This window comes from Lycium barbarum, chromosome 7 (genome assembly GCF_019175385.1).
Source record: "Lycium barbarum isolate Lr01 chromosome 7, ASM1917538v2, whole genome shotgun sequence".
Lineage (NCBI taxonomy): Eukaryota > Viridiplantae > Streptophyta > Magnoliopsida > Solanales > Solanaceae > Lycium > Lycium barbarum.
The window spans coordinates 48,743,422-49,031,779 of NC_083343.1; the positions used below are offsets into that span (position 1 = coordinate 48,743,422).

Here is a 288,358-nt window from a genome sequence, read left to right on the forward strand (position 1 = left end):
CTTCTGAGCACAAAACTTGGGCATATTTTGGAAGATTAGACAAAAGAAGAGTCGGACATAGATAAGATTAAGGCTACCAGACAGGAAGTATTATAGACAAATGACGTTTCAATTATTTTAGAAGTGTCACAATCTAAAGTCGGCAGAAACATTTACAACTTACATACATATATTTACATATATACCTTTCCTTATATACATATACTTACGTATATATCTTTCCTTATACATATACTTACATATATACCTTTCAAATGAAACACTTTCTTTCAATTATTTCACTGCTATTCATCTACCGAGGCTTGAACGGAGACCACAAGATCCAAACAAACAAGACGAACGGAGCGCCAACAACGTCAAGCTTCGAGTCAACACGAATCAACTTCCCCCTCCAAAACTAAGAATTTTTCTTTGAGTGCAGGAATTAAAAGGCCGCGAGACCAACAATCAAGTCTATCAATCATGGCCGAAAAAGCATCATTTGGCCCATTATGGCCTCGCCTTAAAAGCCAAACGACTTTATTTCCAACTTTATCTTTAATTTCATTTTTATCATAACTTTATGACTTTATTAACAGATACACCTGTTTTTGTAGGATTGTCGAGATCGAAGACGAGTTAAATCAAGATTACATTGAAGACGTCATAAACTTGTCCTGTCACGATACCATCAACATCATAAGCCAAACGGCTACTCTATCACTTTACTCCATACTTTATCAATTATTTTATCATTTACTTTACCTACTTTAACCACTTTACCCTGAACTTTACGGAAATCAACATTAAGTCTCCTAAGACAATCGGAGGCATCATTCGGCTATTCAGCCTCTTCTGCATTAGTCGAACAACTACACTATCACTTTACTTTACCAATCATCATTTACTTTACCAACTTTAACGACTTTATCTTGAACTTTACAGGAATTGTCATTAAGTCTCCGAAAACAACCGGGGCATCATTTGGCTATATAGCCTCATATGCATAAGCCAAATGGCTACATTCTTATCATTTACTTTACCTACTTTAACGACTTTACCCCGGACTTTACGGGAATTTGCATCAAGTCTTCGAAGACAACCGGAGACATCATTTACTTTACCTACTTTACCCCGGACTTTACGGGAATTTGCATCAAGTCTCCGAAGACAACCGGAGACATCACTTTACTTTACCTACTTTAACGACTTTACCCCGGACTTTATGGGAATTTGCATCAAGTCTCTGAACACAACCGGAGATATCATTTACTTTACCTACTTTAACCACTTTACCCGGACTTTACGGGAATGTTCATCAAGTCTCCGAAGACAACCGGAGACATCATTCACTTTACCTACTTTAACCACTTTACCCGAACTTTACGGGAATTTGCATCAAGTCTCCGAAGAAAACCGGAGACATCATTCACTTTACCTACTTTAACCACTTTACCCGAACTTTACGGGAATTTGCATCAAGTCTCCGAAGAAAACCGGAGACATCATTCACTTTACCTACTTTAACCACTTTACCCGAACTTTACGGGAATCTTCATCAAGTCTCCGAAGACAACCGGAGACATCATTCACTTTACCTACTTTTACGACTTTACCCCGGACTTTACGGGAATCTTCATCAAGTCTCCGAAGACAACCGGAGATATCATATGGCTATACAGCCTCATTTTCATAAGCCAGACGGCTGCACTCTTACTTCACTTTCTACTTTATCAATTACTTTATCATTCGTTTTAATAACTTTACCTTAATTTCACAGATATCATCGAGTCCCCGAAATAACCGGAGACACCGTTAGGCTACATCATTTATCATCAAGTGCCGGAAGACAGCCGGAGGCCTTATCACTATCATTAAAATCTCCAAATACAACTGGAGATATTATTACATCCTCAGCATATATATCACACATTCATTCAAGTCCCTGAAGACAACCAGACAACATTTGGACACACGGCCTCATTATAAGCCATACGGCTTCGCCTTCATTCCCACATTCATATTTATTATCATTTTACACTCTTTATAAGTTTTGCACTTTCAACTTTACCCCAGACTTTATTACTAATTTTGACATGAATTTCAGTTTTGACAGAAAGTACAATCTACAGAGATACAGCGCAACGTGAAACTTTATCTTATGCAGTGAACTGGGGCAAATATGCTGAAGAGGAATATCAAACTCACAAGAAAAGGTCACGGATCTACTCTCGAATTCAATTCCGCCTACATCCACAAACACGTGATACGTAGGTTAATTTCTCTTTCATATCCACCGCTAAAACTCTATTCAATCAACCCTCTTCACAGTCTTGTATCCTTTTCTATATCTCAGTCTCACCATAATTCAACACTGGGGCAAAAAGCGTAGCGTCAGGATCAACCCGCTTCTTTCAAACTTCATACAGCTTGATTTTCACAAAACCCGAGATATGTAGGAAACTCGAGATTAGGTTCGGCCATAATTCCTTCCACCTTATAATATTTTCCACCAATTCTCCTAACCTATATTTTCTCAAATTCTTCAAAGTCATATTTGTTGGTCGGAACAAAATTGGCTACTACATCAACATCTTCGCCCGAAAACTCTTACATCGTCTCCGGTCGAAGAGGGGCATCTGTTGACACCAAATTTCGTCCCTCCTTTATTCTTATTTTTTTTATTTTTGCGGGCTTTTAAATTTTTGGCGAGCTAAACATTTTTCACTATTAATATCGCTATTTTCATTTTTTACTATTACTAGCATTACTTTATCACAAAATTTCAAAATGGTTCGTCATCATTTTATTTTCAGATTTTTGTACTCGTTAAATTAATTATACTTTATCAAGTCCTTTATTTTCTACATATTAATCACTAATTATCATAGTATACATTGTACTAGTTATTAAATTAGAAGCCAAAAAAAATAATTAAAGTAAAGGATGAAGGATCCATATTTTCAGCCAAATAAATGGCCCAAATTCGGATTCCCCACCAGCCCACACTTTAATCCATTACCTTTAGCCCATTACCACTTACCCGGTCAGCCCATACTCTAATTAATTCAACCAGCCCATTACCCCATTTCAACCGACCCAGCCCACTTACCCTTAAAAAAAATTCCATCGGTTGAAACCCTATCTCTTCACCAAAACGTACGCCGCCCCTCACCCCTTTATCTCTCCCTTTCCCTTCACCTCTCTCCACCATTTTTGGCTACAACACAATCCTCTTTCAACCATGGCAGATCCTTGCCACCCCCATTTTCGTGCAAGTTTCCCCACACTTATCCCATGTGTATCAAAACCGGATAAAGCCAAATAGAGCAGACCGGAACTCAAATCAAATCTCACCATTTTGAGAAAAATCTGACCAAATCACGTGGACAGGCTACAAGCTCGTCCAAAAAACTCCTCCAACGTTCGAATCTCAAACAAGTTTTGACTAGATTTCAAAATTTTCAAGTCTCATTATCCCGCCTAAATAGAAAACCCTAACCTTTTCCTATAAATATATCTCTAGTTCTTCGCCGGGGGGGGGGGGGGGGGGGGGGGATTTTACACTGATGAGAGAACACTTGTTGGGGATACAGAGTATTTCTTTCTTTTACAAAAGTTCGAGTTTCTTTTCATCTGGTCGTGAACTCTTCAAATCAGAAAAACGCTTCTGTTGAAATGTGAATTTCTGATGAAAGATAAATTTCCGACGATTCGATTAACTTTCGTCGCTGCTCAGCAAAACTTTAACTTCAACAGAGACAGTTAATTTTTTTTACTCGAGTTTCGAATCCGTTCATAACGGAGAGTAGATTCGAGGCCGTCGACGCCCTAGTTCGCTGCACTCGAGGAAGACCATCGCATACGAGTCCGAGGGACTCGTCCTTTTTCCGCATTCGGTGTTGGGCTAAAGCCCAACATTGCCTCCTCTCGAGTCAGCCCACCCGCAGCAAAAAATAAATAAATTATGGGCCGAGGCCCGTAACAGTGGCAGCGAACAACAGCAGTCCTAAAATGGGTTGAGTCCATTTAAATCATTTTACTCCTCTATTTTATTTTATTTTGTGCATTAATTTGTAATTGCACGACTAACACTTTACTTGTTTTATTTGCTTAGATTAGGTGAACCTTAGCAGAATTAGTAGGTTAGTATGATGGGTAGTTAATTTAAAAGAGAAATCAGCAATTAGCCCCATAGATTTCATTCCTCTTTTTATGTTAAAATGATTTATAGTCTATAATATTTATTTTTAGAATAATAGATTTTCAAAATAGCATGACTATATTTTCAGTTAAAAGAATCATGATTCACTCTTACTATCTCAGAAGATTTAAGACGTCACTAATACGCAAATATGGACTCAAGTGTACTCTATAAACAATTTTAAAGATTTACCCAATTATACATATTTTTAGCCGAAATTAGTTAAATAAAGTTAATAAAGAAAGAGAAAGAAAACTCACTTCTTTGCATCCTACTTATAAAGATAAGTTTAGATTTTCTACATCACCATATCCATATGACATAATTTTATCCAAAGGTTCAGATTTGCTAAGTCTTCTCTTAAAAGCTGTTACTTATATGCAAACTATTATATTTTCTACGAGTCCTATTTTAAATAGCATTCTTATATATTTATCTACAACTTTGGCAATACTTATAAATTATTTCCTAAATGATACATTTACATTTTTAGCCTTAATTAATTAACTTTAATTCCGGTCGATTAACCATTGTTAATGGATCTTAAAGGGTGCTTAATACCTTCCCTTTAAGTTAGTTGAACCCTTACCTAGATTTTGGTTTCGTAGACTTAAAACGGAGTTAACTTTAGAAAATGAATTTAACCTTAGGTGCCCTAATTCACCATAAATAATTAGGTGGCGACTCCCTTACTTTAATTAACCCCGGAATTACCGGGATGTTGTAAACTATTTTGACTCCGGTTAAAATAGGGTATAACAAAGAGCGTTGTTCGGACTCTAAGAGACGAAACAGAGCCCGATTTCCTCGTTCGGAGGATCGGTGTGGCCCCTTCCGTTGCTTCTATTCCGGAGGAGGGTACCACCATTTCATCACTTCCTTCAGCCGGGGAAGGACCGTTAGCTCCGGTATTGCACACAGGTGGGGAAGAAGTTCATTACCCGACTCCTCTAAGGTCGATTGAATTTGTTGATATTTCAGGTGATGCTTCGTCTGAGGAAACCCCCTTACAAAAGACAAGAAGGTCCGGTCATGCACCAGTGGCCGGAGCCGATCAGAGGGCTGAGCCGGTCCCCGAGACTGAAGTTCCCATAGATGTTGGTCCACTGCCCAGCTACGAGACTGCTGCAACTTCCGAGATCCCCGCCTCTACCGAGGCTGCTGAGGCCGCTCCGAGTTCTCCAACTCCAGCTTCCAGGTCGGATAGTTTTGATGACATGTTCTCGGATACTCCTCCTGCTACCGGGGAAGCTGCCAGTTTTAGACATCTCCCTATCCCTCGAGTCACGAGGGCGGCTAGCCGGTCCACCGAGACTGGTGCTAGGGATAGCCTGGTGCGCATCTTCTCGGCCCCAAGTGTGGAACCTAGGAGGATAAGATCGACCGTGATTATCGTCCCGAAGGACTGCATCTTTTTGTCTCGTCCGGTGGGAATAACAAGCTACCTGAGGCCCCTCGTCTAGGACTCGGACAAACGGAAGATGAACGGAGTCCCCTGGCAGAGTCTCATTAACGAGGAAATGCACGCGGGCAATCGAGTAAGTTTACCAGCCTATCCTTGCATAATTCAATGGGAATTTTAGCTTCTCGTTTATTCGAGCTTTAACTTCTTAATTCTTTTACAGAGTGTTGTGCTTGTTAATGAAGCCTTTGTCCGCGCTCAGAAACAAGTTGACGATCTTAAGGGCCATCTGGATGCCCAGGGTCGAGAAACGGAGAAGTTCCAGCACCTTTTGCGGGTGAAGGAAGATGAATTGAACCGAGCTATTGCCCTTTCCAACCTTCAACCCGAGCTCGATGCGGCGAAGGCTGAAAATCTTCGGTTAAAGAATGAGTTGGCCGAGATGGTCGAGAAGAACTGGCTTCTAGAAGCGGACAAGGTCGGTCTTAGCCAAGACAACGCTTGTTTTTCTTCGAGGCTTGGTGAGCTCAAAACCACTATCTCTCAACTCCGGGGGGAGCTTGACTCGGTCAAGTCTGATGCCGTGAACATGGCCGAGAGGCATCGGCTACTTGAATCTGAGAGTGCTAAGTACAAGGAGAGGATGAGGGTGTTCAAGCAAAAAGCCGAGGACAGGGCCCGGATATGTGATGAGTTGAAAATCGAACTCGAGGAGACGGCCAAGGCTAATGATCTTCTCAAAGACGAGCTCGAGTCGGCCACTCAAAGCCAGAGAGTCTTTGATGAAGAGCGGGATGAACTGGTGGCCAAGCTGGCCCAGGCTGAGGTCGATTTGGCAGAAGCCCTTAGGAGTGTGGAAGCTGCCGAGGCTCATACCACGATTGCGGTGGAGTATGAACGGTGGAAGTCTCGGAGGGCCACCCTTGAGCAAGCCGAGCATGGCTTTGCGGATCTACTGGCCTTGATACTCGAAGCTAAAAGGGTCGAGGAAGAAGCTAAGAGAGCCCTCGACACTGACTCTGAAGATTTCGAACGGATAGTATCCGAACATTCCAGATCCAGCCACACCGGATAGACCAGAGCCTGTATTTAGCCTTTATTTTGTCTTTCGCCTTTTTATCTTGATTTTTGTTTTTCAACTCCGTAGGCATTTCAGGTGTAAAAAACCTTACATATATGGAATGTGCATTTTTCTTTATTCTTTTTCTTGAATGCTTATTATGACTTTTGCCCGAATCGGTCTGTTTTAAGGACAAGTAGAGACTCGAAGTCATTATTTCGGACTGTGTCTGAATATTGGTTTTTCTCTTCATTTGGTACGTTCTGTCCGGGAATTTGATCGAGTAGTTTGCCCGTGGGACTTATCTATGCTTTGTGAATTCAGACGTCTCCGAATCACGTTAGGAATTTTTAGGGCCGATATTTTTTTTGGCTATTCACTTATCGTGGATTAGGTTCGGGCACCTTAATCCCAGCCTTAGCAAATTCTGATGTAGCAGTCCCCATTCGAGGGTGTTAAAGATTTTGGCTCGGTTCATTGTGACCTTGTTGCCTTTGTCGAATTTCAACTGTAGCGCCCGGAGTAGGGTATATGAATAAGGTGATGCCGAAATATGGCGGTAATCACTGGGGTAGGGTGTTTTAACAAGGAGACATATCCGAAATCAATTATCCGAACTTTCGATAATCTTTGTATTGCAAGTATTTGTACGTACATGATATGAGAATTTTTTTGTTTCCTTCTGTTTTTGCAGAAGCAAATACTAAGTGGACACGATTCATTCTGATCGTTTGGTCCTTACATCAAAACCAAATACAGAAGGTCCGGTTTTGCTTTTGCTGTAGCAAATACTTAAGTGGACACGATTCATTCTGATCATTTGATCCTTACATCGAAACCGAATACAGAAGGTCCGATTTTGGTTTGTTGAGCTCCTCCGTTTTTTACTAACTGGGGTAAACCTCGATGTGGGTATAATAGTCCCCTAGTGCTTATTCGAGCTGCAAGATTGGTTAAGCACTATCAAGTCCCCACTCGCAGGGTGTGGCCCCGAGTTTCCGGGCGCTTGTGCTCGTCTTTATCAAGTAACACGTTGTACTTGTTGCCTCGTTAAAAACTATATCGGAAAACCCATTTTGGGACAAAACCGTACTAAGGAAAAGAGTGGAACGCGTGTTTTCATACCTAGCACCTAACTCCATCCGGTACTCGACTTTCTGCAAAAAAGAGAAGGTTAAAAAACAAACACAAGTGTCCATACCTTAGCAGTAGTATCTCTTCAAATAAGCCACATTCAAGTTATTGCGCAACCGTTGCCCGTCCATGGATTCCAGCTGATATGATCCTTTGCCCGTTACCTCGGTTATCTTGTACGGCCCTTCCCAGTTCGGACATAGTTTTCCATCGTTGAGATTCTTGGTGTTCAAGGTAACTTTCCGAAGCACCAAGTCCCCAACTCGAAAATGTCAAAAATTGGCCCTTCGGTTGTAGTACCTTTCCATTCTCTGCTTCTGAGCTGCAATACGGACCAACGCGTTTTCGCGAAGTTCATCCGTGAGATCGAGTTTTACGGCCATGGCCTCCTCGTTTAACTCGTCGGTAGTGTACTTGAATCGGAGACTCGGTTCACCAACTTCCACAAGAATGAGGGCTTCGGCCCCGTAGACCAACGAGAAAGGTGTTTCTCCTGTGCTTGATTTTGATGTGGTTCTGTAAGCCCACAATACCTCCGGTAGTACTTCCCTCCAGTAATGCTTTGCCATTTCAAGTCTTTTCCTCAGATTTTGAATTATTGTTTTATTCGTGGATTCTGCCTGTCCGTTCGCACACGGGTGATATGGAGTTGACATGATTTTCTTGATCTTCAACCCTTCGAGGAAATCATTGAGTTTGCCGCCAACGAACTGAGGACCATTATCACAAGTTATCTCGGCCGGGATGCCGAAACGACAAATGATGTGGTCCCATATGAAGTCAATAACTTCCTTCTCTCTAATTTTTTCGAAGGCCTGCGCCTCAACCCATTTGGAGAAATAGTCAGTCATAAATAAAATAAAATGGGTTTTACCTGGTGCCCATGGTAATGGACCAACAATGTCCATTCCTCACTTCATGAAGGGCCAAGGTGACATCACCGAATACAGCAACTCCCCGGGCTGATGAATCATCGCGGCATGTCTTTAACACCCGTCACATTTCCGGACAAAAATCTTCGAATCTTCCTCTATCCGGTTCCAGTAGTAACCGACTCTGATAATTTTTCGGACCAAGGCTTCAGCACCTGAGTGATTGCCGCAGGTCCCCTCATGCACTTCTCTCATCACATACTCCGTTTCTCCCGGACCCAAACACTTGGCCAAGGGTCCGAAGAAAGACCATCGATACAATTAGTTGTCTACCAAGCAAAAATGCGCAGCTTTCGTCCTTAGCGACCGTGATTCTTTTGGGTCACTTGGGAGCTTTCCACCTCGCAAGTAGTCGATGTACTTGTTGCGCCAATCCCAAGTTAAACCCATTGTGTTTATTTCAGTATGTCCGCTTTCTATCGCTGAATTCATCAAGTGCACCATAGTCCCGGGGTTGATTCTTTGCCTTCGACTGAAGATCCCAAATTGGCCAATGCATCGGCTTCGCTGTTCTGCTCCCTGGGCACATGCTGCATGGTCCATTCTTTAAACCGGTATAGTATCACTTGGAATGTTTCCAGATACCTTTGCATCCGTTTGTCCTTGACCTCGAAGACGCCATTCACCTAGTTAACGACCAAGAGAGAGTCGCACTTTGCTTCAATTATTTCGGCCCCCATACTCCGGGCTAATTCCAAACCTGCGATCATAGTCTCATACTCGGCTTCATTGTTAGTCAATTTAACAGTTCTAATGGATTGTCGAATGACATCCACGGCGGGGATTCTAAGGATGATTCCTAGCTAGGAACCTTTGAGGTTCAAGGCTCCGTCTGTGTGTAGCGACAAAATACCCGAAGCTTTTCCCGAGGTTAGCAGAAGTTCTTTCTCAACCTCGGGGACCATAGCCGGGGTGATGTCTGCCAAGATATGGGCCAAGATCTGGGACTTGATGGTCGTCCGAGGCTTGTATTCGATATCATATCCCCTAATCTCTACGGCCCATTTAGTTAGTCTACCCGATAATTTCGGTTTATGCATGATGTTCTTTAGGGGGTCAACTTTTCCACGTGGGGATAACGGGTCTTCGCATCCCCCAAAGTTCTACTCACATAATATATAGGGAATTGCGTACCTGATTCTTCTCGGACCAAAACACCACTTACCGCTACCTCGGAGACGGCAAGGTAGAGAAAAAGGCTGCTCGTCCCCTTTTGGTGTTTGCAGTAGCGGCGGGCTGGACAAGTACCTTTTCAATTCTTGCAAAGCTCTTTGACACTCCGGTGTCCAAACGAAGTCGTTCTTATTCCTTAGTAAGGAGAAAAAGCGGTGACTCTTATCTGAGGACCTCGATATGAAACCACTCAGCGCCGCTATCCTTCCGGTGAGCCTCTGCACTCCTTTGACGTTATTCACCACCTCAATATCCTGGATGGCTTTGATCTTATCCAGGTTGATTTCAATCCCCCGGTTTGACACCATGAAACCCAAAAGTTTACCAGACCGAACACCGAAGGCATATTTTTCCGGGTTAAGCTTCATGTTCTACTTGCGGAGTACATCGAAGGTTTCCTGCAAATGCTTTAAATGGTCCTCTGTTTCCAGGGACTTTACCACCATGTAGTCAATATAAACTTCTATTGTTTTCCCTATTTGTTCTTTGAACATTCCATTAACCAGGCGTTGATAAGTTGCACCGGCATTTTTTAATCCAAAAGGCATGACATTGTAATAGTAAGTCCCATACTGGGTAATAAAGGATGTTTTCTCTTGATCCTCCGGGTGCATCCGGATTTGGTTATACCCAGAGTAAGCATCGAGAAAACTTAACATCTCATGCCCGGTCGTCGCATCGATCATTCTATCGATGTGAGGCAACGGAAATTAATCCTTCGGGCATGCTTTGTTTAGATCCTTATAATCAACGCACATTCGAAATTTATTACCTTTTTTCGGCACCACTACTACGTTAGCTAGCTAGTCCGGGTACTTTACCTCCCGGATAGAGCCTATTTTAAAAGCTTCGTTACCTCATCCTTTACGAAGGCGTGTTTTTCCTCTGCCATGGGCCTTCTCTTCTGCTTCACCGGGGGAAACCTCCCGTCGAAGCTGAGTTTGTGAGTTGTTACTTCCGGTGGCACACCTGTCATATCTATATGGGACCATGCGAAGCAATCGGCATTAGCTCGAAGAAATTTAATTAACTTGTTCCTGAGCTCCAAGGTTAACCCCGTGCCCAAGTATACCTTTCTGTCCGGTAGATATTCGAACAAGGTGATTTGCTCTAACTCCTCTACTGTTGACTTGGTTGCATTCGAGTAATCTGGCAAGACGAATGATCCGGGTACACCGAAATCATCCTCTTCATATCCCGGATCCAACCCCGTGTGCTTTAGTTGCTATTTGGTGTCCTTGCCCCCGGTTGAATCCTCTTCCTTTTGATTCGATTTTTTGGGCAAAGGTGTCGCTTCCACGACCGCGAACATCTCCCTTGCAACGGGCTGTTCACCTCGGATGGTTTTTAGACCCCTCCGGGGTCGGGAATTTCAGCAGCTGATGTAATGTCGACGGCACGACCCTCATGCTATGTATCCAAGGTCTACCCAGCAATGCATTATACTTCATATCTCCTTCGATTACATAAAACACCGTTTGCTGGATAGTGCCATCAATGTTGACCGGCAAAGAGATCTCCCCCTTCGTGGTTTCACTCGCCATGTTGAACCCGCTGAGCACTCGCGCTACCGGTATGATCTGATCGAGTAGCCTTAGCTGTTCGACCACTCTTCACCGGATGATGTTGGCCGAGCTACCTGGGTCAATCAAAATACGTTTAACTTGTGATTTAAAAATAAGTATAGAGATTACCAATGCATCATTGTGCGGTTGAATGATGCCTTCTGCATCCTCGTTGCTAAAAGAGATAGAACCCTCGGGTAAGTAATCCCGGCTGTGCTTCTCACGCACAATAGAAACCTTCGTCCGTTTCATCACCGGCCCTCGTGGGGTATCGGTACCCCCGATTATCATGTTGATTATATGCTAAGGTTCTACAGGTTCAGCCCGTTTATGAGACTCCCTTTCCTTGTAGTGACCTTTAGCTCGTTCACTTAGCAATTCTCGGAGATGGCCATTCTTCAGTAACCGAGCCACCTCCTCTCTTAGCTGGCGACAATCCTCAGTTATGTGTCCATGGGTTCCATGATATTCACACATCACGCTCGGTTCCCGTTGGCCCGGGTCTGACCTTAGTGGTCTCGGCCATCTTGCATCTTCTATACGGCTAATAGTCGAGATGAGGTCCGAAGTGTTGACGTTGAAGTTGTACTCCGATATCATCGGCAAGTCTTTGTTGCTGGCCGAGCTTCCGACATCGCTCCTAGATGAGAGACCTCAACTGTTCAACGGGCGTTCGACCCTTTTATCACCCCGACCGAAGAATTGACTCGGGCCAACCCTAGATTTCTCCAATTTGAAGCTTGGCCTTTCCGAATGAGAGTATGGCTGATACATTTCCCTCGATGATCGGGACTCCGGCTCGTAATGTTTTTGCGATCTCTCCGAGCTTTTGTTGATATTCACGGGCCCCAGGGGGAGCTCGAGTTGGTCATCCTCTACCCGAATCTTTAATTCGTATCTGTTATGGACATCCGCCCAGGTCACAGCCTCGTAGTCCAACAAGTTTTCCTTTAGTTTGAACGAGGCCGTCGAGCTCCGAGGATTGAGCCCTTTGGTGAGAGCTTGTGCAGCCCATTCCTCCGAAACTGGAGGAAGCTCCATTCGTTTCTTTTGGAATCGGTTGACAAATTCATGCAATAACTCGTCATCCCTTTGGGCTATACGGAAAATATCCGCCTTACGGGTCTGCACCTTTTTGGCACCGGCATGAGCTTTTATGAACGCATCGGCAAGAATTTCGAAAGAAGTGATTGAATGCTCGGGCAGATGATCGTACCAAGTCAATGCTCCCTTCGACAGAGTTTCCCCAAACTTTTTCAACAACACGGATTCAATTTCATCCTCTTCAACATCATTACCTTTAATGGCACAAGTGTATGAAGTCACGTGTTCCTGAGGGTCCGTTGTGCCGTCATATTTCTGGATATCTGGCATTTTGAACCTCTTCGGGATCAATTTCGGAGCTGCACTCGGAGGAAAAGGCCTCTGAATGTACCTCTTCGAATCCGGTCCTTTCAAAATAGGCGGAGCCCCTGGGATCTGGTCCACCCGGGAGTTATATGTTTCCACCCTCTCCTCAGTCGAGTCTACCCACTTTGCCAATGTTTCGAGCATCCTCAGAACTTCGGTGGATGAACCAGCTCCGGACCTCTTACTCTCGACCATCCGTGTTTCGTCCCTTCTGGGTTCGGCAACACCTTTCGTCCTCTCCGGGGTCGTTTTATCGTTTTTTCTTTGCAACTGGGCTATTGTGACTCCTTGTTCGGCAATAGCTGCCCTCTGTTCCTGTAACATTTCAAAAATTAAACGTAAGTCAATATTATCATCCGGGGGTATCCGATTCTTTTCGGCCTTGTGTCCCGGACAAAGTAATTGAATTGTGAGTATTTAAAGGATCGGTGGCCGGCGGGGCGGCATTCTCCTGATTCACGGTGTTTTGTCAGTTGAGACCCTCCCTCGAATTAATGGGGTTTGGGTCGACGGGATTTGCTCGTAATCCCCGTGGTCCACTGTCTTCATTTTCGGCCACTATCTCGTTGTTGTTGACATGACCATATTGTCCACTGTTTGCCATTTGGTCCGTTTGCACAGAGACGAACAGAAGATTTTTTCGATCCTAACGGGTAGGAGATAGAAACCAAGATCAAAGACCAATATTATCCTAGCCCCACGGTGGGCGCCAAACTTTTTACCCCGAATTTAGGTAATCAATTGAATTTGTAAGTGAGGTATAGGATATGTGGATGAGCTTTAATCTATTTGGTTGGAAGAAAATGTATATGGATTTGCTGTGAGCAAGTGAATCAAAATCAGTGATTTACACTGAATATATGTATTAAATAATATTTGAGTATTGGACGAGTAATTAAAGCTAAAGAAGAACACACAAATCCGGACCAGTATCAAAGAGAGAGATTTTATATATTTTGCTATTACAATATTCTAGATCTAAAAAACCAACCCTTAAAAGTAGGGTAATGCCTCCTATTTATAGTTTTGCCTTGTGGGTCTTGTACAACATAAAGCCCTTTTGAATAAAGGAAACCCTAAAAGGATAAGGTTGGGTCGTACGGTCTGACACCCGTACGATTGACAGTACAATGTGGCAGAACGGTCTTGACGCGTGGCAATTGTGTAACTAATCACCCGGACCAACGGCCACGATCAACTCGGCTATGGAGAAACCGGACTAAACGATTTCCTTCGCTTTCTTCCGATCAACCACTTCTAGTGCGATATCTCCGGTCTGAAGGAAAGTCTTCATGCTCGTGCTTGTTTCTTTCTTCCCTCGATTTCCGGTCTTACCGGTCTAGCATAAGTCCGATTTTTACCGTATACAAGGTCAAGTAAAAATAAACAGAGAGAGTATTTTACAAATTTTCAAAATATTTCGATCAGAAAAATAAATATTTATTTGTGTATACTAGTTTTACGAGGCCCGTGCTAAGCCCGGACCCAAACTCAAAATATAAAGTAGATATTTTAATTAAAAAATGATTTATATTACACCTTTTTACTGTATAATAATTTAAATTTCAAATAAAATAGTTTCAATATATAAAAATAAAACTTTCATTTACTCCTTTAACATCTTAAGTTTTATTTTTAATGAAATTAGTTACTTCAAATTAGATGCGGAGCTAAAATATTGAGTTTATGAATTCTAAATTCGGTCTTTTTTAGTTTACTTTTTCTAAATTAATAATCTATACATACTCAATGAACTCTCTAGATAAATAAAGAGTTTGAATCAAAATGCTATCGAATCCGACTAAACATGTAGCCGACACTTCATTCTGCCCTGCTTCAAACTGATTTTGTGTTTAGCTTGACCTCATTTAAGATTTAATGATGTATTTTATTTTCATCCGTATTAAACACTCATATTTCATCTTCTAGAATCATCTAACGCAATAAATTTTTTCAATAACTCTAAATTTATACTACAATATATTGTTACACCTCGGAAATTTCTCCGTACTTGTATGATGAGTGGAATGATGAAAAGTTGAGTGAATGATGTTTTATTAAGTCGGGAATGGCTAATTAAGAATTTTTGGAAAATAAGAAAGTCGCGGAAAATTTTCTGTCCAGTGGTCATATATGGCACTATACGGCCCGTAAAGTGATTTACGGACCGTATAGTGCAATCGTCCTCCAGCTTGTCAAAAAATCCCAACTTTCTGTAAATGTTGAATATGGTTAAATACGACCCAGTTTACGGCCCGTAAACTGGTTTACGGACCGTAAACCAGGTCGTAAACTACCATGTCCATCAGCCAAAACTTTCTGTCTTTGAAATGGTTAAATACGACCACAGTGGACGGACCGTAAATCAAAATACGGTCCGTATATGGTGGTTTACGACCACTGTTCATCCCGACAAGTTTTCATTAAAGACTAGATTTTGAATTATTAAAAGGGAACTTAAGCCCATTTCACGTCATTTTTCATCCAACACTTCAAGAAAACTCTAGAGTGTTCTTCAACACTTCAACTCTAAGAATAGCAAGAAAATCCAAGGAAACCTAAGATTATCAACACCAAATTCATGAGAATAAGTGTAAGAACACATCAAAGGATCTTCTAAGTCAAGAAATTCCCAAGAAGGTGGAACTAGGGTTTTGGCTAATTGAAATATTTCAACTTAAGGATTGTTCAACCATCCTCCAAGGTAAGTTTCATGATTATTCCATATTGTTTGAAGTATTGGAAAGCTTAGACACTTGAAATGTAGAAGAACATAGAAATGGGTCATTATTGAGTGAATAGTGACATAAGTGAATGATAGTGGAATTGAACTATGAATATTGAAGTTTTGTGAGTACTAATACGTTATAAATGATGTTTATATCATGAAACAAGCATTTAAACGCATGAAAACGCAAGGATGAGCTAGACGTAGAAATAAGGGGAAAATTGGAGGAAAATGGTGGGTTTTGCCAAATGTACGTAGATGACGATTGTCGATTATGATATTGCGAGTAATATTATGAATGTTGGAAGTTAATGTAAAACATGAGAAAAGTGGTATGAGCGAAGGAAGCGTTGTCCGACTTCTCCTAGAATTAGCGACGCGTTCGTATAGTCAGTTACTAATGTTGATACGAATTCTCTTATGAAGGTAACGACGTGATATCGACGGAGAACAAGTGAGCGATATCTTAGCTAAACGACCAAGGTATGTGAGGCTAGTCCTTCTTTCTAATGGCATGAATCTTTTAGCTTGAATCCCTATTTCCTTCGTGAGTTCTTACATTCTAAGAAGTTAAAAGCTTATACTTATGAATGTCTATATGAGATAAGTTATACGATATGATGACACTAGAATGATGATGATGTTATTCCTTTCCTACGCTCACCTTATGTACTAGTCCTTTCAAGGTGAGGCAGAATGTCCATGATGGTTCCATAATGTAATCAGGGGATTACGACCTTACGTCACCCCGATAGAGTAAAGTTGATCATGAGTCTTATATACGCATTATGATAAGATAAGTATTTTATGATAAGCATATTACTATGAGCATTTACATTGAGCATGTCATGAGCATTTCACACCGGGCCTAGTTGGCCGGGCAGACACCGCTTCGGCGGGCGGCGATACAGATACACCACGACCTACGGGTGTGGGCAGACACCACTAGTGGGCGGCATGAGATGGTACCCCGGACGCGGGCTAATATTATTGATTATCACACCGTTCCGACATGGACGGGCAGCTTGCATATGATGCATACATGTTATGATGATGAGTAAGACAACATGCATTACTTCATGTATGATTATCAGTCAGATTCAGTTGTCTCATATTGATGTTATCCTCATATTACTGATGTTTCCTTTCATTATGTATGCCCCTCATACCCGGTACAATATTCGTACTGACGTCCTTTCTTCGGACGCTGTGTTCATGCCCACAGGTAGACAGGGAGGAGAGCTTGGCCCAGGTCCTCAGTAGCTGTCAGCTGATAGATAGCACTCCATTGTTCGGAGGTGCTTATGGCTATTCTTTTGATGTACATTCATATATGCATATTTTGGGGCATGACGGAGTCTTGTTCCGTCCATGTATTCATTATGTTAGTAGAGGCTCGTAGATACGCAGTGTGGGTTAGATGGTCTCACAAGATGTTTTCATATGTATGTATGTTATTTTGATGGTCAATGGGCAAATGTATATAAAGTATTTATATTTTGATTAAATATGATTTTCCTACAATTGGTATGTAAAAAAAAAGGATAAAAGAGTATTAAATGAGCGAGACAAGCAGTAGAGTAAGCGGTACTCGGTAATTGCTCCGGGTACCCGTCGCGGCCCCTAGCTGGGTCGTGACATATATAACCTTAATTTTGAGTGTTTACACAGATTAATCTAATTAATGATCTTACAAAAATATCAACAAAATAATAATTAAAATACATTAATAAATTAAAATATTTTTAAATTATACCTAAAAATAATTTTAGGACAAATCTTTATAAGCACATATAAACTCACTAAAGAAGTAAAATATTGGAGGCTTAATAAAAGATATAGTATGACCAAATGAATGCTCCAGTTGTAGAAGAAAATTTGGTTCCAAAATTGCATAAAATTTACCAGAATATAAGCAAAAATAATATATTCCCTCCATCCCAAAACATTTGTCACGTTTTCGAAAGACAATTTGACTAATCTGCAGAGTTAAATTGGATTAGATTAATTTAATATTTTTAAATTAATTTTTTTAGATATTAAAAAACTATATGAAAAATTCTATGAATTTCAATTCTCCTATTAATATAGTGAAACTTTTGAAAAAATATTGATTATTCCCACTGTCCCAATTTAAATGTCTTACTTTTCATTCCGGTGTGTCCCAAAAAGAGTGTTTCTTTCTATATTTAGTAAGTTTTTCAATTTCAAATTTTACATGGCAAGTTTAAGACCACAAGATTTAAAGGACTACACATCTTAAATTTAAGACCAAAAGATTTAAAAGCCTCTTTATTTCTTAAACTCCATGTCCAGTTAAACTAAGACACTTAAATTGAGACTGAGAGAGCAATATTTATTTAGTTTGATCCATGAGAAGTGAAAGGTGACAAATATTTTGAAATGAAGGACTAAAAAATAATTCAATAAGGAGAAAAAAGAGATTCGCAAAATATTACGATGCTATTAATATAGACCAATTACTGGCCCATGTGAAAATGCTTGAATTTGTATTGTTAAAAAAATAAAAAGACAAACTTATAAGCAAAAGGTAGTAGCAACGTGTACAACAACAACCCGTGTATTACCCAGGAAAATAAAATTACCCTTCTGGGTCCCTTTGCTCTGTGTGGACGACAAATTTGTAGATCCTTGCTTATACAGAGTAGTAAAGTTGGATGGCGATATATAGGAGGCGGGTATTGAGTCGCGTGGGGATTCCAGAAGCCACACTCTTTGCCAACTCGGTGTCAACATGCATGCTGCAAATAAAGAATTTCTTGGATAAATAAATTAAATTGTTCTTCAATCCTAAAAAAAAAAAAAAAATTGTACTAGAGTATCGGTAAAAGCTGTCCCTTTTAGAACACCTGGTGTTAATTTAGGGGATGTCAGCTAGGGCGGATCTAGCCTATTAAGTTGGGGTTCAATTGAACCACCGGCTTTTAATATGATGTATACATTTATATATAAAAAATTATTAAAATTATATATATAATTTATATAAATTCATAACTTTTAAAATAAAATGAGTTTAATATTGAAATTCTTAAGATGGAATCCATAAATTTTAAATTTTGGATCCGCATTTGAATGTCTATGCCTCAATAAATGGGTAAGTCGTTATCCCATACACTGTGTAATGTACTTTAGTTACTAATTGTGATTAATCCACCTGTGTGATCTATTTTGAAACATATTCATTTCAAGCGGATCCCAAGTCATAGAGGAGAGAAAATTTTTACAATGGGTGAGGCATAAATATGACACGGTGTTTGAAGGAGTATTTTATTACGATTATATTGTGGACCTCATCACTTTATGCTCTTCCTACTATTCTTTTCTTCTTCCACTTTTTTTTGTCATTTCTCTCTCTGTTTTCCTATTTTTTTTCATCAATTTTAAAACCAATTCTATTATACGCTGATAAAAAATTTTAAGATATTCTTCCGTTTTATTATTTAGCTATTCATTTTTTTCTTAAAAAATCAGTTAAACTCCGTACAAGTTTAAAACAAATAATTGGCACTCCAAAAACAAAAAACAAAAAATGTAAAATGGATAACCAAAAATGAATGTAGGATACTTTTAGAAGTAAAAACACCTTAGAAAATTTATTGGAATTCTTTTTTCCCTTTTTCTTTTGGTATATATTATTCAAAATTGCTACATTCAGTACATGAGAAATTCAAAGATCTAAGTGTTATCAAAGTAGACCCTAAATTTAGTGGTGTGCAAAAGCCGGTTTAATCGATAAACTGAACCTAAAAAAAAGTTATATGTTTAGCAATCTATTTGGTTAATGATTTTTTAAGTTTTATGGACTACCGGCTCGATTTCAAATTTTAAGTTCTATGAACAGTTAAACCAATAACCCAATGAGGACATAAGATCTTACTAAAATTACCTTTAATAAGTATGTTTTAGTGATATTTTCTCCGTGAAAGATGTACGAGGCCAAACCAATTGTGTTCGAAGACAATTGTTTTAATCGGTAAACTGAACCACTAACGTGTTTGAACCTATGTCCTTGTTGGTTGGGTTATCGTTTTAACCGTTCATAGAACATAATAATTGAAATCGAGCTGGTAGTCCAATAAAATTTAAAAAATCATAACCAAATAGATTGCTAAAACAATAACGTTTTTTCTGTTCAGTTCATCGGTTAAACCGATTTTTGGATACCCCTAAATTCTGGGTCTACTTTAATGACACTTAGGACTTTGAATTTCTCGGGTGTAGAATGTAGCAACTTTGAATTGTAAATATACTAAAAGAAAAGAAAATTCTTACGTAGCAACTTTGAATTGAATATATACAAAAAAAAAAAAAAGAATTCCAATAAATTTCATGTTAATAGAACTTAAAATTTCAAATCGAGCAGGTAGTCCATAAAACTTAAAAAATCATTAACCAAATAGATTGCTAAACTAATAACTATTTTTTCGGTTCAGTTTATCAGTTAAACCGATTTTTGCACACCACTAAATTCAGGGTCTACTTTGATGACACTTAGAACTTTGAGTTTCTCGAGTACAGAATGTAGCAACTTTGAATAATATATACCAAAAGAAAAAGGAAAAAAATAATTCAAATAAATTTCCTAAGGTGTTTTTACTTTTAAAAGTATCCTACATTCATTTTTGGTTATCAGTTTTTACATTAATTTTTTTTTGGGAGTGCCAATTATTTTCTTTTAAACTTGTACGGAGTTTAATTGATTTTTTAAGAAAAATTGAAACGCTAAATCATAAAACGGAAGAATATCTTAAAAAAAAATTGATCTGCATATAATAGAATTGGTTTTAAAATTGATGAAAAAAAAAAGAAAATGAGAAATATAGTAAAGAGGAGAGAGAAATGACAAAAAAACGTGGAAGAAGAAAGGAAGAGCATAAAGTGATGGGGCCCACAATATAATTGTAATAAAATATTCCCTCACACACTATGTCATATTTATGCCTCACCCATTGTAAAGTTTTTCCCTATGAAAGAAGTACCAAGATTTTGTGATCAACTTTTGACGAATCGATTTATTTCTGTTTATCACACCAAAATTACTCTTGTAAAAAGCATTGCTCACTAATTTTCAAACGAAACGAGTAAATTACCCAAATATAAAATTAGCGCCCAAAATAAATTTACAAAGTAGTATTTTCTTTGTTTCAATTTAAGTGTCTTATTAGTTTTTTTTTTTGTCTAAAAAATAGTATCATTTTTTATATTTAGTAAGTTGGTAATTCAGTATATGACAAGTTTAAAATCACAAGATTTAAAAGATATTTTAATACATTATTCACATTTTTTTTTCTTTTTTGTTTGTTTATAGTAAGTTGGCTAGCAAGTTTAAAATCACAAGATTTAAAGGATATTTTAATACATTATACACATTTTAATTTAGGACCATAAAATTCTGTTACAGGCCATGTGTCCACCAAACACAATATATGGGGGACCTGGTTGTGTACTAGTTCACTTATGCAGTGCAGTATATAAAAGACATAGGATGTTACCGTGAAAAACTCCTTGCTCAAGGGATTAAAAATCACGACCTACCCCAGTAGGATTTTAACTCCACTACACGAGCAACTTTAGGTTACAACTCTATCCTAAGCTATAAATTAACTCTCATAATCTCTTACCCTTACAATAACGCTTATGCAACCCAGGAACTAACCCCCGTAGTCCCTCCACACTTGCAATACTCCAATTGCAAGCCACTCCACTTAGCTAACTCTAGCTAAGGACCACTAAGGTTGACTACCTCTAGCCAAACCTTACTAATACACCTAAGTTAAATCTAGCTGAGGGTACCACTTAATAGATTGAAAGGTAAACTGCCTAACAACTACTAAGAATTTGATATACCTACAACAGCTTCCTTTTTGGGAAGAGTAGGTTTACAATTTAAAGTGCATGAACAAAGAATTACAAAAACCTAAAGAACATAGACTAAACTCATATCAGGATCTGGTTCTTCAGCTTGAAAGTAACTTTATTCTTCAGAGATCTTGAGAACTTATGTCGGCAGCTTTGCACGATTTAGATTCGGTTCTCAAGTCTTCCAAAATATGTTGCCATCATGTTGTATATATAGCAGTAGCATGTGGGGTGAAAAGAGACCACTCTTCAATTTGACCTAAAGCATGGGCCAACTCACAGCTGTACTTGTGTGCAACAAGTGGCTCGGCTTTACAGCTGTCTCTACCGATAGTGCAAGGTGCACAGAAAGCAGATCACAGACCAGGTCTTTTATCTGGTTCTGAAAACAGTTTGACAATCATCAAAACACGAATGCACTTAGAACTATCAATTTCCCTTTTTTTGATGATGACAAACTCATAGACTGATGTTCCCCCTGAGAACCAGCTTCCCACTTGTTCCCCCTGCGAAGTAGACCATCACTGTAAAGGAACCTGCAACATGCTAGCAACATAATGTACCTGCAACATGTGTTAGCAACAACGTAACACATTTCTACAACATATCTTCCAACACATCCACTGTACTCTTTCTCATAACACAACATGTCTTCCCCTTTAGTTTAGCAGCATGTCTTCCAGCACATCCATTGTGCTCTTCCTCACAACGCAACACATTTCTACAACATATCTTCCAGCACATCCATTGTACTCTTTCTCATAACACAGCATGTCTTACCCTTAGTTCAGCAGCATGTCTTCCAGCACATCCACTGTACTCCTCCTCACAACACAGTGATCCCATCACAAATATTCTCATTCTTCCCCCTTTTGGCATCATCAGAAAAGAAACCATAGTGCAGCCAGTAAGAGGTACAAGTAGAGAATATCACTAGCAGAATCAACATGAGCAAGCAAGCAAAAATGCATAAAAATTTAAAAGCCCAAGAATAGAAAGTAGTTCAAACAGTAAAACTATATGTCAAAGTAAACTACTAATTTGCAAGTCACACAAGAAGGATAAAGAGACAACTAAGGGAGGACAAAGGAAGGGAGCAGAGACTAAAGGAACATGCTAGAAGCTGATTACTGGGGGTGATCCAAGGCTTGAAGAAGATTGTCAATTTTTTCAATATGAGCGCCCTGATCTTGGAGCATCTGGTTCCTGAGATCTTCCACTTTGATCTTCAATTGATCCCTCAGAAGAGCATTCTCACCTTTCATCTGCTTGATTTCTGCATGTGCTGCCTTCAGGGATTTGGCGAGAACATAGATGGTGGAGCCTGCTCCTTTAGGCGCACACTCACAATCTTCCAGAGTAGTCATGGAGATCATATTTTCTTTTGTTCCCAAAGTGGTTGTGCCAATTTGCACATTAAAGTGCCCAAGGACCTTTATCAGGAAATAGCCATAGGGAAGTCCAGGATCATTTTCACTAGTGCTCACTGCATTGATCATGTGATTGATAATGATTGCTGGTAGATTGATCGGTTCAAGAGTTGACAAAGCTTCCATGAGTACCATATGTTCTGAAGTGACACTACCATCCCTTTAATTTCTTGGTATTAGCACCTTGTCCACAAATTCGAAAACCAGTTGACAAGTGGGCTCGAGATCTTGTTTGAGAAGCTTTCCTGGATGGACTGACCTGCCTTCCTTACCGATCCCCTTTTTGATGGAACTGGAATCACTTTTAGTCATATCCCTCAGCCCTTCAGTTGATACTCCTAAGATTTCGGCAAGTACTGCTTCAGCCAACACAAAGTCTGTCATATTCACTGTTAAGGCCAGAGCACTGTCATTAAGATAAAGTAGATTCATATACAATTCCATTACATGTAACACCCCGTAAACTTGAACTAGGTGTGAATGTGTAAAAATCTATTGTTAAGATGATATTTTATCTATATGAATCCATTTGGGATGAATTCGGGTGGAAAGTAGTTGTTTTGAAGTAAAACCAACTAGCGTAAACTCGCCTATGTTTCGGTAGGTCTGTCTTCTGGGCCATTTTCGTGCAAATGTGTTGAGAATTTGGAACCACCTACTTAATGAAAGTTGTATATTTTTAAAATAGATTTCCAACGGTAGGTCGTCTAGCCCAAGGAGAGTTACGCACAAAAAGTTATGGCCGTTTTACTGAAGCCTGTCTTTGCTGGAAATTTGGTCCACGTTATGGTGAGGCGTTACGGATCGTAAAACGTGTTACGGACTATAAAACCCACCGTAACGTCAGTTAGTTTCCTCTAAACATTTTAGAAATTTTGATCACGTTACGGTGAGGCGTTACAGTCTGTAACACGCGTTACGGTCCGTAACACCCTACCGTAACGTCAATTTTTACACCAGAAAATTATAAATAGTTCAGCTATTTTATTCACTCCTCCACTTTCTGAAAAACCCTAAGAATGAAAATCATTCCTCCAAGTCTTCAACTCAAGAACATCTTTATCATTTTTAATCTGCCCTAGCATCAAACCCGTGATTCTTAACATAATTCTTGTAACAAAAACCTAGGGTTTGCAAGGTAATCCTTCTCAAAGTGACTCAAGCTAGGATTTTGGGTGTTCTTCGCTAAGAAGGTGAAGTGTTAAGATACGTAAAGCATAATTAAGGTATGTCTCTCTTTTGAAAGCTGGTTTTGGATGTATGTCTCCTTTTGAAACTTATCTTGGAAGTATAAATTTTATTCAAGGGCTCTTGATTGAATAAAAAGGTGAACTTTTCATCATTTGAAACTCTATTTCCTGCTTTGATTTTGGTTAATGTGTGTGAGGGGACAAGCCCACATTAAACCTAGTTTGTATCATGCTCTACGTACGTATATAAGTTTATAAATGTTTTCCTCTATAAGTGATGATCAATAATGATGGTTAAGGGCTGGTAATGATGTTTTCATGTTGAATTATGACATTGAAATCTTGGTTAAAGAAGTGTAAATGTTTTTAAGACATTCTTTGAAATGATTTATCTTTTAGTATATGCATAATGAACCTTAATGACCATTGATGATGTGACTTCCTTGAAACGAATAAAAAATTGGCTTCTATGCTATGAAAGTGGTTGTTGTGTTGGCCTAGCTACTCGGGAGGAAGGGTAGTTACTATGGATCCTAGTGCGGTAATGCCTAGCCATTCAGGATGAAAAGTGGCCACTGCCGAGTTCACCACTCGGGGTGCGGTTTATGCTTAGCTATTCGGGAGGAAGGATAGCCATCGAGAATTATATATTCTGGTGTGGCGCGTTGTGTTTAGGGAACCTCTAAGGTCATCCTTTAATGTTATTGATTCTTGTGCCTGTATTGGCAAGTGTGATATCCTTACCCTTTTATGGAACTGTTGTTGATAATCATGATCAATTAAAAAGCATATTTGAAAGTTGTAACTTGACAAAAGGCTTTATAATCAGTTTTGATAATTCTTATTGAGATACACAAGCTAAATAACTGATTTCACATTATTTCATACTCCCCTAAGAGATGATTTCTTTAAGTATTATTGTACTTTATTTTCATATTACTTGTTGTCCCCGAGGCACTCACTGAGTACGAAGTACTCAGGCATACCATTGTTGTTTTTGATGGTATGTTAGGTAATAGAGGAGAGCAAGTTCCTGATACTCAAAACGCTTAGAAAGGACTTGTTGTTGCTGCTGACTTGGTGAGCCCACATGTTCATTCGTTGAACACCCGTTATCATATTTATTTTCTATTCTAGTTTTTTGGGCTGCATCCCGATGTGTCAGACAATTACTCTTTTATCTTAGAAGCTTCGTAGTACACATTCTTGTGGGTAGTTGTTGAGTTTTGTTTAACTCTTGGGTGTTCGCCACGTTTTGATTAAGTTTTATAATATTAAAGACTTCCGCTGATTTAATTCATATATCATGATTTGATTGTACTTATTTTGATAAACTGTTGGAGGTGAATATTGAACTTGGCGGGTTCAAGTGTTGTTATTGCATCTTTTAGGTTCATCCGATGTTTTTCATAATGTCGGATGCCGGTTACGTCTATGGTGGGTTTTGGGGCGTGACAAGCTTAATATCAGAGCCTGGGTTTAAATACGTCCTAGGATTGTTGTCGGTGTCTGTGGAGCTGTGTCTAGTGGAGTTTTCCTTGTGCAGCCTGATCACCTGCATGACTGAGAAACCCCAGGACATTTATAAGTGTTTCTTATCCTTCTTGATTCTAGATTGTGCTATAGAGCTTGAAATCCTATTAGGGTCATTCTAATGCATTTGTTAATTCGTGCCTATTACAGATATGGCTCTAACACGATCCAGAAATGTTAACCGAGGATGTCCCGTGATAGCTAACCGAAATCTTGGGGGCGCGAATGCTGGTAACGGAAATAATATTGGAAATCAAGCACCGCCTGCTCCTGCTATTCTTGTTGCGGGTGTGCCTGAGATTGGTACGATGCAAACTGCTATTCAAATGTTGACTACATTAGCTGCAGCTCAGCAACAACATGGAGGTATAGAACCTCATGGTGGAGGCAGACTTAAACAATTCCTAGTCTTAAAGTCACCAGAGTTCTTTGGGTCACGAGAGGTGGATGACCCCCAGCACATTTTAGATAAGACTTTCAAGGCGTTGAGGGCAATGAATACCCATGGTTCCGAAGCTGTGAGATTTTCTTCTTATCAATTGAAGGATATTGCTCACACATGGTTTGAGATGTGGGAGTCTGAGAAGGGTGATGCTGCTTTAGCTCCTACGTGGGCTGAATTTGAAGAGGCGTTCATGGAAAGGTTTTTGCCTGATGAAGAGAGATTTGTTATGGCTACGAAATTTGAAAAGTTGGAACAGGTTAACAAGTCGGTTCGTGAGTATAGTTTGGAGTTCACCCGTTTATCAAAGTATGCTTTATATATGATTCCAACTGAAAAGAATAGGTTGACACGTTTTGTGAAAGGCTTGGTACCACGTATCAAGTCTGCATGTGATGCTGCTGCTATGTCTCCTACTTGCACTTTCTCATCTCTGGTTGGGTTTGCTGAACAACAAGAGAGTTGGAAAAATGAGGAGAGGGTGGAGCGAGACCAGAACAAGAAGGCCCGATCGACGGGTACTTTTAGTGGTAATAATTATAATGAAGGGCAGAGGAGAGGATATTCTGCACCTGCTCAGTCTGGCGCATATTCGAATGCCAGTGTGCCTTCTGGTAGGCAAGGTCAAAAGAATAATAACCAAAGCAGGTTCTCCCAGGGTAGTAGTCGGTCCGCTGTATGTGAAGATCGTATCTGTCATCACTGTGGTATTAGGGGCCACATTAAGAGAGAGTGCAGAATGTGGCTACATGAGATGGCTGCTATGTCTAACCAAAGGAATGGTTCGCCTACTTCCGCATCTGCTAAAAATCCGCTAAAAATTCGCCTGCTGGTAATGTTAACGATAATAATCAGAATGCTCGTAATAATGGCAAAGGAAAGGAAGTTGCTAACACTTTTGGTGGAGGGACAGCTCGGGTTTATGGGCTGACTCGTAGGGAGGCAGCTGAGGCTTCTGACGCTGTGGTTACAGGTATCCTTACCATCTGTTCGCATGACGCTTATTCATTGATTGATTCGGGTTCAAATTTATCCTATGTGACCCCTTATTTTTCTCTTGATATGGGTATGAAACTCGAACCTTTGTAAGAACCCTTTGCTGTTGATACGCCTTCTGGTGTTCCTGTTATTGCTTCTGGAGTGTATAGAAATTGTGTTATTGTGATTAAAGGTCATGAGACCGTGAATGATTTGTATGAACTTGAGATGGTGGATTTTGATGTAATTATGGGGATAGACTGGTTCTCCACATGTTATGCTAATGTGGATTGTCGCCATAAGTTAGTTTGTTTTGCCTTTCCCGATGAGCCTGTTATTGTGTGGGATGGTGAAATTGCTAAGCCAAGGGGTATATTTATTTCCTATCTTAATGCTCATAAGATGATTACTAAGGGGTGTATTTACCATTTGGTTGTTGTTAATGATACAAAAGCCGTAGTACCCGAATTCACATCTGTTCCCATAGTTAGTGATTACCCCGAAGTATTTCCTGACGATCTTCGTGGTATTCCTCCTGATAGAGTTATTGATTTTGGGATTGATGTTATTCCTGACACCTAACCTATTTGTATTTCACCTTATCGTATGGCTCCAGTGGAGCTAAGGGAATTAAAGGATCAGTTAAAGGACTTGTTGGATAAGGGTTTTATCCGACCAAGTTCCTCACCTTGGGGTGCTCTAGTATTGTTTGTTAGAAAGAACGATGGTTCCCTTAGAATGCGTGTTGATTACCGTCAACTTAATAAAGTGACCATTAAGAATAAGTATCCTTTGCTAAGGACAAATGATTTGTTTGACCAACTTCAGGGTGCTAAATTCTTTTCAAAGATTGACCTGAGGTCTAGGTATCACCAATTGAAGATAAAGGAGAAAGATATCCAGAAAACTGCTTTCCGTCCTCGTTATGGGCACTTTGAGTTTCTGGTGATGTCCTTTGGGTTGAATAATGTGCCTGCTGCATTCATGGATTTGATGAATCGTGTGTTTAAGCCTTATCTAGACTGCTTCATTATTGTGTTTATTGATGATATTTTGGTGTATTCTAAAAGTCGTGAGGATCATGCTAATCATTTGAGAATAACTATGACAACACTTGAGGAGAACAAGCTTTATGTGAAATTCTTAATGTGTGAATTCTGGATTAAGTCTGTGGCTGACGGTATTAAAGTAGATCCTCAGAAAATTTCAGTGGTTAAGGATTGGCCTAGACCAAGTAGGGTGACTGATATTCGTAGTTTCTTGGGGTTGGCAAATTATTACAAAAAGTTTATGGAAGGTTTTTTGTCTATAGCCTCTCCATTGACTAAATTGACACAGAAGACTGCTAAGTTTCAGTGGTCTAAAGCTTGTGAAAAGAGTTTTCAAGAGCTTAAGACAAGGTTAACTTCGGCTCCTATTTTGACTTTACCTTATGGGTCTAGTGGATATGTGATGTATTGTGATGCTTCCAGAATTGGTTTGGGTTGTGTATTGATGTAGAACGGTAAGGTGATTGCTTATGCTTTGCGACAGTTGAAAAAACATGAGAAGAATTATCCGACTCATGACTTGGAGTTGGCTACCGTGGTATTTGACTTGAAAATTTGGCGTCATTATTTGTATGGTGAGCATTGCGATGTTTTTACTGACCATAAAAGATTGCAATACATCTTTAAGCAGCGAGAGTTGAATCTCAAACAAAGGAGGTGGTTGGAGTTGTTAAAAGATTATGACTTGAATATTTTGTATCATCCTGGTAAGGCTAATGTGGTTGCTGATGCTTTGAGTCGAATATCTATGGGCACGTTGTCTTATTTGCACGTTCATGACATGCCCATAATACTGAGGAAGCTACTTGGGAAGTGGAAGAGGACATGAAGAAGAGATATCCTCACTTGTTCCCTGTTTCAGGTATGAGTTAGGTTTCGAGCTATTCGTTCGCAAGGTGATTGCGTGGTTAAGATTCGTGGTGGTTAGTGACCTTCCTAGAATACTATTCTCATTCGAGGACGAATGATCTTAAGAGAGGGATAATGTAACACCCCGTAAACTTCAACTAGGTGTGCATGTGTAAAAATCTAGTGTTAAGATGATATTTTATCTATATGAATCCATTCGGGATGAATTCGGGTGGAAAGTAGTTGTTTTGAAGTCAAACCAACTAGCGAAGTTCTTAAGGGCTGTTAAACTCGCCTAAGTTTCGGTAGGTCTGTCTTCTGGGCCATTTTCGTGCAAATGTGTTGAAAATTTGGAAATACTTCCTTTATGAAAGTTGTATTATTTTGAAAAAGCTTTCCAACGGTAGGTCGCCCAGCCCAAGGAAAGTTACGTACAAAAAGTTATAGCCATTTACTGAAGCCTATCTTTGCTGGAAATTGGGTCCACATTACGGTGAGGCGTTACGGACCGTAAAACATGTTACGAACCGTACAACCCACTGTAACGTCAATTATTTTCCTCCGAACATTCTAGAAATTTTGATCACGTTATGATGAGGCGTTGCAGTCCGTAACACGCATTACGGTTCGTAACACCCTACCGTAACATCAATTTCTACACCAGAAAATTATAAATAGTTCAGTTGTTTTATTCACTCCTCCACTTTCCGAAAAAACCCGAAGAATGAAAACCATTCCTCAAAGTCTTCAACTCAAAGGTAAGAACATCTTTATCATTATTAATCCGTTCTAGCATCAAACCCGTGATTCTTAACATAATTCTTGTAACAAAAACCTAGGGTTTGCAAAGTAATTCTTCTCAAAGTGACTCAAGCTAGGGTTTTGGGTGTTCTTCGCTAAGAAGGTGAAGTGTTAAGATACGTAAAAGCATAATTAAGGCATGTATCTCTTTTGAAAGCTGGTTTTGGATGTATGTCTTCTTTTGAAACTAATCTTGGAAGCATAAATTTCATTCAAGGGCTCTTTATTGAATAAAAAGGTGAACTTTTCATCATTTGAAACTCTATTTCCTGCTTTGATTGTGGTTAATGTGCATAAGGGGACAAGCCCACATTAAACCTAGTTTGTATCATGCTTTACGTACATATATAAGCTTATAAATGTTTTTCCACTATAAGAGATGATCAATAATGATGACTAAGGGTTGGTAATGATGTTTTCATGTTGAATTATGACATTGAAATCTTGGTTAAAGAAGTGTAAACGTTTTCAAGACATTCTTTGAAATGATTTATCTTTACGATATGGCATAATAAACCTTAATGAGCATTGATGATGTGACTACCTTGAAACGAATAAAGAATTGGCTTCTATGTTATGAAAGTGGTTGTTGTGTTGGCCTAGCTACTCGGGAGGAAGGGTAGTCACTATGGATCCTAGTGTGGTAATGCCTACTCATTCGGGAGGAAGAGTGGCCACTGCCGGGTTCGCCACCTGAGGTGCAGTTTATGCCTAGCTATTCGGGAGGAAGGATATCCATCGAGAATTACATATTTCGGTGTGGTGCGTTGTGTTTAGGGAACCTCTAATGTCATCCCTTCGATGCTATTGATTCTTGTGCCTGTATTGGAAAGTGTGATATCCTCACCCTTTTATGGAACTGTTGTTGATAATCATGATCAATTTAAAAGGCATATTTGAAAGTTGTAACTTGACAAAAGGCTTTATAATCAGTTTTGATAATTCTTATTGAGATACACAAGCTGAATAACTGATTTCACATTGTTTCATACTATCCTAAGAACTGATTTCTTTAAGTACTATTGTACTTTATTTTCATATTACTTGTTGTCCCCGAGGTACTCACTGAGTACGAAGTACTCAGGCATACCATTGTTGTTTTTGATGGTATGTTAGGTAACGGAGGAAGGTTGGTTCTTAATACTCAAAACGCTTAGGAAGGACATGTTGTTGCTGCTCACTTGGTGAGCATACATGTTCATTCGTGGGGCACCCCTTATCATATTTATTTACTATTCTAATTTTTTGGGCTGCGTCCCGTTGTGTCAGACAATTACTCTTTTATCTTAGAAGCTCCATAGTACGCATTCTTGTGGGTAGTTGTTGAGTTTTGTTTAACTCTTAGGCGTTCGTCACGTTTTGATTAAGTTTTATAATGTTATAGACTTCCTCTGATTTAATTCATATATCATGATTTGATTGTATTTATTTTATAAACAGTTGGAGGTGAAAATTAAACCTGGCGGGTAAAAGTGTTGTTATTTGTCACGACCCGACTAGGGGGCCATGACGGGTACCCGGAGCTAACTACCGAGCACCACTCATTATGCTAATCATCATACCTAACCGGAACACATATACTCTCCAAGGCAATACATAAATATACATAATCCCTCGCGGTTGGAAAAAGGATATACAGGAATATACATTGATGTATCCATGCGACAACTATTACCCACGCATCCGTATCTACGAGCCTCTACTAGAGTACTGAGACATAAGGACGGTACAGGACCCCGTCGTGCCCAAATATATACACAAAATAATATATCAAAAATGGCACCTCCGGAATAGTGGAGTGCTCCTATAAATCTGCTGAGTAGCTCCTAGGAATCTGGGCCACCTCCCTGTCTACCTGTGGACATGAACACAGCGTCCAAAAAGAAAGGACGTCAGTACAAACAATATACTGAGTATGTAAGGCATGAACAATAATAACATATCAAAGAGATAACGAAACATCAAGTGAGGAAACAAACTGTAACTGAATGTCACTTAAAACGGAATAATGCATGCTAACTTACATCATAAACAACATCATATCAAGTATGCATATATAAGCTGCCCGACCATATAGGTACGGTGTGATCATCATTAGCCCGCGTCCAGGCCTCCCGCGTCCGGGGTAACCATCTCATGCCGCCCACTAGTGGTGTCTGCCCATGCCATCTAGACATGGTGTACATGCCGCCCGCCTTAGCGGTGTCTGCCCGGCCATATAGGTACGATGTAATCTCATCATCATATACTTATCATAAAGCATGCATTAGAACTAAAGTACAAACTATAACTCTATCGGGGTGACATAAGGTCGAGAATCCCCGATTCCATTATGGAGTAGTCATAATCATCATGCCTCACCTTGAAGGAACTAGCATCATAAGGTGAGTCTAGCAAGAATAACATCATGGAATCATTAGCTTCATAAGAATATCATATCATAAGCCTTGGAATCTCTAGACTTAGACTCATCATCATCATCATTGTCATATTCACAACGTATCTCTTATCTTTATTTCATGAGAAGCCCTTAATAATCATAGACTCATAGTTTTCGGAATATAAGAGAGTCGTGGAAAGATAAAAGAAGTCCTGTTGTAGGAATCATGCCTTAGAGAAGAAGGGACTAGCCTTACATACCTTTTCGTCTTACTAACTTGCCGACTAAACGCTTCCTTCCAAGTTCGTAATTCTACATTCAAGGGAATTCGTACTGAGGTTAGATAATCGGAAACATACTTGAAGCTAAGCTAAAGCTAATGAAAATTGGGAAGCATCTCCTTTGTTTCTACAACTTTCTCCATATAATATAACAACTCCAAAACATCAATAACAACATTACAATATCTTAATCAATAAACTTTGTTAAGCTAGTCATTATTCAACTCTCAAAATTCCCTCTCAAAGTCCTTCGTAACCATAGCCATAATACAACACCACATTCCTCCTCATGTAATGCTTCTCCAATATTCTTAATACCATTTATAACAAAATTATACTCATAACATGTCAACAATCATGATTCATGTCAAACTACTACTCAAGAATACCACTATTCTCATATTTGTAACCCATTTTCTACTTTCTTTCATAATCCAAGTCTTCCAACCACTCAATATTCTTGATAACATGAAATGAACATAAAACTCACCTTTGATTGTGAAGGAATGGGTTTTGGATGGCATGCTTCACTTGAAGAAAACCCTAGCTTCAATTCCAAAGAGATTTCTAGCTTCCATCAACCTTAGAGAGCTTTCTTGCACTTGATTCTACTAGCTTTGGTATTTGATCTTTAATTTTTCCTTGAATTTATGATAGTGAAATGTGTAGAACCTTCTAGAGGTATTGAGAGAAGTGGTGAAGTTAGAAGAATGAAAAATTAGAAGTGGGAACATGTATTTATGCTTGGAAACTACTCAGCCCGACGGGAGTTATACGGACCCTTATACGGTCCGTATAAGTGACCGTATTTCACCATCAAGGAAATCCCTTTTTCTGTAAGGTTATACAGACCCCTTATACGGACCGTATAAAGTTATACGGACCGTATAAGTGGTCGTATAACTCTATTTTTCTGAAGTTAATCTCGTCTTTTCGTTTGATCTCCAATCCTTATGGAACCTTCTTAACACTTGTTTAACACTTCATTAACAATCTAAGGAGTTTTATGACTTTTCCTCAAGACATTATTAAATCAACATTAGCTCGGTACTTTGCAAACCCTTTTCAAAACACGACTTATACTTTACATTCTTTAACGAACTTTCTTCTCTTGTCTCAAATGTCTTTGGAATCTTAATTAGAATCTTTAAGTACCCCTTCTTACTTCTAGGGACATCATATACATCTTACCCTGCATTAGTCTATTTACCGTGCAACGGCATGAAATTTTTTCGAGGTGTAACATTATTGCATCTTTTAGGTTCTTCCGATGTTCTTCATGACGTCGGATGTCGGTCACGTTTAGGGTGGGTTTTGGGGCATGACATTAAATTAGCTTCATACACACAAGGAGCTGGTGGAGTAAAGAGATGAGTCCACTTTTGAAATTCCACCATCTCCCACAATTCTTTCATCCTTGTCTCTTCTTTTAGGTTTACATAAATTATCATCCCAAAGAGAATCTTCTGCGTATGGAGATGTTCCTTTCTTAGTTCAATTTCATGTCTCTCAATGGCACTTGGCCTCCATTTATTTTGTCAGGCAGATTGAGTATTACTTTCTTCTCCTCCAGTGTCCTCCTTTCCTCCTGTCATTTCCTTTGATTTCCTTTTCTTGTTTGCCTTCATTCCCCAGAGATTTGATTTGGCACTGAGCGAAGTATGATATTGTCATCGGAGACAACATTTTCTCCTGAGTTTTCTTTTGAGGCACTAGGAGCTTTAGCACAGATGGGACACCAAGTTTTCTTCTCGGGGTGAGAGATAGGTACGACATCTGCAGCCATTTCATTCCTGTTAAGATTTCTGACATGTTGTCCTTCAGAGTTGTCGATGTTACCTCTTCCTATTTCAACCTCTATGCTTGTTTCATCAGATTCTCTTGAGGAGGAGTCTGACAATATTTCCTCAAGATCTAAGGGTCCTCTTAGTTCGAAGACACCAGATAGAGATGTAGACATACTTTGGTTAGAGGAGATTGAGTGCTCTGAGGATGACGATTGGGTTATATACATTCAAACCATTGTTGGTCATATTGCTCTTTATCGAGAAATCGAAGAAGCTATACAGGGGATTTCTCGGGCCTATTCATATGGTACCTAACGTAATTCTATGATACCCGTGGGACTTCGGGGTTCCCCGGTTCAGCTAGGTCCATAGTTCTTCAAATTAATACTTTTTTCTTTGTTAGTAGAAACCCACTGATTGTCCAGTTCATTAGGGAGGGTTTTTGGAGTGACAATAGGGGTAGCCTTCTTTTTATCATTTTCCAAAAAGTGGATAAACTTGGCGGGTATGTAAAAGATATTCTTTGTTTTCCATCACTTTTACATGTGTCAAAATTTTTTTGTGACATTTCCATTCTTACGGCCTCCCGATTTAAGGCTAAATAATTTCCTGTCGCTACCATACAGTATTCATCTCTACCTGGTGATAAATAAAGCATCTGTACCCTGGTTGACCTCTCAGAAATTTCATAAAAAGGGCTTTCTAGAGATCCCCAATGACCAATCCTCGCATGAATTGCTAAGGATCCAATAAGTCCAACATTGATTCCTTCAGATGCGTCAATTGGGAAAATACGTCTATAGTTATTAGGATAGATCTCTCATATCCGAAAACTAGCAGTGCACCCTGTTAGTCCTCCAGGGCCTAAATAACTTATTTTTCTCCCATGAACTATTTGTAGGGTTTTTATATTTTCACTAGATAAGAGCGATGAGATAGGATATGGTTCATACGGCCTTGTATAACACAGAAGAAAGAACGAGAAGTTCGATGATCTGACGATTTTGGTAAGTGAAGAGAGAGTATGACTAGAGAGATGCATTTAAGGTCTCCGAGATGACATTTTAGGGCAAGTGTGAGGGACGAGACAGATTGGGTCAGAAGTGAAGCGTCGATGGGAAGACTTATGGTTTAAAATTTGAATTAGAGGACACTTCACCAACTTGGCAATTAAATAGTTAAGAACATATGAAGGTTCTGAACGAACTACTAACCTGAGTCACAGAGAGACTGGGTCTCTGGATAGTTTAGACCATGCTGATCAGCAGTCCTATACTTTGTTCATAGGCTGTCCTGCAACTCTCATGTATGCATACCCCTTCTTCTGTCACATCCACCTTCTTTTTCTCTCTCCTTAACCTGCATATGATGTCAGTGTTTGGTCTTAGGTACCCAAACCAGCTTGGGTCCCTTATAGTTATAAAAGGGATGGATCAAGTTCCTCTTCTCCCAAACAAGCAACACATTCCCCCTCTTCTGCTGAGGTCCTTTCTTTTGAGAACCAGTTGCTTTTGTGCCCAAACTTGCTTTCCTTTTGATGAAGTCTCTGTTCCTCTGAAAAGATTCAATTCTTGCTTTGCAAGACTTCTTGTATTAACCTGCTTGCCCACAATGAGTGCAGAGCCAATTCTCAGTGGTAGAGACATACTTGTTGTAGGGATTGTAAGGTGTCTTCTTGCAACGAATTCCTTCTCTACCACTTCCTTTATTCTTATACTTGGAGGTAATTATGTCAGAGGACTAGGTCCACTTGAGATTTTTATTAAGATCAAGCTTAATTCTGTTCAAGTCTTCTTTCAATTGCTTGCTCCTCTCGACTTCAGTAGTGAGACTTAGCTTTGCCTTTTTTTATCTCATCTTCAAGCTCCAAGTAAATTTTACTAGCTTCACCTTTCCCTTTAAGAGAAGCTCCTGTATCCCCTTTTATTTGACCTTCCAGGATAATATTCAGCTGATTCATCTCATCAACCTGATCTCTCATCTCTCCAATCGGCACCAACAAATTATCTCTTTCAAGTTAGAAAATTATGATTTCAAGAGTTAGTACATCCTTTTCAGCAATAAGGGCATGATAGGCATCAATTAACACACCTCTTCCACTTCATCATCTCGTCACTATTGTCTGAATCTGAATTTGACATGAGGATAAGGATAGACTTATACTTGGAGACTTCGTTTTCAAAGAGCACCATGGATTTATCCCCTCTGTCGTCCTGATCTTCAGACTCACTGGAGGAGTCCCTTAATGCAGCAAGTGCATGCTTCACTATTTCATCAGCAGCTTCCTTTTTTCTGAGCCTTTTGTCAGGGAGTTGGTTTTCTCCTTGCAATCTTATCATAACTGTCCTGTTTACTCAGATAGCACTTTATATCGAAGTGATCAGGTCAACCACACCTATGACAGAGATTAGTCATTTCCTCTGGAGTTTCTGCTGCAGCTTCCTGCCTTCGGGATCCCACCACTTCTTCGGATCAGTTCAATATATCTTCATTGAGATGTGCAAGCTCAGATTCATCATCACTTGAGTCTTCAGCCATGATGAAATCGTGCATCCTAGTATTCCACTACCCATAGTATTGTCCATTAAATCTAGGTGGCCTGGGGAAAGACTGTCCTTCTTCCATATCTGCCATTTTTCAGATTCTTTCTAGGCGTTAACCTTTTAGAAAGCACCTGCTCTGATACCAATTTTTACAGGTCGTGCGTCCACCAAACACAATATATGGGGGACCTGGTTGTGTACCAGTTCCCTTATGCAGTGCAGTATGTAAAGAACATAGGATGTTACCGTGGAAAACTCCTTGCACAGGGGATTAAGAATCACGACCTACCCCAGTAGGATTTCAACTCCACTATACGAGCAACTTTAGGTTGCAACTCTATCGTAAGCTAGGAATTAACTCCCATAATCCCTCACCCTTCCAATAACGCTTATGCAACCTAGGAACGAATCCCCGTAGTCCCTCCACACTTGCAATACTCCGATTGCAAGCCACTCCACTTAGCTAGCTCTAGCTAAGGACCACTAAGGTTGACTGCCTCTAGCCAAACCTTACTAATACACCTAAGCTAAATCTAGCCGAGGGTACCACTTAATAGATTAAAAGGCAAACTGTGTAACAACTACTAAGAATTTGATATACCTACAACATCTTTCTTTTTGGGAAGAGTAGGTTTACAATTTAAAGCACATGAAAAAGACTTACAACATCCTAAAGAACATAGACTAAACTCATATCAGGATCTGGTTTTCAACTTGAAAGTAACTTTGTTCTTGAGAGATCTTGAGAACTTGTGTCGGCAGCTTTGTACGATTTAGATTCGGTTGTCAAGTTTGCCAAATATGTTTCCATCATGTTGTCATGACCCAAAACTGAAGAGTCGTGACGAGTGTCTGACCGCTAGTGACCAAACACCCCTATACACATATTTGAACATCAAGGGCCCATGAGTGACCTAAACCGATCTCATACTGCCTCATGAAGGGGGGGGGGGTGACAGCATAAACTCTGTACAATCTGAATATATATACATATACATGCTGAAGGAACAGTGCAAGCTGGCTAGGCTCCTACATATACTGTACACAAAAGAATAGAAGCCGACAAAGCTACATCATCTGACTAATACATACAACTGTGTACAGACCTCTACTGGAATAAAGCTGTAGAAAGGACGGGATAGGGGCCCGTCATACCCATATGCATATACATCTAAAAAGAGTTGTATACCAAAACTGACTACAACTCCGGATCAAATGGAGCGCACTGACCACTGCTGGATATAGAGGTCCTACTGAGTTGGACCGCTTGTCGGTCTACCTGAACCTGCGAGCATGAACGTAGCCCCCCGAGCAACGGGAAGTCAGTACGGATAATGTACTGAGTATGTAAGGCATAAGAACAACATGTGTATACATAAGAATCATGAATAAAAATCTGAACTCATCAGCTGAAATGACTATCTGCATGTATTTTTATGAACTAGTATCTGTATGTATCTGTATAAATCTGTATAACTGGCAATGCCTCTGTGGGAGCATAATATGCAAGCTCTCAATGATAATCGTGCTCATGTATATATATATATTTAGGCCATAGTGCTGAGGAATGTTCAGCCCGATCCATATCCTATATAATAGTGTCGAGGAACGTACGACCCGATCCATATATCATATAATAATGCCGAGAAACGTACAACCCAATCCATATATCATCATCAAAGTGCACCAGCTGATCAGGTGGTAATGCGTATATAACGCCTATCCCTTTCCCCCATACCCATACATATATAATACACGCGTATATAACGCCTTCTGGTCATGGATCAATATGCATGTGTCTATGAATGCAATGCATAACTGAAATGTGTACATAGAAAGCTCGGAGTGACATAAAGCCATATTACCTCTGATGGACAACCTTTGAGCTAACATCATCATCATAAGCAATCTCAAGACCTATGAATAGAAGGAATAATCATACCGGGTATAGGAACATCAAAGACTGAAGTACTGTTAGTGCATCTAAGAGTAGAGTAATATGGAAGCTCGATTACTCGCTAGTTGGCTCGTATCATAGGATCATGCCAAAAGAAAGAAAAGGGGTAGCCTTAACATACCTTAGAATATATCCAATCGTCCAACTTCTACTCTTCGAACTTGTAAGTCTACACTAAAGAAAATGTAGGCCTCAATTAGACTATTTACTTCATTTACGAACCAATTTTAAATACAAATAGAGTTTAACGAATTATGGACAACATTTCCTTGTAAGCTTACAACTCTTCAACTTCACATTCCATCCAACATCAACCACAATATCTACAACAATAATGACAACACTTACATATCAAAATATACTCAAGTCCATTCCCAATCATCTCATAAAATAGCCCCAAGTAACTATCTTACCCTTCATCTATTTACCACTTCCATAAGTATCCTCTCTTCACTTAAATCCACCAACAATCTTGATAATTAACTTAAATACAATGGTAGATATCATTTACATACCTTGAGGGGTCTAAGATTCCAAAGATTAGCTTCAACTTCAACTTCCCAAGCTTCACAACTTTTATGAAACCCTAGGAGTAACCTTCTTCTTCACAAGCTCGGGTTTACGGGGCTCGGATCTTACCAAATATCCACTATTATGATAGGAAATATTGGGAGTAAATATACTAGGGTTTTCTCTGACTTGGAAGAGAGAAAATGAGAAATAAAGTCGTGGGTTCACATATTTATACTTGGAACTAAAAATTCCGGCGGTGCAGTTCGACAAACGGGTCTATGACCCGTCAACAGTCCAACGACTTGCTTCGTTGACCTGCCCTTGCATATTCAAGGCTGCGGAACCGTAATGACGCCGCACGATGACTGGTGTCTTCAGATTTTCCTGAATCAGTTCAGGTTGCGTCGATTCGATTCGTTCAACTTTCAATCCTGTAAATTACCAGGAATACCTTCTGGTACCTTTGCACACGGAGTAAGACACTTTCTATCTCCAAAACTCGGGCACGGGTCTCTATCCCAAAGGGATACCCGACTAGGAAACCATAAATTCTCCTACTATGAAAACGAGAGTTTCCCCTGTGAATATACAATCCAACCTGTACACAACAACCCAAAATACTACCACATAGGGCCATATACTACAATATACAATACCATGGCCTCACACGACCAATCACGATAACTGAAAATGAAATAATACCTGGGGGAGATGATGCCTCAGACTGAACCTCATGAAATGCCGGAAACAAATACGGGTACTTAATCTTCATGGCCTCTTTCGTTTCCCAAGTCATTTCCTCAACATTATTATTATTCCTCCATAAAACTTTAACGGAAGCTACATCCTTGGTTGGCAACCGACGGACCTGTCTGTCCAATATAGCCACTGGAACCTCTTCGTATGATAACTGCTCGGTCACCTGGATATCATCTACTGGTGCAATTCTTGAAGGACCACCGATGCATTTATGAAGCATAGACACATGAAATACCAGATATACAAACCCCAACTCAGAAGGCAATTCTAGCTCATATGCCACCTTACCCACAGTACGAATGATCTTATATGGCCCAATATATCGAGGGCTCAACTTACCCTTCTTACCAAACCTCATCACTCCTTTCATAGGCGAAACCTTTAGGAAAACCCAATCGCCTACTTCAAACTCTAATTTGCGTCGCCGATTATCCGCGTAGGATTTCTATCGACTTTGAGATGTTAGCAATCTTTCTTGAATGAATTTCACTTTGTCAACTGCTTGCAGTAAAAATCTGGGCCGACTAGCTGATTTTCTCCGACACTCCATCCTATAGGAGACCTACATTTCCACCTATATAAAGCTTCATAAGGAGCCATCTGAATACTAGAATGACAACTGTTATTATAGGCAAACTAAATAAGAGGCAAATGATCATCCCAATTGCCTTGAAAATCAAGTACACAAGCTCTCAACATATCTTCAAGTGTCTGTATAGTATGCTTCGCTTGTCGATCTGTCTGCGGGTGAAATGCAGTACTAAGACTCACTTGAGTCCCCAATCCATTCTGAAAACACTTTCAGAAATTAGCTGTGAACTGTGCTCTTCTATCTGAAACAATGGCTGTAGGAACACCGTGAAGTCGTACAATCTCTTTGAGATAAAGCTTCGCATAATCTTTGGCTATATAAGTAGTTCTGACAGGCAGGAAATGGGCTGACTTTGTAAGCCTATCAACTATGACGCATATCGAATCATACTTCCATTGAGTACGGGGCAAACCTGCAATAAGGTCCATATTAATTACCTCTCATTTCCATGTCGGGATCTCCATAGCTTGCAATAAACCTCCGGGCTTCTGGTGCTCTATCTTGACTGCTGACAATTTGGACATTGAGCAACAAATTCTGCTATATCTCTTTTCATACCATCCCACCAATAAACTTCCTTGAGATCATAGTACATCTTTGTTCTGCCCGGATGAATAGAGTAGCGAGAATAATGAGCTTCCCTCATAACTTGCTGACGAAGCCCTGGAATATTAGGGACGCACAATCTACCTCTATATCGGAGTACTCCATCTCCTGTAATCACAAAAGGTGTCTTTTCTTTCTGAGGTGTTGTATCTCGGTAATGGGCTAGAACAGGATCTTCATACTGATGCTCCTTTATCTCTACTGCCAAAGACGACACCACTGTGTTCTGAACTGTGACTCCTGCATCGCCTGAGTCTATCAATCGGACTATAAGGCTAGCTAATTGACGAACTTCGCGGACTATCTCCTTTTTCTCTGGCTACACATATACCAGGCTGCCTATGGATTTACGACTAAGAGCATCAGCTACCACATTAGCTTTTCCAGGGTGGTACCGGATATCAACATCATAATCCTTTATCAACTCTAGCCATCGCCTTTGACGTAAGTTCAAGTCCTTCTGCTTAAAGATGTACTGGAGACTCTTATGATTAGTATAGATATCAGTATGACCACCATATAAATAACGCCTCCACATTTTCAAGGCGTGAATTACTGCAGCTAACTCAAGATTATGAGTTGGATAATTTTTCTCGTGCTGCTTTAGCTATCTAGAAGAATAAGCAACAACCTTACAGTGTTGCATTAACACACAGCTCAAACCAATACCTGAAGCATCACAATATACCACATAGCCATCTGTTCCCTCTGGAAGAGTCAAAACGGGTGCCGAAGTCAATTTGTCCTTCAATATCTGAAAACTCTGCTCACAAGCATCCGTCCACTGAAACTTAGTTGATTTCTGAGTTAGTTTAGTCAATGGGGCTGAAAGAGAAGAAAATCCTTCCACAAACCTTCTATAATATTGCCAAGCCCAAGAAACTACGTATCTCCGTTGGTGTCGTAGGCCTTGGCCAATTCTTTATAGCCTCAATCTTTTGAGTGTCCACTCTAATGCCCTCGTCTGAAATAATGTGACCCAGAAAAGCCACAGAGTTCAACCAGAACTCACACTTGGAGAACTTGGCATACCATTCTCTGCTTCGAAGAATTCCAAGCACTGCTCGTAGATGTTGTGCATGATCACCCTTTGACGGCGAATACACCAGAATATCATCTATAAACTACGAGCACGAACAGATCTAAGAAAGGCCTGGATACACGATTCATCAAGTCCATGAATACAGCTGGGGAATTAGTTAGCCCAAATGACATAACATGGAACTCATAGTGGCCATATCTAGTCCGGAATGACGTCTTCGGAATATCGTCCTCCTTCACCCTAACCTGGTGGTACCCCGATCTCAAGTCTATTTTCGAGAAATATTTGGCACCTCGTAGCTGATCAAATAGGTCATCAATTCTCGAAAGCGGATACTTATTCTTCACAGTCACTTTATTCAATTGCCTATAATTAATAGACATTCGCAAAGAGCCATTCTTCTTCCTTACAAATAGTACCGGTGCTCCCCACGACGATTGCTAGGACTAATGAAGCCTTTCGCGAGTAAATTCCGCAATTGCTCCTTCAATTCTTTCAACTCTGTTGGTTCCATTCTATAAGGATGAATAGATATTGGCTGAGTATCTGGCAATAGATCAATAGTAAAATCGATCTCTCTCTCTGGAGGAATGCCTGAAAGCTCATCTGGAAACACTTCTGGGAGGGAAATCATTAACCACGGGGACAGATTGAAGAGTCGACGACTCTGCTTGCACATCCTGAACCCGAACTAGGTGATAAATGTACCCTTTTCTGATCATCTTCCTTGCTTTAAGGTAGGAAATAAACCTACCCCTCGGTGAAGTAGCATTGCCCTTCCACTCTAGGACTGGCTTTCCTGGGAACTGAAATCGAACTATCTTAGTTCTGCAATCAACATTAGCGTAACAGGATGCCAACCAATCTATACCCATGATCACATTGAAATCAATCATGTCTAACTCAATCAAATCTGTTAAAGTACGGTGATTACAAACTATCACTACACAACCTCGATATATCCGTTTAGCTATGACTGGATCACCAACTGGTGTCGACACCTCAAACGGTTTAATCAATTCAGGATCTATCCCAAACTTGTCGGCAACAAATGAAGTAACATATGATAAAATGGAACCTGGATCAATCAGTGCATACACATCATAGGAGGAGACTGCTAATATACATGTGACGACATCAGGAGACGACTCACGATCCTTCCTACCGGCTAATGCATATACGCGGTGCTGAGGACCGCTCGAGCTGGATGCTCCACTCTTCCCTCTACCTTACCCTGCTGGTGTCTGAAAAACTAGCCCTGAACGGCGCACTGCAGAAGAAGAACTAGCTACAGACCCTGTAGGCTGAGCCATACCCCCACTTTCTCTCATCGGACACTGTCGCATCCTATGACCTGGCTGGCCAAAAGCATAACAAACATCTGATCCCAGCCGACACTGACCTGCGTGTAACTTGCCGCACTGGACACACCGCGGAAAAGGGGGTCTCATCTGGCCCGACTCGGGTCTGTGCTGAGAGCCTGATTCTCTAAAACTCTAGCCCGCTCCGGAATAAGAAGACCGATCAAACCTCAGACCTGAAAACCGCGGAGGTGCACTCCCTACCAAATGGAATGGATATCGAGAGTACTGTTGTCCCTGTCCTCCCATGGATTCACCCTTGATATCTAGAGATCGGGCCCTCTTGCCATGGCCTCGGTCACGGTCACGCTCTGTCCTTCTCTGACGCTTACTATCTTCCAGATTCTGTGCATATGCCTGTATACGGGAGATATCCATGCCTGGCTGTAATGCAGCAGTCGTACAAGCATCTATCAAATGTGTCCCTAGAGCAGCCACAAAATGGTGAACTCTGTCCTCCATCTCAGCCACCATGGCTGGGGCATATCTAGCCATAGAATCAAAATACACACTATACTCCTGGATGCTCATACTGCCCTGCTCAATACGTGGAAACCTGTCTGCTCGGGCTCGTCAGACTTTTGGAGGTAAATAATGGCGAATAAAAGTATATGAAAACTCTCGCCAAACAGCTGGAGGGGTATTCTCTCCCCTACAAAGCTCCCAAGTCTGATACCACTGTACTGCAATATCACGAAGCCTATACGAAGCCAACTCTATAGACTCAATCTCATCCGTGTGCATAACCCTCAAGGTCCTCTGCATACCATCAATGAAATCCTGGGGGTCCATATTTTGCTTTATCACAGAAAACTCTGGAGGATCTAACCCGAGGAAAGTGTTAACTCTCGAACTACCAGCTCGCTCTACCTGATCAACACCAACTCCCTGTCACTGAGCCTGGGCAGCTACCAATCTAGTCAATAACCGTACAACATCCCGCACGTCCTGGCCCGGTGCATCTGGTTGAGGAACTGGGGGCACTGGGGCAGGTGCTGGAGGCGGGGTATGCGACGTCTCAGACAGGTTCTCACGCTGAATCTCATCCTGAGCCCTAGTATCCTGCCGAGTACGGCTAGTGGCCTCACCTGCCGCTCTCTTGCCCTTCTGGGCAGCTGTAGCTTTCTTGCGGGGCATCGCTAAAATCAAAACAATTCATTAGAAGCGAACGCTTAGCACATAGCTCTATCACACGATCTAGGAGTGAAAGAATGACATCATCCTAAATGTCCTGTAGCCTCCTGTTTATAAGTGTGGTGCATAACACACCCATAAACAAAACTCTACTAGACACGGTCTGAAGATAACCCTAGGACGGAACTTTCTGATACCACTTCTGTCACGACCCAAAATCGAAGAGTCGTGACGAGTGTCTGACCGCTAGTGACCAAACACCCCTATACATATATCTGAACATCAAGGGCCCATAAGTGACCTAAACTGGTCTCATACTTCCTTATGAAGGGAGGGGGGGGGGGGGGGGGTGAGGGTGACATCATACAGTCTGTCCAATCTGAATATATATACATATACATGTTGAAAGAACAATGCAAGCCGGCTAGGTTGCTAAATATACGGTACACAAAAGAATAGAAGTCGACAGGGCTACATCATCTGACTAATACATACAACTGTCTACAGACCTCTACTGGAATAAAGCTGTAGAAAGGACGGGACAGGGCCCCGTCATACCCATATGCATATACATATAAAAAGGGTGGCATACCAAAACTGACTGCAACTCCGGATCAAATGGAGCGCACTGACCACTGCTGGATATAGAGGTCCTACTGAGCTGGACCACCGGTCGGTCTACCTGAACTTGCGGGCATAAACGCAACCCTCCGAGCAACGGGGAGTCAGTACGGATAATGTACTAAGTCTGTAAGGCATAAGAACAACATGTGTATACATAAGAATCATGAATAAAAATCTGAACTCATAAGCTGAAATGACTATATGCATGTATTTGTATAAACTAGTATATGTATGTATCTGCATAAATCTGTATAACTGACAATGCCTCTGTGGGCGCATAATATGCAAGCTCTCAATGATAATCGTGCTCATGTATATATATTTAGGTCATAGTACTGAGGAACGTTCAGCCCGATCCATATCCCATATAATAGTGCCAAGGAACGTACGGCCCGATTCATATATCATATAATAATGCTGAGGAACGTATGGCCCGACCCATATATCATCATCAAGGTGCACCAGCTGATCAGGTGGTAATGCGTATATAATGCCTATCCCTTTACCCCATACCCCATACACATATAATATACGCGTATATAACGCCTTCTGGTCATGGGTCAATATGCATGTGTATATGAATGCAATGCATAACTGAAATGTGTACATAGAACGCTCGTAGTGATATAAAGCCATAGTACCTCCAATGGACAACCTTTGAGCTAACATCATCATCATAAGAAATCTCAAGACCTATGAATAGAAGGAAAAATCATACGGGGTATAGGAACATCAAAGACTGAAGCGTCCTAGTGCTTCTAAGAGTAGAGTAATATGGAAGCTCGATTACTCGCTAGTTGGCTCGTATCATAGGATCATGCCAAAAGAAAGAAAAGGGGTAGCCTTAACATACCTTAGAATATATCCAATCGTCCAACTTCTACTTCTCGAAATTGTAAGTCTACAATCAAGATAACGTAGGCCTCAATTAGACTATTTACCTCATTTACGAACCATTATTAAATACAAATAGAGTTTAACGAATTATGGACAACATTTCCTTTGTAAGCTTACAACTCTTCAACTTCACATTCCACCCAACATCAACCACAATATCCACAAAAACAATGACAAGACTTACATATCAAAATATACTCAAGTCCATTCCCAATCATCACTTAAAATAGCCCCAAGTCACTATCTTACCCTTTTCCCATTTACCACTTCCATAAGTATCCTCTCTTCACATAAAACCACTAAAACTCTTGATAATTTACTTAAATACAAGGGTAGAAATTATTTACATACCTTGACAGGTCTAAGATTCCAAATATTAGCTTCAACTTCAACTTCCCAAGCTTTACAACTTTTATGAAACCTTAGGAGCAACCTTCTTCTTCACAAGCTCGGGTTTTATGGGGCTCGGATCTTACCAAATCTCCACTATTATGATAGGAAATATTAGGAGTAAATATACTAGGGGTTTCTCTGACTTGGAAGAGAGAAAATGAGAAATAAAGTCGTGGGTTCATATATTTATACTTGGAACTAAAAGTTCTAGCGGTGTGGTTCGATGAACAGGTCGACGACCCGTCGACTTGCTCCGTCGACCTGCGCCTGCAGATTCAATGCTGCGGAACCGTAATGATGCCGCACAACGACAGTCCGTCGACGATGACTGGTGTCTGCAGATTTTCTTGAATCAGTTCAGGTTGCGTCGATTCGATTCGTTCAACTTCCAATCCTGTAAATTACCAAGAATACCTGCTGGTACCTTTGCCCACGGGGTAAGACACTTTCTATCTCCAAAACTCGGGCACGGGTCTCTATCCCAAAGGCATACCCTACTAGGAAACCATAAGTTCTCCTACGACGAAAACGAGAGGCGTAACACATGTTGTATATATAGTGGGAGTATGTGGGGTGAAAAGAGATCACTCTTCAATTTGACCTAAAGCATAGGCCAAATCACAACTGTACTTGTGTGCAGCAAGTGGCTCGGCTTTACAGTTGTGTCTGCCGACTGTGCAAGGTGCACAGAGAGCAGATCACACAGACCAGGTCTCTTATCTAGTTCTGAAAGCAGTTTCACAATCATCAAAACACGAATGCACTTAGAACTATCAAATTCAAATTTTTCATTTTTTTATTTCTTAAACTTTGTGATCAGTCAAACTAAAACACTTGAACTGAGACGAAGAGAGTAATTAATTAGGTGCAAAAATTTAATATATAATTGTCTGATAGCAAATGCAACTCCCACTCTGTTTAAGGAAAGCTGACGAAAAACAAAGTAAACAATCGAATTGCTTGCCGACTATAAATAGCCGACTTCTACCATTTATCATTTTCTACATTATGTGTTTGCATGTAATAAATAAATATGTCATATATATATTTTTATATTTGAAGCAGGGGCGATTTTATAGCCTAAATTTAGGGCACGTGAATATATATATATATATATATATATATATATATATATATATATATATATATATATTCTTTTTTTAAAGACATGTAGTATAATATTATCTACTAATACTCATGCTACAAGAAGGTTAAGGGTGTGTTCGGTATGGGGAAAACATTTTCCGGAAAATCTTTTTCAATTTTCTCATGTTTGTCTGGTCAAAAATTTTAGAAAATATTTTTCTTAGGAAAACAAGTTCCTAAACAATGGGAAAAGTGACTTCCCAAATCAAAGTAGGGAAAACAAGTCCATGAGTGATATTTTACTAACCACCCAACCCCAACTACCAAACCCAACCCCTCCCGCAACTCATGCACCATTCACCCCCACCCCCACCCAACCCAACCCCCAACCACTCCCGCAAATCAAGGACCACCCAAACCCCACCCAACCCACCCCCAACCACTCCCGCAACCCATGCCCCAACCTACCTCACCCCAAACCCTACCCCTACCCCTCGCAACACCTCCCGCCCGCCCAAAAATAAATTAAAAATTTTCTTTTGGGTTTTCTACATCACCACATCCCTCCCCCCACCCGCACCCCCTCCCTCCTAAAAAAATTAAAATTTTCTTCTACCACTCCCCCAACCAATGCACCCCCACCCCGTATCCCTTCCCCCTTCCCCCCCTAAAAAAATTCTTTTGGGTTTTCTACGCCACCATATCCCTCGCCCCACCGCGCCCCAACCCCCCCTCCCCCCCAATTTTATTTTTATTTTTCTTGTTGGTTTTATACACCCCCCCCCCCCCCCAAATACTTTTTTCTTAAAAAAAGTTTTTTTTTTTTTATTATCTTCACCCCACCACCCCCTCAATTTTTTTAAAAGTTTTGAAAAGTTTTATTTTAGATTCTTTACGCCCACCCCCTCTCGAATTTTCTACTTCATATTTAATTTTATAAAATTGAATGTTTGTGAGGTAAAAAATTAAAACTTTTGGAGTGGGTGGGTGGTGTAAAAATCCCAAAAAAGGTAACTTTTAATTTTTTTTCTAAGAAATTTTTTTTGGGGGGTAGGGGATGTGGTGGTATAGAAAATCCAGAAAAAATTAAAAACTTCCAAAAAAAAATGATGTGGGGGAGGGGGGGGGGGGGGGGGGGGATGGGTGTGGGGCTTGGGTGGGTATTTTCCGGACAATATTTTCTACCAACCAAACGAACATGACAAAATAAATAAGAAATTCACTTATTTTTCACTACCCGAATGAACATGAGAAAATAATTAGAAATTCACTTATTTTTCAAGAACACATTTTCCAGGAAAACTAGGAGCTCTCTTCTCTCTCCTCCCATGCAAACCCTAGTTTGAAAACCCTAAAATCTCTATGGCCACTCTAGCCACTGGCCAGCCATCGCCTCTGGCCACCGCCTCCAGTGGTTTGTCAGCCTCTCTCTTTTCATGATTTCCCTCCTCTCTCTACGTCCAGCAATCCTCAACATCCAAAACCAGCAACTCCTACGAACACTGAACCAAAATATCTCCATACCCTTATGCATGAAGCTGTTAAACTCTCATGCAAACGTGTGAACCCATCCCTATGAAGAAGGTGGAGATTATAGATGGTAAACACATTGTAAGATGGTCCTCCTCTGAAGTTTTACGAATGGAGATAATTCAAAACCTACAATATGCCATAGGTGGTAAGTTTTCGTATGGATGGCCCGAGTTAGATGAACTGAGAACTATTATACCTCAACAATGTGGTGCAAAGGGTAACTGTCGTGTAGGCTTCTTGAGAGATAGACATGTATTAATAAGATGTGATCTAAGAGAAGATTTTATTACTATCTCGTCAAAAAGTGTTTTTTGGTTGAAATCAAAGGATGGTCACTCGTATTAAATGCGACCTTTGATCTATGATTCTAAGTTTAGTATTGAAAAGGAGACTTCAATTGCTATGGCTTGGATATCGTTTCCAAACCTACTTCCTGCCTTTTTTGTCAAGGAATCTTTATTTACATTACCATCAGATGTGGGCAAACCAATTCAACTTGATGCTGCTACTATCAATAAAACTAGGCCAAATAGTGCAAGAGTGAAAGTGCAAGTAGATTTACTTGCAGATTTGCCTAAATCTCTGTGGATGAAGATTGAAGATGATGTTACAAGGAGATCAGGTCTATTCAAGTTAATATTCAGTATGACTATCTACCAAAGTATTGCACAAAGTGTTTGTTGCAAAGTCATTCCAATGAAGATTGTTGGGTGATGCATCCAGAACTGCTAGAAAATGAGGTGGAAAACAAAGAAGAAGTGGTTCAGAACAATGGAAAGGCTATAGTTGTAGCAGAAGAACCTGGAACAAGTAAACAAGGGCATTTCAAACAAAGAAGATATAGAGGATATAGGGGGTGGAAACAGCCAAGACAACTGTCACACCCCAATCCTGATAGGGCATGACGGGCACCCGACCCTTACTTAGAGCCGAGCGAACCCGCTGGTTCTCGTTATACTCATAAATCTCACAGGACTCTTATGTCATGAAATGAAATGCATAATGGAAGCTTTTCGAACACATTCTTTTCATCTTTCTCGAATCAAATAAAATTTATAATCATATGAATCTGTAAAGTAATGCATAATGATACATCGGCTTAAATAGCCGCTTACAAGACAGGCATACTGTATACATGACTCTCTCTGCAAAGTCTCTAACATAAATCAATATACCATAATATAGATACTCTGACTCGGCAACACTCCGGAAAGAAATGGAGCTCGCCAATCCAGCTGGGACATCTTCTAGCAATATCCACTACTCATCTGTATACACCTGCATGGCATGAAATGCAGCGTCCACAAGAAGGGGCATCAGTACGAATAATGTACTGAGTATGTAAGGCATGAGAAACAACATAACATAGATATGAAAAGTAACAAGGAATAAGAGAGATAACCTATACATCTGAATGCCTCGTAAGGCGGATGTCATGCATGCTTAGCCTTTAAAAAAAACATTTCAATACATATACATAGTAACACGCCCGGCCATTAAGGCGCGGTGTCATATATAATATCATGCCCAGCCATCAAGGCTCGGTGTTATCATCATTAGCCCGCGTCCGGGGCAATATCATAGCATGCCCACTGCAGTGGTGTGCACATCTACGTGCCTGCCTGGCCGACTATAGCGCGGCGCGGTGTGAGAAAATACATACATATATATATAAAGCATGCATGAGAGCCAAGTAAAAGCCATAAGTATATCGGAGTGACGTAAGGTCGGTAACCTCCGATTATATTATGGAATAATCATCGTCGCTTTGTCTCACCTTGAAGGAACAATTATTATAAGGTGAGACCAACAACAATGAATAAATTAAGAAAGGTCAAAAGATAGCTCAATACTCTCATATCATCATTGAAATCATAAACTTGGAGCCTTTAAACATAAAATCGTTCTCATCATAGTCATCATAATAATATAAAGCTCATGTACATGGAAATCTCTATGAATAAAAATTATCTCATAATAGCATTGATCTCATAACTTGAGACTTTTAGCCATAAAATCATCATCATCATAATCATCATAGAAAATATCCTCATCTTTGACATCATCATTATCATCGTAAAAACATGCTCATCGCTGTTGTCATAAGAGCTCACAGAATCATAAATCTCTGGTTTGGAAAATACGGCATTTTGGGAAAACAGCTATGAATTATTAGGAAAGGAATTATGCCTTGGAGTCGTAAACATTTAACTTTTGAAAATGAGGAAGATATGGAAACATTTATGAAGCCATAGTATCAGAATCATGCCTTTAGAAGCTCAATAAGATTATAAGGATCACGAAATTCGTGGACTTCTAGCATTTGCGTAACCAATGATATTATGAGTACGACACAAATATTTATAACGAAAGGATCATGCCTTTAGAAAGAAGGGGACTAGCCTTAACATACCTGGACGATAATTTCTCGACTCCCAACTTACTTCCTGTCTTGCAATTCACTTAAGATTATTCTTCGCCTCGTAATCTACATATATAACCATTCATAATATTGTTAGGATCATCATCTTACGCTCATCTTAAGCCTTTAATTAAAATCCTTTTAGATTCTGTCGAAATTCGGGCAGCATCTCCCCTGTTTATATGCCTACCCCGAAATCATAATGTCAACAACCAATCAACAACAACAATACCAACATCATCAATACCATTATCCATGCCAATATATCTCCTAAAACATCCCACACGATGTTTTCTAAATTTCTCAACTAACCAACTTGTGATACGATTATTTAATAACTTTATTTCCGTAAAGAAGCCGAAATTAATACCTATAATAACAACAAAAATACCTTCAACATTCTACAAGATAATTATATGTATTTTCATCCAAATTTCTCTTGAACCCTCAATCCATAAATCAACAACATCAACACAACACACCATAACCTCTATTCTTGAAATTATTCCTTAATTCATATTGATAGAGAAAGAGATTCAACAATTCATACCTTATTTTTATGAAGGTAGAAAAATCTTCAACATTTACTTGTTCCCAAGCCAACTCCAACACCAAACGAAATTATAATCGCGTCTACGCGTTGCCCGGACTTCGATTGGTATTTCGTAGCTTGAAATTTGCTCAAAATTCTCACTTTTGTGTTGTATTTTTGCTCCCCTAAGTTACTGAATTTTCTGGAAATTCTGGGAAGTTTTTATGACCAAAAAGAGGGATTTTTGACCCTTTTATAAGTGGCAAAGTCGGCAGTACTGTAGCAGTACTGTAGCGACACTGTAGCACCCTGTTTCTGCGTTGACAGTTCAGTTTGTAACGTCTATAATTCTCTACTCCAATGTCCTATCAATGAGCGGTTTGTTGCATTATAAACTAGACTCGACGAACTACATTTTAGGCTTTTGTTTCACCTTAAAACTCCTAAGATACTAGGAGATATGCCCCTCTCCAAAGTTGACTAAAAATCTGCCCAGCATTTCTCAAATTTTCGTCGAACTTATTTTCTTCAATTTGCTCGATCTCGAAATCTTCCGAAACTCTCCATACATGATATTTATCATTTATTATACATGATAATGGCCATGTGCTTGTGTTTCAAAATAGTCTTTCCCGATTACGACTTACGAGATCATAATCATCCTTCACTTAAACAATATACTTAATAATGCTTTATTCCTCATACTCCAAAGTTGTTTTACCTAGTCGTAACTCGACATACTTATTTTCAAATTTAACCAGTGCTTCTCCGAGGTACAGGGTGTAACAGCAACAATATCTACCAAAAGTTTTATCTAGTGGTACTGTGGTAACATATCCTGGAAACAAAGTACAGAACAATAACAAGTGATTATAACTGGGAAGGATGAGGGAACCAAAGAAGTTACTATGTCAACCAAATTTGAGGTCTTGAACCAAGGAGTAGATGATACTGAAGTTAGTAAGCTGAACAATAACAATAAAAGTAATGCTGAGGAAATGGTAAAAGATGATGTTACTGTACAGCAAAGGGTTGCAGCTACAATTGTAGATGATATGGAGGATAATAATCAATAGGATGGTGTAGAAGCTGCAATTTTGTCTCAGGAAAAAGACCAGGCTAAGAATAAGATCATATCTCTGGAAGAGGGTGAAATTGATGAGCATGAAGTTGATAAGGTGCAAAATAGTGAAGCTGATACTCAAAGTGTAGTAGCTTATGACAAAACACAACATATTAATGGTGATTATGTTCAAAAAGAGATTAATAATCAACAGGTGGATGGCAAAGCATACTTTCAGGAGGATATTGTGGATTATGATTCAAAAGAGGCTCATGACTATCAAGTACAGGAGAATAATGGAATAGCTGATGATGTGCAAGATTCTGTAATGGTGCATGGAAGAATTGATGAAGATCCCGATGGGGTAGAAGCATTGTCTGAACCCATAGACCAATATGGGAGCAAAGAGGAAGTTGATCAGAATAAAGGTGTTTTGGAAGTTATGCATAATCCTGGTGATGGGGTGGATAATTTGGTTAATAAGGATCAAGTACAAGTTAACAGTATACCAGCACTTGCAGATACATATAGGGGTGGATAGAGATGAAGATGAAGATTTTTCTCAAAATTCTAATGTAATTAACAGGTATCATGATAAAGAGGAGGTCTTTGAAGTTTTCCAGGAAATTCAGATATCTGAATGTATTCAAGCAGGTAATCTGAATATGAATGAAGTCTCTAATGAGGAAGTTCAAGGTGAGATTGGAAAGTATTCAATTAGCTTAGAGAATGAAGATAAAAGGGTTATTGGGTGTTTTCCAAGTAAGAATGTCTCTATGGATCATGAGGATTCTGCTCAAGATTTAAGTCTGAAGGACCATTCTAATGTTGTATTTACACAGAAGAAATCTTCTCCTCACAAAGAATTACATGATCTGGTGTCACATAATCTGCAGGATTTGGAGAATAAATGTAGTTTTATTGAATTGCAAGATGCAATTAGTTCAGATGTTAAGCAAGTTGAGAGTAATCTAATATTGGAGGAGTGTTCTTCACATGAGAATTATAAAGATACTAAAAAAGGGAGGAAGGGCAAGCCTAATGCTGAATTGGTGGTTACTAGATCAGCTTCTAAAAGAAACACAGGTGCAAGTAAGAAAATTGGAGAACAACCAACCAGGATTATGTCAAAGAGGGGTGCAAGTTCTAAGTTAAGTTCATAATGATGAAGGCATTCTTTTGGAATATAAGATCTATGAATACTCAGAAGGCATTTCATAGAGTTCAGATGTTTCATAGACATCATAAATTCTTCCTGATAGCATTCATGGAGCCTTTTCAAGATTCTAGACACATTGACAAATATAAAAGGAGATTGGGTATGTAGGTGGCTGGCTTTAACTGCAATGGTAAAATCTGGTTTTTTGTCAAAGATAGCATTGAGGTGGAAGTATTGATGAAATCTGATCAGCAGGTTACCCTCAAGCTTAATTTCCTAGACAGTGGCAAAATGTTAATCACTACCTTGGTTTATGCAAAGTGTGATGCTATGGATAGATTGGAACTGTGGGATAATATCTACTCTTTATCAAGTAGCATGAATGTTCCATGGTTGGTAGGTGGAGATTTCAATTTCATTTTACATGAAGAAGAGAAGATAGGTGGATTGCCTATTCACCAAACTGAGGTTGAGGACTTTGACTTTAGAGGCAGTCCTTTCACTTGGTGGAATGGTAGAGCTGGGGAAGATTGCAAATTCAAAAGATTGGATAAGATTTTTGTCACGACCCAGCCCCGTGGGCCGCGACTGGTGCCCTTCCGGGACACCCCAAACGAACTCACACCCAAATCATCGTAATCAGACTCGACCAAACTCAACGTACGTTATTCGAACTCAACATCGCAATCAGACAACTACCGAACACTTATCCTAGGCAGTCGCCCGTACAAATCAAACAAATCACAAATCAGAAAGGAGGCGGAATACACATCGCCAAATTTCACACACACACATCAGAAGGGTGGCGGAATGCACATCGCCCCCAAATGCATACACATACATACAAACTCAGAGGCCGACTTGGCCATAGTAGCGTACGGGCCACTTAAGATCGTACAACAGACTCACATGCAAACACACCGGACCCACGACCCACAAATCTGACTACAGGCCTCTAGACAAAACAGAACATAAGAACATAGGACGGGACAGGGCCCCGCCGTACCCACTCATCCAAATATACAGAATACAGACACAACAAAAGATATGTACCAAAAGTAGGCTCCGGATCGAGGGGAGCTCTCCAACACAGCAGAATGAGTAGCCTAAACTGGAGGACCACCCAAACGAGCTTCTGTACCTGCGGGCATGAAACACAGCCCCCGAAGAAACGGGGGTCAGTACGGGAGAAGTACTGAGTATGTAAAGCAGAAGGTACAGAAATCACAAACACAGCTAGAGTCAGAAAGAACAAACACACCAACATCGCAAACAAAGCAAACCTGTGCGGGAGGCGAACGTACAAATGCAAATCAAATCATGTATAGGGTTTAGGAACGTGGTCACCCCCCGACGCTGGTGCCACAACACATCATAACTCCAGAAGTTTTCAAATCTCCGTACAGTCTCCAGACACATCATATCACACACACATCATATCATCAGAACATATCAAATGCCATATCACATCATAACTCCATAAACGGTAACCGGCCCTATGGCGAGGCCTCGGAAACCGTAACACATCATAACTCCCGAATATATTATAGCGCGCACGATCACAAAGTCGGCCCGGGTACCGACGAACGAAGACATAGCAGACAGCACGAACAGAGTGGTGCAGAAACCATATGCATATCAAAAATAATTTGTCGGACTCAACATATAGTTTACGTATAGGTAGATACTGACGCCAGAAGGCTCGGAGTAGGAATCGAATTGATAAAAGTAGGCATATAAAGGTTACGAAGTTCCAAACTGTCAAATTCGTAAGAAAACTGTTCATAAGTCATTTTTCCGGAATTCTCACATCATCCCAAAGTACAAAACATGCATTAATGGCATAGGAAGTTTCAAACACATCCTTGAGTCATAAATAGAAGATTGCGAATCATAACGGACACAAACGAATCAAACAAACCGAATAAGGGGAGCCTCGGGGCTCGCGGGCCCACCTCGGGTCAAATTGAGGTGGCGGACACAAATCACAGACTTTCGGCTCCATAGAGCCATCTACAAAAGTTTCGAAGAGTTTCGGACACAACAGCACAAGTTATGGAGGTACGAACATTCTTTTAACCAAATGTGACAAAGAGGGTTCAATCGCGCTGAGTGAATAGTGCTCGAACTTGAACCTCGATTTCCAAGAGTAAGATTATTCCCGAGGGGCCGATCTTAACCTAGTATATCTAGGACATGCCAAAAGAATGATAGGTAGGCTTTACATACCTGGTTGGCGCCTTACGCTCCTCAAATCGCAATTCCCGTTTCGTCCAGAAACTGCAAATGGTCACTTTTACCAGTTACTATTCATGGGAGTTAGCGTTTTCATCTTTGGGGCTATACTTGGCTACCGAAATTTCGGCAGCATTTCCCCTATAAATCTAACATCCCCGAGACTTGGCTCGGCTCAAAATACAACAACAACAACAACCCAAACATCATTACACAATACAAACCACAATCAAACCACACTTGCTTCAAAATTTCACCTTAATACATAAGTTGGTAATCCTATATTCAAACTTCACAATTCTAACTCATGTCCACATTATTGTATTCATTCATTCAAGATAATTCCACCACATAACATACAAGTTCCAAACCATATACAAAGTTTCTCAAAATCCATTTCTTTCCCTATTTCATTTCAACCACCAAAAGTTACGACGAATATTCTAACTTGCGTCGTTTCATTCCAAATTCATCAACATCAACTATAAATCATATTTAAAGTCCTTAGTATCATAAATATACTATGATATATACAAATATACCAAAGGTATACACTTTCCGATAACGTCCGAAATTATTTTCTAGCACCAACTCAATTCTTTAATCGATCCTTTACGACATAAAGATCACAACAACACATTATTCAAGCTAAACAAGATAAAATTCTTATGCCTTGCACTACATGGGACTCACGGCCAAACACACCCTTTTATATACACACACACCATGCACAAACACAACCTCATCCCACAATCTTCACACTAATCCAATCACTAACACATATATATCCATTTCATAACATTAAAACATAAAAATCTTACCTTTTTCTTGAATTTCCGACTTGTCGCAAACGTCGCTCTTTCTCCAAACTACTTGTATCACGTCGGAGAGCGTCTTGAGTACTCCACAACTATGTAAAACTTGAGATTTTTGGATCAACAATCAAGCTTGGAAATTTTTCTTTCTTTTTCTCTCTAGTGGCCGAAACCCCTCTTTCTTTATGTTCTTGATTTTTTTTGATCTATTTTCTTGATAATTACCAAGTGAGCTTGATATATATCCACTCATAGGTCATGTGCATAGCACATGACCTTAATGAAATGGGCTTGGGCTTGCCCCCCCTTGGCCGGCCTCTTCAAGGACTTGGGCTTCAATTCCTTGTTGTCCAAACTTGGCCCAATTCGTGAAATGTCCCGTTTGGTAATTCCCGGAACTAATTTCTAAAATTCCAAATTTACCCTCGGCCTTCCCCGAGGTCTTGACATCAATGATTCCATAATCAACATGAGCATAGCAACTTGAATCAAATTATTTCCTCAACACACACAAGTCTTATTTATTTTCTTGATTTCCCGTTATACGAAAATACGGGACATAACATTCTCCCCCCCTTAAGAACATTCGTCCTCGAATGTTGAATCGAACTCATGGGTGTCGTACTACTCCGGGAGGGTTCTCTTGATAGTTGTCCTTTATTGATTTCTCCGACATGTCTTCTTTACCAATACTAGGGTAGATTTTTCACATCACTGACTCAAATACCTTCATAATACATTTTCTCATACTCTACGTAATCACCGAACTCTGCACTATATTCTTGTAAGGGACGGACACTTTCCAGACATCATCGTCAATATCATCTTCTTTTCACACTCCTGAGTTTCCTTACCACATCGTCGTAATCTCACTTTACTTCATATCAGACACTTCATGCCAAACAGATTCAGAACTAAAACCGGACGGATTCATAATCGGAGGCAGACATACTCAACTATGGCGGACGGATTCGTAGTCGAAGTCAGAGGTACGGAAGTATATCAGACAGACTGAGATGTGTCAAACAAATCTGGGCTCGGAGTTAGACGTACAAAGGCGTATCGGACGAATTTGTAAGCAGAATCAACACACGAAGATACACCAGACAGATTCACAATTGAAGTCAAACGTATGGACTCATATCAAACGGATCCGAAATCAGAATCAAATATACAGGATTGTTTCATACAAAGTTGCGACCAGTCAAACCGAAGTGTATCAAACACACACGCGGTCAAAATCAAACGCACCGAAGCATATCAGACGGATTTATATCCAGATTCAGACCCACAGAGGTGTGCCAGACAGAAACGGATTCAGGATCAAACACACAAAAGGTTCATCGGACGGGAACCTAGTCGAACGCAGAAGTACAGAGGTGTACTAGATAGAGCCTCATCGGAATCGGAAGTGCAGAAGCACCACAGATAGGATGTCAATTTAGAATCAACTCATTCACATTAAGGCTCCAATAATTCATGAGAATTTCCTTTTTTTTTTTGCAAACTCACTCATCAGTCGTCACACAATTTACCTTGCGTCTTACGTATCGACTCCTTCAAAAATTCCAATTACTCACACTGCTTATCTTTTATTTATCACAATATTAGTTTCCGGGGCTCGGCTCTTAGCCCTCATGGCCCTGAATGAAAATCATACACACACATACACATACACATACACATACACACGTTTACTCATACCTTACTGGCGAACATCTCTGGCTGTTATTCAAATTCGTTCAATTTCCCAAGAGGTGTTGTATCCTTTCCTTTTCGCCCATTTAGTCCGCCTCGTTCCGCGCGACTCTCGAAAGGGCACTAATTATTCTCCACACATTCTATTCACCTTTGGTTACCCCAAATTCCCATTTACGTTAATCATACTTACACTTGTGCAAAATTTTGCGTTACTTCCCAGGGGGTCACCCATCCCAGAATTGCTCTGGCTTGAGCACGCTTAACCCCGAAACTTTCACGCATTCTGATGCGTTAGGGCTGATATAATCCCATCAATTGCCCTGCACGACCTTTGTCACGCAATTTTAGGCCAAACGGGGTCTTAGCAAATCTTTCGAAAAAGAATTTCGTAGCGGGTCCCACTCTCGGCTAAGCCGTACCATTACCTTGTCGCCTTTCTGAATTTCCAACATTCACTTTCATACACATATACATATGATCACAACTAACCCACGAATTTAAGCCTCCAAATAGTCGATGTGATCCGATAGAAATGCCACCGTAAGGTGTTCTCTGGCCACCGACAGAAGAAAACTAAAGCCCGATAAGTATCGCGGGGCCTTTTGTACTTAGTCTACATATTTACTTCTATATTTCTGGAAAAATTTGGGCAGAGTTTCCTCTGTATTTCTTACTATCCGAAACCTGTACACCAGAAATACCAACCACGCCTCACAGGGCCAACACATATGTACACACATACACATCATATCACGTCGTAACGCAGCCACACAGGGCTGATGACTTCAAATAGGAATTATAACATCGTCGACACTTACCACACGTGCCCAACTCAAACGGCATCGGAGGCGTTTTCCTGTTTACCTTCATCCAGGATTTCCAAAATCACTCGGACGGTGGGGATATTTAGTCGCCCTTGCCTTGGGTCACCCGGTCTCTAATTCCTTTAAATTTCCGTCGTCTTCATAGGACAACGTTTTGCGAATATCATACACATATAGAAAATTCTAAAAACTCATACACTTATAAATAATCAATATCGGGTCTGACCTGGGGAGCTGCCGTGAGAGGTATGTCCACTATCATCCACGTCTATCTGCTCCCTGCCTATCCGGTCTCCATTATCGCCCGCATCTGAATCGGAGGGATACGGACGATCAGACAAATCCCGGCTCACTGACGACCCAGGCCAAGAACCGGAGAAATCCATAGCACTCTCCGAGGTGGCTGGGCTATCAGGGTTCTCCCTAACGATAAGAGCTGGCGCATATTTGAAAATCTCCTCCTGAGTCATCCCAGAAGAATGCTCCGATGGGCCTGCCTCATCACTATCCTCCTTCGCGGAGGTAAGAAGCTCCGGAGGGGTCATCGCCAGATCCTCCGAGATATCTGTGTCGTAGCCATCCTCCACGGGATCCTCCGCCCCAGGAATCGGGGACTCTGGAGGAGTCGTAGAGGGGTCCTCCGACGGACCCGTATCGTAGCTATCCTCCGGGGAATCCTCCGAAGGATCCGTCTCGATCGAGTAACTGGGGCCCTGCCTACTCGGCCCCGGTGACAGCCTGGGGGCCTTCCTGGCACCCCCATCCTCATCGTCGGAAGCCGTCCTCTTCATCCTTCACCAACCTACAATCACCTGCAAGAAGAGGGTCAGAATCATTTTTCCCCAAATACTGACGCCAACATTCTTTTCGGAGCCTTGCTGTGAACACAGCAATTCGTTGGGAGGAACCATCCTAACAGTATAGCTTCATCGCACGATCTAAGATCCCAAGAAAGGGTAACACAACATCCTAGATGTCCTGTAGCTTCCTGTTTATAGATGTGGTGCACAACACATCGATAAACAAGACTCTACTAGACACGGCCTGTAGACATTCCGAGGACAAACCGCTCTGATACCACTTTTGTCACGACCCAGCCCCGTGGGCCGCGACTGGTGCCCTTCCGGGACACCCCAAACGAACTCACACCCAAATCATCGTAATCAGACTCGACCAAACTCAACGTACGTTATTCGAACTCAACATCGCAATCAGACAACTACCGAACACTTATCCTAGGCAGTCGCCCGTACAAATCAAACAAATCACAAATCAGAAAGGAGGCGGAATACACATCGCCAAATTTCACACACACACATCAGAAGGGTGGCGGAATGCACATCGCCCCCAAATGCATACACATACATACAAACTCAGAGGCCGACTTGGCCATAGTAGCGTACGGGCCACTTAAGATCGTACAACAGACTCACATGCAAACACACCGGACCCACGACCCACAAATCTGACTACAGGCCTCTAGACAAAACAGAACATAAGAACATAGGACGGGACAGGGCCCCGCCGTACCCACTCATCCAAATATACAGAATACAGACACAACAAAAGATATGTACCAAAAGTAGGCTCCGGATCGAGGGGAGCTCTCCAACACAGCAGAATGAGTAGCCTAAACTGGAGGACCACCCAAATGAGCTTCTGTACCTGCGGGCATGAAACACAGCCCCCGAAGAAACGGGGGTCAGTACGGGAGAAGTACTGAGTATGTAAAGCAGAAGGTACAGAAATCACAAACACAGCTAGAGTCAGAAAGAACAAACACACCAACATCGCAAACAAAGCAAACCTGTGCGGGAGGCGAACGTACAAATGCAAATCAAATCATGTATAGGGTTTAGGAACGTGGTCACCCCCCGACGCTGGTGCCACAACACATCATAACTCCAGAAGTTTTCAAATCTCCGTACAGTCTCCAGACACATCATATCACACACACATCATATCATCAGAACATATCAAATGCCATATCACATCATAACTCCATAAACGGTAACCGGCCCTATGGCGAGGCCTCGGAAACCGTAACACATCATAACTCCCGAATATATTATAGCGCGCACGATCACAAAGTCGGCCCGGGTACCGACGAACGAAGACATAGCAGACAGCACGAACAGAGTGGTGCAGAAACCATATGCATATCAAAAATAATTTGTCGGACTCAACATATAGTTTACGTATAGGTAGATACTGACGCCAGAAGGCTCGGAGTAGGAATCGAATTGATAAAAGTAGGCATATAAAGGTTACGAAGTTCCAAACTGTCAAATTCGTAAGAAAACTGTTCATAAGTCATTTTTCCGGAATTCTCACATCATCCCAAAGTACAAAACATGCATTAATGGCATAGGAAGTTTCAAACACATCCTTGAGTCATAAATAGAAGATTGTGAATCATAACGGACACAAACGAATCAAACAAACCGAATAAGGGGAGCCTCGGGGCTCGCGGGCCCACCTCGGGTCAAATTGAGGTGGCGGACACAAATCACAGACTTTCGGCTCCATAGAGCCATCTACAAAAGTTTCGAAGAGTTTCGGACACAACAGCACAAGTTATGGAGGTACGAACATTCTTTTAACCAAATGTGACAAAGAAGGTTCAATCGCGCTGAGTGAATAGTGCTCGAACTTGAACCTCGATTTCCAAGAGTAAGATTATTCCCGAGGGGCCGATCTTAACCTAGTATATCTAGGACATGCCAAAAGAATGATAGGTAGGCTTTACATACCTGGTTGGCGCCTTACGCTCCTCAAATCGCAATTCCCGTTTCGTCCAGAAACTGCAAATGGTCACTTTTACCAGTTACTATTCATGGGAGTTAGCGTTTTCATCTTTGGGGCTATACTTGGCTACCGAAATTTCGGCAGCATTTCCCCTATAAATCTAACATCCCCGAGACTTGGCTCGGCTCAAAATACAACAACAACAACAACCCAAACATCATTACACAATACAAACCACAATCAAACCACACTTGCTTCAAAATTTCACCTTAATACATAAGTTGGTAATCCTATATTCAAACTTCACAATTCTAACTCATGTCCACATTATTGTATTCATTCATTCAAGATAATTCCACCACATAACATACAAGTTCCAAACCATATACAAAGTTTCTCAAAATCCATTTCTTTCCCTATTTCATTTCAACCACCAAAAGTTACGACGAATATTCTAACTTGCGTCGTTTCATTCCAAATTCATCAACATCAACTATAAATCATATTTAAAGTCCTTAGTATCATAAATATACTATGATATATACAAATATACCAAAGGTATACACTTTCCGATAACGTCCGAAATTATTTTCTAGCACCAACTCAATTCTTTAATCGATCCTTTACGACATAAAGATCACAACAACACATTATTCAAGCTAAACAAGATAAAATTCTTATGCCTTGCACTACATGGGACTCACGGCCAAACACACCCTTTTATATACACACACACCATGCACAAACACAACCTCATCCCACAATCTTCACACTAATCCAATCACTAACACATATATATCCATTTCATAACATTAAAACATAAAAATCTTACCTTTTTCTTGAATTTCCGACTTGTCGCAAACGTCGCTCTTTCTCCAAACTACTTGTATCACGTCGGAGAGCGTCTTGAGTACTCCACAACTATGTAAAACTTGAGATTTTTGGATCAACAATCAAGCTTGGAAATTTTTCTTTCTTTTTCTCTCTAGTGGCCGAAACCCCTCTTTCTTTATGTTCTTGATTTTTTTTGATCTATTTTCTTGATAATTACCAAGTGAGCTTGATATATATCCACTCATAGGTCATGTGCATAGCACATGACCTTAATGAAATGGGCTTGGGCTTGCCCCCCCTTGGCCGGCCTCTTCAAGGACTTGGGCTTCAATTCCTTGTTGTCCAAACTTGGCCCAATTCGTGAAATGTCCCGTTTGGTAATTCCCGGAACTAATTTCTAAAATTCCAAATTTACCCTCGGCCTTCCCCGAGGTCTTGACATCAATGATTCCATAATCAACATGAGCATAGCAACTTGAATCAAATTATTTCCTCAACACACACAAGTCTTATTTATTTTCTTGATTTCCCGTTATACGAAAATACGGGACATAACAATTTTAGTCAATAATCAGTTGAAAGAATGGTTTGGTAATATACAAATGGAACACCTATCCAGAACTGGATCAGATCATGCCCCACTTTTGCTTACAGCAGGAGAACAAGTACAGCAATTCTCCAAGCCTTTTAGATTTCTAAAATTTTGGGTAGATCATGAGTCTTTCTTGCATACAGTGGAGCAACATTGGAGTACTGATTTTGTTGGAGATGCTTTTATTACTTTCAAGTTGAAAATGAAGAAGTTGAAAATTGCTCTATCAGTATGGAGTAAAGAGACTTTTGGTGATATCTTTAAGCAATTAACTATTAGAGCAGACATTGTTAAGATCAAAAAGCAGTTATTTGAAGAGGATCCCTCTGAAGGTAATAGAATGGTTTTGCAACAAGCTCAAGCTGAATTCAAAAGATATATGCATTTTGAAGAAGAGTTTTGAAAACAAAAGGCTGGTGTTAAATGGCAATCAAAAGGAGATAGAAATACAAGGTTTTTTCACAGCTTGGTAAATGGAAGAAGGAAGAGAATACAACTTAATAGAATTCAGAATGATGAAGGTGCATGGTTAGAAGATAGGGATCAGATTTCAGTAGCAGCTATAGATTTCTATCAGCAACAATTCTCTTCTGAGCCAACATCATCAAACTATGGCATCTTAGAGCATGTGTAGGAAGCTGTTACTCAGGATCAAAATGATTTATTATGTTCTATGCCATCTTTAGAGGAAGTGCATAAAGTTGTATTTGAATTAGCAGGTGATAGTGCATGTGGCCCTGATGGTTTATCAGGAATCTTTTATCAGAAATGTTGGGACATTGTTGGTGCAGATGTATACAATGTAGTTAAGGCTTTCTTTGATGGTCAAACTCTTCCAAAATCTGTCACTCACACTAATTTGGTATTACTACCAAATAAGGAAATTATCAACAACTTTTCTGATCTCAGGCCTATCAGTTTAAGTAACTTCATCAACAAGATCATTACTAGAGTTATTCATGACAGATTGGAAGCTATTCTACCTTCCTTAATCTCTCAGAACCAATCTGGTTTTGTAAAAGGAAGGAATATTATAGAAAATGTGTTACTTACTCAAGAGGTTATTGCATATATTAGAAAGAGGGGAAGGCCAGCAAATGTGATTCTCAAACTAGACATGGAAAAGGCATATGATAGGGTCTCTTGGAAGTATTTAATTCAGGTGATGAGGAGGATGGGATTTTCAGATGTGTTTGTGGATATGATTTGGAGAATCGTAGCTAATAACTGGTATTCAATCCTCATTAATGGACAGGCTACTGGTTTCTGTCATTCTACAAGGGCAGTAAAGCAAGGTGATCCATTATCACCTGCTTTATTCATCTTGGCTGCTGAAGTATTATCAAGAGCTTTAAATAGCTTGTTTGATGAAGGGATGTACAGGGGCTATGGATTGCCTAAATGGAGTTCTAATCTGAATCATTTGTCATATGCTGATGACACAATAGTTTTTGCATCTGCTGACAAATGGTCACTTCAAAGGATTATGAGGATTCTGCATGAGTATGAAGCTGTTTCTGGTCAAAATATTAATGTTTATAAGAGTGCTTTCTACATGTATAAGAAAATATCTAATGAACTGGTGAATGAAGTCCAGCAAATCACAGGATTCTCAAGAGGTGAATTTCCTTTTACCTACCTTGGATGCCCAGTGGTTCATGCAAGAAAACAGAAGATATTCTATAGAGATGTGATGAAGAAAGTTAGAGATAAATTGCAAGCATGGAAAGGAAAACTACTGTCATTTGGTGGGAAAGCTGTACTGATTAACAGTGTGATGCAAAGCATTCCTGTATATCTGTTATCAACAATGGTTCCTCCTAAATGTGTTATCAAAGAGTTGCATAAAATGTTTAATAGATTTTTCTGGCAAACAAAGGAAGATGGTAAATGTAAACATTGGTCTGAATGGAACAAATTGTGTTATCCCAAAGTGGAAGGTGGTTTAGGATTCAGATCATTGAATGATATTTCAAAAGCTCTTTTCTCAAAGCTTTGGTGGAGGTTTAGAACAAATAATTCTTTATGGTCAAACTTTATGTGGAATAAATACTATAAGAAGGTTAGACCAACTCTTTTTCAATGGAAGGGTGGTACTCAGACATGGAAGTATATGTTAGAAGCTAGGAATGATATGGAGCATCATATCTGGTGGGAGCCTCATCAAGGTTCTACATCAATATGGTATGATAACTGGTTGAAGATAGGTGCTTTGAATGATCAACCTCAGTTTTAAGCTTACAAGGATGACAGTGTAGAAGATCTAGCAGAAATAATGGAAGGAGATCATTGGGATATGTCAAAGGTACAACACTTGTTTTGTGATGAAATGGTGCAGCTTATCAATAGTAAGCTTGGAAATCTGATTAAACATCAGGAAATTGACAAACCTCATTGGATGCTTACTAGTTCTGGAAAATTTACAGTAAGTAGTGCGTGGGAGCACATAAGGCAGGTTTCCTCTTATTGTTCAAGGTTTTGGATCAAAGGTATGCCCTTTAAAATATCTCTTCTCATTTGGAGAGTTTGGTTTTACAATTTACCTGTTGATGAGGTTTTGCAAAAGATGTATATTTTTGTAGCTTCAAGATGTTGTTGTTGTCACAGTCATCAAGAAACAATGGATCATTTATTCTTAACTGGTCCATTTGCTATGAAAGTTTGGAATTATTATTGTGATGCAGCTGGATTTCAGGACCACTAATTCAGGTAAAACAAGCAATACTGAAATGGTGGAACACTCCTATTAAAGCTAAGTTGAAGACCTTATATAAAGTAGTTCCAGCTTTCATTTTGTGGCATCTTTGGAGGGGTAGAAATACAAGGAGGCATGGAGGTACTATCACTGTGAACAAGGTTATATTTGAGATCAACAGAGGTATATTGTTATTGGCACAAAGCCTATTTCCTGGCATGAAGCAGTTTCCAAAGAGGTGGCCTTTCTTTGTGCAATATTTTGAAAACCTGAGAATGACAGTTGTCCACAAGGAAGTAACTTGGTTACCACCAAAGGGGGGGGGGGGGGGGGGGGGGGAGGGGAATACAAGTGCAATACTGATGGTGCCTCAAGGGGTAATCCAGGCCCAAGTTCAGCAGCTTTCTGTATTAGAGATCATAATGGAGATTTGGTGTATGCAGTAGGGAAAAGATTGGAGGATACTACTAATGTAATAGCTGAAGCAGTTGCAATTGAAGATGGAATACAATATTGTGTAGATCATCAGCTATTACCTTTGATAGTAGAAACTGACTCTTTAACAATGCAGAAGATATTAGATGGAATATGGGAAGTGCCATGGAGGATATCATTGGTAGTTAAAAGAATTCAAAGACTGAGAGAAGGAAAGCAGATTGGTGTGGCTCATGTGCTAAGGGAAGGAAACAGCCTGGCAGATTTTACACTAACCTTGTTTTGATTTTGCAGGTACCATGCAGTTCCATAATTTTCAGGAAGTTCCATCAACAGGTAGAAAGATAATCAACATGGAAAAAACTCAAACTCCAAACATTAGAATAAGAACAAAGGAGCAGTTTTGAACTTAGGGAGGGAATAAACTGAATATAGTGCAGTTTTCAGTGTGTGGTATTAATTTTATGTTCAATCTACTGAAAGATGTACTATATCTAGTTGGTTGTTTATTAGACTGATATTTTGGAGTTTGAAGGCTGGATCAGTACTACTACAATGGATACAAGAAGTGCTACACAGAAGGTGCATCACTACACAAGGAGCAATCATCTTGATGGATCAGTATGCAGGAGGATTCAGCAGTCTATGCAGACCTGTGCTGATCTGTGAGCTTGGTTATATGGTGAAGTATGCAAGTCCTATAAAAACTCTACTGGAAGAGACTTATTACAACCAAAAGCCTGAGGTTTCTACTTTATGAGTTCTTGATCCATTCCATCTGTGAGACTTGTAGATGTGAAAAATGGATACAAGACAAGGCCTTGGAACTAGTTGATTTTCTTCTTGTGGTGTTATTAGGATTAGTATAGTTTTAGCATTTCTATTTTCTTAGATTTTTCTTGTTTTCTCTTCTTTCCTGCTTGTACAGTTTTGACTTATTTTAATAAATTTCCACCTTTTATGGTGGCTTTAATTAAAAAAAAAAAGGAAAACATTTTCCTCCCTACCGAACACACCCTAAATGGTGTACTTTGTCAAAAGTTGAGTTGTTTGCTTAGAGGACTAGGTATCAATTCCACTCGATACATTTTTTCCTTCTTTTTTTTAGTGGTGCATTCATGTTCTATAAATCTTAAATTCGCTTTATATTTGAAGTATGATTACGTGATATATATTATTCCTCTGTCCCAACTTATGTGATACGCTTTTCTTTTTAGTCTGTCCTATGAAGAATGATATATTTCAATATTTAGAAGTAATTTAAATTGAAACTTTCCTTTTTACCATTAATGAAATTATTTACAGTCACACAAATATATTTATTTTAGACCACACGTTTCAAAAGTCTTCTTTTCTATCTTAAACTGCGTGCTTAGTCAAACTATATACATAAATTGGGACGGAGGGAGTATTAATTATTTTAATTTGTAATTATTAAATTTTAATTATTTTATTTAATAAAAACACTGAGTTGAGGTGAATAAAAAAATTCAAATTTTGCAGTGTGCATTGGATACGACTTGTGAGCGACATCCCACGTCGTGATGCACAGGCCACAATCTGTGGCTCTTTGCCAACTCGGCGTCGACATGCATCCTAGAGCCTGTTTGGATAGTCTTAAAAAAACCAGCTTATAAGCTAAAAAAAAATAAGTTGGGGTAGCCCATTTTTTTTTTTTTTTTTTTTTTGGCTTATAAGTTATTTTCAGCTGATAAACTACTTTAGATAAGTTAAGCTAAATGGCCCAATATTTTTTTTTGACTTATTTTAAGCACAAAATGGCTTTAAACTGGCTAGTCAAACACTTAAAAAAGCTGAAAACAGCTTATAAGCAACTTATAAGTCAATCCAAATGGGCTCCTACTAATACAAATGGTATTGGAAATGAAAATCATTTATGCCCAATAAACATCGAACTTTGCAATTTTTTATTTTTTGTTTTTTATTCTTTTTCCTTTACCCTAAGGGGTCGTTTGGTGCATGGTATAAGCTGGGATATCCCAGCACTAATTTTTTGTACCATGTTTGGTAGAAGGTATAAATTTATCCTGGGATAAATTTATACCTTGTACCAAACAAGGTATAAAATGCATCCCAACTTAAAAGATGGGATATCCCTTCTTATCCCACTTATCCTGGGGTAAATTAATCCCAAAAGATGGGATAAATTAGTCCCAGAATTATAATCTCGGGATAATTTTGGCTACCTACCAAACGACCCCTAAATACACGGCTCCCTTGGAAAATGACTCCGGTAAAACACGACAAACCAAATTATAGAATTAGAATATTGACATTTCACGTTTTCTTGGAGTCGTCTTTGTATGAAAACGGAAAATATGCTTGTCCATTAATGCAAATTATTAAGGCACAGAACTTCTACGTTTACTCCCTCTGTCCCAAAAAGATTGTCTCATTTTTATATTTAGAAATAATTTAACTTTATGAGATGATTAACAGCCACATAAATATCTAAGGCTTGTTTTGGACCACACATTTCAAAAGTCTTTTTATATTTCTTAAACTTTGTGTCAAATCAAAAGAGGATAATCTTTTTGGGACGAAGGGAGTACTTAAGTTTTAGAATCTGCAAGGGTATAAAAAAATAACAGGAAAAGGCATAAACACCCCTATGTACTTAGGTTAAAATGTCAGTTGCAACTTATTTCTGCGGGATCCATTATGTGCACACACCTTACACATCATTTTATCACTTTTAAATTATTTTTTTTCCTTCTTCTTTGTTCTTTCTTCCTCGCCTCCAACTAGTACCAGCAAAATCTCTAAAAAAGTCATTCAAGCTTTTCTCCGGCAGCTGTAACATCACCTAAGTCAACCCTTCTGCTTTTTATTTCCATCCTCATTCGTATTTTACGCTTTTATTTAAACCTTACCCAAAATTCCAAAAATCTGTCATTGTCAACCTAAGGAGTAAGTAGATAGGTTTATGGGAAGAAGGTAGAGAAAATTTTACTCCATATATTTTAATTTGTTTGATTTACTTTTCTTTTTAATCTATTTCAAAAAGATTACTCACTGTTTTCCAATTTATTATAATATAATTTAATTAGGCACAGAGTTTAAAAAATAAAGAAAAAACTTTTAAAACTTGTGGTCTAAAAGAACTAGTAATATTTGTGTGGTTGTAAATTATTTCAGTAAAAGTCTTTTAGAATATACTAAAAAAAATGTATTACATAAATTGAGACAGAGTGAATATCTTTCCTTTTTTGACAACTCTTTAATTTCAACTTTGATAACTCTTTAATTTCAACTTTCCGCGTAACATATTTAAGACCACAAGATTAAAGAACGTTATAATACATTCTAGATATCTTTAATTAAAAATCATAAAATTAAAATACCTTCTCTATTTTCTTAAATTCGTGCCAAATCAACATCAGACATAACATAAGCTCAAGTTATATCTCCACTAAACCAATCTGGGAACATTTGTCACTATCAACTTCTGAACTTTATGCTTAAAACAAGTATTTGATCCAAGTGAGAAAACTAAAAGTAGATGAAGTTGAAATAAATAGAGAGCATTTGGAAGTTGAAATTAACATTTGTTTAAGATGATCTTAAATCAATGTCAAAAATCAACAGCATACAATGTCGTCTGAAGTCTGAACCATCTTGCTAGTTCAGTAGGGAAGTTACAAGCTCTATAATAAATATTGCCTAAAATTAATACTAACATAATTATTGGTCTTACTATTGTATATATGAATTAACACGAACCAAAAAATCCTTCATCCAAGAGTAAAAAAGAATCATACAATCATGGAGCTGTGACGACGAAGTCGTACACTTCTTTTCCGTATTGAGAAAGGCTGATTGTTCTTTGCATGTCGCCTTTCCTATATATTTCTCTAATCACAATAGGCTTGCATAATATACAGGCAATATCCATGAGACGATCACCATACATCACGCAGGTACCTTCCAGTCGTTTGCAAGTTCTTCACCAAGCCCTCAGCCTTGGTGCTGTCAAGTGATCCCTGAGATAAAGTAAAGCCCAAGTTATAACTTCAATCTAAGGAAAGGTTTTGCACCACATCCATTTGTACACACAAAAAAAAAAAAGACTTGAAGTTTCCTCTTGTGCTGTAATTTGCTTCATTTTCTTTTGCCAAAGTCTTTGTTCCATAAGGTGAGGGACAACTATGTTTTTTGCAGGGGAAAAAAATAGACATTGTCAAACGCCCTACAAGAGGACCTGTCCCCACAGACCATGCTAAACTAGTTATATATCTATCAACATCCGACTTACAGTTCTGCGTCTTAAAGTGGCATGTCAAGTAAAGTACATTGAATTGGTCCAGGTCCTTAGTGGTGATGAATATTTCCACAAATCAAAAACCCCTTAACAGGAATGACAAATGACTAATGGAATTAAATATTGAAAGGAGGCTGGTAAGGTACCGGACAACCCATTGACAGCACAGAATGAAATACCACAGCCAGAAATTAGTATGTTATTGAGAAGTTTTACCTGATCCTGTGCAATAGTGTGAAGAGTCCGGTGGACATCCCTAGCCATGCCTTTAGCATCACCGCAGACATATACGTATCCTCCTTGAGAAATCAGGTTCCAGATGTCCGCAGCCTAGACAAAAGAAAATAGTTAGATGACATCTCAAAACAACAATAGGCATAACATAAAATCTATTTGGACAGTAATAAAGGAGAGAGTGAGCAGCATACCTTCTCTGTCATCTTATGTTGTACGTATTCTTTGTTAGGTCCTTCACGGGAGAAAGCAACAACTAGCTCAGAAAGTGCACCGGCCTCGAGGAAATTGTCTAACTCATCTTGATAGATGTAGTCCTACAGATATGAACAGATGAGTTGAGTGGATATAGTAAGCCATAAATGTAGTACCAATTCGTGCTTATGTGGGTGAATTTGTGCTGAAATATCCAAAAACAGTTTAATACTAACCATTTGGCGGTTCCTGCATCCAAAAAATAGCACAGCAGGACCAAGCTCAGCTCCTTCCTTCTTCAAAGCTAATCTTTCCTGAAAGATAATAGAAGTGTCATTGCACTGCATTTCAAAGACTCACATTTCAAAGTCTCTGATGGTTTGAATCTAACCTGGAGGAAACCCCTAAATGGTGCCAACCCAGTGCCAGGGCCAATCATTATGATTGGAACCTTGTTATCAGCTGGCAGTTTAAAGTTTGATTGTCGAACAAAAATAGGTGTTGTACTGCAGGAAAGGCTTTCTTCTAGAGGAATAGCATTCTGAAAGAGGAATCACATGGAAACAGAATGAGAGCCAAAGCTACATTAACTTTTAACATATGAAAGTCTAAAAAATTTCGATAGAAATGGAAAAATCACTAACTAGTCTTAAGTTAGTAACTCCTAATAAAAAAGCTAAATGCCACAAAAAGATGTAAGTCTCCATCTGGCATAGTGCACAATGGTAATACCAGTCAAGTGGTTCTTTGTGAGTTCTCTTACAATTTATATGAATGTTCTACAATAGTTCAAATTTCATTCAGTAAATACCTTCATCCATGTTGAGCAGACGCCCTTGTGAATTCGTCCGGTTGGCATTTTGTCGTAAACCAGCGCACAAGTGACATGAATTCTCGATGGTGCCATCCTGCATGTAAATGTAGATCACAAGGTTATGTTCTCTGATTTGTCAAATCAAATGGAGAGAGAGAAGTAGAAGCAATCTTTCATTTCCACAAGGTAGTGCAAATATGACATATTGCAGAAAAAACATCAGTAGCACATGCTGTAGTCGGCAACAGTATGTCTGCCATTGTCGAAAATACCTCGTATTACGTTCAACGAATAAATGAAAACCTTACTCCAAGAAATATGAAGATAGTTCCAATAAAGATCTTTAAAACAGATATCTTCAATCCGCATTTTGCATCGCCCATTATGGAATACAAACGTTAAAAGGTTAGCTTTTTGTGGTTAACTCATTTTATCTCCATCCTCATTGTGCTACTTCCTGGATATATTGTAATAAAACTGCCTTTACTTTTAATATTTTGAAGAACAGCAGAAAGCTACTCACCTAGGAGATGATGAGATGGAGTAGAATCTCGGTTGTAGGCGAGGAGCAACAGAAGCAAAGAAAACACCGACTGAAGGCTTGGCTGAAGGAAATTCAGCCATGACTTCAAGAAGGCTTCTCTGACTTGCAACTATCCACTGAGCATATTCTTCCTGAAGAAATTGATTACACAAAGACATGAGAATGATAAAGGTAAGCTCCAATAAGTGAAAGTACGATGCAACAAGTCCACACCTTTCCAGCAGGTGACGCGAGATTTCTTAATCGATCAGCTTCATTTGGATCAGAAGCACATGCGGCTAAAGCAAGTAAAGCAGACTGCAAGATATGCAATTAAGCATGAGTACTTCATAGCTCACAGATGAACGCGAGAAACTGCAAGATCAGCAAAGAAGTTACCTTTTTAGGAGAACTCAAAAGATCAGCATACCGAGTCAATGCTGTTCTCAAAGGGCAAGGAGGGAAGGGAGATGGTAATGAGCTTCCACCAAGTGGTGTGCCGTCCTCTTTATCAGTGTGAATGGAAAAGAATGTGTCCGGTGATATGTTTAGCAACCTTTCAGCTTCCTCCACGGTTTCAATAAAATTTTCACAGTACACACCAACATGATCACCAGTTTCATACCTGAGAAACACAAGATCCATTTTAGGAAACATGACCACAATCAACTTCAGTGACATCACTTGGATTCAAATAACTTCCAGGTCAAAATCTCCCCATAAAAGAAATTTATAGAATTAGAATCATGCATTGAATGCCCTGTTTACAGAATTTTAGAACCACACGCCATGTATATCTATAGTTCTTCACTGAAGACAAAAAAGGGCATAAAATGTTGAATGACTTAAAAGTGGACTTACGCAAGTCCGGTGCCAGAAATGTCAAACTCCAGATGAGTACAAGAACGATCAGAAGCAGGAGTATGAAGCTCCTTCCTTACAGCGACATTAGCTCTGCAGACATAGAAGGAAGATTAGAACTGAATAGAGCATGCACATAGAATGAAGTCCAATGACTTAGGAAGAGCAGGTTTGTTACCTGCAAGGATGTTGAGCATCAACGATGACATGTCCATTTGAATGACCATTTGCGTTAGTCAAGTCGTTGTCAAAGCTTGACTTTTCATGGATAACAACCCTATATTCCAAAACTGCAGCAGTATATGGAGTTGCAGCAGTTGCATCATCCCCATCAAGAAGCACCTTATCCAATTCAGGCCACACTAAATCACGCCTACAACATTCACGTAATTATGAGCACACTGATATTTAGAAAACAAAAGGGAACTCCTGTTATATTAAGAGAAGTCTCTGTAAGCATACCATGCAGAAAAATCATCTTCAATGCATTGGTCATCGTCTCCAAGACCCACTGGAACCAGCCTCTTTCCACCTGTAGTTTATACACTTTAGCATGTAAGAACTGAGAAGCAATTTAATTGTGGAAAGAGGATAACATCCTAGATCACATTACTAGAACCCAATGAGACAGTTTTCCTCTACACCGATGATTTAATTTTTGAACTTAACGAGGTCTTTGAACTAACCAAGTTATATAAAAAAGCTGCCTTTTACAGTCAAAATGTGAGTCAACACTAAAAATTCCTTGTTTTACTGCAAGTGAATACAAAATAACCAAAAATGTTCTAATTCACTATCCTAATTATACAGGATGGCATAATGTGTATGATATCCAACTAGAGAACAACAGTTATCCAATATTTCATATTCAGGTAAAAAAATGGAATTGAAGTTTGCAATCAAAAGAGAATGCTACCTTGCTCAGCCAGAAGTTCATCCACAACTTTAGCAATCTGACAACAAAAAAAAGAACAAACAAGTACATGTTAACAAACAGCTGTCATATTAGTGGTTTCTCATGTATATTGGGATATATATGAACAGGAACAAGTGCAAGACCCGATAAAATTAATCTCAGACCTTGTTGAAATGCTCGTATTGTCTGTTTCCAAGCCCAAATACTCCATACTGAAGATTTTTAAAGTAGTCACCCCTCTCTTTTCCCTGCAGAAAATAACAGAACACCGATTAAGCTGAGATGCAACAAACTTAGACTCATAAGATGTTAGATCACTTAGTCAATCAATTACATTTACCTCTACAAACCATTTATAGAATCTGGCAGCGTTATCAGTTGGTTCACCATCTCCATATCTATGATCAACAAAAATAAATCAAGTTAGTAATGCATATATGCAACTTGTCATCTAGCAAATACAACATTCATCATCTAGCAACTTACGTCGCCAAGAAAAAGAATGCAAATGCTTCTTTCTTCAATTTCTCTTCATACTCTTCATCATCAGCCGCATAATCATCCTAGAATTCATTCATTTAAGCAATCAAAAACAATGAAATCTTGATTCCCGTAATCAACAACTTCACTTTGTATATCATACTTGTGAAGAAAACGTAACAAAAGAAAACTCACCATATCAACCACTTTAAAGGTAGCCTTGTCATATCTGGCCTTCGCTTCCTCAGCAAGTGCCTGTACAAATACATTCACGATCACTAGTTAGTCCTCATGACGATCAACATCACCAAAAACTAGTGAGATGCACAAAATTGCCCTTCCTCATATGTTGATACACCACTTTTTATCAATTTCTTTTTTCTGATGACAATCCACTTTTTGTCATTTTACATTTTTTAAGTTGTATACTTTTTTAGAGTTGACTTTTTGGATCTTCAATATGATTACTCCTTTTGACTAATTCTACAACCCCAAAATCACGATCACCAAATCCTCACAAAATATTTCTCTAATTATTCCATGACTTCAACTTATTTAGTTTTTTACACTCAGAATATTATGAATGTCTAATATTTCAAATTTAGTAACCTAGAATAAAAAGTAAACAAATACTACTATGAGTATTGTACTCCCTCAGTTCCAATTTATGCAGCAGCTTTCCTTCTCCTTTATATAATTAGAAATAACTTTAACTTTAAAATTCTTCTTTTAACCTTAATGAAATGACATGTAACGTTAGATTTATAGTGACACAAATATGTAAGGATTGTTTTAGATTATAAATTTGAAAAGTCTTGCCAAGTGATACCACATGATTTGGGATGGAGGGAATAATAACTAATTGTGGAAGGACATTATAAACTGTCAATGGTATATTAGTTAAATCTTTATTTATTTATTAACAAACCTTAGCGAAGCCTTCAGCTGTACCAGTCTGTGTTCCAAAAAAGATGGTAATTTTCTTCTTGCCATCATCAATCTCTTCAGTTTCTTTAACCGACTTAGGAACAACCAACTTAGGTGGGTCCACAACCTTCTTAGCAGATGTCGAGGTGGAGCGCCGCCATATTAAGACAACTGCACATCCGATTAAAACAGCCACTGATGTTGTCAATATCATCATCAAATCTTTGTTCTCCATTAACAAAGTTGTCAATGAAGCCGACGAACTTGAATCCGATGACTTGTTTAGTTGATCGAATATCTTTCCTCCTTTAAAGATTGCTGCCATAAAATCAAAAGGAGAAAGTTTTTCTGGTGTAGACTCCATTTTCTCTGTAAATTATCAAGAATTGAATTGTACACAATTCTTGATGATTTAGCAAGAAGGCGATGAAAACGAGGGGAAAAAAGAAGTAAATTTAGAGAGTTTTTTTCTATATTTTTGTTGTTGTTTGGCTTAGTATGGTGTGGTTTGGTAGCTGAATTTGGTTAGGTTTGGTAGCTGAATTTTGTTAAGTTTGGAGAGACTTGTGAGGGAATAAAAAGGAGAGGGGAGAGTAATATATGGAGGAGGTGAAAGGCAATGCCGAAGGACATAGGAGACAGGCAACGCCCACCAACCCAGACTGGTCAACTCACCTAACACATATTAACTATTAAGTATTAAATTCTGCCATTTTTTGGTATGTTTTGGTGGGTTGAAAACATGCTTTCTCTTTTCCGGTTGAAATATTTTACTAGACATAAAGTTTAATAATAGTAAATAAAAAAGAAATTAAATCTTATGATTTAAAATTAAAAATGTGTAAAATGTATTAAAATATTTTTTAAATTTTATAATTTTAAATTTAACATATACGATGTTGATTTATCAACTTATCAAATATTGAAGAGACGTTTTTTTAGTACAAATAAAAAAAAATAAAGCACTTAAATTGAAATATAGAGAGTATTAACTATGGTTAAGTATATTAAATTCTGCCATTTTTGGTATGTTTTGGTGGGTAAAACATATCGTTGGGTTTGAAGTCGAGATTTCTTGAAATGCCCTTTCGTGTCCATTTTGACGGATTATTGGCCACAACTTCATATTAGCGGCACATGTCATATTGACTTTTAAAACTCCTTAGCGGCCCTGTCCCCTAGGTAGACGTACATACATTAAAGGAAACAAAACCACGAATTTCATGATGTATTAGCTTTAGACCTTTTTCTTAATTTTAGTAACGTGTATACATAGACGCACACAAACTTCTCTATAAAGAAAGAATATGAGTGCGGACCTTGAATACCGGGATAGTAACGCCAATGGTTTGGTCATTGGTGTATAGCCACACGAGATCAAAACATGAATAAAATAACTGTTGGTTATTATTTTGGGTGGGTCGCCTAGGTGGACTGACCCGACCCATTTAAAGAAGATAAACATGTGGGGAATTATCTAGAGAAGTTATTTTCTTAACTCCTAAGAAAAAACCACCACTCCTAAGGATTGAACGTGCAAATTGAGTGTTGCACTTATTTTGGAAGTTCTCCCAAAACTTCTTTCCCCAACAGAGATAATTTTATCTCATTCTTCACACAAAAATACACACAAGAAAAGACATCTAGTTTGTGGCAATTAAATTTCATTTCCTAGTGAATTGAAGTTCGACTTGGGGTAGTTTTTTTGGGGGTGAGCTCAACGATCTTTAGCTGCGCTAAAAGGTATGTTGTTCTTGCCCCGCAATTTATTTTAACATTTCTATAAAGTTGAAGATGGACTTTTCTGCTACTATGTACCCGTCTTTGCCTATTTGAGGCGAAATTAGTAGAATTGATAACTCATTATTTATTGGTTGAATATTGGGTTGCTTTGTCCATATTGAGGAATTCTCTCCTAGAGTATTATGGTAAAGGATTGGATAATATTTATCATGAGTATGGTCCAAATTTGTCCCTTTGGGTATATGTTTTGGCACTTGAAGCCAAGTGGGAGGAGAAAAAGGACATTGAAGCTTAAATTAAGAAATCTTTACTTCAAAAGACATGTCCAATGCCTCGTTGTATCAACCTTTCTCCTATAGACAAGCCAACTAAGACTTCCGTTGAAAGAGTTGTAAATTTTTTAATGAATATGGGTTGTTTGTCTCTTCTGTTATTTTTTTTCCTGCTCATTGATATGTATAACAGTGTATGTAAGAGGACGAGATTTAAGGAATCTGTGTGATTCTAGTCACAAATGTAATTTGATACATACTAAGAAATGATTTCCATTTTGATTAATCATTTGGATAGTAGATGATGATTGAAAATAAAATGACTTTTCGAATCTACACTAAATGTGAAGTCATTATGGAAATTGATTTGCTTGAGCATGTATATCACATGCATAATTGATGAGTTTTACTTGCATGATTATATTTCATAACAGACTATGGCTTCAAAAAGTATATTTGTTGATATGAATAAAAGTGATAAGTACAACAACGAAAATCATGTTACACGGAGCCGTAAGATATGATTTGTATTGAAAAAGCAAGATGCTCTAAAGAGTATAAACCTTGTGAAAAGAAGGGTAAAACTGCCTAACATATGAAAGGTCTTGATACTTACAATGCGTAGAAGAAGAAAGACTTCACTACTTGTGGGATTATTGTAAGTTCAGCTGTTAATGATCTCATCTATGATGTGAACAATACTCTACTGCTCATGCCATGAAGGCACACTTATGAGATATATATGGCAGTATAAGATAGACTCGCCTCGGACAGTTGACAGTTAAGTTTGACACGTAAAAGAAGTGAATTGCTCATCGTGTCACACAACACCAAAGGGTGATGTTTGAATGATTGTTCAACTTAAAAGTGTTGGTCATCTTCTATTGGATGAGAAGTAAGGTCAGGTAATGATCTGGTCTCTTCCCAACTTTTGGGAATTTAAAGATTAACTTGACCCACAATGATAGCATCAAGATATTTGTGATGTTGCCTATCATGTGGAGCTTGAAGTTGAGCGACTTGGTACTGTTAAACCAATACCTAGTGCTTATGTGGCAATTCAAGTGGTTAAAAACTTTCAGGCTTCAAGCGCAAGAAACTTAGATAAGGGTCAAGGAGACCGGAGGTGGATCCTCCAAGAAAAGAAACCTACTGAATTCCAATAAGGAAAAGTGGCATTACAAGAAGAAAAGATAAAAGTAAGATGCAGTGCAACTACTGTTAATGTTTATTCTTCTTGTATTAGGTTTCTCTTCAGTATTAATATTGTGAAAATTACTTTAGAGTGTGTCTTCTATGGTTCTGGACACCTTTATGATGGTTTCATAGAGTAAATTGTAATCTTTTACTTATGATTATTATGAGGACCAATGTATCATGGCATGTTAGATTGGGTCACATATGCAAAAATCAAATGAATAGATTGGATAGATATGTGTGTTCTTTCTCCGAAAATAGACATGCCAACTTGTGAACATTATCTTGTCGGAAAGATTACATATAAATCATCTGGGATGGCTAAGAGAGTTGACTTCTTAATGTAATTAATCTATTCGAATGTCTGTAATTCAATAAATAAGAAGGCTAGGTCTGTTTTGCTTCTTTTTACTTTTGTCGAAGATCTCATGCACTTTGATTATGTCTATTTGATTTCCATAATTCTGAAGCACTTCAATACTTTAGAAGATATATGAATGAAGTTGAGAATCAATTAGAAGGCGTGAATATCGATCAAGACAATTTGATGAATTATGTAATGAAAAGGGCAGTTCCTGATAGTTAATTTGTCACGACCCAACCGGCCGGAGGGCCATGACGGGCACCTGGAGCTAACCAACGGAGCACCTCTTAACATACTTCTTATATTCATATCTAGGTGGACCACAAGGATAACTCATCACTATCAAAATCTATAAGGGCATGAGTCCAAAAGATAAATACACATCTATACAATCATCATCAACTATGCCCATAGGTGCAAGCCGACAAGACTGCCAAAAATGATATACAAAAATATGAACTGATGAGGTTACCGAACATCTAACTATATACATCTGTCCACGATCCTCTACATGGAGTGCATAACATCATAAAGACGGGATAGGATCCCACCCATATATACACAAAAGAATAGTACTAGCTGAACTTTAGCTCCAAACAAATAAAGCACTCCTGTACAATCACTGATGAAGCACCCTAGGGGTCTGGTCCATCTCCCTGCCTACCTGCGGGCATGAACGCAGCGTCCACAAACAAAAAGACATCAATATGAATAATGTACTGAGTATGTAAGGCATGAATAAAGACATAATGAAAATATGGAAGAAACATGGGATAGGAGAAATAACCTGTACATCTGATTGCCTCTTAAGACGGATATCATGCATGCTTAGCCTTTTTAAAAAATTATTTTTTACATTTTCATATATATATATATATATATATATATATATATATATATATATATATATATATATATATATATATATATATATATATATAAGTGTTAGTGTGCGGAACGTGCAACCCGATCCATATATCATATCATACCGCGTCCGGGGCATCCCGCGTCCGGGATAACATCATAACGTACCCACTGCAGTGGTGTGCACATCTATGTACTGTACCCGGCTGACTATAGAGCGGCTAGGTGTGAGAAAATAGCTATATATATATAAGCATGCATGAGAGCCTAAATAAAAGCTATAAATCTATCGGAGTGACGTAAGGTCGGTAAACCTCCGATTATCATTATGGAGTCATCGTCATCGCTATATCTCATCTTGAAGGAACAACTATCATAAGATGAGATTAACAACAATGCACAAGATTAATAAGCATGCAACAAGCTCAATATTATCATGAGAACATCAAGAACTATAAGCTTTGGTATCTCTAGAAATGGATTCGTCATCATGGAGGACATTTATCAATGATGTCATAAGAACCTTGAGGATCACAAGCTTCTAGCATTTTTAGGAATAGGGATATTATGGATATCATGTGTAGGTTCACAACAAAGGAATCATGCCTTAAGAAAGAAAGGGTTAGCCTTAACATACCTTTTTGTCTCTTTAACTTCTTAACATTTCTCCTCTCAAGCTCACAAATCTACATTCAAGGGAATTCATACTAGAGTTAAGTCTTGAAAACACTTATAAGCTTAAACTAGAGTAATTAGTGAGCTAACGGAATTTGGGCAGTACTTCCCCTATTTCATCTACTTCCACCAAATTCCAGACCACTCCCAACAACAATAACAACATCAATAATTCCATGATTAAGAGATTTCATTCAAATTATATCCAATAAAATCCCAAATCTTCTTCTCATAATCAATTTATATCAACAACTTCAACACAACCCCTTATACACTTGTATACAACACTTCTTCATCATCGTTATTACCCCTCATAACAAGATTATGCTCGAAACATTTTAATAATTATAACTCAAGTTAATTTACTACTCAAAATATCTTTAAATTCATATTTGAACTTTCTTTTCACTTTCTTTCCTCAATCAAGTTATATACCAATCAAACATCCTCAACAATATGCAACAGATATGAAAGCTTACCTTAATCACACAAGAGCAAGCTTTGGATCAAATTATTCCACTTGAGTGAAACCTCCAACTTCAACACCAAAGGAATTCTTGGAATCTACAAACCCTAGTGAGCCTTCCAACACTTAAATCTCTTGATTTTTGCCTTTTGATCTTTGATTTCCCTTGGGGTTAGTTAGATAGGTTTAGAGGAGATTTCTAGAGCTTTCATAAACTTTGAGAAATGTTGAAAATGAGATAAAATGAATAAGGATCGAAATATATCATAAACAAAGCTGCCACCGCCTCAGATATACAGTCCAATATACGGACCGTAAATAATTTACTGTCCATACATTTGGACCATAAATTACCAACAGAAAACCACCACCCACTGATTCAGTTTTAAGGTGGAGTCCATAAAATTTACGATTCGTATAACATATACGGTCCATAAATCCAACCGTAAATCTCAACTTTTGCTGAAATGTATTCTCATCGGTTCATTGAGCCTCTAATCCTTCCAATTCCTGTAAACATGAACTTAACCCCTTATAACTATAAGATAAACTTGTCTAATCTCATTTAACCTTGATAACCCCGGTGTACAAGACTAGAACCACTAACACATGATGAATCTCAATGTACAAAACCACGAGGTGTAACATAATTATTCCTTACACACCTCAACAAAATGGTGTAGCAGAAAGAAGGAATAGAACACTATTGGACATGACAAGGTCCATGATGGTGCAAACAAATTTACCTATATCCTTTTAGAGATATGTGTTATTGGTTGAAGCTTGCATATTGAATAAAGTGCCTTCTAAAACAATTATTTTCACTCCTTATGAGCTATGGACTGGTTAGAAATCAAACATGAATGATGTGCGACCTTGGGTTGTGCTACATGTGTAAAAGATTATTTTAACAAGTTTGGTGTAATGGGTCCAAAAGGCAAGATGTATCTTTATAAGATACTCTGAACACTCCAAAGGGTATGTGTATAATGGTGATTAAAGGATGGAAGTGTTATTTAAATTGAATCACGAGACGTCATATTTCTGGGAAAGATTTTCCAAAGTAGGAAATAAAGAAAGGAGTGCCTCTTTATGAAGTATTGAATTCAGATAGTTAGCAAATGTCTTCAGACATGTTTGATAATCAATAGATTAAAGATTGGTTCCTGATCCAAGTGGGAGTTTTGAATCCCAAACTCTTTTTGAAGAATCTAAATTTCAATTATGTAAAAGTACCAGAAAGGCTATACCTAAACGATCTTATTAGATTGAAGATTTCGCTTTCTTTGTATGTCTTCCTAATTCTGTGACTGAGGCTTTAGAGAGTCCTAGATGAATGGATGAAAGCAATGAAAGAAGAATTAGAGTCCGTGAGAATCAACAAAGTATGGAATCTGGTTGATCGTCCTCCTAGCATAGAGCTAGTGGGAAAAATTGGGTTCTCAAAGTTAAATGCAAAGCGGATGGGTCAATCGAAAGATACAAGACATGATTGGTGGCAAAAAGTTTTACTCAAGAAGCTGGAATAAATTATGAGGAAACATTTTCACCAGTTGGGAAGTTTACCTCAATTCGCTTACTTTTGACTTGAATATTTGGATCAAGAATTATACCAAATGGACGTGAAGACAACTTTTCTCAATGGAGAACTAAACTAGAAAATCTACATGGAACAACCTGTAGGCTTCATCGTTAAAGGCCATGACCATATTGTTTATAAATTGAAAAGATCTGTTTATGGCCTGAAGCAATCTTCAAGGCAATGGTATTTGTAATTTCATAAGTTGGTGATCTCATATGATTTTATCATGATCAATGACAGACCATTGCATCTTTGTGAAAAAAGTCCAACGGGATGTTTGTAGTTCTTTCACTATACGAGGATGATATATTATTAGCCAGAAATAATTTGGAGTATCTGAAAACAATCTAGTCATGGCTTTTAAATTAATTTGACAGGAAAAACATGGGTGAAACAGACTATATATTGGGTGTTAATATCCAAAGAGATCGTTTCTTAAAAAAAATAAAAAATTGAGCGTTTCTCAAGAAACATTTATAAAAAGAAAAATTTGCAACGCTTTCGAATGAATAGTTATAAACCCATTGTTACACCCCGGAAACTTTCGCGCTACCAAGATCGTAGATGGCTTAGTATGGGCTCAAAGAAGAGTAAAGTCATACAATGATTAAGGAGGAAGGTTATATTATAAGAGTGTAATAATATATATGACCTTTGGAGACCATATGGGGTGAATCAGTTCATACATTACTGGATGAAAAATCCCTCGTTACTGTAAGCCAAGTGGGGTCCACACGCCGGGATTTTTATAAAGGACATATGAAGAATTGTATGAATAGTACATGGGAAGTTGAGCAAACTTAAGAAGGACCCTTAAGCCGAAAAGCGACATAAGCGCTTCCAAAGGGATGATTTAAGGAAATGTTTTCGGACGATCTGACTTGAAGAGGCCATAGCGCCATTATAAGTTTGGAATTTGGAAAAACACCAATAATGAAAGTTGTATATAATTGAATTAGCTTTCCAACCATAGGTCGTGGGCTCTCATACGATATCGGGATTAAACGCTATGCGCATTTCAAGATCGGCTGTCTGGGCAGGGAATTAACCCTGCGCGAACGCGCCACAAGGTGGCGCGAACGAGCAAGGCAGGACCTAGTAACTCAGCGTGAATGGTCCACGTGGCAGCGCGATCGCGCTGAGCAATTTTTAAGTCGGTCCAGGCAGAACCTGGACCGTTATAAAAAGGGGACAGCCCCCTTATTTTCATTGCAAACACACCCAAATCCTATCAAATACTCTAGAATATTCCATTTTTAGCCCAAAACTAGGTATAATTCCCAAATCCCGATCCAGACGGCGTATAGTTGCAACTACAAACTATATAGCAGCGCGTTATGGCTTAAGCTCAAGGTGGAGGAGTGAAGATATAGCAAAATTACCAAGAGAAAGGTATGAATCTCTTACTATTTATGTTAATGCTGGCTTATTTACGAAGAAAGCGTGGTTAAATAATTGTATAATGGGTTGGTTAGTTATGGAAGTTGGAAAACAGCGTGTGGGCTGTTCTATGGAATACTTTGGTGTGGAAATAATGCTATTGATGATGGTATTGTTGTTGTTGTTGTTGGTTATTGAATTGAGAATTCGGGCTAGGCATATAAACAGGGGAGATGCTGCCCGATTTCCGGCAGCATATAGAATAGTTCGATTTGAAACTTGGTACAAGTGTGCGATAAAGAGTCTAACGTTAGTGTAAATCCTCTTGAATGTAGACTTGCGAGCTCGGACGAATAAGCATATCTAATAGGAGGTCGAACAGGTATGTTAAGGCTCGTCCCTTTCCTTCAAAGGCATGGTTCCTATGGTATGATTCCATAAGTGTTTTCATAACCTCCTTGATTTCGAAAGCTAGAAGTTTAAGATTCTTAAAGCTTCTTATGATGTTAAAAATGAGAATGTTTTTATGAGGATTACGTTGAGGATGATTTTATGCTTAAAGGTCTCAAGTATGATTTCAACGATGATATGAAAATGTTAAGCTATTTCATGATTTTTCTCGATTTATTTCATTGTTGTTGATCTCACCTTACAAATTGTTCCTTCAAGGTGGGATAGAGTGATAGTTCCTATTTGAACTTCTATGCATGCCATGAGTATAATATATGTATATGGCTATTTTGTGACATTACAGAGTTTTATTATTTCATTTTGATTATGCATTGCACTCGTTATATTCCTCATGTGTATATATAAGGCACAGTTGACAGGGGTGACGCTGTGACCTTTGTTGTGTATATATAAGGCATAGTTGATAGGGGGTGATGCTGTGGCCTTTGTTGTGATGTATATATGTATGGCACAGTTGACAGGGGGTGGTGTTGTGGCCTTTGTTGTGATGCGTATATGTATGGCACAGTTGACAAGGGGTGACGCTGTGGCCTTTGTTGTGATGTGTATATGTATGGCACAGTTGACAGGGGTAACGCTTTGGCCTTTGTTGTGATGTATATATATATATATATATATGGCACAGTTGACAGGGGGTGACGCAGTGGCCTTTGTTGTGATGTGTATATGTATGGCACAATTGACAGGGGATGACGTTGTGGCCTTTGTTGTGATGTATATATGTATGTATGGCACAGTTGACAGGGGGTGGCACTGTGGCCCTTGTTGTGATGTGTATATATATATATATATATATATATATATATATATATATATATATATATATATATATATATATATATATATATATATGGCACAGTTGACAGGGGGTGACGCTGTGGCCTATGCGATGATGTGGATTATGTTGTGGCATTTCTATAAATATATATGTGTGTCTTTGATATAGCTGTTCCGATGCATTTATTTTGTCCATTCATGGAATGTCTCAAATGTTTTCCCGGATTGTATGTACATGCTGATTTCATGCCTTACATACTCAGTACACTGTTCGTACTGACCCCCTTCTTCGGGGGCTGCGTTTCATGCCCGCAGGTACATACACTCAGTTTGGTGATCTCCCGGTTTAGGACTTCAGCTCAGCTGCTTGGAGGGCTTTTGTGTTCCGGAGCTCCAGTCGTTTGGTACAGATCTTTTGACATAGGCTTTGTTGTACTCTTAGAGGTCTGTAGACATGTGTGGGATGCGTATATACGGTTTGATCAGCTATGTAGATGTAGTTCGTTTTGGATATTCCCATGCATAGTGTCAGCCTTATCGGCTTGCATATTTTCTTATGTTTGGTTAGCTTTGGCTTCTCAAGAGACAGGTCCTTTTTGATGTATAATATGATGAGTTTACAGCGTGCTTTTACAGACTGCCATATTGTTTTCAGTTTCGGTCTGATCATATCGAGAAGGTTCATATATGGGTGTCCAGTTTAGGCACTAGTCATGGCCTACTGGTTTGGGTCATGATAAAAGTGGTATCAGAGCAGTTCGTCCTAGGGGTTGTCTACATACCGTGTTCGGTAGAGTCCTGTTTATGGGTGTGAAGCCGGCCACACTTATAAATAGGAGGCTGCAGGGCATTTAGGAATCATTGACCTTTCTTTCTATCTTAGATCGTGCGATAGAGCCAGAGTCTAGGAAAGACTGCTTCTGATCCTTTTTCCCGCAGGTAAGTGTAGACTGACGAGAGATGAAAAGATCAGCTTCAGATAGTGGGGGTGCTAAGAAGGCCCCTAGTGTAGATCCAGGACCCCAGGCTCCAGGACTGAGTCGGAGGAGCCTCAGTTATTCCATTGAGACAAATCCCTCAGAGGACCCATCGACGATTCCTCCAGAGTTTTTGACTCCCAGGGAGGAGGAATCCCCAGACGAAAGTTATAACACGGATCCGTCCGAGTATTCGACTAGGACACCGGAGGAGGAGATCCCCGAGGATGTACCAGCTGCTTTTATGGCAGAGCACTACGTCAGACCAGCCTCCCCGGTGTGTGTTATGGATTACTCTAGCCCTCTATCCTGGCCGTCGGTAAATCAGGAGTTGCCCGATTATCTATATCCCTCGGACTCAGATGAGATAGATGATGAAGGCCAGATGAGCAGATAGTGGGTAGACGATGATGAGGAGCACACTTCACCTTATAGTCCACCAGATCAGACTAGAGACCGATTGGCTACAGGTATATGAGCCTTTATTGGAATTTTCTATGTATATGCATTTGCTGTAGATTATTACTTAATAGCGGCGAGCAGAAATTCGAAAGGGGCTGACAACCAAGTATTTATAAGTATAGGGCGACCAAGGTGTTTGTTATACCCCGCATTTTCAGAGCCTGAGCGTGACACGTGCTTCCTTAGACATTGACAATCACGTTGTTACTACATAATTTAAACTCACGTTGATAGTATTACATTTCGTATTTTTTTGTACGACGGATTATTCGTAAGTGGAGGTGGGGCCCACACATCGAGATTTTTTTAGGAACACGTGACAAGTTATATGAATCACACATGTGAAGTTAAACACAACTCAAGAAGGACCCTTGAGCCAAATCAAAGTGGAAGTCCTCCAAACAAATATTTTTAAGTAACGTTTTCGGGTGATCTGACTTCAAGGGGAACAAACGGTATTATAAGTTTGGAATTTGGAAACATACCAAGAAATAGAAGTTGTATATAATTGAATTATCTTTCCAACCATAGGTCGTGGGTCTACAGGTGACATCGGGATAAAGAGATATGAACGTTTTAAGGCAGAAGGGTCGAGTTAAACAGTAAATTCGGCCCAACCCGAATCCAATTCGGGTCAGGCCCATTACCCAAGCCTTTTAATTAAAATTTTCGGTCTCTCTCCCTCATTTTCAGACCAAGAACACCTATAAAACTCTAGAGAAAAAGAGAGAGGAGAGCCTAGAGAGAAAACCAATTTTTGACCAAAATCTGAGCCCCGAATCCCGAAGCCCATGAAGAGAAAAGTGTTGTACGCTGCGTTGTCTTCAATTTGAGAAAAAACTCAACCAAGGAGAAGAGTCATAACGTGGTGGATGCATGATTAAGGTATGAATAAGGTTCCTTTTCAATTTTAACGAGTTTATTTAGAGTTTTAACGGATTAGAACGGAGAAAATAGTGTGATAAATTCGTTTGTTGGTGTTGTGAATTATGGAATGAGATTTGAAGAGAATTTTGAATGAAAATAAATGTATTCAACTTGTAGAATGTGGAGGATGTCGTTATTGATGTTGTTAGTATTAATTTCGACTCCCTTACGGAAATAAAATTATTAAATAGTTATATCGCAAATTTGGTTGGTTGAGGAATTTAGAAAATAATGTCTGGGCTGTTTTATGGCATACGTTGGTATTGGAAATATTATGAGTAATGTTGGTATTGTTGTTGTTGTTGTTGTTGGTTGCTGAATTGAGAATTCGGGCTAGGCATATAAACAGGGGAGATGCTGCCCGATTTTCGGCAGAATATAAAATAGTATGACTTGAAATATGGTACAAATGTGCGACGAAAAGGCTAACATTAGCATAAATTCCTTTTAAATGTAGACTTACAAGCTTGGACGAATAAGCGTAGCTTATAAGCGGTCGAACAGGTATGTAAGGCTTACCCTTTCTTTCCTTTGGCATGATCTTTATGAAACGAACAAATGACGTATATGTATGATTTCAAAGAAATTTCCTATTCTTAGAGCCACTAGGATGGCTAATATTTTTTACTTCCATAAGTTGTCTCATATGGTTTTGATGTATATCTATGTTGTCCGAAGTTTGCTGATATGTTTCCAAATGGCATTCGAAAAATAATTGATATGAATAAAGTTTTGATTTTCAAATGCTAGCACGTTCGATCATTCCATCGAGTCTTTGATATATTTTGATATGTGCATATGGTCCCAAAAAAAAAATACTCTAATTGAATTGATCCATAACGATATCCGAAAGGTACTTGACATGATTATGGCCTTGATTTTCCAAAAATGGCTTCTGAAACGCTTGTAGAACGTTCTGTACTTCAAACGTTCATAACTTTCTTATACTAATTCGGATTGACCCGAAACTTGTTTCTGAGCCTTCAGGGGTCGGTAAGTATACTTATCCATCGAGTCATGATTTATGTGCATATGGTTTCTCATTACTCTGCTCGTGCATATTACTCTTATATCGTTCGCCGAGTCCCGGGCCGGTATATATCGTGCGCATGGTTCGCCGGGTCCCTTGCGTGAGGGCCGGGTGCCATATATGTATTCCGGAGTATGATGTGTTACGGTGTTATGATGTGTTCATGGTTCGCCGAACCATATATGTGTATATGTATGTTCTGATCTTATGATGTGATATTATGATGTGTGACGGAGATTACGGAGCAAACCTTCTGGAGTATGATGTGTGTGGCGCCAAAGGCAGGGTGGCGCCACGTTCCCCGGGTCCCACAAGGGGCCGGATACCGTTCTTGGCATGCATGATTCGTGTCTCCAGTAAGTTGTTTTGTTATTCTGCATATCGTGCTTATTGTCTGTACTAACCTTCTGCACTTGCCACAACAATATAATATATGTATATGGATCGGGCTGCACGTTCCGCAGCAAATACATTTGTGGATCGGGCCGAACGTACCTCGGCACTAATATGTTATGTGTATATGGATCAGGCCGTACGTTCCTCGGCACTATTATGTTACATATGAATCAGTTATGTGTATATGTATATGATGACATACGATGTTGGCACGCACGGTCTGTGTTTGGAAAGTACGCATTTTTGCACTCTGAATGATCTACTTATTTTCTGTACTTCTTCTGACTCATGACATCGGTATACACGATTTGCATTAAAAAAGAAAATAGTATTTTGGTATTCTGAAAATGTACTTACTTTTGTACTGCTTATTTCGATTATGGTTCTGTTTTCTGTATTCCATGCTTTACATACTCAGTACATATTCCGTACTGACCTCCTTTTCTTCGGGGGCTGCGTTTCATGCCACGCAGGTATACCCAGATTAGTAAAGGACATTGCTAGGAGATGCTTCAGCTGGAATGGCAACTCCATTTGCCCCTGGAGTGTTGCCGAGTCAGAGTATATGTGCTGTGATGTTTTGTTTGAAGTTAGAGACTTTGCAGACAGAGTTGTGGGTATAGAGTGTCAGTTTTGTAAGCGACTCCATCAGCCGACGTGTTTTATTGTATTATGTTACAATTCCGTTATGTTTACAGGTTTAGTTTGATTTGAGAATAACGATGAAAAAGAATATTTCTGAAAGCTGTACTATGTATTTCACCTTTATTTGATTTAAAAGTCTAAGAAGATTATGTGTGCATTAAGGGTCTGAGGGTTCGCTCGGCCCTAAGTAAGAGTCGGGTGCCCATCACACCCTAGGGAGATTAGGGTGTGACAAAGTGGTATCAGAGTAGGTTTGTCCTAGGGGTTGTCTGCAAAGTCGTGTCCAGTAGAGTCCTGTTTATGGGTGTGAAGCCAGCCACATTTATAAACAGGTGGCTACAGGGCATCTAGGGATTGTTGACCTTCTTTCTGTCTCAGATCGTGCGATAGAGCCAAGTCATAGGAAAATGGAATACCTTATATAAGCCTTACATATGACGGAAGAAGGCGAGTAACGGTATGGAAGGTCATAGAGGTAAGCCTTGATATAATTGTTCTGTTACTTGGAAATTGGAAGCTCTGGGTGGCTGGAATATGTCGTATGACTGTATGCCCTGTGAGGCATTGTTGGTATTAGTTGTGTGTGGATTCTGAATAGTAAGAACTGTAAAAGAAGATTCTGCTAGAATTGTTCAAAAATCAGGTCACTTAGTTAAGTATGCCTAACAGAAGGAAGTGTGGAAGGGAAATATCGTAAGTAGACAATAACTGGGATGTGATGTTTTAGAGGAGCTACGGGTTTGGGCGTAGCGTGAAAGATAATTGTGAGAAGGACGATTAGCAGTCCGAAGGATTGCAATGGATAACATTCGAGGCTTAGTAGGAACAAGGTCTGTTGGGGGATTTAGAAAGTCGATAATCAGTTTTGATATAAATTATTATACAAGAATGGTGAGTGGGAATCCGAACAGACTGATATCTGAATACTTATAAATAACGGCAACGAAGGTATCTTTGTTACCATCGGGAATCTAGGAATTTAGGATGAAAAGTAGTATACACATAAGCGAAAAGTGAATATTGAGGATCGAAAGGGGTAAAACAGTAATTGCAAAAGAAAGGACGTGTTCCGAAAATGTCTCGAAATCTGTAAGACCTCAATTTGCTCTAGATCATGTAATAAAGGTCATGCGAGGACGCGGGCGTGATTATATCAGCATTGAGGTACCGAATTTCATCGAAGTTACGAGGTTAAGCGTGCTAAAGTGAGGGAAATCTTAGGATGGGTGACCCCCCTGGGAGGTGCACTAAAGTTCTGTAAATTCAGATATAAGAGATAAGTGAAAGCTAGAGTATACGGGATGGTTGAAGACCATAAAAGGCCACGTAGGACGAGACAGACTAGACTGGAGAAGAGACAGAAAGTGTGTCACAGTTCTGAAATTTGGATAGGCTTGAATAGCGTTTGGAGGTATTTTGCAGGCTAGCTGATAGTAATTATATGTATGTATATATGAAGGCGTATGATATTTCATATGTGATCGTATCGGTGGACACGTGAGTCCCAGCAACCGGCGCTACGGTAAAGAAGGCATTAATCAAGTCAAGGTACCGAAGTACGAGTGACAGCAAAAAAAAAATGAAAGGTAGGAAACCTCAGTGAGTGAAGCCCCAAGAGGAATTACCGGCAAAGTACGAGACTATTTGGATAAAAGTTCAAAGGTAGGTACCTAAAAAGGGTAAAGTGTGGTAATATAGAACAAGAGGAATGTGTGAGATGCGAAAACTAATTTCAATAAGTGAGGCTAAAGAAATAGTGAGTACGACAAGGAATGTGAAGTAAGAGAAAGAATGATAAAGCCTTGTGACGATGTTAGAAAATTTCGGCCCTTGAAAGGTATATAAAGGAATAAATGTGTAGCCATATTAATGTGGTTACCTCGGACATGGAAGTGCTTTCCTGAAAAGATGACTTAGGAATAAGACGGATTTGCGCGTTAAAGGAATATCTTACGAACTACAGAACCGATACGGCAAATAACAAGAAGAGGAAAGGTGCTCAAGTAGGAAGAAACCCAAGAAGGGTTGAGGATGAAAGTAGAAAGGTATACTAATGAGTTAGTCGAAGGAAGAAGAGAACGTTTGGGAGAAAAATAATTGGAAATCTTTAACCATAGGAGTAAGAAGGATATTGTAACGACTTAGCTGTAGAAACCCAATTACGCATCGAGGAAAGAACGAGGGTGATGAATCGGCACAGTAAATTAGAAAAGGTTAATAACGCTGTTAGTCATAAAAGACAGAGATATGTCAAAATGGGAACCAGAAAAGTAAGCGTCGGAAATGGATGCCCTTATAAGTATTCCAATTAAAGGCGAGAACGTAGCAAGAACTATAATGCAAAGTAAATAAAGTATAGCGAGGAGAAGACTAAATGGGTGACATGTCCTACATGAATAGAGAGTGAATGCAAGTGTGAAACCAATAAGCGAGCCATGAAGCAGTGGATAGGAAAGTTTATGAGACCTTGTTAGGAAAAGGATCAGCATAATAAGGATGAGAGGGAATGAGTAGGATAAGGGTTGGAAGCGAAGAATGGATTGTATAGAAGTAATATATTTTGGAAGGCAAAGCGGTACTGCGTTAAGAATAAGGTTCCTTGTGCGAGTCAAAGGATTAATTATAAAACGAAGTAAGTATGGGTATAGAAAAAAAAAAAGGGGGAACATGCGAAGTACACAAGTTAAGAAGTAGTCGTATTATGCGAAAATGGGGGATGCGCCTTCTACGGATACCTTATACTAAGACAGAACAAGTAAATTACCTAAAGGAATAAGCTAGAAAGAAACATGTGGCTATGAGTTGCGAGTTCCCCACATGATAATAAGGCGATAAAGTAAGGATATCATCAGTGACAAGTAAAAATATGATTATGATTGTCGTTGAAATCAGTGCTGAGTACAACACAAGGATAGCAGATTATGATATACAAGGGGTCCTAGTTGCGCATAAGACTTAGATCCTTGATAAGACAGATGGCGGCTTAAGGAAAATGCATTTACGGTTACTGTGAGTCGATTACAGGAAAGAGAGAAATAACTTGAGATGGAAAGAAAAGGGGAAGGTGACGCTACCAGTGAATGCTGACTATTAAAGGATGGCATAAGTGACACTACATGAATGGTACAGACGGTTAGATATACCATTATTTTGAGCATCCCTATGGGATGGAGTTGATAATTGGAGCGAAGGTAAACATTGACTCATAGTAAACGGTTGAGCTAAGCAAAATACAGCCTCATTTGGATTGCTACGTTGGCGGTACTGCTGAGCTACGCTACTGTAAGATGAGTATGTTAAGACGTCGCACGTGAATTATTGCAACTATATATTTTGGGAAATGGAATGAATATGATACAGTCAAAATGGGAAATGGAATAAATGTGATACAGAAAAAAAAAAAAAAAAAAGACCGAGGAAAGGGGTACATGCATTCAAGATTGAAGGTGAGGCAATGGATTTGCCAAGGATGTAAGTAAGACCCTAAAAGGGGGGAAGCAAGTAAGGAAAGCATAAGTGTAGAGATCGAAACGATGAGTCCCAAGATATGACACTATAGACCCTAAGACAAAGTGGAAGTTATATGAAAATGATATAGCTGTTATCATTATACATTTCAGTACAGACATCAAGTGAATCGATGAAAGGAATAGAGTGATTGAAGGGTGTCTTTAAGATTGGACTGAAAATAATTCGTGAAGAATAAAAGGAATTGAACGATATTCCAATGAAGGGGGCAAAGATTGACGAGATATTGGAATAACTACGATGCTGATTATGGTATGATCACCCAGTAAAGGGAGGCTACAAAACAGCGCTAGCTGGACAACTAATAATCAAGCCGAAGAAAATAAACGCCATAGTGTATCGATTATGATCGCATTAAAGAAAGGATGATCCGATAATGGGATGTGTATGAGAATGGGATTATGGACAGAGTACGAAATTGGTTTAAACATTCGAGGACGAATGTTCCAAAGGGGGGAAGGATGTTATACCCCGCATTTTCAGAGCCTGAGCGTGTCACGTGCTTCCTTAGACATTGAAAATCACGTTGTTACTACATAATTTAAACTCACGTTGATAGTATTACATTTCGTATTTTTTTGTACGTTGGATTATTCGTAAGTGGAGGTGGGGCCCACACATCGAGATTTTTTTAGGAACACGTGACAAGTTATATGAATCACACATGTGAAGTTAAACACAACTCAAGAAGGACCCTTGAGCCAAATCAAAGCGGAAGTCCTCCAAACAAATATTTTTAAGTAACGTTTTTGAGTGATCTGATTTCAAGGGGAACAAACGGTATTATAAGTTTGGAATATGGAAAACTACCAAGAAATAGACGTTGTAGATAATTGCATTATCTTTCCAACCATAGGTCGTGGGTCTACAGGTGACATTGGGATAAGGAGATATGAACGTTTTAAGACAGAAGGGTCGAGTTAAACAGTAAATTCGGCCCAACCCGAATCCAATTCGGGTCAGGCCCATTACCCAAGCCTTTTAATTAAAATTTTCGGTCTCTCTCCCTCATTTTCAGACCAAGAACACCTAGAAAACTCTAGAGAAAAAGAGAGAGGAGAGCCTAGAGATAAAACCAATTTTTGACCAAAATCTAAGCCCCGAATCCCGAAGCCTATGAAGAGAAAAGTGTTGTACGCTGCGTCGTCTTCAATTTGAGATAAAACTCAACCAAGGAGAAGAGTAATAACATGGTGGCTGCATGCTTAAGGTATGAATAAGGTTCCTTTTCATTTTTAACGAGTTTATTTAGAGTTTTAACGGATTAGAACGGAGAAAATAGTGTGATAAATTCGTTTGTTGGCGTTGTGAATTATGGAATGAGATTTGAAGAGAATTTTGAATGAAAATAAATGTATTCAACTTGTAGAATGTGGAGGATGTCGTTATTGATGTTGTTAGTATTAATTTCGACTCCCTTACGAAAATAAAATTATTAAATAGTTATATCGCAAATTTGGTTGGTTGAGGAATTTAGAAAATAATGTCTGGGCTGTTTTATGGCATACGTTGGTATTGGAAATATTATGAGTAATGTTGGTATTGTTGTTGTTGTTGTTGTTGGTTGCTGAATTGAGAATTCGGGCTAGGCATATAAACAGGGGAGATGCTGCCCGATTTTCGGCAGAATATAAAATAGTATGACTTGAAATATGGTACAAATGTGCAACGAAAAGGCTAACATTAGCATAAATTCCTTTTAAATGTAGACTTACAAGCTTGGACGAATAAGCGTAGCTTATAAGCGGTCGAACAGGTATGTAAGGCTTACCCTTTCTTTTGCTTTGGCATGATCTTTATGAAACGAACAAATGACGTATATGTATGATTTCAAAGAAATTTCCTATTCTTAGAGCCACTAAGATGGCTAATATTTTTTACTTCCATAAGTTGTCTCATATGGTTTTGATGTATATCTATGTTGTTCGAAGTTTGCTGGTATGTTTCCAAATGGCATTCGAAAAATAATTGATATGAATAAAATTTTGATTTTCAAATGCTAGCACGTTCGATCATTCCATCGAGTCTTTGATATATTTTGATATGTGCATATGGTCCCAAAAAAAAAAAAACTCTAATTGAATTGATCCATAACGATATCCGAAAGGTACTTGACATGATTATGGCCTTGATTTTCCAAAAATGGCTTCTGAAACGCTTGTAGAACGTTCTGTACTTCAAACGTTCATAACTTTCTTATACTAATTCGGATTGACCCGAAACTTGTTTCTGAGCCTTCAGGGGTCGGTAAGTATACTTATCCATCGAGTCTTGATTTATTTGCATATGGTTTCTCATTACTCTGCTCGTGCATATTACTCTTATATCGTTCGCCGAGTCCCGGGCCGGTATATATCGTGCGCATGGTTCGCCGGGTCCCTTGCGTGAGGGCCGGGTGCCATATATGTATTCCGGAGTATGATGTGTTACGGTGTTATGATGTGTTCATGGTTCGCCGAACCATATATGTGTATATGTATGTTCTGATATTATGATGTGTGACAGAGATTACGGAGCAAACCTTCTGGAGTATGATGTGTGTGGCGCCACGTTCCCCGGGTCCCACAAGGGGCCGGATACCGTTCTTGGCATGCATGATTCGTGTCTCCAGTAAGTTGTTTTGTTATTCTGCATATCGTGTTTATTGTCTGTACTAACCTTCTGCACTTGCCACAGTAATATAATATATGTATATGGATCGGGCTGCACGTTCCGCAGCAAATACATTTGTGGATCGGGCCGAACGTACCTCGGCACTAATATGTTATGTGTATATGGATCGGGCCGTACGTTCCTCGGCACTATTATGTTACATATGAATCAGTTATGTGTATATGTATATGATGACATACGATGTTGGCACGCACGGTCTGTGTTTGGAAAGTACGCATTTTTGCACTCTGAATGATCTACTTATTTTCTGTACTTCTTCTGACTCATGACATCGGTATACACGATTTGCATTAAAAAAGAAAATAGTATTTTGGTATTCTGAAAATGTACTTACTTTTGTACTGCTTGTTTCGATTATGGTTCTGTTTTCTGTATTCCATGCTTTACATACTCAGTACGTATTCCGTACTGACCTCCTTTTCTTCGGGGGCTGCGTTTCATGCCACGCAGGTACACCCAGATAAGTAAAGGACATTGCTTGGAGATGCTTCAGCTGGAATGGCAACTCCATTTGCCCCTGGAGTGTTGCCGAGTCAGAGTATATGTGCTGTGATGTTTTGTTCGAAGTTAGAGACTTTGCAGACAGAGTCGTGGGTATAGAGTGTCAGTTTTGTAAGCAGCTCCATCAGCCGACGTGTTTTATTGTATTATGTTACAAATCCGTTATGTTTACAGGTTTAGTTTGATTTGAGAATAACGATGAAAAAGAATATTTCTGAAAGTTGTACTATGTATTTCACCTTTATTTGATTTAAAAGTCTAAGAAGATTATGTGTGCATTAAGGGTCTGAGGGTTCGCTCGGCCCTAAGTAAGGGTCGGGTGCCTATCACACCCTAGGGAGATTAGGGTGTGACAGTGTTTTCGCCACCATAGGGAATTTTGAAATCTAGGATGGAAAATATTCATACATACAGGTGAAAGTTGGATATTGAGGATTAAAAACCCAAGGTAGTATTTGTGTAGTCGGAAGAATAAGAGATCCTTTCTAATTCGGAAGGAGATGCGTTACGAGAATGTTTTGGAATCTGTTAAGACATCAACTTGCTCGAGATTAGGTGATGAAGGTCAGGCGATAAGGCGGGCGCAATTATATCAGCACTAACACACCGAATTTTATCAGGGTTTCAAGGTTAAGCGTGCTGCGGTAAGAGAAATACTAGGATGGGTGACCCTCTAGGAAGCGTACTAAAAGTTCTATAAATTCAGACATAAGAGACAAACGAGAAGCTAGAGTAGCCTAAGGGAAAATTGAGTATGCGGAGTGGGTGGAAACTCTAAAAGATCGCGAAGGATGAAGCGGACTAGATTGGTAAAGAGAAAGAAGGTGCATCACAGCTTTAGAGTTAGGATAGGTTTGAATAATATTCGGAAGTGCTTTGTAAGCGAGGCGTTAGAAAATATATATGTATGCGTATGATATCCCATATGTGGTTGTATCAACGGGTATGTGTATACCAGCAACCGATGTTGCGGTAAATTGAAGGCATTAATCGAATAGGGTAGTGAGGTTTAAGTGATAAACGTTTCCAGGAAAGTTGAGGATATTTTCACCACAGGTTAGAGTTGGAAAGTCCTAATGCAGTAAAATCAGGGAAAGGAAGAAAGTGAGCATATAGAAAGTAAAGTATAAGAAACGAGGGTGAGTGAAGCTTCCAAGAGAGAGATGACGGGCAAGGCAAGGGACTATATTGGATAAAATTCGAAGGTAGGCATGCGAAAGGGATAAAGTATGAAAGTGTGAAACAAAAGATGAATGTGTGGGGTCAGAAAATGGACTTCGATAAGTGAGACTAAAGGATACTAATCACAACTAGGGATGTGAAGTAAGAGAGAGAATGATCAGGCCTTATAATGACGCTAAGAGATTTTCAGCTCTCAAGAGGTAGATAAAGGGATAAGTATGTGATCACATTTATATGGTTGCTTCAGATACGGAGAAGTTTTCCTAAAGGATGACTTAAGAATAGAACATATTTGTACGTTTAAAAGAATATTTCACGAACTTCAGGGTAGATACTATAAATAACAAGAGGCGAAGGTCGCTCAAGGAGGAAGGAACCCAAAGAGGATTAAGGGAGAAGGTAAGAAAGGTATACTAATGGGATGATCGAAAAAAAGAGGAGAGCATTTAGGTGTAATAAAGTAACTGGAAATCTTTAACTCCGGGAGTAAGAAGGATACCTTAACGACTTGGCCAGGGGAAACCGATCAATCACCAAGATAAGAACGAGAATGATAGGGCGACACACATGATTAGAAAATTAATGATAGGAGATAAGAATTTCTATAAAGCCCGAAAGATTCGATCATAGAGGAAATAGAGTGAAATGTAAGGAACGTGCATGGAAGACAACCCGACCGTAGCATCAGAAAGACGAATGAAGGCTCGATGGACGAGGATGGAGAGAGTGTAAATTGTAAGAATTCCGTGCTAAGATCAAGAAGTAGGAGGACACTAGGAAAACTTTGAGGCACAGCTGCAACGCAAACGCGTAATTAGGAAGAATTGCGAGTAATGAGCTGAGCGAGCGAAAAGATTGGTAGTGGATGGAAGGATATGGAATATTGACAGAAATGATGGTGTAAACATAAATGGAATAAGAACTCAAGGTAAGAATAATTTTAGAGATGTTATAAGCAAAGTCGGGACGAAAGACGAGGAGTGAGGTATAATCGGAGACTTCATAAAGGACGTTGTGAATCTCGATGTCCCCATTAACGACGTTGTGAATCTCGATGTCCCCATTAACTTGTGGGTCCAGGAAACCGTTAGTTATCAAAGTCAGAGGTGTGAAAAAATGAAAAAGAAGGCATCGAAATTGGATCTAACCCTTAAAAGTATTCCAATTGAATACAAGGGTGTGACTAGCAAAAAGATCGATAAGTCAGACCATACGATGACGGAACCCCAGCCCTAAGAAGATCGTGAAGGGCGGCAGATAATTATCGAAGACGATGGATACTCGAAGGCTATTGGTGTATTAGGACCTTCTTAATAAGGGGGGAACAACATATTAGTCTTGAAAGGAGTTATGACGTTCTCAAGCTCCAGAAGAAGAAATTTATTAGCTCGGAGCCAGAGTTCGAGGCGTATTGGCGTATCATGAAGGTATCAGAAAGAAATAGAAACGAATTGACAATAAGTGTTCCATGAGGCAGACATAGGAAGAAAGTATGAGAGACACCTTAAGAGAATGCTTCACGCCGACATGAGCTACAACATTTCTAGACCATGGTTTGAGACCCTCGCATCGGGCAAAATTGTGCCGTACCTAAGTATGCAACAACATGTCCTAAAGGGGAATAAAAAGAGCAAGAAAGGTCTCCAAGCTAAATTCACAAAGGGTGATAAAGAGGATGACGAACCCAAAGGTCACTTGGGATGACAACGACTACTGTAACAAAAGCAACAACAATTGGTAGTTTGGTAATTTTTCGAAGAAAGGAAGAACGCTGCGCTTATGAATGGAAATAAAAGAGTTCACCGGATATTAGAAAACATTTCTTGGATCACTAATTATACTAAACATGAGAGCATGTGCTATGGAATTATATGAACTGTCAACGTGAAGCTATGCCCAACTACAATTGCAAGAAGGTCACACAGGAAAGCCAACACGAAATAATGACTGACGAAGTGGTCGCCGGTACAAGGGAATCGAAGACAAATATATCTACATTGCAAGAGAGTCATAATGGAGTAAGAATTGCCATAGTCCTATGCTTCTGGGTTGTATTGCGAGATTTGAGGGAAGAAGGTTAATGAAACAATTGTGGCTGGAACTCAAAGATATTGTGAGCTACGAATTTGGTTTGAACTCGGATTATAAGTTTGCCATAAGTGTAACTATACTGCGAAGGATAATAAATGGCGAAGAACCATTGCGTATATGCGTATTTTGGATATTGATATAACTAGCCTTGGAAAGGAACATAACCATTATGCTCACTAACAGCAAAGTCGTGTTGGATAAACATTTGGAATGTAAGGGTAAGAGAGATGGCGACAAGGATGTAAGGATTAGAGAGCCCGACTAATGAACTACAAAGAATCGGTACAGTGAATATCTAATATCAACAGATATCAAAAGAGTAGCCAAGATGGCACCGAAGGAGCAAACGCAAATAGGACGCCGTATCTGATAAAGGTAGTTGGCCACTAACAGGGAAATAAGGAGCGAGAAAAAGAGCATACTTATAGGACGATAAATAGTTACGACACGGCAAGTCAAGACTACAATAATGTAGACAGAACAAGATCGAGATACTAGTTAATTTTCAATCATGTAAATGAGGGCAAAGAAGTTGACTGAAGGCAATAAAAGAATTAAGGAAGAATGGGGAGAGACTGACCCAAGTTATAGTTTAAGAAAATGGTAATCGGACCCTAAAGGAAGAATAACTGTTCTAACGAATCAAAAATGGTGTCGTGGGTTGGCAATATTGCAACACTCGAGGAAGAATGTTTCTAAGGGGGGAAGGATGTTACACCCCAGAAAATTTCGCGCTACCAAGATCATAGACGGCTTAGTATGGGCTCAAAGAAGAGTAAAGTCATACAAGGATTAAGGACGCAGGTTATATTATAAGAGTGTAATAATATATATATGACCTTTGGAGACCATATGGGGTGAATCAATTCATACATTACTGGATGAAAAAGCCCTCGTTACTGTAAGCCAAGTGGATCCCACACGCCGGGATTTTTATAAAGGACATATGAAGCATTGTATGAATAGTACATGGGAAGTGGAGCAAATCTTAAGAAGGACCCTTAAGCTGAAAAGGGACATAAGCCCTTCAAAGGGATGATTTAAGGAAATGTTTTCGGACGATCTGACTTGAAGAGGCCAAAGCGCCATAATAAGTTTGGAATTTGGAAAAACACCAAGAATGAAAGTTATAGATAATTGAATTAGATTTCTAACCATAGGTTGTGGGCTCTCATATGATATCGGGATCAAACGTTATGCGCGTTTCAAGATCAGCTGTCTGGGCAGGGAATTAACCCTGCGCGAACGCGCCACAAGGTGGCGCGAATGCGCAGGGCAGGACCTGGTAACTCGGCGCGAATGCGCCACGTGGCGGCGCGATCGTGCTCAGCAATTTTTAAGTCGGTCCAGGCAGAACCTGGCCCGTTATAAAAAGGGGACAACCCCCTCATTTTCGTTCCAAACACACCTAAATCCTCTCAAATATTCCAGAATATTCCATTTTTAGCCCAAAACCAGGTATAATTCCCAAATTCTGATCCAGACAGCGTATAGTTGCAATTACAAAACTGTATAGCAGCTCGTTATGGCTTAAGCTCAAGGTGGAGGAGTGAAGATATAGCAAAATTACCAAGAGAAAGGTATGAATCTCTTCCTATTTATGTTAATACTGGCTTATTCACGAAGAACACGTGGTTAAATAATTGTATAATGGGTTGGTTAGTTATGGAAGTAGGAAAACAGCGTGTGGGTTTTTCTAGGGAATTCTTTGGTGTGGAAATGATGCTATTGATGATGGTATTGTTGTTGTTGTTGTTGGTTATTGAATTGAGAATTCGGGCTAGGCATCTAAACAGGGGAGATGCTGCCCGATTTCCGACAGCATATAGAATAGTTCGATTTGAAACTTGGTACAAGTGTGCGATAAAGAGTCTAACGTTAGTGTAAATCCTCTTGAATGTAGACTTGCGAGCTCGGACGAATAAGCGTAGTTAATAGGAGGTCGAACAGGTATGTTAAGGCTCGTCCCTTGCCTTTAAAGGCATGGTTCCTATGGTATGATTCCATAAGTGTTTCCATAACCTCCTTGATTTCAAAAGCTAGAAGTTTATGATTCTTAAAGCTTCTTATGATGTCAAAAATGAGAATGTTTTTATGAGGATTACGTTGTGGAGGATTTTATGCTTAAAGGTCTCAAGTATGATTTGAACGATGATATGAAAATGTTAAGCTATTTCATGATTTTTCTCGATTTATTTCATTGTTGTAGATTTCACCTTACAAATTGTTCCTTCAAGGTGGGATAGAGCGATAGTTCCTTGTTATATCCCGTATTTTGTACACTCGGATAATTCAAGCCAAGTGCAAGAAGTTAAGGACAAGGCTATATTTTGATCTTGTTTAATATACAAGTTGTTTATGAAAATTTTTGATGTGGAAATATTGAGGAAGGCTAAGGGTAAAAAGGGAAATTCACAAGGAGGTTCATGGTAATATCGTGGAAGGCTAGGGGAAAAATGGGAATTTAAAAAAAAAATGGTCATGAAGTCACTATGGACGTGTGGCATGTGTGGGAGTATGTGTCCACATTTTTATTTGATGGAGCTAATTATGTGTATGGACCAAAGCTTACATAGCAAGATATTATTTATTCTTGTTTTATTTTAAGAAGTTTCAAGAAAGAGGGAGAAGGGACATGTGTTCATATTTTTATTGGTAGGGCCTAATTATATATATGGATAAGTGGTGGCCAAAAAAATATGAGATATTCATCTTTTAAATCAAGAAAACTTGGAGAACCTTCATGAAAAAAAAGAGGCCATATTCGGCCATACTTGGCCGACCAAGAACCTAGAAAAGATTTGATCAAAAAAATATTTTCTTCTTGTATCCCAACCAATTGGAACGTTCTCTTTAACGTGGAGTAGTTATTGGAACAAGCCAAGCACTCATTTGGGTGATCTACAAACCCTAGCCAAGTTGAGAAGTGAAGTGAGAAAGGTAAGGTCTAATCTTCTTTTTCATATGTTATGAATGTTTTGTACATTTTGTAGTGTGTGGAAATGGATGAAAACCATGAAAATTGTGTGTTGGGGGTGGTGGCCGAATATAGGCTACCTTGTATGGCAAGAATGAATTAATTCTATCTAGTATTTTGGTTGTTGTCGTCATGGATTCTATGATGAAAATGAGAGTTTAATGATTCAAATTGAAGTTGAAATTGTTGTGGGCTGTTTTGGAAGCCAAAGTGGATTGAATGTAGTCTCTTGTATTTATGGAAAATAATGTTGTTAGTGTGTGAATTATTGGTATAGTTCATGGAGTTGAAGGAAGGAAATGTGTTATTGTTCTTGTTGAATTTGGAAGGTTTCGGGCGAAGTAATATGTTGATTGGGTTGTTTGGAACATTATGTGAATTGTTTGAAGTATTCTTGAACCATGTTAGAATGATTTCGGATTAGTACTTGAATGTGGGATCATTGGTGTTAACTTGACCACATGTGACTGAATTGGATATAAATGAAAAGTCGTTGAATTAGGTGACAAAGGCTTTTAATGTTAGAATGCATTTGAAATAATTGTTGAAGTTGGAGATATGATTGTTGGTATTGTTGTTGATAATTTGGCCGAGTTGAATTCTAGGATTTGTTGTTGATAAATTGGCCGAGTTAGATTCTCGGGGATGGTGTATTTACAGGGGAAATGCTGCCGAAATTTCGGCAGAATATAAATGAATTCATTTGAAGAACTAAGACAAGCATATGTCGATGAGTCTAATGATTATGTCAATTCTCTTGAATGTAGACTAGCAAGTTTGGACAAATAAGCGTAGCTAATTGGACGTGGGACAGGTATGTAAAGTCTAACCTTTCTTTCTTTTGGCATGTCCTAGAGCTAAGTAAGCTATGATACTTATCTTGGGGTAACACTATTCTTGATTCTGAGCTTGTTAATGATTCTTATTCACTTCTTGATGTGAGTATACTTAGTATAGCCGAGCTTATTGTATGATTGAATAACAAGAAAAGTCTAAAGAGTTCTGTAAGTAGTAATGTCCCTAACTTTCGTAGACGGTCTCAGATTGCTTGAAAATGGTCATAGAGGTTTCTATAATGAATGATGTCCATAACGATATTTGAAAGGTACTTGGTATGATTGTTGCTTTAATTTTCCGAAAATAGCTTCTGAAACGTTCGTAGAAGGTTCTGTACTTCAAATGCTCATAACTTTCTTATACTAAGTCGGATTGACCCAAAACTTGTTTCTGAGTCTTCAGGCGTCGGTAAGTATACTTATCCATCGAGTCTTAAAAGTTGATTTATGTGCATTTAGTTTCTCACTACTCTGCTCGTGCATATGGTTGTTAACTTTCTTATGCTAACTCGGATTAACTTGAAACGTGTTTAGGGTTTACTAATGATTTCGAGAAAAATTAGTTTTGTACTAAAGGAAGCATAAAGTTGATTTCGAAAACCACTCCGAAGGGGGTGCGAGATTTTACTATTTCGTTTTGGTTACGAATTATGTTTGCACTCCATAGCATTATTTCTTTGTATTGATATTTGTGGATTAAGTTGTGTTGACACCATCATCATTATTATTAATGCCGGACGCGGCATGCCCGAAGGGGCAATCATCATTATTATGTCGGAACCGGCATGCCCGAAGGGGACACCATCATTAGTATTATGTCGGCAGCATGCCCGAAGGGGCCATCATTATTATTATGCTGGAAGCGGCATGCCCGAAGGGGCCAGGACTATTATTATTATGCCGGAAGCAGCATGCCCGAAGGGGCCATCATTATTATTAAGCCGGAAGCGGCCGTCCGATGGGACTATTGTGATACTAAATTTAGATTGTGTATTCTAGAATTTGTGTATGCTGTATTTATATTGTGTATGCTGGAAGTGGTGTAAGGCACTACATGGCACGGTTCAAAATGCTATTCCAGGTTACTCCCGGGTTGCTCTTAAACTGGTTTACTATTATGCCCTTCCTTGTTTATGATTCAGCGATGTTTTACATACTCAGTACATATTCCGTACTGACCCCCCTTTCTTCGGGGGCTGCGTTTCATGCCACGCAGGTACACCCAGATGAGTAGAAGACTTTGCTAGAAGGTGTTCCAGCAGGATTGGCGGGCTCCATCTCAGTTCGGAGTGTTGCCGGGTCAAAGTACTTATGTCATGGTATTTTGTATATGTTAGAGACTTTGTAGACAGTGTCCTGTGGATAGGGCGTCGAGAAGTGCGAATCATTTGTAGATATTATAAGAGTATGTATTCTCAGATGATTTCAGTTGGTAAAAAGTACGTAATTGATTGAAAGTTTTCATAATCTGTATAAAGACAATGATCTCTATGTGAAAAGGTTCCATGTTTCAAAAGTTTTTGAAATGACAGGTTTTAGGTAAAGCGAGCGTTTAAGGGTTCGCTCGACTCTGATGAGAGTCAGGTTCCCATCATGCCCTATCAAGATGAGGGTGTGACATTCCTATTTGAACTTCTATGCATGCCATGAGTATAATAGATGTATATGGATATTTTGTGACATTACAGAGTTTTATTATTTCATTTTGATTATACATTGCACTCGTTTTATTCCTCATGTGTATATATAAGGCACAGTTGACAGGGGGTGACGCTGTGACCTTTGTTGTGTATATATAAGGCACAGTTGACAGGGGGTGATGCTGTGGCCTTTGTTCTGATGTATATATGTGTGGCACAGTTGATAGGGGTGATGTTGTGGCTTTTGTTGTGATATGTATATGTATGGCACAGTTGATAGGGGTTGATGCTGTGGCCTTTGTTGTGATGTGTATATGTATGGCATAGTTGACAGGGGGTGACGCTGTGGCCTTTGTTGTGATGTATATATATATGGCACAGTTGACAGGGGGGTGACGCTGTGGCCTTTGTTGTGATGTGTATATGTATGACACAGTTGACAGGGGATGACGCTGTGGCCTTTGTTGTGATGTATATATGTACGGCACAGTTGATAGGCGGTGACGCTGTGGCCTTTGTTGTGATGTGTATATGTATAGCACAGTTGACAGGGGGTGACACTGTGGCCTTTGTTGTGATATGTATATGTATGACATAGTTGACAAGGGGTGATGCTGTGGCCTTTGTTGTGATGCATATATGTATGGCACAGTTGACAGGGGGTGACGCTGTGACCCTTGTTGTGATGTATATATATGGCACAGTTGACAGGGGGTAACGCTGTGGCCTATGCGACGATGTGGATTATGTTGTGGCATTTCTATAAATATATATGTATGTCTTTGATACAGCTGTTCTGATGTATTTATTTTGTCCATTCATGGACATGTCTCAAATGTTTTCCAGGATTTTATGTACATGCTGATTTCTTGCCTTACATACTCAGTACACTGTTCGTACTGACCCACTTCTTCGGGGGCTGCGTTTCATGCCCGCAGGTACAAACACTCAGTTTGGTGATGTCACGACCCAGCCCCGTGGGCCGCGACTGGCACCCTACCTGGGTGCCCAGACCAAATCACATCATCGTTTCCGAATCCAAACTTATTTCAGAATTTTCAAGAAGTTAAATCAAACATAATTTACATCGAAAATATGTCTTAAGCGGTCATATCAAATCATACTCAAACAAAGCGGCGGAATAGACATCGCCGGTCAAAATACAAATATATACAGAAGGGCCATTTGGGGCCATCATATCAAACAGACCGCTGTAAGACCCGAAAGCAAAATCAAACAACATACACATAGGACCCTCGCCCCACAAAGATGACTACAGGCCTCTACGAATTCAAAACATAACATATGGCGAGACAGGGCCTCGCCGTACCCAAACTGTCAAATATACAAAACATATACAGAGTAAAGGAGTCTGTACCAAAAGTGGACCCCGGACCAAGTAAGAGTACTCCGAAAAGCAAGAAGTGAAGCCTACTGCGGAGGATCACCGATGTCTGCACCTGCGGGCATAAAACGCAGCCCCCGGAGAGAGGGGGTCAGTACGAAATATGTACTGAGTATGTAAAGCACGGAGTACAGAATTATGGATCAAAACCGAAAGCAGATCAAATGTCAAAGTGGGGTACAAACTGGTATGTCAAAATCTATATCAAAATCATATACATATGTTTTATGCAAATAAAATCATGCAAACGCTTAAGAATGTGGTCGCCACTCCGACGCTGGCGCCACACACAGCATAACACCAGAAGGTTTCAAATCTCCGTACATCTCCGAACATAATCATAATCATCGGTGAGCATATCGCGTCCCGAGCCATATCACATCATAACTCCAAACGGAACCGGGCCCTATGGCGAAGCCTCGGAAACCGTAACACAGCATACGGCCGAATTCATCATACAGCGCACGAATCAAAACCGGCCCGGGAACCGGCGAACGAAGTCATATTAAGGCACGAGCGGAGTCGTGAGCAAGCAAATGCAAATCGTATTTCAAAATAGTCCTTCAAAGCAAAGTGAACTCATAAGTCATTTTAGAATACAAAATAGTCGAATACTTAGCCGACATAAAGTTTCATTTTGCAAAACGTTCCCAAAATGGTCCATATAGTTCGGAACATAGATTAGCGCATCGAATAGTCCAAACATACCCCGTAGGAGGATGTTCCAAAGATCTGAAGTGGTACTTTCAACTTTATTCTCAAAGGTGGCCCGAAGGGCAAATCGGGCATTTTGGGGTAGCGGACCACCTCGGGTCGAAGTGAGGTGACGAACATATTTTTACGAGCAGTTATATGCCAAGGGTCATACATAATCATTTCTAGGTTACCCAACCACATTTCGATAGGTTTCGGACGAATAGTGGCATTCTAGCCAAATTGGAGCCTTTAGGCTTCAATAGAATTGAATGAATAGTAACCTTTCTGTGGGTCGGGTTTCGAGGAGCAGAAATGCTCCGGAAGGTCTCATATTTGACTGACACACTAAGATATGCCAAATGAAAGAGTGGGTGGCTTTACATACCTCACAGACGTCGTAAGCTCTTCCAAAAGTCCCGTCCCGTTTCGTCAAAAATCTGCAAATGGTCAAAGTTACCAAATGAGATCCTTAGGCTCAAAAATGCCTTTAACTCCATATTTGCCTACCGAAATTTCGGCAGCATTTCCCCTATAAATCTAACATCCCCGAGGCATAACTCGGCTCAAATTAACCAATCACCACAGCCCACACATCAACAACCAAACCAAACAACAATCAAACCATTCTAGCTTTAAAGTTCTACATGATTTCTAAAGTTGGCAACTTCCATTCAAACTTTCACAACTCCAATTCTATATCTACATAATGGTATGCATTCCCACATTCAAACTTGTATAATCCCATTCTAATTACAAACCATGCCATACACGAAATTGCATAAAAATCCATTATTTTCCCAAATTCTTCAAAACATCTAAAATGCACTACGAACATTCTAACTCACGTCGTTTCATTCCGAATTCATCAACATCGATATAGATTCATATCTAAAGTCTATAACACCCAAGATATACATTGATATACATAAAGATACCGAAGGTATACGCTTTCCGATAATATTCAAAATCAATTTCCAATGCCAATTTCATTCACCAATTAATCATTTACGATATAAGGGCCACAACAACACATTCTACCAACTTAGACAAGATTAATTCACACCAATTTCCCTATCTATGGCTCACGGCCAAACACACTACAAACACACACCCACGACTTTCTATTTACGTCTAAACTACGGGATTCTCGTCTACTTCCAATCCTTAACACATTCATAGCAATTCTATAACATAAAAGGGTAAGAATTCTCACCTTTTCTTGAAACCCCGACTTGTCACAAACGAAATCCTTGTGCCAAACTAATTATACCCCGTTAAAGAGGGCCTTGAGTACTTCACAACTATGTGGAGATTAGGATTTTTTTGGATCACAACCAAGGCTTGGATAATTTTTTTTTTTCTTTCTATTCTCGGCCGAACCCTTTGTGTTTGGTGTTCTTGAATTTTTTGTTGATTTCATGAAAATTCTAAGTATGGCATAGTGATATATATATCCATTAGTAGTTATGTGCATAGCACATGACATTAAAATGGTGGGTTTGGGCCTTGACAAGGCCGGCCACCCTTCAACTTGTTGGGCCTCATTTTGTTATATTTTTTTCTTGGCCCAATTCATAAAACGCCCCGTTTTGTAATTCCCGAAACTAATTTCCGAAATTCCAAATTTACCCTCGGCCTTCCCCGAGGTCTTGACATTAATAATTCCATAACCAACATAGTCATATCCCCACAAATTAATTTATGTCCTTCTAACACCCGAGTCATAGCTATTTCCCGATTTGCAATTATGCGAAAACGTGGGACATAACATTCTCCCCCCCTTAAGAACATTCGTCCCCGAATGTTAGATTAGTCTTATAAGGTCTTATGATCAAGGCAGGAGTGTCCCTTTTTAATGATGACATACATAATTCATTTTATCAATCAACACAACAAACTGAAAAAGGAATTAGATTACCTGCGGATGTCGGAAACAAGTGGGGATATTTCTTCTTCATCTCGTCCTCCGCCTCCCAAGTCATCTCCTCCCGATTATTGTTGCGCCACAGGACTTTGACAGAGGGCACTTCTTTAGTGCGTAGTCTCCGCACCTGTCGATCCAGAATAGATACAGGCTGCTCGTCATAAGATAACTGCTCCGTCACCTGAATGTCGTCAACTGGGAATATCCTGGCAGGATCACCAATGCATTTCCGCAACATAGACACATGAAACACCGGGTGTACGGCCTCCAAGTCGGATGGTAAGTCCAGCTCATAGGCGACCTCGCCTATCTTTCGCACGATCTGATACGGTCCAATGTACCGGGGGCTCAACTTACCCTTTTTACCGAATCTCATGACACCCTTCATGGGCGACACCTTCAGGAATACCCAGTCGCCAATCCGGAACTCTAACGGTCGACGTCGTCTATCTGCATAAGCTTTCTGTCGACTCTGAGCAGCCAATAATCGTTCTCGAATAAGCTTTACCTTATCTACAGCCTCCTGGATTACATCTGGCCCAATCAACTTAGTCTCGCCCACGTCAAACCAGCCAATAGGAGATCTGCATCTCCTGCCATAAAGGGCCTCGTACGGAGCCATCTGAATGCTGGAGTGATAACTGTTATTATAGGCAAACTCAATAAGCGGCAAATGATCATCCCAGCTGCCCCTGAAATCAATAACGCAGGCCCGCAACATATCTTCGAGCGTCTGAATAGTGCGCTCGGCCTGCCCGTCGGACTGAGGGTGAAAAGCTGTACTGAGACTCACCTGAGTCCCTAATCCCTCCTGAAATGACCTCCAGAAATTTGCTGTAAACTGGGTACCTCGGTCAGTAATAATAGATATCGGGACTCCGTGAAGTCTGACTATCTCTCTGATATACAATCTGGCATAGTCCTCAGCCGAATAAGTAGTCCGAACCGGAAGGAAATGAGCTGATTTCGTCAGCCTGTCAACAACAACCCAGATAGAGTCGTACCTGCGTGGAGTGCGCGGTAATCCAACAACAAAATCCATATTAATCATCTCCCATTTCCAGGCTGGAATTTCCATCTCCTGCAATAATCCACCGGGCTTCTGATGCTCGATCTTAACTTGCTGGCAGTTCGGGCACTGACTAACAAACTCAGCAATATCATTCTTCATGCCGTCCCACCAATACAAACACCTGAGGTCCCGATACATTTTAGTGGAACCAGGATGAACAGAATACCGTGCATTATGGGCCTCGCCCATAATCTGCCGCCGTAAGCCCGCAACATCCGGTACACAGAGCCTGCCGTCGTACAATAATACTCCTTCAGGCGAGATTTCGAACTGAGTCGTTGCTTTATTAAGGGCCACATCCCTGTACTGAATCAAAGTAGGATCCTCAAACTGGCGCTGCTTTACCTCCTGAATAATAGATGACTCAGCAATCGGGCGAACAGAAATCCCAGAATCCCCAGAATCTGCCAAACGGACCCCGAGGATGGCCAGCTGATGAATATCACGAACCAGATCTCTCTTATCAGATGGAACATCAGCCAGACTGCCTACGGACTTGCGGCTAAGCGCATCAGCTACCACGTTGGCTTTCCCTGGATGGTACAGAATATCAACGTCATAATCCTTTAGTAGCTCAAGCCATCTCCGCTGCCGCAAATTTAGCTCCTTCTGCTTAAAAATATACTGGAGACTCTTATGGTCCGTATAGATATCAACGTGGACCCCATATAAATAATGCCGCCAAATCTTCAAAGCATGAATCACCGCGGCCAACTCAAGATCATGAGTGGGATAGTTCTTCTCGTGCGGTCTGAGCTGCCGGGAAGCATAGGCTATAACTCGACCGTGCTGCATCAATACACATCCTATCCCAATACCAGAGGCGTCACAATATACAACATACCCATCAGACCCCTCTGGAAGAGCCAGAACTGGCGCTGAAATCAATCTCTCCTTCAGCATCTGAAAGCTGCGCTCGCAGGCATCTGACCACTGGAATTTTGCTGCCTTCTGGGTAAGCCTCGTCAGTGGTGCTGCAATAGAAGAGAAATCCTCCACAAACCTGCGATAATACCCAGCCAATCCCAGAAAACTGCGCACCTCCGTCGGAGTAGTAGGCCTGGGCCAATTCTGCACAGCCTCAATCTTCTGTGTATCGACCTGAATACCGTCTGCGCCGACAATATGACCCAAGAATGCCACAGAAGTCAACCAGAACTCGCATTTAGAAAATTTAGCATATAACTTCTGCTGACGGAGAATGCCAAGTACCGTACGCAAATGATCTGAATGCTCCTCGGCTGAGCGCGAGTAAATCAGGATATCATCAATAAACACAATAACAAACATATCCAGGAAAGGCCGAAATACCCGGTTCATCAGATCCATAAATACTGCTGGAGCATTAGTCAGCCCGAAAGACATAACTCTGAACTCATAATGCCCGTACCGAGTCCTGAAGGCAGTCTTCGGGATATCTGACTCCCGTACTCGCACCTGATGATAACCAGAACGCAGATCTATCTTTGAAAAGTGTTTAGCACCCTGCAGCTGGTCAAACAAGTCATCAATCCGGGGGAGGGGATATTTATTCTTAACAGTCACCTTATTCAGCTGCCGGTAGTCGATACACATCCGCAATGACCCGTCTTTCTTTCTGACAAACAGCACCGGCGCTCCCCAGGGTGAGGTGCTGGGTCTAATAAAGCCCTTATCCAGCAAATCTTTCAGCTGCTCCTTCAACTCCTTCAACTCAGCTGGTGCCATTCTGTACGGAGGAATAGATATAGGCTGCGTATCTGGCATCAACTCAATAGAAAAATCAATCTCCCGCTCAGGCGGAAGGCCAGGAAGCTCGTCAGGAAAAACATCTGGAAACTCGCTGACGACCGGAACAGACCGAAGGGTAGGTACCTCCGCGGCAGTATCGTGCACACGAACCAAATGATAGATATAACCCTTCTGGATCATCTTCTTAGCCTTGAGGTATGAAATAAACTTACCCCTCGGCGATGCTGTAGATCCGAACCACTCTATGACTGGTTCCCCTGGAAACTGAAAACGGACTACCTTTTGCTGGCAGTCGACATTAGCATAGCAGGAAGACAACCAGTCCATACCCATAATGACGTCAAACTCGAGCATGTCTAATTCTACCAAATCAGCCTTAGTGCTACGATCATAAATGGTCACAGAACAATCCCTATAGACCTGCCTCGCTATAATAAAATCCCCAACTGGCGTAGCTACCTCGAATGGCTCTATAGGCTCAGACACGATCCCAATCTTACTAGCAACGAGCGGGGAAATATATGATAAAGTAGAGCCAGGGTCAATCAATGCATATACAGATCTGGAGAAAACCAGTAATGTACCTGTGACGACGTTTGGCGAAGCCTCCTGATCCTGGCGGCTGGCCAAAGCATATATGCGGTTCGAGGGACCGCTAGAACCTGAAGTGCCACCGCGGCCCCGACCGCGTCCTGCCGGTGCTGAAATACCTCGCCCTCCAGGGCGTGCAACTGATGGAGCAGAAGAAGAACCGGCGGCTGACCCTGTCTGCTGAGCAGCACTACCAGAACCGCTAGCCAATGGACAATCTCTCATAAAGTGGCCCTGACCGCCACAAGAAAAACAAGCTCCCGTCGCTCGGTAACACTCCCCGGGATGTGACTTCCCGCAGTGTGGACAACGGGGTCTAGGTGGTCTGGCCTGACTGGGACCCCTGGATACCTGCGAACCTGCCACTCTGGAGCTCTGACCGGCCCCAGACGGTCCCGTACTGTCGAACCTCCGGCTGCCTGACTGAGTACCCCGGCCGGAAGAAGGAAAATATCTGTCAGACTGCTGCTGCTGCTGAGGCTGTCCGCCTCGAGAATCCCCTAAATAACCCGCGGATCTAGCCCTCTTGGGCGGCCTCCTGTCTCTATCTCTGCCAGCAGGATCAGATCTGCGACGGTCCTCCATCCCCATCGCATAGGCCTGAAGCCGGGAAATATCCATGTCTGCCTGCAGTGACACGGCCATACAGCTGTCTACCAAATACCGGTCTAATCCCATAACATAGCGGTGCATCCGATCGGACATATCTGCTACCACGGCCGGTGCATACCGGGCCAGAGAATCAAACTCAAGGCTATACTCGCGAACACTCCGACCCCTCTGCTGCAGACGCAAAAACCGATCAGCTCGTGCCCGCCGTAACTCTGGCGGCAAAAAGTGGCGGGTGAATGCTGTCACAAACTGATCCCAAGTGGCTGGAGGGGCACCCACTCCCCTAGACAGCTCCCAAGTCTCGTACCAATGAGTAGCCACATCTCGGAGCCTGTGTGAAGCCAGCTCAACTGACTCGGTCTCAGAAGCCCTGACCAAGTCCAGCGAGCGTCGCATCCCCCGAATAAAGTCATGGGGGTCCTCATCGGGCTTAGACCCGAAGAACTCTGGAGGGCCACATAGCAGGAACTCCCGAACTCGCAGGCTGTCCCGTCTGTCATCATCATCGTCGTCCCTCCGCCCGCGCCTACGAGCCTGTCCTGCTACCAGTGTAGTCAACAGCTGTACAGCCTCCCTCAGGGTCCTATCCTCCGCCCCTGGCTGAGGAGCTGGAGTCTCAGGTGCGGGTACACGGACGTCTGGAGCTGCTGAAGGTCCTGCTCCAGGCTGTACTAGTGGGGGTGTAGCAGACCCCTCAGAATGAGGCACATCCTCAGGCAAATCATAGACACGAGCCCGGGTAGCTCGCTGTGCCTGGCTAGTCTCTCCAATCCTCGCCTTGCCCTTCTGGGCCGCCGTTGCCTTCTTCGGAGGCATCACTGCAAACACAAAGGCGAGTCAGATCATAATCATCCTAATAGCACAGCTCTATCGCACGATCTAAGATTTCAAAGAAAGTGACATCCTAAATGCCCTGTAGCTTCCCGTTTATAGATGTGGTGCACAACACATCGATAAACAAGACTCTACGAGACACGGCCTGTAGACATTCCGAGGATAGACTGCTCTGATACCACTTTTGTCACGACCCAGCCCCGTGGGCCGCGACTGGCACCCTACCTGGGTGCCCAGACCAAATCACATCATCGTTTCCGAATCCAAACTTATTTCAGAATTTTCAAGAAGTTAAATCAAACATAATTTACATCGAAAATATGTCTTAAGCGGTCATATCAAATCATACTCAAACAAAGCGGCGGAATAGACATCGCCGGTCAAAATACAAATATATACAGAAGGGCCATTTGGGGCCATCATATCAAACAGACCGCTGTAAGACCCGAAAGCAAAATCAAACAACATACACATAGGACCCTCGCCCCACAAAGATGACTACAGGCCTCTACGAATTCAAAACATAACATATGGCGAGACAGGGCCTCGCCGTACCCAAACTGTCAAATATACAAAACATATACAGAGTAAAGGAGTCTGTACCAAAAGTGGACCCCGGACCAAGTAAGAGTACTCCGAAAAGCAAGAAGTGAAGCCTACTGCGGAGGATCACCGATGTCTGCACCTGCGGGCATAAAACGCAGCCCCCGGAGAGAGGGGGTCAGTACGAAATATGTACTGAGTATGTAAAGCACGGAGTACAGAATTATGGATCAAAACCGAAAGCAGATCAAATGTCAAAGTGGGGTACAAACTGGTATGTCAAAATCTATATCAAAATCATATACATATGTTTTATGCAAATAAAATCATGCAAACGCTTAAGAATGTGGTCTCCACTCCGACGCTGGCGCCACACACAGCATAACACCAGAAGGTTTCAAATCTCCGTACATCTCCGAACATAATCATAATCATCGGTGAGCATATCGCGTCCTGAGCCATATCACATCATAACTCCAAACGGAACCGGGCCCTATGGCGAAGCCTCGGAAACCGTAACACAGCATACGGCCGAATTCATCATACAGCGCACGAATCAAAACCGGCCCGGGAACCGGCGAACGAAGTCATATTAAGGCACGAGCGGAGTCGTGAGCAAGCAAATGCAAATCGTATTTCAAAATAGTCCTTCAAAGCAAAGTGAACTCATAAGTCATTTTAGAATACAAAATAGTCGAATACTTAGCCGACATAAAGTTTCATTTTGCAAAACGTTCCCAAAATGGTCCATATAGTTCGGAACATAGATTAGCGCATCGAATAGTCCAAACATACCCCGTAGGAGGATGTTCCAAAGATCTGAAGTGGTACTTTCAACTTTATTCTCAAAGGTGGCCCGAAGGGCAAATCGGGCATTTTGGGGTAGCGGACCACCTCGGGTCGAAGTGAGGTGACGAACATATTTTTACGAGCAGTTATATGCCAAGGGTCATACATAATCATTTCTAGGTTACCCAACCACATTTCGATAGGTTTCGGACGAATAGTGGCATTCTAGCCAAATTGGAGCCTTTAGGCTTCAATAGAATTGAATGAATAGTAACCTTTCTGTGGGTCGGGTTTCGAGGAGCAGAAATGCTCCGGAAGGTCTCATATTTGACTGACACACTAAGATATGCCAAATGAAAGAGTGGGTGGCTTTACATACCTCACAGACGTCGTAAGCTCTTCCAAAAGTCCCGTCCCGTTTCGTCAAAAATCTGCAAATGGTCAAAGTTACCAAATGAGATCCTTAGGCTCAAAAATGCCTTTAACTCCATATTTGCCTACCGAAATTTCGGCAGCATTTCCCCTATAAATCTAACATCCCCGAGGCATAACTCGGCTCAAATTAACCAATCACCACAGCCCACACATCAACAACCAAACCAAACAACAATCAAACCATTCTAGCTTTAAAGTTCTACATGATTTCTAAAGTTGGCAACTTCCATTCAAACTTTCACAACTCCAATTCTATATCTACATAATGGTATGCATTCCCACATTCAAACTTGTATAATCCCATTCTAATTACAAACCATGCCATACACGAAATTGCATAAAAATCCATTATTTTCCCAAATTCTTCAAAACATCTAAAATGCACTACGAACATTCTAACTCACGTCGTTTCATTCCGAATTCATCAACATCGATATAGATTCATATCTAAAGTCTATAACACCCAAGATATACATTGATATACATAAAGATACCGAAGGTATACGCTTTCCGATAATATTCAAAATCAATTTCCAATGCCAATTTCATTCACCAATTAATCATTTACGATATAAGGGCCACAACAACACATTCTACCAACTTAGACAAGATTAATTCACACCAATTTCCCTATCTATGGCTCACGGCCAAACACACTACAAACACACACCCACGACTTTCTATTTACGTCTAAACTACGGGATTCTCGTCTACTTCCAATCCTTAACACATTCATAGCAATTCTATAACATAAAAGGGTAAGAATTCTCACCTTTTCTTGAAACCCCGACTTGTCACAAACGAAATCCTTGTGCCAAACTAATTATACCCCGTTAAAGAGGGCCTTGAGTACTTCACAACTATGTGGAGATTAGGATTTTTTTGGATCACAACCAAGGCTTGGATAATTTTTTTTTTTTCTTTCTATTCTCGGCCGAACCCTTTGTGTTTGGTGTTCTTGAATTTTTTGTTGATTTCATGAAAATTCTAAGTATGGCATAGTGATATATATCCATTAGTAGTCATGTGCATAGCACATGACATTAAAATGGTGGGTTTGGGCCTTGACAAGGCCGGCCACCCTTCAACTTGTTGGGCCTCATTTTGTTATATTTTTTTCTTGGCCCAATTCATAAAACGCCCCGTTTTGTAATTCCCGAAACTAATTTCCGAAATTCCAAATTTACCCTCGGCCTTCCCCGAGGTCTTGACATTAATAATTCCATAACCAACATAGTCATATCCCCACAAATTAATTTATGTCCTTCTAACACCCGAGTCATAGCTATTTCCCGATTTGCAATTATGCGAAAACGTGGGACATAACAGGTGATCCCCCGGTTTAGGACTCCAGCTCAGCTGCACTGAGGGCTCTAGTGTTCCTGAGCTCGAGTCATTTTGGTACAGATATTTTGATATAGGATTTGTTGTACTCTTAGAGGTATGTAGACATGTGTGGGTTGCGTATATACGGTTTGTTCAGTTATGCAAATGTAGTTCATTTTGGATATTCTCATGCATAGTGGCAGCTTTATCGGCTTGCATAATTTGTTATATTTGGTTAGTTGTGGCTTCTTAAGACACAGTTCCTTTTTGATGTATAATATGATGAGTTTACAACGTGCTTTTACAGATTGCCATAGTGTTTTCAGTTTCGGTCTGATCATATGTAGCAGGTTCGTATATGGGTGTCTTGTTCAGGCACTAGTTATGGCCCACCGGTTTGGGTCGTGACACCCATGGGTACTCTTGTAGCAAGATGTGAAACTTTTAGCCTTGAGATGTGTCCAAAGACTTTAAGAAAAAAAAAGGAAGACATGCCTCGAGTTCCATATTCAAGTGTTGTCAAGAGCTTGATGTACGCTATGATGTGTACTTCTTCGGACATTTGTTATGCCATAGGTCTGATAGCAGGTATCAATCCAATCCTTAAAGAGATCACTGGAAAGTTGTGAAGTGGATTTTTTGATTCCCGAAAGGAACTTCAAATTATTCACTATGCTACAGTGAATTTAATTTACTCCTAAGAGGTTATACATATGCTGATTGGGCTGGTGACCGGAATGATAGAAAATTGACTTCCGGCTATGTTTTCTTACTTAATGGTAATGTTATTTCATGAAAAAGAAGTAAGAAATAAACTTTCACGGCGCTTTCGTCTATGGAAGCTGAATTCGTGGCTTGTGCATCTGTAATACAAGAAGTTGTTAGGTTAAGGACTCTTTGAGTATTTTCATATTGCAAAGAATTCTTAGGGTTCCATTATTTTATATTGTGATATCCAAGCGACTATTACATATCTAAAGGATCCTAAGTATCATAACAAGACCAAACAAATTGATTTCAAGTACATGTAATTTTGTGAGACATCATGACAAGTGGAGAAATAACATTACAATACATACCCACTCAAAAATGATAGTTGATACTCTTACCAAATCAATATCTAGAGACAACATGTTGTGGCTCTAGTTTACTAAGGATATGTTAGTATTTATGTATTGTAATAGTATACTCATCAAAAAATAATACTTGATATTATCTTGATATTTTATATGCATGTAAGGATATCCTAGTGAAGGATATAACTGTGTCGAACAGGTCGTGAGATCGGCTCTCTCACAGGGGCGATCGCCTCTGAAGTCGAGGAACCTGCAGAGATGAGACATGTTGAAACCTTGATTAGTGCAAGGTCATGTATATCTTTTAATAAATTGGTCGGTCTTGACTAGAGCTTAGACTATTGGATTAAAACATCCTTATGACTTGCTTTATAAGCCAGATATTAGTTTCTCAAAGAAGATGGATTTGAGGATTATTGAAGTGAGAAGCTCGAGGCATACATCAGGAGGTGTCTAGACCAAGATCTCTATGGTGTTGAATGAATAAATTATGAGACATGCTTGCCAATATAAGGTGAGTACACTGTAGCACGTGTTTCATACCACGTGTGCTTAGCGACCAATGGGCTAATGGGGAATGGATCCCTGCTTCTTCATTTTATGAGACCCAGAAGTTATAATATTGACTTTACATTTGAATACCCTTTGACCTTTTACTGTTTCTTGAAGTACATATCAATGTTGCTACTTTAGCATGCCACTAATAGCTATGAGTGATTCGGCAATGCAGTGCATGTCTAGGAAAGTAGTTGACTAGGAAATATTAACTTTACATTTGAATACCCTTTGACCTCTTACTGTTTCTTGAAGTACATATCAATGTTGCTACTTTAGCATGTCACTAATAGCTATGAGTGATTCGGCAATGTAGTGCATGTCTAGGAAAGCAGTTGATTTGTGATGGATAGTTTCGAGTAGAAAAGGAAGACAACTAAGATAAATAAAATAACTTGTATTCACAGGTCGACCATTACACTTACCATAGGGGTAATAAGTGTAATTTTGGATAAAGTTATACATGGACTCGAGTTCACGTCTTTCGAGAATAAGGGATCTGATATAGAGCTACTGATGTAGCAGATGGTTTCTGGGGTATTGTGAGTAATAAGATCCTCATGTTAGTAGTGAATTCTTTCCTCATGTGATTGGATTCCTACAAAGTGCTCTTGTAAAACCTTAAAGGGTATAGCACTTGAAGCTCATAGGTCGCACGAACTATTTGTCATATGAATTGTGTGTGTTGCTAACATGGTGCTGGCTTGGGTCTTGTCCACCATGTGTGTTGCTAAGTTGAAGAATCTTTAAGTGTTAGGTTGACTTTCGTCATCATCGGGGTATTTGTGTCATTTTGGGGATTTCGTTGGTTCCACTAGCTTCGGAATGTCGAATATAGGCTGTTTGAGTGTTTGGTTCAGTTCCCGAGGGTCTTCGGGGAATTTTGGTCATTTGGTTGGAAAGTTGGTTTTGCCCTTTTGGGGTTGACTCGATCAACGAGACATCTTTTGGGATTTATGAGTCCACGAGTGAGTTCGCAGCGCATTTTTACATGTGTCTGCATATTTGGTTTGTATCAGGGAGGTTTCGGGAGAGTCTCGAGATTTCGGGGTGTGAGAGTTAAAAATTAGATTTTGCTGGTTCTGGTGTGCGCAGGCGGGTGGTTGGTTTCGCCCCTGCCGATGTGCTCTAGCGAGAGGAGGCCTGCAGTAGCGAGAATCTAATGAGCTGCCCTAGTCTCGCTGCTGCAAAGATTTTCTCGTAGCGGCGAGGTATCCTCTGCTGCTGCGGACCTGGGATATTTCTGGTGGTTGAGCTTCGGTGAGGAATCGTCCGTCGATGCGTATCCGCTGGTACCATCAAGTCTTGAGAGCAAATTTGGAGAAGATTGAAGAGATATTAAGGAGAAAACCTTTGGTTAAGTCTTCTAACTTGGTATTTGGATTATTCCCATGATTTAGGTTCATAACCCATGCTTAGAATGTTTGGATTAAAGAGGAAATGGAAGGGTTTTGGAACCTAACCTAAGAGTTGGGGTTCTTGATAATTGAGCATGAATTAGTGATTATTTATGGTTGAGTTTTGGTATATAAATCTAATAAGAGGGTTATGGAGTGATTAAGGGGGTTCCGATACCCGTGAGGTGATGAGCACCAGTATCAGATACCGGTCATCATGTTATGGGTATTTGTGCAATTTCAATTATATAGTTGGTTTGAATGCCATGCTTTGGGCGCTAGCTGATAGAATAGTACGATCCTTTTGATATGTGTTTGGGGTCCGATGCCGTACTTTATGTCTCTTATTATTATTGCCTATCTTATCTGTTTGTGTGCATATCACTCATATATCCTCGTTGGAATGAAAAAGGAAGTAAAAGGTGAAGCCTTTATGATATTGAGAACATAATGATTGATTTTATGCTTATCTACTTGTTCCTGACTTGTGGTGTGCCATATTCATACTTTTTATGTATTCATGCATACGATTTGAGGATATGATTTTGAGTCCGATAGGATCTTGTTCCCGATGAGTGATGATGCTTTAGCACGTTCCGTGGACAAATGGGTCAGGTCGGCTATGAGACAGGGTATTGAGATATGATATGATGAGACCGTGATCCGAGGATTTATCGGAGCGATAATATATTAGCCTCATGATCCTCCCATGGGTCACGATTCGTTGACATTCAAACGTGTGTATATCGGGAAGTGAAAACAGGCCTTGCATTGAATTTGCATCTCATTCATCCATACTTTATACTGTTGTTGTAATTATTGGTATGACTTGTCTTATCTTGAAATCCATCTGTTATGTGTCTTAGTTGTTAACGTGATTATCTTGTATTATGGACTAATGGCAGACTAGTGTGGTTGTGGTATCGTGAACCAACCCTCGTCTTCATTCCGGAAAGGGTCGGTCAACGATGCTGATGACTACCCGTTGTTTATTGTACGCATGCTATACATGCTGCACCTTTTTATGTGCAGATTCATTCCCCAGTACCAGTGGAGCTCGTGGCTATCAGGCTGTCCGCTAAAGCCTTTGTTGAGAGACCGGGGTGAGCATTATGATTCTGGACGGCTCCAGACTCTCCTCTCTCATTTACCTTCTCTCTTTCTTCATTTCAGACAGTCCTATTATGTATTTTTCAGACTATTTGTACTCTTTAGTATTCCTTGTGTTTGGTGACATCAAATTTTGGGAAGATTTGTAATAACTTCTAAGTATCTCTATTTAAGATTGTTAAGACTTGAAATTGTCTTCTATGATTTAATTCCTCTTTTAGTATTTCCTTATATTTTGGGCTGTTAATAGTTTATGTTGGCTTACTAGTATGGTGGGAATAGTGCCATTATGACTTGGTAAATTGGGTCATGACATTATCTCATTCTCCACACAAAAGCACACACAAGAAAAGACATCTAGTTTGTGGTAATTAAACTTCGTTTCCTAGTGAATCGAAGTTCAACTTGGGTAATTTTTTCGATGGTGAGTTCAACGATCTTCCGTTGTGCTAAAAGGTACGCCATGTTGTTCTTGCTTGTGATTTATTCTAACAATAAATAATTTAATGTCTAGATTTATACGATCATTCAATAGTTAACATGTGTTTTTTCGTAATATGCTTGTATTATTTAACCATCATTATATACTATCTAGATCTGTACGTTCAATCAATAGTTTACATGTGTTTTTTCATATTCTTGTATTATTTAACTATCAACATTTATTATGTATTTCCATCAAAGTTTAACATCTAGCTCTACTAAGTTAATGTGATTTTGACATATACATGGGGTGTGAAAACTATTTTTATCAGTAAAATCGATCTCATGCATTTTGTAACTTTGTGAATCCGAACATGATTAACGAACAGCGTTCCATGAGTGTTAAATTAAATCTTGACTTTGATGTTTGGACAAGTTCTCATTTTCGAATTCAGAGAAGATTTTTGGTGAGAATCAAATTCAAGTTCAGCATAATGCTTTAGAATTTTTTAAATTATTAGGTATCAAGAAAGTAAACTATAACGACCCGTCTGGTCGTTATAGCCTTTTCGGTACTGTTGACCCTGCCCCGAGCTTGTCTAGCTCACATTTGACCCGAGGGGACCGTTGACACGCTTCTTTAGGTCTTTGGATATGATTTGGGTGACTTTGTGGGAAATTTGGGCTTAAAGCGAAAAAGAGTTGACTCAAAATTGACTTTTGGGTAAACAGACCTTTTTTGGGAATCCGTCGATTTCGAGAGGTCCGGTTGGTTATTTAGAACTTGTGTGTATATTCGATTTGGTTCCCAATGCACTCGGGTGTATTTTGGGACTTAGGTTGGGAAATTGATTTTGAGGTATCGGGGATGACTCGGTCAATGAGACCTCCGTTGGGAATTCTGAGGCAACGAGTGCCTTCGTAGCGTGTTTTTATGTATGTCTGCATATAGGTTTGTGAGCAGATGGCCTCGGATGATAGTCGGGATTTCGGTTGAATTATTGAAAACTTAAGAGTTTTTGGTGTTTGGTGCCCGCTGTGGCGTCACCAGGACCGCAGAAGGACACTGCCACTGTAGCGACTTGTGTATTTTTTGCAGGACCGCAGAAGTGTGTCATTGGGCCGTGGAAACGGTGCCGCTGAAGCTCTGGAGGGGGCGTGCAAGTGGGTGACGGACAGTTAGGTTCATTAAATGAATGTCAAATGCCCTAAGTCCTTCATTCAATATGTTACATCTTGGAAAACATCGCGTCATTTGTGTTATAATTAAACTAATGTAAGCCCAAATTGAACACGAAGCCTTACAAAGTTAAGGAAGATATCTAACAAATTCCATGTACGTACCTTAAGGTTTCAGAGTTAAATGAATTGGTGGAAGCAAGTTCGTTGAAGACTAGAATTGGTGTTATGTTTTTGGAAGGTTTTGCATCGCTGGTGCTATACATTGTTTAGCGTTAGCTATACTTTCCACACTTCTCTCTCCATATTATAAGAGTGTTCTGGAAGGTTCCCCACCATTCCAAAACCTTCCAGACCATGACAAGTGAAGATCAAACTCCAAAACCCCAAACTAACCTATGGAAAATGATTGTTCATGCTTCTACTTAATGTTGTGGTGAATTTGGTCGTGGAAGAAGTTGAGTGAGGTGAAGCACTTCTAGTGTAAGGTACATTGTTCATCTTATTTCTTATGATTGAGTTGACTTGAAGGTTTAGCGAGCCTTAAAAAGGAAGAGAATTATAGTAGAGAGGTCACAAGGTATTAAGTTGAAGATGATAGCTATTGGTTGAGTTTAAAAGGGAAATTTTGATTGAATTAAGTTTAATTTGAATGAAATCTCTTGATTATGGTATTGTTGATATTGCTATTGTTGTTTGGGAGTTGTTTTAGAATTTTGGTGGAAGTAGATGAACTAGGGTAATGCTGCCCAATTTTCGCTAGCTCATTAATTACTCTAGTTTGATCTTATGAGAGTTTTCAAGGCTGAACTCTACTATGAATTATCTTGAATATAGATTTAAAAGCTTGGGAGGATAAGCGTTAAGTAGTTAAAGATACTACAAGGTATGTAAGGATGTCCCTGTCTTCCTTATGACATGATCTCATTGATACAACCCAAACCAATGATATCCATATTGACTCAATTCCTAGAAATGCTAGAAGCTTATGTTCTTGATTCTCTTATGATATTATTGATCCTTGTCTCATGATTATTGATATTGAACTCATCTTGCGATTATTGTTCCTTCAAGGTGAGATATGTTCATGATGATAGTTCCATAGTGACAATCGGAGGTTTACTGACCTTACGTCACTCCGATAGAAAGCTTTTATTTGGGCTCTCATGCATGCTTTATATATATGTATGTATTTTCTGACACCGAGTCGCGCTATAGTTGGCCAGGCAGGCATGTAGATGTGCACACCACTGCAGTGGGAAGGTTATGATGTTACCCCGGACGCAGGAAGGTGATGATATTATGATAACACTGAGCCTATATGGTTGGGTACGGTATTATATATGTATGTATGAAAATATGTTTTTTTTAAAAAGCTAAGCATGCATGACATATGCCTTAAGAGGCATTCAGAGGTGCAGGTTTGATCTCTCTTATCTTATGCTATCTTCATACTTTCATTATGTTGTTACACATGCCTTACATACTCGGTACATTATTCGTACTGACGTCCTTTTGTTTGTGGACATTGCGTTCATGCCCGCAGGTAGACAGGGAGACGGACTAGACCCCTAGGCTGCTTCATCAGCGATTGTACAGGAGCGCTCGGCTTGTTCCGGAGCTGCGATTTAGCTGGTACTATTATTTTGCGTATATATATAGGCATGGAAGGGTCCTATCCCATCCTTATGATGGTATGCATTGCATGTAGAGGCTCGTATACTGTTGTGTACAGTTAGATGTTTTATGACCTTTTCAATCCACATTTTGTTATATCATTTTTGTAGCCTTGTCAGCTTGTATATATGGGCATAGTTTGATAGCAAATATACATATATATGTGCACATATCTCTTGGACTCGTGTCCCTTACAAATTATGATATTTATGAGTTAGCTTTGTTTCCCACTTAGATATAATTACGAGATAAATGTCATGAGGTGCTTGGTAGGTTAGCTCCGGGTGCCCGTCATGGCCCTCCGGTTGGGTCGAATAGAGTCTTGTTTATGAGTGTTGAAGCGCGCCACACTTATAAATAGGAGGGTGGGGGCATTTAGGAATGATTATCCTTTCTTTCTCTTCTTAGATTGTGCGATAGAGCCATGTTATAGGGATTATCTTATTATGACAATATGTTATAATTTCAGCGATGCCTATGAAGAGAAAAGCTACAGCGGCAAGTCAGTGGCAGGGAGGAGAATCGGATGGGTACTGCTTACAGATATAGAGGAGAGCGAGTCCCAGAACGAGGTTCTATTTCAGTCCTCTCACACTCCGCCTGCTCTAGAGGAGCATAGATGAGCTCCCCCAGTACCTCCAGTTCCTCCACCGGATGCCTCAGCCCAGGAGATGAGAGAGGCTATTCAATTGTTGACGTAGTTAATGGCCGCTCAGGCCCATCGATAGGGTACGGGTCATGGTGATAGGGCCTATAGTGCCAGAGTTTGTGATTTAATTAATTTAGACCTCTCAGAATTCTTTGGATCGAAACTAGATGAGGACTCGCAGAACTTTATAGATGGGATACTGAGATCGTTGCGGGTGATGCATACTTTAGATATTGAGTCGTCAGAGTTGGCTTCTTACAGATTACGGGATGTGGCTGTTCAGTGGTATGATACCTGGGTGTCTTCTAAAGGGGCTAATACACATCCACTCATGTGGCAGGAGTTCGTAGATGCCTTCCTTCGATATTATTTGCCGCCAGAAATTCGACGGGCCAGAGCTGTTAGGTTCCAAACCTTAGACAGGGCAACATGAGTTCTGGGGAGTATAGCCTTTGTTTTATTCACTTGCTAGGTATGATTCAGCTATGGTAGCTGATATGGGAGATCGTGTTTACCGGTTCGTAAGTGGATTAGGACCACATCAGATTGATGACTTCTTGACGACCTCACTTCAGACAAGATGGATATTTCCCCCATTCAGGCGCATGCCCAGAATCTTGAGGAGCGTCAACAACAACGGAGGTTTGAGCGTGAGCATGATAGGGGTTATAGTAAGAAAGCCAGATCCTTAGGTGCTGTTAGTGAGTTCAGAGGGGGTCAGAGGCAGCAGTATTCTAGGCACTCAAGCCATTCAACAGCTAGTGCACCTCCATGATTTGCAGGTCAGAGATTGATCGACCTATTTATTCAGGACCAGATCAGAGTTCCAAAGCCTCGAGTCCTCAGTATAGGGTTTATTCACGCCAGATGAGGCCAACTTTACCACGATGTACCTAGTGTGGTAAGCTACATTCTGGGTAGTGCCGCTTGGGTTCAGATGCTTGTTATTCCTGTGGTTAGGCAGGCCATATGATGCGTGATTATCCATCGAGAGGTAGTAGAGATATAGTTCAGCCCACAAGGTCAGCAGCAGATTCTTCATCATCGGTACATCCACTGGGGAAAAACTTACAGACATCAGCAGGTCGCGATATAGGTAGAGGGGCAGTATCCACTTCAAATGGTCCTCAAAATCGTATTTATGCACTAGTGGGGCTACAGGATCTCAAGTCCTCGCCTGATGTTGTTACAGGTATATTATCAGTGTCTTCTCATGATGTGTATGCATTTATTGATTCAGGTTCTACATTGTCGTATGTTACTCTTTACATTGCTGGTCGGTTTGGGGTAAAACCTGAGTCGATTAAAACTTTTGAAGTGTCTACATCCATTAGTGACCCAGTGATAGCTAGACGGGTGTATAGAAATTGTGTGGTTATAGTCTGTGACCGTCATACCATGGCATACTTGATTGAGCTAGATATAGTAGATTTTGATGTTATTATGGGTATAGATTAGTTGGCCTCTTGTTATGCTAATGTTGATTGCAGAATGAAGATGGCTCAATTTCATTTTCTAGGAGAAACAGTTCTAGAGTGGAAGAGTAATACAACATATGTGAGAGATAGGTTTATTTCCTATCTCAAAGCAAGAAAGATGATTGCCAAAGGTTGTTTTTATCATTTAGTCTGGGTTCAGGATACGGAAGCAAAGCCGCTGATTCTTCAGTCTGTTCCAGTTGTTAATGAGTTTCTAGATGTATTCCCGAAAGAGCTTCCAGGTCTTCCGCCATCGCGGGAGATTGACTTTGCCATCGACGTGTTACCCGATACTAAGCCAATATCTATTACTACTTATAGAATGACACCTGCTGAATTAAGGGAATTAAAGGATCAGCTAAAGCATTTGTTTGAGAAAGGCTTTATTAGGCCTAGTTCGTCACCGTGTGGAGCACCTGTGTTGTTTGTAAGAAAGAGAGATGGTTCATTACGGATGTGCATTGACTACAGGTAGCTGAATAAGGTGACAATAATGAACAAATATCCACTTCCAAGAATTGATGATTTATTTGATTAGTTGCAGGGTGCTAAATAATTCTCGAAGATAGATTTAAGATCCGGGTATCACCAGGTGAGAGTTAGAGAGAAAGACATTCCGAAGACAGCTTTCAGAACCAGATATAGTCATTTTGAGTTTTGAGTAATGTCGTTCGGATTGATAATGCACCGGCGGTATTTATGGATTTGATGAACAGTATATTGAGGCCCTTTCTAGATTTGTTTGTGATCGTGTTTATTGATGATATTCTGGTATATTCTCGATCCGAGGCGGAGAATGCAGATCATTTACGTATTGTCCTTAGAGTTCTTCAAGCTCGGGAGTTATATGCAAAGTTCTCAAACTATGAGTTTTGGTTGAATTCAGTGACTTTTTTTGGGCATATTATTTTGGCTGATGGTATTCGGGTGGATACGCCGAAGATTGGAGTTGTGAAGACTTGGCCGAGACCTACAATGCCTACGGAAGTTCGTAGTTTTACGAGCTTGGCATGTTATTTCAGAAGATTCGTAGAAGGTTTTTCTTCTATTTATGCACCACTAACGAAGCTGACTCAGAAATCAGCTAAGTTTCAATGGACGGATGCGTGTGAGCACAGCTTTCAGGAATTGAAGAACAGGTTGATTTCGGCCCCGGTGCTGACACTTCCGGAGGGTCGGAGGGCTATGTTATTTACTGTGATGCCTCAAGCGTTGGGTTAGGTTATGTGTTGATGCAGCATGGTAAATTTATTGCTTATGCATCAAGGCAGTTGAGAAAGCATGAGAAGAATGATCCTACGCACGATCTAGAGTTAGCTACGGTGATTCATGCATTGAAGATGTGGAGGCACTAGTTGTATGGTGTCCATGTTGATACTTATACATACCATAAGAGTCTCCAATATCTTTTCAAGCAAAAAGAATTGAATTTGCGTCAAAGGCGATGGTTGGAGCTATTGAAAGATTATGATATTAGTATCTTGTATTATCCCGGAAGGCGAACGTAGTAGTCGATGCCCTTAGTCGTAGATCCATGGGTAGCTTACGTGATTTTCAGCCAGAGAAAAGGAAGTTAGCTCGTGAGCTTCAGCAGTTAGCTAGCTTAGGAGTTCGATTATTGGACTCGAACGATATGGGAGTTACTATTCAGGATTCGACAGTCTCTTCTTTGGTCGCTGAGGTTAAGGAGCGCCAGTACGAGGATTCCCATGTTAATCTATTATAGAAACACAGTTCCTCAGAAAGAGAAGTCACCATTTGATATTTTTATGGATGAAGTTCTCAGATATCGAGGCAAACTATGTTTTCCTGATGTTGCAGGATTACATCGCTAGATTTTGGAAGAGACTCATTGTTCCCATTATTCTATTCATCCGAGAACGACAAAGATGTATCATGATATTAAGACAGTTTATTGGTGGGATGGAATGAGGAAGGACATAGCAGAGTTCGTAGCTCAATGTCCTAATTGCCAACAAGTAAAGATTGAGCATCAGTAACCCAGTGGATTATTGCAAGCTATTGAGATTCCAACTTAGAAATGGGAAGTAATTAATATGAATTTCATTACAGGCTTGCCTCGTTCTCAGCGTAAGTTTGATTGCATATGGGTAATTGTTGATAGACTTACAAAATTAGCTCATTTTCTGCCTGTCAGAACTGTGTACTCAATTGAAGATTATGCAAAGCTTTATATCAAGGTGGTAGTATGAATCCATGGTGTTTCAGTATCCATTATCTCCGACAGGGGTGCACAGTTTACAACTAATTTTTGGAAGTCTTTCCAGAAGGGTTTGGGGACTCAGGTGAGCCTCAGCACAACATTTCATCCCCACATTGATGGATAGGCTGAGCGTACCATTCAGACTCTCGAGGATATGTTATGGGATGTGTGTTAGACTTTGGAGGTAGTTGGGGTGATCACTTGCTGCTTATTGAGTTCGCGTATAATAATAGCTATCATTCCAGTATCCAGATGGCCCTGTATGAGGCATTATATGGGCGGAAGTGTAGATCACTAATTGGATGGTTCGAAGTAGGGGAGACTAAGTTAGTAGGGCCATATTTGATCCAGTAAGCAGTGGAGAAGGTCAAGCTTATTCAGGATCAATTATTGGTAGCCCAGAGTCATCAGAAGTCTTATGCAAATAATCGCCGATGAGATTTAGAATTCCAGGTTTATGACTGGGTATTCTTGAAGGTATCACCTATGTAAGGTGTTGTGAGATTTGGCAAAAAGGGTAAACTTAGTCCCCGGTACATTGGGCCTTAGAGGATTATACGCAGAGTGGGTCAGGTGGCCTATGAGTTAGATTTATCTTCAGATTTGGAGTTAGTCTACCCGGTTTTCCACCTATCAATGCTTCTCAAGTGTATTAGAGATCCTTCCAGAGTTGTACTCATAGATGATATTTAGGTTACCGAGCAATTATCTTATGAAGAGGTCCCCATTGCTATCCTAGATAGGCAGGTTCGTAGATTGAGGACTAAGGCTGTAGCTTCAGTCAAAGTTCTCTGGAGAAACGGTAATAACGAAGAAAAGACTTGGGAGCTGAAGATGATATGAGGTCCAAGTATCCACACTTGTAGTCACTCCCAGAGGAGGTTCAGAGAGAGACACCATTGTCTTCAGGTGCGTAATGTTTTATTCTTATGGTTTCTTGGTTGTGTGAGGCCATTATTGTTATTGTTGTTATGGCCCTGTGAGGTGTTGTATATTTTGATTTGTTGTGATAGGATTGTAGTGGTATAGTTATAGGGAAACTCTGCCAAAATTTTTGTAAGACCCCTAAGAGTCTAACATTCAAAGATGAATATTCCTAAGGGGGGAAAAATGTTACATCTTGAAAAACATCGCGTCGTTTGCATTATAAGTAAACTAACGTAAGCCAAAAATTAACATGAAGCCCTTACAAAGTTAAGGAAGATATCTAACAAATTCAAAGTATGTACCTTACGGTTTCGGAGTTAAATGAATTGATGGAAGCAAGATCATTGAAGACTAGAATTGGTGTCATGTTTTTGGAAGGTTTTGTATCGCTTCTGCTATACATTGTTTATCATTATTAGGATAGGGAGTTATAGGGATTTTTATATGGGTTATGAGAGGTTGCATAAGTGTTAAGGAGGTACCACAAGGATTGGAGTTCAAACGAATTGTAGAGAACACATTTTCGCGAAAAGTGGGGATTTTAGTCAGTTTGCGGCCGCATACTGAGTTTGTTGTGCAGCATAATGTCCGCAAACTCCCATTGTTAAGGGACCTTACTACCCAGCACCACCCCATGTTTCTATGGGAGTATGCGGCCGCAAGTCCAACTTGCTGGGCCACATCTCCACGGCAACATGAAGCGGTGGGGCTGTTTTAAACCCTTTTTAAGCTCCAAAAGGTCCCATTTTTCATATGCACTTTCCACACTTATCTCTCCACATTATAAGAGTTTTCTTGAAGGTCCCCACCATTCCAAAACCTCCCACACCATCACAAGAGAAGATCAAACTCCAAAAACCCAAACTAACCCATGGAAAATGATTGTTCATGCTTCTACTTAATGTTATGGTGAATTTGGTCTTGGAAGAAGTTTAGTGAGGTGGAGCTCTTCTAGTGTAAGTATGTTCTTCATCTTATTTCTTATGATTGAGTTGACTTGAAGGTTTAGCGAGCCTTAAAAAGGAAGAGAATTATAGTAGAGAGGTCACAAGGTATTAAGTTGAAGATGATAGTTATGAGTTGAGGTTGAAAGGGAAATTTTGATTGATTTAAGTTCAATTTGAATGAAATCTCTTGATTATGGTATTGTTGATGTTGCTATTATTTTTGGGAGTTGTATTGGAATTTTGGTGGAAATAGATGAAATAGGGGAAATGTTGCCCAATTTTCGCTAGCTCATTAATTACTCTAGTTTGATCTTATTAGAGTTTTCAAGGCTTAACTCTAGTATGAATCATCTTGAATGTAGATTTATAAGTTTGGGAGGATAAATGTTAAGTAGTTAAGATGACAAGGTATGTAAGGCTGTCCCTCTCTTCCTTATGGCATGATTTCGTTAATACAACCCATACCAATGATATCCATATTGACTCCATTCCTAGAAATGCTAGAAGCTTATGTTCTTGATTCTCTTATTATATTATTGATCCTTGTCTCATGATTATTGATATTCAACTCATCTTATGATTATTGTTCCTTTAAGGCGAGATATGTTCATGATGATTGTTCCATAGTGACAATCGGAGGTTTACCGATTTTACGTCAATCCGATAGAGTTATAGCTTTTATTTTGGCTTTCATGCATGCTTTATATATATGTCTGTATTTTCTCACACCGAGCCGCGTTATAGTCAGCTAGGCAGGCACGTTGATGTGCACACCACTGCAGTGGGCAGGTTATAATGATGCCCCGAACGCGGGATGGTGATGATATTATAATAACACTGAGCCTATATGGCCGGTTACAGTATTATATTTGTATGTATGAAAATGTGTTTTTTTACTAAAAATCTAAGCATGCATGACATCCGCCTTAAGAGGCATCCAGAAGTTCAGGTTGATCTCTTTTATCTTATGCTATCTTCATACTTTCATTATGTTGTTACTCATGCCTTACATACTCGGTACATTATTCGTACTGATGTCCTTTTGTTTGTGGACGCTGCGTTTATGCCCGCAGGTAGACAGGGAGACGGACCAAATCCTTAGGCTGCTTCATTAGGGATTGTATAGGAGTGCTCCGCTTGTTCCGGAGCTATGGTTCAGCTGGTACTATTCTTTTGTGTATATATATATATATATATATATAGGCATGGCGGGGTCCTATCCTATCCTTCTGATGTTATGCATTCCATGTAGAGGCTCGTAGACAGATGTGTACAGTTAGATGTTTTATGACCTTTTCAGTCCACATTCTGTTATATATATATATATATATATATATATATATATATATATATATCTTAGACTCATGTCCCTTACAGATTATGATATTTATGGGTTAGCTTTGTGGCCCACTTAGACATGATTAAGAGATGCATGTCATGAGGTGCTCGGTAGGTTAGCTCCGGCCACCCGTCATTGCCCTCCGATTGGGTCGTAACACAATACCACTCTGACTTTAGAGATTTTTGGGAGTATTCAAGGTTGTTATTTTTAGAAAATCATTATGGTAATTTCTTTCACCTTTCTTTCCATTCCTTGTTCCATTAATCGCCTTAGGAATCCATTAAGCATGCTAGTTTCCTTAAGAAATGGTGGATTGAAAGAGGGTTTTGTGGGTTCTTCATTCTAGGCTATTAAATCTTGAATTATTGATTGGGTTAGATTCATTAAGCATGGAATTGATGATTAGAATCTATTATTGCATGATTCCTTCCTAATTAGTGGCTAATTTATGGAATTGGAAGTTAGGGTTCATACCCAAATTTTGGGATTTTGCCTAGAATCCGAATTTAAGTGATTTGTTAGTTCTTCTAGCTTATAATTGATGGGAATTGAACACCTAAGAACATTAATTTCATGTTGAGTGTAACACCCTGTAACTATAACTTAAACTTTGACCATGATTCTAGACTTAGAAAACCAGATAGAGAATGTGGGAATTGGAAATTTCTCTTCAGTTGTCAGATGGGGATTTACGCTCCAGAATACGGACCGTATTTCAGTGTACGACCAGTATTTCAAATCATAATTTGGCATCTAAATCATTGTGTATTATGGAGTTTGGCTTGGGGAAGTATATTGTTAAATACAGACCGTATTTTGAAATACGACCCTTATTTGATGGTCGTATTTGGGAAGGAGGTGCTACAGTGTTTTGTCCTATTGAACATGCTGAATTACGGTCCAGGTTTACGGGCCGTAATTCAGAATACTGACTGAATTTTGGTTCGTATTTCCCACGTCGCACCAGAAACTATAAATATCGGTTTTAATTCTAATTTTTATTTTTACAAGTCCCTTAACCCTAGAACGACCTGTTCCTCTCCTCCAACACCAAGACCATCAAGGTAAGTCAATCTAAACCCTTCCAAATCAATTCTAACATGTGTTCTCATAATCTAACCATGAAATCATTGTTCTTAACATAGGGTTTTCAAGAAAACCAATTTAAAGGGCTCAAGCCTCAAACCTTGGAATTCTTCTTCCAAGTTTAGATTTTTATTTTAAGTTTGGAGCATTACCAGGTATGTAGGGTTGGTATCTACGTGTGGGAACATCTTTGTTCTTCCCCACGCCACTTCTTCCATAAAGTATGATGTTATACGAAAACTAGGATTTTTAACCATGTTCATGATAACCCTAGGTACATGTACTATGTTACACTATATCTTGAATTATTATTAATCCGTTATTGTATTCTTGATATTCCATTTTGGTTATTGAGAATCTATCCATAATCCATGAAACCCATACTTTGCATTCCATGGGTCCTTACTTGAAAGTTATTAATTACCATGTTTATTTTCATGAAACACTTTACATGTTTACACATTTTCATGCAAGTATATTATGTAAATCTATATCCATGTATAATGCAAGTCATGTTTTATGGAAAACCACGGGCTCAGATGCCACCTATTTTCATGTTCATATTTTTGGAAGTTGCACAGATTACCGAGAAGGCTCAAGTAGCTTGAAACTACGTTAGCCACTGTAAGATAAGGATCGATCCGCCTAGTTAGGATGATTCCTTCATGTTATATTGATTGGATCCTTTCATGTCACGTTTTCATCTCATACCCTTGGCAAGGTGTGGGAGTTCTGCTGGTCCGGCGAGGTACCAGACTCCATGTGCCTATGTGGTGATATCATTTTATCGGTTTATGCAATGCTCTCCCTACTTATAATGTTTTTACTTATGTTATATCCATATGTATTCATGTTCGTGATCAGACTTCAGTTCCAGTTTCAGTTTCATTATTCGTGATGTTATTTCCATGTTCCATGTTATTTCATTCAGTTGCTTTACATACCAGTACATTCAACGTGTTGATGTCCCCTTTTATTGCCCGGGGGCCTGCATTTCACGATGCAGGTACGGATTTACAGGACGACGCATCTGCTCAGTAGGATTCGCTCGTATCAGCTCATTGGTGAGACCCATCTCATTCGGGGTTTTAGTCAGTTAGCTTTATTTTATTAGTTATGCATTTAAAGGTATGCTGGGGGCCTTGTCCCAGCAAGAACATTTTCCAGTCAAGATTCATGATTAAAGGTTTCGTAGACTAGCCAGTTTAGTTACGTCAGACATGCGAGTTGCTTAGCCATCTTTGACTCAATCCATGGTATTTTCGCGTTCAGGTTTTTAAACGAGTATTTTATTAATTATTACGACTTGATGAGTTTTCTTAAAGCTCATCATGTTTCATGTTATATTTCCGCTCATGTATGACTCATAATGATTTAGCAAGCTATGTGGTTCGCTCGGTCACATGCAGTATGACACCGAGTGCCGTGTTACGCCCAAGCTATGGTTCAGGGCGTAACATTGAGAACTATAGATTCCTAATTTCATTTTTTTAGTTCATAAACCCCATTTCATACGTTGGGATTTTGGTCTTGAATAGTAGTAAGGTTTAATGACGTTTCTTCTTGAATCTAATTTCATGATTCAGATATGATTATACTTCCATTATCTTGAGGCTCAAAGGAAAGGAAATACTAAGATTTTCCTATTGGAGACTTTGCTGTTCGGCTCTCCCGGTAGGTTACGGTTTACCTTATGGTGAGACTTCGATCAGCGAAGCGTATGTTTAGATGATATTGTCAGAGAATGCATGTAAACCTTCAAGTATGAAGTTGGGTTGGATATTGTCTTAGGTTGGGTCTTGTTGTGTGAGTTGGGGGTTAGCCACCCGTTGCATTGTTGACTTATCTTGTTCTATTTACTTATTGACTTGTGTCACATTGAGACATCGGATATTGGTGATTAGTGATATATCATGGCTATGATATTGCGGTACTTTACTTAATTGATATTGAGATGAGAATTGTGATTCCATATTGTGTAGCCTTATTATTGATATTACTTGTGTGCTATGTGTGGCACTGTTTGCGATTGAATTGGTTTTTGATATTATATTAAATTATGTTCATACTCATTTCTATGATAGATTGATATTGCATTGTTATGGTACTGATGATGATAAGTGAAAGAGTGTCTTCTCCGAGGTCTTTGCCGGAGAGTGTAAAAGAGAGATGAGAGTCTGTGATCGGAGGTCATTTACCGGAGTGGAATGAGTGTATATTGCTTGAGGTTTCTTACTGGGAACGAATTAGTGCTCGATTCCCGAGGTCTCTTACCGGGATCGAGAGAGTTCTCATCACCGAGGTTGTTGCCGGGATGAGTTATACATAGACTTCGCGGTTCCCCCATGGATTGTGCTACCGAGATGTAATGTTCCATCGGTCGGAGTACATGTGTACGGTGCATATGCATTGCATTCATCACACATATATTATTGCATTGCATTGCATTGTACCTTTTGGTTTCCTGGGATATTGTTGTGATGTACTGGTTCAGATCAGCTATACTGAGACTTGACACAGTTGGGTTTAGATGCTATAACATAGGTGATGACTTGTACCGTGCATACGGATTCGTGTTGACTTGTACCTTGTATATGTGTTTATCTTTCTTTGCTATCTTTATATACGTTAGCTAGTCTTAGATGGTCTATGATACTTACCAGTACTTGTTATTTGTACTGACCTGCACTTACTGCATTCTTTTATGACTGCAACGTATTAGGTTGGATCCACTTCCACCCCTCGTGGCTGATATTCAAGGATTTCTGATTTGAGTCTTTTCAGGGTGAGCGTGAGGATGTTCACAGCCTGAAGACTCTTCCTATTATTATGTCTTTATTTCCATTCTGAGACATGATTTTGAGACCACTTATGTATTATTATTCAGACTTGTAGTATTTGGATTTAGATGCTCTTGTATGACCAGACCAGATACTGGGGTGAATTTCATTTACTTCCGTACTTATTTATATTATATTGTGAGACTTACGTTATTTAACTTTCTTCCACTATTTTCTATTATTTATGAATGTTGAGTTAAGGGTTCGCCTACCGAGGTGGGAAAGGTAGGTGCCCGCACGACTTAGTGAAATTGGATCATGACATAAACTGTGAGAATTGAACTTATATACCTATCGTGTTAGAATGTTCACTAATAATACTTAAATTTGATGATCCTTTTATTGTCACTGAGTGGTTATCTGAAAAGTCACCTTGTACAATTATTGGGTGCAATTACACAATTTAGCATGTTTGTCCTCCCATGTATTTATTTCATTAGCATCAATTTTAATCGAGAGGGAACAATTATGCTTTTCCAATTCTAAGGAGGAATAACGAACTAGTGGTAATTATATGATGTAAATGACTTTTCAAATTCTTTTTTTTTTATAATTTTAATATTTTCTTATATACATATATTTTGTCACACATAAAATTTATTTAGATGTTAATTTATTTTAAAAGGTTCATTTATTTTTTTATAATTAAGTTTTATTTAAAATAAAAAAACTTGTGCAACCAACTTAACACTGAAATTACACTATAACTACGTTATGACAAACAAAGTAGTGAAATTGCTATATTGTATCTAGTAATTATGCAACAATTTTCAAATATACGTAAAAGAGGTTTAAGTCTAAAATCATCCAATTCTCAGTCTATTAAGTGCATTTATCTTCTCTTTTTTAGCATCACGTATTATCTCTTAATAGATATGAATCATTTAGATCAAGTAGAGTACATTAGATATTCTCTAAAAAATTCTTGTAACTTTAATGTTTTCCCATTGCTCTATATTACCACCACCGACCATTACCACTATCAATCATCATTACAGAATCTCCTTGACTACTAGGCACCTTCACAATTGCTATCACTATCAATACCAATGTTACACCTCGGAAATTTCTCCGCGAACGTACAGTGAAAAGTTGCAGGTTTGCACTTTGACCCAGTTGGTCGTAAAGTGGAATACAACCCGCAAAGTGATTTACGGACCGTAAACTGCTATCGTCCTCCAACCTTTCAAAAATTTCAACTTTCTGTTAAATGCTTCAAATGTTTAAAAACGACTTGGAATACGGACTGTAAATCGAAATACGGCCCGTAAACTGAGTCGTAAATTGTCATGATCTCCAGCATGCCTTTCTATTTCTGATATGCTTAAATACGGTCGTGAAGGACGGACCGTAAATCAGTATACGACCTGTAAAGTGGGTTTACGACCACTGTGCACTTCAGTCACTGCTCATTCCGGAATAGGTTTTAAGTCATTAAAAGGAGACCCCGGCTCATAAAATTCATTTCATCTTCATGATATTTCTCTCTAGAAACCTCTAGAATACTCTCTACTCTTCATCACAAGAAAAACCAAGGGAAATTCATGATCAATAACACCAAATCCATGAAATAAAGTGTATAAGACCTAGCTAAAGTTCATCTTTCTCAAGAAAACCCAAAAGAAGTGATGTAGGGTTTGGGTGCTAGAGGAGTGATTCCATTCAAAGCTTGTTCAACCACCATCTAAGGTAAGTTTCATGACTATAACATGTTGTTTAAGGTATTGGAAGGTTAAGATACTTGAATTGTAGAAAGACATACGAAATGGGTCATTAATGAGTGAATAGTGTTATGGTTGGATAGTAGTTGGGTTGAACTATGAATGTTGGCGATTGCTGATTGTGATATTGTGAATGTTATTGTGAATGTGTGGGAGTTGATATAGCATATGGAAAAGGTAGTATAAACCAAGGAAGTGCCGCCCAATCTTCCCTAGAATTAGTGGCTTGTTCTTATAGTTGATTAACTAACGCAAATGCGAATTCTCTCTTGAAGGTAGAAACGAGATATCGAAGGAGAACAAGAAAGCGCTAGCCTAGTTAAACGTCAAAGGTATGTGAGCCTATTCCTTTCTTTCTATGGCATGAATCCTTTAGCATGACTCTCTTTCTTATCCATGAATCTCTTAAGTTCCGGAAGAGATGAGTCTATGTCTATAATTAGCTACACAAGGTAATGAGTAAAGTATAGAAATTCTAATACATATGATGTGATACCCCTATGATGTTAATGATACTATTTATTGCTTACACTCACCTTATATGCTCATTCCTTCAAGGAGAGGCAGGATGTCGATGATTGCTCCATAATGAAGTCGGGGGATCACGACCTTACGTCACCCCGATAAAGTATAGTTGATCTTTAGCCTTATGCGTGTACTATGATAAGATAAACATACCATGATGAGCATATTATGATGATGATGATATAACACCGCGCTTAGTTGGCCCGGCAGTCACCGCTAAGGCGGGCAGTTATACGTATACACCATGGCCAGATGGCATGGGCAGACACCACTAGTGGGCGGCATGAGATGATACCCCGGACGCGGGAAGCCTGGACGCAGGCTAATGTTATTGATTATCACACCAATCCGATATGGACGGGAAGCTTATACATTTTTCATATATGATATGATGATGAGTATGAGTAAGATAGCATGCATTACTTCTTTTATATATTTGTCAGTCGGAAATATTTTGATAGCCAAAAAGGCACATGTATATATGAGTATTTATATTTTCATATGAAATATGGATTTCCTACGCTTGAGTATAAATGTGATAAAAAGGGCATTAAATATGTAAGATGAGCAATAGAGCGAGCGGTGCTCGGTGGTTAGCCCCGGGTATCCGTCGCGGCCATAGTTGCGTCGTGACAAAAGTGGTTTCAGAGCGGTTCAGTCCTAGGAAGTGTCTACGAGCCGTGTCTAGTAGAGTCTTGTTTATGGTGTGTTGCGCGCCGCATCAATAAACAAGAGGCTACAGGGCATTTAGGAAAAATGACCATCTTTCTTCTCATGAGATCGTGCGATAGAGCCGTGTATAAGATTTTATCCTCCCTAATAGTGTGTTGTGATTTCAGAATACCGCCAAAGGGGAAGGCTACAGTCGTCCAGAAGGGCAAGACTACGACAAAGAGGCGGGTAGAAAGAGAGCCTCCGATGAATATCGAAGAAGGCGAATCACATAATGAGGCCTTATCTAATACCTCTTCTACCCCGCCTAATGTGGAAGGGCAAGGAAGAGCTCCAGCCCCAATTCCTCCACCGGTTGCTTTGGGTCAACAAATGACCGAGGCCATCCAGTTATTCACACAATTGATTGCCACACAGGCACAACGACAAAGTGGGGGTTCCAGTGACCGGGCAGCAAGTACCAAAGCCCGTGATATTATGAGCCTAAATCCTCCGGAGTTCTTCGGGTCAAAGACGGATGAGGATCCGCAAAGTTTCGTAGATGAGATGTTAAGGACATTGAAGATTGTCCATGCCTCCGAGACCGAATCCGTGGAGTTGGCATCGTAAAGACTCTGGGATGTGGCGGTGTTGTAGTACAACAATTGGGTATTATCAAGAGGAGAGAACGCGCCGCTTCCGGTTTGGAAAGAGTTTGTGGATGCTTTTGTTCGTCACTATTTGCCACCCGAGGTCCGCCGAGCTAGAGCGGACAGGTTTCTAAATCTGAGGCAAGGAAACATGAGTGCTCAGGAGTATAACATGCAATTAAATTCTTTTGCTAGATATGCTCTGGCTATTGTGGCCGACATGGGAGATCGGGTACATAGATTTGTGAGTGGCCTAGGGCCACATTTATTCAGAGAGTGTTTGACGGCGTCCTTGCAAGACGGGATGGATATTTCCCGAATACAGGTCCATGCTCAGAATTTGGAGGGGCAACAACAACAATAAAGAGGCGACCGTGATGTCGATAGAAGGCAAGGAAAGAGGGCCAGATCTATGGGAGCCGACAGTGATTATAGAGGGGGATCAAGGCAGACATATTCTGGGTACTCAGGCCAGTCAGTGACAAGTGCACCTCCTCGATTCACAGGTAGGAGATTTGATCGCTCTTTCTGTTCAGGACAGGGCCAGAGTTCGAGGGCTTCCGATTCCCAGTTCAGGGAAGATTATAGTCAGAGGAGACCCCAGTTCCGCGATGCAATCAATACGGCAGATTACATGCTGGACAGTGTCGTCAGGGTTCGGATGCCTGCTATACTTGTGGTCAGGTGGGGCATATGATGAGAGATTGCCCGTCGATGAGTGGCAGAGTGGGAGTTCAGCCTACAGGCTCAGCAGCTGGTTCTTCCTCAGCGCGCCCGGTAGGGCAGGCTCCCTAGATGTCAGCAGGCCGAGGTAGAGGCAGAGGGGCAGCATCTACTTCAGGTGCCACTCAGCCCCGTGTATATGCTTTAGCGGGACGACAGGACCTTGAGTCCTCCCTGGACGTTGTTACAGGTACATTGTCTATATTCTCCCGTGATATATATGCACTGATAGATCCGGGTTCTACTCTTTCCTATATTACTCCGTATGTTGCTGGTTGTATTGGGGTGAAACCTGAGCTGATCAAACCTTTTGAGGTGTCTACTCCGGTTGGTGATCCCGTGATAGCAAGACAAGTGTATAACAATTGTGTAGTTGTGATATGTGATCGCCAGACAAAAGATGATTTGATTGAGCTGGAAATGGTAGACTTCGATGTAATTATGGGTATGGATTGGTTGACATCATGCTATGCTAATGTCGATTGCCGAACGAAAGTAGTTCGATTCCAATTTCCGGGAGAGCCCGTGCTTGAATGGAAGGGTACTGCAGCATCACCGAAAGGTAGGTTTATTTCCTACCTTAAGGCAAGGAAGATGATAGCCAAGGGCTATATTTATCACTTAGTCCGGGTTCATGATACCTGTTATAGCCCGTATCTTGTACATTTGGAAATCCCAAAGTCGTCGTGGAGAGTTAAGGACGAGATCGTTTTCAAAAGTTATTTTAATAGACGAGTTGGTTATAAATATTATTTATGAATATTATTGCATGGAAATATTGAGAAAGGTTAAGGGTAAAAAGGGGAATTCGCAAAGTGGTCAATGGAAGTAATGTGGAAGCTTAGGGGCAAAATGGTAATTTTACATAGTTCAAGGAAAAAAATCCATGAAGGAGCCATGTTGGCCGCGCATTATATGCCTTTATTTTAAGTATTGGGGGCTATTTGTAAATTCTAAAAATGTGGGGGTCAAAGCTTCTTCAAGAAGACAATTAGTCTTCTTTGACTAAGCTTAAGGAAAAATCAAGAAAATGGGAGAATTTTCTAGAGAGGGGCATGTGCCCCTCACATGATTGGACATATATATATGTTGTCTTCTAATTCAAGACAAGTTCATGAAACTTCAAGAAAGAAAAAAGAAATGGAGAGCAAAGAGAAGGGCAAATTCGGCCAAGCCATGGAAATTCAAGCCATAGAAATATTGCTCCAAAAATTATTTTCTGGTGGTATCTCCACTAATTCAAGGGTCCTCTACAACGTGGCATAATTGTTTCGGAAGATAAGTCATCCGTTTCGTCGTTCCCGCATCCGAGGAAAGTTGAGAAGTTAAAGAAGAAAGGTGAGTTTTAACCTTGTTTTATGTGTTATGAAGGGTTTATATGTGTTGTAGTATGCTAAGATGGAAGAAAGTCATGATAGAAATCAAGTTGAAGTTGAGGCCGTGTAAGTGGTGTTGGGCCGTGTGTGTATGTTGTGATGAAAGTTATGAATTAATGTTAATTAGTATGTTTTGAATATTGTAGTGTGAGGAAAAGAATGAAAATCATCCTTAGGTGTGTTGAAAAATGAACAAATTGTCGTTAGCATTCTAGTTGCCGTCGTTATGGATTCTATGATGAGAAATGTAAGTTTAATGACTCAAAATAATGTTATGTTGGTTGTGGGATGATTTGGAAATTTATGTGAATTTTATGTAATTTTTGTATTTAGGAGAATTGTATTGTTAAGGTGTGGGGTAATGGTGTAAGTTATGAATTTGGAAGAGAAGAATGTGTTTGGTGCAGTTCTCGGGTTTGGAGGCAATTTCGGGTGAGTTGGAGCCTTGTTTGAGTTGTTTGAAATATTGTGTGAATTGAATTTGATATTGAAGTTGAAATATAAATGTTGGTATTGTTATTGATAATTTGGCCGGGTTGAATTCCCGGAATGTTGACAATTGGCCGAGTTGAATTCTCGGGTGTGCTGTTGTTGATTTGGGGCCGAGCCATATTCTCGGGGTTGGTATATTTACAGGGGAGGTGCTGCCAAAATTCCGGCATAATATAAGTGAATGTGTTTGAAAGGTTAAGGCAAGTATATGATAATGAAACTAATGAATGGATGAATTCTCTTGCATGTAGACAAACAAGTTGGATGCATAAGCGTAGCTGGTAAGGCGCGACACAGGTATGTAAGGCTTACCCTTTCTTTCTTTTGGCATGTCTTAGAGCCAAGTAAGGTGTGATATTGATATATTGGGGCTATTCCATTCTGTGATTCCGAGTCTGTTTATGATTTGTATGTCCTCCCTAGTTTAAGTATCTAATAATCCCGATAGGCGGATTCTGACTTAGGTGTTCTGACATCCGTATTTTGACATAAGTATTCTGGTCTGAGAATTCTGACATAAACATTCTGATGTAAGTATATGGCATAAGCGTTCTGGTATGAAAGTTCTGATACAAATAAGTATTCTGAAGTAAGTATTCTGACATAAATACGCTGAGATAAGTATTCTGGCATAATCCTTCTGATATAAGTATTCTGGTATAAGTAATTTGTTACGGATATTCGGATAGTACGTTAGGTTAATCCCTTGAGTCTTGATTATGTGCATTTAGTTTCTCATTTTCTGCTCGTGCATAGAGTCTGTTTCCTTCACCGAGTCCCGGGCCAGTTTATATCGTGCGCGCGGTTTCCGAGTTCCTCGCTTGAGGGCCGGGCGCCGTATATGAATTCTGAAGTATGATGTGTTCTGGTTGTGAACCACATATGATCTGCTATTATGATATGATATGATGATTGTGTGTCGGTGATTGGAGCAATACCTTTGGAGTTAGATGTGTATGGCGCCTAGGGCAGGGCGGCGCCACGTTTTCCCCGGGTCCCGCAAGAGACTGGATACCGTTCTTGGCATGCATGGTCTGTATTTCCAGTAAGTTGTTTCTATCACTTTGCATATCGTACATAAGTTCTGTACATCTGTATCTGATCGTCTGTTATACTTCTGTACCTTTGATTCTGATTATGATTCTGCTTACTGTATTCTTGCCTTACATACTCAGTACATATTCCGTACTGACCCCCTTTCTTTGGGGGCTGCGTTTCATGCCACGCAGGTACACCCAGATGAGCGGAAGACTTGGCTAGGAGGTTTCAGCGGGATTGGCGAGCTCCACTTCCCATCGGAGTGTCGCCGAGTCTGAGTATGCATAAGTTGTGCTTTCTGATTTGTGTTAGAGACTTTGCAGACAGAGTCGTGGGTACGAAGAGTCAGTTTGTAAGCAGCTCATATGTCCACAGATTCTGTTTGGTTTGGTCCGAGATCTGTGTCTTAGGCGGCCCTGTTTGCTATGGTGGCCTAATGTGGCCTATATGTTCGTAAATGTATGCTTATTTTTCATGCTTTTGGTTATGTGTGGCAATAAATATCTTGATGTTGTGATGTAGCCCTGTGAGGCAATGATATTATGGGTTGTTGTGACAGGTTGATAGTGCCAAATTACAGGGGAAACTCTGGCGAAATTTTAGTAGAATCCCGAGTGTTTAACATTCGAGGACGAATGTTCCAAAAGGGGGGAAGAGTGTTACACCTCGGAAATTTCTCTGTGAACGTACAGTGAAAAGTTACAGGTTTGCACTTTGACCCAGTTGCTTGTAAAGTGGAATACGGCCCGCAAAGTGATTTACGGACCGTAAACTGCTATCGTCCTCCAACCTTTCAAAAATTTCAGCTTTCCGTTAAATGCTTCAAATGTTTAAAAACGACTTGGAATACGGACCATAAATCGAAATACGGCCCGTAAACTGAGTCGTAAATTTCCATGATCTCCAGCATGCCTTTCTGTTTCTGATATGCTTAAATACGGTCGTGAAGGATGGACCGTAAACCAGTATACGGTCCGTAAAGTGGGTTTACGACCACTGTGCACTTCAGTCACTGTTCATTACGGAATAGATTTTAAGTCATTAAAAGGAGACCCCAGCTCATAAAATTCATTTCATCTTCACGATATTTCTCTCTAGAAACCTCTAGAATACTCTCTACTCTTCATCACAAGAAAAACCAAGGGAAATTCATGATCAATAACACTAAATCCATGAAATAAAGTGTATAAGACCTAGCTAAAGTTCATCTTTCTCAAGAAAACCCAAAAGAAGTGAAGTAGGGTTTGGGTGCTAGAGGAGTGATTCCATTCAAAGCTTGTTCAACCACCATCTAAGGTAAGTTTCACGACTATAACATGTTTTTTAAGGTATTGGAAGGTTAAGATACTTGAATTGTAGAAAGACATACGAAATGGGTCATTAATGAGTGAATAGTGTTATGGTTGGATAGTAGTTGGGTTGAACTATGAATGTTGACGATTGTTGATTGTGATATTGTGAATGTTATTGTGAATGTGTGGGAGTTGATATAGCATATGGAAAAGGTAGTATAAACCAAGGAAGTGCCGCCCAATCTTCCCTAAAATTAGTGGCGTGTTCTTATAGTTGATTAACTAACGCAAATGCGAATTTTCTCTTGAAGGTAGAAACGAGATATAGAAGGAGAACAAGCAAGCGCTAGCATAGTTAAACGTCAATGGTATGTGAGCCTAGTCCTTTATTTCTATGGCATGACTCCTTTAGCATGACTCTCTTTCTTATCCATGAATCTCTTAAGTTCCGGAAGAGATGAGTCTATGTCTATAATTTGCTATACAAGGTAATGAGTAAAGTATAGAAATTCTAATACATATGATGTGATACCCCTATGATGTTAATGATGCTATTTATTGCTTACACTCACCTTATATGCTCATTCCTTCAAGGTGAGGCAGAATGTCGATGATTGCTCCATAATGAAGTCGGGTGATCACGACCTTACGTCACCCCGATAAAGTATAGTTGATATTTAGCCTTATGCTTGTACTATGATAAGATAAGCATACCATGATGAGCATATTATGATGATGATGATATAACACCGCGCCTAGTTGGCCGGGCAGTCATCGCTAAGGTGGGCAGCTATACGTATACCCCATGGCCAGATGGCATGGGCAAACACCACTAGTGGGCGGCATGAGATGATACCCCGGACGCGGGAGGCTTGGACGCAGGCTAATGTTATTAATTATCACACCGATCCGATATGGACGGGCAGCTTATACATTTTTCATATATGATATGATTATGAGTATGAGTAAGATAGCATGCATTACTTCTTTTATATATGTGTCAGTCGGATCCAGATGTTTCATATTGATATTCCCTTTATATCATTGTCTTCTTTCATTGTTCATGCCTCTCATACTCAGTACAATGTTCGTACTGACGTCCGTTTTCTTTGGACGCTGTGTTCATGCCCACAGGTAGACAGGCTGGAGAGCTCGATCCAGATCCATAGTAGCTGTCAGCTGATTGGAAGCACTCCCTTGTCCCGGAGGTGCTTGATTATTCTTTTGTGTATATAGTCATGTATATGTATTTTTGGGCATGACGGGGTCTTGTCCCGTCCTCATGTTGGGCACTCCAGTAGAGGCTCGTAGATGCGCAGTGTGGGTTAGATGGTCTCACGAGACGTCTACTATATATATATATATATATATATATATATATATATGTATATATGTATCACTATTTTGATAGCCAAAAAGGCACATGTATATAAGAGTATTTATATTTTCATATGAAATATGGATTTCCTATGCTTGGGTATAAATGTGATAAAAGGGCATTAAATGAGTAAGATGAGCAATAGAGCGAGCGGTGCTCGGTAGTTATCCCCGGGAACCCGTCACGGCCCTAGTTGGGTCGTGACAACCAATCACCTCTACCACTAGTCTCTACCGCACAACCACCAATGTCAATCATTACCAACAAGCGACCAATCACCTCCATCATCAGATATCACCGTCCTCCCCCAAACAACGATCTTTATCACTAGACTCCTTTATACACCACCACAATCTCGTCATTAGTCACCATCCTCAATCAACTCTAGGGCACAACCAGCTTCACCAGCCATATCTACCGCTAGTCACTATTGTATATTCATTTGTTTTAGCTATCATCATATGACTACCAACGACTACCACTATATAACCAACATAGAAAACTCCTCCACTAACCATGGCCACTACCTTCCAAGCATTATAGCCGAGCTCTACCTATGTCGCTAATTTTTTGAGTTTGATCCAAAGAAATAATTTATACAATGCCATCTAAATTAATTTTTAATATATTATGAGTATAATATTTATTTTTAATTTATATATTATTAGCTTTTAATTATGCTTAATTATACCCATTCTAATGGTGACTAATAAATAATTCTACTTTTTAGTGAACAAAATATGTGATAATATCTTAACAATCATATAAGTATTTAGATTTAGACATCTTAATCTTAAGAATGGTTGCATTGAAAGTTCACCTTTGACTTGGTTTGCCCCAAATAAATAAATATAAACAACTGAATTAAGGAAAAAGAGTCTAGTCGACTGCAAGTATATGTGTATTACTTAGCTCATGTAATGAAAGTAAATGCTAAAGTTGTCACACCCGGAACCTAGGCTTGGTAGACCGGCACTCGGTTTTAGGACTTGACCGAGCGAACTACATACATGACATAATTTTTGAACCATGACTGTACGGAATTATAAATCATATTAATTTAAATGCTGAAATTCGGAATAAGTCTCATCATTAAAATATTGAAATAGTTTTCAAACGTAAACGTATAGCCGCAATGGCTAGAGACAACATCTGATAAACTAACATGACATGTTAGTCTCGAAACCTCTCACATGAACATGAAATCTAACTGTTTACCGAGATAAGGCCACGATATACCTTAAATGTCTAGCATGACTGAGATAAAAGACATAACGCCCCGAATGATAATGAGGCTCACCGACAAGATGATATGTGCAAGTCCTAACGGGAAGTCTTATCATCCTAAATCTCTACACCTGCATCATGAAATACAGCGCCTACCGCAAAAATGACTTATGTATTGTGGAATAAGACTCGTATGTAAAACCAATAGAATGAATGGAACTAAAGAGGTTCACGAGGGAATGCACAATCCAAATCATAAATGTATAATATGGAATAAGAGTGTAACTAAAACATAAACGTGACTGGCAGGGATATCATAATCATAAAGTACCCTTTTGATATGGGGAGTCACCTATTTACGAAATTTCATGACATGCGGACTCTGACCCAATTATAAGTGGAGAACATGTGGCCTCGGGCCTAATTATATGTATATAACATATTGCCTCAAGCCCAAGTATAGTTGTTCATCATTTCGTAATTCCTATCTTGGGTATGATAATCGTAAGGTTTTCATATTATAATTCTAACATGTATCAAGACATAGATTTCATGACACATGGATTCATGGAGAGTTCATGGAAGAAGAGCAATCATAGTTTGTAGACACTTAGTGTTTCATGATTTAAACTAATGAAAATCGACACATGAGTATAGATAGATTACGCGATGAGTTCATGAAGTTCAAAATGATATACATGAATGAAATACAGAGTTTCATCATATAAAGTACAATAGCATTAACGCTTTTCATGAACTAGAGCATAACTCTACTTTAATTGAGGATTTCATGGTAATCATAGAAGAACGTGGCATGGGGAAGAACAATGATGTTCCTGCACGTAGATAGTTAGCCTTATATACCTTAATTGATCCAAAATCCCAAGAAAGATCCTAACTTTTGAGTAAGAACTCTAGTTCATTCACTTGAACTTTTGAAAAGAGTTCTAATGAAAACACTAAGGTTGTAGCATAGAATCTTGTTAAGAATCTATGTATAAGAGTTAGAATTTCTTAGGAATACATGAGAGGGATTTACCTTGATATGGCAGGATGAGAGTAGGAGAGAACTTCTAATTAGAGCTTTAGAACGGATTCTGGAATGTGAAAAATTGAAATAAAAAACGCAAGGGTCGTATTTATAGGCTCGGGGCAAAATCCCCCCTGGCTCAAGTCATGAGATCCAAAGAGAGCTCTTAGGTTGCTATGAGGATAGAAGAAACTGGTGCCCCATCTCAGAGATCTAAGTTTAATCAGAAAGGTCGAAACTTCAGAACAACAGGTTCACAGTCACAAGCCAGTGTGACTAACCGTGGTTTCCAACACCCTACTTGCATTACTTGTGGTAAAAAGCACTCAGGAGTATGCCATTTGGGCATAGATAGTTGTTTTGGGTGTGGTCAGCCAGGTCATTTTCTACGGGATTGTCCGTTATCAAGACAGAATACCGGAGGTAACAACAATGTAGCTCAGTCCACTAATTCAGCTGCTCCTCGAAATTCCTAAGCCCAGCAGGGGCGTGGGGCAGCAATGTCTGGAAATACAGGCAGTGGCCAGAACCGTCTGTATGCACTGTCAGGACGTCAAGATACAGAACCCCGTGGAGATGTTGTCACAGGTATGCTAACAGTCTTCACCTTCAATGTTTTTGCTCTTATGGACCCAGGATCCACTCTATCTTATGTAACCCCTTATATTTCTAAGAAGTTTGGGATAGAACCCGAATAGTTGCGTGGACCCTTTGAAGTAGCCACACCAGTTGGGGAGTCAGTTATAGATAGATGTATTTATAGAGATTGTCCAGTGTTAGTCTATCATTGCAAAACCATAGCAGACTTAATAGAATTCGAGATGGTGGACTTTGATGTAATCATGGGTATGGACTGGTTAGAGTCCTATTATGCCTCAGTGTGTTGTTGTTACACCTTGGAAAAATCCCCCGCACATGTACAGTGAGTAGGCCAACAAAGGACATAGCGTATGCGATGTTTTGACGAGCAAGAAAGAGTATTAGATGACCCTCGACGGGATTTTAAAGGCATACAGTACGAGGAAAGAAGGTTGCTAAGGAAAGCAAATCAAATTTGTGGCGTATCGGGTAAGCATAACGAGCGACGATTTGGTGATGGAATAATGAGGTCTTAGGGATAAATAATAACGTCCTTTAGATTTGTATTAAAGTGTTAAACAATTGTTAAGAAGGTTCCATAAAGATCGGAGATCAAACAAAGTAATGAGAATAAGATTCAGTGAACTGGTGGATTATACGGTTGATTATACGGACCGTATAATGGTTTTACGGCTATATAGTGAACTATAGAAGTGTCACAGAATGAAGTTGAGGAAAGGTGGGTTTTACGGTAGATTATATGGACCGTATAAAATTATACGGCCCATAAAATGAACCGTCAAGTAGACACAAAAAAGGGTAGCCACTGGAGCAGTTTTACGGTCGATTATACGGACCGTATAATGGCATCGGGACAGATTTTGTATTTATAAAATAATGGTCCAAGTTCATTTAATTCATTCCACCTTCTCATTCCACGACCCAATCTCTCTCTAGAACATTCCAAACTCTTCCAAAACAAGAATTCAAGTGAAAATTTAAGATCAACTTCATCAATCTACAAAAACCAAGTGTAAGAAACACATCAAAGGATCATTTAAGTCAAGAAATTCCATAAAAGGCGGAACTAGGGTTTTGTCCAAGTGAAGCATTTCAACTAAAGACTTTTTCAACTATCATCTAAGGTAAGTTCCTTGACTTTATCATGTTGTTTAAGGTATTAGAAGACTAAGAAGGTTGAATTGTAGAAAGACATGGGAAATGGGTCTTGAATGGGTGAATAGTGTCACCATTGAATGAAAGTGGAATAGAATCATGAATGTTGATGTGTTGTGATTATGTATACGTTATAAATGATGTTTATACCATGAAACAAGTATTAAATGTGCGAAAACACAAAATGAGTTATAAGGATAAATGTGGGAAAATTGGAGGAAAATGGTGGAATGTGATAAACGTATATAAATGATGGTTGTTGATTGTAATATTGTGGATGTTGTTGTGAACGTTGGGGCGTTGATATAGACTATGGGAAAGGTAGTATAAATAAAGGAAGTACTGCCCAATTTTCACTAGAAATAGTGACGTATTCCCTTAAGTCGATTAGCTAACGTTAATACGGATTCTTTCGTGAAGGTAGCGACGTGACATTAAGGAGAGCAAGTGACCGATAGCTTAGCTAAACGACAAAGGTATGTAAGACTAGTCCCTTCTTTCTAAGGCATGAATCCCATGATATGATATTCCTTCCTTCTTCATGATTTTCCTACGTATCAAAAATTAGGAGTCTGTGATTATAAAGGGCATCACAAAATAAAGAAAAGAGACACGTTACGAGAATGACGACGTTGATAATGAATCTAGGTCTAGAAGTCATAAAGCTCATGATATGATATTCCTACGAAGTTATGATCCTTATATGATTCCTATGATAGTATTTTCCTTACCTCTCTATGACTTTCCTATTTCTCGGTAAACTAAGAGCTTATGTTCATGAATAGCCATACGGGATAAGATAAGAGGTATGTTACGAATGTAGTAATGATGATGATGAGTCTAAGTCTAAAGATACTAAGGCCTATAATATCATGGTTCTACAAGGTTAGTGATCCATATTACGATCCATTGATATTGTTCATTGACTACACTCACCTTATATGCTAATTCCTTCAAGGTGAGGCATAATGCTTATGAATGCTCCATAATGGACTCAGGGGTTCTCGACCTTATGTCACCCCGACATTGTTATAGATTGTCCATGAGCCTTAATGCATGTCCTATGACCAATGTTCCGCAAAGTTACGAGTCTATGTTTATAGAGGATTTCATATGAGATAAAGGTAAGAGATATGCTATATAAATGATAGTGGTAATGTTGAGCTTAAGCCTAGAGATTATGAAGTCTATCCTACAATATTCATACGAAGTCCATGCTACGAATATGATGTGATCTTCATAGATTGTCTTTAAATCTAGATGTATGCATTAATGAAAGGTCACGATACGCTTATGAGCTGTATGTGATGACAATGATGATGATGAGATATACCGATCCATGATATGATGTATGTAATATGGTCGAGCCACTACGTGGCCGAATACAGATATTGTGTATGTGATATTGTCGAGCCCTACGTGGCCCAATACGGATATTGTTGAGCCCTACGTGGCCGAATACGAATATTGTCGAGCCCTACGTGGCCGAATACGAATATTGTCGAGTCCTACGTGGTCGAATACGGATATTGTCGAGCCCTACGTGGTCGAATACTGATATTGTTGAGCCCTACGTGGCCGAATACGGATATTGTCAAGCCCTACGTGGCCGAATACGGATAACGTTTATGTGTATGAGCAGATACAGTATTACGCTGATGAATTATATGACATGATAATGAATACGCTATGATGATCCATGTACGACGATTATGTATATGTAATATATGTATGAAATGCATTCATCCTTAAAGGTCGCGCAGGTTTTGCCTTCACCTCATGACTTATGATTCTCTACCATGTTTATTTCATTCATACCTTACATACTCAGTACAATATTCGTACTGACGTCCGTTTTCTTTGGACGCAGTGTTCATGCCCACAGGTAGACCGGGAGACGGCGCAGACCTATAGGAGCTATTAGCAGATTTTCAGGAGCACTCCGTTATTCCGGAGGTGCTAATCGGGTTTATACTTTTGTGTATATATATGTATATGTATTTTGGGCACGACGGGGTCTTGTCCCGTCCATATGTCTAGTACTCTAGTAGAGGCTCGTAGATACGCAGTGTGGGTTATATGGTCTCACGAAGTTGCTATTATGGATATATGTATATATATATATATATATATATATATATATATATATATATATATATATATATATATATATTGTTTTGATAGCCGAAGGGCCGATGTATACAAAAGTGTGTATGTTTCAAATGAAAGAAAAATTTCCTATGATTTGAATATAATTCGATAAAAGGGCGTAAATGAATATGACGAGTAATAGAACGAGCAGTGCTCGGTTGTTAGCCCCGGGCACCCGTCGCGGCCCCTAGTCGGGTCGTGACAAAAGTGGTATCAGAGCAGTTCAGTCCTAGGAAGTGTCTACGAGCCGTGTTTAGTAGAGTCTTGTTTATGGTGTGTTGCGCGCCACGTTAATAAACAAGAAGCTACAGGGCATTTAGGAAAAATGACCATATTTCTTCTTATGAGATCGTGCGATTGAGCCGTGTATAAGATTTTATCCTTCCTAATAGTGTGTTGTGATTTCAGAATGCCGCCAAAGGAAAATGCTACGGCCGCCCTGAAGGGCAAGACTATGACAAAAAGGCGGGTAGAAAGAGAGCCGCCCACAAATGTAGAAGAGGGCGAGTCATATAATGAGGCTTTATCTAATACTTCCTCTACCCCGCTCAATGTAGAAGAACAAGGAGGAGCTTCAACTCCAATTCCTCCACTGGTTGCTTCGGGTCAACAAGTGACCGAGGCCATACATCTATTGACACAGTTGGTTACCGCTCAGGCACAGCGGCAGAATGCGGGCCCAAGTGATCGGTCAGCTAGTACCCGAGCCCATGACTTTATGACTTTAAATCCTGCAGAGTTTTTCGGGTTGAAGACGGATGAAGACCCGCAAGGTTTCATACATGAGATGTTGAGGAAATTAAAGATTATTCATGCCTCCGAAACCGAATCAGTGGAGTTAGCATCTTATAGACTCCGGGATGTGGCAGTCTTATGGTATAATAACTGGGTATTATAAAGAGGAAAGAATGCACCTCCTCCGATTTGGCAAGAATTTGTAGACGCTTTCATCCGCCACTACTTGCCGCCGGAGGTCAGCCGAGCTAGAGTGGATAGATTTCTAAATCTAAGGCAAGGGAACATGAGTGCCCGAGAGTATAGTCTCCAATTCAATTCATTGGCTAGATATGCCCCGGCTATGGTGGCCGATATGGGAGATAGAGTGCATAGGTTTGTGAGTGGCCTAGGGCCACATTTGTTCAAAGATTGCTTAACGACTTCATTGCAAGACGGGATGGATATTTCCCGCATTCAAGCCCATGCTCAAAACTGGAAGAGCAACGACGTCCGCAAAAGGACGAGCGTGATATGGGTCAGGGGCAAAGTAAGAGGGCCAGATCCATAGGTGCTGATAGCGACTATATAGGGGGATCGAGGCAGTCATATTCTAGACACTCAGGTCAGTCAGTGACTAGTGTACCTCCACGAGTTGCAAGCCAGGGGTCCGATTTCTCTAGTCATCCCAGACCGGATCAGAGTTTTACAAAGTCGGGCTCTCGGTATTGTCACGACCCAACCCCGTGGGCCGCGACTGGTACCCTAACTGGGTACCCGTACATACCTACCCGACCGACTTTCGAATCATACGGATTTTTTTTTTAACAGAAGTCACAGAAGTAGGTCGATACAAATACGGCACGCGCGCAAACATACATATATATACATACATACCTGAACATACAGACATTTACATATAAGCCGATAAGGCTAACATACCGACGAAACCCGTAACCCACACATCTATCTACAGGCCTCTACAGACATACAAAATCATATGACGGGACAGGGCCCCGCCGTACCCAGAATTTCCATACATACAGAACATACGGAAGAACAGAAGATATATACCAAAAGTATATGCTCCGGATCGAAGGAGCTCTTCAAACAGCAGAGTCAGAAATCTACGCTGGCGGCGTATCACCTGGTGCGTCTGTACCTGCGGGCATGTAGCGCAGCCCCCGAAGAGCGGGGGTCAGTACGAAAAATGTACCGAGTATGTAAAGCAGAAACATAGCAGATATAAACATAGTCCGAACCGGAGTCACAGAAATATAACGGACAGACCCATAAATCAGACGGACGGACAGAGTCATGATCCAGACAGACATACAGAGTCGTGGTTCATACAGATAAACAGAATCATGGTTCGGACGGACAGACGGAATCATAATACGGACAGACGAGCAGAATCAGTATCCATACAGACGTACAGAATCGGAGTCCATACGGGCGTACCGAATAAAATTCCATACGGACATACAGAATCAGAATCCATACAGACATACAGATATAGTCGTAATTCAGACGGACAGACAGAAGTATGTCGGACAGAATTATGCATGCAGAGTAGTACAGAGTCATACATAATCATACAGAGGCATGTGCTTAAATAAATACAGATGGCACATGCATACATTCATACAGATCCCGGCCCTGTCTGGGGGCGCGGTAACAGAACCCGGCCCTCTTAGTACGGGACGCGGTGGACAGACAGAATCAGATCAGATCATATGCCATCCTGGCCGCCATCCCCATACACAGATCATAATATCATACAGACATACAGATCCCGGCCCGCACGCCGAGGGACGCGGTGAACAATGCAGAGAAATATGCACGATAACAGAACCTGGCCCGGGACGTAGTGAAGGAATGCATTGAGACAGACACGAACCGATAAATGAGAAACTACTTACATACAGACTCAACATACAGACTCAATCAAACTGAAGGGTGCCAAACGGCGAGTCAAAATCAGAGTATCCGGATAGTATGCATAGTATGCGCCTATATCCTACTTGGGAAGGCACGACAGATTATTATCAGAATCAGATTCTCAGATGTTCAGAAATAATTTTGTAAGAATTTCATAAAAATAGTTGTATCATAATCAAAATAATAGTTCAGATGGTTTCTGAGAAAATCGGACAAAACGAAAGTATTTAAAGTATTACAGAAGATATCGGGCCTTGCGGGCCCGCCTCGGACCAACTCGAGGCAACATATGTAAATTATCGCTAATAGACCTTATGAGGTCATCCATAATCGTTTGGAAGTGTTCCGACTCCGTTTAGGGAAGTTTTGTACAAAAACTCACTTTAAAGGCAATTTGTAAGAAAATAGCTTCAATTGAATTGAAGGAATTGGAGCGGTTTTCCGTCTCGAATTCCGGGGAACAGAGTCGTACTTAAGGCTCGCGGCCGAGCCTATCACATCCAGAACATGCCTAGGAACAAAGGGAAATGCTTCACATACCTCGATAGCGCCTTACGCTCGCTTGTCGTCGACTTCAATTTCGTCCAAAATCTAGAAATGGTCAAGTTTACCATTTGTTAGTTTCAAAATTTTCAATAATTCAACTTAACACAGACTTGCCTACCGAAATTTCGGCAGCATTTCCTCTGTATATAAGACATCCCCGAGACTTAGCTCGGCTCAATTCATCATCACAACAACCCAGAAATAGCATCAATAACAACAATATGCATTAAACATACGATATGGCATCACTAGCCATCCTTTCGACATAACGAAACATTTTGCGTTTCAACCTTACATTTCCAACCCAAACTTATTATTCTCATATTCATCATCCATCAAAATCATTACAACATACGTCGGAGGCATATCATACCATTTCCACACAATATACACAAGATATGCAAAACATACCAACTTTCCATTAAGCCACTACTTGTCCAATTTTTCCTAACTTTCAACATACAAGTTAATTATACATTTCCATCTTCCAAATTCATCAACAATAATCATAATTTACCTCTTGATACTTTCATTTCCATTTTTACATAAACCATAACAAAGTTAAATAATTTCCTTCAACAACTTAATAACCATTCTTCCATAACAACAAAAACCATTACTCCTTCATTCATTTCTCAATTAACATACTAACAAAATTTAATTCACTTCCATTTCACTCCTTGCATCTCACGGCCACATACTATGTTTTTTCCAACTTTCCCTAATTCATTCAACTTTCATTTCTAATACAAGTCCTACCATAATCACAACTAGATTTCAACATGAATTCAAGTCACCATAATTATGCAATAAATATGCATATATTTGGCCAACACACATCCAATTCCAACACACAAAATTGTTATGCTTTTCATTCATTTCCACTCACTACATCATACACACACCTCTCACAACATAACAAAAGCACAAAATTCTTACCTTTCCTTCAAGTTCTTCACTTGCCACTAAAGTTGTCCTCTTGGCAAGATAATTATACCAAGTTGTAGAGAATCTTGCACTTGGCAAGATTGCAACAAAATTAGAATTCTTGAATCAAGATTGAAGCTCCAAGGATTTTTTTCTTTTTTTCTTTCTTTCTTTTTTTCTCTAGCCGAATTGGCTTCTTTCTTTTCTTGTTCTTGGTTTTTCTTGTTTATTCTTGAATGTTCTATAGATTAGGATAATTATATAATGTCACATGGAATTTAATTAATCCATGGGCTTGGATCAATGGTGTGGCCGGTTGGGCCCTTAAATTTGGGCCTCACTTTCTTATTTTTTTTTTAGTCCAATTGGCTTTATTTTGTAATTCATGAAGCAAGTTTCCAAAATTCCAATTTTGCCCTTGGCCTCCTTCCGTAATTCCACACCAACGTATTTATAACCGACACATTCACACCAAGAAATGACCAATTGTGGCCTTATTCATTACAAGTCAATTTATCTTGAATTTTCGAATAAGCAAAAATGTCGGATGTAACAGGTATAGGAGTGATTCAGGCCAGAGGAGATCATCTATACCACAATGTACCCAGTGCGATAAGCTACATTGGGGACCATGCCGATTGGGTTCGGATGTTTGCGGCCAGTCAGGTCATATTATGGGAGAGTGCCCATTTCGAGGCGGTAGGCGTGCGGTTCAGCCCGCAGGATCAGCGGCTGGTTGTTCTTCGGTGCGCCCGGGAGGGCAGACTTCCCCGATTCAAACAGGTCGAGGTAGAGGCAGAGGGGGAGCATCTACTTTAGGTGCCACTCAGCCCCGTATATATGCTTTAGCTGAGCGACAGGATCCAGAGTCATACCCCGATGCCGTCATAGGTACATCTGCACCTTTGATAGTGTGTGAAAGGAGAAATGAATATTTGTAATATTAAGCAAGTATGAATTGAGAGGTTTTACGCTATGTAGCGACGGTAATTGATAAAGTACGATATGTGGTATTAATAATGTTTATATGTATCCTTGAGGACAGTATTGATCCGTCACCTATAATCTTTATGAAATACTTTTTAAAAGGTACTACCGATGGAACTTAAAGGGGATTGTAGGGGAGATGGTACTTAAGTTTTAAAGAAGTAAGATATGGGGAGTAGAATTTCCAAGATAGTAGTAGATGAAGAAAGGAAAGAGTCAGTTAAGAGAGGGACATACGCTACCGAGTAAGTTAGTTGTGAGTGAAAGCTCTCTCATCATGTAAACTATATCTCCAATACGTTCTATGAATATGAGAGTATGAGGTTCAAGTATTCACACTTATTTCAAACCCCAGTGGAGGTTCGAGACGAAGCCCCAACATTTTAGGGTACATATGCCTTATTTTTATGCTTATGATCGTGTGTGGCCATGGATATGTTGATATTGCATAATGAGGTCTTAGGGATAAACAATAACTTCCTTTAGATTGGTATTAAAGTGTTAAACAATTGTTAAGAAGGTTCCATAAAGATCGGAGATCAAACGAAGTAATGAGAATAAGATTCAGTGAACTGGTGGATTATACGGTCGATTATACGGACCGTATAATGGTTTTACGGCTGTATAGTGAACCGTAGAAGTGTCACAGAATGAAGTTGAGGAAAGGTGGGTTTTATGGTAGATTATACGGACCGTATAAAATTATACGGCACTTAAAATGAACCGTCAAGTTGACACAGAAAAGGGCAGCCACTGGAGCAGTTTTACGGTCGATTATACGGACCGTATAATGGCATCGGGACAGATTTTGTATTTATAAAATAATGGTCCAAGTTCATTTAATTCATTCCACCTTCTCACTCCACGACCCAATCTCTCTCTAGAACATTCCAAACTCTTCCAAAACAAGAATTCAAGTGAAAATTTAAGATCAACTTCATCAATCTACAAAAACCAAGTGTAAGAAACACATCAAAGGATCATTTAAGTCAAGAAATTCCATAAAAGGCGGAACTAGGGTTTTGTCCAAGTGAATCATTTCAACTCAAGACTTGTTCAACTATAATCTATGGTAAGTTCCATGACTTTATCATGTTGTTTAAGGTATTAGAAGACTAAGAAGCTTGAATTGTAGAAAGACATGGGAAATGGGTCTTGAATGGGTGAATAGTGTCACCATTGAATGAAAGTGGAATTGAATCATGAATGTTGATGTGTTGTGATTATGAATACGTTATAAATGATGTTTATACCATGAAACAAGTATTAAATGTGCGAAAAACACAAAAATGAGTTATAAGGATAAATGTGGGAAAATTGGAGGAAAATGGTGGAATGTGATAAACGTATATAAATGATGGTTGTTGATTGTAATATTGTGGATGTTGTTGTGAACGTTGGGGCGTTGATATAGACTATGGGAAAGGTAGTATAAATAAAGGAAGTGTTGCCCAATTTTCTCTAGAAATAGTGACGTATTCCCTTAAGTCGATTAGCTAACGTTAATACGGATTCTTTCGTGAAGGTAGCGACGTGACATTAAGGAGAGCAAGCGACCGATAGCTTAGCTAAACGACAAAGGTATGTAAGGCTAGTCCCTTCTTTCTAAGGCATGAATCCCATGATATGATATTCCTTCCTTCTTCATGATTTTCCTACGTATCAAAAATTATGAGTCTATGATTATAAAGGGCATCACAAAATAAAGAAAAGAGACACGTTACGAGCATGACGACGTTGATAATGAATCTAGGTCTAGAAGTCATAAAGCTCATGATATGATATTCCTACGAAGTTATGATCCTTATATGATTCCTATGATAGTATTTTCCTTACCTCTCCATGACTTTCCTATTTCTCGGAAAACTAAGAGCCTATGTCCATGAATAGCCATACGGGATAAGATAAGAGGTATGTTACGAATGTAGTAATGATGATGATGAGTCTAAGTCTAAAGATACTAAGGCCTATAATATCATGGTTCTACAAGGTTAGTGATCCATATTACGATCCATTGATATTGTTCATTGACTACACTCACCTTATATACTAATTCCTTCAAGGTGAGGCATAATGCTTATGAATGCTCCATAATGGACTCGGGGGTTCTCGACCTTATGTCACCCCGACATTGTTATAGATTGTCCATGAGCCTTAATGCATGTCCTTTGACCAATGTTCCGCAAAGTTACGAGTCTATGTTTATAGAGGATTTCATATGAGATAAAGGTAAGAGATATGCTATATAAATGATAGTGGTAATGTTGAGCTTAAGCCTAGAGATTATGAAGTCTATCCTACAATATTCATACGAAGTCCATGCTACGGATATGATGTGATCTTCATAGATTGTCTTTAAATCTAGATGTATGCATTAATGAAAGGTCACGATACGCTTATGAGATGTATGTGATGACAATGATGATGATGAGATATACCGATCCATGTTATGATGTACATAATATGGTCGAGCCACTATGTGGCCGAATACGGATATTGTGTATGTGATATTGTCGAGCCCTACGTGGCCGAATACGGATATTTTTGAGCCCTACGTGGCCGAATACGAATATTGTCAAGCCCTACGTAGCCGAATACGAATATTGTCGAGCCCTACGTGGCCGAATACGGATATTGTCAAGCCCTACGTGGCCGGATACGGATATTGTCGAGCCCTACGTGGCCGAATACGGATATTGTTGAGCCCTACGTGGCCGAATACGGATAACGTTTATGTGTATGAGCAGATACAGTACTACGCTGATGAATTATATGACATGATAATGAATATGCTTTGATGATCCATCTACGACGATTATGTATATGTAATATATGTATGAAATACATTCATCCTTAAAGGTCGCGCAGGTTTTGCCTTCACCTCATGATTTATGATTCTCTACCATGTTTATTTCATTCATGCCTTACATACTCAGTACAATATTCGTACTGACGTCCGTTTTCTTTGGACGCTGTGTTCATGCCCACAGGTAGACCGAGAGACGGCGCAGACCTATAGGAGCTATCAGCAGATTTTCAGGAGCACTCCATTATTCCGGAGGTGCTAATCGGGTTTATACTTTTATATATATGTATATGTATTTTGGGCACGACAGGGTCTTGTCCCATCTATATGTCTAGTACTCTAGTAGAGGCTCGTAGATACGCAGTGTGGGTTATATGGTCTCACGAAGTTGCTAATATGGATATATGTATATATATATATATATATATATATATATATATATATATATATATATATATATATATATATATATATATATATATATATATATTATTTTGATAGCCGAAGGGCCAATGTATACAAAAGTGTGTATGTTTCAAATGAAAGACAAATTTCCTATGATTTGAATATAATTCGATAAAAGGGTGTAAATGAGTATGACGAGTAATATAACGAGCGGTGCTCGGTGGTTAGTCCCGGGTACCCATCGCGGCCCCTAGTCGGGTCGTGACAGTTGTAGAACCAAAACAGTAACTTTTCATTTTCCCAATGAACTCATAGAATGGAGGGGTAATTCGGTAGCACCCAAGGGCAGATTTATTTCCTATCTTAGAGACAGAAAGATGATCTCCAAGGGATATATTTATCACTTAATCCGAGTCAGGGATACAGATGCCCAGACTCCAACTCTTCAGTCAGTACCAGTTGTTAGTGAGTTTCCAGAAGTTTTTCCAGATGATCTACCCGGAGTTCCTCCCGATAGGGAGATTGACTTTGGAATTAATCAACTTTCGGGCACTAAGCCGATATCTATTCCTCCGTATAGAATAACCCCAACAGAATTGAAGGAGTTAAAAGTTCAGTTGCTGGATCTTCTTAACAAGGGATTTATAAGGCCAAGTGTCTCACCTTGGGGCGCACCAGTATTGTTTGTCCGAAAGAATGATGGATCCTTGTGTATGTGTATAGATTACCGCCAGCTGAACAAGGTTGCCACTAAGAACAAGTATCCTCTTCCCAGAATCGATGACTTATTTGATCAACTTTAGGGTGCTCAGTGTTATTCCAAAATTGACCTCAGATCGGGCTACCATCAGTTGAAGATTAAGGAGGTTGATATTCCGAAAACCGCTTTCAAAACCCGCTATGGTCATTTTGAATTTCTTGTCATGTCGTTTGGGTTGACGAATGCACCAGTAGCTTTTATGGATCTTATAAACAGAGTCTTCAAGCCCTGTCTTGACTTATTCATCATTGTGTTTATTGATGACATATTGGTGTATTCTCGTAGTGAGGCAAACCATACAGAGCATCTCAGAATAGTATTGCAGACACTCAAGGATCGTAAGATTTATGCAAAATTCTCAAAGTGCGAGTTTTGGATAAAGTCAGTGGCATTCTTAGGCCATGTGATTTTAGGCGAAGGTGTTAAAGTGGACTTTTAGAAAATCGACACTGTTAAGAACTAGCCCAGACCCACCTCAGCATCAAACATCAGAAGTTTCTTGGGTCTGGCAGGTTACTACAGGCGTTTTGTTGAGGGCTTTTCGTCTATCTCAGCTCCATTGACTAGCTTGACTAAGAAGAAGGCAAAATTCCAATGGTTGGATGCATGTGAACAGAGTTTCGAAGAGTTAAATAAGAGATTGACTTCTGCTCCAGTGTTGACGCTAACAGAAGGAACCGAAGGGTTCGTAGTTTATTGTGGTGCTTCAGGAGTTGGTCTTGGTTGTGGTTTAATGCAGCATGGTAAAGTTGTGTCTTATGCATCTAGACAACTTAAGGCTCATGAAAAGAATTATCTAACTCATGATCTAGAATTAGCAGCTGTGGTTTTTGCACTTAAGATATGGCATCACTACTTGTATGGAGTGCATGTGGATATTTTCACCGATCATAAAAGCCTGCAGTATATTTTCAAGCAAAGAGAGTTGAATCTTAGGCAGAGAAGATGGCTCGAATTGCATAAGGACTATGACGTGGATATTCTCTATCATCTAGGGAAGGTGAATGTAGTGGCTGATGCTCTTAGTTGGCGTTCCATGGGAAGTTTAACTCATGTTGATGCAGACAAGAGGGTCATGACCAAGGAAGTTCATCGTTTAGCCAGTCTTGGAGTTTGACTTTTGGACTCTGAGGATGGCGGTGTGGTTGTTCAGAATAAAGCTCTTTCCTCCATAGTCGTTGAAGTTAAGAAGAAGCAATATAAGGATCCCTACTTGTTGCGGCTGAAAGAGAGGATTCACAAGCATAAGTGTCACGACCTGACTAGGGGCTGCGACGGGTACTCGGGGCTATCCACCGAGCACCGCTCATTCTGCTAGTTATCATTACTCGTTAAGCGTTCATTCATCAAATTCATACTCAAATCATGGAAACATCATTTTTCACTTGGAAACATAATAACCTTTATATACATGAGCCCTTCGGCTATCAAAATAATACACACATACATACATACATACATACATATATATATATATATATATATATATATATATATATATATATATATATATATATATACTTATCAAAGTTGTGAGACCATACTACCCACACATACGTATCTACGAGCCTCTACTAGAGTACTAGACATATGGACGGGACAGGACCCCGTCGTGCCCAAAACATACATGTACATAAAATGGTAAATCAATGGCACCTCCGAAATAATGGAGTGCTTTCAAAACTCTGCTTATCGGCTTCTACAAACCTGGGTCGCCTCCCTGTCTACCTGTGGGCATGAACACAACGTCCAAAGAAAACGGACGTCAGTACAAATATTGTACTGAGTATGTAAGGCATGAATGAAATAAACATATTAAATAAATCATAGGGCATAAGATGTAGACATAACCCGCGTAACTTTTAAGGGTGTATACCTTTCATGCCTATCTCATATATAATCATAATACATGTATCATCATAGCGTATGCGCCATCATATCATATATATAACATAGTACCGTATCTGCGTGTTATAGCCCGTATTTTGTACGTTCGGATAATTCGAGACAATTGCGAGAAGTCAAGGACAAGGCCATAGTTTGATCTTGTTTAACACACAAGTTGTTTGTGAAAATTTTGATGTGGAAATGTTAGGTAAAGCTAGGGGTCAAAAGGGAAATTGACAAGGTGGCTCATGAAAATACCAAGGAGAGTTTTGGGGTTAAAAGTGAATTATGGGGACTTAAAAGTGTTGGAAAAAAAGAGAGAAAGAAGGCCCATGTGGCCGTGCACTATGGAATGGGCCTTGGCCCAAATAAGTGAATTATATGTGTGTATATAATATGACTTATTAGTCACATTTTTCATCTTCCACCACTTAGAAATTTCAAGAAACTTGGAGAGAAACAAAAGGGCCATTCAGCCATGACCACCAAATATTGACCCCTTGAAAGATTTGATCAAAAAATATTTTCTTCTAGCAATCCCACCAATTGGAAGGTCCTCTTTAACATGGGATAGTTGTTGAAGCAAGAAAACCATCCATTTTTGCAAGAAGCAACCCTCACCAAGTTAAGAAGACAAGTGGAAAAGGTAAGGTCTAATTCTCTTTTTATATGTTATGAATGGTTTGGGTATGTTGTAGTATGTAGAAATGAATGAGAACCATGAATTTAGTGTGTTGGAGTGGTGGTCGTGTGGTGTGGAGTTTTGCCGTGTGTGTGTTGTGTTGTATAGGGATGATGAATTAATTTTATCTAGTATTTTGGTTGTTGTTGTAATGAATTCTATGATGAAAATGAAAGTTTAATGATTCTAGTGAAGTTGTAATGGTTGGAGAGTTGTTTTAGACATTAATCTGATTTAAATATAGCCTTCTTGTATTTATGGAAGACAATGTTGTTAGTATGTGAATTGTTTGTGTAATTCATGAAGTTGGAAGAGAAGAAATGTGTTGTTATTGTTCTTGTTGAATTTGGAAGGTTTCGGGTGAAGTGGTATGTTGGTTGGGTTGTTTGAACATTATGTGAATTGTTTGAAAGTTCTTGAACTATGTTAGAATATATTTTGGATTGATTGTTGAAGTTGTTAGTATGATTGTTGGTATTGCTGTTGATAATTTGGCCGAGTTGAATTCTCGAATTGTTGTTGATATTGGCCGAGTTAGATTCTCGGGGATGGTGTATTTACAAGGGAAATGCTGCCGAAATTTCGGCAGATTATAAATGAATTCATTTGAAGGATTAAGACAAGTATATGACGGCAAATCTAATGATTGCGTAACTCTTCTTGAATGTAGACTAGCAAGCTTGGATAAATAAGCATAGCTAATAGGACGTGGAGCAGGTATGTAAGGCTTACCCTTTCTTTCTTTTGGCATGGTCTTTGTGAAACTAACATGACAAATTATATGTATGACTTCAAAGAGATTTCTATTCTTAGAGCCACTAGGATGGCTAACGTCCTTGATTTCCATAAGCTGTTCCATGTGGTTTTGATGCGTATTCATGATGTCCGAAGTTCAGTTTGATATGTTTCCGAATGGCATTCGAAAGATAATTGATATGACTAAAGTTTTGATTTTCAAATGTTAGCACGTTCGATTATTCCATTGAGTCGTTGATATATTTTAATATGTACATATGGTTCCAAAAGCTATATTTTATTTGATCCATGACGATATCCGAAAGGTACTTGATGTGATTGTTGCTTCGATTTTCCAAAAATGGCATCTGAAACGTTCGTAGAAGGTTCTGTACTTCAAACGCCCATAACTTTCTTATACTAAATCGGATTGACCCGAAACTTGTTTCTGAGCCTTCCGGTGTCGGTAAGTATACTTGTCCATTGAGTCTTAGAATTGACATATTATGATATATGGATCGGGCCGTACGTTCACGGCCTTATATTAATACATTATGATATATGGATTGGGCCGTACGTTCCACGACATTATATTAATACATTATGATATATGGATCGGGCCGTACGTTCCACGTCATTATATTGATACATGACATTCATTTATGATTTATGATGATGACATACATGATTTTCGTTTTAAAAAAGGCAAGTGCTTTGACGTTTTAAAGATCATGCTTGATTCTGGTAAATCTCTGTTTCGGTTATGATCCTTAAGTGTCAATTTGCGCACCTATCTATCGAGTCTTGATTCACATGCATATAGTTTCCCACTACTCTGCTCGTGCACGCCCCAATATGTCTTTCACCGAGTCCCTGGCCGAGTATGTTATCATGCGCACTCCACTGCATTGTTCGCCGAGCCCCTCACTAGAGGGCCGGGTACGGTATATGTATATGATGACATGATGAGATGATGATGTGTTATGGTGGCCAGGAGGGCATATGATGATTTGATTCACCGAGTCCCTCACTAGAGGGCCGGGTACGGTATGTATATGATATATGATGTTCACATGCATGATTTCATTCACCGAGTCCCGCACTAGAGGGCCGGGTACGGTATATATGTATGTATGTATATGGATCGGGCTGCACGTTCCGCAGCAACATAATATATATATAAATGGATCGGGCTGCACGTTCCGCAGCAATATAGTATATATATATATATATATATATATATATATATATATATATATATATATATATATATATGGATCGGGCTGCTCGTTCCGCAGCACTAAGCATGTATGGTCTGTGCTTGGAAAGTAAGCATTGTGGCACTCTGGATGATCTACTTATTTTCTGTACTTCCTCTGACATATGACATCGGTACGCATGATTTACGTTCGGAAAGCAAGCACCTTGGTATTCTGGCTAATGTACTTACTTTTGTACCGTTGTTCCGGTTATGTCTCTGTTTTCTGTATTCCATGCCTTACATGCTCAGTACATATTCCGTACTGATTCCCTTTCTTCGGGGGCTGCGTTTCATGCCGCGCAGGTACACCCAGATGAGTAGAAGCCATTATGGAAAATGTTCCAGCGGAGTTAGCAAGCTCCATTTGCTCCTGGAGTGTTGCCGAGTCAGAGTTTATACGTTATGCTTTCTGATTGATGTTAGAGACTTTGCAGATAGAGTCGTGGGTATAGAATGTCAGTTCTGTAAGCGGCCCCATCAGCCGATGTGTCATTTTGTGTTATGATATGAACCCCAAGTGTCAATTTGCACACCTATCTATCGAGTCTTGATTCATATGCATATAGTTTCCCACTACTCTGCTCGTGCACGCCCCAATATGTCTTTCACCGTGTCCCGGGCCGAGTATGTTATCGTGCGCACTCCACTGCATTGTTCACCGAGCCCCTCACTAGAGGGCCGGGTACGGTATATGTATATGATGACATGATGAGATGATGATGTGTTATGGTGGCCAGGAGGGCATATGATGATTTGATTGACCGAGTCCCTCACTAGAGGGCCGGATACGGTATATATGTATGTATGTATATGGATTGGGCTGCACGTTCCGCAGCAATATAATATATATATAAATGGATCGGGCTGCACGTTCCGCAGCAATATAGTATATATATATATATATATATATATATATATATATATATATATATATATATATATATATATATATATATATATATATATATATATATGGATCGGGCTGCACGTTCCGCAGCACTAAGCATGCATGGTCTGTGCTTGGAAAGTAAGCATTGTGGCACTCTGGATGATCTACTTATTTTCTGTACTTCCTCTGATATATGACATCGGTACGCATGATTTACGTTCGGAAAGCAAGCACCTTGGTATTCTGGCTAATGTACTTACTTTTGTACAGTTGTTCCGGTTATGTCACTGTTTTCTGTATTCCATGCCTTACATGCTCAGTACATATTCCGTACTGACCCTCTTTCTTCGGGGGCTGCGTTTCATGCCGCGCAGGTACACCCAGATGAGTAGAAGCCATTATGGAAGATGATCCGGCGGAGTTAGCAAGCTCCATTTGCTCCTGGAGTGTTGCCGAGTCAGATTTTATATGTTATGCTTTCTGATTAATGTTAGAGACTTTGCAGACAGAGTCGTGGGTATAGAATGTCAGTTCTGTAAGCGGCCCCATCAGCCGATGTGTCATTTTGTGTTATGATATGAACCCCATATGATTACAGATTTTATTTGATTTGAGAACAACGAAAAAGAATATTTTTGAAAGTTGTACTATGTATTTCATCTTTATTTGATTTAAAAGTTCAAAAAGATTATGTGTGCACTAAGGGTCAGAGGGTTCGCTCGGCCCTAAGTAAGGGTCGGGTGCCCATCACACCCTAGGGAGATTAGGGTGTGACAAAGTGGTATCAGAGCAGGTCGTCCTAGGGGTTGTCTGCAAAGTCGTGTCCAGTAGAGTCCTGTTTATGGTGTGAAGTGCCACATTTATAAACAGGAGGCTGCGGGATATCTAGGGTGGTCACTCTTCTTTGACATCTAAGATCGTGCGATAGAGCCAAGTTATAGGAAAATGTGATTCCTTATATAAGCCTTACATACGACGGAAGAAGGTAAGTGATTATATGGGAAGTTATAGAAGCAAGTCTTGATATATTTGTTCTGTTACCTGGAACTGGATGCTCTGGATGGCTGGAATGTGTCATATAACCGTATGTTCTGTGAGGTATTGTCGATATTTGCTGCGTACAGATATTAAATAGTAAGAATGGTAAAACAGATTCTGTCGAAATTGTTAATCAGGTTATTTAGTTAGGTACGCCTAACGGCATGGAGCGTGGAAAGGAAATATCGTAAACAAACGATAAGTGGGATGTGATATTTTAGAGGAGCTACGGATTTGGGTATGGCGTGAAAAATGATCGTGAGAAAGACGATTAGCAGTCTGAAGGATTAAAATGAATAACATTCGAGGCTTAGCAGGAGCAAGGTTTGCTGGAGGATTCAGAGAAAGTCGACAATCAGTTTTGCTGTAGATTATTATGTAAGGATGGTGAGTGGAAATCCGAATAAGCTGGTACCTGAGTACTCACAAGTAATGGCGATAAAGGTATATTCGTTACTAGCGGGAATCTGGGAATCTAGGACGAAAGGTAGTTATACACGAACGTGAAAGGTAAATATTAAGGATCGAAAAAGGGTAAAATAGTAATTGTAAAGGAGAAAGACGTGCTACGCGGGTGTCTCGGAGTCTGTGAGACTTTGACTTGCTCCAGATCATGTAATAAAGGCCGTGCGAGGAAGTGGACGCGATTATATCAGCACTAAGGCACTCGATTTCATCAAAGTTTCGGGGTTAAGCGTGCTAAGGAGAGGGAAATCTTAGGATGGGTGACCCCCCTGGGAAGTGCACTAAAGTTCTATAAATTCAGATATAAGATACAAGTGAAAGTTGGAGTAGCCTAAGGGAAACTAAAATATACGGGATGGTTGGAGACCATAATAGGTCGCGTAGGACGAGGCAGACCAGACTGGTGAAAAGACAGAGAGTGCATCATAGCTCTGGAATTAGGATAGGCTTGAATAGCGTTTGGAGGTATTTTGTGGGCTAGTTGATAGTAACTATATATATATATATATATATATATCCCACATGTGAATGTATCGGTGGGCATGTGATATGTGTCCCAGCGACCAGTGCTACGGTAAAGAAGGCATTAATCAAGTAAGGGTACCGAAGCTCAAGTGACAACAAAAACAAATGGTGCAAGTGTTATAAGCTAAACTGCTACTATTTTTCACTACAGGTTAAGATTGGGAAAGTTCTAATACAACAATATTTGGAAAAGAAAGAGTGTGAGTAAATGGAAGGTAAGGAGATTAAAATGTCGAAAAAAAAAGTGAAAGGTAAGAAACCTTAGCGAGTGAAGCCCCCGAGAGAAACTACCGGAAAAGTACGAGACTACTTGGGCAAAAACTCAAAGATAGGCACGTGAAGAGGATAAAGTGTGGTAATATGGAACAAAAGAGGAATGTGTAGGGTACGAGAACCAATTTCAATAAGTGAGGCTAAAGGAATAGTGACTATGACGAGAGATGTGAAGTAAGAAAAAGAATGATAAAGCTTTCTGACAATGTTAGGAGATTTAGGCCCTCGAAAGGTATATAAAGGAATAAATGTGCAGCCGCATTAATGTGATTGCTTCGGACATAGAAGTGTTTTCCTGAAAGGAACGCACATGGGAGACCGCTCGGTCATAACATCATAAATATAGTTAAAGGTCCGATGAGCGAGGATAGAGAGAGTGTAAACTGTAAGGATTCTGTGCTGCGAGCAAAAGTAGCAGGACGCTCGGAAAATATGGACGCATAGCTGCAACACAAACGCGTAGTTAAAGGAGAACTACGGATAAGTGAGCTAAATGGGTGAAAGGGACTAACAGTGGATAGGAAGATATGGGGATATTGATAAGAATGATAATGTAAGGTATAAACGAAGACTTCACAAAAGGACTGTTGGCATATAAGGAGCCCCCTTAAAGGGGGGGAGACCATATTATATTCGTCTTAAAAGGAATCACAACAATTTCAAGCGCCAGAAAAGGAAAATTTATTAGCTCGGGGCCGGAGTTCAAAATATATCGGCATATCAAGAGAATACATGAAAGAAGTAGAAACAAATTGATATGAGTGTACCGTGAGGACGACATGAAGGGAAAGGATGGAAGACACCTTAAAAGAATGCTTTATGCCAACATGAATTATGATATGTTTAGACCATGATTTGAATCCCTCATATTGGGAAAATTTGCGTCGTACCTAAGTACGCAACGACATGTTTTAAAGAGTAATAAACAGAGCAGGGAAAAGGTTACAAGTTAAGTTCACAAGGAATAATGGAGAGAATGATAAGATTCAAAGGAAATTTCGGATGACGACGGCTATTATAATGAAAGTATCAACAATTGGTAGTCTGAAATTTTTGAAAGAAAGAAAGAACGCAGCGCCTGTGGAGGAAATAAAAGAGTTCATCGGATACTAGAAAATAATTCATGGACCATTAATTATACGGAACATGAGGAGATACGCTATGAAATTATATGAATCACCGACGTGAAGCGATGCTCGATCATATTTGCGAAGAATCCACACTGGAGAGTCAACAAGGAATAACGATGGACGAAATGAGTGCCAATACAAAGAAATCAAGGATAAGTATACTTGTGTCGAGAAATGTGAGGAAGGAAGTAAAGAAAAAGTTATAGTAAGAACTCAAAGATGTTGCGAACTAAGAAGTTAAGTGAACTCGGATCACAAATTGCCATAAGTGTAACTGGACTGCAATACGGTAGATAAAATGAGGGCAAGGAACAGCCTGTGGCCATATTGGATCGTCAGATGAAGAGGTTACATACCAAAACATGACTTCTATTAAGACATTATGACGAAACAATAAGAGAGGAGAGATGATATGGGAAGGAAAAGGATAATGAGTTGGAGCAGCGGATTAGAAAACTCATGACACGGAATGAGGATTCATGTAAAGATCAAGAAGTTCGATTATAAAGGAAACTAGGGTAAAAGATAAGGAATGGGCATGAAGGAAAAGATAACTATAAGAGGGCCCCCCCGAAGTGTTACAAGATCCCATAAGGGCAGTTGAACATTCGAGGACGAATGTTCTAAAGGGTGGAGGATGTTATAGCCCGTATTTTGTACGTTCGGATAATTCGAGACAATTGCGAGAAGTCAAGGACAAGGCCATATTTTGATCTTGTTTAACACACAAGTTGTTTGTGAAAATTTTGATGTGGAAATGTTAGGTAAAGCTAGGGGTAAAAAGGGAAATTGACAAGGTGGCTCATGGAAATACCAAGGAGAGTTTTGGGGTTAAAAGTGAATTATGGGGACTTAAAAGTCTTGGAAAAAAAACGAGAAAGAAGGCCATGTGGCCGTGCACTATGGAATGGGCCTTGGCCCAAATAAGTGAATTATATGTGTGTATATAATATGACTTATTAGTCACATTTTTCATCTTCCACCACTTAGAAATTTCAAGAGCCTTGGAGAGAAACAAAAGGGACATTCGGCCATGACCACGAAAAATTGACCCCTTGAAAGATTTGATCAAAAAATATTTTCTTCTAGCAATCCTACCAATTGGAAGGTCCTCTTTAACGTGGGATAGTTGTTGGAGCAAGAAAACCATCCATTTTTTCAAGGAGCAACCCTCACCAAGTTAAGAAGACAAGTGGAAAAGGTAAGGTCTAATCCTCATTTTATATGTTATGAATGGTTTGGGTATGTTGTAGTATGTAGAAATGAATGAGAACCATGAATTTAGTGTGTTGGAGTGGTGGTCGTGTGGTGTGGAGTTTTGCCGTGTGTGTGTTGTGTTGTATAGGGATGATGAATTAATTTTATCTAGTATTTTGGTTGTTGTTGTAATGAATTCTATGATGAAAATGAAAGTTTAATGATTCTAGTGAAGTTGTAATGGTTGGAGAGTTGTTTTAGACATTAATGTGATTTAAATATAGCCTTCTTGTATTTATGGAAGACAATGTTGTTAGTATGTGAATTGTTGGTGTAATTCATGAAGTTGGAAGAGAAGAAATGTGTTGTTATTGTTCTTGTTGAATTTGGAAGGTTTCGGGTGAAGTGGTATGTTGGTTGGGTTGTTTGAACATTATGTGAATTGTTTGAAAGTTCTTGAACTATGTTAGAATATATTTTGGATTGATTGTTGAAGTTGTTAGTATGATTATTGGTATTGGTGTTGATAATTTGGCCGAGTTGAATTCTCGGATTGTTGTTGATATTGGCCGAGTTAGATTCTCGGGGATGGTGTATTTACAAGGGAAATGCTGCTGAAATTTCAGCAGATTATAAATGAATTCATTTGAAGGATTAAGACAAGTATATGACGACAAATCTAATGATTGCGTAACTCTTCTTGAATGTAGACTAGAAAGCTTGGATAAATAAGCATAGCTAATAGGACGTGGAGCAGGTATGTAAGGATTACCCTTTCTTTCTTTCTTCTGACATGGTCTTTGTGAATCTAACATGACAAAGTATATGTATGATTTCAAAGAGATTTCTATTCTTAGAGCCACTAGGATGGCTAACGTCCTTGATTTCCATAAGCTTTTCCATGTGGTTTTGATGCGTATTCATGATGTCCAAAGTTCAGTTTGATATGTTTCCGAATGGCATTCGAAAGATAATTGATATGACTAAAGTTTTGATCTTCAAATGTTAGCACGTTCGATTATTCCATTGAGTCGTTGATATATTTTGATATGTACATATGGTTCCAAAAGCAATATTTGATTTGATCCATAACGATATCCGAAAGGTACTTGATGTGATTGTTTCTTCGATTTTCCAAAAATGGCATCTGAAACGTTCGTAGAAGGTTCTGTACTTCAAACGCCCATAACTTTCTTATACTAAATCGGATTGACCCGAAACTTGTTTCTGAGCCTTCCGGTGTCGGTAAGTATACTTGTCCATTGAGTCTTAGAATTGACATATTATGATATATGGATCGGGCCGTACGTTCACGGCCTTATATTAATACATTATGATATATGGATCGGGCCGTACGTTCCACGACATTATATTGATACATGACTTTCATTTATGATTTATGATGATGACATACATGATTTTCGTTTTAAAAAAGGCAAGTGCTTTGATGTTTTAAAGATCATGCTTGATTATGGTAAATCTCTGTTTCGGTTATGATCCTCAAGTGTCAATTTGCACACCTATCTATCGAGTCTTGATTCATATGCATATAGTTTCCCACTACTCTGCTCGTGCACGCCCCAATATGTCTTTCACCGAGTCCCGGGCCGAGTATGTTATTGTGCGCACTCCACTGCATTGTTCACCGAGCCCCTCACTAGAGGGCCGGTTACGGTATATGTATATGATGACATGATGAGATGATGATGTGTTATGGTGGCCAGGAGGGCATATGATGATTTGATTGACCGAGTCCCTCACTAGAGGCCGGATACGGTATATATGTATGTATGTATATGGATCGGGCTGGACGTTCCGCAGCAATATAATATATATATAAATGGATCGGGTTGCACGTTCCGCAGCAATATAGTATATATATATATATATATATATATATATGGATCAGGCTGCACGTTCCGCAGCACTAAGCATGCATGGTCTGTGCTTGGAAAGTAAGCACTGTGGCACTCTGCATGATCTACTTATTTTCTGTACTTCCTCTGACATATGACATCGGTACGCATGATTTACGTTCGGAAAGCAAGCACCTTGGTATTCTGGCTAATGTACTTACTTTTGTACAGTTGTTCCGGTTATGTCTCTGTTTTCTGTATTCCATGCCTTACATGCTCAGTACATATTCCGTACTGACCCCTTTTCTTCGGGGGCTGCGTTTCATGCCGCGCAGGTACACCCAGATGAGTAGAAGACATTATGGCAGATGTTCCGGCGGAGTTAGCAAGCTCCATTTGCTCCTAGAGTGTTGCCGAGTCAGATTTTATATGTTATGCTTTCTGATTGATGTTAGAGACTTTGCAGACAGAGTCGTGGGTATAGAATGTCAGTTCTGTAAGCGGCCCCATCAGCCGATGTGTCATTTTGTGTTATGACATGAACCCCATATGATTACAGATTTTATTTGATTTGAGAACAACGAAAAAGAATATTTTTGAAAGTTGTACTATGTATTTCATCTTTATTTGATTTAAAAGTTCAAAAAGATTATGTGTGCACTAAGGGTCAGAGGGTTCGCTCGGCCCTAAGTAAGGGTCGGGTGCCCATCACACCCTAGGGAGATTAGGGTGTGACACTGCGCTTACACATTAAACATTATCCGTATTTGGCCACGTAGTGGCTCGACAATATCACATACATGTCTTTCGGGCTTTTCAAACATTGGATTACATAGTAGTATCATACCCGACTATATAGGTTCGGTGTCTTACGTACCCAGCTATAATAAAGCTTGCTGTTATGCGTACCTGGCCCTTCCAAGGCTCAGTGTTGTCCATACCTGGCCCTACCATGGCTCAGTGATATCCGTACTTGGCCCTACCAAGGCTCAGTGTTATCCGTACCTGGCCCTACCAAGGCTCAGTGTTTTCCGTACCCAACTACAGTGGTGCGCGCGCGTTACATAAGCATACATATTCTACCCGGCCTTATAAGCTCGAGGTTTCATAATAGCCATACATAGGCACATATATTCATGAAAGCCCATAAATATCTTTAGCGTCATCATTATCATCATCGCTATGAACATCGTCATTATCATCATCACATATATCTCATAAACTTATCATAGAGCATACATTTGGATTTAAAGACAATCTATGAAAATCGCATCGTATTCGTAGCATGAACTTCATAGTAATATCGCATAATAGACTTTATCATCTCTAACTTAGGCTCATCGTTACTATCATCGTATCTATGGAATATCTCCTATCTTAATCTCATATGGAACCACTTGTAAACATAGGCTCGTAACTTTTCGAAACATTGGTCATCAGACAAGTATTAGAGCTTATAGTCAATATATAACAATGTCGGGGTGACATAAGGTCGAGAACCCCCGATTCCATTATGGAGCATTCATAAGCATTATGCCTCACCTTGAAGGAATTAGCATATAAGGTGAGTGTAGTCAATGAACAACATCAATGGATCGTAATATGGATCATTAGCCTTGTAGAGCCATAATATTATAGGCCTTAGAATCTTTAGACTTAGACTCATCATCATCATTATCGTATTCGTAACATACCTCTTATCTTATCCCATATGGCTATTCATAAACATAGGCTCTTAGTTTTTCGGAAGGTAGGAAAGTCATGGAGAGGTAAGGGAAATACTATCATAGGAATCATATAAGGATCATTAGCTTTGTAGGAATATCATATCATGAGCTTTATGAATTCTAGACTTAGATTCGTTATCGGTATCGTCGTATTCGTGACGTATCTCTTTTCTTTGTCTCATATGAAATTCTTTATACTCGTAGATTCATAGTTCCCAATATGTAGGAAAATCATAGAGAGATAGGAGGATTCATACCATATGATTCATGCCTTAGAAAGAAAGGACTAGCCTTACATACCTCTTTAGTTTAACAATTTCTATCGCTTGGTTTTTCTTCTTCAATGCTCACGTTTGTACCTTCAAGAGAATTCGCATTCACATTAGCCAATCGATTATATGAATGTGCCTACTAGAGCTAGAGAAAATTGGGCAGTATTTCCTTTGCTTATACAACCTTTCCCATATTGTATATCAACTCCCAAACATTCATAATAACGTTCACAATATCATAACCATCAATCGTCATTCATCTACATTACCCTCATTTTACAATTTCACATCAATCCATCCATAATCATGGTCATAGTATACTACTGCATTTTCTTGCATATAATACCTATCCCGTGTCATCAATATCATTTATAACATACTTATAATCACAACATATCAAAATTCATAACTCATTTCAAACCACTACTCAAAATCTCATTATTCTTATGTTTATGACCCATTTCCTATGTCCTTCTACAATCCAAGTGTTTCAACTTTCAAATACCTTAAACAACATGTAAATACCATAAAACTTACCTTAGATGGTGTAGGAATATACGGCCATATCTACAGTCCATATCTTTTGTACGGTCTGTATAATGGACCGTACAACTCAAAGTTTTCCGAAAATCATTTTCGTCGACTCGTTTGATTTCCAATCCTTATGGAACCTTCTTGACACTTTTTTATCACTTCATTAACAATCTAGGCGTCGTTATAACTCTTCTCCAAAGCATCATTAAGTCATCGTTAATTTTTTATTCGTAAATCCTTTCCGATACATCTCGTATGTCTTGCCTCCTCTTGGCAACTTTCTTCTCTTACTTCGAATGTCTTTGAAATCTCATTTAGAATCATCGAATGTTATTTCTTACTCATCAAAACATCGCATACGTCGTACCCTTTGTCAGTCTATTCACTGTGCATGAACGAAATTTTTTTCCGAGGTGTAACATTCTTCCCCCCTTGGGAACATTCGTCCTCGAATGTTAAACTATTCGGGATTCTACGATAATTTCGCCATATATTTTCCTTCGACTGACCCGGAGTGTCATTATCACACTATACTTGCTCGCTCTTACTCCTCTCTTTAAGTACCCACTTGGTTTCATTGACGACGCATAAATACTTGCGAGTTACATAATCGTTCTTGCGTGATTCAAGTATATACACATCTACACATATACATGTATTCATATCCGTACCCGTATTCATAATCGTACTCATTCACATATCGTATCCATGGTCATATTCTCATACATATCATTTACATGGCATGCCCGACCACGAAGGTTCGGTGTTTCGCGTACCCGACCATGACTAGGCTCGATGATCATTCATACCAAAACTCTTTTGTCTATCTATAGTAACTTATCTCGTCATGCCCTCGTCCTTCCTTTATTTTTCCCTTGATTATCATATCTTATGTTCTACTATAGAAACTTTAAGTGTCTTTCTTCATTGTCACTTATAAATAGCAATATCATTAACAATGTCTCTACCGTTAGTGCCTTTGCCTCCATTCTAGTATCACATTGTCATCCTTTGGAATACCCCTTGAGTTATTTGCTCTCAATGTCACGTGGTTCAAGGTCTTCATGAATGATTTCCCGTACAGTCTCAGATGCTTGCTCAATTCATGTTCGTTTATTTAATCGTTATCAGACTCATTTCTACGTAAATCTCATTGTTTGTTTTAGAGTCTATGTCTGTCGCATCTTAGGGTCCATCATTCCAATCTCTACACTTATATTCTCTTTACTCGCTTCCCCCCTTTAAGGGTTTTACTTGTACCATTCTCAAATCCGTTGCCTCACCTTCAAATCTTGAATTTATATGTCCCTCACTATACTACATCTCATTTATGTTGTTTCCATCATTTATAACTACGATAATTCATGTGGGAGGTCTTAACATACTCATCTTGCAGTTTTGTAATCAAGTAATACAACCGGCATAGCAATCCAAACAAGAATGTATTTTACTTAGCTCATTTGGTCAATGTCTAAATCCGCTCCAATTAACAACTTTTTGCCCCATAGGGATGCCCACAAGAGTAGTAGGTATAGTTATCCACACCCTCTATATAATGTCACTTGCCCTCTTCTTCGGTGCTCAAAATTCACTTGTAACGTCAGCTTTGTTTTCCAGCACCTAAGTCTCATGCGCAACTAATACTCCTTATGCCTCATACTCTTTTACTCTTGTTTTGCACTCAACATTGGTTTCAAAACCAATCATAATCATATCGCATTCGTCGTTGGTGATAACTTTATTCTATCGTTTTATCGTCGTACGGTAAACTCATAACTCATGATCATCTTTTCTTTTCAACTTATTACTTCATATACTCTACTCATTCTAACTTGGTATAGGATATTCGTAGGAGATGCATCTTCTTTTAATCATAACACGACTACTTCTTAAGCGCGCGTACTTTGCGGCGCATTTCCTTCTCTTTCTAATCCCATTCTCATTCCTTTACATTCCTTCCTTCTCAATTTATCTTATTTCCTTCGGTTTTATAATCAATCCTTGATTCTTCGCACGAGGAACCTTATTCTCAACTTAGCACCGCGTTGTCCTTTAGATTATACTACCTCTGTACAATCCATTCTTCACATCAAAACTTATCCTATTCATTCTAATCATCCTCTCTCATCCTTATTGTGTTGATCCTTTTCTAACAATCGTCCTATTTCGTTATTCATCTTTCTGTAGTCTTGGTCTTTTACATCCAGCTAAAGATATCACGTATACTCTTGATTATACCAATCACAAACTACTACTACTTTGCCATATCACTTTTCTCTAATTTCTTTTTCAAGTTGACTTCCCCCCCCCCCCCCCCCTTTGTCATTGCTTGCTATCATTTCTGTCATTGAGGAACCTCCATGCTGGACTTTTCTCTAACAACGTCTTATAAGCTACCTCATCTACTGCTCCATGGCTTGCTTGTTGGTTTCACACTTGCATTCACTCTTTATTCATATAGAACATGTCACATCTCTAGGCATTTCCTCGCCACACTTTGTATTGCAATCTTGTTACGTTCTCATTATACCTTGATCATAATCAATTCTATAGGGTGACACTTCTTGATCTCATTCGCAATTCCGCTTATGACATAGAATAAACCTCGTGAAGTAGGCATACTCAACCTATCACGCTTTCTGATTATCCCTATTTCACTTACCACATAAGTCATCTCACCGATGTATTCACATTCATTATAACCCTTCATATTCGTATCTCTGTCTCTGGGTGCTGTTAATTTATTTACTAGTAAACTTATCGTATCTTACTCGTGCTTATCCATCCAATCAATACTTCCGTATCACCTCTATTGGAGTTACCCTTCCTCTTCTATGTCATATTTTAGTGCTACCAAGCATTTCTCTTTACCGTATCAATGTCGATCTTATAACTATTGTTACTATCAATTCAATAGTATTTAACTTATCTCTCATAATTGGTAATGATACTCTTAACATAATCTCGCCTTGCCATTACCTTTTATTGCACATCATCTTTTCTTGTTAGGACGTATTACAAGCTTATATCTTATCTCCTTTGGATTCTAGGAAAAGTTTGGCAGAGTTTCATCTATATTTCTTACTATCCCACAACCTGTATGCAGCAAATACCAATAATGACTCACAGGGCCAATACACACACACACATACACACACACACATATATATATATACGACATATCTCAGCCACACAGGGCTCCCACTTTCAAGTAAAAGCACAAAGATGTCGAAACTTACCTCATATATCGCACTTCGAGATGTACCTGATCCTGTAGCGATCTGCCCTGTTACCTCTTCCTATTTACTTTCTCTTTCATCCTTTAGATTTATATTTCAATCATATATCAAAATTCTTACTTTATTCGACACATATCTTTCGTACCGTTGCTTACCTTTGTTCTGATTCATTCAATTTGCTTAGTTCTCAACTTATAGCTAAACTTATCATCAAGAGACACATTTAATCAATTTCTCTATCATATGAGCACTGACTTACTTTCACGACAATCAATTTATCATCATATAATTACATATTTCGATAACGTAGCCTCAACGAAGGGGCTAACCTCCGTAGCTTTCAATGTCATCTATCACTTTCTTCTATCATTACCATTCTTCTGCTGCAATCAGGGGTTAGTATAAGGAATCTCATTTCCTATGGCTTAGCTCTATCGCACGATCTTAGAGATGAAAGAAGAGTAACCCTCCTAAATGCCCTGTAGCCTCCTGTTTATAAATGTGGCGCGCAACACACCATAAACAAGACTCTGCTAGACACGGCTCGTAGACAATTCCTAGGACTGAACTGCTCTGATACCACTTTTGTCACGACCCGACTAGGGGCCGCGACGGGTACCCGGGGCTATCCACCGAGCACCGCTCATTCTGCTAGTTATCATTACTCGTTAAGCGTTCATTCATCAAATTCATACTCAAATCATGGAAACATCGTTTTTCACTTGGAAACATAATTACCTTTATATACATATATGTATGCCTATCAAAGTCGTGAGACCATACTACCCACACATACGTATCTACGAGTCTCTACTAGAGTACTTGACATATGGACGAGACAGGACCCCGTCGTGCCCAAAACATACATGTACATAAAATGGTAAATCAATGGCACCTCCGGAATAATGGAGGGCTTTCAAAACTCTGCTTATCGGCTTCTACAAACCTGGGTCGCCTCCCTGTCTACCTGTGGGCATGAACACAGCGTCCAAAGAAAACGGACGTCAGTACGAATATTGTACTAAGTATGTAAGGCATGAATGAAATAAACATATTAAAGAAATCATAGGGCATAAGATGTAGACATAACCCGCTTAACTTTTAAGGGTGTATACCTTTCATGCCTATCCCATATATAATCATAATACATGTATCATCATAGCGTATACGTCATCATATCATATGTCTAACATAGTATCGTATCTGCGCTTACACATTAAACATTATCCGTATTTGGCCACGTAGTGGCTCGACAATATCACATACATGTCTTTCGGGCTTTTCATACATTGGATTACATAGTAGTATCATACCCGACTATATAGGTTCGGTGTCTTACGTACCCAGCTATAATAAAGCTTGGTGTTATGCGTACCAGGCCCTACCAAGGCTCAGTGTTGTCCGTACCTGGCCCTACCAAGGCTTAGTGATATCCGTACCTGACCTTACCAAGGCTCAGTGTTATCCGTACCTGGCCCTACCAAGGCTCAGTGTTTTCCGTACCCAACTATAGTGGTGCGCGCGCGTTACATAAACATACATATTCTACCCGGCCTTATAAGCTCGAGGTTTCATAATAGCCATACATAGGCACATATGTACATGAAAGCCCATAAATATCTTGAGCGTCATCATTATCATCGTCACTATCAACATCGTCATTATCGTCATCACATATATCTCATAAACTTATCATAGAGCATACATTTGGATTTAAAGACAATCTATGAAAATCGCATCGTATTCGTAGCATGAACTTCGTAGTAATATCGCATAATAGACTTTATCATCTCTAACTTAGGCTCATCATTACTATCATCGTATCTATGGCATATCTCCTAACTTAATCTCATATGGAACCCCTTGTGAACATAGGCTAGTAACTTTTCGGAACATTGGTCATAGGACAAGTATTAGAGCTTATAGTCAATATATAACAATGTCGGGGTGACATAAGGTCGAGAGCCCCTAATTCCATTATTGAGCATTCATAAGCATTATGCCTCACCTTGAAGGAATTAGCATATAAGGTGAGTGTTGTCAATGAACATCATCAATGGATTGTAATATGGATCATTAGCCTTGTAGAGCCATAATATTATAGGCCTTAGAATCTTTAGACTTAGACTCATCATCATCATTATCGTATTCGTAACATACCTCTTATCTTATCCCATATGGCTATTCATAAACATAGGCTCTTAGTTTTCCGGAAGGTAGGAAAGTCATGGAGAGGTAAGGGAAATACTATCATAGGAATCATATAAGGATCATTAGCTTCGTAGGAATATCATATCATGAGCTATATGACTTCTAGACTTAGATTCATTATCGGTATCGTCGTATTCGTAACGTATCTCTTTTCTTTGTCTCATATGAAATTCTTTATACTCGTAGATTCATAGTTCCCAATATGTAGGAAAATCAAAGAGAGATAGGAGGATTCATACCATATGATTCATGCCTTAGAAAGAAAGGACTAGCCTTACATACCTCTTTTATTTAACAATTTCCATCGCTTGGTTTTTCTTCTTCAATGCTCACGTTTCTACCTTCAAGAGAATTCACATTCACATTAGCCAATCGATTATATGAATGTGCCTACTAGAGCTAGAGAAAATTGGGCAGCATTTGCTTTGCTTATACAACCTTTCCCATATTGTATATCAACTCCCAAACATTCATAATAACGTTCACAATATCATAACCATCAATCGTCATTCATCTACATTACCCTCATTTCACAATTTCACTTCAACCCATCCATAATCATGGTCATAGTATGCTACTGCGTTTTCTTGCATATAATACCTATCCCGTGTCCTAAATATCATTTATAACATACTTATAATCACAACATATCAAAATTCATAACTCATTCCAAACTACTACTCAAAATCTCATTATTCTCATGTTTATGACCCATTTCCTATGTCCTTCTACAATCCAAGTGTTTCAACTTTCAAATACCTTAAACAATATGTAAATACCATAAAACTTACCTTAGATGGTGTAGGAATGAACCTTGAGTGCAAACACTTCACTTGAGCAAAACCCTAGTTTCAGCTCCACTTAGATTCCTTGTCTTGGATGAACTTTAATGATTTTCTTACATTTGATTCACCTTGTTTGATGTAATTAATCACAAATACCCCTCGAATTCTTGTTGGAGAAGTGTAGAGAGATGTTTTAGAGATAAGGGGAGTGAATGGAAAATGAAATGAAATGAACTTGGATCCCTTTTTTACTACACAAAATCAGTCCCGACCCATTTATACGGACACATACGGTCCGTACAATTTATACGGTCCGTATGTGTGACCGTATAATGGTTCCAGTGGATTCTATCTCTGGACAAGTTATACGGCCAGATCTACGGTCCATAGCTTTTGTACGGTCCGTATAATGGACCGTACAATTCACAGTTTTCCGAAAATCATTTTCGTCGACTCGTTTGATCTCCAATCCTTATGGAACCTTCTTGACACTTGTTTATCACTTCATTAACAATCTAGGGGTCGTTATAACTCTTCTCCAAAGCATCATTAATTCATCGTTAATTCGTTATTCGTAAATCCTTTCCGATACATCTCGTATGTCTTGCCTCCTCTTGGCAACTTTCTTCTCTTACTTCGAATGTCTTTGAAATCTTATTTAGAATCATCGAATGTTATTTCTTACTTATCAAAACATCGCATAAGTCATACCCTTCGTCAGTCCATTCACTGTGCATGAACGGAGAATTTTTCCGAGGTGTAACAATAAGAGAACGACTTTTGAACAAGGGGGAGATAACGGTACCTTGAGATATCGAGGCAGATTATGTGTTCCTGATGTAGATGGGCTTAGAGAGAGAATTATGTCAGAAGCTCACCATTCCAGGTATTCTATTCATCCAGGTTCTACAAAAATGTATCATGATCTTAAGGAGATTTATTGGTGGAACGATATGAAAAATAACGTAGTAGATTTTGTGGCTAAGTGTCCAAATTGTCAGCAAGTGAAAGCCGAACACCAGAGGCCTGGTGGCTTGGCTCAGAATATTGATATTCCCTTTTGGAAATGGGTGATGACAAACATGGACTTCATAAATGGTCTACCTCATTCAGCTAGGAGGCTTGATTCAATTTGGGTGATTGTGGAGAGACTTACGAAGTCAGCACACTTCTTACCGGTTAAAACCACAGCTGCAGTGAAGGACTATGCCAAGTTGTATCTTCGTGAATTTGTCAGACTTCATGGGACTCCGTTGTCCATTATTTCAGATTGTGGTGCTCAGTTCATAGAATTTTTTTGAAAATCCTTTCAGAAAGGATTGGGTATAAAGGTTAATCTCAGTACAGCTTTTCACCCTCAGACAGATAGCTTGGCAGAGCGCACCATTCAGACCCTTGAGGATATGTTGAGGACACGTGTCCTTGATTTCAAAGGTAATTAGGATGATCACATGCCTCTTATTGGGTTTTCTTATAATAACAGTTACCATGCTAGTTTTGGGATTGCACCGTATGAAGCTTTGTATGGGCACAAATGTAGATCACCAATTGGTTGGTTTGAGGTTAGTGAAGCTGATTTGTTAGGACCAGATTTGGTCCATTAGGCTATGGAGAAAGTCAAGTGGATTTAGGAGTGGTTGAAAATGGCTCAGAGTCGCAAGAAGTCTTGCACAGATGTGAGATGAAGGGATTTAGAGTTTCAAATTAATGACTGGGTATTTCTTAAAGTCTCGCCTATGAAGGGTGTCATGAGATTTGGTAAGAAAGGGAAGCTTAGTCCCCGCTATATTGACAAAGTGTGTGGGAGACCCCTCGTTGGTTTCCCGACTGATAGCATGATAGTCAATGATAGTTTGACTTACGAAGAACTCCAGTGAAAATCCTTGATCGTCAGGTTCGCAAGTTGAGAACGAAAGAAGTTGCCTCAGTAAAAGTTTTATGGAGGAGTCAGAAAGTTAAAGAAGCTACGTGGGAAGTAGAAGAGGACATGAAGTCCAGATATCCCCACCTCTTTGAAGAGTCAGCATAAAGCGTTTAAGGTAATTTATCTTCTCATTTAGATTTCCTTTCATGGTTTCCCTGTTCCCAGTAGTCAACCAGTTTAGCAGCCAGCCAGTTCAATAATTATTCAGTTTAGCAGATAATTCATGTGCGTATGCCAGTTAGTGTACACATGTCTTAGCAGTTACTCTTTACCAGAATCCATCATTCGAGGACGAATGATTCCAAGGGAGAGATATTTAATACCTCAGACCTTTAACTTAAACTTTGACCATGATTTTGGACTTAGAAATCAGATGGAGAATGTTGGAGTTGGGACTTTGCTTCAGTTCAGTAGATGGGATTTCACGCCCAGAATTACGGGTCATAATTTGAATTACGGGCCGTAATTTGAATTACAGACCGTAATTCAGTCTGTAATTATTAAGTTGGTCACTGGTTTTGATATGGAAAATTATGGTCAGGAATTACGGACTGTAATTCATGACCGTAAATGGAGAGGTGTTTAACTGGGCATTCTGTTTTAGGACATTAGTAGTTACGATTCAGTTTTACGGACCGTAATATGAATTATCGATCGTATTTTGGGTCCGTATTTCCCAACCCACACCAGAACCTATAAATAACTGGTTTCAGTTCTAATTTTTATTTTTTCAAGTCCCTAAACCCTAGAACGACCTGCTCTTCCCCTCCACCATCAAGAACACTAAGGTAAGCTATCCTAACTTATTCCAAGTGGATTAAATCATGTGTTCATCTAACCTAATTAGGGGATCATTATTCTTAACCTAGGGTTTTCAAGAAAACCCATATTCAAAGTTTGAGACACAAGCTTTTGGAATTCTCTTCAAAGTTCAGACTTTTATTGTGGATTGTGAAACAGTTAAGGTATGTGAGGCTAACTATCTACTTTAGGGAATGTTTATGATTCTCCCTACGCCTCATTCTACATGCTTATCAGTAATTTGACTCATAATACAGTTTAGCCCTAGTTTCTTGAATAGTGGTAGAACTGCTATTTTTTAGGGTTATAGTTTCATGATTCGTTCATGGTGATCATTTTGAATATCATGAACTTAGTACGTAATCATTATATACTTGTATATTGAAATTACACGAGTCTCAGTCAGTATATAATCAGTTGTTTGGTTAAGTTCCATAATCAGAGGCAGTTATTATGCTATCAGTTATAGCCTGTCTCAGTCTTGTAAATTGTTTAATGTTGAACACCTATATCTGTATTTTTGGACCCTAGGCCACAGTTTATGCATATGTATTGCTTGGGCCTGAGGCCACAGTTTTTGTGCACATTTTTTGGGCCCCAGGCCAATGTTATATTTACAGTTTTACATGTGATTCTTCATTCAGAACAGGGAGTACTTCAGATTCTTGCTTTCCTGTTTAGTTCAGTTTCAGTACTTATATTTCTTCTCCCAGTTGCTTTACATACCAGTACAATTCAAATATGCTGATGTCCCTTTTATTGCTTGGGGGCCTGCATCTCGCGATGTAGGTAATGATATACATGTTGACGATCCAACTAGCTAGGACTTGCTCGTATCAGCTATTAGTGATCCCCAGTTCCTCCAAGGTGTTATCCTATTTTAGGCTTCCTAGCATTTAGACAGTTATGTTTAGAGGCTTCATAGATATAGTCTAGTTAGTCAGATATTAGCAGACTTTTATGTTTTAGCCTTGTTGGCTATTTATTGAGATGTTCAGACTTAAACAAGTATTTCAGCATTTACATGTATATTTTCAGCCAGACTTTTTAGTAGATCAGTATGTGTTGGTATTATTTCCTTATTATTGCATGTTTCAATATCATATGTTGATACAGCCGGCCTATGGGTTTGCTCAGTCACATGCAGTTAGGCACCGAGTGCCGTGTTACGCCCAGGCCATGGTTTAGGGCGTGCGATTTACAAGATTCCATATCATATGCTTCTGGCCTAATTATAAGTGCACAACATGTGGCCTCGGGCCAAAGTTTAGTGGTTCATCATTTCGTAATTCCTATCATGAGTGTGAGAACCGTAAGGTTATCATATTGTAGTTCTAACATGTATACACGACATAGTTTTCATGAGACATGGATTCATGGAGGTCATGGCATAAGAGCAATCATAGTTCGTGGACACTTGGTGTTTTTTATTTAAATCCCTGGAAGTCAAAACATTATCATACATATATTATGTATGAGTTCATAATATTCAAAATGATATACATAAACGATATACAAAGTTTCATCATAAAAATTACAATAGCATTAAAGCTTTTCATGAACTAGGGCAAACTCTACATACGTTGAGGATTGCTAATCATAGAATAACGTGGCATAGGGAAGAACAAATATGTTCTTGCATGTAGAAAGTTCGCCTTATATACCTTAATCGCTCCAAAATCCGAAGAAAGATGCAAACTTTTGTTGAAGAACTCCAATTCCTTCACTTGAACCTTTGACAAGGGTTTTCATGAAAACCCTAAGATTATAGCATAGAATTTTGTTAAGAATCAATGTATGAGTGTTAGAGTTTCTTAGCAATACATGTGGGTGGGTGGGGGGGGGGGGGGGGGGACTTACCTTGATATGGGAGGATGAGAGAAGGAGAGAACTGATGAATAGGGATTTAGAACAGAGTCTAGAATTTGAAAAATCAGAATAAAATATATAAGGGTCGTATTTATAGGCTCGGGGAAAAATTCCCCCTAGCTCGCGCCGCAAGATCCAAAGATAGCTCTTAGGTATCTATGACGCTCACCCTACGAGCTCCAAAGAAGGCTCTAAGGTTGCTATGGGGCGAGCTCCTCTGAGTCCAAAAATATTATTTAGTAAAATGTACATAACCTTTTGTACAGAAATCTGATCGATCTGATCTTTATATGGTTGGAGAGATTTTAAAAAAGCTACAGCTTTCATGCTTTGAGTTTTTCTAGATTCACAACCAATAAGGGAGTTATACACACTTAAAATGACACCTTGTGCAAACTCACTTTGGAACTTGGTCTGTAGCATAGCTTCCAACTTTATTTGTCCTAAGACTCTTCTTATACCTCGATTAGGTTTCAAAAGACTACCTACACTCCCCGTTATGGTTCCATTATATCCCTATCTATGGTTCAAACCTTAGATCGAAGGTATGAGGTGTTACAAAAGTAATTCAGCTGAGTTGGGTAAAAGACTCTTTTTATAACTCTAATTAATAACCCTTAACTTATTTATATTAGGTAGATGATCTGGGGCGCTAAGTCTCATACTCAACGTCTTACTAGATATAACTGAAGGTACTCTCTGCTATGTTTCAACACGCTGCTGGCTATAAAGGATAACTAACTATGATGGCAAGTTTGCCCTGCTATGCAGAGCCTAACGGTCAATGCATGTCTAAGTATGATGCCAAATATGCCTTGCTATGTTCAGCCTGGTGCTCAACATACTACTAACTGTAATGGAAAGTATGCCCTTCGGGTAGTCTACCCGTAAGGTCAATCATTCTATGTTCTCTATTTGGTGGCGTGGTTCGCTACGTCTTATGTTATAAGCGTGGCACCGGTCCCTACATTTTATGCTCTTAATCTGGTGCTAGGAATATTGCCCACACGTGCTATATTGAATATTGTGCAGGTTGGCCCATCTTATGCTATCAGTGTAACCTTGTGCAACCATTCGGTGTGAGTCTTTACGTCTTACACATATAAAAGCAAATGCATGGCGCATGCCCATTCTCAGAAAGATAGATCAAAATAAAAAAAAAAACTAATTAAGTATACCATAAATTAACTATGGTGTATTCAACACGCTAATGTAACAAGCTAAAACTCCTCTATAAGACACCATTTCTGAGTGTAAACAGCTTTAGAATCTCTGCTACTCAATCATCCGAAACTCTCTCATGAACCCAAACTGAAACATGTTGCAGCTGAAGGTCAATCTTATGATCCCCTTATGACCATTGTGACGATTGCAATGTCAATATCATATCTCAATGTATAATATACTTGAAGACTATACAAGGCCAACTAAACTGCTCTTCTTGAATGACTTATAGTAGCCAACTATCATGTATGTGCTTTGGCACTATGGTCTTAGTATGTAACTGTGCTGGAAACTTCTTTATATCTCTACTTGCACTTACGAAAATTCACTTGATTATGCCCATATTTTCTCACATATAACCTGTATGAACCACAATTCTTGCTTTGCATGCAACCTCACTTAATGTGCTTCTGATTGTGTAAATAAAATTATCGCTTAACTGATTGTACTTCTTCTCCCATTTCACGGGGCATACCAAGACTCTTCTTTAAAATGAACCTAACTCTTTTGAGCCTCTTAGATTTCTATAGTAACATATGCATAACTTCTTTTAGTATTGAAGGCTGATACTCAATTGAAGATGTCCTCTATATATGGGCATATCCTTTAGGCTTGCCTACTATCTCTTGGAACTTTCTTGCAATTATTGGAGTGATATTCTTTGCGGGTAGTGTCTCAATACATTAATGCATTCTCGCCTCACGTAGGGAAGAACACGAAGTATGTTACCTTCCTTACTTCAAGTTTTATTATAGCACAAGTGAGGAATGAAATAAGGGAAACTTTTCTAAAATGCCTTTATAGCCTCTTGTTTAAAAGTATGATATCGACATACCCATAAACAAGATCTCTACCAGACACTACTCTATGACTCTAAGAAAATTGAAAACCTAGGCTCTGATACTAAGTTTGTACCCAAATCTAGCACCTAGGTTCTAATACTAAGTTTGTCACTTACTGACGTAGTGTAAGCAAACTTCTTGTCTTTATTTTTTTTCTTGGACTTCTCCATTCCATCACCAATCCCCTTTATGTACATCCATCCATAAGGAAATTTTCATGCCCCAAAACCCACCCTAGGCGCAACAGCCATCCGATGCTACTAACAATAGTTGAAGCACCTTATAAAATCAATGGATGTCTAATCACTTTTGATAATCTTTCGACATTTATTTAAAATAGTCATTTATGGCTAACCAAAAGCATACTCATTCTTCTAAAAATCAGTGGACGTCTAATAAAATAAGATGTCATAAAATGTTGCAAACAGCCAAACAACTCATACGACATTTGAACAATCTACTCACAATTCTGACAACTATCTATAGAGCTTCTAAGATAAATAAATGTATGGACTAATCTTCAGGATGCAACTTGGAAACTAAAAGCAACAAACTAAGATAGAAGGGTGTCCCACAGACAAGTATGCGGGCTCACCAATAAGTCTGAATGTTATATCCCGTATTTTGCACATTCGGATATTTTGAGATAATTGCGACAAGTTAAAGACAAGACTATATTTTGATCTTGTTTGGTATATAAGTTGGTTATAAAAAATTTTGATGTGGAAATATTAAGAAAGGCTAGGGGTAAAAAGGGAAATTCGCAGGATGACTCATGGAATTATGGAGGGAGGCTAAGGGCAAATTTGGAATTTGAAAAATAAATCTTCATGAAGTGCAAAACAAAAAAAAAGATTGGGCTTGATAAAAATTGAGCCAAGTGGCCGGCCATGTGGGGTGGTCCAAGGCCCACATGGAGGCCTAATATATATTCATAAAAAGATGACCATTTAGTCACATTTTTCATTCTTAACACTTGGAAAATAGAAGAAACTTGGAGAAGACCCCAAACAAGGGAGCTATTCGGCCAAGTGAAAGGGAAAATTGAAGCCTCCAAATTTGATCCAAAAAAATATTTTCTTCTAGTATTCCCACTAATTCAAAGGTCCTCTTTAACGTGGTATAATTGTTGGAGCAAGAAAACCTGTCTTTGTTGCAAGTTCATAATTCTAGACAAAAGGGAAATCAAGGGAAAAAGGTAAGAATTAATCTTCTTTTATATGTTATGGATGGTTGTGTATGTTGTAGTATGTAGAAATGGGTAAAATTCATGAAAATATGGATGTATGTATGGTGGTCGTGTGCATGTGTGTGTGTGTAGGAATAATGACTCAATTATTTTATCTAGTGTTTTGGTTGTTGTTGTTGTGGATTCTATATTGATAATGAAAGCTTGATGATTCTAGTTGAAGTTGTAAGTGTTGGAGAGTTGTTTTAGAAGCTAAAGTGACTATATTATCACTTCTTGTAATTATGGAAAATAATGTTGCTAGCATGTGAATTGTTGGTATAGTCCATGAATTTGAAAGAAGAAATGTATTGTTGTTGCTTTTGTCGCATTTGGAAGGTTTCGGGTGGAAGGAGTTTTGGTTGGATTGTTTGAATGTTGTGCAGATTGTTTGAAATGTTCTTGAGCCTTGTTTAAATGACTTTGGATTAGTGTTGGAGTATGCGAGCATTGGCGTTGGTTTGATTGTATGTAGTTAAAGTGAATGTAAACGGAATGCCGTTGAATTATGTTAAAGCGGGTTACTAATGTTGGAATATGTTTCAAATTGATTGTTGGTATTGTTGAAATAATTGTTGGTATGGTTGTTGATAAATTTGGCCGAGTTGAATTCTCGGGGTTGTTGTATTTACGGGGGAAATGCTGCCGAAATTTCTGTAGACAAAGTGTTAGTTCTGGATAAGGTTCTTGGACATCTACATCTAATGTTTGTTACTCACTAATATTGTTATAGATTTTTGAAAGGCCAAGACTTAAGTTCGGATTAGCTAAGGAAGCAGACAAGGTATGTAAGGCTTACCCTTTCTTTCTTTTGGCATGATCTTGATGAAACGAGTAAATGACGTATATGTATGATTTCAAAGAAATTTCCTATTCTTAGAGCCACTAGGATGACTAATATTCTTGACTTCCATAAGTTGTTTCATATGGTTTTGATGCGTATCTATCATGTCCGAAGTTCGTTTGATATGTTTCCAAATGGCATTCGAAAGATAATTGATATGACTAAGGTTTTGATCTTCAAATGCTAGTACGTTCGATTATTCCATTGAGTCTTTGATATATTTTGATATGTACGTATGGTTCCAAAAGCTCTATTTGATTTGATCCATAACGATATTAGAAAGATACTTGATATGATTGTTGCTTTGATTTTCCAAAAAATAGCTTCTAAAATGTTCGTAGAAGGTTCTGTACTTCAAACGCTCATAACTTTCTTATACTGAGTCGGATTGACCCGAAACTTGTTTCTGAGCCTTCAGGTGTCGGTAAGTATACTTATCTATCGAGTCTTGATTTATATGCATATAGTTTCTCACTACTCTTCTCGTGCATGTGCCATTACCTTTTTTGCCGAGTCCCGGGCTGGTATATATCGTGCGCATGGTTCGCCGGGTCCCTTGCTTGAGGGCCAGGTGCCATATATGTATTCCGGAGTATGATGTGTTACGGTGTTATGATGTGTTCATGGTTCGCCTAACCATATATGTGTATATGTATATTCTGATCTTATGATGTGATATTATGATGTATGACGGAGATTACGGTGCAAATCTTCTGGAGTATGATGTGTGTGGCGCCAAAGGCAGGGTGGCGCCACGTTCCCTGGGTCCCGTAAGGGGTCGGATACCGTTCCTGGCATGCATGATTCGTGTTTCCAGTAAGTTTTTTTTATTACTCTGCATATCGTGCTTATTATCTGTACTAACCTGCTGCACGTTCCGCAGCAATATAACATATGTATATGGATTGGGCTGCACGTTCCGCAGCAATATATTTACGGATCGGGCTGCACGTTCCGCAGCAATATGTTTATGGATCGGGCCGAACGTTCCTCGGCACTAATATGTTATATAGGGATCGGGCCGTACGTTCCTCGGCACTATTATGTTATATATGAATCAGTTATATGTATATGTATATGATGACATACGATATCGGCACGCATGGTCTGTGTTTGGAAAGTAAGCATTTTGGCACTCTGGATGATCTACCTATTTTCTGTACTTCTTCTGACATATGACATCGGTATACACGATTTGCATTCTGAAAAATAAGCATTTTGGTATTCTGAAAATGTATTTACTTTTGTACTGCCTGTTTCGATTATGGTTCTGTTTTCTGTATTCCATGCCTTACATACTCAGTACATATTCCGTACTGACCCCCTTTTATTCGAGGGCTGTGTTTCATGTCGCGCAGGTACACCCAGATGAGTAGAAGCCATTATAGAAGATGTTCCAGCGGCGTTGGCAAGCTCCATTTGCTCCTGGAGTGCTGCCGAGTCTGAGTATATGTGCTATGATTTCTGATTAATGTTAGAGACTTTGCAGACAGAGTCGTGGGTATAGAATGTCAGTTTTGTAAGCGGCTCCATCAGCCGATATGTCATTCTGTGTTATGTAATAAATTCTACATGATTACAGATTTTGTTTGATTCGAGAATAACGATGAAGAAGAATATTTCTGAAAGCTGTACTATGTATTTCATCTTTATTTGATTTAAAAGTCTAAGAAGATTATGTGTGCACTAAGGGTCTGAGGGTTCGCTCGGCCCTAAGTAAGGGTCAGGTGCCCATCACACCCTAGGGAGATTGGGGTGTGACAAAATGGTATCAGAGCAGGTTGTCCTAGGGGTTGTCTGTAAAGTCGTGTCCAGTAGAGTCCTGTTTATGGGTGTGAAGCAGGCCACATTTATAAACAGGAGACTACAGGGCATCTAGGGATTGTTGACCTTCTTTCTGTCTTAGACCGTGCGATAAAGCCAAGTCATAGGAAATGAGAATTCCTTATATAAGCTTTATATACGACGGAAGGAGGTAAGTAATGATATGGAAAGTTATAGAAGTAAGCCTTGATATATTTGTTCTGTTATCTGGAAATTGGAAGCTCTGGGTGGCTGGAATATGTCGTATGACTGTATGCCCTGTGAGGCATTGTTGGTATTTTCTGTGTGTGGATTCTGAATAGTAAGAACTGTAAAAGAAGATTTTGCTAGAATTGTTCAAAAAAAATCAGGTCATTTAGTTAAGTACGCCTAACAGGAAGAAGTGTGGAAAGGGAATATCGTGAACAAATCATAAGTGGGATGTGATATTTTAGAAAAGCTATGGATTTGGCATGGCATGAAGAATGATAGCGAGAAGGACGATTACCAGTCCGAAGGATTGCAATGGATAACATTCGAGGCTTAGTAGGAACAAGGTCTGTTGGAGGATTCAGAAAGTCGACAATCAGTTTTGCTATAAATTATTATACAAGAATGGTGAGTGGGAATCCGAACAGACTGATATCCGAATACTTACAAGTAACGGAGACGAATGTATATTTGTTACCATCGGGAATCTAGGAATCTAGGACGAAGAGTAGTACACATATAAGTGAAAAGTGAATATTGAGGATTGAAAAGGGTAAAATAGTAATTGTAAAGGAGAAAGACGTATTACGAAAATGTTTCGAAATCTGTAAGACCTCGACTTGCTCCAGATCATGTAATGAAGGTCATGCGAGGAAGTGGACGCGATTATATCAGCATTAAGGCACCAGATTTCATCAAAGTTTCGGGGTTAAGCGTGCTGGGGTGAGAGAAATCTTAGGATGGGTGACCCCCTGGGAAGTGCACTAAAGTTCTGTAAATTCAGATACAAGAGATAAGTGAAGGTTAGAGTAGCCTAAGGGAAACTAAAATATATGGGAAGGTTGGAGACCCTAAGAGGTCGCGTAGGACGAGGCAGACTAGACTGGTGAAGAGACAGTGAGTGCATCACACCTCTGGAATTTGGATAGGCTTGAATAGCGTTTGGAAGTATTTTGTGAGCGAGTTGGCAGTAATTATATGAATGCGCATGATATCCCCTATGTGATTATATTGACGGGCATGTGATGTATATCCCAGCAACCGGTGATACGATATGGAAGGCATCAATCGAATAAAGGTACTGAAGTTCAAGTGACAGCAAAAAAAATAGATGGTACGAGTGTTACAAGATAAGCTGCTATTATTTTTACTACAGGTTCAGATTGGAAAATTTTAATACAACGATATTTGGAAAAGAAAGAGTGTGAGTAAATGGAAGGCAAGGAGATCAGATGTCGGGGAAAAGATGAAAGTTAAGAAAACCTTAGTGAGTGAAACCCCCGAGAGAAATTACCGGTAAAAGTACGAGACTATTTGGATAAAAATTCAAAGGTAGTCACGTGAAAAGGATAAAGTATGGTAACATGGAACAAAAGAGGAATGTGTGGAGTTCGAAAAACCAATTTCAATAAGTGGGACTGAAGGAATAGTGACTATGACGAGGGATGTGAAACAAGAAAAGAATGATTAGGCCTCGTAGCGATGCTAGGAGATTTAGGTCCTTGAAAGAGATATAACGGAATAAAATGTGCAGCTATATTAATGTGGTTGCCTCGGACATGGAAATGCTTTCCAGAAAGGATGACTTGGGAATAATACGGATTTGCGCATTTAAGGTAAAAATTTCACGAACTTCACATCCGATGCCACAAATGGCAAAAGAAGAAAAGTGTCCGAGGAGGAAGGAACCTAGGGAAGGTTAAGGATGAAAGTAGAAAGGTATACTAATGGGTTAGTCGAAGGAAGAAGAGAATGCTTGGGGGTAAAATAATTGGAGATCTAACCTCTAATCATATGTGTAAGAAAGATACCGTAACGAGTCAGCGATAGGAACCCGGTTACACACCAAGAAAAGAATAAGGATAATGGGTCGACACTGTTGATTGGGAAATTAATGGTGTGGAGCGATAATTCATGTGAGGTATGGAAGATTTGATCTCAAAGGAAATGGAATGCAATCCAAGGGACGTGCATGGGAGACCGCTCGGTCACAGCATCATAAACATGGTTAAAGGTTCGATGAGCGAGGATAGAGGGAATGTAATCTGTAAGGATTTTATGCTAAGGTCAAAGTAGCAGGACGCTCGAGACAACATGGACGCACTGTCCCAACACAAGCGCGTAGTTAAGAAGCACTACGAGTAAGTAAGCTAAATGGGTGAAAAGAATTAATAGTGGATAGGAAGATATGGGAATGTTGACAAGAATGATAATGTAGACAGAAAATGAAAAGGAAAGCTTATGGTAAGAAGTTTCGATATGTTGTGCACAGAGTTGGAAGGAAAGACGAGGAGTAAGGTATAAACGAAGACTTCACAAAAGGACTGTTGGCATATAAAGAGCCCCTTAAAGGGGGGGGGGGGGGAGACCATATTATATTAGGCTTAAAAGGAATCACAACAATTTCAAGCGCCAGAAAAGGAAATTTATTAGCTCGGGGATAGAATTCAAAACATATCGGCATACCAAGAGAATACATGAAAGAAGTAAAACGAATTGACAATGAGTGTACCATGAGGCCGGCATGAAGGGAAAGGATGGAAGACGCCTTAAGAGAATGCTTCATGCCAACATGAATTATGATATGTTCAGAACATGATTTGAATCCCTCCTATCGGGCAAATTTGCGCCGTACCTAAGTACGCAACCACATGTTTTAAAGAGTAATAAAAAGAGCAAGAAAGGGCTACAAGCTAAGTTCATAAAGGATAATGGAGAGAATGATAAGACTCAAGGGATATTTTGGACAACAATGACTATTAAACAAAAATACCAATGATTGGTAGTTTGGACATTTTTGAAAGAAAGAAAGGACGCAGTGCCTATGAGTGAAATAAAAGACTTCATCGGATACTAGAAAATAGTTCATGGACCATTAATTATACGGAGCATGAGAATATACGCTATGAACTTACATGAATCATCGATGTGAAGCGATGCTCGATCATATTTGTAAGGAATCCCCACCGGAGAGCCAACAAGAAATAACGAAGGACGAAATGAGCGCCGATACAAAGAAATCAAAGACAAGTATACTTGTGTCGAGAAATGTGAGGAAATAAAGAAAATGTGGTAGTAAGAACTCAAAGATGTTGCGAACTAAGAAGTTAGGTGAACTCGGATCATAAGTCACCATAAGCGCAACTGGACTGCGAAGGATTATAATTGGCAAAGAAACATTACGTACATATATTTTTGGGTAAATATTTGGAATGAAAGATTAAAAAGGATAGTGACAAAGACATAAAGAAACAGGGGGCGAAGAAAGGAGAACATGTCACGACCCAACTAGGGGCCGCGACGGGTACCCGATACTTGTACCGAGCACCCCTTATCCCGTATCGTGTTCTTACTACTAAGTGGGCCATATAAGTGAATACCATTATTTCTTTACTTAACATTATCATTAACAGCATTATTATAAACATGTACTAGTAAACTTCACTAATTTAAGATACATCGATGGGGATAAACAAGTTATGAAACATCTAACTGTACATATCTGTCTACGAGCCTCTAAACAAAATACATATGATAACAAGGAGGGCCGGGTGCTGCCGTGCCCGAATATGTACACAAAAATAGTACCAAGAAACTGAGGCTCCGGAACAACTGGAGCGCTTCCAATATACTGCCGGAGAAGCTCCTAGGAATCAAATCTGTCAACCTGTTTACCTGCGTGGCATGAAAGCGCAGCGTCCACAAGAAGGGACGTCAGTATGAGTAATGTACCGAGTATGTAAGGCATGAATCATAATAGAATAAAATGGACAGAACATGAACAATAACATAATAAGACAACAGGAGAGATACAAATAGAGATATGTCTGTAACTGCCTGCCTCTTAAGGCGGAATCATGCATGCTCACTTTTACCTTTATCTACATACATAACCTGTCTGAATCACAAAACATCATTAGCCCGCGTCCGGGCCTCCCGCGTCCGGGGTAGTCATCTCGTGCCGCCCACTAGTGGTGTCTGCCCATGTCACCTAGACATGGTGTATACATATAGCTGCCCGCCTTAGTGGTGTCTGCCCGGCCATATAGGCACGGTGTGATCATCTATAAGCTGCCCGCCTTAGCGGTGACTGCCTGGCCGTATAGGCGCGGTGTAATCATCCAACATAAGCATGCATAAGAGCCCAATCAAAAGCTATGACTCTATCGGAGTGACATAAGGTCGGAAACCTCCGATTACATTATGGAATAATCATCATGACTTTATCTCACCTTGAAGGGACTAGTATTATAAGGCGAGACTACCAACGAAGAATAGCGTTAAGGGAGAACATAGAATGAAGTCATAAACTTCATAAGTCATATACTTGAAGTCTTTAGAAATTAGGGTCATAACCAAGAAATAGAATTAAAGATCAAGAACTAGTTTGACACTTTCATACTCATTTTGAATCCTTAACTTAAGACTCTTAGTCATGGAATCATTTTTTGTCATAATCATCATAGACATATTCTCTTCCTTAATGTCATCGTTATCATTGTCATCATAGAAATATTCTCATTAGACTAGTTACAACACTTATCGTTTGATAAACGGAACAATGATCAAAAGTTTCCTTTGGATTCTGCTCCAAAATAAGTCAAACGGAACAATAAGGAAAAATTCGAGAACAATGCGCCTACCTCGGGTCAAATGAGGCGGCGTACACAATTTACGTACATTACATTTCATGACGTCACTTGTGAGAGTTTTAAGGTAGTCGGGTCCCATTTATGCAAGTTCTAGATGTTTAGGCAATTCTTCCAACTATTCATGAAATATCTAATTCAATTCTACTGAATGAAAAAGGGGCAAATTTAGGCGCGGATTCCGGAGAATAGAGTTGTCCCCGAGGCTCGTATCCAAACCTAATATATCTAAGACATGCCAAAAGAAGGAAAGTGAAGCCTTACATACCTTTTCCGCCTCTTACGCCACTCCAAACTCAAGTTCCAAATTCTCCAAAATCTACAATTAGTCACATTTACCAAACATTAATTAGAGTATTTAGAAGTTGAATCTTAAAGTAACACTTGTCTACCGAAATTTTGGCAGCATTTCCCCTGTAAATACAACGTTCCCCAAGAATCTATCTTGGCCAATTTTTAATCAACAACAATCCGGGAATTCAACCCGGCCAAAATATCCACAATAACATCAACAATCATACTAATAACTTTAACGATTTATCCAAAATACATTCTAACGCCTCAATCAATATACTACTTCCTTCAAGCCTTCCCAACTCCAATTAAAACAATAACAACCTTATAATTTATATACCAACAACACCATACTAATAACATTATCTCTCATACATGCAAGAACATTATGTTTAATTTACATAAGCTTCTAAAACAAGTCTCCAACTACTACAATTTCATTAAAATCATCCAACCTCCATTTTCAACATAGCATCCACAACTACAACAACCAAACACTAGATAAAATAATTAACACATGATTCCTACACACACCTATACATGCACGGCCACACCCCTATATTTATACTCTTCATGAATTTCATTCATTTTTTATACACTACAACATGCACACACATCCATAACATATAAAAAAAGGAAGAATGAATTCTTACCTTCTCCTTGGGTTACTCACTTAGCTAAGACTTATAACTTGCAAGAATATGAATTTTTCTTGTTCCAAGGACCACTCCACCTTGCTAGGAACCCTTCAATTGGTAGAAAATAATTTTTGAAGAAATTTTTGTCAAGGTTTTGTTGATTTTTTGCACTTGGCCGAATGGCCTTGAAGGAGCTTGTCTCCTTTTCTCTTGTTCTTGTCTTCTTGAAATTTCTAGAGAATTAATGAAATAAGATGACTTAGTCATCTTTTATTTTGGCTCATTAAAATCCCATGTGGGCTTAAGCCCACCACTAGGTGGACGGCCAAACATGGCCCAACTAGCTAAGCCCATTTTTTTTTTTTTTTTTGTGTTTTGCAATTCATGAAAAATTATTTTCCAATTTCCAAATTTACCCTTAGCCTTCCTCCATATTTCTATGAGTCATATTGCAAATTTCCCTTTTCGCCCCTAACCTTTCTTAATATTTCCACTTCTAAATTCTTCATACGCAACTCATATGCCAAACAAAATAAAAATATGGCCTTGCTTGTTATCTTCCCGCGATTATCTTGAATTATCCAAACACACAAAAGTGCGGGATATAACAGAACACCAAAAGTCGATGGATATTTATAGCATGATAAGCGAGACTACAATACTGTGGGTCAGGTATGAGCAAGGGACAGCCTGTGGCCATATCGGATCATCAAGTGAAGATTACGTACCAAAAATGTGGCTTTTGTTAAGGTATTGTGGCGGAATGATAACCGGGTAGAAATGACCTGGGAAGCTGAAAAAGAGATGAAGAAGAAGTACGCTCACTTGTTTCCTATGCCTACAGGTAATCTAAATTCCTTAATTGATTATACTGATTGGTGAATGAATTATATATGATGACTATAAAACAGAACCTCCCCGAAATGCTTGTAAGACCCTATAAGACTAGTTTAACATTCGAGGACGAATGTTCTAAAGGGGGGGGGGGGGGGAGGATGTTATATCCCGTATTTTGCACATTCGGATATTTTGAGATAATTGCGACAAGTTAAAGACAAGGCTATATTTTGATCTTGTTTGGTATATAAGTTGGTTATAAAAATTTTTGATGTGGAAATATTAAGAAAGGCTAGGGGTAAAAAGGGAAATTCACAAGATGACTCATGGAAATATGGAGGGAGGCTAAGGGAAAATTTGGAATTTGGAAAATAAATCTTCATGAAGTGCAAAACAAAAAAAAAAAAAATTGGGCTTGATAAAAATTGGGCCAAGTGGCTGGCCATGTGGGGTGGTCCCAGGCCCACATGGAGGCCTAATATATATTCATAAAAAGATGACCATTTAGTCACATTTTTCATTCTTAGCACTTGGAAAATAGAAGAAACTTGGAGAAGACCCCAAACAAGGGAGCTATTCGGCCAAGTGAAAGGGAAAATTGAAGCCTCCAAATTTGATCCAAAAAAATATTTTCTTCTAGTATTCCCACTAATTCAAAGGTCCTATTTAACGTGGTATAATTGTTGGAGCAAGAAAACCTGTCTTTGTTGCAAGTTCATAATTCTAGACAAAAGGGAAATCAAGGGAAAAAGGTAAGAATTAATCTTCTTTTATATGTTATGGATGGTTGTGTATGTTGTAGTATGTAGAAATGGGTAAAATTCATGAAAATATGGATGTATGTATGGTGGTCGTGTGCATGTGTGTGTGTGTAGGAATAATGACTCAATTATTTTATCTAGTGTTTTGGTTGTTGTTGTTGTGGATTCTATATTGATAATGAAAGCTTGATGATTCTAGTTGAAGTTGTAAGTGTTGGAGAGTTTTTTTAGAAGCTAAAGTGACTATAATATCACTTCTTGTAATTATGGAAAATAATGCTGCTAGCATGTGAATTGTTGGTATAGTCCATGAATTTGAAAGAAGAAAATGTATTGTTGTTGCTTTTGTTGCATTTGGAAGGTTTCGGGTGGAATGGAATTTTGGTTGGATTGTTTGAATGTTGTGCGGATTGTTTGAAATGTTCTTGAGCCTTGTTCAAATGACTTTGGATTAGTGTTGGAGTATGCGAGCATTGGCGTTGGTTTGATTGTAGGTAGTTAAAGTGAATGTAAACGGAATGCCGTTGAATTATGTTAAAGCGGGTTACTAATGTTGGAATATGTTTCAAATTGATTGTTGGTATTGTCGAAATAATTGTTGGTATGGTTGTTGATAAATTTGGCCGAGTTGAATTCTCGGGGTTGTTGTATTTACGGGGGAAATGCTGCCGAAATTTCTGTAGACAAAGTGTTAGTTCAGGATAAGGTTCTTGGACATCTACATCTAATGTTTGTTACTCACTAATATTGTTATAGATTTTTGAAAGGCCAAGACTTAAGTTCGGATTAGCTAAGGAAGCAGACAAGGTATGTAAGGCTTACCCTTTCTTTCTTTTGGCATGATCTTGATGAAACGAGTAAATGACGTATATGTATGATTTCAAAGAAATTTCCTATTCTTAGAGCCACTAGGATGACTAATATTCTTGACTTCCATAAGTTGTTTCATATGGTTTTGATGCGTATCTATCATGTCCGAAGTTCGTTTGATATGTTTCCAAATGGCATTCGAAAGATAATTGATATGACTAAGGTTTTGATCTTCAAATGCTAGTACGTTCGATTATTCCATTGAGTCTTTGATATATTTTGATATGTACGTATGGTTCCAAAAGCTCTATTTGATTTGATCCATAACGATATCCGAAAGATACTTGATATGATTGTTGCTTTGATTTTCCAAAAATAGCTTCTAAAATGTTCGTAGAAGGTTCTGTACTTCAAACGCTCATAACTTTCTTATACTGAGTCGGATTGACCCGAAACTTGTTTCTGAGCCTTCAGGTGTCGGTAAGTATACTTATCTATCGAGTCTTGATTTATATGCATATAGTTTCTCACTACTCTGCTCGTGCATGTGACATTACCTTTTTCGCCGAGTCCCGGGCTGGTATATATCGTGCGCGTGGTTCGCCGGGTCCCTTGCTTGAGGGTCGGGTGCCATATATGTATTCCGGAGTATGATGTGTTACGGTGTTATGATGTGTTCATGGGTCGCCGAACCATATATGTGTATATGTATATTCTGATCTTATGATGTGATATTATGATGTGTGACAGAGATTACGGAGCAAATCTTCTGGAGTATGATGTGTGTGGCGCCAAAGGCAAGGTGGCGCCACGTTCCCCGAGTCCCGCAAGGGGCCGGATACCGTTCCTGGCATGCATGATTCGTGTTTCCAGCAAGCTGTTTTTATTACTCTGCATATCGTGCTTATTATCTGTACTAACATGTTGCCCGTTCCGCACCAATATAACATATGTATAAGGATCGGGTTGCACGTTCCGCAGTAATATATTTATGGATCGGGCTGCACGTTCCGCAGCAATATGTTTATGGATCGGGCCGAATGTTCCTCGGTACTAATATGTTATATATGGATCGGGCCGTACGTTCCTCGGCACTATTATGTTACATATGAATCAATTATATGTATATGTATATGATGACATATGATGTCGGCACACATGGTCTGTGTTTGGAAAGTAAGCATTTTGGCACTCTGGATGATCTACCTATTTTCTTAGTTCTTCTGACATATGACATCGGTATACACGATTGGCATTCTGAAAAATAAGCATTTTGGTATTCTGAAAATGTATTTACTTTTGTACTGCCTGTTTCGATTATGGTTCTGTTTTCTGTATTCCATGCCTTACATACTCAGTACATATTCCGTACTGACCCCTTTTTCTTCGGGGGCGGCGTTTCATGCTGCGCAGGTACACCCAGATGAGTAGAAGCCATTATAGAAGATGTTCCAGCGGCGTTGGCAAGCTTCATTTGCTCCTGGAGTGCTGCCGAGTCAGAGTATATGTGCTATGATTTCTGATTAATGTTAGAGACTTTGCAGACAGAGTCGTGGGTATAGAATGTCAGTTTTGTAAGCGGCTCCATCAGCCGATATGTCATTCTGTGTTATGTAATAAATTCTACATGATTACAGATTTTGTTTGATTCGAGAATAACGATGAAGAAGAATATTTCTGAAAGCTGTACTATGTATTTCATCTTTATTTGATTTAAAAGTTTAAGAAGATTATGTGTGCGCTAAGGGTCTGAGGGTTCGCTCGGCCCTAAGTAAGGGTTGGGTGCCCATCACACCCTAGGGAGATTGGGGTGTGACACTGAAAAACAGCAAGTTCTCCTACTCCGTACACGTATCACGACCTTTTTCGTTACTTAACATAGCATAAAAAACAACAATGATATGCCTGAGTACTGAGTACTCAATGAGTGTTTAAGGGGAAATAGATAACATGTCAAAATAATACAATAAAATCTGCAAAATAGTATGCCACGAACCCTTTTGACTAAGTCGCGCGGGCACTTACTGTTGACACCCAATTTTGTCTCACCTTTCCTCCGAAATATCTATTTACGCTTCTAATATTTTGGCAACTTATGAAATAATTATTTATATTTTATTATAAATATTACCTTTTATTAATACTGGCGTTTCACTATCCTGTTGTAATCACTACTGTTATTATCTTTTATTTTATTACCAGGGAAATATGTTGGTCTAGCAGAAACAATTCGAGGATTTCAATTGATTCTTTCCGGAGAATTAGATGGTCTTCCTGAACAGGCCTTTTATTTGGTAGGTAATATCGATGTTACTACTGCCACTATTAGTAATTATTATTATTATTATTATTATTATTATCATTATTATTATTACTATTATTATTTTTGTTATTATTATTACCAGTATTATTATGATTCGCATTATAATCATTTCAGCAGTTTTACCATCCTATGCACACGCATCGCATTTATTTTCGCACAATTAAATAATAGCGTTTATTTACTGTTGACTTTCAAAATATTATTGCACGGCCATTACGACGTCATATAGTTTTATCACCTGAGCACTAATAATTACATATTTTATATTAGGTAACACTTTAGCACACGTTAATATATAATTAATTGAAATAGGTCTTTACTTAAATTCAGAAGCCAAATTATTTCTTTCATTCAGCTCATATTTTAATTCATCTAACCCAAATCCAAGCCCAATCAATAACAATATTTTTCGGACCAGCCCATATTTTTAAATCAGCAAACCGGCCAGCCCACATTTTATTCATCAGCCCGCATTTTATTCATCAGCCCATATTTTATTCCCAGCCCACATTTAAATTAACATAGCCCACTATTCATCTACCCGACCCAGCCCACTATTCCTTTGACCCGGACCCGACCCACTCGTTCAAACAAATGAAACGAGTAGGGTTTCTACTCATTCCTTCATCCGCCGCACACCCCCCCTTCAGCTCTCTCTCCTTTCTCTTTCACTTTCCCTCTCTTCCTCGCCATTTTTAGCAAACCCCTGCTTCTCTTTAGCCATGGACAGATCTGTCCACTCCCTTTTCGTGCAAGCCTTGTCCGCTCTTTCAAGTACCCATCAGTTCCTCTTCACCCGCTCTCTCCTCATCCCTCTCTCTCCCGCCTCTTCAACAAAAATGGCAAATCCGCAGGGCCCTTTCACGGCCACAGACCATGCATGGTCATTTCGGGGAAGGGCATTAATGGTTTGTCCTTCCCCCATCCATATTTCAACCGTTGAAAGAGGTGAGATTTTGTTTTCTTCTTCCTCCCCCTCTGCTTAAATCTGAAATCCCTTAATGAGTTTCGTCGATTTGTGAGGTAAAATTTGTTTTCTTTATCAGCTGCTTTTCATTTTTCGAGTACCGATTTTTAATGGTTTTTGTCTCTTTTATCTGGGTTGTTTTGTCGATTTGTGAGAATAGGGTTTCTAACGTTGATTTTAACGGATCTTTGATTTTAAATCCCGCCTATTTTTTTGAACCCGAAAAGACCTAGCCCAAACCCTAATCCAAAATCCTATAAATAATCATTTTTCTGAAGTAAAAAGCAATTCGGGAACAATTTTAAAAACCCCGAAATTCCCTAAAAAATATTAAGTTCTTCAACCGCCCCGAAAATCCCCCTACAAAATATTAGTTCTTTTGTAGCAGTCACAATATTGCTTAATATCGATTCAAACAAAAACACTAAAATTATTCTCTGTTCTCTTTTGCCCTTGTCATTGGTTTGAATTCGGTATACGCAAACTCGGAGTTTGTAGTTGTTCGAGTGTATATCGACGACACAAACCCCCACTTCGCTGCACCCGAAGAAGGTCCATAATTTTCCCCTGTTCCTTTTATTTTCATGCATTTTTCAGTTTATATTATCTGTGTCTATGTGTTGATATTAATTCTCAACTTAGTTAAGCATGTTATATGTTAATTTAGTTAGCCTATGTGTTTAAACATGTTCCTATGTTAAGTTGGTTTAATTTGTTTAAATAAGAATGTTCAGTAGTTTAATGTAGTGAAATATACTTGTTTAGTTCGCATCTGATTTTAGTTAAATATGCCTGATAGGTTAGCTTAGTTAAATATGCTTGATAGGTTAGTCTAGCTTAATATGCTTAACTAAGCATGTTGTGTCAGCCTGGTTCAGTTTGATCTTGGTTCTTGTCATGCTTTCTACTAAGAACAGTCTTGTTGTCATTAAGTGTACCCTGTTGTCGAGTTGATATTGGTCTGGGGCAGTACTTTTTCCTTTCTTTGTGTTTCTAATCTGAGAGTCCTTCCTGATTTTCATACAGTTTGCCCTTTTAGAGGCATGTTAGGAAGGTTTGAGATCTGTTGTAACTTTAGTTGTATCTTCAGTTCATTATGTGCTTTTTCTAAACTTTTGTTTAAAACTTGAAATGATTCAATTTCGATGCTTGACTGTCTTACATATTCAACCAGTTGGTGTATAACATTTATGAAAACAGTTTTTTGTTCGAATTATGGGTATTTTCCAGTTTTTCTCTTGACTGCTCTCTGGATGGTTCAGCATGCTTTCCTCTATGGTTATGGACTTCATCTAGAATGTTGGTTTTACCTGAGAAAGGATTGAATTACATATCTTCATTTTGTTATGTGTTCTTGATTTGAAGAAGTAGGAATGAGATAGTTTTCGATACCATAATCATTCACATCAAATGGACCAACCAGACATCAAATGAATATTTGTGGTCTTATAAACTATTGAAATTTTCTTTAAAATCAGTTCTGCTCCTTTAATATTGCGTTGGTGTTTCCATTGAAATTTAAAATAAGTGTTGAAGCTCTGAATATAGGAAATATGTTAACATTGAATGTTTAGCTCACTTAGGTCCTATTGCTTGTCTTGTTGAGCTTAAATTAAGTACTGAATTGCCTAGAATCCCCTTAAGTATTAACAAACAAGCAGAAATTTGGTATATCATGCATGCGGCCTGGTTTCCCCTTTGTATATTACCCTTCTCTTTGTTGCTGTTTGACTGAGTCCAAGTGGAACTATAAATGATAAGGGCCTTTAAATGCTTTCCTTAGCCTGTTGAATTGTGGGATTAGTTTAAATCTGCACTTGCCGAGATGTTTAATGTGTTCAGCTATTGGTGTTTGTCCTCTTTGTGTTATGTTTATCTACTCTTGAAAAGAATAGTCCACTTTGGTTTCAAAACAAATTGTCTCAAGTTTCAACCTTCTCCTGTTGCTGATTAAATGTTTTTAATAACCAACTGTTATTTCTAAAATAATAATAATATAGTTGAGTTAATTTCTGTTTTTTTTTTCGTTACTGCTTTTCCAGTTTAAAAGTGAACAAATCTCGCATTTTTATTCTTTTTAGTTTCCATCATTCTCTGAAATACTTAATCCAATAATAGTCTGTTTTGTCGTATGGTTGAGTATTCCTTGGTTTGCCTATGTTTGAGTGTCGCCCTGTTTTTCTCTGTCATAAGTGTATAGTGGTTGAATTGTGTATACATGAGTTATACTTAAATATACATAGTATATGCATAATCTACCGAGCTGTTTTGAGTTTATATTTTTTACATGTTTAACCTTATTCGTTGATTGTATACTAATCCTTTTCTTTTCGTTTTATGCATGACTATCGCATACGAGTCCGAGGGACTCGTTTTCTTCCGCAATTGGAGTTGGGCTAAAAGCCCAACATGACTCCTCTCTCTGTCCAGCCCTCTGTCCGCAACAAAATAGAAAACATGAAATTCTGGGCCAAAGCCCAATAAGCATGAACTGTTCACAGCATTCTTAAAAATGGGCTGAGCCCATTCCCAACAGCAGCACAATCAGCAGTCCTAAAATGGGCTGAGCCCATTTAAACTATATTTGCTCCCTATTTTATTTTTGTGCATTTAATTTGTATTGTATGACTAACTTTTTGTCTTGTTAATTTAGACGAACCTTAGTGAAATTAGTGGGGTTTAGTTTTAGTAATGGGTAGTTAATTTAAGGAAAACCAAACATTAATTCATAAGTTTCATTTTTTTTATATTAAAGTTATTTATAGTATCTATAATATTTACTTTTAGAATAATTGATTTTCAATAGCGTAAATTCATATTTTTGAGTTAAAGGAATCATATTTTATTCTTATTATCTTAGAAATTTTAAAACGCCACTAACACGCAAATATAAACTAAAGAATATTTTGTAAATAATTTTTCAAGATTTATCCAAATCGTGTATATTTTTAGCTAAGCATAATTAATAAGAGTTAATAAAAAGAGAAGGAAAACTCACTTCCTTTTTCATTCTATTTATAAGCCTAGACTTTTCTACATTGCCATATTCATATAACATAATTTATCCAAAGATCAAATTTGCTAAATCCTTTCTTAAAAGCTATCACTTATATGCAAATTATTGTATTTTCTGCCAGTCTTATTTTAAATAGCATTATTATTTAAAGCCTTAAGTTTTATTTTAAAATAGCATTTGAAGTCTCCTTTTATTGCCAATTATTATATTTTTAAAAGTCTTGTTTTAAATAGCATTTTTTTTTGTTTTGTTAAAGCCTTAGCAACATTTATTTTAAATAGCATTATTTTTCCTTTAAAACCTTAGCCACATTTACAAACCATTTTCTTAAAATTTAAGTGCTACATTTGCATCTTTAACCTTAATTAATTAACCTGAGTTTGGACGGTAAACCATAATTAATGGATTCTAAAGGACGCCTAACCCTTTCCCTTTAGGATAATCTAGAACCCTTACCTGGAATCACTAATTAAGTAGACCATTAATGGAGGTTTAGTTTTAACTTTGCCTTAGTTAATATTTAGGTGTCCTAATTCATCTTTAAAATTAATTAGGTGGCGACTCCTTAAAATAAAACAAATAGGAATCCCCAATATGTTGTACTCTAATTTAACCTGCATATATGGGGTATAGCAGCTTGGCGACTCCGCTGGGGATTATTAGGTTCTTAACCATAACAACTTAGGTTAATTAATTGGATGTTTTGGGTGTTTTTCTTTTATTGTTTTCTTATGTGCTTTAAGTGGCTGTTTTATTATGTGAAATTTTCTATGTTACTGCTTTCCTTAAACTGGCATTCCGTTCATATTTCCTCCATTTCTGGAAAACTCACACTATCACACGTACACGCGAGGTGTGTTTTGCGCACCCGCAAATTTTTTCAAAAAATCTAAAATTTTAGGAGAGTTGGCATATGCGCGGCGGGGTGTCCGAATTACGGTGACCGCGTAGCCTTCTCACTCGAGTAGTCCACTCAGGAACCTTGTGTCTAGTAAGCCAAATCATAGAAAACTTAAGATAGAGCTTTGCCACTAATTTTATTAGGTCATGCATGCATAAACCTTAGGTGGGTCGGTCCTAGGTATCGACTCCACAATTAGGAAACCTACCAAATTGTCGACGGGTTTTCATAACCCAACGACCGACAAACATATTATGTGTAACGTGATAGTGATAGAAGGATCCAAGCCTAATCATGACACGTTGAGTTTGGAAAAATCACTTCTTTTTCTTTTTTGTAGGATGGATTTCGTCCCGCATATCCCCAAAATTAAGATGGTCAGTGGCATCCCGAGCAAGCTTAGGGTATGGTGGGAAGATTTAGACCTGGGCAGTAAATTGGCGGTCAGAAGGATGTTGAAATTCCTCCCTTCGCTGTTTCAGATCACTCCAGACAAGCATATAGTTAGAGCTTTACTCCAATTTTGGGACCCCAACCGAGCGGTTTTCAAATTTAAAGACTTTGAGCTCACACCCACGTTGGAAGAGATAAGCTACTTCACGAACTTAAAATACCAAGGGAAGGGTCAGATTATCCCGCAAAGTCAGTCGGGAAAGAAATTTCTCCGCTATTTGGGGTTGAGAAACACAAAAGAACTCCGATGTTTCGAGAACAACTAAGTCTCCTTGGACTATTTATATGAGAGGTATGGGCGTCAAGACGGGTACAAATTGTTCAAGAAGGAATTTTCGTGCACTCCCGCTCATTGGCAAGCTAGACAACCCATCGTATTCGCTGTAGCCTTACTTGGGATTTTGGTATTCCCACGTGAATACGGCAAGATCAGCACCTGCATTTGTTTTGTGGCTCGAGCACTCTTTGAAGGGGTTGATGGTGCGCAACTCACTTTGGTTCCAATGATTTTGGCGGAAATACTCCGAGCTTTAGGAAAGTGTAAACGGGGAGCAACAAGTTTCTTTGAGGGTTGAAATCTTCTCCTCCAGATGTGGGCAATGGAGCATTTCTATCAACGTCCAAATATGGCAAATATATGCTTTAGTAAGTCAAACAAAATTGGTAGTTTTTATGGAAGGATGAAACCGTTCGTATCTTCAGTTGGCACTCACGATTGGTATGAGTTTTTGGCTTCCCGAACTGGCGATCAAGTCCAATGGAAGTATCCTTTGCTACCACGTACCACGGCTTACATAAGAGGAAGGAAGCTTTACTACATTGAGCTTATTGGGCTGAAGGGCCTCCAGCCATACGCCCCGGTACGCGTGCTTCGACAGTTTGGTATAGATCAAGTGATCCCTCTCCAAGCTGACATGAGCAGTTCTGAAATCCTTTTTGGGCCGGATTTCAGAGTTCCTAGAGCTGGCCTAATTCTCGATGAATGGGTTAACATTGATCCGATAATCACTGGGGCTGGACCGGCGGGAGTCACTCCAGAATACCACGCATGGTTGCAAGAAGATTATGGTGACATAGAGCCTAGCCCAGCAAGTGAATCAGGTTTCGAAGACAAAGTGAAGACAATTTTGATAAAACATGCTCGCTTGGGGGCTATGGTTGTCACTCCAGAGATGTGGGATCAAATGGCGAACATAATGCAATATTTGGGAAATACGGGAGCAGGGCCTAGCAATGATGGAGCATCATCTTCAGCTCAGCCGCCAGCATGATCAAATGCAAATTTTAGGCCATGTTTAGGATTGTCTTTATATTATGCTATCTTTGATGTATTCTGGTTTATTTGATGTACTCGCTTTTATCTTATGAAATTTGGCCTCTTTATTTCCAAACTCAAATGTCTCAATTACATGGCTTGGATCACTCTATCATAATCCCGAATATTTGGCGTTAGGCTTACCTCTGGCACAAGAGAGGCCCCGTGCATAATAGGTCGCGCTATGTTTGCTATGTTTCTCTTTTACTATGTGATTTGTTTGCTATGCAATATGCGTTTCTTTCAACGTTATTTGCCGCATCATTTTATTTTAAGCAGCAAACATTCGCACTAACTAACGCAGTTTTCTTCATTTTTGAAGGTTTTATTTTACTTTGATTATCCCCCCAAAGGTTGATTCATGTTGACTGCGAACTGGCAGACCACCCGTACTTCACAAGATCAAAAGCACGAGCATCCAACGATATGAATGATTCAGGGGCATCCGAACAGACGGGCTTGGGACTTGTCACCGTTCCAAGAGACGAACCCGAGCCTTCGGGAGGAGGGAATGACGAACTCATCGCCCAACTGGTACAACAAATAGCCAATATGCAAAGTGAAATCGAGCGACTGTGAAATCTCACCAACCTATCCCTTACCCTCAACACTCCTCACCACGAACAAAGAACAAACGCGATAATTCCACCATCCTTTTCACCTGTCGGCTCGCCCGCTCCTCGGCCCTCTCCCTCAAACCCTCCGCTTTACACTACCAATTCACCCCCATCCCACAACAAACTAGCCAGCAACAAATCATCTCACAACAATAAAATCCACAACAAACCATTCCACCACCGATCCACCCGCAACAAACCATCCCGCAACAAACCACCCCGCAATAAACCAACACACAACAAACCATCCCGCAACAAGCCAACCCCCAGCAAATTAACTTCCAACAAGCCAACCCGCCACCTTTCCCCACTCCCTATATTCCTCAGCCTTCAGTTATCCAAACTACTCCACTTACCCAAAACTACCAAGCAACTCAACACATATCATTAGCACACACCGCTAACCATAACACGCAGTATGTGCCACCGGCTTATGTCGCAGAAGCTCAGCCTTTCACTACCCAGTTGCAGGTCGTGTAACATCCAGAGGTTGACCCTTATGAAGAAATGGAAAGGGAAGCCAGGGCGAGAGCAGATGAGAATGTAGCAAAAGAGCTTCGCAATCTGAGAGAAGTAGTTAGAAACATCCAAACTAACAAAGGGTGTGAAGGACTGGAGTACGAGGATCTGTGTATTCATCCTGACATCGAGTTGCCTGCTGGATATAAAGTACCCAAATTTGATATGTTTGACGGGAAAGGAAATCCTCAGGCTCACTTAAGATCGTACTGCAATAAGCTTGTCGAAGTGGGAAAAGATAGAGCCATTCGGATGAAACTGTTTATAAGGAGCCTGACAGGAGAGACGCTCGATTGGTACACGTGCCAAGATCCGCAGAAATGGCACAGTTGGGGAGAAATGGCCCAAGAGTTCATGGATAGATTCAGGTTCAACACTGAGACTGTCCCAGACCGATTCTACTTGATAAAATTAGAAAGGAAGTCGACAAAAACTTTCCGAGAGTACGCTATGCGCTGGAGAGCAGAAGCCGCGAAAGTCCAACCCCCAATGGCGGAGAATGAGATGATGATGCTCTTTGTACAGTCTTTAAAGGATGATACATACTATGAAAGACTGTTAAGCGCCATCGGAAAAAGTTTTCTGAAGTCATCAGAATGGGAGACTTCATAGAAGAATGAATCAAGACAGGAAGAGTTACAAATCTTGCAGGCTTGCAAGTAATAAGTAAGGCGATTCAATCAGATTCAGCCAAGAAAAAGAGGGACGGAGTGTCCGCAGTCATGACCATCCAGGAACGAAGGCCGAACCAAATGTTAACCTACCAATACCCTTCATCCTAGCCTTCATGCTACAGCCAAGCCCCTCAGCCTTATTACCAACCTCCACCCACTCCCCATCCTGTTTACCATACCCAACCAGCATATCACTCACCTCGAGCACCCGCCCATCAAAGCTCATCACAATACCAGCCAACCTACTCACCTCAACCCCAACACCAATCACCAAACCGTCCACAAAATACACCCCGACCTCGCTCAAACTTCGAAAGAAAGCCAAACAAAACCTACACCGTTAGCCGAACCCTTAGCCCAGTTGTATGAAAGATTAAGAACCGCAGGGATACTCTAACCAATTCAGGGAAGAGTTTCTAATACCCTTCCTGGATGGTATAACGGGACTAAACGTTGCGCGTATCACTCAGGAGTTACTGGACATGATACCGAAAATTGCTTTACTCTCAAGGACAAAATCGAAGCATTGATCAAAGAAGGGGTCATCTAGCTCAAATGAGCTCCCCCGAATATAAACACCAATCCGCTGCCCAATCATGGAGATGCGAATGAGCTCATGATTACCATCAACGAGGATTGCAATTTGGAAGGGATTATCGTGCCGGTTAAGAAAGAGGAGAAGGTTGAATCACCAGCCTGTGTTGCTCCAGTGATCACGGTCCAAATGAGGGCCCTATTTGAAGTGGAAGTTCTCACTCTAAGGCCTAGAATCACGACCTTAGTTGCTCAAGCACCTTCTTGCAACACCAAAGCAGTTCCCTGGAATTATCAGTCCGATGAAAGGGACAAAGCAAAGGGAAGATTGGTTGTGGAAATTGTCTCGGCCGGAATGACTAGATCTGGGCGGTGTTATGCCCCCAAGGAGGCAGCACGAGGAGCACCAAGAAAAGAAAATGGCCAAAAGAAAGATGTGACTGAGGCTGAGGTTGAAGAATTTTGGAGAAAAATGTCAACCAAAGAATATTCTGTTGTAGAACAACTAAAGAAAACACCAGCCCAGATTTCTTTATTGGCATTGTTGATGAGTTCTGAAGCTCATAGGAAGGCTTTAGCAAAGGTGTTGAGTGAAGCTTATGTTCCGGCTGAGACTTCTAGTGAGAAGTTTTCAGCCATGGTTGGAGAAGTCCTTGAAGCCCACAGAGTTTCGTTTAATGATGAATTGCCACCCGAAGGTTTGGGACATAACAAGGCATTGAACATCACCGTCAAATGCAGAGACAAGTTTATTTCAAAAGTATTGATTGATGGAGGTTCAGTTGTGAACATATGTCCTGTCACTACCCTCCGAACCTTAGGCATTGATATCGGGAAACTTCGCGACAGCCAAGTGAAAGTCAAAGGTTTTGATGGAGCCCAAAGAGGTGTCGTGGGAGAGATTGACTTGGCCTTGGAGATCGGACCCATGGAGTTTACGATGGAATTCCAAGTAATGAATATATCCGCTAGCTACAATCTGCTGATAGGAAGGCCATGGATTCACATGGCTGGTGCAGTCCCCTCTACCCTGCATCAAAGTTTGAAAATTGTCTGGAACTAGCAAGAAGTTGTAATCCGTAGAGAAGGCAGCAATTAAATCTATCCTGAAAGCTCAATTTCGGTTATCGAAAGTGTAGAAAGGCTGGATGGATCTGTCTTCTATATCAAAGAAACTATGTGTGCTGCTCAAACGGAAAGAATAAAATTGCCACAGGTGCTTATGATGGTGGCGTGGGAAATGTTGAAAAATGGTTTCCAACCTGGTCGAGGTCTCGGGTTGAACTTGGATGGCATCGTGGAACCGATTCAGTTACCCGGGCAGAAGGATACTTTCGGTCTTGGATACGAGCCCACTCCTGAAGAGATTGCACTGGCTGGTCTCTAAAGAAGAAGTGAAATTCCCTTGCCAAAGCCTGTTCCTCTCCTGAATCAGTCATTTCTCAAAGCATCCGCCACCCAAGCATTAGAAGAAGAACCTGAAGACAGCCTCGTGGAAGGTTTTATGAATTTATTCATTGCCGATAAGGAAGATGAATGCAACGTGGTTTTGGATGAATGCTTTGAAGGCCCGACTATTTGGGATGCTGAGCCTGGATACATTTTGAACAATTGGACTTGTACCCCGCCCCCGGTTCTCCGGGAGTCTTGGTAGCCAATTTGCATTAAATATTTGATGAAACAACACGATTCAAAACTGAGGCCTGAATCGTGTTTATGCTTTTGTTGTTTTGCCTCCAAACTTTTGAATGCTCAAATGCAAAATTCAAGCTATGCTTTTATTTATTATTCCATCTTTGTTTAATTAATTTTCCTTTTTTTTCAACAATCAAATTAATAAATCTGCCGATACTGTGAATGTGACACGTAATGAAACAAGCGAGCCCATAGTAAATGCCGAACAAGACTCTGAAGAATATGAAGAGGATATGCAACCTGAAGAGTTAACTAAGGATTTTGAACACTTTGAGAATAAGCCGAAACCGAATTTGGATAAAACAGAAATCATAAAGTTGGAAGATTCAAAAACCGTAAAGGAAACAAGAATTAGCATCCATTTAACCCCGTCACAAAGGGAAGAATTGATCAACCTGTTGAGACAGTAGATAGACGTGTTCGCATGGTCCTATGATGATATGCCGGGTCTAAGCACAGACATTGTGTCGCATAAATTGCCTATTGATCCTTCTTGCCCTCCGGTAAAACAAAAGAAGAGAAACATTAAACCGGATTTGAGTTTAAAGATTAAGGAAGAATTTTCCAAGCAATTTGATGCAAAGGTCATTCGAGCCGCAAGGCACCCCACTTGGCTAGCCAACATCGTGCCTGTATCAAAGAAGGATGGCAATGTCAAGGTGTGCGTAGATTATCGGGATATCAACAGGGCTAGTCCGAAAGATGACTTTTCCCTCCCGAATATCCACATACTCATTGATAACTGTGAGAAGCATGAGTTGCAGTCATTCATCGATTGCTACGCAGGATATCACCAAATTCTAATGGATGAAGAAGATGCTGAGAAAACGGCATTCATCACACCTTGGGGAGTATACTATTATCGGGTGATGTCTTTTAGGCTCAAGAACGTAGGCGCCGCCTATATGAGAGCCATGACTATAATTTTTCATGACATGATCCACAAGGAGATCGAAGTCTATGTGGATGATATCATCATCAAGTCACAGAAAAGTTCAGATCACCTGACGGACTTGAAGAAATTCTTCGACAGGTTGAGGCACTACAACTTGAAGTTAAATCCCGCAAAATGTGCATTCGGTGTTCCTGCTGGGAAGCTGTTGGGTTTTATTGTGAGCAGGAGGGGCATAGAATTGGATCCTTCGAAAATAAAGTCCATTCAAGAATTGCCTACCCCAAAGAGTCGAAAGGACGTGATGAGTTTCCTCGGTCGCCTCAACTACATCAATCGGTTCATAGCACAATCGACGGTGATATGTGAGCCAATAATCAAGTTGTTGAGGAAAGATGATGCTACCAAATGGACAGAAGATTGCCAAAAAGCTTTCGATAGAATAAAAGAGTATTTGTCTAATCTGCCTGTTTTGGTGCCTCCAGAAGCTGGAAGACCTTTGTTATTGTATCTGTCCGTGTCGGCGAATGCGTTTGGATGTGTGTTGGGACAACATGATGAAACGGGGAAGAAGGAGCAAGAAATATACTATTTGAGCAAGAAGTTCACGCCTTATGAGGCGCGATATACTTTATTGGAGCGCACCTGTTGTGCCTTGACTTGGGTTGCACAAAAGTTGAGACATTATCTGTCTGCATATACTACTTATCTCATTTCAATGATGGATCCACTAAAGTATATCTTCCAGAAGCCTATGCCTACTGGGAAGCTAGCCAAATGGAAAATTTTGCTAAGTGAGTTTGATATTGTATTTGTTACCCAAAAGGCTGTCAAAGGGCAGGCAATAGTTGATCATCTTGCTGAAAATCCTGTAGATGAAGAATACATACCCCTTAGGACTTTTTTCCCTAATGAAGAGGTGTTGTTTATCGGAGAAGATATCGCAGAAGAATATCCAGGGTGGAGAATGTTTTTTGATGGGGCAGCAAATTCCAAAGGAGTCGGCATTGGAGCAGTCTTAATTTCAGAGTCAGGCCAACATTATCCAATTTCAGCAAAGCTCAGGTTTCCGTGCACCAACAATATGGCAGAATATGAAGCTTGTATTCTTGGGCTCAGAATGGCCGTTGATATAAACATACAAGAACTTTTGGTTATAGGTGATTCTGACTTATTGGTTCATCAAGTGCAAGGCGAATGGACCACTAAGAATGTGAAGATACTTCTGTACCTGCATTGCGTGAAAGATTTGTGTAAGAGATTTATCAAGGTGGAATTCAAACATGTTCCAAGGACTCAAAATGAGTTCGCTGATGCTTTGGGAACCTTGTCCTCTATGATTCAGCACCCGGACAAGAATTACATAGATCCTATCAAGGTGGATGTGCACGATCAGCAGGCTTACTACTTCTATGTAGATGAAGAGCCTGACGGAGAACCTTGGTATTATGATATTAAGAAGTATCTCAAGGCAGGAGACTATCCAGAAGACATAACCAGTGTTCAGAAGAAAACACTTCGAAGGTTGGCAAACCATATTTTCCTAAGTGGAGAAATCCTTTATAGGAGGACTCCGGATTTGGGGCTGCTAAGGCGTGTTGATGCCAAAGAAGCGGTCAAGTTGATTGAAGAAGTGCATGGCGGTACATGTGGGCCCTACATGAATGGTTTTATCTAGCTAAGAAAATTCTACGAGCAGGCTATTTCTGGATGACTATGGAATCAGATTGCATTCGTTTTGTGCAAAAGAGTCATCGATGTCAGATTCATGGCGATTTGATTCGAGTCCCGCCTAATAAATTAAATGTGACGAGTTCTCCGTGGCCCTTCGCAGCTTGGGGCATGGATGTCATTGGCCCTATCGAGCCAGCCGCATAAAATGGGCACAGGTTCATTTTGGTAACCATCGACTACTTCACAAAGTGGGTAGAAGCATTTTCGCACAAGTCTGTGACAAAGAAAGTGGTGGCAGATTTTGTTCGCAATAACATCATTTGTCGATTCGGAATCTCGGAGTCGATTATAACAGATAATGGAGCTAATCTTAACAGTGATCTGATGTGGGAGATTTGCGAAACATTTAAGATTACTCACCGCAATTCCACTCCTTATCGACCTCAGATGAATGGAGCAGTTGAAGCAGCCAACAAAAACATCAAGAGAATATTGCGGAAGATGATTAACAATTACAGACATTGGCACGAAAAATTGCCGTTGGCCCTTCTCGGTTATCGCACCACTGTAAGGACTTCAACTGGGGCAACACCTTATCTTTTTGTCTATGGGATAGAGGCGGTGTTACCTGCAGAGGTAGAGATACCATCTTTGAGAATTATCCAAGAAGCTGAGTTGAGTGATGCTAAGTGGATACAAAACCGATATGAACAATTGATGCTCATTGATGAAAAGAGAATGAATGCAGTTTTTCATGGGCAACTTTATCAAAACAGAATGGCCAAAGATTTCAATAAGAAGGTGAGGCCGAGGCAGTTCAAACCGGGGCAATTGGTATTAAAGCGCATATTCCCATGCCAAGATGAAGCTAAGGGAAAATTTGCACCTAACTGGCAAGGGCCTTACATGGTTCATCGAGTACTAACTGGAGAAGCATTAATTCTAGCAGAAATGGATGGCGAAGTTTGGCCGAAAGCTATCAACGCAGATGTTGTCAAGAGATACTACGTTTAGGAGCTTTTCATTTATCTCGTATGCAATATCTTGTAATGCCTTTCAATGTAATGAGGCTACGTTCCCTCGGCGGGATACGTAAGAAACCTATATCAGGTTTGGTCTTTTGAGATAAAAATTTCCAAAATTTCCATTTGCTTGTAACATGAACTACGCCTGACCTGATTCCCGCGGTGGGATACGTAGGCAGCCTATATGGGCCTCGGTCACATTATTAGAAAATCTCAATTTAATTTGCTTGTAATTTGAACTACGCTTGACCTGATTCCCTTAGTGGGATATGTAGGCAGCCTCTATAAGGCTCGGTCTCGTCATTTGCAAAAGCTCAACATCCACCTATACCAAAAATCTGGGACAATTTCTAAGGGGCATCATCGCATAACAATATCCTCCTATGCCAGTAACTGGGACAATTTTTAAGGGCATCATCGCAAGCGACATCGAGAAACATGAAAGAGTATATGGCCAACAGAGTCATCAGGCAAAAGGAAGACTTTGGAGAAAGGACGCTGGCTTTGTTTCACAATGTGTCACAGTTCCAAGTTCAGCAGAAATTGTTTATCACTATATACATATTTTACTATGCATATTTTCTTTTGAAATAATATGATTTTTTAATTAGATAATTTTATTAGTTGGCTAAGACTTAGAAATAGGCGGAGATTACTAGTCCAGACAAAGTTGGAAGTATGAAGCGCCAAGAGCCAGATCTTCAAAGTCAATGCGAATCAACCACCCCCCCCCCCCCCCCCCACCCAAAACTTACAAATTTTCTTTGGATGCAGATTTCCAAGTTGCGGAAGCTAAAATATGTAATGTTTACAGCCTTGCAAGGATTGGGCGTCGAACGGTTTGAGCTTTCTTATAACAATTATGCCTCTCAAATATCAATAATTTTCGAGATTTGCAATAAATTGATGCTTGAGTCTTGCAAAATGATTTTTCAAATGTATCCACGCACAAGTATTTTTTTGATTACTTTCAAATGCCCTGCGAATGCTCGCAAACGCACCGCACATGCATTGCATTATTACTTTCAAATGCTTTGCGAATGCTCGCAAATGCACCGCACACGCATTGCATTATTACTTTCAAATGCCCTGCGAATGTTCGCAGGCGCACCGCACCGCACATGCATTGCTTTATTACTTTCAAATGCCCTGCGAATGCTCGCAGACGCACAACACATGCATTGCTTTATTACTTTCAAATGCCTTGCGAATGCTCGCAGATGCACCACACACGCATTGCGTTATTACTTCCAAATGCCCTGTGAATGCTCGCAGATGCACAACACATGCATCACTTTATTACTTTCAAATTACTTGCGAATGCTCGCAAACGCATCGCACATGCATTGGATTCAAGTGCCATGCAAAGGCACTGCATCATTGCTCGCAAACGCACCGCACATACATTACATTCAAACGCCCTGCAAAGGCACTGCATCATTGCTCGCAAACGCACCTCACATGCATTGCATTCAAGTGCCCTGCAAAGGCACTGCATCATTGCTTACAAATGCACCGCACATGCATTGCTTTATTACTTTCAAATGCCCTGCGAATGCTCGCAGACGCACCACACATGCATCACTTTATTACTTTCAAATGCCTTGTGAATTCTCGCAAACGCACCGCACATGCATTTCATTCAAGTGCCCTACAAAGGCACTGCATCATTGCTCGCAAACGCACCGCATTATGCCGGCTTAGAAAGCCTCATTTCTCATAAATCATTCGGCTTAAATAGCCCATATTCATATCCGGTTTAAGGCCTCATTAATCATCGCCAAATGCATCATACTCATGAATCATCGGCCTAGAACCTCATTTGCATTAGCCTCAGCAAAGGCTATCATTTATTTAAATCATTGTAGCTTTTTATAGGCTTATTTTACATCGCTTTACTCCCGATATTTATTTTTACTGATTAGTTTATCTAGTTTAAGTTTCGCAGGAGCTTTAGCGCAATGTGAAACTATTTCTTCGGCAGCGAACTAGGGCAATTTGTTAGGAAGGATGGTCAGACTTCCCGACAAGGGTCAAGGATCTACCTCGAACACTCGTCTCCAAACTCAAATATTCCGCTTGCATTTCAGCACATTCAATTTTTCAGAATTCTCGAGTTCTATCATAATACCCAGTGTCATCATAATTCGACACTGGGACAATATTTTGCAAAGTTTCGCACCAATCGGGATTCGTTATTTATAAGGTGTCCCAGAACTACACACGACCTGATTCTCGTGCAGCCCGAGATATGTAGGCAACTCGGAGGCCGGGGTTCGGCCGTAATCCTCTTAAATTTACTTTACCATTAGTCCTCCAAAATCCTTTAGCCGAGACAAAATAGGTTACTGAGTCAACGTCTTTGCCCGAAAATTCTTTCATCATTACCGGTCAAAGAGGGGCAAGTTGTTGACACCCAATTTTGTCCCACCTTTCCTCCAAAATATCTATTTACGCTTCTAATATTTTGTCAACTTAAGAAATAATTATTTATATTTTATTATAATTATTAACTTTTATTAATACTGGCGTTTCATTATCCTGTTGTAATCTCTACTGTTATTATCTTTTATTTTATTACCGTTACTACTGCCACTATTATTAATTATTATTATTATTATTATTATTATTATTATTATTATTATTATTATTATTATTATTGTTATTATTATTATTACCAGTATTATTATGATTCGCATTATAATCATTTCAGTATTTTTACCATCCTATGCACACACATCGCATTTATTTTCGCACAATTAAATAATAGCATTTATTTACTGTTGACTTTCAAAATATTATTGCACGGCTATTACGACGTCATATAGTTTTATAACCTGAGCACTAATAATTACATATTTTATATTAGGTAACACTTTAGCACACGTTAATATATAATTAATAGAAATAGGTCTTTACTTAAATTCATAAGCCAAATTAGATCTTTCATTCAGCCCATATTGTAATTCATCTAACCCAAATCCAAGCCCAATCAACAATAATATTTTTCGGAACAGCCCATATTTTTAAATCAGCAAACCGGCCAGCCCACATTTTATTCCCAGCCCACATTTAAATTAACCTAGCCCACTATTCATCTACCCGACCCAGCCCACTATTCCTTTAACCTGGACCCGACCCACTCGTTCAAACAAATGAAACGAGTAGGGTTTCTACTCATTCCTTCATCCACCGCACACCCCCCCTTCAGCTCTCTCTCCTTTCTCTTTCACTTTCCCTCTCTTCCTCGCCATTTTTAGAAAACCCCTGCTTCTCTTCAGCATGGACAGATCTGTCCACTCCTTTTTCGTGCAAGCCTTGTCCGCTCTTTCAAGTACCCATCAGTTCCTCTTCACCCGCTCTCTCTCCCGCCTCTTCAACAAAAATGGAAAATCCGCAGGGCCCTTTCATGGCCATAGACCATGCATGGTCATTTTGGGGAAGGGCATTAATGGTTCATCCTTCCCCCATCCAGATTTTAACCGTTGAAAGAGGGTGAGATTTTGTTTTCTTCTTCCTCCCCCTCTGCTTAAATCTGAAATCCCTTAATGAGTTTCGTCGATTTCTGAGATAAAATTTGTTTTCTTTATCAGCTGCTTTTCATTTTCCGAGTACCGATTTTCAATGGTTTTTGTCTCATTTATCTGTGTTGTTTCGTCGATTTGTGAGAATAGGTTTTCTAACGTTGATTTGAACGGATCTTCGATTTTAAATCCCGCCCATTTTTTTGAACCCGAAAAACCGTAGCCCAAACCCTAATCCAAAATCCTATAAATAATCGTTTTTCTGAAGTAAAAAGCAATTCGGGAACAAGTTTAAAAACCCCGAAATTCCCTAAAAAATATTAAGTTCTTCAGCCGCCCCGAAAATCCCCCTACAAAATATTAGTTCTTTTGTAGCAGTCACAATATTGCTTAATATCGATTCAAACAAAAACACTAAAATTATTCTCTGTTCTCTTTTTCCCCTGTCATTGGTTCGAATCCGGTATACGCAAAATCGGAGTTTGTAGCTGTTCGAGTGTATATCGACGACTCAAACCCCCACTTCGCTGCACCCGAAGAAGGTCCGTCATTTTCCCCTGTCCCTTTTATTTTCTTGCATTTTTCAGTTTAAATTATCTGTGTCTATGTGTTGATATTAATTCTCAACTTAGTTAAGCATGTTATATGCTAATTTAGTTAGCATATGTGTTTAAACATGTTCCTATGTTAAGTTGGTTTAATTTGTTTAAATAAACATGTTCAGTAATTTAATGTTGTGAAATATACTTGTGTATTAGCCTTAGTTCAGTCTGATTTTAGTTAAATATGCCTGATAGGTTAGCTTAGTTAAATATGCTTGATAGGTTAGTCTAGCTTAATATGCTTAACTAAGCATGTTGTGTCAGCCTGGTTCGGTTTGATCTTGGTTCTTATCATGCGTCCTACTGAGAACAGTCTTGTTATGATTAAGTGTACCCTGTTGTCGAGTTGATATTGGTCTGGGGCAGTCCTTTTCCCTTTCTTTGTATTTCTAATCTGAGAGTCCTTCCTGATTTTCATACAGTTTGCCCTTTTAGAGGCATGTTAGGAAGGTTTGAGATTTGTTGTAACTTTAGTTGTATCTTCAGTTCATTATGTGCTTTTTCTCAACTTTTGTTTAAAACTTGAAATGATTCAATTTCGATGCTTGACTGTCTTACATATTCAGCCAGTTGGTGTATAACATTTATGAAAACGGTTTTCTGTTCGAATTATGGGGATTTTCCAGTTCTTCTCTTGACTGCTCTCTGGATGGTTCAGCATGCTTTCCTCTATGGTTATTGACTTCATCTAGAATGTTGGTTTTACCTGAGAAAGGATGGAATTACATATCTTAATTTTGTTATGTGTTCTTGATTTGAAGAAGTAGGAATAAGATTGTTTTCGATACCATATTCATTCACATCAAATGGACCAACCAGACATCAAATGAATATTTGTGGTCTTATAAACTATTGAAATTTTCTTTAAAATCAGTTCTGCTCCTTTAATATTGCGTTGGTGTTTCCATTGAAATTTAAAATAAGTGTTGAAGCTCTGAATATAGGAAATATGCTAACATTGAGTGTTTAGCTCACTTAGGTCCTATTGCTTGTCTTGTTGAGCTTAAATTAAGTACTGAATTGCCTAGAATCCCCTTAAGTATTAACAAACAAGCAGAAATTTGGTATATCATGCATGCGGCCTGGTTTCACCTTTGTATATTACCCTTCTCTTTGCTGTTGTTTGACTGAATCCAAGTGGAACTATAAATGATAAGGGCCTTTAAATGTTTTCCTTAGCCTGTTGAATTGTGGGATTAGTTTAAATCTGCACTTGCCGAGATGTTTAATGTGTTCATCTATTGGTGTTTGTCCTCTTTGTGTTATGTTTATCTACTCTTGAAAAGAATAGTCGACTTTGGTTTCAAAACAAATCGTCTCAAGTTTCAACCTTCTCCTGTTGCTGATTAAATGTTTTTAATAACCGACTGTTATTTCTAAAATAATAATAATATAGTTGAGGTAATTTCTGGTTTTTTTTCGTTACTGCTTTTCCAGTTTAAAAGTGAACAAATCTGGCATTTTGATTCTTTTTTAGTTTCCATCATTATCTGAAATACTTAATCCAATAATAGTCTGTTTTGTCGTATGGTTGAGTATTCCTTGGTTTGCCTATGTTTGAGTGTTGCCCTGTTTTGTCGCATGGTTGAGTTTTCCTTGGTATTCCTTAGAACCCTTACCTAGAATCACTAATTAAGTAGACCATTAACGGAGGTTTAGTTTTAACTTTGCCTTAGTTAATATTTAGGTGTCCTAATTCATCTTTAAAATTAATTAGGTGGCGACTCCTTAAAATAAAACAAATAGGAATCCCCAATATGTTGTACTCTAATTTAACCTGCTTAAATGGGGTATAACACTTACCTTTCCCTATCTCGGTAAGTGATCCCTCAACCCAACGATAAGTAAAGACATGAATGAATAAATCAAGCAAGCGGAAAGGAATAATTACGTAAGTCTCACACTAATATATAATATAAATAGTGCGGAAATAAGGAAACACCCCCAGGGTCTGATCTAAGTCATACAAGAGCATCTAAAATAAATAAATACAAGTCAAGAATAACATAATAATACATCAATCTGTCTATGCCTCAGAGTAGAAAAGTAAGACATAATAATAAGAGGAGTCTTCAAGACGGCGAACGACTCGTACTCACCCTGGAAACCCGATGCTAAGCTGAAGCGACTGTCAGCCACGGGAGACCGAGGAAGACCCAACCTGATACTCTGCATGCATAAAAGAATGCAGCAAATGCAGGTTAGTACAAAACTACAGTACTGGTTGGTATCATAGGCCGACTAAGTATAACTAACATAATTTAGACAATAAAGTAAGATAGGCAGATAAATCAACAAGTATAAGTCAAACATAATCAAAACCAAGTACATGTCATCGCCTAAGTAGAGCATCTAATCCCAAATGTGCCAAGTCTCAATATGTTCAATCCGAATCCAACATCACAAGTAAAAACAACAACTTATCTCAATATAAGCCGTGATGCAATGCAATGCAATAATGTATGAATGCATTGCAATGCTATGCAAATGCTGTGTACACATGTACTCCAGACGAAAATATCGACGTCTCGGTAGCACAACCCAAGGTGACTCGCGAAGTCTAAGTGCCGCTCGTCCGGGATCTTTTCCAACCAGACAGAAGAGACTCAGATATTCGCCCACGGGAGTTCTCACCGGCACCAACCTGGGGGATCCGTGGAGTCCATGCACTCGCTCAATCTACGATTCCGGGACTAACATCGAATATCAGACTTTCACGTCACTCTCATTTATAAATCGAGCCCAGCTCATCACAATGTTTCATCAAGTACCAGTAATGTATCAACCGTATATCATGAGAGTGCGTGCAATGCATATATCAATATCAATAATCAGATCAATATCACTAGTACCAACAATGGGTACGACAAAAATATATCAATGTCATAAGTACCAACATAGGTACGCTGCAATATCATGAAAGACTACACAAGTTATATAGAACTCTATCCTCGTATCAACATCAACCCCTAAGGTACTACAATGTCACAATCAATATGTAACAACATATCCCAATATCTATAAATGACATGTGGCATCAAGCCAACACAATAGATCAATCAAGTCACAACACAACGGGGTGGCTAGCTCCAATCACGCAACAGGGCCCAACCTAAGACAATATCCAATCTAATTTCATACCCGAAGGTTTACGTGCTATCTCCGAAAATATAATCTAAATATATGCTTCGCTACACGAAGTCTCACCAAGGGTAAGCCATAACCTACCTGGATGGCCGAACAACAAACACCAATCAATCACTCTTTAGCCTTGCCCTTCCGCTGAGCCTTAATATCAAAGAAGTCTAGGAATATTCGAAATCTAGATTAGAAATCATGAAGAACGATACTAATATTTCTGTCATTCAAGTTAGATCAAATCCAACCCTAGAATTTGGGGAAACTGGGCCCACAAGGTCAAAATGGGAAATTCGAGAGTACATTAGCAAATTAAGCACTACGTGATCATAACCCAACAACTAATTACGAATTTAACTCATGGATTCCCCTAATTTCGAAATTCAAGCAAAACCCCCAATTTTGGGTATAAACCCTAACTTTTTGATTCAACAATTCAACGCTAGTTAACGGAAGATATATGATTAACAACCTTAGATTCATCAAAATCTAGCATAAACTCCATCAATTTCATCATTAATAAGCCTAGATATAAAATCTATCAAAACCAACTTTTAATCTTCCATTGCTAAGGAACTAATGAAAGAGGAATTTATGATGATTAGGAACAAGAAATTAGTAAAGAGGATTCCAAGGCTTACCACCAAGAGTTTTCTCCAATAATCTTCAAAAACAGACCTCAAGAGCTCAATTATCATAATGGGAATAAATGATAAGACTAAGGGCTTATTTAATACACATTAATGAAATAACAGGCCCGATACCGCCACGGCATCATCGGGGCCGCTACAGCGCCACCGCCCCAGCATCCTCTAGGACCGTCGGGGCGGCCTGGGAAGAATTGGGCTTGGTCACCCTAACGGTCATCCCACCGCAATAGCGGTGCTGCTGGGAGGGCACTGGTGCCGCTACGGAGAACACTAGGTACCAGAATCCCAATAATTTTTCTAAGTCTCAACTGAAATCCCCAACAACTCCCGAGGCCATCTGCTCACAAACCATATACACAGACCCACATAAAAATACGCTACGAATGCCCTCGTGGCCGCGAAATTTCCAACGGAGATCTCGGTGATCGAGTCAACCCCCGATACCTCAATACTAATTCCTAACCAAATCCCAAAATGCATCTGAGTGCATTGGGAACAAAACCAGATATACATACAAGTTCTAAATGACCATCCGGACCTTTCGGAATTTCCAAAAAAGATCCATTTACCCAAAAGTCAATTTTAGACAGCACTTTTTCGCTTAATGCCTAAATTTTATAAAAAGTCACCGGAATAAAATCTAGACTCCTCGAGAAGCGCGTCAACTGTCCCCTCGAGTCAAAATGAGCTAACCAATCTCGAAAAAGGGATGAAAATGTAGAAAAGACTATAACGACCAAACGGGATCGTTACATCAGATACCAATTGAGCCATCACTCGTCCTCGAGTGAATAAGAGAAAAGGAGTAGAAAAATACCTGAATTAGTGAACAACTCGGGATATCGGCTACCCATGTCGGACTCGGTCTCCCAAGTAGCCTCCTCAACAGGACGGTGATTTCATTGCACCTTCACAGAAGCAGTACGGTGCTTCCATTGGACCTTCACAGAAGCAATCTCGTTCGACCTCAACTTTGGAACCTGCCTATTTGAGATAGCTATAGGATCCTCCTCATAAGTCAAATTCTCATCAAATAATATCGAATCCCAACAAAAAATGTAAGTACCGTCGCGTGGTACTTCTTCAGCATCGAAACATGAAAAATCGAATGAACTCCCGCCAAGCATAGCGGTAATGCCAACTTATAAGCAACATCTCCCACACGGTCAACAATCTCAAATGGGCCAATATACCTAGGGCTCAACTTGACCCTCTTACCAAACCTCATAACACCCTTCATGGGTGAAACCTTGAATAGAACCTAGTCACCAACGGCAAACTCCAAATCCTGGACCTTTCGGTTCGCATACATCTTTTGCCGACTCTGAGCTACCAAAAGCTTAGCCTGAATAACTCTCACTCTATCAAGAGACTCTCCCAATAGATCCATACTCCAAGGTCAAGCCTCGAATCCATCAAACTAACTAACCGGAGATCTATATCTCCTACCATATAAAGCCTCAAAAGGAGCCATACCAATACTCGAATGATAACTTTATTGTATGCAAACTCTACTAATGGTAAGTGCTGATCCCAATGACCACCAAATCAATAACATACGCTCTCAACATGTCCTCGAGCACCTGGATTGTTCGCTCGAACTGGCCATCGGTCTAGGGATGAAAAGCTATACTGAGATCCAATCGAGTACCCAACTCCTCATGAAACGCCCTCCAGAATCGGGAAGTGAAGATAGTGCCTCGATTAGATACAACAGAAGTAAGAACCCCCTGTAATCTCATAATATCCCAAATGTACAGCTTAGCTAACTTCTCCGCGGTATAGGAAACCTGAACTGGAACAAAGTGAGCAGACTTAGTCAACCGATCAACTATCACCCAAACAGAGTCAAACTTGCCCAGGGTCTTCGGAAGACCCACAATAAAATCCATGGTAATCCTCTCCCACTTCCACTCCGGAATGGGCATCCTCTGAAGTACACCACCGGGTCGCTGGTGCTCAAACTTTACCTACTGATAATTCCCATATTTAGCCACGAAATCAACTATATCTCTCTTCATCCAATGCCACCAATAGTGCTGTCCCAAATCACGGTACATCTTAGTCACCCCCGGATGAATAGAATAGCAAGAGCTATAAGCCTCAGATAAGATCAACTGAATCAAATCACCAACATGAGGAACGAACACGCGTCCCTTAATCCTCAAAATGTCCGCAGAATCAATCACGACCTCCTTGGCCTCACCCCTCAAAAATCTATCTTGAATCTTGCTCAACTGAGCATTCTCAAACTGATGGGTCCGGATCCGATCCAATAAGGATGACCTTGCCTATACACAAGCCAAAGTCCTGCCTTGGGATGAAATATCAAGGCGAACGAAACTGTTGGCCAAAGTCTGAACCTCCATGGCCAATGGACTCTCGGAAACAATCAATAGAGCTAAACTACTTATACTCACTGCCTTGCGATTCAAGGCATTAGCCATCATATTGGCCTTTTCGGGGTGGTACAAAATTGTTACACCTTTTGTTTTCTTCATAGGAGAACTTATGATTCCTAGTTGGGTATGCCTTTGGAATAGAGACCTGTGCCCATGTTTTGGAGACATAAAGTGTCTTGCCCCGTGTACAAAGGTAACAGTAGGTATTCCTGGTAATTTACAAGATTAAAAGTTGAACGAATCGAATCGACACAACCTGAACTGATTTAAGAAAATCTGCAGACACCAGTCATCATCGACGAGCCGTCGACATATCAACGGACCGTCGTTGTCCGACGTCGTTTTGTTTCCACAGCTTGAATCTATAGGCGCAGGTCGACGGAGCAAGTCGTCGGACTGTCGACGGGTCGTCGACCCGCTCGTCGAACCGCACTGCTGGAACTTTTTAGTTCCAAGTATAAATATATGATCCCACGACTTTATTTCTCATTTTCTCTCATCCAAATAGAGAAAACCCTAGTACATCTACTCCTAACAGTTTCCATCATTATAGTGGAGGTTTGGTAAGGTCCGTGCCCCGTAAACCCGAGCTTGTGAAGAAGAAGGTTGGTTCTAGGGTTTCTTCAAAGTTGTGAAGCTTAGGAAGTTGGAGTTGAAGTTGATCCTTAGAATCCTAGACCCCTCAAGGTATGTAAATGATTTATACCTTTGTATTTAAGTTAATTATCAAGAGTTTTAGTGGTTTTTAAGTGAAAGGAGGATACTTATGGAAGTGGTAAATGGATTTGAGTATATTTTTATATGTAAGTGTTGTCATGGTTATTATGGATATTGTGGTTGATGTTGGATGGAATGGGAAGTTGAAGGGTTGTAAGCTCACAAGGGAAATGTTGTCCATAATTTTCTAAGCTCTATTTGTATTTAAAAATGGTTAGTAAACGAGGTAAATAGTCTAATTAAGGCCTACGTTATCTTGATTGTAGACTTACAAGTTCGAGGAGTAGAAGTTGGACGATTGGATATATGTCAAGGTATGTTAAGGCTATCCGTTCCTTTTATTTGGCATGATCTGATGATATGAACCAACAAGTCAGTAAACGAGCTCCCATATTACTCTACTCTTAGAAGTATTAGGAGTACTTCAGTCTTTGATGTTCTTGTACCCCACTTATGATTGTCCCTTCTGTTCATGGGTCCAGCTCTATGTGTACAGTTTATTCATGCATTACATTCATTCATTTATATATATATATATGCCTATTGACCCATGACCAGAAGGCGTTATATACGCGAATGTTAGATGCATATGGGGTATAGGAAGCGAGAACCCTTAAACGTTCGCTTTACCAAAATCTGTCATTTCAAAAACTTTTAAAACATGAAACTTTTCCAAATAGAGATCATTGTCTTTATACAGATTATGAATACTTTCAATCAATTACGAACTTTAAACCAACTGAAGTCATTTGAAAATACATACTCTTTTAACATCTACAAATGATTTGCACTTCTCGACGCCCTATCCACAGGACACTGTCTACAAAGTCTCTAACATATACAAAATACCATGACATAAGTACTTTGACCCGACAACACTCCGAACTGAGATGGAGCTCGCCAATCCCGCTGGAACACCTTTAGCAAAGTCTTCTACTCATCTGGGTGTACCTGCGTGGCATGAAACGCAGCCCCCGAAGAAAGGGGGTCAGTACGGAATATGTACTGAATATGTAAAGCATCACTGAATCATAAACAAGGAAAGGCGTAACAGTAACCAGTTTAGAGACAACCCGGGAGCTACCTGGAACAACATTTTGAACCGTGCCACGTAGTGCCTTACACAAATTCTATCATACCTAATATAAACACAGTATGCCCAAATTCTAGAATACACTATGAGAAAATAGTATCATAATGGTCCCTTCGGACGGCCGTTTCCGGCATAGTAACAATGATGGCCCCTTCGGGCATGCCGCCGGCATAATATTGCTAGTCCTAGCCCCTTCGGGCATGCCGCCGACATAATAATGCTAGTCCTGGCCCCTTCGGGCATGCCGGTTCCGACATAATAATAATGATGGTGGTCCCTTCGGGCATACCGCGTCCGGCATTATAATAATGATGGCCCCTTCGGGCATGCCGCTTGCGACATAATAATAATAGTCCTGGCCCCTTCGGGCATGCCGCTTCCGGCATTATAATAATAGTCCTGCATGTATGTAAATATGCAGATGCATGAAAATCTTTATAAACCATCGAAAGACTCCCTTCAGAGCAACTTTAGTTTCAAAACGGGAACTTCTTCCCTTTCTCTTAAAAATGGGGACTTCTTCCTTTTTATTTCTCAAAACTATCATGTATCACCTTGAATGATCCATAACATAAACTGAGGCCATGTGTTATATAGCACACTTAGTCACGTCATGAAATCATCTAATAGCTTAGGCTCGAAAATCTCGCACCCCCTTCGGAGTGGTTTTTGAAAATCAAGTTTATGTTTCCTTTAGTACAAAACAAATTTTCTTGAAATCATTACTAAACCACAAACACGTTTCAAGTGAATCCGAGTTAGTATAAGAAAGTTACCAACCGTATGCACGAGCAGAGTAGTAGGAAACTAAATGCATATAAATCAACTTTTAGGACACGATGTATAATTATACTTACCGACGCCTGAAGACTCAGAAACAAGTTTCGGGTCAATCCGGCTTAGTATAAGAAAGTTATGAGCGTTTGAAGTACAGAACCTTCTACGAACATTTCAGAAGCTATTTTTTGGAAAATTAAAGCAACAATCATACCAAGTACCTTTCAAATATCGTTATGGACATCGTTCATTATAGAAACCTCTACGAGCATTTCCAAAACAATCCGAGTTAGCGCATGAAAGTTATGAACGTTATTCATTATAGGAACCTCTACAACCATTTTCAAGCAATCCGAGACCGTCTACCAAAGTTAGGGACATTACCACTTACAGAACTCTTTAGACATTTCTTGTTATTCAATCATACAATAAGCTCGGCTATACTATGTATACTCGCATAAAGAAGTGAATAATAATCATTAACAAGCTCGGAATCAAGAATAGAGTTACCCCAAGATACGTATCATAGCTTACTTAGCTCTAGGACATGCCAAAAGGAAGAAAAGGTAAGCTTTACATACCTGTCCCACGTCCAATTAGTTACGCTTATTCGTCCAAACTTGCTAGTCTACATTCAGAGAATTGACATAATCATTAGACTCATCGACATATGCTTGTCTTAGTCCTTCAAATGAATTCATTTATATTCTGCCGAAATTTCGGCAGCATTTCCCTTGTAAATACACCATCCCCGAGAATCTAACTCAGCCAATTTATCAACAACAATACCAACAATCATATCTCTAACATCAACAATTATTTCAAATGCATTCTAACACTAGCAATCCTTTTTACACAATTCGACGGCATTCCTTTTATATTCAATTCAACCACACATAGTCAAGCTAACATCAATGATTTCACATTCAAGTATTAATCTGAAATCGTTCTAACATGATTCAAGAACACTTCAAACAATTCAGCCAACATACCACTTCACCCGAAACCCTCCAAATTCAATAAGAACAATAACAACATATTTTCTTTCCTTCCAAATTCATGAACTATACCAATAATTCACACACTAACAACATTATTTCCCATAAATACAAGAGACTACATTCAATCCACTTTGGCTTCCAAAACAGCCCACAACAATTTCAACTTCAATTTGAATCATTAAACTCTCATTTTTATCATAGAATTCATGACAACAACAACCAAAATACTAAGTAAAATTGGTCCCTTATTTCTACACAACACACACGGCCAAGCACCACATATACACGGCCACAACATACATCCATATTTTCATGAATTTCTTCCATTTGTACATACCACAACATACACAACCACCCATAACATATAAAAAGAAGATTGATTCTTACCTTTTTCCCTTAACTTCTCACTTGGCTATGGTTGTGAAATTGCAACAAAGAGGGGTCTACTTGCTCCAACAATTACTCCATGTTATAGAGGACCTTCCAATTGGTAGAAAAGCTAGAAGAAAATATTTTTTTGGATCAATTTTTGCATAGTCTTGTTCGGCCAAGACCATGGCCGAATGGCCCTTCTCCCTTTTTCTCCAAGTTTCTCCAAGTTTTCCTGATTTCAAAGATGATTATCTCTTATTTTTGGCCACCACTTATCTATATATATATATATATATATATATATATATATATATATATATATAATTAGGTCCTACCAATAAAAACATGAACACATGTCCCTTCTCCCTCTTTCTTGAAACTTCTTAAAATAAAACAAGAATAAGTAATATCTTGCTATGTAAGCTTTGGTCCATAAACATAATTAGCTCCATCAAATAAAAATGTGGACACCTACTCCTCCACATGCCACACGGCCATAATGACTTCATGACCATTTTTTTTTTAAATTCCCATTTTTCCCCTAGCCTTTCTTAATATTTCCACGTCAATAATTTTTCACAAACAACTTGTGTGCTAAACAAGATCAAAATTTAGCCTTGCCCTTAACTTCTCGAAATTATCTTGGAATATCTGAATGTATGAAATAAGGGATATAACATAATACATGATTCATCAAGTCCATAAACATAGCTGGAGCATTAGTCAATCCGAATGGCATAACGCGGAACTCATAATTCCCATATCTAGTCCTAAATGCTGTCTTTGGAATGTCCTCCTCCTTACCCCTAACCTGATGATATCTCGATCTCAAATCTATCTTCGAGAAATACCTGGCACCCCGCAGCTGATCAAATAAGTCATCTTGGAAGTGGATACTTATTCTTTATGGTCACTTTATTTAACTGTCTATAATCAATGCACATTCACATGGAGCCATCCTTCTTCCTTACAAATAATATCGGTGCTCCCCACGGCGATGTGCTGGGCCTAATAAAGCTTTTCTTAAGTAAATCCCTCAGTTTCTCCTTCAATTCCATTAACTCAGTAGGTGCCATTCTTTAAGGAGGAATGGATATTGGTTGAGTATCTGGAAATAGATCAATAGAAAAATCGATCTCCCGCTCCGCCGGGATACCTGGAAGCTCATCTGGAAACACCTCTGGAAACTCATTAACCACAGGGACAGACTGAAGGGTCGGGGGCTCTACTTGTACATCCTGGACCCGGACTAACTGATAAATATACCATTTTCTAATCATCTTCCTTACCTTAAGGTAGGAAATAAACCTACCCCTTGGCGAAGCAGCATTACCTTTCCACTCTAAAATTGGTTCACCAGGAAATTGGAATCGGACCACCTTCGTTCTACAGTCCACATTAGCATAGCAGGAAGCTAACCAATCCATACCTATAATGACATCAAAAATGATCATATCTAGCTCGATCAAATCTGCTATGGTATGATGATTACACACTATAACTACACAACCCTGATATACTCGCCTAGCTATGACTGGGTCACCAACAAACGTAGACACCTGAAAGGGTTTAATGGACTCAGGCTCTATCCTAAATTTACTTACAACAAATGAAGTAATATAGGATAAAGTAGATCCAGGGTCAATCAATGCGTATACATCATAGGAGGAAACTGATATTTTACCTGTAACAATTTCAGGAGACGACTCTCGATCCTATCTGTCACCTAGCGCATAGATGCGGTTCTAAGGACCACTCGAGCTAGATACTCCACTCTTCCCTCTACCCCGTCTGGCTGGGGTATGAGAACCTTGCCCTGGAGAGCGTACAGATGAAGAAGAACCAGCTACAGACCCCGTAGGCTGAACAATACTGACACCATCCCTCATCGGGCACTCCCACATTTTATGGCCTGGCTGGCCACAGCATAACAACCATCTGATCCAAATCGACCCTACCCCGAATGTAGTCTACTGCAATGAGCATACCGCGGCAAAGGTGGCCTTATCTGGCCTGACCCTAGTCTATGTTGAGAACCTGATGCACTAGAACTCTAGCCCACTCCGGAATTAGAAGACCGATCAAACTTATGACCTGGGAACCGCGGAGGTGCACTCCATGCTAAATGAAAAGGATACCAGGAATGCTATTGTCCCTGTCCTCCCCTGGATTCACCAGCTAAGTCTAACGATCTAGTCCTCTTATTACGGCCCGATCATGCTCACGCCCTATTCTTGGCTGGCGCTTTCGGTCCTCCAAATTCTGCGCATATGCCTGCATGCAGGAAATATCCATGCCCGACTGTAATCCAGTTGTCATGCATTGATCAATCAAATGCGCCCCTAGACCAGCCACGAAACAATAGACTCTATCCTCCAAATCGGCCACCATGGCCGGGGCATACCTAGCCAATGAATCGAAGTGTATACAGTACTCCTAAACACTCATATTACCCTGCTCAAGGTACAAGAATCTGTCTGCTCGGGCTCGTTGCACTTCTGGTGGTAAATAATGACGAATGAAAGCATCTGAAAACTCCTGCTATACGGCTGGAGGGGCATTATCTCCCCTAGATTGCTCCCATATCTGAAGCCACTGCACTGCGATGTCACGTAACCTATAAGAAACCAACTCCACTGACTCAATCTCATCAGCGTGCATAACCCTCAAGATCCTCTGCATACCTTCAATAATGTTCTGAGGGTCCATATTTTGCTTCAATACTGAGAACTCCGGAGGGTCTAAATTGAGGAAAGTCTTAACCCTCGCACTGCCAGCTCGATCTGCCTGGTCAACGCTAACTCCCTGCCGCTGAGCCTGAGCAGTTGCCAATCTGGTCAATAGTTGTACAGCATCCCGCACGTCCTGGCCCGGTGCATCTGGCTGAGGAATTGGGGGCACTGGGGCAGGTGCTGGAGGTGAAGTATGTGAAGTATGAGATGAAATATCACTCTGGGACTCACCCTGGGCCCTGGTAGTCTGCCCAATACGGCTAATGGCCTCACCAGCAACTCTTTTGCCCTTCTTGGTGGCTGTAGCTTTCTTATGGGGCATCGCTGAAATCAAAACAAATCATTAGAAAGGCATTTCTTATCTCACAGCTCTATTGCACGATCTATAATGGAAAGGACGGTAAAATCTTAAATGTCCTGTAGCTTCCTACTTATAAGTGTGGTGCACAACATAGCCATAAACAAGACTCTACTAGACATGGTCTGTAGACAACCCTAGGACGGAACTACTCTGATACCACTTCTATCACGACCCATCCGCTGAGTCGTGACGAGTGCCTGGCCACTACTGACCAAACACCCCTACTCTCATACTTGTACCTTACTGGACAAGTAAGTGGTCCATAAGACTCATAGCTGAACCATGCTAACTCATATCAGGGTAACATTAAGGACTATCAATCATATGTGCATATAAGCATATATATATATATATATATATATATATATATATAGGAGAAAACAGTGCAAGCCAACAAGGCTGCTACATATGCTGTTCTTCAAAAGGATAGGAGCCGACACGGCTACATCTCGTTAAACTGTACACTTTGGTCTATAGACCTCTACTGGAGTACCAATCTGTAAAAAGGCCGGGATAGGGCCTTGCCGTACCCGTGTACATATACATCTAAACTTAACATACGAAAACAGACAGCAGCTCCGGATCAAGTGGAGCGCACCAACAATAGCTGGGAAGAGGCTCAACTGAGCTGGATCGCCTCTCTGTCTATCTGTACCTGCGGGCATGAACGCAGCCCCTTGAGCAGTAGGGGAGTCAGTACAGATAATGTATTGAGTATGTAAGGCATAAGAGTAACATACGCTTAGGAGTCATAAAGAGAATCTGAAACCCATAAGCTAATCTGACTGACTGAATGCATCTATGTGTCATATTATCTGAACATATCTGTATATCTCTGCTTACTGAAAATGCCTCTAAGGGCGTATGATATGCATAGGTCATAGTCATAGCACCGTGGAACGTACGGCTCGATCCCTATCCCATCATCAAACAGACCGCTTCGGGCATCATAATCATCATCGCTGTGCACTAGCTGATCAGGTGGTAATGTGTATATAACGCTTTGCCCTTTTTTCATACCCCATATATGTCTATACGTATATATATACATATATATATATATACATATATATACATATATATATATATACATATATATACATATATATATATATACATATATATACATATATATATATATACATATATATACATATATATATATATATATATATATACATATATATACATATATATATATATATATATATATATATATATATATATATATATATATATATAATATACGTGTATTGATGTGGCGTGATTTTACACCACAATCGATGCTTTTTAACTATAAGTTTTACTTGTTTTTAAGCAAGTCTATGTCATTTTACGTAGTTTTTGTCATGTTTCAGGTAATACGAGGTCCCTAGAGCCTAAGTGTGGAAAACAAGCAAAAAAGTTGCAAAACTGGAAATAACTGGAAGTTCTGGAAAATACCGTGGAAAAATACTCTGCGCGATCGCGCAGAGTACCCACGCGGGAATTTCACTCCACGCGTTCGCGCTGGAATGTAACGCGACCGCGCCTACGCGCATTATTAATTCCATGCGGTTGCGCAGTATCGATACGCGATTGCGATGAAGGGAGCAGGGGAGCTGACGTCGTCCACGCAATCGCGCAGACACATGGCGCGATCGCGTTGAAGAATTTTCGGCATTTTCGACCAAAACTCGGATTTTGACGATGTCTTCCATTCCAGTTCATATAAATAGAAAACTAGGGCAAAATATTAGATATCTTTGGCAGCTTGGAGGCTAGGGTTCCTACAAAAATGTTCTCTCTTCTTTTTAGTCCTTGTTGATGGAAATCTCTTGGTGACAATTAAGATTGATACTCTTGTTGTGCTTATTTATTCATTTGCATTGTTCTTAATCAAGTAAGTTTTTGCTATTTTAATTATTATTGTTCATGAATGTTTTCAATGGAATAGCTAACCTTTGAACTCGCCCATTTACTTTGTTTGAAACTCGAAAGAGGAAGAACGGGGTTGGGATAGAATAATTAACATAAATTTGGGGCGTTAACCCTCATCTAATGGAAGTTGACCTAGGAATAGGCAATACCACTTGTAGCCATATTCGGGTGTTCTTAATGCTCCTAATTGCTTGAGGGATCTTCAATTGGGTAGTCTAGTTAATCTTCGGAAGAAGTTAATTTAGAGTCATTATCCGAGGCTAAATAACATAAACTTGCTATTATTTATAATTCGTGAAATAGATTGGATCGTTACTTGAGAAGTAGTTTCCTTTATTCCATTCTTGTTGCCATTGATCAATTTACTTGCTTTCTAGATTAGAATTTATATTTCCATATTTTATCAAAACCTTATCAAAAACCACCATTGATGCGTTCGGACATAGCTATTGTTAGTGATAATTCCTAATCTGCTTAAATCGCCTACATATTGTTCTCTGTGGGATTCGACCCCAACCTTGTTGGGTTACTATATTTGACAACGTCCGCGTTATACCATTAATAGGTGTAATTTGAGCGTATCACGTATATAATGCCTTCTGGTCATGGGTCAATATACATATATGTAAATGAATGCAATGCATAAATATGAACTAACATTATCATGATACAAAACTCATGACCCATGAACAGAAGGGACAATCATAACTAGGGGTATAGGATCATCAAGAACTGAGATACTCTTAGTACTTCTAAGAGTAGAATGATATGGAGACTCGATTACTCGTTGTTCACTCATGTCATAGGATCATGCCAAAATGAAAGAAAGGGACGCCTTAACATAACTTGAAGCATATCTATTCGCCCAACTTCTACTTCTCGAACTTGCAAATCTACAATCAAAGGAATTCATACTATTGTTAGGCTCGTTATCAAGTGCTTATCTTAAGCCTTTAAATTAACTTTTTCTAGAATGTGCCGAAATTTCGGCAGCATCTCCCTTGTTTATATCCCTTGCCCGAAATCACAATACCAACGACTAACAACAACAACCACAATACTATCATCAACAATGTTACCATCAATGTCCAAATACTCCATAAGACATCTCATATGATGTTTATCCGATTTTCAACCAACTACTTCATTATACGACCATTTAATCGCTCTATTTCCGTAAATAAACCTAAAACAATATCAATAGAGAGAGATTCATACCTTATTCTTACTAAAACAACAATATCTTCAGTGTTCGCCTAGAATCCAAACCAAGATCCACCACAAAACGACACTACAATCACAACTGCGTGATATCCGAACCTAAATTAATCCTCCGCCACTTGAAAATCACTCAATTTTTGATATCCTCACACCCTCATCTGATTTTTCAGTTTTTGGGAAATAAATGATGAAAAAAAGGGGTTTTACCCTTTATATAGGGGGTCAAACTCGGTGGAACTGACTTAATAATTGACCTTCGCGAACGCGATGGTCTAGAATTTCCATGGCCATCGCGAACGCGAGGCTATCTCACAAACGCGAAGGACAATTCTGCCCAGTTCGCCCAATTTTTCATCTTCCGCCCATTTGAACTCCAATCCTTCCAATACTTCTCATACATGATGGTAAACCCTTATAACCATAAAATAGGCGCATATCACTCCTGTGTTCACAATTAAGCAGTTAACACCTACGGGACTCAACGTCCAAGCTATGAGGTGTAACATTCACCTTCTCTAGGGACTCTCTCACAAGATCAGCGCCCCAAGGCCTCACATCAAACGCATCGAACCATTTAATAGGATACCTAAACCTCCTACCATACAACACCTCAAATGGAGCCATATCAATACTCAAGTGATACCTATTATTGTAAGCAAATTCGGCTAAGGGAAAGAACTGATCCCAATGCCCACCGAAATCTCTCACACAAGCACGAAGCATATCTTCTGAAACCTGAATAGTCTGCTCAGACTGCCCGTTAGTCTGAGGATGGAAGGATATGCTAAGATCTAACCTTGGACCCAACTCCTCATGCAAACTCTACCAAAACCTGGATGTGAACGTGGTGCCCCTGTAGGACACGATGGAGATAGGAACCCTGTGGAGTCTAAGTACCTCTCGAATGTAAACTTTAGCCAACTTCTCTGCAGCATAAGTTATCTTCACCGAAATAAAGTGGGAAGACTTAGTCAATCTATCAACAATAACCCATATAGAGTCAAACTTCCCTAACATCTTTGGAAGACCCATTACGAAATCTATGGCTATTCTTTCCCACTTCCATTCAGGAATGGGCATTCTCTGCAATGTACCCCCAGATTTCTGATGTTCATACTTCACCTGTTGGCAATTTAGACACCGTGCAACGAACTCTACAATATCCCGCTTCATCCTAGTCCCTCAGTAATGTTGCCTCAAATCACGATACGTCTTAGTGACACCAGGATGAATAGAATACCTCAAACTATGAGCCTCTGTCAGAATGGTGTTAAACAAGTTGCCTACACGTGGCACAGACACTCGCCCTTTGATCCGCAGCACACCCTCCTCATCAATCACAGCCTCTTTGGCCTCACCACGCAACACCTTATCTCTTATTTTACATAGCTTAGCATCTTCGAACTGCATTGCTTTAATCTGTTCTAAGTATGATGACCGAGCCTCAACATAAGCCAACACCTTGCCTGTGTTAGAAATATCAAGTCTCATAAAACTGTTAGCCAGAGTCTGCATCTCTTTAGCCAATGGACGCTCAGAGGAGATCAAACGAGCCAGACTTCTGATACTAGCCGACTTCCGGCTCAATGCATAAGCTACCACATTAGCCTTACCAGGGTGATACAAGATAGTGATGTCATAGTCCTTCAGCAGTTCCATCCACCTTCGCTGTTTAGAGTTCAGATCTTTCTGAGTGAACACATATTGCAAACTGCGATGGTCTGTGTACACCTCACAATGGACACCATACAAGTAGTGCCTCCAGATTTTCAACGCAAACACCATCGCTTCAAATTCTAGATCATAAGTAGGATAGTTCTTCTCATACACCTTCAACTGCCGAGAAGCATAAGTAATCACCTTCTTTTCTTGCATCAAAACTGGACCCAAACCAGAACGTGAAGCCTCACAATAAATAACAAAATCCTTGCCTTCAATGGGCAATCCCAGAATCGATGTTGTAGTCAACAATGTTTTGACTTTTTGAAAGCTCTCCTCACACTCGTCGGACCACCGAAACGACACCTCTTTCTGGGTCAAACGGGTTATATGAGAAGCAATATAGGCAAACCCTTTCACAAACCGATGATAGTAGCTAGCCAGACCCACAAAACTATGGATCTCGGTCACTGATGTGGGCCTAGCCCATTCCTTGACTGCCTGAATTTTCTGAGGATCCACCATAATGCCCTCCTTTGAAATAACATAACCCAAGAAAGAGACAAAAGACAACCAGAATTCACACTTGGAGAATTTAGTATACAACTCCTTCTGTCGCAATATTTCAAGAGCAATTCTCAAATGTTTCTCATGCTCTTCTTTACTCCTAGAGTACACTAGGATATCATCAATGAACACTATTACGAATGAGTCTAAGTAGGACTTGAACACACTATTCATCAATTCCATTAACACAGCTGAGGCATTTGTAAGCCCAAAAGACATACCAAGAACTCATAGTGCCCATACCTAGTCCGAAAAGCGGTCTTAGGGACATTTTCCCCCGGAATCTTCAACTGATAGTACCCTGACCTCAAATCGATCTTAGAGAACACAGAAGCTCCTTGTAACTGATCAAACAAGTCATCAATACAGGGAATGAGATACTTGTTTCGGACAGTTACCTTATTCAGCTGACGGTAGTCAATACACATATGCATTGACCTATCATTCTTCTTAACAAACAGCGCAGGAGCACCCCACGGAGAGGCACTCGGGCGTATAAACCCTTTACTCAGAAGATCTTGAAACTGCTCTTTCAATTCCCTGAGTTTTGCTGGTGCCATCCTATAAGGTGGGATGGAGATAGGACGAGTCCCTGGGGCTAAGTCAATTCTGAAGTCAATATCACGATCGGGTGGCATACTAGGCAAGTCCACGGGGAACACATCCGCAAACTCGCGTACCACGGGAACCGAATCAAGGGATGGAGTATCTGCACTGGTATCCCGGATATGTGCCTGATAAGCTAAACAACCCTTCTCTACTAGCTTCGTAGCAAGAACAAAGGATATTACTTTCTTAGGGAGGGGACTAAGGTTACCCCTCCACTCGAGTCTGGGTGCCCCGGGCATGGCTAGTGTAACAGACTTAGAATGAAAATTAAGTATAGCATAATGCGAGGACAACCAACTCATACCCAAAATAACATCAAAGTCTACCATGTCTAAGATAATCAAATCTGCCCAAGTACTATACCCCATAAAAGAAATTGCACACGAACGGTAGACGCTATCCACTACCACAGAATCCCACACAGGGGTAGACACAAAAATAAAAGTATCAAGAGTATCACACATCATAGCTAGACCCACAGAAAAATAGGTAGATATATAGGAAAAAGTAGAACCCGGATCAACCAAAACAGAAGCCATACGGTCGTAAACGGAGATAGTACCTGTGATAACTGCATCGGAGGCCTCAACCTCTGATCTACCCAGGTAGGTGTACCAATGACCGCGCCCCCCTGTCGCCTGCGTACCACAGCGATTACCTTTAACAGTCTGAGCCCCGCCCATGCAGGGCTGCTGTCCGCCTCTACCTGTCTGAGGACCGCCTCGGTTAGGCTGGGCACCACCCCTACCCACGATGTGGCCACCCTGCCTAGCCGGTGTACGATCCTTACCACCTCGATCTGGTACAAATAGAGCTCGGGGAGCCTGATACTGAGTCCCCTACCTACTCTGTCCAAGCCTGGAGAAATATCTCTTAATATGCCCCATCTCACGACACTCGAAGCAAGCACGGTCCAGCGTAGGCCGCAGAACAGAAGATGATGCAGCAGTGTGGCCTCCATCCTGATCGGAAGCCTGGTAACTCGCCCCTGATGGGCTTGTCACGACCCAAACCGATGAGCCGTGATTAGTACCCGACCATTGCTGATCAAGCACTCCTGTGCCTGCATTTACTTCTCACTGACTATCTTGGCCCCATATACAATCTATAACTGAGCTATACTGTCTCCCGAACAATCAATATAAAAGACACTGAATTGGGAGCTCATGGCCAATACAAACATACAAACATACTTATCGAGAGTAACAGCACAAGCCGATTGGCCAGTTTATATATACTGTACAACAAAATAAGTGCCGACGAGGCTGCATAACAACACTACTTCATATCGCTGTCTACAGACCTCTATAGAATACAAACTGTAGAAAGGACAGGACAAGGCCCTGCCGTACCCATATATGTGCGTAACAAGATGGAATACCAAACGGACTAAAGCTCCGGATCAATGGAGCGTACCGACTACCGCTGATGGGAGGTCTTACTGCTGTGAATCGTCCGACTGGCTACCTGATTCTGCGGGCATGAACGCAGCGTCCACAAGAAGGGACATCAGTACGAGTAATGTACCGAGTATGTAAGGCATGAATAATATCATATGAGGGATACATAGCATGAATAATAACATAAAGGAAATATAGAGCATATCGTAAGATAAAAGAGTAACCTGTACATATGAGTGCCTCTTAGGGCGGATGCCATGCATGCTTAACCTTCTTTGAAAAACATTTCTTGTTCATGTATACATAAAATAGAATATATCATGTTGCCGAGGCCTTAGCTCCGATCCATTTAGCCACATATGTCCCGCGTCCGGGCATCCCGCGTCTGGGATGGTATCATGTCATACAATACCAACTGATCAGGTGGTTACGCGTCTATATCGCTCTGGCCCTCTTTCCCATATACATATACATGTATTATGTTTATGTATCACGTACATATATAATTTTCATGTATCATATACATATATCATATAAGCAGCATACTGGAGAGCCCAAGGAAAGTTATGTCTCTATCGGAGTGACGTAAGGTCGGTAACCTCCGATTATTTTATGGAATAATCAGCATCGCTTTGTCTCACCTTGAAGGAATAATTATTATAAGGTGAGACTATCAATGAAGAATAACATCAAGAGAACATAGAATAAGATCATAAATCTCATGAGGCGTCAATTCATATACTACTTTGAAGTCTTTTGAAAGCTGAGTCATTATCAATTAATAAGATTGAGGCTCAGGAAATAGCTCAATATTCTCATATCGTCATTGAAATCAGAAATTGGAATCCTTTAGACATGAAATCATTCTCATCATTGTCATCGTAGAAATATTCTCCTCTTTGGCATCATTGTCATCATGGGAAAACATGCTCATCGTTGTTATCATATGAGTTCACATAATCATAAACCTTTGGTTTGGAAAATACGGGTATTTGGAAAACATGTATGGATTATTAGAAAAAGGAGCCATGCCTTTGAGTCAAGGACTTCCAACTTTGACACTAGGGATATTATGGAAACATTTATGGTATCACAATATAAAAGTCATGCCTTTGAAAGAAAAGGGGCGAGCCTTAACATACCTGTTCAACCTCCTATTGGCTACGCTTATGCGTCCGACCTCGTAAGTCTACATTTAAGAGGATTTAAGCTAACGTTATCCTCTTCATCACAAAGTTGTACCAAGTTTCAAATTATACTATTCTATATTCTGCCGAAAATCGAGCACCATTTCCCCTATTTATATGCCTAGCCCGAATTCTCAATTCAACAACCAACAACAATCACAACAATACCAACATTAACCATAATATTTCCAACTCCAAAATACTTCATAAAAATCCCATATGGTGTTTTTCCCATTTTTCCATCACAGAATCAGTTTATAACAATTTTACAGTTCCTTCTCCGTAAATAAACCAAAATTAACGTTAATAGCAAGATATTCATACCTTTCTTTCGATAAGAATGCTATATCTTCACTTCCCCACCTTAATATTAAATTACAACACGTTAATACACAATTTTGTAGTTCCAACTATACGCCGTCTGGACCGGGATTTGGGAATTATGCCTGGTTTCGGGCTAAAAAGTTGATGATGGAATGTTGGGGAATGTTCTGGACGATTAGAGAGAGTTTGGGGTGGTTTAGGACGAAAATGAGGGGGTCTCCCCCTTTAAATAGCGGTCCAGGTTCTGCCTGGACCGACTTAATTTTCCTTCAGCGCGTTCGCGCCCCCTTTGGCCACGTTTGCGTAGCCTTAGTTTTTTCTGCCTGCACCTTCGTTTAGTAAAAAGATCATAACTCTTGATCCCGATATCTTGTGAGGGATCACGATCTACGGTTGGAAAGATCTTTCAATTATGTACAACTTTTATTCTTGGTGTTTTTCCAAATTCCAAACTTATAATATCGTTTTGGCCCTTCCAAGTAAGATCATCCGAAAATGTTTCGTTAAATCGTTCTTTTGGAGGGCTTATGCCCATATTTGGCTTAAGGGTCCTTCTTATGACTTGCTCAACTTTCTATGTACTACTCATATATCTCTTCATATGTCCTTTATAAAACTCCGGTGTGTGGGCTCCACTTAGCTTGCAGCAACGAGGGCTTTTCATCAAGTGCCATATGAACCAATTCACCCCATATGGTCTCCAAATGTCATATATATGTTATTATTACATTCTTATAATATAACCTTCATCCCGAGCCCGGGCCTCAAAATTGCTCTGTGCGTTCGCGCCTCATAGTGGCGCGATCGTGCTATGTTGGCCCTTGGCCTTCTGCACGTTCGCGCCACTCCCTGGCGCATTCGCGCAGACCATTTTCCTAGTCTACCAGCCCGACTTGTAACGTCCATATCTCCTTACCCCGATGTCCTATTGAGGAGCGGTTTGTTGCGTTGGAAACTAGACTTCCTGAACTTCACTTTAGAATTTTTGTTTCACTTCAAAACTCTTAATATACTAAAACACATTCTTTCTTCCAGTTAGACCAAAATTTTCGTACCAAACCTTGCCCAATTTTCCTTCAAGCCTCGGAAGCTTAATCTCCTTGGTTCACTGGTTTTCCAATCCTCCTATAACCTGTTACGCAAACTCGGATTCTTATAATCGTAACATGAGCACCTACGATCTTGCATCTTCTCGACAATAACTCCAATGTGTGCAATTGAATGGCTAATACCTAATGAATCTCAACGTACAGAAACTACGGGGTGTAACATCCTTCCCCCCTTAGAAATATTCGTCGTCGAATGTTGCAGTATTGCCAACCCACAACACCATCTTTGATTCCTTAGAATCGTTATTCTTCCCTTAGGGTCCGATTACCGTTTTCTTAGACTATAACTTGGTTCAGTCTCTTCTCATCTTCCCTTAACTCTTTCATTGCCTTCAGTCTGCTTCTTTCACTTCTTTGTCTTCATGCATATGGTCGGAAATTAACTAGCTTCTCGCTCTCATTTTTTCTCTATTATTGTAGTCTTGATTTATCGTGCCGTAACTATTCATCGGCCCGTAAGTATTTCTCTTTTTATCGTTCCTTGTTTCCTTGTTAGTGACCTACTACCTTTCTCATATATGGTGCCTTTTCTGCGTTTATCCCTTCGGTACTATCTTGGGCTACTCTTTTTGATATTTGTTGGTCTTGGATATACACTGTACTGACTCCTTGTAGTTCATTGGTCAGCTTCATTAGTCCTTACATCCTTGTCACCATCTCTCTTACCCTTACATTCCGAGTGTTTATCCAACATGACCTTGTCACTAGTGGGCATAATGGTTGTGTTCCTTAAACTATTCCTCCCAGTTCCTTTCTAAGACCACTTCCATCGATCCAAAGTACGTATATACATAATGGTTCTTCACCCTTTACTATCCTTCGTAGTACTATTATACTTATTGCAAACTTATAATCCGAGTTCAAGCTAAATCCCTGGGGCTCCTGCCACAACTTTTTCGTTAGCTTCCTGCTCCCAAATCTCGTGATACAAACCCAGAAGCATAGGATTACGGTAATTCTCACTCCATTACAACTCTCTTACAACATATATATATATATCTAGCTTAGATTTCTTTGTACCGGCGATCACTTCATCTGTCTTTATTCCTTATTGACTTTCTGATATGACCTTTTTGTAATGATAGTTGGTCATAGCTTCACGTTGACGGTTCATATAATTCCATAGCATATACTCTCATGTTCAGTATAATTAGCGATCCATGAAGTGTTTTCTAATATCCGGTGAACTCTTTTATTCCCATCCACAAGAGCAATGTTCTTCCTTTCCTCAGAAAATTAACAAACTACCAATCTTTGTTGCTTTTGTAACAATTCTTATCCCTTCCGGTGTAAAATCCCCTTTTGTTTTCATCCTTAGATCTGTCATCCTCTCTGTCATCCTTGTGAATTTGACTTGGAACCCGTTCTTGCTCTCTTTACTACCCTTTTAGGCATATCACTACATACTTATGTACGGCATAATTTTACCCGATGCGAGGGATTCAAATCATGGTCTAGAAATATCGAAGTTCATATTGGCGTGAATCATTCTCTTACGGTGTCTTCCATATTTTCTTCCTATGTCTGCCTCATGGTACACTTATTGTCAATTCGTTTCTGCTTCTTTCTAATACCTTCCTGATATGCCGATAGGTTTCGAACTCTGGCCCCGAGCTAATAAATTTGTCCTTTTGGAGCTTGAGAACGTCATAATTCCTTTCAAGTCCAATATGCTCTTCCCCCCTTATTACGGAGGTCCTAATACACCAATAGCTTTTGAATATCCATTGTCTTCGACAATTATCTACCGCCCTTCAAGACCTTCTCAAGGTCGGGGTTCTGTCATCGTATGGTCTGCCTTATTTATCCTTTTTGCTAGTTAGACTCTTGTGTTCAATTGGAATACTCATAAGGGTATCCAATTCGGATGCCTTATTTTTCATCTTTTCACACCTCTGTCTTTTATGACTAATGGTGTCCTGGACCCACAAGTTAATGGGGACATCGAGATTCACCACGTCCTTTTATGAAGTCTTCCATTATACCTTACTCCTCGTCTTTCTTCCCGACTTTTCTCATAACATATCTAAAACTCCTTACCCTGAGTTCTTCTTCCAATTATGTCTATATCGTCATGCTTGTCAATATTTCCATACCCTTCCATCCACTACTAGTCCTTTCGCCCATTTAGCTCACTTACTCATAATTCTTCTTAACTACACGTTTGTGTTGCAGCTGCGCATCCATGTTTTCCGGGTGTCCTGCTACTTCTTGATCTTAGCATGGAATTCTTACAATGTACACTCTCTCCATCCTCGTTCATCGAACCTTCATCCGTCTTTCTGATGTCATGGCCAGGTTGTCTTCTCTTCCATGCACACAACTTACATTTCATTCTATTTCCTTTATAATTGAACCTCTCAGTCTTTACAGAAGTTCTTGCCTCATATCATTAATTTGATAATCACATGGGTCACCCCATCATCCTCATTCTTATCTCGGTGATTGATCAGTTTCCTACCGCCAACTCGTTAAAGTATCCTTCTTACTCTCATCGTTAAAGATTTCCAGTTACTTTGCTACTAAATGCTCTCCCCCTTTTTTTTCGATCAACCTATTAGTATACCTTCCCTATTTTCATCCTTAACCTTTCTTAGGTTCCTTCCTTCCCGAGCACCCTTCTCCTCTTGTTATTTACAGTATCGACCCGAAAGTTCGTGAGACATTCCTTTAAACGTGCAAATCCGTTCTATTCTTAAGTCATCTTTTTAGGAAAGATTCTCCATGTACGAGGCAACCATATCAATATGGCTACACATTTATCCCTTTATAAATATATCTTTCGAGAGTTGGAAATCTCTTAGCATCGTTGCAAGGCCTAATCATTCTTTCTCTTACTTCACATTCCTTGTCGTGGTCACTATCCTTTTAGCCCCACTTATCTAATTCGGTTCTCGAACCCCACACATTTCTCTTTTGTTCCATACTACCACAATTTATCCCTTTCACATGCCTACCTTCGCATTTTTACCCAAATAGTCTCGTGCTTTGCCCATCGTCTCTCTTGGAGGCTCCACTCACTCAAATTTCTTACTTTTGACATTTTTATCTCCTTTCCAGATGTCGTTGCATTAGAACTTTCCAAGCCTAACCTGTAGTGAAAGTAACATCAGCTTATCTGGTAACATTCTTCCGTCACTTGCACTTTATTACCCTGTTCAATCAATGCCTTCAATATACCACAACGTCGGTTGCTGGGATACACCTACCCGTTGATACAGTCGCATACGGGATATCATACGCATTTATATATATATTTTTTTCTAACGCCTCGCTTATAAGGTATTCCCAAACGCTACTTAACCTCATCCTAGTTCTAGAGCTATGATGCCACCTTCTTTCTCTTCACCGGTCTAGTCTGCCTCGTCCTACACGACCTCTTAAGGTTTCCAACTACTTCGCACACTCTAATTTCTCTTAGGTTACTCTAGCTTCTCATTTGTCTCTTATGTTTGAATTTATAGGACTTTTAATACACTTCCCAGGGGGTCACCCATCCTAGGGTTTCTCTCATGCCCGCACGCTTAACCTTGAAACTCTGATGAAATCCGATGCGTTAATGCTGGCATGATCGCATCAACCTTACTGCATGACCTTCATCATATTATCTAGAGCAAGTTGAACGTTGACAAATTCCAAAACATTCTCGTAACGCATCTCCCTCCGAATTAGAAAGGGTCTTTTACTCTTCTGACTATACAATTACTATTTTAGCCTTTTCAATCCTCAATATTCACCTTTCACCTATGTGTATGACTACCTTTCATCCTAGATTTCCAGATTCCCGATGGTGGCGAAAACACCTTGATCGCCGTTACATATAAATACTTGGTTATCGGCCCTTGGATTTTCGCTCGCCGCTATTAAGTAATAATCTTACAACAAATACACATACATAGAAAATTCCAATAAAGGCTCATATACCTGTAGCCGATCGGTCTCTAGTCTGATCTAGTGGACTATAAGGTGAAGTGTGCTCATCATCATCGTCTACCCACCATCTGCTCGTCTGTCCTTCGTCATATCTCTCATCTGAATCCGAGGGATATAGATAACCGGGCAATTCCTGGTTTACTGACGGCCAGGATAGGGGGCTGGAGTAATCCGTAACACTCACCGGGGAGGCTGGTCTGATGTAGTGCTCTGCCATAGGAGCAGCTAGTATGGCCTCAGGAATCTCCTCCTCTGGTGTCCCAGACGAATACTCGGACGAATCTGTGTCATAGCTGTCCTCTGGGGGTCCTCCTCCCTGGGAGTGAACAACTCTGGAGGAATCGTCGCTGGGTCCTCCGAGGGATCAGTCTCAATAGAATAACTGAGGCTTCTTCTGCTCGGTCCTGGAGCCTGGGGTCCCGGAGATACTCTAGGGGCCTTCTTAGCACCCCCACTATCTGAAGCTGATCTCTTCATCTCTCGTCAATCTGTACTTACCTGCAGGAAAAAGGATCAGAAACGATCTTTCCAAGACTCTGCCTCTATCGCATGATCTAAGATAGAAAGAAATGCCAATGATTCCTAAATGCCCTGCAGCCTCCTGTTTATAAGTGTGGCCGGCTTCGCACCCATAAAAAGGACTCTACTGGACACGGTCTGTAGGCAATCCCTAGGACGAACTGCTCTGATACCACTTTTGTCACGACCCAAACTGATGAGCCATGACAAGTACCCGACCATTGCTGGTCAAGCACTCCTGTGCCTGCATTTACTTCTCACTGTCTATCCTGGGCCCATATACAATACATAACTGAGCTATACTGTCTCCCGAACACTCAACATAAAATACACTGAACTGGGAGCTCACGACCAATACATACATACAGACATAAATATCGAGAGTAACAGCGCAAGCCGATAGGCCGCTTTATATATACTGTACAACAAAATAAGTGCCGACGAGGCTGCATAATAACACAACTACATATCGCTGTCTACAGATCTCTATAGAATACAAACTGTAGTAAGGACAGGATAAGGCCCTGCCGTACCCATATATGTACGTAACAAGATGGCATACCAAACGGATTGAAGCTCTGGATCAATGGAGCGTACCGACTGCCGCTGAGGGGAGGTCCTACTGCTGTGAATCGTCCGACTACCTACCAGATCCTGCGGGCATGAATGCAGCGTCCATAAAAAGGGACGTCAGTACGAGTAATGTACCGAGTATGTAAGGCATGAATAATAACATATGAGGGATACATAGCATGAATAATAACATAAAGGAAATATAGAGCATATCGTAAGATAAAAGAGTAACCTGTATATATGAGTGCCTTTTAGGGCGGATGCCATGCGTGCTTAACCTTCTTTGAAAAACATTTCTTGTTCATGTATACATAAAATAGAACATATCATGTTGCCGAGGGGTCGGCTCCGATCCATTTAGCCACATATGTCCCGCGTTCGGGATGGTATCATGTCATATAATACCAACTAATCAGGTGGTTACGCATCTATAGCACTCTGGCCCTCATTCCCATATACATATACATGTATCATGTTCATGTATCACGTACATATATCATGTTCATGTATCATATACATATATCATATAAGCAGCATGCAGGAGAGCCCAAGGAAAGTTATGTCTCTATCGGAGTGACGTAAGGTCGGTAACCTCCGATTATTTTATGGAATAATCATCATCGCTTTGTCTCACCTTGAAGGAACAATTATTATAAGGTGAGACTATCAATGAAGAATAGAATTAAGAGAACATAGAATAAGATCATAAATCTCATGAGGCATCAATTCATATACTACTTTGAAGTCTTTTGAAAGCAGAGTCATTATCAAAGAATAAGGTTGAGGATCAGGAAATAGCTCAATATTATCATATCATCATTGAAATCATAAATTGGAATCCTTTAGACATGAAATCGTTCTCATCATAGTCATCGTAGAAATATTCTCCTCTTTGGCATCATTGGCATCATGGGAAAACATGCTCATCGTTGTTATCATATGAGTTCATATAATCATAAACCTTTGGTTTGGAAAATATAGGCATTTAGAAAACATGTATGGATTATTAGAAAAAGGATCTATGCCTTTGAGTCAAGGACTCCAAACTTTGTCACTAGGGATATTATGGAAACATTTATTGTATCACAATATAGGAGTCATGCCTTTGAAAGAAAGGGAGCGAGCCTTAACATACCTGTTCAACCTCCTATTGGCTACGCATATGCGTCCGAGCTCGTAAGTCTAAATTTAAGAGGATTTACACTAACATTAGCCTCTTCATCACACACTTGTACTTAGTTTCAAATTATACTATTCTATATTCTGCCGAAAATCGGGCAGCATTTCCCCCGTTTATATGCCTAGCCTGAATTCTCAATTCAACAATCACAACAATACCAACAGTAACCATAATATTTCATAAATATCATAAACTCCAATACCAACAACTCCAAAATACTTCATAAATATCCCATATGGTGTTTGTCTCATTTTTCCGTCACAGAATCATTTTATAATAATTTTACAGCTCCTTCTCCGTAAATAATCCAAGATTAACGTTAATAGCAAGAGATTCATACCTTTCTTTCGATAAGAATGTTATATCTTCACTTCCCCACCTTGATCTTTAGCCACAACACGTTAATACACAATTTTGTAGTTGCAACTATACGCCGTCTGGACCGGTATTTGGGAATTATACTTGGTTTCGGGCTAAAAAGTTGATGATGGAAAGTTGGGGAATATTATGGAAGATTAGAGAGAGTTTGGGGTGGTTTGGGACGAAAATGAGGGGGTCTCCCCCTTTAAATAGCGGTCTAGGTTCTGCCTGGACCGACTTAATTTTTCCTTCAGCGCGTTCACGCCCCCTTTGGGCGCATTCACGCAACCTTAGTTTTTTCTGTCTGCGCCTTCGTTCAGTAAAAAGGTCATAACTCTTGATCCCGATATCTTGTGAGGGCCCACTACCTATGGTTGGAAATCTCTTTCAATTATCTACAACTTTTACTCCGGGTGTTTTTCCAAATTCCAAACTTATAATATCGTTTTGGCCCCTCCAAGTCAGATCATCCAAAAATGTTTCCTTAAATCGTCCTTTTGGAGGGCTTATGCCCATATTTGTCTTAATGATCCTTCTTAGGACTTGTTCAACTTTCCATGTACTACTCATATATCTCTTCATATGTCCTTTATAAAACTCCGGTGTGTGGGCCCCACATAGCTTGCAGCAACAAGGGCTTTTCATCAAGTGCCATATGAACCAATTCACCCCATATGTTCTCCAAATGTCATAGATATATATGTTATTATTACATTCTTATAATATAACCTTCATCCCGAGCCCGGGCCTTAAATTTGCTCAGCGCGTTCACGCTTTGTAGTGGCGCGTTCGCGCTGTGTTGGCCCTTGGCCTTCTGCGCGTTCGCGCCACTCCCAGGCGCGTTCGCGCAGACCATTTTCCTAGTCTGCCTGCCTGACTTGTAACGTCCATATCTCCTTACCGTGACGTCCTATTGAGGAGCGGTTTCTTGCGTTGGAAACTAGACTTTCCGAACTTCACTTTAGACTTTTGTTTCACTTTAAAACTCTTGATATACTAAAACACATTCTTTCTTCCAATTTTCCGTCAAGCCTTGCAAGCTTAATCTTCTTAGTTCACTGGTTTTCCAATCCTCCTATAACCTGTTACGCGAACTCGGATCTTATAATCGTAACACGAGCACCTATGATCTTGCAGCTTCTCGACAATAACTCCGATGTCTGCAATTGAATAGCTAATACCTAACGAATCTCAACGTACAGAAACTACGGGGTGTAACAGGGCCCCCAGCTGCACCTGCATCGCGAACTTAACCGGATGCCCTGAATATACCTGTGAACTCTGACCCCTCGAGAAGGAATTGCTGAACATCCCACCCCTACGGGCCTTCTTCTCTACATGCTTCGCATGACTCTCCTGCCTAATACCCTCAACAGTACGGACATGCTCCACTACTTCCTGGAATGAAGCTCCAATGGCTACAAGCTGAAGAGCCGATAACTGAAGCCTAGTGTTCAACCCCTTCACAAACCGCCATATCCTCTCCCTCTCAGTGGGCAACAACTGGAGAGCATATCGGGATAGGGAGTGGAAACGGGACTTATACACAGCAACCGACGAGTGCCCCTGATCAATAGTAGCGAACTCATCCTTCTATCGCTCCTTCAGAGTACAAGAAACGTACTTGTCCAGAAACACAGAGTAAAACAGGACCCAAGTCAACAGAAGAGGCCCAGCTGACCTACACTCCACATAAGCCCTCCACCAAAGCTTGGCATCACTCAAGAACTGGAATGTCTCAAACTCTACCCCGTACTTATCCACGGCCCCCATCCTATGGAGCCGCTCATGACAGTCGATGATGAACTCATATGCCTCCTCCGACTCAGAACTATAAAACACAGAAGGCTTCATTTTTGTGAATCTCCAAAACAGATCATGTTCTTCACCCGTCATCACTGGCCCTGTAACAGGCCTCGGGAAGGCCTCAAAACCCGGAACCTCATCCAAGCGAGGTGCCACCGTTGCTGCGTGCTGAACCCCCGGAGCCTATGCTCTGTCCGGATCTGGGGCATCTACCCCTGCGCCCCTACCTGCTGGACCCACTGGTATAGCTCCGGCCTTTGCTAACCCATGCAGCAGATTCAGCACTTGTGCCATCGCGTCTGGTATACCCTGAGCAGCAGCAGCTCTTGGTGGAACCGGTATTACTGCTGGCTGGGCTGGTCCGGCTGCAACCCCCGCTGCCTCGTTAGGGACCATTGGAGGCACGGGGTCAACCACTGGGACGCCACCCCTAGCTGGGGCCGCGCCTCTGCCAGCTCCTCTGCCTCCACCTCTACCTCTAGCTGCTACCGCGCGTGTTCTCTCCATCTGCGGAAGAATGAAGAAAAGTTAGATACCAATTTGAATCAGCAGATACCAATTGGAATCAAGTAGCACGAAAGGAGAAAGAAAAGGGAGTTTTCCTAGTGTTCGGCAACCTCTCGAAGATAAGTACAGACGTCTCTGTACTGATCTACAGGACTCTGCTAGATATGTACTGGTATGATGAGATCAACGAACCTAAGGCTCTGATACCAACTTTGTCACGACCCAACCTGCCATGACTGGTACCCATCTAAATCCTAGTGGGCGAACCAACATACAAACACCTATCCATCCAATCCGGTTTTATATTAATCAAGATAAACGATTATTACTCATTCAACACCAAAAGAACTAGTAAATCATGCCATAAATACTGTAGTAAGTACGGAAGTTCTAACTATTACAATTCCCAAAATCTGAAAGTCATCGTACAGGACTCTAAGACAAAAGCTTGTCTAAGAATCTGAAGTCTAACAAGTAAGTAATTCATAACAAGTAGTATCAGTACAAATGCTATGTACCGGTAAGCATCATAGGTCGACTAAGATTAGTATCATGCATATTTCGTAAAATCAATAGAATAAAACAAGTCAGTCAACAATCATGAATATCACTAAACCACAACAAGTAAACCAAGAAAAATCACAATCAATCACAAAGATGTCAAGCATCACAATCACGTAAGTCAACAACGGAAATAAATTTACCACTAATACCACACGCACTGTACATACATGTTAGCTGATGTCTTAACTCAATAGTCATGACCTGTTGGGGACCCATGGTGTCCATGTATCACTTGTTCCGGAACACTCCTCGGACCCGAGCACAAACCTCCGCTCCGAAATGAACCTCGGACGCGGGACATATCAATGTACCTTTCGTTTCCGAAACTAACCTCGGACCACGAGCCCATAATCTAGGTCACATAAGTGTCTTTTCATACCTTTTACAGAACAGTATTTCTTACCTTTCCAATATCAAGAATTCAACTCATCATTCCTTATCACCATACCCTTGAGAAGATTATATTAGCTTCTCATCACAACACATCCACTGTAGATTTAATCACACAGAAATAATAGCACGGAGCCTACACAAACAATCAATCACATTCACATAGGAATTGACCACACAATACCATGCATGAAAACTAGTCATCCTTTCTTTTAAGGAGATCACAAAATATACAATCAACTAACCAAAGTCTAACTTAAGTAAACTGTAACCTACCTCAAAGTTGAGCTGAAACGTACAGGTTACTTTGGAACGACATTTGCTTTCCTCAAAGCTTCAATACGTTCACTGTCTAAAAATAGAAGGCTCAATGAGTCACATTGCTCGACTTACACATACCAAGGCAAGAAATACCCTTCCCTCTCCACATTCTAAGGGTGGATGATATTTTAGGTGATAAACAACCTATCAAAACCCTTAATATTCATAAACATCAATTTATACCACATTCTATCAAACATTCCCATTACAAACAGTTTTCTATGGCAAAGGAAACATTTTTATAGAACCCTAGGTCTCAATCACTTAGTTTACTATTCTAAATGTTCAATTTATGACAAATAGCAACTAATCAATCCATTTAAATGATAAATACGCGTTAATAATCCCAACCCATCAAGTTTAGAAGGTTTATTGATATTCTAGGGTTCCTACTTCACTTTCACCATTAAAGACCCATGAAGATGATTACAATAACGGAGGGAATGGAATCAGAGAATGGAAAGCAAGAGACTTACCTCTCAAGGTTAACTTGCCCTAGCTTGAAAATCCTCTTTAAGTGTTTGTTAGGAAGTGTGTTGGTGTGTTATGAATGAAAATATAAAACTAAGGCATTAAAAACTCGATTCTGCCTTCCCGTCGACCATTGCGGCAGTCACTACGCCGCTGCAGCGGTCCCGCTATAGCGGCCAAGCCACTGCTATAGCAGACCCAAGATAAATCCGCTCACCGCTATAGCGGTGACCACCCTGCTATAGCGGCATAGCCGTAATGGGCAATGGCCTGCCACAGCGGCCCTAAGAGAAAGTGGCTGGCCGCTAGAAACGGTTAGCCCACCGCTACAACGGTACCGCTGCGGCGGTACTCCCACCGCCACAGCGGTGTATATTGGGCATTAAGCTCGATTTTCTGTCCAGTTTTCCCCCTATCACCCCACATTTCATCCAAGGCCTCAAAACACAACACAAAACATGTATACATATAAAAAGACGCTCTACAAATCCACCCGTGGCCTCATAATTCCCAATGGAGTCCTAAATTCCCATAACGACCAGAAGGGTCGTTACACCAAGGTGACTGTCTTGGCGTGACAGTCCAATATCGCGTGATAAGGAGAAAGCCAGGATATCCCCAATATAATATCAAAGTCCACCATATCGAGAATCATCAAATCTACCTTAGTGTCATACCCCATAAAAGTAACCAAACAAGACTGGTAAACTCGATCAACAATCACATAATCTCCGACCGGAGTAGACACATGAATAGGTACATCTTTGCTATCACAAGGCATATACTAACCAACAACATGATATGCAGATACATACGAATAGGTAGATCCAGGATCAAATAACACAAATACTGCTCTATGACAAACAAAAATGGTACCTGCAATAACAGCATTTGAGGCCTCTGCCTCGGGCCTACTCGAAAATGAGTAACAATAAGCCCCACCACGTCCAGTCTGAGATCCCTCTCTTGCACTCTGGGACCCACCTATAGCTGCCTAGGATCCACCTCTGGAACCCTGAGAACCACCGCGGCCTGACTGAGCGCCGCCCCTCTGAGAAGCACCACCTCGACCACCAGACGATGTCGGAGTCCTCTGTGGCTAAAAATCCCATCTGGGTCGGGAACACCTCCTAGCAAAATGTCCAACCTCTCCACATGAAAAGAAGATTAGAGGGGATGAAGGCTGATAAACTGAAGCTGAGGACCCGGATGAAACAACCTTGTTTACTGATCTTGAAAATGAACTCTCAGGAGCTCTCTGCTTGGGTGTCTCACTGGAGGAAGCATGTAAATCTGAATGCACAGGACGATCGGAATATGGCTGATACGACCTCAACCATAGAAGCATGCTCGATAATTGACTGGAAGGAAGCCCCCATAGCCTCCATCAGAAAGCAAGGAATCTGTAGAGAGCCAACTAGCCCACTAAGAAAATGCCTGATCTTGTCAGCCTCAATAGGGATCAAAGGAGTGGAATAACGGGCCAGATATAGAAAGCGAGTCACATAAGTCTCCAAAGACATACCCCTCTGCTCAAGATGTAGAAAATCCTCCCTGCACGCTTCTCTCTAAGATCGGGGAACCTACTTCTCAAGAAAGTCCCGGTAGACCTGAGTCCAAGTCAGGGGAGGGGATCCCTTAGGTCTGCAAGCCACGAAATACCTCTACCAAGTCTTCGCATCACAGACTTCGCATCACCGCGAAACTGGTGGGACCCATAGTCAACCCCATGGGTCTCCACGATCCCCATCTGATGTCGCAACTCATGCATATTTAGAATGAACTCATAAGCATCCTCAGAAGAAGTACCAAAAAACCTCAGCGGCTCTAACTTTTGGAACCTTCCAACAAGATCCTGATCAGTCACGGTCATAACAGCGCCCTCCATGGGCCTAAGATCATCACCAGGAGCGGGTATCGAATCAATACGAGAAGCCATAGCTGCAGCGGGGTGTGCTACCCGAGTAGGTCCTTGTCTGTGAACCTCCACCAGGAGTAGTAACACCAGCGAACGCCTGCTGGGTATCAAGAACAAGTAAAACCCTGGACATAGTATTTGCATGGCCTGATCAAAAGTAAGCTCAAGCTGCGTCCGGGCTGGAGCCACATCCTCAGGCCACGTCCGTGCTGGAGCCACATCCTCAGGGTTTGGAGACGGAGATCTCTCTCGCCGCTATCCTACCGCAGGACCCCTGCCCCTAGCTAGGGCAGCCCCGCGACCTCTACTTCTGTGCGCCCTCTGGCTGTCGCTCGCCCTCGGGTGCCAGCCGTAGTTGCTGGCTCTGGCACCTGACCTCGGGCCATAGTAGCTCGGGTCCTCAGCAATTGTGAGAGAAGAGATAAGAGTCAGATACCAATTTGATCTTTCTAGATACCAATTATAATAACGTAGCATGAAAGAACGAAAGAATGTGAGATTTCCTAAATGTCCCGTAGCCTCTCGCAGGTAAGTACGGATTTCATCGTACCTATCCAAGAGACTCTACTAGACACGCTCTTGTATTATAGTCCGGGTAACCTAGGGCTCTGATACCAACTTGCCACGACCCATTTTGACTAAGTCGTGCAGGCACTTACGTTTTTCCATCTCGATAAGCGAACCCTCAACCCAATGATAAGTAAAGACATGAATAAATAAATCAAGTAAGCGAAAAAGAATAATTATATAAGTCTCAAAATAATATATAATAGAAGTAGTGCGGAAATAAGGAAACACCCCCAGGGTCTGATCTAATTCATACAAGAGCATCTAAAAGAAATAAATACAAGTCTGGAATATTATAATAATAAATCAATCTGTCTATGTCTCAGAGTAGAAAAGTAAGACATAATAATAAGAGGAGTCTTCAAGGCGGCGAACGACTCGTGCTCACACTGAAAACTCGATGCTAAGCTGAAGGCGACTGTCAGTCATAGGAGACGGAGGAAGACCCAACCTGATACTCTGCATTCATAAAAGAATACAACAAGTGTAGGTCAGTACAAAACCACAGTACTGGTAGGTAGCATAGGTCGACTAAGTATAGTTAACATAATTCAGACAATAAAGCAAGATAGACAGATAAATTAACAAGTATAAGTCAAACATAATTGAAGCCAACTACATGTCATCGCCTAAGTACAACACCTAATCCCAAATGTGCCAAGTCTCAATATGTCTAATCCGAATCCAACATCACAAGTATAAACACCAACTCATCTCAATATAAGTCATGATGCAATGCCATGCAATAATGTATGAGTGCAATGCAATGCCATGCAAATGTTGTGTACACATGTATTCCGGATGGAAATATCAAAGTCTAAGTGCCACTCATCCCGGATCTTTGCCTAACAGATAGATGAGACCCAAATCTTTGCCCACGGGGGTTCTCACCGGCACCACCCTGGGGGACCCGTGGGGTCCATGCACTCACTAAATCCACAATTCCGGGACTAACATCGGATCTCAGAGTCTCACGTCACTCTCATTTAAAAATCGAGCCCAGCTCATCATAATATTTCATCAAGTACCAATAATGTATCAACCGTATATCAGGAGAGTGTGTGCAATACATGTATCAACATCAATAATCCGATCCATATCACTAGTACCAACAATGGGTACGCCAATAATATATCAGTGTCACAAGTACCAACATAGGTACGCCACAATATCATAAAAGACTACACAAGTTATATAGAACTCTACCCTCGTATCAACATCAACCCATAAGGTACTACAATATCACAATCAATATGTAACAACAGTTCCCACTATCTATTAACGACATGTGGAATCAAGCCAACATAATATATCAATCAAGTCACAACACAATGGGATGGCTAGGCCCAATCACGCAACAAGGCCCAACCTAAGACAATATCCAATCCAATTTCATACCCGAAGGTTTACATGCTTTCTCCGACAATATAATCTAAATATGTGCTTCGCTACACGAAGTCTTACCAAGGGTAAGCCATAACCTACCTGGATGGACGAACAGCAAACACCAATCAATCACTCTTCAGCCTTGCCCTTCCGCTGAGCCTCAATATCAAATAAGTTTAGGCATATTCAAAATCTAGATTAGAAATCATGAAGAACAATACTAATATTGGTATCATTCAATTTAGGTCAATTCCAACCCTAGAATTTGGGAAAACAGGAAATTCGGGATTAAAATATCAAATTAAGCACTAGGTGATCATAACCCAACAACTAATTGCTATTTAACTCATGGATTCCCCTAATTTCAAAATTCAAGCAAAACCCCCAATTTTGGGTATAAACCCTAACTCTTTGATTTAAGAATTCAACGCTAGTTAATGGAAGATATATGATTAACATCCTTAGATTCATCAAAATCTATCAAAACCCACTTTTAATCTTCCATTACTAAGGAACTACTAAGGAAAGAAGAATCTATAATGATTAGAAACAAGGAATTAGTAAAGAGGTTAGCAAGGCTTACCACCAAGAGTTTTCTCCAATAATCTTCTAAAAATGACCCCAAGAGCTCAATTTTCATAATGGGAATAAATGATAGACTAAGGGCTTATTTAATACACATTAATGAAATATCAGGCCCGATACTGCCACGGCAGCATCGGGGCCGCTACGGCGCCACCGCCCCAGTATCCTCTAGGATCGTCAGGGTGGTCTTGTAAGAATCGGGCTTGGCAGCCCCAGCGGTCATCCCACCGTAGCAGTTCTGTAACGACCCAAACCGGTAGGCCATGACTAGTGCCAGAACTGAACACCTGTATACGAACCTGCACGATATGATCAGACCGAAACTAAAAACAATTTGGCAGTCTGTAAAAGCACGTTGTAAACTTATCATATTATACATCAAAAAGGAGCTGTCTGTTGAGAAGCCACAGCTAACCAAACATAACAAAATATGCAAGCTGATAAGGTTGCCACTATGGATGGGAATATAAAAAACGAACTACATTTGCATAGCTGATCAAACCGTATATACGCAACCCACACATGTCTACAGACCTCTAAGAGTACAAAAAAGCCTATGTCAAAGGATCTGTACCAAAACGACTCGAGCTCCGGAACACTAGAGCCCTCCAAGCACCTGAGCTGAAGTCCTAAACCGGGGGATCACCAAACTGAGTGTCTGTACCTACGGGCTTGAAACGCAGCCCCCGAAGAAGGGGGGTCAGTACGAACAGTGTACTGAGTATGTGAGGCATGAAATCAGCATGTACATAAACTCCTAGAAAACATTTGAGACATGTCCGTGAATGGACAAAATAAATGCATTGGAACAACTATATCAAAGACACACACATATAAATATAGAAATGCCACAACATAATCCACATCGTCGTATAGGCCCCAGCGTCACCCCCTGTCAACTGTGACATATATATATACACACACACATATCACAACAAGGGCCGCAGCGTCACCCCTTGTCAACTGTGCCATACATATACACATCACAACAAAGGCCATAGCGTCACCCCCTGTCAATTGTGCCATACATATAGACATCACAATAAAGGCCACGGCGTCACCCCTCGTCAACTGTGCCATACATATACACATCACAACAACAGCCACAACGTCACCCCCCATCAATTGTGCCATACATATACACATCACAACAAAGGCCACAGCGTCACCCCCTGTCAACTGTGCCATACATATACACATCACAACAAAGGCCACAACATCACCCCCTATCAATTGCGCCTTATATATACACAACAAAGGTCACAGCGTCACCTCCTGTCAATTGTGCCTTATATATACACAGCAAAGGTCACAACGTCACCCCCTGTCAATTGTGCCATATATATACACATGAGGAATAAAACGAGTGCAATGCATAATCAAAATAAAATAATAGAACTCTATAATGTCACAAAATAGCCATATACATCTGTTATACTCATGGCATGCATAGATGTTCAAATAGGAACTATCGCTCTATCCCACCTTGAAGGAACAATTTGTAAGGTGAGATCAACAACAATGAAGTAATTCGAGAAAAATCATGAAATAGCTTAACATTTTCATATCATTGTTGAAATCATACTTGAGACCTTTAAGCATAAAATCAACCTCAACGTAATCCTCATAAAAACATTCTTATTTTTAACATCATAAGAAGCTTTAAGAATCATAAACTCCTAGCTTTTGAAATCAAGGAGATTATGGAAACACTTATGGAATCATACGATAGGAACCATGCCTTTGAAGGAAAGGGTCGAGCCTTAACATGCCTGTTCGACCTCCTATTAGCTACGCTTATTCGTCCGATCTCGCAAGTCTACATTCAAGAGGATTTAACCTAACGTTAGAATCTTTATCGCACACTTGTACCAAGTTTCAAATCGAACTATTCTATATGCTGCCGAAAATCGGGCGGCATCTCCCCTGTTTATATGCCTAGCCCAAATTCTCAATTCAATAACCAACAACAACAATAACAATACCATCATCAATAGCATCATTTCCACACCAAAGTATTCCATAGAACAACCCACACGCTGTTTTCCAACTTCCATAACTAACCAACCCATTATACAATTATTTAACCATGTTTTCTTCATGAATAAGCCAGTATTAACATACATAGGAGGAGACTTATACCATTCTCTTGGTAATTTTGCTATATCTTCACTCCTCCACCTTGAGCTTAAGTCATAACGCGCTGCTATACAGTTTTGTAGTTGCAACTATACGCCGTCTGGATCGGAATTTGGGAATTATACCTGGCTTTGGGATAAAAATGGATGTTGGAAAGTTGGGGAATATTCTGGAGTATTTGAGAGGATTTGGGTGTGTTTGGAACGTAAATGAGGTGGTTGTCCCCTTTTTATAACGGTCCAGGTTGTGCCTGGACCGACTCAAAAATTGCTCAGCGCGATCGCGCTGCCACGTGGCGTGTTCGGGCTGAGTTACCAGGTCCTGCCCTGCGCGTTCGCGCCACCTTCTGGCGCGTTCGTGCAGGGTTAATTCCCTGCCCAGACAGCTGATCTTGAAACACACATAATGTTTGATCCTGATATCGTATGAGAGCCCACGACCTATGGTTGGAAAGCCAATTCAATTCTCTAGAACATGCATTCTTGGTGTTTTTCCAAATTCCAAACTTATAATGGCGTTATGGCCTCTTCAATTAAGATTGTCCGAAAACATTTCCTTAAATCATCCCTTTGAAGGGCTTATGCCCCTTTTCGTCTTAAGAGTCCTTCTTAAGATTTGCTCAACTTCCCATGTACTATTCATACAACGCTTCATATGTCCTTTATAAAAATCCCGGCGTGTGGGCCCCACTTGGCTTACAGTAACGAGGGTTTTTTCATCCAGTAATGTATGAACTTATTCACCCCATATGGTCTCCAAAGGTCATATATATATATATATATATATATATATATATATATAAATATATTATTACACTCTTATAATATAACCTTCCTCCTTAATCCTTGTATGACTTTACAGTTCTTTGAGCCCATACTAAGCCGTCTACCATCTTGGTAGCACAAAATTTTCTGTGGTGTAACAGGCGGTGACGCTACGGCAGACACCAGGTACCAGAAACCCAATAATTTTTCTAAGTCTCAACACAAATCCTGAACCACTCCCGAGGCCATCTGCTCACAAACCACATACACAGACCCACATAAAAATACGCTGCGAACGTACTCGTGGCCTCGAAATTTCCAACGGAGGTCTTGTTGATCGAGTCAACCCCTGATACCTCAATACTAAATTGGCAAACCAAGTCCTAAAATGCATCCGAGTACATTGGGAACTGACCCAGATATACATACAAGTTCTAAACGACCATTCGGACCTCTCAGAATTGATGAATTTTCGGAAAATGTCCATTTACCCAAAAGTCGACTTTAGTCAATACTTTTTCGCTTAAAGACAAAATTCTATAAAAAGTCGCCCGAATCAAATCTAGACTCCTGGAGAAGCACGTCAATGGTCCCTTTAGGTCAAAATGAGCTAATCAAACTTGAAAAAGGGACAACAATGTCAAAAAGACCATATTGACCAAACGGGTTGTTACATAGTATCAATGAAAAACAGTTCAAAATCCAGAGATAAGTAAGCCAGTAAACTTATTAAAATCACCAGTAAAAGCCAAGACAGAGGAATATTTCAAATTTCAACTTATTATGTTGTTCATCTCATTAATTCTTTCATTTACGAACTCGAGATCACCATAAGCCACTCATAGGCAACCTACAGATCAACACATGCCAACTCACGGTGAACATACATTCGATACATCAGGGCTATTATCCCACGCAGGCTAATCATCCTCTGAACTAACACAACAATAGATACACTAGGCTATACGCTCGGAGGCTAATCGTCCTCCGGACTAGCAAAAAAATGGATACATCAGGCTACGTGCCTCAGTGACTAATTGTCCTCTAGACTAGCACAATAATAGATACACCAGGCTACAAGCCACAGAGGGCAATCGTCCTCTAGTCTGACACAACAATTCTCAAAAGTGATACGTTAGGATCCATAACGGCTAATTGTCCCCTGGACTAGCAAATCTTGCTCATACAGGCCCAAACATAAATAAATACATGTCATGACATATTAAATGGTATGCCGGAGTACTACGTACTCAGTGAGCGCCTTGGGGACAACAAGTAATATTAAAATCAAGTACAATGATGTTTAAAGAAATCAGTTCTGAAAACCATGTGAACTCAATGTAAAAGCAGTTATTCAACTTGTGTATCTCAATAAGAATTATCAAAACTTATCATAAAGCCTCTTGTTAAGTTACAACTTTCAAATATGCATTTTAATTTGATCATTATTGTCAACAACAGTTCCTAGAAAGGATAAGGAATATCACACTTGCCAATACAGGCCCAAGAATCAATCACATCGAAGGGATGACCGTAGAGGTTCCCTAATCATAGCGCACCACACCGGAATATGTGATTCATGATGGCTATCCTTCCTCCAGAATAGCTAGGCATTAACCGTACTCCGGGTGGCGAACTCGGCAGTGGCCACTCTTCCTCCCGAATGGCTAGGCATTACCACACTAGGATCCATAGTGACTACCCTTCCTCCTGAGTAGCTAGGCCAAACACAACAATAAAGTTCATAACATAGAAGCCGATTAACAATTTGTCTCAAGTTCGTCACATCATCAATTAGCATTAAAGCTCATTATGCCATATCGTAAAGATAAAACATTTCAAAAAATGTCTTGAAAACGTTTACACTTCTTTAACCAAGATTTCGATGTCATAATTCAACATGAAAATATTATTATCAATCCTTAGCCATCATTATTGATCATCTCTTATAGAGGAAAAACCTGTATAAACTTGTATATGTACTTAGAGATTGATACAAACTAGGTTTAATGTGGGCTCATCCCCTCACGCACATTAACCTTACTTAAAGCTAGAAGTAAAGTTTCAATTCATGAAAAGTTAACCTTTTTATTCAATAAAGAGCTTTTTAAAAGCGACATTCATCCAAAACCAGTTTTTAAAATAGAGACATACCTTAATTACGTTATACACAGTTCAACAAATTACTATCCTAGAGGAGAATCACCCAAACCCTAGCTTGAACTCCCTTGAAATAGATTATCGTCCTACTCCCTTGAAATAGGAGGTTTTGAGAAGTAATTTTCGTACTTAGGGTTTTTGAACAACTGAAAAGTGATAAAATTAACTGAACCATTGTTTTTAAAGTTTCTGATGGACGCGGGAGAAGTACGTCTCCAAGAAGCACGGTACGTACTTTTAAGTACAGGCCGTTCTTTCAGGGTCGTACTTCCCCAGAAATTTCCAGAGAGTCAATGTGAAGAGGCGGGAAAAGGATGGGCAGAAAGGACATCCCGTCCTTTGAAGTACGGGTCATACTTCTAGGCCGTACCTTCCCTAAATATTCCAGAGAGTTCAGATTTGAAAAGACGAAATAACGTCCGCAAAGTACGGGTCGTACTTTTGTCGTAAAATCTTCCATTTACCATTGAAATGGGATTTTCATCCCAACACTCCCAGTTGTGGTTTCTAGGTCCCGAATTGTGATCACAACCTAACTTATAAGGTTCAAAATGACTCGTATAATTATTTCATATTCCATATGAATTTACGGGATGTTACATTATCCCCCCTTAAGATCATTCGTCCTTGAATAAGAATGATAGCCTAGAAAGTATTCACTAAACCATAAGTTGTTTCAAACAAACACAACGATTCATCTAAGAATAATTAAAACGCTAGCTCATACCTGCCGTAGAGAACAAGTGGGGATATCTTTTCTTCATGTCCTCCTCCGCTTCCCAAGTAGCTTCCTCAGTATTATGGTTTCGTCATAACACTTTAACCGATGCCACTTTCTTTGTTCTCAACCTTCTAACTTGACGATCTAGAATCTGAACCAGTTTTTTTTCGTAAGATAACCCTTCACTAATTTCAATTTATTCATGGTTCAACATATGGGAAGGATTAGGTTTGTACAATCTCAACATCAAAATGTGAAACACAAGATGCACCATGGCCATATCGTATGGTAACATCAACTCATAAACCACCGTCCCAACTTTCCTAACAATCTCATAAGGGATAATGAAACGAGGACTAAGCTTCACCTTTTTACCAAACCGCATTACTCCCTTCATCGGCGACACATTCAAGAACACCTTGTTGCCAATCAAAAACTCTAGCCCACGCCGCTTCATATCCGTATAAGAGTTCTGTCTACTCTGAGCTGTCTTAAGACATTGTACAATGAGATTAACCTTCTCGATTGCTTCATGAACTGACACAGGACCCAACAATTCTACTTCAGTTGGTTCAAACCAACCAATCGGAGACCGATAACGCCTCCCATAAAGAGCCTCATAAGGAGCCATTTGGATACTTGCTTGGTAGCTGTTGTTGTACGCGAATTCCACAAGAGGTAAATGTTCATCCCAATTTCCTCTGAAATCTATAGCACAAGCTCGCAGTATATCTTCCAAGTATGAATAGTCCTCTCTGCCTGCCCGTCAGTTTGAGGATGAAAGGCAGTGCTCAATTTCACCCTAGTCCCCAAACCTTCAAGAAAGGACTTCCAAAAATAAGCAGTGAATTGTGTACCTCTGTCAGATATGATGGATATCAGAATCCCATGTAATCTAACTATCTCCTTTAGATATAGCTTGGCGTACTTTGCCGCGGTATATGACGTCTTCATAGGGAGAAAATGGTCAGACTTTGTGAGTCTATCCACTATCACTCAAATCAAATCAAACTTGGCCTTTGTGCGGGGTAAACCCACCACGAAATCCATATTGATCTCCTCCCACTTCCACTGCGGAATCTCGATATTCTGAGCCAAACCAGTAGGTCTTTGATGTTCAGCCTTCACCTGTTGACAGTTCAAACACTTAGCCACAAAGTTAGAAATATCAACTTTCATGCTCTTCCACCAATAGTGTTATTTCAAATTCTTATACATCTTGGTGGATCCCGGATGAACCTAATACTTGTAACTATGAGCTTCCATTATTAATTCTTATCGAAGACCATCAACATTAGGAACACACAACCGTCCTTGCAACCGCAGAACACTATCGCCAGTCTTAACAGTAAATGAATTGCACTCACCCCTTTCCACTCCATCTCTCAGCTTTGCTAAAAGTTAATCATCATATTGTTTGGATTTAATCATTTCCACAATGTCAGACCGTGATGGCATAATTCCCACTAACTCTCCATCTTCAGTTTCATCAAGGCTGACCCTAAGGCTAGCAAGTCTTCGAATTTCCTTCCCCATGGGCATATCATGAATGCACAAATAAGCCAACGTGCCCATAGATTTTCTACTCAAAGCATCAGCAACCACATTAGCCTTACCAGGATGATACAAAATATTCCAGTCATAGTCTTTTAACAACTCCAACCCCCTCCTCTGTATGAGATTCAACTCTCGCTGCTTAAAGATGTATTGCAAGCTTTTATGGTCAGTAAAATATCACAATGCTCACCATACAAATAATGACGAAAAATTTACAAGGCAAAGACCACGGCAGCCAACTCTAAGTCATGAGTTGGATAATTCTTCCCATGCTTCTTCAGTTGTCGCGAAGCATAAGAAATCACCTTACTGTTTTGCCTCAGTACAAAACCCAAACCAATTCTGAAAGCATCACAATACCCCACTTATCCACCAGACCCAGAAGGTAAAGTCAAAATAGGAGCCGAAGTCAACCTTGTCTTAAGCTCTTGGAAACTCTTTTCACAAGTTTTGGACCACTGAAACTTAGCAGTCTTTTGTGTCAATTTAGTTTATGGAGAGGCTATAGACGAAAAACCTTCCATAAACTTACTGTAATAATTTACCAAACCCAAGAAGCTACGAATTTTCGTCGCACTAGTTGGTCTAGGTAATCCTTAACCATTGTAATTTTCTGAGGATCTACTTTAATGCCGTCACCAGTCACCACATGACCCAAGAAAGCCATAGACTCAAGCAAGAATTCACACTTTGATAATTTCGCATAAAGCTCGTTCTTCTCAGGTTTTGTCAAAGTTATTCTCAAATGATTAGCACGATCGTTACGACTTTTAGAGTACACCAAAATATCATCAATAAACACAATAATGAAGCGTTCTAGATACGTCTTAAACACACGATTCATCAAATCCATGAATGCAGCAGGCACATTAGTCAACCCAAAGGACATGAGTAGAAACTCAAAGTGCCCATAACAAGTACGGAAAGCAGTTTTCAGGATATCCTTCTCCTTTATCTTCAATTTGTGATACTCAGACCTCAGGTCAATCTTTGAAAAGAACTTAGCACCCTGAAGTTGGTCAAATAGATCATCTATCCTAGGCAAGGGATACTTATTCTTAATGGTCATCTTATTAAGCTGACGGTAATCCACACACATCCTAAGGGAACCGTCTTTCTTTCTAACAAACAAGACTGGACTACCCCAAGGTGAGGAACTTGGTCGGATGAAACCTTTATCCAATAAGTCCTTTAACTGATCCTTTAATTCCTTTAGCTCCGCTGGAGCCATACGGGAAGGTGGAATAGAAATAGGTTGGGTGTCGGGAATAATATCAATCCCAAAATCAATAACTCTATCAGGATGAATACCAGGAAGATCTTCGAGAAACACTTTGGGATAATCACTAACTATGGGAACAAATGCAAATTCGGGTACTACGACTTTCGTATCATTAACAGCAACCAAACGGTAAATGCACCCCTTAGTAATCATCTTAGGAGCCTTAAGATAGGAAATAAATCTACCCCTTGGCTTAGCAATTTCACACTCCCACACAATAATAGGCTCAGCGGGAAAGGCGAAACGAACTAACTTCTGGCGACAATCCACATTAGCATAACATGCGGACAACCAGTCCATCCCCATAATTACATCAAAATCAACCATCTCAAGTTCATACAAATTAGCCACGGTCTCACGACCTTTAATCACAACAACACAATTTCTATACACTCTAAAAACAATAACAGTAACACCAGAAGGCGTATCAACAACAAAGGGTTCCAACAAAGTTTCGAGTTTCATTCCCATATTAAGAGCAAAATAAAGAGTCACATAGGAAAAATTTGACCCCTGATCAATCAATGAGTAAGCATCATGAGAACAGATAGTAATGATACCTGTAACCACAGCGTCCGAAGCCTCAGTTGCCTCCCTACGAGTTAGCCCATAAAGCCGAGGTGTCCCTCCACCAGAAGTGTTAATAACTTCCTTTTCTTTGCCATTATTGCGAGCATTCTGATTATTATTGTTAGCATTACCAGCAAGTGGATTTTTATCAGATTTAGGAACAGGCGAATCATTCCTTTGGTTAGACATAGTAGCCATCTCGCGCAGCCACTTTCTACACTCCCGCTTAAGGTGGCCCCTAATACCACAATGATGACAGATAAGATCTTCTCATACAACAGACCGACTACTACCCTGGGAGAACCTGCTTGCGTTATTATTCTTTTGCCCTTGCCTACCAGAAGGTATACTGGAGTTCGAATATGCGCCAGACTGCGTAGGTGCAGAATACCCTTTACTTTGCCCTCCCTTGTAATTATTACCACTGAAATCACCCGCCAACCGGGCCTTCTTGTTCTGGTCTCGATCCACCCTCTTCTCATTTTTTCAACTCTCTTGTTGTTCATCTGTCATGAACCAGCTAGAGGGCCATGACGGGCACTCAGTACTAATCTGCTGAGTATATAAGAACATACATCTCATAATCTTTCCTAGGTGGACCGCATGGGCATCATAATCTTTAAAGCATACATCACCAGACAACGACACATTTCTATATAATCATTCACAGCTATGCCATCATTACAAGCCGACATGGCTACCAAAGAATCATACAACAATGTGTACTGACAAGGCCAAGGGAATATCTAGCTACATACAACTGTCTACGAGCCTCTATATAGAATACATGAATCCATAAAGACGGGGAAGGACTCCGCCATGCCCAAGTATGTATACGCAAAAGAGTAGTACCAAAAGACTACAGCTCCGTAACAACTGGAGCGTTTCTGAGACTCCGCTGATGAAGCTCCTAAGGATCAGATCCTTCTACCTGTCTACCTGAGGGCATGAATGCAGCGTCAACAAGAAAAGACGTCAGTATGAACAATGCACTCTGTACTTAAGGCATGAATAATAACATAACACAAGTTATCGAACATAACATGAAATAAAGACAACCTGTACATTTGATTGCCTCTAAGGCGAATGCAATGCATGCTAATTTTATCTTTTAATACAGCATCATAAATATATACAAGTAAACTGCCCGACCATATAAGCACGGTGTTATCATCATTATCCCGTGTCTGGGGTAATCATCTCACGCTGCCCACTAGTGGTGCCTGCCCGGCTATGTAGGCATGGTGTTATTATCATTATCCATAAGCTGCCCACCGTAGTGGAGTCTGCCTGGCCATGTAGGCACGGTTATTAAAATACATACATATGTGTATATCAAGCATGCATGAGAGCCCAATTAAAAGCTACAACTTTAACGGAGTGACGTAAGGTCGGTAACCTCCGGTTTATGTAATGGAATAATCATCATCGTTATATCCCACCTTGAAGGAACAAGTAGCATAAGGTGAGATCAACAACAATGAATAAAATCAAGAAAATCATCTAAATAATCTCATAATAGCATCAAATCCATAAGCTTTGGAATCTCTAGAAGTTGGATCATCATTATCATCATAGAACATACTTATCTTTAGCATCACTAGAAACCCTAAGAATCATGAACTTCTAACTTTTTGGGGATAAAGATGTTATGGAAAACATGTATGGGTTCATAAGAAGAGAATCATGACTTTAGAAAGAAAGGGACTAGCCTTAACATATCTTTTTGGTCTCCTACTATTTAACGCTTATCCTTCCAAGCTCGTAAATCTACATTCAAGCGAATTCATACTACTGTTAGGCTTATCGTCATATGCTTATCTTAAGTCTTCAAATTAAACTCCTTTAGAATCTTCCAAAATTCGGGCAGCATCTCTCCTGTTTATATCCCTAGCCCGAAATCACAATAGCAACAACCAACACAACAACAACCACACTAACACCAATAGCATCATCATCAATACTAAAATATTCCATAAAACATCCCACACGATGTTTATCAACATACAATAAAAATATACACTTCCTTTCTTCCTAATCAAGGAACATAATATCATAAACACACCAACAACATTAGATACCATCCATATACATGGAAATTATCCCAAAAACATGGCTATAACATGCTCAAAACAGTCCATAAACTCAACAACTACAACACAATACTTTATGACCTTTTCTCCATAACTATTATCACTTTTAAGACTTGCTAGGCCTTCAAATCAAATCAACATAAGAGATAGGATGAAGAATATACCTTATACTTGAAGAACTCTAGACACACCAACTTTCTTCAAGACCAAACTCACCACAACATCAAGTAGAAACAAGAACAATCATTTTACATGAACTAGTTTGGTGTAATCTTGTTGAATTCTTTATTTAACGGGTTATAAGTGTTTAAGAGAAGTGTATGGATGTGTCTAGAACTCAAAATAAGTGTAAATGATGAAAATAGGGGAATAATAGGGTATTTATACCCTTTGAAAGTCGGTTCCACCTACTTTCCAAGTTGGGCCCGCGGGGAAGCCATTTGGCAGCTTAGAGGTTTATCTTGAAATGCCCATAACTCCCTACTCCGATGTCGTTTTGATGAACAGTTTGTTATGTTGGAAACTAGACTTCCTGAACTTCAATTTAGGCTTTGGTTTTACTTCAAAACTCCTGATATACGAGGAGATATACCCCTCTAAAGTTGACCGCAAATTTCTATCCAAAATTCTGCCAACTTTCCAAATTTTCGACAAACTTATTTTTTTCAATTTGCTTGATCCTGGAACCTTTAGACACTTACTTAACACTTGTTAAGAGTATTCCTTAACGTTATAAGGGTTCCATGACCTCTCCGAGCTTACGTTAGTTTACTTACAATGCAAACGATGCGAAAATATTTCAAGGTGTAACATCAGCAAACCCAACCAGAGATGAGAAAGTGCAGGTAGGAGACATAGCAACCGCAGCACATGCAGACTTGATACGTGGTACCAAGCCTTTCACAAAATGAGTCAACTTATGCTTTTTAGTCAGAATTATGTCTAAAGCATACTTTGACAAATGGGTGAACTCCAAACTATACTCACGAACCAACTTGTTACCCTGTTCCAGCTTCTTCTCAAATTTTGTAGCCATAGCAAATCTCTCCTCATCAGACAAAAACCTTTCCATGAACGCCTCTTCGAATTCAGCCCATATCAGAGCTAAAGCAGCATCACCCCTCTCAGACTCCCACATCTCAAACCAGGCGTGAGCAACATCCTTTAGTTGATAAGAATCAAGGCTCACTACTTCGGAATCATGGGCATTAATTGTCCTCAACGCCTTGAAAGTCTCATCTAAAAAATGTTAGGGGTCATCCACCTCTCGTGACCCGAAGAACTCTAGTGACTTTAAGTCTAGGAATTTCTTCAGTTTGCCTCTACCATGAGGTTCCACACCTGCACACTGTTGTTGGGCCACAACCAATGCAGTCAATATTTGACTAGCAGTTTGCATCGTACCAATCTCAGGCACACTCGCAACAGGAACAACATGAGCAGGCGGTGCTTGAGGTAGTGCTTGATTTCCAACATTATTTCCGTTACCAGCATTCGCATCCCCGAGATTTGGATTAGCTCTTACGGGTTGCCCTCGATTACCATTTTTGGATCACGTCAGAGCCATTTCTGCAAGGCACGAATTGAAAAGTGAATTAGAACAATCCTAAAAGGACTTTAAGCTCTACAACACAATCTAGAATAAAAAATAGTAGGAAACACCTATAAATGTCTTGGGAGTTTCTCGGTCATGCAGATGATCAGGCTGCACAAGAAAAACTCCGCTAGACATAGCTCCACAGATAGCGACACTAATCCTAGGACGTATTTAAACTTGGCTTTGATACCAAGCTTATCATGCCCCGAAACCCACCCTAGACTTGACAGGCATCCGACGTCATGAACAACATCGGAAGAACCTAAAATATGCAATAATAACACTTGAACCGCCAGGTTCAATATTCACCTCCAACAGTTTATAAAAAAAATTCAAACGAAAGCATGATATATGAATTAAATTAGCGAAAGTCTTTAATAACATAAACCTTAATCAAGCGTGTCACATGCCCAAGAGTAAAACGAAATTCAACATCTACCCACAAGAATGTATAATATGGAGCTTCTAAGATAAAGAGTAATTGTCTGACACATTGGGACACATCCCACTAAAACCAGAATAATAAATGAATATGCTAAGGGGTGTCCCACGAATGAACATGTGGGCTCTCCATGTCAACAGCAACAACAAGTCCTTCTTAAGCGCCTAAAGTATCAAGAACCTGCTCTTCTCCATTTCCTAACATACCATAAAAAAAAACAATGGTATGCATGAGTACTATGTACTTAATGAGTGCCTCGGGTACAACAAGTAATATGAAATCAAGTACAATGATGCTTAAAGAAATCAGTTCTGAAAACCAGGTGAAATCAATGTAAAAACAGTTATTCAACCTGTGTATCTCAATAAGAATTATAAAAACTGATTATAAAGCCTCTTGTTAAGTTACAACTTTCAAATATGCATTTCAATTTGATCATGATTGTCAACAACAGTTACAAGAAAGGATAAGGAATATCACACTTGCCAATACAGGCCCAAGAATTAATCACATCGAAGGGATGATTGTAGAGGTTCCCTAATCACAGCGCACCATACTAGAATATGTGATTCCCGGTGGCTATCCTTTCTCCAGAATAGCTAGGCATTAACAACACTCTGGGTGGCGAACCCGGCGGTGGCCACTCTTCCTCCCGAATGGCTAGGAATTACCACACTAGGATCCATAGAGACTACCTTTCCTCCCAAACAGCAAGGACAAACACAACAATAAATTTCATAGTACAGAAGCTGATTCACAATTTGTCTCAAGGTAGTCACATCATCAATTAGCATTAAAGCTCATTATGTCATACCGTAAAGATAAATCACTTCAAAGAATGTCTTGAAAATATTTACACTTCTTTAACCAAGATTTCAATGTCATAATTCAACATGAAAATATTATTATCAATCCTTAGCCTTCATTATTGATCATCTCTTATAAAGGAAAAATGTGTATAAACTTGTATGTGTACTTAGAGTATGATACAAACTAGGCTTAATGTGGGCTCAACCCCTCATGCACATTAGCCATAATTAATGCAAGAAGTAAAGTTTCAATTCATGAAAAGTTCACCTTTTTATTCAATAAAGAGCTTTTTTAAAGGGACATTCATCCAAAACCAGTTTTCAAAAATAGAGACATACCTTAATTACGTTATACGCAGTTCAACAAATTACTATCCTAGAGGAGAATCACCCAAACCCTAGCTTGAACGCCCTTGAAATAGATTATCTTTCTACTTCCTTGAAATAGGAGGTTTTAAGAAGTAATTTTCGTACTTAGGGTTTTTAAACAACTGAAAAGTGATAAAATTAATTGAACCCTTGTTTTTAAAGTTTATGATGGACGCAGGAGAAGTATGTCCAAGAAGGACGGGACGTAATTCTAAGTACAAACCGTTCTTTCAGGCCGTACTTCCCCAAAAATTTCTAGAGAGTCAATGTGAAGAGGCGGGAAAAGGACGGGCAGAAAGTATGTCCTGTCCTTTGAAGTACGGGTCGTACTTCTAGGCTGTACCTTCCATAATAATTCCAGAGAGTTTAGATTTGAAATCATCAAAGAACCTCCACAAAGTATGGGCCGTACTTTGAAGTTGTCACACCCCGACTTTACTAGGGTGTGATGGGCACCCGACCCCATATCCGGAGTCGAGCGAACCCGCTGACTCTTGTTACATATATAAACTCTGGAATCAGTAAAGAAAGAAATACATAGTAAGCTCTCCAATATTTTTTTTCCATAAGTAAACTCCGACATCATGTAAGACTCGTGACATGAAGCGTAATAACATATCGGCTGCTTACAGACTAACCACCCAGTACCCCTGACTCTGTCTGCAAAGTCTCTAACGCAGAACAAAACATCATAGTATATACTTGGACTTGGCAATTCTCCGGGACAAAGGGAGTTCGCCATCTCCGCTGGAACATCTTCAGTAAAATCTTCTAATCATCTGGGAGTACCTGCGCGGCATGAACGCAGCCCCCGAAGAAGAGGGGTCAGTACGAGCAATGTACTGAGTATGTAAAGCATGGATAGTAACATAATAAAGGAATATGCAGAATGAATAATGACAGAATAGACATATGGAGCTTATCCTGGGACAGATGTAACCTGTACATATGATTGCCTTTCTGCAGATGTCATGCATGCTTAGTTTCTTTTTCAGAAAAATGGTGTTTGTTATTTACATATACAGAAAACAGAACATTTCAGAAAACGGTGTCCTTCATTTACATTCACAGACGCCGAGTACATCGGCTCTCCCACCCCCCCTCCCCAACAGTGTCCCAACATATTATATATATATCACAAATACAGACGCCGTATCTGGCTCTCCCCTATCCCGCGTCCGGGCATCCCGCTTCCGGGACGAAATCCAGCTGAATCAGGTGGTGATATAACAGTGGCCCTTCCCCTTCCCCATATACATATACATATACATATACACATTCACATTCATATTCATATGTCATACAATTGGCATGCATGAGAGCCCAAAGAAAGTCATGTGTCCATCGGAGTGACGTAAGGTCGAAACCCTCCGATTACATTATGGAATAATCGGGTCACTTGTCTCACCTTGAAGGAACGATAATTATAAGGCGAGACTGTCAACGGACTATAGCTTTAAGAGGAGACACAGAATAAGATCATTGGCATTATAACCGTCAATTCATATGCTTTGAAGTCTTTTAGAAACTAGTACAACACTTTCATATTCACATTGGATTCTTAGCTCAAGACTCTTATTCGTGGAATCATTCTTGTCGTACTTATCATAGGCATATTCTCTTTTCTGACGTCATCGTTATCATTATCGTCATGGAAGTATTCTCGTTGGGATAGGTACAGTACTTGTCATTTGGTAATGGAATAAGGATCGAAAGTTTCTTTTGGATTCAGCTTCAACATAAGTCAAGCGGAATAATAAGGTAAATTCGGGAAACAGTGGGCCCACCTCAGATCAAATGGGGCGGCGCGCCAAATTTACATATGTTACATGTCATGGCGTTACTTGTGAGGGTTTTAGGGTCATCGGGTCCTATTTATGCAAGTTCTAGAGGTTTAGGAAATTCTTCCAACATTTTGCACACTTTTTAATTCAATTCTACTGATTGAAAAAGGAGAAACTTTAGATGCGGATTCTGGAGGGTAGAAGGGTCCCCGAGGTTCTTAACCAACATATTACGTCTAAGACATGCCATAGAAAGAAGGGTGAAGCCTTACATACCTTTTCTGCTTCTTATGCGACTCCAAATTCACGTTCCAAATCCGCCAAAATCTACAAATTGGTCATGTTTACCAAAACTTGATTAGAGCCTTTAGAAGTTGATTCCTTGAAGTAACACTTTGTCTGCCGAAATTTCGGCAGCATTTCCTTTGTAAATGTACCAACCCCGAGAATATGGCTCGGCCCAATTCAATAACAACCCAACCAACAACCAAGCTACAACATCAATAAGAGGTTCAAAACACATTCTAATCATTAGTGACTCTTTTCTATACAATTCGACGATATTCCATTTTCTTTCAAATCAACCGCATGCAATCAAACCAACATCCACCTTTATACATTCAAGTACTAATCCAAACCATTTAAATAAGATTCGAGAACGCTTCGGACAAACCACAAAACATTCAAACCATCCAACAATGTACCATGGAACCCGAAATCTCCCAACTTCCATAGGAACCATCACAACACATTTCTTTCTTCAAAATTCACAAACTACACCCACAAACCACATTTTAACAACATTATTATCACAATTACAAGAAACTACATTTGATTCAAATTGACTTCCAAAACCAGCCCGCAACAATTACGACACCATCTTGGCTCACTAAGCTCTCATTTACATCACATAATCCACAACGCAACAACCCAAACATACTAAATAAAATTAGTCCATTCTTTGACATGCAAAACAGTCCATTTTCGGCCAACATCACAATACACCCATTCTATGATTTTTTATTCATTTTCCATACATTATAACACCACATAATTATGCTAAATACACTTAATTCATTATTCCTACAAATTGCACACAACACACGGCCAAACAACACTTCACACGGCTCAACTTGAACATGCAATATTTCATGAATTTCCATTCTTTTCTACACATTACAACACATTACAACAACAACCAATACATCACATAATTTTAATTCATTCTTCCATACATAACACTTCATACATACGGCCTCAACTCCAACTTGTTTTCTATCGTGAATTTCTTCCATTTTAGTATACTACAACACATGTAAACCCTTCATAACATATAAAACAAGATTAAAACTCACCTTTCTTCTTCAACTTCTCCACTTGGTTAAGGTTCATGAATTGTCCATATAAGTGTCTTGCTTGCTCCAACAACTTCACCATGTTAAAGAGCATCTTCCAATTAGTAGAAAAGCTAGGAGAAAATAATTTTCCTTGGTCAATTTCCCATGGCTCAATTTCTAGAGCCATGGCCGAAACCCTTGCACTCTATTCATTTTTTTTTTCTTTTGTTCTTCTTCTTTTTGTCTTGAATTGGAAGACAAGCTCATATATATATATATATATATATATATATATACCCAAGCATGTGAGGGGCAGATGCCCCTCTCTAGAATAATCTCCAATTTTCTTGATTTTTCTTTCTTTCTTTTCTCTTTTTTTTTCTTTCTTGAATTGTTTTACTTGGTCAAAGAAGACCAAATGTCTTCTCTCTCTTTTTTTTTTTTTTACACTTTAGCCCTTCCATATTTACACTTTGCCCCCTTCACTTATGAATGGCCACATGCTCCTTTCTTTATTTCCTAGAGTTCTCTTCTCTTTTTACCCTTAACTTTTCTCAATATTTCCATAACACTAATATCCATAATTGATATTTATAACCAACTTATAAATTAAAATAATTTTTGAACGTAGCGTTTCCCTTAACTTGCCACGACTACCTTGGAATGTCCGAACTTACGAAATACGGGCTATAACATCCTCCCCCCCCCCCCCCCCCTTTAGAACATTCGTCCTCGAATGTTCAACTGACCTTGTGGGGTCTTGTAGCACTTCGGGAGGGGGTTCCTTTATGGTTGCCCTTTTTTCTCCATGTCCATTCTATATCAGTTATCCTAGTTTCCTTGTTATCAAACTTTCGGATCTTTACATAAGTCCTCATTCCATGTCATGGGTTTCTTTTATAGCTGCTCTCTCCATGATGCTCGTTCCTTATCCTTTACCTTATTTTCCTTGTAATCGAACTCCTTGACTTTTCATGAGTCGCTGCTCCATGTCATAGGTTTTTCTAACTCACTGTGTCACCTCATTATCCTTGTTCTTTCCGGGTCCTTCCTTTTCTATTGTTGTCTTGTCACCGTACCTTAACGGAAGCCATGTCTTAGTACGCAATCCTTACTTAATGATTCAATGTAGCGGGAGGCTATTTCCTTATCCTTAGGTCTATCTCTTAGTATACTCATAGTTATTTCGCTTCTACTCTTCTCCCAAGTATTCTTGCGACACGCCGACATATTTTGAGCTCTGTTTTCAAACTAATAGATTTCCTTTCTCTGACACTTCATAGTGTTGCAATTCTTTTTTTTTTTGGGTCTGCTATGGTCTCCCCCCCCCCCCCCCCCTTAAGGGGACTCCTTACACGCTGACCGTCTGCGAGTATCTTCCTTCTCTTACTATGTCTTCATATGGGTTCTAAACTTAGGAACTATTCCTTTGGCCCTACTTATTGGAATCGGTTCTTAAACTCCACATTTTCCCTTTCGATCTATATTGCTACACTCTATCCCTTCTCACACCTATTTTTTTCAAATTCCTGGCCCAAATAGTCTCGTGTCTTGTCGATAGTTTCTCTCGGGTTTTCCCTCGTTACCTTTTCTTACTTTTCTTCCATTGTGATTTCTTGTCGTTGACCCTTCCGTGCCCTCTGGTCTCCTTATTTTCCATTACCTCACTCCTCTTCCTTTACAACTATTACTGTATTAGATTCTCCAGTCTTCATCAGTCGCAGGGGCACTGACAGCTTTTCTTGTAGCACCAGTACCATTTACTTTCACTATCACTCGGGCTTCGATTCCCTCGTTCGATTAATGCCCTCCTTGCCATAGTGCCGGTTACTGGAACTCCGAGATTCATATATACAATCATTTTGAAATATCCTACATACTCACATATATATGTATATGATTACTATCAGCTAACCCACAAAGTACTTACAAATGTTGTTCAAGCCTATCCTAATTCTAAGGCTGTAATGTACTCCCTGTCTTCTTACTGAGCTAATCCACCTCGTCTTACGCGTCCTCTTAAGGTTCCCAGCCATCCCATACACTCTAGTTTTCCTTGAAATACCCTAGCTTTTAATTTGGCTCTTATGTTTCAATCTATAGAATTTCTCACCAACTTCCCAGGGGGTCACCCATCATGGAATTGCTCCCACCTGAGCACGCTTAACCCAAAAACTTCATTGGAGTTCGGTGTCTTAATGCTGATATTTTCGCGCCAGCTTCCTCACCTGACCTTTATTACCTGTCCTGGGGCAACTCGAAGTTTTACAGTTTCCGGGACATTTTCGTAACACGTCCTTTCTTGTATAATTACTATTTTGCCCTTCCTGGTTTCCAACGCTCACCTTATGGCTAACTCCTATCCTGGGCTTCCAGATTCCCGATGGGAGCAACCTCACCTTCGTTGCCACGCCCAAATCCATAACCTTCTGAGCCAACGCATTTCACTTACTACCTATTCGCAGTATCTCTTTTCCATGCTTCTTTCTGTAGGGCGAGCCCGTTCTGGCAGAACATCCTTTACCGTTCCTACTTATTCAAAATCTGTATGCGGCCAATGTCATCAATGCCTTACAGAACGTACAACTCTATGGCACATCCCCGCCATCCAGTACTCCCAGTTCAGGTAATAGAACAATCATCCAGGCTTACCTTCGTAACTTGCCACCTCGGCACTTGTCTTCTTTCGTCATCACTGAGCGTCTGCGAAAATTGACGGTTAGTATAAGGAATCTTATTTCCTATGACTTGGCTCTATCGTACGATCTGAGACAGAAAGAAGGTCAACATTTCCTAGATGCCCCGCAGCCTCCTGTTTATAAATGTGGTCGGCTTCACACTCATAAACAGGACTCTACTGGACACGACTTTGCAGACAACCCTTGGACCGACCTACTCTGATACCACTTTGTCACACCCCGACTTTACTAGGGTGTGATGGGCACCCGACCCCATATCCGGAGCCGAGCGAACCCGCTGACTCTTTTTACATATATAAACTCCGGAATCAGTAAAGAAAGAAATACATAGTAAGCTCTCCAATATTTTTTTTTTCCATAAGTAAACTCCGACATCATGTAAGACTCATGACATGAAGCGTAATAACATATCGGCTGCTTACAGACCGACCACCCAGTACCCCTGACTCTGTCTGCAAAGTCTCTAACGCAGAACAAAACATCATAGTATATACTTGGACTTGGCAATTCTCCGGGACAAAGGGAGTTCGCCATCTCCGCTGGAACATCTTCAGTAAAATCTTCTAATCATCTGGGAGTACCTGCGCGGCATGAACGCAGCCCCCGAAGAAGAGGGGTCAGTACGAGCAATGTACTGAGTATGTAAAGCATGGATAGAAACATAATAAAGGAATATGCAGAATGAATAATGACAGAATAGACATATGGAGCTTATCCTGGGACAGATGTAACCTGTACATATGATTGCCTTTCTGCAGATGTCATGCATGCTTAGTTTCTTTTTCAGAAAAACGGTGTTTCTTATTTACATATACAGAAAACAGAACATTTCAGAAAACGGTGTCCTTCATTCACATTCACAGACGCCGAGTACATCGGCTCTCCCACCCCCCTCCCCAACAGTGTCCCAACATATTATATATATATCACAAATACAGACGCCGTATCCGGCTCTCCCCTATCCCACGTCCGGGCATCCCGCGTCCGGGACGAAATCCAGCTGAATCAGGTGGTGATATAACAGTGGCCCTTCCCCTTCCCCATATACATATACATATACACATTCACATTCATATTCATATGTCATACAATTAGCATGCATGAGAGCCCAAAGAAAGTCATGTGTCCATCGGAGTGACGTAAGGTCTAAACCCTCCGATTACATTATGGAATAATCGGGTCACTTGTCTCACCTTGAAGGAACGATAATTATAAGGCGAGACTATCAACGGAAAATAGCTTTAAGAGGAGACACAGAATAAGATCATTGGCATTATAACCGTCAATTCATATGCTTTGAAGTCTTTTAGAAACTAGTACAACACTTTCATATTCACATTGGATTCTTAGCTCAAGTGTTATATCCCGTATTTTTGAACGTCATATTATTAACTGAGGTGGGGCCCACACGTCAATATTTTTTTGGGACACGTGACAAGTTATATGAATCGCATTTGTAAAGTAAAACACAACTTGTGAAGGGCCTTGGGGCCAAATCAAAGTGGAAGCCCTCCAAACGAATTTTTTAAGAAAACGTTTTCGGATGACCTGACTTGGAGGGGCAAAAACGGCATTATAAGTCTGGAATATGGGAAAACGCCCAGAAGTAAAAGTTGTAGATAATTGAAATAGCTTTCCAACGGTAGGTCGTGGGCCTATAGGTGACATCGGGATAAGGAGATATGAACATTTTAAGGCGGAAAGGTCAAGCTGGGCAGTGAAATGGGCCCAACCCGATTCCAATCCGGGTCAGGCCCATTTCCTTGTTATTTAAGGGAGGTTTCAGCCTCCTCCTCCACATTTTCAGATCAGAAAAGATCCAGAAAATTCTATAGAGAGAGAGGGAGGAAAGACTTAGAGAGATAAATAAAGTTTGATCAAAATCTGAGCCACGAATCCCGAAGCCCATGAAGAGAAAAGTGTTCTACGTCGCGTTGCCTTCGATTTGAGCTAAAACTCAACTAAAAATAAGAGGGCGGACATGGTAGCTGTGCACTTAAGGTATGATTAAGGCTCTTTTTCATTGCCAACAAGTTTATTTAAAGTTTCAACGGGATAGAACGGGAAAATAGCGATATAAATTCGTCCGTTGGCATTGAAATTGATTGTAGAAGATTATGTCACTTTAATATGATTTTATGATATTATGGAAATGAAGTTGTTAAGATGTGAATTATGATTATGGTTGATGAAATTGGAAGGTGGAAATATGTTACGAATATGTATGTTGAAGATTTGAAGTTTTGGATGGATTATGGTTAGGTGGAAAATTTGTATATTTTGTATATCATGTGAATATTGTATAGAAATGTTATGAAATACTTCCAAATCACATTGTAATGGTCTTGATTAATGATGAATATGGAAATGTTGATACTAGTTTGGGTTTGTGAAGTTGAAGTGGAAGTTGTTGGACCATGTGGAAAACAAGGCTAGTAATGCCATACTATGTGTTTTGTAATGCTTGTTGTTGTTAGTGATGTTGTTGTTGGGTTGCTGTGTTGATATATTAAGCCGAGCTAAGTCTCGGGGATGTCATATATATAGGGGAAATGCTGCCGAAATTTCGGTAGGCAATTATATGATTAAGCTTAGATTCTCGAAAAGCTTGAAATTGACAATTGGTAAACATGACCATTTGTAGATTCTGGACGAAATTGGAATTGAAGCCAAGCGAGCGTATGGCGCAATCGAGGTATGTAAAGTCTTCCCCTTTGTTCTTTGGCATGTCCTAGATGTACTAGGTCAAGATCGGAGCCTTGGGGGAGATTCTGCTCATAGAAACTCGAGATTGATTTTTGATACTATTCATTCAGTTCATTTGAATTTCAAAAGGCGCATTTTGCTAGAAAAGTGGTTAAACCTCCATAACTTGTACAAATGTAACCCGATCACTATGAAACCTTCCTGGATGACTCCGTAGAGTCTAATGGGCGTGATTCTTGTCCACCGCCTCGACTTGGCCTGAGGTGGGCCCGCTATTCCCCGATGCCTCTCTTATTGTTCTGTCTGTCTTATTCCCATACGATAAGTCGAGAAAACTTATGGCTATTGTTCCGACTACTAAACGGGAGTTATTTTAACGAACCTGAATTGATTTAATGTTCATGGAAACAATTACGATGCCAGAAACCCTGATATAAATTCTGTATGGCTTTAGCCAATGTACTCGTGTCCGGAGCTCGCAGGTAGCTCCTGGTTATTATGTTGTTTACTATACGATAGGTGCTATGACCACCTTTATGAGCTTTATAAAATATTTTTTTGACATCTAAAACGTTTTGAAAATATTACCTTGATATTTTGGATAAACTACTTACCTCCCGTACTTACTGATATACGATTTTGGTATACCTGAATCTTGTGTGATGTATGATCCTGGCGTGTGTGATTATGTTGGGAAAGTGATAATTTGGCATTCTGTATGGTTGTTTTCTGTTTTACCGAGTCCCGGGCCGGTTATGTGAATATGCGCATATGTAATATTGGCCGCTGGACCCTCGACCGCGGCGTGTCCGACATTGACAGCTGGACCCTTGACCGCGTCATGCCGGACGTGTGGCATTGACTGCTGGACCCTTGACCGCGTCTGCCGCACTTGTGATTGTGCCTGACATAGACCGCTGGACCCTTGACCGCGGTATGTCAAATGTGTGATTGTGACCGCTGGACCCTCGACCGCGGTATGTGTGATTGTAACCGCTGGACTTTTGGTCGCGGTATGTGTGATTATAACCGTTGGACCTTTGGCCGCGGTACGTGTGATAGTGACCGCTGGGTACTTGGGCGCAGTATGCATGGTAGCGACCGCTGTACTTATGGCCGTGGAAATTGTGCGTTGATTCCTTTATATGTGTGAAACAAAAATGTTTTTCAAAAGAAAGTAAAGCATTTTGACATTCTAACTGCCGTATTTGCCTGCTGGAACCTCTTGGGTATGACTTGTGCACTAGAGGCGACCCTGTGGCGACCTGGTTATTCGTGCACACCCCAGTGCACTGTCCATTGCGCCCCTCACGAAAGGGCCGAAACCTGAGGTAAATATATATACTACTTGTGCTTGTGTAAGTTTATGATTCTGCATGCATGGTTCTGCCTGTTACATTTCTGGACAGCGGATTCGGAGAATGATTCTGTTGGTGTTGCTTCTGCATGATTGAGCCGGACTATGCTTCAGTCGGCTATAGTTCTACACCCCTAGCTTTGGTTGCGGGTATGTCAGTAGCACTCTGTGCCCCGATCCGCACGATGATATTGCCAGTTAGGCTTTGTACCTCTGTTTCATATCACGATTCAGACGGCTACACCCCTTGCTTATGATATATATCGTGGTCCTGGCCACACACTCTGTATTTCCGTTTCGGACTTGGATCCGATACTACCTGTTCTATTTCTATACTTCTGGCTCGGTTTTGCTTATATTGTTATATTTCCGCTTTACATACTCGGTACATTTCTGTACTGACCCCCTGTTCTTCGGGGGCTGCGTTTCATGCCGCGCAGGTACTCCTAGTTGAGTTGAGGACAGATGGAAGATGTTCCAGTGCAGATGGCAAGCTCCATTTGTTCCCGGAGTTCTGCCGAGTCAGATTCTGTAAGTTATGCTTTTGGGATCTTATTAGAGACTTTGCAGACAGTGTCGTGGGTATTGGTTGTCGGTCTGTGTACGTAATGAATTTTGTATGATCACAAGTTTGTTCGGCTTGAAAGCCACGAGAGAATAATTCTGAAAGAAAAGTTTTGGTATGTACTTTATTATTTGTTTTAAAGAAAAAAAAAAGAGTTGACGTGATTTTATGTGCAGCTAGAGTCTGAGGGTTCGCTCGGCCCTAAGTAAGGGTCGGGTGCCCATCACACCCCAGCGAGGTCGAGGTGTGACAGAGTGGTATCAGAGCAGGTCTGTCCTAGGGGTTGTCTGCAAAGTCGTGTCCGGTAGAGTCCTGTTTATGGTGTGTTGCGCGCCACATCTATAAACAAGAGACTACGGGGCATCTAGGGATTGTTGATCTTCTTTGAATCCTGGACCGTGCGATAGAGCCAGCTGTAGGAAAGGAATTTCCTTTTTACTAACCCTTAATTTCAGCTGGAGAACAGTATCGACGTAAGGCAACAACTGATGATATTAGAGGCTACACAGTATACCGATAAGCAATGGTGTGAAAGACGTATGTCGGACAAGGTGTTTGAAGTATGATTGATACGTAAGGGTAAAAATTGAAGAGGAGAGTAAACAAGAATGTGTCACCGGTGCCGTTTGAGTTGGGCACGCAAGGTAAGTCTCGACCTCTCTATACTTTCATTTGAAATTGTTAGCCCTGTGTGGCTATGATGCGATATGATGTGATGTATATATACGTATATGTGTTGGCCCTGTGAGGCGTGGTTGGTATTTCCTGTGTATAGGTTTTGCGATAGTGAGAAATACAGAGGAACCTCTGCCCAAATTTTTCTAAAAATACGAGGAGGAAAATGAGATATAAATTCTTAACAAGTCTTGAAGGTCGATATCGATAGGGCAAAAAAATGCCTAACGATAAAGTTTCCTCTAATTGGAAGAATGCAAAGTGTATGACGGGCCGTCGAGAATTGAGCAGTTCGCTCACGCCTCAGAATTATATATGTATGCATAGAGGTAAACATTGAGGATTTACGGGGGCGGCCCGGTAACCAGAAAAGTAAAAGAATCTTCTCTAGATCGGGGTGAGACCCGCTACGAGAACGTTTTGAAAGTTGCTAAGACCCCGAGTTGCCTTAAATTATGTGACAAAGGTCGTGCGGGACCGTCGACGCAATTATATCAGCATTAACGTGTCAAAATGTGTGAAGGTTACGAAGTTAAGCGTGCTAGGGCCAGAGCAATTTTGGGATGGGTGACCCCCTGGGAAGTATACCAAAATTTTCATGAATGTAGAAGTGAAAGACAGATAGGAAATCTGGAGTAACCCCAAAGGAAAGTAGAAGGCACTGAGCGATTGAAAACCCTAAATAGGTCGGGTAGGCCAAGGCAGACTCGGCTGGTGAAAGAGAAAGGAAACGCAATACAGCCCTTGGATCAGAGTAAGTTTGAAAAAGCATTTGGAAATATTTTGTGAGTAAAATGGCAGTAAATGCATAGATATGCATACGATGTCTCGTTCATGATTGTACCAATCTGTAGTGGGCCCCAGCGGCCAGTGTTACGATATTTGAAGAATGTTAGCTAAACAAAATTCGGGAGACAAGTAAAAGGTGGGATGTAGAGATGTCGTGAAGTAAACGAGTACTGAACTCGTTACAATAAGAGTGGAAGTTTCTGATGCGACAATATTAATGAAAAGGAGAAAAGTAGGTAAGCGGAGGAAGAAGAGATAGCGATTGCAACTTTTGGAAATCTTCGAAGGAAAGACGGGTACCTCCCCGGATGTATCAGGAGACCCCATAAGGTCAGTTTAACATTCGAGGACGAATGTTCTAAAGGGGGGGAGGATGTTATATCCCGTATTTTTGAACGTCATATTATTAACTGAGGTGGGGCCCACACGTCAATATTTTTTTGGGACACGTGACGAGTTATATGAATCGCATTTGTAAAGTAAAACACAACTTGTGAATGGCCTTGGGGCCAAATCAAAGTGGAAGCCCTCCAAACGAATTTTTTAAGAAAACGTTTTCAGATGACCTGACTTGGAGGGGCAAAAACGGCATTATAAGTCTGGAATTTGGGAAAACGCCCAGAACTAAAAGTTGTAGATAATTGAAATAGCTTTCCAACGGTAGGTCGTGGGCCTATAGGTGACATCGGGATAAGGAGATATGAACATTTTAAGGCGGAAAGGTCAAGCTGGGCAGTGAAATGGGCCCAACCCGATTCCAATCCGGGTCAGGCCCATTTCCTTGTTATTTAAGGGAGGTTTCAGCCTCCTCCTCCACATTTTCAGATCAGAAAAGATCCAGAAAATTCTATAGAGGGAGAGGGAGGAAAGACTTAGAGAGATAAATAAAGTTTGATCAAAATCTGAGCCCCGAATCCCGAAGCCCATGAAGAGAAAAGTGTTCTACGTCGCGTTGCCTTCGATTTGAGCTAAAAATCAACTACAAATAAGAGGGCGGACATGTTAGCTGTGCACTTAAGGTATGATTAAGTGCATAAAAATTCTCAAAAGTGATACGTTAGGATCCATAACGGCTAATCTCCCTTTGGACTAGCATAGCTTGATCATACAGGCCCAAACACAAAAAATTACATGTCGTGGCATATTAACCGTATCATCAATCATGGCATGGAAGCTGAATCTTATATCATGGAATGGAAGACGAATAGTTCATTATGAATTATGTTCATCATCCCATTAATAGGTGTATATCAAGTCACTAATCAATTTAGAAACCATGTTCAAGTCATTAATCAACTTTCAACCTGAAGAAAACCATTC

At 39.9% G+C, this 288,358-nt stretch overlaps 2 protein-coding genes across 2 annotated transcripts; one reads left to right on the forward strand and one right to left on the reverse strand.

Moving 5' to 3' along the window:
* Window positions 1-70,830: 70,830 nt before the first annotated feature.
* LOC132603426 (NADPH--cytochrome P450 reductase-like) lies at window positions 70,831-77,152 on the reverse strand. The gene is made up of 18 exons (XM_060316477.1): window positions 76,516-77,152; window positions 75,783-75,842; window positions 75,594-75,670; window positions 75,448-75,505; window positions 75,272-75,355; window positions 75,108-75,144; window positions 74,654-74,723; window positions 74,370-74,564; window positions 74,192-74,284; window positions 73,730-73,955; window positions 73,565-73,648; window positions 73,331-73,482; window positions 72,805-72,901; window positions 72,385-72,534; window positions 72,230-72,307; window positions 71,993-72,115; window positions 71,781-71,894; window positions 70,831-71,286 (listed from the first exon to the last, which is right to left on the reverse strand). The coding sequence occupies exons 1-18, from the start codon at window positions 76,876-76,878 to the stop codon at window positions 71,206-71,208; spliced, it is 2,142 nt and encodes a 713-aa protein (XP_060172460.1). The 5' UTR covers window positions 76,879-77,152; the 3' UTR covers window positions 70,831-71,205.
* A 134,520-nt stretch (window positions 77,153-211,672) lies between these two features.
* LOC132601485 (uncharacterized) lies at window positions 211,673-212,296 on the forward strand. The gene has a single exon (XM_060314567.1). The coding sequence runs from the start codon at window positions 211,673-211,675 to the stop codon at window positions 212,294-212,296; it is 624 nt and encodes a 207-aa protein (XP_060170550.1).
* Window positions 212,297-288,358: the final 76,062 nt, after the last annotated feature.

Coding starts and splice junctions, on each gene's coding strand:
- LOC132603426 (XM_060316477.1), bottom strand. CDS start 76,878: ATGGAGTCTACACCAGAAAAACTTTCTCCTTTTGATTTTATGGCAGCA. Junction 74,724..75,107: donor TGAACTTCTGGCTGAGCAAG/GTAGCATTCTCT, acceptor TATAAACTACAG/GTGGAAAGAGGCTGGTTCCA. Junction 73,483..73,564: donor TCGCGTCACCTGCTGGAAAG/GTGTGGACTTGT, acceptor CAATTTCTTCAG/GAAGAATATGCTCAGTGGAT.
- LOC132601485 (XM_060314567.1), top strand. CDS start 211,673: ATGGAAAGGGAAGCCAGGGCGAGAGCAGATGAGAATGTAGCAAAAGAG.